The 288,358-nt window shown below is 39.8% G+C and overlaps 4 protein-coding genes across 13 annotated transcripts; 3 read left to right on the forward strand and 1 right to left on the reverse strand.

Moving 5' to 3' along the window:
• Positions 1-37,255: 37,255 nt before the first annotated feature.
• LOC120802160 (glucocorticoid receptor-like) lies at positions 37,256-106,256 on the forward strand. 4 transcript variants are annotated; one of them, XM_040149683.1, is made up of 11 exons: positions 37,256-37,554; positions 39,456-40,717; positions 81,012-81,181; positions 82,874-82,900; positions 91,434-91,550; positions 94,859-94,946; positions 95,073-95,125; positions 97,430-97,574; positions 100,583-100,713; positions 103,809-103,966; positions 104,094-106,256. In XM_040149683.1, exons 2-11 carry the CDS (start codon positions 39,465-39,467, stop codon positions 104,244-104,246), a joined length of 2,295 nt encoding a protein of 764 aa, XP_040005617.1. In that variant the 5' UTR covers positions 37,256-37,554; positions 39,456-39,464; the 3' UTR covers positions 104,247-106,256. The 4 variants fall into 4 exon arrangements, with proteins under 4 accessions (XP_040005617.1, XP_040005614.1, XP_040005615.1 ...); XM_040149680.1 differs by having other exon boundaries at positions 94,859-95,125; XM_040149681.1 differs by having other exon boundaries at positions 39,463-40,717; positions 94,859-95,125.
• A 3,268-nt stretch (positions 106,257-109,524) lies between these two features.
• Positions 109,525-202,608, reverse strand: LOC120802657 (rho GTPase-activating protein 26-like). The gene is made up of 24 exons (XM_040150711.1): positions 202,345-202,608; positions 159,774-159,869; positions 157,732-157,793; positions 157,249-157,320; positions 152,221-152,322; positions 151,990-152,100; positions 151,333-151,437; positions 150,687-150,816; positions 150,144-150,244; positions 149,052-149,146; positions 146,954-147,032; positions 145,561-145,597; positions 145,178-145,243; positions 141,715-141,789; positions 141,524-141,608; positions 140,476-140,534; positions 131,350-131,455; positions 128,853-129,012; positions 127,003-127,147; positions 126,456-126,636; positions 115,948-115,983; positions 115,690-115,800; positions 114,435-114,526; positions 109,525-111,671 (listed from the first exon to the last, which is right to left on the reverse strand). Exons 1-24 carry the CDS (start codon positions 202,496-202,498, stop codon positions 111,583-111,585), a joined length of 2,349 nt encoding a protein of 782 aa, XP_040006645.1. The 5' UTR covers positions 202,499-202,608; the 3' UTR covers positions 109,525-111,582.
• Positions 202,609-209,725: 7,117 nt separating this feature from the next.
• LOC120802102 (putative fibroblast growth factor 1) lies at positions 209,726-214,887 on the forward strand. Of its 6 annotated transcripts, none has more exons than XM_040149579.1 (4): positions 209,726-209,816; positions 211,479-211,689; positions 212,399-212,502; positions 213,032-214,887. In XM_040149579.1, the coding sequence occupies exons 2-4, from the start codon at positions 211,527-211,529 to the stop codon at positions 213,215-213,217; spliced, it is 453 nt and encodes a 150-aa protein (XP_040005513.1). In that variant the 5' UTR covers positions 209,726-209,816; positions 211,479-211,526; the 3' UTR covers positions 213,218-214,887. The 6 variants fall into 6 exon arrangements, with proteins under 6 accessions (XP_040005513.1, XP_040005512.1, XP_040005510.1 ...); XM_040149578.1 differs by lacking the exon at positions 209,726-209,816 and adding an exon at positions 210,402-210,460; XM_040149576.1 differs by lacking the exon at positions 209,726-209,816 and adding an exon at positions 210,415-210,468.
• A 55,023-nt stretch (positions 214,888-269,910) lies between these two features.
• spry4 (sprouty homolog 4 (Drosophila)) lies at positions 269,911-277,340 on the forward strand. Of its 2 annotated transcripts, none has more exons than XM_040151258.1 (2): positions 269,911-270,114; positions 272,772-277,340. In XM_040151258.1, exon 2 carries the CDS (start codon positions 272,823-272,825, stop codon positions 273,966-273,968), a length of 1,146 nt encoding a protein of 381 aa, XP_040007192.1. In that variant the 5' UTR covers positions 269,911-270,114; positions 272,772-272,822; the 3' UTR covers positions 273,969-277,340. The 2 variants fall into 2 exon arrangements, with proteins under 2 accessions (XP_040007192.1, XP_040007194.1); XM_040151260.1 differs by lacking the exon at positions 269,911-270,114 and adding an exon at positions 271,138-271,228.
• The last annotated feature ends 11,018 nt before the right edge of the window (positions 277,341-288,358 follow it).

The following is a 288,358-nucleotide window of genomic DNA, read 5'->3' on the forward strand; positions in this document are numbered from 1 at the left end:
AGCTACGTCTTCCTGTTTTTCATCACCTCCTGAAACATTTACACCCAAGTGCCTCCAGGTGACAGTGTTGAGTTACATATTTTCTGTCCTCTTGGCTTGCTGAATGTTGTGTTTTTGTTGAGTTCATTGGCTACAACCGGACATTTCCCCTGGAGCAATGACTACATCCCCAGTTTTTTTTTTTTTTCAAAACTTTCTTACAGTCATTATCAGGAAATTTATGGCTCGCTCTCGCCCAGATCATGTTGTGTGTGTTGCTTCAGCCTCGCCCACTCGGCTCAGTACTCAGGCTGTTTTATTGGTTGTTTACACATTTGTTTGCTTGGCTCTCTGTTTGGTTGCTAGTTTATAGACTAACTGTTTATCTTATGTAACATAGCTTAACATACCACTTGGTGGACGCATTTATTCAAGTGCCTCAGGCATCCTGAATACACATAATGTACTTTTAGCATGGGTGGACCCTGAGAAATACAAGAAATACGAGACCACTACTGTTACTAAACTGATCCTGCTACTACTGTTCCTTCCGTCACTACTCCTACTGATCTTAAGAATGCCACTTAATCCTAAAAATCATCATCAGCATCCTCATCATCATTCACAAGCTGTTTGAGAAATAGCTGACAAGGTGACTGGTCTGCTTGTGAGTAAGGGCTACCGTACCATTATGTTATCTAATGGAGGATAATCTCACCTCCATCTGGCCAGCCTGAGTCACAGTCTGCTCAGCCCAGCAAGCTGGCCCGCCGGCTGACTGATGAGTAGCAGCTAATGACGAAATTGTCTCCTGCCCTGCTAGAAAGAAACACATGCAGCAAGACGAAGTGTATGGGTGGAGGCGGAGAGGCATCGAGGGGAACAGACACTTAAGCTGCATTTTTAGTTATAAAACGGAATAAAATGTGATGTGCATAATAACTGCATCAGAAAATATAGTCTCTATTGAATCATGAATCTGGCATGAGCATTCATCACAACATACAATAGTGCGCAATGAATTTAGTGTTCAAATAAGTAGTTTCTTAGACCAATACTGTTTTGCATTTATAAATTGGGGCTGTATAATTATTTTATGACATTTTTAAATGTATGTGGAGACAAAAAAACTCCTTTTTAACAGGGAGAAATCTCAAACAGAACCTGACTCTGGGTGGGCATCCGTCTACCGGTTGGTTTGAGAGGAGAGAAATGGGGGAGAGAGGAGAAAGAGGCATTATCAGATTGTTTGTAATAATATAATAATAATAGTGATTTTTACAGGTGTAATAGTGTTATTAATAATAAAAGCAGTAAGGATAGCAGCACCAATTATTACTATTAATAATAAAAAAACAATAATAATAAAATGATTATTGTGGCAGATCCTGACCCTGCAGCTGTGGAGTCAGAGCTATCTGCTGAATAAGGACAAGGAGAGAGAGGAAGAGAACAAACTACAGACGAGAGAAGACACAAAGTTAATGACATGCAGTAGTGTGATATAAATGCATGGGGAGAGAGAGAGAAAGAGAGAGAGACAGCGAAGACCTGCTCAGTGCGTCATGGGAGTTCCACCAGCAGCCTCAGCCTATAGCAGCATAACAAAGGGATGGTTCAGGGCTCACCTGTGCCAGCCCGAACTATAAACTTTATCAAGGTGAAAGGTATTAAGCCTACTCTTAAATGTGGAGAGGTTGTCTGCTTCCTTGGCCCAAACTGGGAACTGGTTCCACAGGAGAAGAGACTGATAGCTGAAGGATCACCCTCCCATTCTACTTTTGGAAACTCTAGGAACCACAGGTAAGCCTGCATTTTGAGAGAGAGAACTGTTCAATTGGGATAATAGGGTACTATGAGGTCTTTAGGATATGATAGAGTTTTGTCATTAAGGGTTTTGTACATAAGGAGAAGGATTTTGAATTCTACTCTGGATTTTACAGGGAGCCAAAGCAGAGAAGCTAATATGGGAGAGATATGATCTGTTTTACTAGTTCCTGCCGCTGTTCGTGCTCCAGCATTTTGCATCACCTGGAGGCTTTTCACAGAGTTAATGGGACATCCTGACAATACGCAATTACAATAGTCCAGTCTAGAGGTAACAATGCAAGGATTAGCTTTTCTGCGTCCTTTTGAGACAGGGTGCTTCTAATTTTCACAATATAGCACAGGTGGAAGAAGGCAACACTAGAGACTTGTTTTATGTGTGAGGTAAAGGACATGTCCTGGTCAAAAATGACCCCAAGATTTCTTAAAGTAGAGCCTGAGGCCAAGGTTATGCCAACCAACTATATAAAAGCAACTATATGATTAGATAATGTTTTTCTGTGGTGTTTAGATCCAAGTACAGTAACTTCAGTTTTGTCTGAATTTAGAATTAAGAGTTACAGGTGATTCGGCCTATCACAGAACCCTGTGGAACTCCATGAATATTTTTTGTGTGCATGGAAGAGTCATTGTTAACATGAACAAACTGGAATCTAAATCTAAACCAGCCTATTGCAGTTCTTTTAATCCCAAAGACATGTTCTAGAAAAGAAACCTGGGGTTGTTCCTATTTTCTTCTATTAATGATGATTAATAGGCGGTTCTGTCATTGCAGGGGGTTTTCCTATATGTTATTAGATCTTACCAGGTTAGATGAAATTCCTCTAGCTTGTAGGAACGCCACCTCCTTTCCAGCTTCTGCTATGTCTCCTTTAAAGCCTGCATTTGTGAATTGTACCACAGAGCTAGGCGCCAATGATTCACTACCTTCTTTTTCAGAGGGGCAACAGTGTCGAGTGCCGTATCATTCTTCAGAAACATCTTCCTTCATTTGGTGTTTTGATGGTGGTGAGGAGCGCTGTCTAGGACGTCGCTCCAAAATCTCCCGTAGGTGTTTAATCGGGTTCTAATCTGGTGACTGCGAAGGCCATAGCGTATGATTCACATCGATTTCACAGTCATCAAACCATTCAGTGACCCCCTCGCACCCTATGGATGGGGGCATTGTCATCCTGAAAGAGACCTCTCCTATGAGAAAAGAAATGTTTCATCCTAGAACAACTTTGTATCGATTTGCAGTGACTCTTCCCTCTGAGGGGGCAAGTGGATCCAAACCATGCCAGCAAAATGGCCCCTATAGCATGACAGAGCCACCGGAGCCCCTTGCTGTAGGGGTCAAACATTCAGGCCTGTACCGTTCTCTTAGTGTACACCACACATGCACTTGCCCTCTTGTCAAGAATATGGTGAAGGATGACTCATCTCACCATATCACTTTTTTCCGCATCTCTGCAGACCATTGCCTGTAGTTTTTGCACCATTGAACTCTCAAATGTTCATTCATCTTTGTAATGAGAGGTTTATGCAGTGCAACCCTAATATAATATCCCTCTCTATGCCGACGGACCATTCTTGCTGACGCAGTCTGATCACGTCCTGCACTGACAGTCTCGGTCACTTGAGGAAGAGTATGTCTTATGTTTTCCTTTATGACGACATGCAAGACCATCACGGTCATCAAATGTGCGCTGTCGATCACAATTTCTGACCCTATTTACTGACATCTTTCCCATAGATCTAAATGCAGATGTCACTTTAGTCACTGTTCCTATTCAAACACTAGCCAGTTGAGCAGTCTTTGTGACTGACACTCCTGCCATCCGTGCCCCAACAATGAAACCTCTTTCATAGTCACTTAGATCTTTTCCTCTTGCCATTTTCATACAAAATTAGAATCAACTGGGGCAGCATTTTTATACATGCCACAGAGCATGATTGGATGTTAATTGCTTAATTGTTCTTCCTTTTATCACATGTTTGTATAAACACACGCACGCACACGCACACAGACACACACACACACACAAACACATATATGTATTTTTTTTATACATATATATATAATATATAGTGAGGCTGCACACTATTTGGTGAACTGGGATTCATCTGTGTAGGGCTATGCTTCGTACCTACTGTCACCCTTGGCCTGGCTCCCCGGCTGCTCGGCACCTGCCGAGGAACTTGGTTGGCATGCACCGGCCACTGGGGCCTGGCTAGCTGCCAAAGCTGGCCAAGAATGATATTTCATGGTACGGAGCCTCGTCTCCGTAGCGGCAAGTAAACTGTATTTAACACAGATACCTTTCTCATTAAATGAGGCAGAGAAATAACTAAACAGCTGACACACCAAGCAGGAGAGAGATGGAGAAGCAGAGGGAGGGAGTTGCTAACTGCTAACTAGCATACCTGAACAATAAGTTAACAAATATAAAGTTTGTGAAAATTTGCCTAAAAGGGTGCTTGAGTGAAATGAGCGTGTGTTTATATATACAGTGCTTAATCAGCTGATGTACAGAGAAATTTTGGCATAACAAGATAAACTAAAATCTTCTGGTAACACCGAAGTACAGCTTGTCGGTAACCTGAAGTGATACAATACGCTTCCACAATGTCAGGCGTCATCTATCCATTTATAATTTAGACAGACAATATTCTCTATTAGGTCTCTAGAGCTGCAATAGTGCAGTGACAGCTGAAATAAGTGTTTTAAATTGAATCAGATACATGCATATAACAATAGAGGTGAAGCTGAAGACATTTAAAGCTGTACTAAGAATTATTTGTTATATGACAATTTATCAATTTGACAATTTAGAAAATCATCACCAGTACTGATTTTTTACTCTCTTTCAGCTCATTATTATGGTTTTGTGGCTGACAAACTCAAATCTCATCACTCTTGTCTCTAGCCAGTGTTTTTAGTGTGTTCCTCTGCCTCCAAGTCGCTGAAAAAACAAATAATGCAGCTGTAATATCTCATAATGCGAAATAACTGGATTGGAAAAACGGAGATGCTAAGGGTATAAGTCCATCCACCGTGCTACGTTTATAAAATGAAGGTTTCAGAGATTAATATGTCACTTTTTCATGCAAGTAAATTTCCAATTTACTATTCTTAAGTACAAATTTTATGGTATATAACAAGAGTAAAAAGTCATCTTTTATTTTTTCTATGGGGTAAACCAGTGAAACAGGAAATTACAGTATACAGTTTGTGTTTTCCCACCAGTGACAACAGCACTTTGTTTAGAATAAACACATGAACAGTTGGTTGATTAATATGAGCTGAGATCTGAGTCTCTAGATTCATTACTCAAAACATAAAAAGGAATTTAATTTACCAGTTTTTCTGTAGTATTTCTGAGAATGAATGACTAAAGCCCATTACGTGTAGGATGGAGAATATTTGTGACTTTGGCAACTCCTAGTGGTAGTATAAAATACCATGTGCTGGCAAAATATCAATCCGTATCATATCAATGTAAAATTGTCATGCAAAAAATGCAACAGATATTTTCATTAGGATTGTCTCATTTTTACAAACTCCAAAAAAGGGTTTTAACATTAAAAAAAAATCTTAGCAGCGAATATATTCGCTTCAAATAAAAATATCTGGTCTACTTCACGGTCTGACATCATCTGCTCTATCCTTTGTGATGTGCCCTAATTATTCGGTAAAAGGTGAGCAGGTGCTTCTGTTTTTAAATGGCAGACAGCCACAGGTGTTGCTGGATTGGGTAACAGATGTGACCTGTTGTTTGAGTGGCGATGCGCTTCAAAAAAGCCTTGCAGCAATGAGGCTGATTAGGACGTTATCTTCAATGAGGGAGCAGACGAGCGACAGGTGGAAATGTAACGATTGGTATTCAGCAACGCAGTGCCGTCTTTTAATGCATCTGCAAAGCCAACAGCACATGAATATTCACTGAGCAACTGTTAGCACAGCACTGAGTGTGATTTGCTCCTGCACTTCATTAGGCTAATTGTCCCCTCTCATGGCACTGCCGACTCTTCTAACAGTTGATTCAGAACTCAGTGAACTAACGCAAACACTGCAAGGGACGATAAGCAGAGTCCAGCTGAGGGGAAAGGAGTGGTGTGTGTGTGTGTGTGTGTGTGTGTGTGTGTGCGTGTGTGTGTGCACGCATGCTCATTTGTATTCATGAATGGATGAGAATTTGATGTGTGTGCATATACACGTACAGTATATTTGTGTGTTTCTGGTAGGAATGCATACACGAAATGATCATTCTCAGCTCGACAGATCATTTAAAAGATGTTGATCTTATCGCAGTTTGATGAACCTAACATGTTAGAAGACACAAATGCACACACAGACACAAAAATGCACATGCGACATCTGTAGATTAACTAATCACACTTCAGAGGAAAGTCAGACCACAAATTGATTATTGCCTGCGGGCCCCTTTTCGAAGCAGTGTGGCATGTCATAGCAGGAAAAACAGAGGTGTAAATAATTTTATTAATGGCTTTGTGTTCCAAGACTGGAACAGAAAATAACAGCTGGAAATAATTAGGGAGAACCTTGTAGTACTTGTGAATTTGTGCAACTAAGCAAACAAATTAATTGAAAACATTAGTGCACAGGTTTGAAGCCATGGATCAATAGTCATGATCAATTTAGCTGGACAGAATTTCAGGTGCTCGTTCTCCACACTGTGTGAGTGAGAAATATAAAATGTGCAAGAATTCCCTCCTGAGATGCCATTCCAATATGTGAAAGAAAAAATACTTTGTCGTTCAACTCCCTGTGCTGCTGGGAACCATGTACTCCAGTCTAGGAGAGGAGATATTTCACTCCTTCAGTCGATTCCCTAACCAGCAGTTCCGCTGCCTACTCTTGATTCTTCACAAAACGTGTGGTTTCGGTATGTAGTGCGTGTCTCTATGCTTGTGTCTGCGAAAGTACTCTCCTCCCTAACAAAAAGGGCTTTTCAGTGTTGCCAAGGAAAGAATTATGAAGGTATCATGAGATATAAAAATCTATACAGAGGAATAAAGAAAGATAATTTAGATCACCTGATGGTGAATAATCCAAGCAGGATCTGGTGGATGACGAAGGTATATACAAAGCACAGTATTATTTAACATAGCTGTATCACCATGTAGTATTTTTAGCCATAATATTTTTTTCTTTGACATACAGAGCTCTAAGAAATACTGAATGAAAAAAATCCCCACATCATTAGAAACATTTTGTCAGTATTCTCAGTTTAACCTCATTAATCTGTTTGAATGCCTTATAAAAGGATGTTCTTTCGGCAGTAAAATTGTGTGCAGCTTCAGATTAGAGCAGTCACAAAGACTGGAAACACATCTGGTCTTGCTGGGGGCGTTCTTATTCAATATGCATGACATAAGCATAATAATTCTGAACATCATCTTACCACCACAAGCAGCAGCTAACATCATTCCACATTTGTCCTTTTATTAGTAGCAATGTGACTCACCATTTATTTTCCATTCTTGCGTTTTTTCCCCTGAATTGTTTTCAGAAGTTTATGGTACCTACACCAATGTGAGAGACGGACAGAAACAAATCATTGAGAAATAACACCAAACATGTCAAAGGTGTCATGTTAAACTGGTGACTCACACTGTGTGTACAATTAGTATGCAATTTTCAACTATAGAGATTAAATATATTCATTTTATTCCCTTTTAAGACTTATCGGAATTTGTATGGAAATTAGTGTTGTACATAAAAACACACCTGTCTCTGTATATTTTGTGGACAATAGACTTCCATTAAAAAAAAAAAAATCTAGAATTGCTCTTCCATGATTTAAGTTTATGAGCTACAAATATTGGCATTATTTATGTCTTTTTCTTTTTTAGTACCCAGCATCATTAAAATCTAAAATCACTTAATCATCTGGACTATTTATTTATTTATGAAAGTTATTCGCCGTATTTATAGAAATGGTGGTGTGTCGATGTAAATTATGTAACAATCCAATTTCATTACAGCTGAATGATCAAAATCTCAGATATATGCGCAGAGAGAAGAATGAACAAACTAAATAAAAGTGTCCATGCTGAACTGACTCACCACTGATACATAATCACTGGATCTACTGACAACTATGACATTTTAGAAGTAACCCTTACATGCTACATGCAATGCATCATATATTACCGTATGTGTTCATTACATTATTGTTGGAAAGGTTTTTTTGTTTTTTTTTTACATTGTACTCAGTGCAGCATTGGTGTATGGTGGTATGACCATGTTGTCAACAACTTATGCTGTATAATAGGGTATAATGCATTAGGTTTGTAGTGGCTTAGAAATGCAGTACAGCACAAAGCACACACGAAGTCCATAGCCTTCAGAAAGGGTATACTTCATTTAGTTAGTAAGAATGCACATTTCATGTACCTCTCCAGGGAAAAAAGGGCACAAAGCTTTTTTATTCTCTGGGTGAATGCCTTTTCCCCCCCACACACAATTTTTCTGTATTTCTTTTTTTCTGTCACTTTTTCCGGCCATCATATTGCAGCCTGTTTAATTCTACACTGCTCAGTGGGGTAAGAATAACATAATGATTATTTCAAGAGTTGTCAGTTCAGTAGTTAAAAGTAATGCGCGCAACGGCAGCAGTAGTTTGAACCACTCTCCCTTCCCTCCAGGAACCTGGAAGTAATTGGCCTCATGTTGGAGAGCTCCAGAGATATGTATGGACCTCATTGCAACTCAAAGGGAACAGCTCAGGCAGGAAAAAAAAAAAATATCTTGACAGGGCCTTGCATAACCTTGTGGCTTTAATTATTTATAAAATGGCCAGGGACAAACGTAATGCTGGGTTTGACACGCTGGACCAAGACACAGAGCAGGATATAGACAAGCCAGAGAGCGAATAGACGGAAAAAGTGAGACTGAGAGAGGGGAAATCAGGCCTAAAAATAAATAAAAGGCACCAAAAAATATTTTTGAGATGTCATGAATGGAAAAACTATACAGTATAAAGTCCAGTATTGCTAAAAGGTCCATCCTTCATTGGCTAGATGTCCCATCAAGGATGTATTATGTAGAACATTTTTCTGCAACGGGGAGAGGATACACAGTCTTATTTAGGTCAGGTGGTGCAGACTGATCTGCTGAAACCCTATTTTGTCTTTCATTCTGATAATACACAATTACAGAATTTTATAAAGCCTTATCTTAGTAGTCATTGCACTGGGGTCCAAAGTCAGTAAGTCTTGTTGTTATGTGTTATTCTTTTTGTATATCATCTAAAAAGGACCCCTTTATGTCTTTCAATAAAATGTGGCTCATATCCAGATTACTGTAAATATGATGTAACCAAAAAACCTGGTATATAAGTATTCTTACATTGAAATCACTAGTTGCCCATCCCCATTTGAATCTAACAAACCACTGTTTCATTTTTTTTAATTCCAGGAAACTTCATTGTGAAATGTAAATAGCTACAGTAACAACCTTTGGCCTGCCATTTGTCAGCCATTTGTTTCCAGTATGTCAAGGGGCATTAGGCATTCAGATATAGCACATAACTGACAATGAATGGAGAGTTTCCAGACTGTAGTGGAAACAACGTGACTAAACATTGAATGTGAATACGAATTTAAAATGTATAATATACAATATGTATATACTATACTGCACCCCCACACACACAGCTCTACTCCCAATTGTCTATGTTTGAATAAAGATGCATGAATACTCAGTCGTTACAACAATGATAGAATTAAAAAGGCTCAGTTATTAAGCAAATGGCACTGCTTTCGCTCTACAGTGAGTTATTCCTCTCCCTGCTTTCCAATCAACCTGTGCAAGACTGTACAAGGTCACGAATTAATGTGGAGAGATGGTGCTGAATAAATCCCTGATATTTAGTTAGTAATATAATGTACCAAAATACATACTAATTATACTCTTTGTGGTACAGGTTACATGCTTGTCAGGGTTTTGTGCTAATGGTTGTTTTTTTTTTGCTTTTTTTGCTAGGAACAGCCCAGTGTCAAGTGAGTTGAAATAAAAAAGGACTGACATACGGTCACAACTTAAAAAAATAATACTTGTACTTACAATGTGATTCAACATTTTTATACTGCTATCTTGAACGTAATACTGACTTATCTAGCTGTCTAAAAATGGCCTGAAACCAGTAAGCTTTTCAGGTAGCTAACTGTACAATCCACTACTGTAATTAAATATTATGACACACCTTGAAATTGGTTCCCTCTTAGAACTCAAAGATATGACTATATAAAGCATGCACACATTATTGTGGGGAGATCTTACTGATTGTGTACTTTTTTTCCAATTCCAACACAAGAAACAGCATTGCGTACAGCCTGGTTGGTAGGAACATCAGCTTCAGAAAACATTTCCTACCAACATTCTGATTGCTTACTAAAAGCCTTATACATGAAGAATCAAGCATGAGATGTAATATACAACAGTCTAGTGTTCAGGTTGTTCTTGACATTTAACATAATGGATAAATGCAATTATGTCAATCATTTGACTGTTTCACTTCCTCATCATCATCCCTGTCTCTCTCATTGCTCAGTCCACACAGTACTGTACAGGCAGTGCCTCTCTGTCTTCAGCCTCGCATGGATGATGCACAGCTTAATAGCAAATTAGATCATTGTGCTCTAATTGTTAGGGCACTAATCACTCTGAGAAGAGAACTGTCATGATTTTGAGTTTCAGTCTGCTCATTTATCCTTTCATTCATTCAGTCCTGTTGTTTGTGCATACATGTTCCAATTCTGCTGTCATTTCAAACCCTGCCACTCCCACTCCCCTGCCTTTCCCACCAGTAGAATCAGCTGACCTGCTCCTCCTCCCCACTCACCTGCTCACCTGTTCCCGATTCCCTCATTAGCTCCATAGTTATATATACTGCTCCATTTCCGCTTGCTCGCTGCCAGATTTTCTTTGTGTTGTGTGCCCCAGCTTTCTAGAATTTTGTTCTTTGCCTACCTGTTATGATGATGATGCTGCTTGTGTTTTGACCATGCCTATGTTTTTTTTTGTTTTTGTTTTTTTTTAAAGTAGAGTATTTACCTCTACATCTGCCACCTGAGTCATGCTCTTAGGTCCCTTTTCTGTGATCTGTTACAGCAAAATCTGGCCACCATGGACCCAGCCGACTCGTCTCCAGTGAGTAAGGAGCTGTTGGTTCAGGTGGACGCTCTTCATTGGCATAAACAGCAAATCGGTGATAAGATACAAGACCTCTCCCCTCCGACATGACCGGTTCCAGGAGTGAGCTCAACAGCTGGTCGCTCCACCTCAGCCTCAACCCCCTCTAGCTACTCTGGCTCCCCCCTCTCCAAGCCATGGTGCTTCTCCAGAGCTTCATGTGTCTCCCCTAGAACACTATTCTGGTGAACCTGGCGGCTGACAGCCTTTTTTGATTCAGTGCCCCTTGGACTTCGAAGTCCAGCCATCTACCTTCCCCACTGAATGTGCCAAGGTGGCTAACATTATTTCCCTGCTCTCTTGCCGAGCCAAACTGTGGGCACCGCCCATTGGGAAAGGCAGTCAACGGCGTGCACCACTGCTGAGGCGTTTGCCGTGGAATTAAGGAAAGTGTTCAATTACAAACCTTGGGGCTGGAAGAGGCATGGGGGCTGCTAAACCTGCAACAGGGGTACCAACAGATGGCTCCCTTCACCATAGCTTGTCTGACAATATCAAAGATGAGCTAGCCACTCAAACTACCGCGCAAGCTTGATGCTCTTGTGGAATTGACTATACATACTGAGGAGAGATTTCAGTCCAGTTTCCTGTGCACCTCTTCATTCTTTTTCTGTCACCACAGAGCCAGGCAAGCAGCCACTCATCCTGCCCTCAAGTGCCCCGACCAACTCTGGGTGAAAGCCAGTTTTCTGGATTCTGGGAATCCAGAAAGCAGAACTTCCCGCAGAACACCCCGGCGTCCACCATTCAGTCCAGAGCTCTTGACAGTCACCTCCTCACCTCAGTCACCAAGCTCTGGTTTACCTCAGCATGCTAGGTAACAATCATGAGACATTTCACTTGATTAATACCCCTCGACTTCCAGTAATTCTTGGTTACCCCAGGCTAGTTAAACACAATCCTCACATTGACTGGGAGTGATTTTTAGGCTGGAGTGAGCACTGTCATGCTGTCAGCCTGAGATATGCTCTGTCTCCCATCCCTAGTTCTCCCTCTCCTGAGTTCCCAGACCTAAGGTCCAAAGTGCCACTGTTTTCACCAAATTGGATCTTTAGAAATGCTTGATTTGGCCCATATTTGGGAGGGCAATGAATGGAAGACTGCATTTTACACCCCCAGCGGCCATTATGAATACTTAGTCATGCCCTTCGGGCTGACTACAACCCCCAGTCTTCCAAGCCCTAGTGAACAATGTACTCAGGGACATGATAAACAAATGTATCTACCTCGATGATATTCTAATCTTTCGCCAGATTCCAGAGGCAGTGTCGTCAGGTCAAGTGATGCTTCACCACTGCCCCCATTCTCATGCTCCCTGATCCCTCCAGGCAGTTTGTGATGGAGGTGGTAACCTCTAGGGGGGGTCCTTCTCTCATAAGGCTAGGCAGAGGATCAGAGAGTGCACCCCTGGGTCCTTTTCTCCAGAAAGCTGTCATCTGGAGAAAGGATTTACGACATAGGCAACTGGGAGCTGCTGGTGGTAAAGTTGGCATTGGAGGAGTGGAGACACTGGCTCGGAGGTTGAAACGCCCCTTTGGGGTTTAGACTGATTTATAAAAGTCTAGAATATATATGCACTGCCAAATGGTTGAATTCCCATCAGTTTTTGTGACTGTTTGTTTTTGTTTCGCTCTCTCCTGTGTTCCAAGAATGTTAAACCTGATACCCTCTCCAGTTTCAGAATGGGGAGAACCCTGTGGAGACAGAGGAAATCCTTCCCCTTTCCTGTGTGGAGCTCTGATCTGGGTCATTGAGGGTAAGGTCAAACAGTCTCATTCTTATTTCTTTTCACCCAGTAACTGTCCAGATGACCGCCTCTTTCTCCTATCCCCTCCACTCCCAGGTCCTCTAGTGGGGGCACTCTTCATCTGGCCTGCCAACCTGGCCCTCCTCCGTCAGGAGTTTTAGAGATCCTCCACAGTGGAAATGCAGGAGTTGTTGGCTGTTTGTCCCATCTGCTCCCGCACAAGTTTTCCCACCAAAGCCCCGTGGGTCTTCTCCAACCACTTGCCAGTATCTCATTGACCCTGGTCCCTTTATACCCCAGGACTTCACTGGTCTCCCCCCTCTGAAGGGAAGTCATTCTGTCTGTCGTTGACTGCTTTTCCAAATCAGCACACAATTCTCCAATGCCCAAACTCCCCACTGCCAAAGAGAATGCAGAACTATTTTTAAGCTTTTTTGTTTTCAAAAGCAAAGACTCTTTACCTTTTTACATCTGCCTCCTGAGTTGTGCTCTTGGGTGCCTTTTCTGTGAACTGTACAAAGAACAACACTCACATGACATAATCTGGATGATATACTAGTAACATATATCCAACACATGATTTACTAAAAGGCAAACTATCTAAGACCTTAGGGCTCTAAGTCTATTTGCCCTGCCATGCTGCACTGCTGCTATGTTAGTTCTACTGTAACGTTGCAGCAAAAGTTGCTGCTACTGAATACTTGTTGCATTTCATAAGCAAGTTAGCCGGCCAGCAGTCTGTCACTTCAAAAAGGATTTGTGGAGAAGGTACATGTACTTGTGTTCCACAACTCTGTTCATATCAGTTGTTGGCCTAAAATCTCCAATCGAATTTTCTTCTGCTACAGGCAATTTGGGACCAAGGGTTTATTCTTTCAGTTGCTAGGGAGCACTGCTTCACTTCAGTGATTCCATGAGTGTTGGTCTATGATGATTGGGGGTCTATGAACATAATCAACGGCTTGGCTCTGAGTAGTTGGTGTTTGAGTTGGTATGAATAGCAATAGCTATGGGAAGTAAGTGCTAAATAAATGAAGCATATCATAATGCTGTGAGTTGGCTTAATACTGATATAAACATAACTTTTGTCCTGCACAGTCCATTCATACACTGTGATGCCCTCATGGCAAATTAGGTTTGCTTTTGTCACACATGGGTGTGACCCCAAAAAAAGAGGTAGTCACATTCACACTCCATCAATGCTACATAATTCATAAGAAAAACCTGATTTTTAAAAAGCAAAGTGAATATCAGACATGATTTTGAATATATTATAAATGAGTCGATGTTGTCATACTGTATAGCATAGGTTCCCCAATTCACTGAGTGTGTATTGCCTAACACTGTGAGATGCATTGCTGGGGAATGGCCAGTGGGGGGTAGTTTATACATACCAGCTGGAGTTGAGCGTTGGATTTTTTTTTTTTTTTTTTAAACTAATTTCCAAATTGCTTGTGTTTTGCAGGGAGTGCCAAGGTCAGACCCAAGACACCAAATATCAACTCCATACATATTATTATATTCTGTATTCAGATAATGCTTTCAAGACCCTCTCTCCATTAATATTTGGAATAAGTGCTGCAATATCCTCTGTCCAATAACCACTCAGATTATAAGCACTCATCCTTCTATCTTGGGCCAAATTGTACACATCCTTCATAACAGCTGTGTCCAGCCTGGAGTAGGAATGGGTACATTTTCTCTCGCTGCATCTTAATAGCAGATTAAACACTATGGGTGTAATTGATGCTAATTGATGCATCTAATTACTCCTTCTAGATAAACAAGCCTCTCATTAGTGGAACAATTATCCAGGTAATGAAACCCTTGTTTTTGGATGACTTCTCAATGTCATAACTGGTAAAAGGGAAGGGACAGATCAAGATAAAATACCTTTTTTTTTTTTTTTTTTTTTTTTTTTTTAATATAAATAAAATAAAAATTTCAGCTTTAATACAAAGCTTAGCTGCATTTTAGCACCACAACAGGAGGAAAAAAACTGTTCTAGTGTAGTTTAACAGTTGTTTAATTTTATATGTATTTATTTTTCTGTTTTAGCAGAGACTGATTGCAGTATTCCTTATTGTTCTACTTCGGCAGACATTTCATTTGACTTCTGCTTGAGTCTTCTATCGTAGAAGTCCTCAGTGTCTTGAATTATCTTTTTGACTCTACACTCGCAGCTCATCGACTTATGTCTTAGGAAATGGTGACTCACCACTGAGAGGGGACAGCAGAGAAATGTGTTACATACAGGTATGTAAGCACTTAGAGACATTTACAGTCTGGACTGAATTGAACCCTCCAGTTTGTTTTCATGCCGACATCATGTCCAAAAAATGAGAATTTTCAAAATAATACCAATGCCCAGTACATAATTAAGATAGTGTAGTGGCCAGCAACTGAAACAATTTTTCACTGTGAAATTCACCTTCTTTATAATGCACAGGCAGAACTAAACTGGTGTTTTCCCCATAGTTTGAACCCATAAAAGCTATGATTACATATCCAATATTTGCGAGACTTATGATAGACTAAAATGTTTTTTCTATCTAGTGGCTTTGGCTTCTCAAGATATATACTAAATATTGTCTTTTAGATTATGCATTACTTTATAAGGAGTCAGTTTTTTTTTAAATAAATATTAAACTTAAGCTTCTTTTGAACATCCACTTACTTTACAGCTACTTTTAGTGTAACATATTTACAGTTGAATGTAGCTACAAAACAGAACTAAAGGGACTTCTATTCTGGGGGGGAAAAAAAACTTTGAAATTCGATGTTTGCTCTTCAGGAGGAAAAATGACAACTTAGTTTATTAAAGAACTGTTTGTCAGTGTAGAATGTAAACACTGCCTAACAGCTGCATGGGTCTAGTGGTTATCACTCACAGCAACTTTCTCAGAGTTGATCCATTGTACCTATGCAAATCACCAAGGAAGTATATTGGCAGAAACCTATATCTGCCACTACAGATTTAACCGACCTAATCGTGTTCGTACATGACGCTGAGGAGATAGTTTTCTGTTTTCTTTTGGAAATCAGTTTTTGTGGTTATTTTGGTTGTATCAAAATATTTGTGCCTGACGGTTCAGTGAGCCAGAGGCAAACGATTTGGATATGACACAGTATATTCATTATCAGTACATGCAATCTTGTGACCTTGTCAAAAGGTCAGTTCCTCCCCAAGCTGAAGAATGCAGCAGGGCATGTCTTTTAGTGCAATGACACATTCCTAAAAAAAGATGTTTTTCAGGAATATAAAAACATAAATGATACATTAATGAAGTATGAATAAACATAACACATTTTTTTGCCTTTGGGGATGTAAATGTGTGTACAGATTGAATCTGAAGCAAATTTTAGAGACAGCATGTTTGCATATGAAGTCAGGGCAGGGACACGGGTAAATTGTTTCAGCTTGAGCAAAAGTCCAGGCTTTATAACTCAAATTCATAATGTGGGGAGACAAGAGGGGAAAAAAAAAAGAGCCCACAAGAAAAATAAGAGAAATTGAGTATCCTGATGAAGCTAAGCTGTCAACGCACAGACACACACACACTTCTGAACATTGAGTACATTGCGAACTAGCTTGCAGCTAACATCTGTGCAGTTGATTGTAGCTGTCTGAATAAACAAAACGACCACAATCCAGTGGCCAAATCTGCACAACTAACAAAATCTGGACACACACAACAAACGGCAAGAGAAAGAAAAAAAAAAAGATGTGACAAAGACCAATTTGTAGAGTGCAAAACAAAGTCAGACTGAAAGAGCAGTACGTGGTTCTTCTGTTTAATCCACAGCGTCATATAAAAAAATATGTATGAATGTGTTGGAACTGGTTGGGTTGAGACATATTTTGATCCATGATGGAAACAATGTGCCACTATGTGACTGATCCCATCGCATCACCACTCATCAGTCGTGGTTTTTAGCCACGACTGATGAGTGGACTTTTGAATACGCCGCTGAGATGATGGCTGACTCATTGATACATTATTTGCAGGTTATTTTTACCTCTTTGAAGCAGTATTCTGCTTGTGAACCAACACCCACCTCCTTTCTTTCCATGGATCCTTCAGTTGCAATGAACTCTTTGAGCAGCCTCTCATTTTCCCCAGCATTAAATGTAAGCAGTGATGTACTGGAGAATACAATATGAGGGTAAAAGAATGAGTCAGAGTGGATGGTCATGAATAAGGAGGGCACCCACCAATACTATACAAAACAGTGACAGTAGTATGAATTTACGATTTACAATAACAAAATAAGACTAGTCTGAAGGGCTGCAACTAATGATTATGATTATATTCATTATAACTTAGCCTATGCATTATTTTTTGGATTAATTGCTTAGTGTATAAAATGTACTTTTTTAGGCCACTTTGAGAAAAATATCTGGTTTTTCAGCTGCTAAAAGCTGAACGAAAACAGTAAAGTTGTTGGCCTTTTTAAAACCAAAAAAAAGAGCTAAAAGATACTAATGCTCAGTAGAGCTGCAGGAAATTCTAGAGCCGCGTGATAATTCTCTGTGGGTTCATCACTACGAGTGACCACCCCCCTGCACATTACACATAATTATTTGATCCATTGTTGATTTTAAGAATATTGATCAGTGCATTTTTAAAGATTTTCAATTTACAATGATATGAAACAGAGAAAAGCAGAAAATCCTCACATTTTAGAAGCTGGAACTGGAAATCATCTAGCATTTCTAAATGATAAATGAGTAATTTGACTAACAAAATTGTTAATTCATCAACTAATCATTTCCGCACTGTAATTTTACTGCAACTACTTAACCTAAGTTAAACGATAACTGTGTATCATAGAAAGAACTGATGCCCAAAATCAGCAGATGCTGAGCAGTCCACTCAAGAGGTCCTCAAGGTATGAATATTAAAAAAAAAAACAGTCCACTCTCTTTCAGTGTTTGCTAACAGCGAGCTAGATCCTTTGCACACATGCCTCTCCCTGAATTTTTTTTTTTTTGTAGTGGTTTATGTGAAGCCGTAGGCTGGATTTGGCAACCAGGGCTTTAAGATTCGAAGGGTGGAGACAGTCTCCTCTGGCAGAATCCAGTCAGCTCAGATCTTTTGGCTGGAAACAGTCATGATATTTTGTCTAGCTGTGTTGTAAAACCTATGACACTTAAGGTTGGTGTTTTCTAAAACAGCATCTGCTGGCTTTTCAAATAACGTCTTGTTGCTAGTATGCAAGGATGACAACTTATTGCTGTAGTTTCGTGATTTGAATTTGTAAGAACTGCTAGAACATCACAAAGGGTAAAGCTTGGCCTGTCTGTGCATGAGTGTGTAGCACCTTGGATGTGTGTGCTTGTGTGTGTGTGTGTGTTCCTTTGTGTGAACACAACCCTACACTAAGCCGTATCCTCAGTGCTTAGTATATACCAACTACTTAGCACATGATAGGTCGACCCCGAAAGGTCACAACACAGCATGTATCCATGGTGACAGCTTTGCCGGTAGAAAAATAAGCTTGGATCAGAGCTGCAAACTAAACCAAATCGGCACACAAATCTGTGTGTAACCGAATAAACACACAAACGCATGCAAACACACACTGCCGCCAGGAGGGAGGAACGTGGGAAAGGACAGAGAAGGAGAGTGAGTTAAGGGGGAGAAGGAGATGTAGTAAGGATGAGGGAAAGGTGGTTTGAACTGAACACTCAGCTGAGACCTTCGACCCTTTCCACATTTGTAAAATCACCGAGCTGCTGAGAGCAGGGGGACCAGCAGGCGTGTTTGCTTCATATCTTCAAATATACATGTTTTTTTTAATTTTTTTTATTAAGACTTTGTTAATTGAAAAGATGTCAGCTGGTCCCCAAAACGCTCTTATTAAAAAAAAAAAAAAAAAAAAATGTTTTCAGCTTCTCTTTGTGATCTCAGCACCTGGGTGAGCTTAGTCATCGGTCTGGATAAATATTTTAAATGGTTGCTGAGACAGAGAGAGAGAAAGATGGAGACTAATTTTTCAAGATTGCCTTTGCAACACACATTATGTTGCCATGGTTACAATTAACCGTTTGGCTTTTAAGGTACAAATCCTTAATCCAAACATACGGAAAAGCTCGTAGGTATAGGGGAATAAAAAGACATGGATCTACTTGTGAAATGTTGATATTTCGATTCATTTTAAATCCTATTAAGATATGTCTTCACTTCTCATGAATTTTCTTTCTTTCTTTCTTTGTAGATAATTGAAGGCAGTTGAACCGTGGCTCACCAATTATCAACAACTCAACACAAGACCCTGCTCTCGTCACTGAATCTGGATCACAATCAATCCCTTAATGTTCCTTGGAGGAGACGACCTCTGTTTATTCAGTTCTGAGGGGGAAAAAAAAGGACTGGGTGTTGTATAATATACATAAGCTCACACAGAAAAAACTTTAACTTTGGCCAACAGTATCATCCTATCCGGGAAAAAACATTGTGGAGTATTGTAAAGGAAGGCAATAGGGTTTGGGCAGGCAGAGAGTCGTTTCTCAGGGAGAGCTGCAATGCACTTGATTTATCAGTTAGCAGATATGGTACAAATTTTTTTTTTATCAGTTTATTTTCAACTGCACACAGGCACTCCTCTCCATCAAACCACAAAGTATGTAAAATTTTACATCGGAACAGTATGCTTTCCAACATATTTACTCCTACCTCATCATTCTTTAAGATATGTGTCTTGGAAGGATCGTTTTGTTTTTTTGTTTTTTTTTTAGTTGCAGAGGCTGTTAAACCTCTATAATCCATTTACAATCGAACTGAGGATTTGTTACTTGATGTCGTTTCACTCTTTTTCTCTCTTGCATAAAACAGTCCCCCCCCGCCCACTCCAGGTGAGTGAGTGAGTCACTCTGTTAAATAGAACATCTGTGTGCCACACATCAACTGTGAAAACTGCCGGCTAAACCCTAAAAACAAGCAAAGTGTTTCCTCCTGTCTTTATATTCACACACATTCTGTGGATATTTTCACTTAATGGAAAAGCTGGCTTATTAAACAACATCTGAATTAAATGTACATACCCTCCTTCATGCTTTGTGTCAGAAAACAAATCATTCATTTCTAAATCTGCTCATTTTTACACAAAGCCAGATTGTTTACCATCACACCAGACTATCTAATTAGCCAGTATCATGATATGGCAAATGAACGGTGTGCCATGGTTATGCTTTAAATCAGTCAAAAAAAAAAAAATTAAGATTTAAAACCATGCTTTGTCCTGATTATAGTGTATTGTCACTAACATGTGACACCAATTACCTCAGCTGGTATTAACCATTCATTCTTTCCAAAATAACTTGGTAAAACCAGAGAAAATTGAAATGTAATTTGTTGAATTTACTGTATGACTAGCTCATCACCGTGTTCCTCTTAATAAATTTCAATACAACATTTTGTGAGTGATTAGCATATGCATTCGGCTCCAGAATTGTTTATGACCTAATGATATGATGATGATTTAGAAATTATACCGTCACTAATTTCTTTTGATTTCACTACCCTCCCCGATATTTCTTAAGTAGGTAGTCAGTAATTTAAGTCTTCCTTAAGACACAAAGCTTGCATTACAGCTTACGCATTTGTCCAACTATAGGTACCTGTAAGCATTTTAATACCTTTGTAGAATATTTTGCAGGCAGCAGAACTTTTCGTCCTGTTAGTTACAGTTTGCTTGGAATCTAAAAAAAAAATTACTTGGACGACATAATTTTAGTAAAATAATGACACGAAAGCCAGTAAAACACAAACTTTAGATTATCACACATTTTGAGATACGACAGTATAACTTTTAATCGTGAAGAGGGCACCTGGCAGGTCTGGTTTTGGCTTGGGAATTTCCAGAAAGTGGCCATGTGCATAGTAGTCATAACAACTGTTGACACATCGAAAACACAATTTGCTTTGGTGTGCTTTCTGGTGTGAGTGTTGCCACACTGCTAAAACCCAGCAGCTAGGTTCATTCACGTTATGTTATGGTGAAGTAGGTGTTGTAAAACCTGTTGAGACTGTCGCTGGTGTTAAAGGCGATGAACCTGACCGGAATCATCACTTTATCAGATCACTCCCTTTAGGTAGAATTGGTGAATTCATTTATATATCAACTTATTAAAAATGTTTTTCTAATGTGATCTTTTTCATTAGAGGCGTTATTGTTGTATCTCTCAATTACACCTTCATGATACCTATAGCTGCGGTTGCTGTGAGATTTGTGAGGCAGCGACACAGTCCCTTTACGTTTCCATTTTCTATAGATTACTCAAGGAATTTTTGGCCAGCTAATTTCACACTGGCCCAAATATAAATGAATAAGAATAGTGCTACCAGGGGACTAGTGTACACACAAAAACGTCCATCACTGAATTAAATAAAAGTCACTGCAGGTTTTCTTCTCAGAGAGTCTCGTCCAAATAGGGTATCAGGTCAAGAAAACAACTACCTGAGTATAAAGTTACAGAAGCTTTTATAATATGGCCGAAATTCGAGTTGGATGAGGGTGGCATCACGTTTCATTGCTTCATTCATTGCTGATCATGTGGATCTTTAAGCTACAAACTAAAAGGTCAGATAATGAGTCTGAATAACATTTACACCCCAGTATTCCCACAATACCCTGGCCATTTAAACCCAGCATACCCATCACCAACAGCTTCCCTGGTCAGAAATGAACATTGTTAAACCCAATTCGTGTTTTAAAATATATCACTTGCCTCCCCTTTTTTTCCCCTATGTGTGCACAAAAATCTTTATAGCTGTGTCAGATAAAGAAACTGCCAAACACATCATACTGTGCGGATTAGCAGCAGACTGTAAACGTGTATTTAAACATAGGCCTATATCTATTCACAGTGCCCCTTTAGATTTTCCATGGCTTTATTAGACAGTTCACAGTGAAAAGAAAAAAAAGAAAAAGAACATGTAAAGGAGATGTTACAACTGCTCTTGGATTATTAAAGTGACTACATTATTAAGGGCTATTAAGGGTTGGCTTTCATTTTATTTTCTGTCTCTTTTCTTTTCTTGTTTCACAGATTCCTGAGTAACAGATCCTTTATGAGTAATTAAATGGAATATGAAAATATGCACTGCGAGAGTCCAAATGTTGCGCTGAAGCACTGACTCTCAATCTGGCTTTACCGAAACAAGAGCCTTTGGGGTTACTACAGTAAAGTCCCTCACTCAGCACAACTGCTTTGAATGTATGACAGCTGTGGCAGTTGACTGTTTTTTTACTTCCGGATGTTTATAATAATACAGTGAGTGTACCAGATTCATTCTTATCTTTCATGTGTTTACGTGCTCATGCATTTATTTATCTGTCTCGTGTGTGCGCCTGTTGTTGATTAGATTAGATTTTTTTTTGAATTTGGAAATGATTGGGCTCGATGCAGGTGGGACCTGGAGCTAAGTGCAACTATAAAGGTAGGTAGGGAGGACAGGGTCTCGTCTGCCGGAATGTACTCTTCAGAACATGAGCATCAAACACGCAAACTTGCTTAATCAAATGCAACGCGAGCCACTTCCATTCGAACATCGGAACTCCAAATTGAGTGATCAAGGAGCAGAAGAAGGAGAACTGATCTTGCATTTAATATAACCCTCAAAAGGCTGGTGTCCTGTGCTATGTTACTTTATAACCCAAAAGAGAGAGGGATAATAAGCCAAAGGTTATAAAGTATATCTGACTAAAAGTTAGACTACCAGTGAACTCAGTGGTTTGCTCAAGGGAAATGTAAACAGCACTTTCACCTCAGGTTGCCTCATTGACCGGTTGCAGTGAACTCATCAAGTGGGTGTCCAGATTAAAAACGTGAAAAGCAGGTCTACAGCTCTTTTCGGCCCCTGGTTTGATGGCAACCTACAAATTTGATTAACCCACAATTGTACAATTTGCATCTTTGTTACTCTCTAAATTGTCAGCAAAATGTATTTTTGCCTCGCTCAACTCCCATAAATCCTCTTTGCATAAGCAGGAAGAACTGTGTGTCCTGAATACACTGTGGGTCAGTACAGTTTCTGCACTTGCTCACTAACACAGCTGTAGATTAGATTCAGTCATAGAGTAAGCACAAAATTGTTGGGTAATAACGTCTTATAGGAGGATGATTTCCCTTGCGAGTAGAGGAAGACACATTTTTTATCATTAGGGCTGAGTATTGTACAGCGAAAAGTAAAATGCTGGCAAATCAGGCTATGTGTGGTAAACCTGTCGGCTCTGCAGCCACTTTGTTGTCAACTAATGGGTGTTTTGTAAGGCAGATCTCTTCTAAAACCCTCTTTTGCAGCAAATAGATCATATTCCCTTGTGAACTATTGAATCCAAAGGTCACTGTGGTCAGTGGAATTGAAGGTTAGCTTCATGCCTTGCTCTCTATGCAAAGCATATACTGATACTGAAGATCAAAATCTTTTCCCCTGCTTTTCATGCAGGGAGTCAAGCTATTACATATTTCAACAAGATCTTTATTGCAGACATGATGGCAGTTTGTTCTTTGAAATGAGTGTCACTGTAGGGGAGACAGTGAGGGTGTGAGGGAGCTCAACAACAAAATAAATTAGTGAGAGGGATGGAATTAATTCAGACAAGTTCCCACTTTCTCTAAACATTACACATTTTTTTTGTGACAATGGAAAACTTTGGAGCTACTCAGTGAGAAGCTTTGCTAAAAAATCAATAACTCCACAGTGGGGTGGATAGTGCGTTAATGGTAGTTCAGCTGGATCCTAGAAAGATCCACAGAAGATGATAAGGAGCACATATGTGACGTGAAGTAGGGTTATGTAATAAGTAGTATATAATTTACAAAAGTTGCCTATAGTCGAGAGAAGTGCTTGATGTGCATCGAGCCTTTCTGGCTCATTTAAACCGAGACAGGTCCAAATATGTTATTGCAAAGATCTTTACACAAAGCTTCAGTACCGTGGTGTAGGCAACGCAATAACATCTATAAAAGTGCAATTAAAAAACAATTAAAACAGTTAAAATAATTTAACACACAATATTAAACACACGGCATTAAAATCTGAACTCATATAGTTAATGTGAAGTAAAGTGGCTGTACATAAAAAGAAATGTGCTTAAAGTGACACAGTGGCAATATAATACCAGATGTCTTCTCCTGCCTTGATTATTTTATCCCCCTATTGTCATATTTTAAGGGTTTAGCAGCTGAACACCTTCGCATAGATTTCGTGTGCTGCATTTTACACTAGCCCTCTCCGTCAAAATGAAAAACTTATTATGATCTGATTCCTCATACATTTCTAGAATTTCAAACACACATTCTTCAGATGCTAAACAGAAGCTGTTGAATGTTCCATGGTGCAACCTCAAGACAGCGCAATCATGTTTTTAGTGTTTTTGTTCCAACATTATGAAATAGCGTCCCCTCCGGTATCAGTTTGAAAGTCTAGCATTTTTAAAACACGTTGTTCTATATTTTGTATTCTATTTTTTTAAATTTGCTTTCATCATACTCTTTTGTTTTATTTTGTTTTTTTGTGTACTAAAGCAGGAATACCCACAAAAGTTATAGGGGACTTTTGTCACATAGCTATGTATATAAGCTATACAATAATGGTGCTGGATTTAGAAAGAACACATAACATAATCTTCTTCCTAGAAATGATATGTTAAATTCATAAGCAATAAAATGCACCCATGCTCAATTTAATACACTCAGGGTTTTGTCTGTTACAACCTTACTTGGTCTGGTATGACCAGTAGCATAGAGTGGCTAATACAAGCTAATGTTAGCAAACTTCAGATAGTTATTGTTGTATAACTCGCTACATTTTAGCAGTTACCATTATCCTGTAATTGTGGCTTTTGGCCACAGTGAGTGGTGTTCAGCAAAAGTTACATAGTCTTGCTTTAAACTGTAGGACACATAGAGCATCCATTGTAAAGTTGCATCTATACTTACACTTTATATACCTATGTAATTCCTGTTTCAAGAAAATAACTGTTAAAATGAAAATGTGTTGTGTTTTTTGCGCAAGCAGGTCAGTGGAAAATGAAAGATTTCATATATACTGTACTAACTCAGGTGTGTTTGAAACCAATAATTTTCTCAAATAAGCAAATAAAATGGTCCTGTCGTGGCATTTAAAACAACATTGACATCTAGCAATGTGAAACATTCCTTAGCTTCTGAAAGAAATTAACTTATTATGCTGAGGGAAAAAGTCCCTGAACTGCTAAAACCATCATTTTGCTTTAAGGATATAATTCAAATCTATGTTTGTGAATTTTCTTAAGAAGTATTCATTGATTCGCACATGTAAGCAATATATTAATTTCGTCAAGGTAGAGATAAATGTTAAAACTTACACTATTGGGCAGTCTCATGTATAACATTGCATATGTTATCAACCGATCATATGTTTTGCATATAAAATATTAATCTGACAAGTAACTCTAACCATAGTGGTGAAATAAATGGAGTGGAGTAAAATTACAAAGTAGCATAAGATGGAAATAAAGTACCAGTATTTCGAAACTGTGCTTAAGTACAGTGCTTGAGTCAATGCACTTACATTCCACAACTGTTTGGAGTGACTTGACTATGACTTTATTTGAAACAGATTTCCTGTGATTGTCTAAACTGTGGGACATTCATTGTATTTCCCTATATTTTACAAGGCCACGCCTATCTTGCTCCCCCCGTTTCTTGGCTTTTCAAAACATTAAATACTACTAGTTTAATCCAGATAAGATAGTTAGACACCTCCTGTAGACTTGGAAGTGTGTATATAAGCAATTACGCACTTACATAAGCATAAGTACACAATCAGTTCTATGACAAGGCAGAGAGATTGACATGTGCCAAATGCCGTCCACAAATTATAAATTATCATCCAGACCTCCTGTGTGACAGGGAAGTGGTTGCAGCTGTGTTCGACTATATAGGAACTGCAGCACAGTATGTACTCATATAAGAGTAAGAGCTGAATACACAGGCTTCTGCTTCTGAGCTGCTTGGGCAGCATACACACATGCTCACAGACCCACACGTCACACAAAGCAATAACTTGTTTGTAGTCTGTCTAGAAATCCTTCCTTGAAGTGTCATTTTCATCCTTCTTCCATTGGATGTTCCCTACTCATTGTCTAACTCAGCATTCCCTCTGTCTCAGAGAAGAAATACCAAAGGGTGCGAACTGCCTGCTCACCTTTAAAAAGAAATCCTTCCTTCCTTTCTGTACTTCCTTCTTAAAAGAAATTCTTCCTTCCTCTGTGTGCTTTCTCTTCTATCTGACATAACTCAGTTGTGTTGGGTAAGCCCTGCTTTGTGAATGTTACCAATCCTTTTGAAGGAGAGTGTGAATGTTCTAATGTAATACAGAGAAGGAGAAATATGCACAATGACTGATTTAGTGCTGTTTAGTTGTAATTTAATGCACTAATTTAGTATTATTTGAGTTGATTCAAGTCTAGGAGAAGACTCAATTTTGCTAATGTAATTTAGCAAGTCAATCAATCGCTTTACATGTGATTTAGTTGCTTTTTTTTTGGCTTTCTTTGTTTTTTCTTTTTATTCCTTTTTGACCTGAACCTTTACCTGAAAGTTCATCTTTGTTGCAAAATAATATTTGTCTTGTGTAGGGTCACGCACTGACATTTTATGGGCCAGTGGTTCAGTTAAAAAAACACAGAACCTATCCTTAGAGAGAACTCTAGGGAATGCGCAAAAACCCAATATGAAGTTTCATTTATGAAGCTACTTTAACCTTTGTCAACCACAGATAACAATTAGTCCTTTCCAGTGAAGATGTCCCGGAGCTTCATACACATTACAAACACTGAAGATCAATTGCTAGAAGACACTGACCACAACAACAAACCAGCCGTGGCGTTCTCTCAGTGATAATTAAGTGACTGATTACCAGTGAAGAGCTAAAGGGTCATTTTACCTTAGTTTTGGACAAACATGTAAATCAATCACAGCTGCTAAGAAAATCTACAAATATTGTACTGAATGGTAAAGGGCAAACTTAATTAACAACGAAGTGTTCATTAGTGCACAAAGAAAGAAAGAAAGAGGGTGTTCCGGAAGAAACCCAAATAAGTCGCTGAACAAAAAGAATGCAGACGCTGAAGATGACTTTATAGTCAATTAAACATGAGCCCAGCAGACTTTATTCACAATAATAACCATAAGAATAACAGCAACAACAACAGTGGCAACACCAACAATAATGCAAATATTTAATAATACTGTAGCAATTTACTGTATGTAAGAAAAAGGGAAAATAGTGTGAGCCTCAATACTCAGTCGGCACATCACTGCTCCCAGTTACAAATCAGGGATTGAACAAAAGGCCTGTGAACTCACCAGTAGCTTGTTCATCTGACGGAGTATGGCAAGTGGTCAGCAAGTGAGGTTAGAGATCTTGACAGAGGGGGAAGTAAAAACAAATCTTACTCTAGCCTCTGGCACAATAGATTCGTCTCCACCCCAATTTAGCTTTACTGGCATTAACACCAGTTAATCAAATGGATTGGAAACATGCTCTTTTGGACTATATTGAGAACAGGGCCCACTGTTGCTATAGGGGTTTAAGGCAGCAACCACAGACTGAAGCCTCCTCATTTCAAGTCCTACCCTCATTTTCTGTCAACTCTCCAATAAAGGCATAAAATGTACAAAACCTATATAGAATTGAAACTTGAGTATTGCCCTAAACATGTTCACTTAAAAGATTAGCCCTCACTAAACCCAAAAACAACATATTTTCCCTCTTACCCCAAGGGATCTAAAGCCATGCAGATACTTTTTGTTTTATTTGCAGAAATTCTGAGATATCCACTGCTGATTCATCCACCACCAATGGAGATGATTAGAATTTTGATTATGCTGCTGAAAGCATCAAGAGATTACTTCTGAAAAACACGACAACATTGTGCCCTTCCAGAGATAATCTTTAAATTCAAGCTTTTTTTATTGTCATGTATACATTACTGCAAGTGTTCTTTCTTCCCAGGTTGGCCAGGACTGGGTAGAGGGAGGCTGTTACTGCATCCTCAGTGGAGCAGTTGCAGTGGTAAAAAAACCTGGAGGGGGTCAAATGTGATGGGGAGGCTGGACTTAATGTGCTGCAGGATCAGGTTCTCAAAGCGCTTTATGATGATAGGTGTGAGTGCTATGGGGCAGTAGTCATTCAGACAGCACATGGGAGACCTCTTTGGCACGGGGATGATGGCGCTTGACTTGAAGCATGGAGCGATGACAGCTTGGACCAGAAAGATGTTGAAGATGTCTGCAAAGACATTTTCCAGCTGTCTCATACGGGCCTTGATGGCACAATCGAAATTCTGTCTCTTCCTGCAGCTTTGTGAAGTTTAATCCTGGAGACGGCCTTACTCACACTGTCTGCAGTCACATGCAGAACCTGGTCATCTGGGAGAGGTATGGTCTTCTTTAAAGTTTTTTCTTTATGTTAAACAGTTCACAAAGAAAAACGTTGCCATTTTGTGAGATCTGACAATTATCCAGAGTATATGGAACATTGTTTGCGAAACACTGTGCCTTTTAGTTTATCAAAGTACATTTTTTTATTGCTGTGAGCACCACGAAGAAAATTCCTTTCACCTCCATTGTATATGGGTGGTGGCTCTCAGAGAGAGATATCTTCAGATAAAACTAAAGAGTTGCACCATCCACATGCCCAGATACCACTGGGTTAAGTGAGAATCCATGTTTGTGATTTAAATGAACTGACCTTTCAACCATGCCTCCTACCTGTAATTTAATCAGATATGTATTAAAGTAAACAGTCACCAAAGAAGTGTGTGTCTGTGTACAACATATATCTAAACTAGGGTCCAGTGATTCCTAAGGCAAACACTGAATCCAGGGTTGCTTTTCGTTCAAGAACAATTGAAACTCAAACCTCAGTCTCTATCAGGTACCAGCACATGTAAGTGTATGTTTTTCAATGAATATTTACAAGTAGTTGTCTCTACAGTTCTGAAACTGGTGTAACCTACTATGCACACAGAGCAAGGCGCATCACACAACCACAGTAACATATTTTTCCATGAACTCCCATTTGCACATACATGCACGTAGAGCACCACATGTCCAGTGTTTTTATTATTTATTGGTAAAAAGGATCACCCTTTGTTACCCAGGATTAAAAACTCACAGTGTTCCCTGTGATGTTTTGAGAACAGTGCGGTTTTCTCAGGCCCTGGGGAGCTCCTGCCTCTCTCCAGCCACACTACCTCTTAATGAGACATCCACATGCAGAGGACACACTCTGCTCCTTCTAATCAAATGACTTGCATGGAGGGCCATACCTGCCTCCCTTCCCCTTTTTCCCTGTCCTTTTCCTTTTCCGGCCTTCTTCTTCTGGCTTTTGGTTTTTGTCTGCCCATCCTTGTTTCTTCTCTTGGAGATGGAGAAGCATGGGCGTCTGCACCTGTCTGCACAACCTGCACTGTCTACTTCCCTTCTTCTCTTCTCCTCTCCTTTTTTCTTCTTCTTCTTCACCCTGAGCTGACTCGGCTGGATACATGACTCGAATTGGTCCTTGTTCTGGTCCACTGAAGTGCCATTAGGAAAATGAATTTCTAACCAAAGACCTTGTCTAGTGGAAGTGACCAACAGAATTACATAATGGCGTTCTAGTCACTGAAAGGTCACTCGTCAGTTTGTGTAGTACTCAAGTGGCCCTTCAAATACATTAAAAGATTTGGTTGGTTTTTTTTTTTAATCTATCCTAACAGACCATAGCTGAACTACTGTAGCAAAGTCAGTTTTTAAAAAAAAATTGTTTTGCCTCTCATGGCCTGATGAGTTATTTGAAAAATATAAAACATTTGATCTGCTCCTCATATTTTAGGATGTGCTGCTTTTCTGTGATCTATGTCATTGTAAATGTTTTATTTTTGTTTCACATTGGTGGTCAGACAAAACATGTAATTTGAAAATGTTCACTATTCTTCGATATAATAATGATAATAATTATTATTATTGTTATTATAATAATAATTATTATTTTGAGTCTTAGAAGAGATTTTTTATGTACTTTGTCCCAACCAGACAGTATCATCTATTTTTCTACTTTGCTGGTGTTGTCTACGTTGTTGTTTTAATGTTGTATTGTGGATTATACATCTGTTTATTGTCATTATAAGAATTAATGTTTTCGACACATTGTAGTGAAAATAATCCCCTGTATCTAATATGAGGTGGATGGCTTTATGTTGTTTTCTATTTTAAAATGTTATTTATTATATGTTAATCTTATGTAACCTAATGTTTAGGGTTTTTTTTGTTTGTTTGTTTGTTTTTAACCTTACCCATAGACAATTATCCTCATTCTGCAATTTTCTTTAGTAATGTGCTGGTCTTGTCCCTTTCCAGCTGTTGTTTTTTATTGATGGTTGATTGCTTGTTCCCTTGGATTAGTTTTTGTTCAATTGGTTGTTGTTCACCCTGACTATGCATTGCGAATGTCGTGTGACAGATGTCTCTGTAGCTATTCCTTAAATTTACCAATAGTATTGACAATGAATTTATTTTTGCACAAAGAATGAATGAAAGAAAAAAGAAAGATGGTGTGGAGGGAGAAACCCAACTCAATCACTGAACAAAAACAATACAAACGCTGAAGATTACATTATTGTTCATTAAACAGGAGCAAAGCAGACTTTCTTAACAATAATAACTATAAGAATAACAGCAACAACAGCAGTAACAACACCAGCAATAATACAAACTTTAATAACACTAGCAATTTATGTAAGAAAATGGGGAAATAGCTTGGGTCTCAATACTCAAGGCAAAAAATGGACACAAAACAACATATTTTCCTTCTTACCCCAAGGGATACGTAGCCATGCAGATACTTCTGGTTTTCATTGCAGAAATTCTGAGATATCCGCTGTTGATTCTTCCACCACCAATGGAGGTGATAATGATGATATGGTGATACTATAATTAAATGTCTACTTAAAAAGTCTACTCTTGATCCAAATATTTTAGCCAAATATGGACCTATATCCAACCTCCCTTTTACTTCTAAAATCCTTGAAAAAGCTGTTGCAAACCAATTGCGATTATTTGCATATGAATGGTATGTTTGAAGATTTTCAGTCAGGATTTAGATTACATCATGGCACAGAAGCAGCACTGGTTAAAGTTACCAATGATCTTATTATGGCCTCAGACAATGGACTCGTCTCTATACTTGTCCTGCTAGATCTTAGGGCTGCATTTGACACCGTCGATCACAAGATTTGATTACAGAGACTGGAACGTGTTGTTGGGATAAAAGGAACTGCACTAGGCTGGTTTAAGTCATATTTATCAGATAGATTCCAATTTGTTCATGTTAACAATGACTTTTCCATGCACACAATACTTATTCAAGGAGTTCCACAGGGTTCTGTGCTTGGGCCATTACTTTGACCCCATATATGCTTCTTTTAGGCAATATTATCAGTAAGCACCACATAAATTTCTGTTGCTACGCAGATGACACCCAGCTGTATTTATCTATGAAGCCAGATGAAACTAATCAGGTAGTCAAGCTCCAGGCATTTCTTAAAGACATAAAGGCTTGAATGACCTGTAATTTTTAATTCTAAATTCAGACAAAACTGAAGTTATTTTACTTGGCTCTAAACACCACAGAAAAACATTATCTAATCAGATAGTTACTTTGGATCTAATAACCTTGGCCTCCAGTTCTACTGTAATTAACTTTGAGGTCATTTTTGACCAGGACATGTCCTTTACCTCACACATAAAACAAGTCTCTAGTGCTGCCTTCTTCCACCTGTGCTATATTGTGAAAATTAGAAGCACCCTGTCTCAAAAGGACGCAGAAAAGCTAATCCTTGCATTGTTACCTCTAGACTGGACGATTGTAATTGCGTATTGTCAGGATGTCCCAATAACTCTGTGAAAAGTCTCCAGGTGATGCAAAATGCTGGAGCACGAACAGCGGCAGGAACTAGTAAAACAGATCATATTTCTCCCATATTAGCTTCTCTGCATTGGCTCCCTGTAAAATCCAGAGTAGAATTCAAAATCCTTCTCCTTATGTACAAAACCCTTAATGACAAAACTCTATCATATCCTAAAGACCTCATAGTACCCTATTATCCCAATTGAACAGTTCTCTCTCTCAAAATGCAGGCTTACCTGTGGTTCCTAGAGTTTCCAAAAGTAGAATGGGAGGGTGATCCTTCAGCTATCAGTCTCTTCTCCTGTGGAACCAGTTCCCAGTTTGGGCCAAGGAAGCAGACAACCTCTCCACATTTAAGAGTAGGCTTAATACCTTTCACCTTGATAAAGTGTATAGTTCGGGCTGGCACAGGTGAGCCCTGAACCATCCCTTTGTTATGCTGCTATAGGCTGAGGCTGCTGGTGGAACTCCCATGACGCACTGAGCAGGTCTTCGCTGTCTCTCTCTCTCTTTCTCTCTCTCTCTCCCCATGCATTTATATCACACTACTGCATGTCATTAACTTTGTGTCTTCTCTCGTCTGTAGTTTGTGCTCTTCCTATCTGTCCTCTCTCTCCCTGTCCTCATTTTGTAGGTATATCTGACTCCAGAGCTGCAGAGTCGGGATCTGCCACTACTACTCAACAGTCAATATAATTATTATTGTTGTTATTATTTTTTTCTTAATTTTTATTATTATTGTTATTGTTATTATTTTTCTTTCTTAATTTTATTATCATCATTATTATTATTATTATTATTATTATTGTATTATTATTATTAATTGGTGCTGCTTTAATTGCTGCTGTTATTATTAATAACACTATTACACCTATAAGTATCACTATTATTATAGCACTACAACAAACAAACTGATAGTTCTTGAATACAACAGTATTTACAGCTGCTCCTGGTCTCTCTCTCTCTCTTCTCTCTCCCCCTCTCCCCACTCTTTCTCCTATTTCCGCTATTTCTCTCAAACCAACCGGTATAGGACACCCACCCTGAGTCGGGTTCTGTCAGAAGTTTCTTCCTGTTAAAAGGGAGTTTTCGTCTCCACTGTCGCCAAGTGCCTGCTCATGGTGTGAAGTGTTGGGTTTCCCTCTATGATATTGTAAGGTCTTGAACTTACTCTGTAACGCGCCTGAAATAATGTATGTTATAATTTTAAGCTATATAAATAAAACTGAATTGAATTTGATTGAATTTTGATTATGCTGCTCAAAGCATCACAATCCTACTTATGAAAAACACGACAACATTGTGCCATTCCAGAGATAATCTTCAAGTTCAAGCTTTTTTATTGTCATGTATAGATTACTGCAAGTGTTCTTTCTTCCCAGGTTGGCCAGGACTGGGTAGAGGGAGGCTGTTACTGCATCCTCAGTGGAGCAGTTGCAGTGGTAAAAAAACCTGGAGGGGGTCAAATGTGATGGGGAGGCTGGACTTAATGTGCTGCAGGATCAGGTTCTCAAAGCGCTTTATGATGATAGGTGTGAGTGCTTTGGGGCAGTAGTCATTCAGACAGCACATGGGAGACCTCTTTGTCACGGGGATGATGGCGCTTGACTTGAAGCATGGAGCGATGACAGCTTGGACCAGAAAGATGTTGAAGATGTCTGCAAAGACATTTTCCAGCTGTCTCATACGGGCCTTGATGGCACAATCGAAATTCTGTCTCTTCCTGCAGCTTTGTGAAGTTTAATCCTGGAGACGGCCTTACTCACACTGTCTGCAGTCACATGCAGAACCTGGTCATCTGGGAGAGGTATGGTCTTCTTTAAAGTTTTTTCTTTATGTTAAACAGTTCACAAAGAAAAAAGTTGCCATTTTGTGAGATCTGACAATTATCCAGAGTATATGGAACATTGTTTGTGAAACACTGTGCCTTTTAGTTTATCAAAGTACATTTTTTTATTGCTGTGAGCACCACGAAGAAAATTCCTTTCACCTCCATTGTATATGGGTGGTGGCTCTCAGAGAGAGATATCTTCAGATAAAACTAAAGAGTTGCACCATCCACATGCCCAGATACCACTGGGTTAAGTGAGAATCCATGTTTGTGATTTAAATGAACTGACCTTTCAACCATGCCTCCTACCTGTAATTTAATCAGATATGTATTAAAGTAAACAGTCACCAAAGAAGTGTGTGTCTGTGTACAACATATATCTAAACTAGGGTCCAGTGATTCCTAAGGCAAACACTGAATCCAGGGTTGCTTTTCGTTCAAGAACAATTGAAACTCAAACCTCAGTCTCTATCAGGTACCAGCACATGTAAGTGTATGTTTTTCAATGAATATTTACAAGTAGTTGTCTCTACAGTTCTGAAACTGGTGTAACCTACTATGCACACAGAGCAAGGCGCATCACACAACCACAGTAACATATTTTTCCATGAACTCCCATTTGCACATACATGCACGTAGAGCACCACATGTCCAGTGTTTTTATTATTTATTGGTAAAAAGGATCACCCTTTGTTACCCAGGATTAAAAACTCACAGTGTTCCCTGTGATGTTTTGAGAACAGTGCGGTTTTCTCAGGCCCTGGGGAGCTCCTGCCTCTCTCCAGCCACACTAGCTCTTAATGAGACATCCACATGCAGAGGACACACTCTGCTCCTTCTAATCAAATGACTTGCATGGAGGGCCATACCTGCCTCCCTTCCCCTTTTTCCCCGTCCTTTTCCGGCCTTCTTCTTCTGGCTTTTGGTTTTTGTCTGCCCATCCTTGTTTCTTCTCTTGGAGATGGAGCAGCATGGGCGTCTGCACCTGTCTGCACAACCTGCACTGTCTACTTCCCTTCTTCTCTTCTCTTCTCCTCTCCTTTTTTCTTCTTCTTCTTCACCCTGAGCTGACTCGGCTGGATACATGACTCGAATTGGTCCTTGTTCTGGTCCACTGAAGTGCCATCAGGAAAATGAATTTCTAGCTAAAGACCTTGTCTAGTGGAAGTGACCAACAGAATTACATAATGGCGTTCTAGTCACTGAAAGGTCACTCGTCAGTTTGTGTAGTACTCAAGTGGCCCTTCAAATACATTAAAAGATTTGGTTGTGTTTTTTTTTTAATCTATCCTAACAGACCATAGCTGAACTACTGTAGCAAAGTCAGTTTAAAAAGATAATTGTGTTGCCTCTCATGGCCTTTTATATTTGCCTTACTTTAATTTTAGCTTTGTACTTTATAGCCCCAGTTAGTTTGATTACAGTTAGTTTATCAACAGTTATCAAACTACTAACTGATGAGATATTTGAAAAATATAGAACACTTGCAGGTTCCAGTTCCTCATATTTTAGGATGTGCTGCCTTTCTGAGTTTTATGTCATTGTAACAGTTTTATTTTTGTGTTTCATACTGCTGGTCAGACAAAACAAGCAATTTGAAGACTGTTGGAAATTGTCAAATTTTTTTTATTTTTATTTTTCTACTCTTTCTATGTTGTCTTATGGATTATACATCTTTTTATTGTCATTATAAGAATGAACCTTTTCTTCATTCATTTTTTCTAACCATTGTAGAAAATAAACCCCTATAATTTATATGAGGTGGGCGGCTTATGTGTTTTTCTTTTTGAAAATGTTATTTATTATATTTTAGTCTTGTTTAGGTTGTTTTTGTTTTTTTTAAATTACAATTTGAAATGATCTTTGCAGTTATGTGCTGTTTACCAGAATGGGCCTCAGAAGTGTTTTTCCTCTAATCTTGTCCCTTTCCGGCTGTGGTTTTTTATTGATGGTTGATTGCTTGGTCCCTTGGATTAGTTGAATCTATTGGTTGTTGTTCATCGTGAGTACGCATTACGAGACTCGCTACTTTAACTCATCACTTTTTCTCCTATATACCTGTGGGAACAGAGGTGTACAAAGGTCACTTTTACTGTATGATAGGCTACATTATACCCGTAGTGAAGAGCGACAGTCTGTTTTATAATTTTAACATTTGCAAGATGAACGACTGTGCGCTCCACTCTATCTTATCCAATAGCACAAATCTTCTCAGACAGGGGCCCCTCAGGCAGAAATCATACTGTGTCTATCTAAAACTTATCTCTATATGCGGTTACCATGTAAAGGATTAGGAATCAGGCGTAGGTTTCAAGTTTCAAGAGTGCTACTGTCTATCAAGTTGCTCTTTGACCCCTGACTCTCTGCTCTCGCAAAAAGCACAATAAGACCCCAATTTCAAGTCTACTCGGTCGAGGATAAGCGCTGGCCTGAGGAATGATAAATGTTCTTGATCGGAAATTGGCGAAGGCATTCTGAGTCTTTTTTTTAATCAGCAATTCAATGGACACTTCCTGCCTTTCAAAGGTATTTTTTAGAGGCTGCAGGTGAATTTACTGCCATTTGCCCAACATGAACCCTGGATGAATGGCACTGAGCTTTAACTACAAGGTGTCAAAACAAACCGGTTTCATATCTCTTTGGTCACATTAAATACCTCGAGTGTCTTAGTGCTGTCAGCAGTCCGCCTTGGTATGGATTCAGTCGATCGAGACTTCAGATAACAAGAAAAAACTCGACTGTGAAACACTTAAGGGCTCCTTCACGGAAGAAGGGACTCTTCTGATAGTCTCGTGATTACATGCTCAAATAGGGGAAAAACGCCTTTCTTCCTCTTTGCTCAGAAACGTATTTGACCCTAAAAGGACCGCGCATGGGGCTTGAGCTCTGGGAACTCGAAGCTAAAGGGATTTCAATCAACCCTGCCTGGTTTGGTGGCCGAACTGGGCCGTGGAAGAGCGTAAGTCGCGACCCGTGACCGCGTCCCCAACCCCACCACGCACGGAGGGTTGGCGGCGGCCGACGGAGACACGTTTTGACAGATTCCCCAGAGGAGAGCGTTTCAGTGGGGAAAGGGGCGTTCACCAGCAAGTGTCAAACTAACAGCTGCGTCAAGCCGCCGCCGACGAGCGAGCGGTGACAGGAAGCTGAGCTATTCTGCCTTGAAGTAAAAAGGAAAATAAAGCTCGCTTGGAAAAACATACATGAATAAAAAAAAAGTCGAATTGTACCGTGCGTTTTGGCGCAACCGGCCATTAGAGTACGTTTGTCTGATTTAAAAGTGATCCGAGCAGGCTTTTTTCTTTCTCCATATGTAGGAAGATTAATCATACAACTTTTATACTGAGAGCTACAACAATAAAGCTTTTATTCTTAAAGGGCGAGGAAGAGGCACTCCTTCTGCTCCAGTCGGCTTGACGCCGTTTCCCTAACTGTCCGCCCTGCCCTGCCTGAGTTTGCAGTTGAGTGCACCGGGGCAGCGCGACTGAATTATATAACTTTAAGGTACCCACGGTTCCAATGGCGCAACAGCAGAATATTGCGCCTCGGATCTATCGATTCACCGCGGATTTGTCCTGAGACTGCGAACAAGCGTGCGATCGATCAGCCCCCCCCCCTCCCCACACACACACACACACACGCGCACACACATATATACACCCCCCCCCCCCTTCCCCCTCCCCCCTCCTCCTCCTCCTCCTCCACTGGCGACTTGCGTTAAAAGTTATCGACAGATCGGCGAAACGTCGCACACGGTGGAGCGCCAACTCCAGCTAGGTCGGCGACGTTGTTGACTTTAGTTATAAAATAGTTGACATTGCTGACGATGTTTTGCTGCCGTACGGGGAGAGAGGCGGCAACAAATCCGGCTGACATTTCACCACGCAGCATTACTGCAAGGAAGGGGTTTTATGCGAGAGCTTGACTGTGTGGACGTTGCGTTATTTCTCCGATTTTGTTTCCGACTCGGACTTAACGGGAGATGACCTGACCGGCGGAGTGCGTTCCTTTTTCACCAAAGGTACGACCCACTTTCGGATGCAACCACTTGTCTTCTAATTTGCCTACATCGCTGCAGAAATATTGAGAGAGAGAGAGAGAGAGAGAGAGACAGGGGGTAAAAAAAAAAACTGGTTGTTACGCCGAGCTAGGCCGACGACGAGCGTCCCCGGTGCTGCGTCGTGGACGCACTTACAGCCCCGCACCGTGTGACACGCTGACATTATCAGCACCAGAGCTCGGGAGGGGGGGGGGCGGGAGGCGCAGGAGGGGGGTGGGGGGGCGTTTCATTTTTGTGTAAGAAAGAGAAAATGTTGCGCAAACTTCAATGGAGCGGCTGCTTATCAGCCCCCCTCCGGTTGTAGGCGTGTGATCGGCGCAATTTCCCACCGCCGCCAACAGGTTGCACTAATGCTGTGGTGATGTGTTGTGCGCCGCTCGGTAGGAAAAGTAGGCTGTGGAAACCCCGAACTTTTCCAACTTCAGCGCACCGGGGACCTCTACCACGGCCTCTTTAAGTGAACCACATCGAACGCCTCGGATCGGCGAGGTCGCGTAGGCTACCATGTAATCCCAATGCAGTAGCCCGCTTCACTACAGAGCCATCTATAACGTACTGTGGGCGGGGGGGGGAAGTGGTGAAACCTTTGACCATAACAACTTTTCCTCCAGGGAGTGCAATAGAAATGATAAAACATCAGGACCTCGGCAAGTTCGCGGACTTAACTTCAATCCAGACAGAGCCGCAGTAGACGTGCAACGTAGCCTAAGTGCGGTAAAGAGCTCCGCATATAGCGCCGCGTATAGCTCCACATAGGCTACAATGTAGGCTGTAAAGGGGTAATACCTCACAGGAACACTGTCACGACGGCTGCCAAACGGCGATTTGCACTAATCAAAAAAAAAAAAAAAAAAAAAAGTCACAGGCAGGGTGTTGGGCCTTTTTGTGCGAATGTATTTGGAATAATTATTCACTGACACTGACTTAGAAACAGGAAAAAAAAAAAGAAAAAAAAAAACCGCAGCTCGCTTTCTTGCTTCATTTCTGTCCCCTCATATATGCCTATTATCATTGTTACTGATCAGCAGATAAATGAGTGAGCTGCGGAACCCTTACATGCAAAAAGCTTTCCTTTGCAGAGGTTGCATTTTATTTCATTTGACTTGAATTAATTTATTTTCATGCTATGTGATTTAAATTTCAAAAAAAATTTTAAATGGAGTTTTACCTGAATTGGTAATTTGCTCATTTGAGTCAGTGATGACAGTTACAAATGTCCAGGGGCCCATAGTGGGTTATAGGGTCTCTTTTGACTTATGTATGTCGTTTCCCACATGCTTACTGTTCAGTGGCGCTGCCTGTAACACAAGTTATACCTGGGCATGTCTTGCACCTCTTGACTCTTGAGATGAGGGTACAGTTCAAAGAAATAACATGAACATTGTAGTCATTTATGTTATATAATGGGTATGGTCCCCTTCGTTTATACCGCTTTCATTAGCCTGGTTTGTGCCATATGGGCCTCTGCCAATATTGTTCTGGTGTAATTGTGAGAGGAGGAGATAGCCTGTTTGAGTTGGCTGCCGTTATTTCTTGGAGAATGAAAATAAATAAGAGAACAGTGTGGGCAGAGGCATAGCAGAAGACGTGAGCCTTGCATCGCCAGTGCTTTTAAACTGCGCCATAAGACAATTTTAATGCAGGTGTTTCAAGATATCCATTCCTGTGAAAGATCTCTTTTTCAATAAGCATTTTAATTTTTTGTTCTGGAATAGCTGCGTGCGTCATCCTATCCATCAACTCTGTTTGTATAGGCTAACCTTGCCTCTTCTCTTTCTCACTGTGTGTGTGTGTGTGTGTGTGTGTGTGTGTGTGTGTGTGTGTGTTGTGCCCTCTTAAACTCACCCTCACTGTCCTGTCAGGATAAAGAAATGGATCAGGGTGGACTGAAGCGCAACGGTAATCGAGACGACAGCCTGACATTTGGGGAGACAGCAGTCGGAGTAGGCAGAAATACAGGTGACACAGCTGGTTCACTGCTCCATTCTGCAATGCACCTGCCCGGCCCCGGGTCTTTGCCCCAGCCCACAGAGGCCCCAAATGGACGGGCTGGAACCAAAGATAAGGGGGAATACGGAGGGCTCTTTGAGCGTGAGGGGTCAGACATGAAGGAGGGTAAAATGATCAGAATGCAGAAAGGACAACAACAACAACAGCAGCACCAGGATATTGGTATGTTCAGCATTGAGGGCAATTTGCCGTTGCTGAACCAGAGTATTTCTGATCACGACCGGACGTCCACCTCTGTCATCAGTACCTCAGACACATCCGTCCTGGTCAACCTCCCCCTGCCTGACCTTTTCCCCCAGCACATCAAGCAGGAGGGGAATTTTTCTCTCGAAAAGGACCTGGGTAGTCACGGCGGACATACAGGTGCTGGTCCTTGTGATTTGGATGGCAACGGCAGTCGCCTAATTGAGGATACAGAGATTTGGCAAGAGGTGGACCTTCCTAGTTTGTTGCCAGAAATCAGTTATGTTGAGTTGGATTCAGAAGTGGCAAACTTGGATAACATCCTACATGACAGCAGCGGTGGTGGCTGTCCTGACAGCGGCTTGCGAAAGGAAACAAAGTCTCTGGTGGGTAACGGAGGAAACTGTACCAATGTGAATGGCACGGACCAGCAGCACCCCATGCACCATCATCGTCACCAGCAGCAGCAGCAGCAGCACCACCTACTACAGCACCAGCAACATCAGCTTCACCATCAACATCAGCAGCCTCCATCTCTGCTCTCCAGCGTGATGATCAAGGAAGAGAAAGATCCCGACGACTCGTTCATTCACAGCCGTACTCCTGGTGTGGTCAAACTGGAGAAGCAGGACAGCACTGGTTTCTGCCAGTCGCACTGTCTCCAGAGCAGCATGAGCTCCCTCCACGGAGGAGGCCCGATGTCCTCGACCATGGGCATCGGCGCAGGACCTGGCTACCACTACAAAGCCAACCCATCCTCCACAGTGGGCGTACAAGACCAGAAGCATTTTGGCATGTACTCAAACCTGCTTCCAGTGGGGGAGAGCTGGGCCAGGGGGAACAGGTATGGAGAGTCATCTGGGATACAGAGGGCTGACAATGGGCTCCCCTCTGCTGCAGCCCTGGCACCTTTTTCTGTCAGCTTCTCCAGGTAGGTCCCTTAAAATGACTTTATCCTGTTTTGTTTACTTGTGTCGTCTTTGGCAGATTTGGTGCTTCGGTGCTTCCATTAGTGGTATGCTTGACTTTGTATTTGTGTGCAAAGAGGGTATCGAAAGTGTTGATATGAAAAGGTTTCAGTGCAAGGAAAAGAGAGTTGATGATTCATTCTGTATTGCAGTCTTAGCTGTGATTAGTTTCTTAGTACAAGCTGTATCAATGACTTGGTTTTTTTTTTTTTTTTTTTTTTTTTGGTAATCTTTGGCAACTTTTCAGAAATCAGAAAAAAATCTGTCAGTCAGATATTCCGAATAAAAGCCGTTAGCAGAATGACTCTGCAATTGATATAGCACATTTTAGCAGGAAAAGACATCTCTTAAAAGTTAAAGTATGAGCTCGCTATTTTTTAATATTAGAAAAACTACTTAACCTTTTTGAAGAGGTGACAAATGATACCCACTGTAATATGTGGAAACGGATTAAAATCTGATTTTAAAATATGGCAATCAAAAAATAGATGGCACAGTCTGGAGAAAGTCCAGATTATTTTCTTCTTAAGAAAAAAAAAAAGCCTGTTTTCTTCTTTTTGCACTGCTCCTGAAATCAAATTAAGTTCAGAGAGATGTACCAGAGCACTTGGCTTCCCCACAGGGCACCTTGACTGTGTGTTTGGGAAATGAAAGAAGCATTTAAGCCCGAGACTTCCAGTGTAATTGTAGCACAGCAGCACAACAGAAACAGAAACTTCACTTTATTACTCAAGTTAGCCAAAAGAGGGTGCTCAGATGGTGGGGTTTTTTTTTTTTTTTTTGAGGAAGGGCTAGCTGGCATCCCTGATCCCTGGGGTGGAGGGCATCTGGCGCTTATCACCTCCAATAGGCACGCACAGCAGGACACACATTGCTCCAATTCATTCACATTTTATCACATTGGCATGACAAATGAAAGTTCCTTTTTTTTTTTTTTTAATTAGAGGAATATTGTCAGAGGAAGTGAATACAAGGCAAGGTGATAAATTAGTTGAAGAGTTGCCAGGTTACAAGGAAAATGTTGCAGCTTTGGTGATTCCGTAACCAACAGCATTTTTTAAATTCTGATTGCTCAGAATCAGATACCGAAAATCTGCGTTTTTCTGGGAAAATTGTGAAATTGTTCTCATACACGGTAACTCTTTGTAATTTGTCCATGTTCCCCATTCTAGTATTTTTCCAAAATTGTGCTGTAACATGGTGCTTGTCATAAAGATATCACAGAGTTGCACAAATGTGCCATCCCACAGGAAACGCTTCATTGAGAAAGTATGATATGTGCATTTCTGAGGATGTACTATGGTGATGTTTGATGAGAAGGAAATGAGTCCTGTGAGAAAGTCATGTACGTGCAGTGCAGTGAGAATGAGAAGTGTCTGATGGGCACGCCTCAGCTCATCTTGGAAGTACTATCTGATAACTGCTTTGGCTGTGAGTGGAACGTTAGAAGAGAGATATTAATTTGCTGCTTTACGAGCTTCTTTGTGAACGCGGCTGGGATGGGCAGATGATGTTGTTTGATAAATGTGGGGGAATATTGTGAGTCGGTCCTGTCCTTCTGAAAGAGCCATTTAGGTGTTTGGCTCAGGCTGCTTTGTATACAAGTCAAAAATGAACATGGGTGTTAGCTACTGTTATCTCCCTGCTGTCACACTGATATGCTCCTGCGCTGTTGTGCTGCTAACCAATTTAAACTGTGGAAAAGTCTCTCTTACATGGTTCATATGTGTAAACCCCTAATCTATAGTCTTTTCTATACATATAATAGACAGTAGACTTTAATTCTACCACAAACAATGATGACAGTGCTTTGTAAAACTCAAACATAGCAGCCTAAAATGCTGCTGTTTCAATCACTTCATGAAATGTTCTTTTTTTTCTCCTCTTAATGGGGCAGAACGTGTTTTATCACTTGCTAATTTTATTAACTAAGAAGCAGTGTTGTTTTTAAAAGCTCAGTTTGGTAATGCCAAGAATCTGTGCCGCAGTGCTGTTATACCCGAGCTACTTCCTGGTATGTTGATGGTCGTTGCATCAGCATGGTGTGTGTTTTCATGTGTTCCTCTGATGCATGGCACTGATGCTCTGCAAGGCCTAAACGTTGCAATTCAGAAATCCTTACAATAGGAACAATGTCACATAATAACAAATGACAAAAACAAAATGACTTAACAATGTTTACTGGCTTGAAGATGATGCCAATATAAGACTTTATATTAAGACTTAATTTACATTAGAGGTAGAAGATTGATCTCAAAATAAAATCTTTTGATTATTATGGTACTAAGGGTGCAACCAACGATCATTTTCATTGACAGTCAATAATTTGGTCTATAAAAGGTCAGAAAATTGGGATGGATGCCCTTAATTCCAAATTGCCATCTTCAAATTACTTGTTTTGTTTGGGCACCATTCAAAGACACTCATGTACAACGAAGGAAAGCAGGAATCCTCACAATTGGAACAAGAAAATGTTTTGCAGTTTTTGCCTGAAAAGTGATTTCAATAATAATTGATTATCAAAATAAGGGACATGCACAGGAACTGAACACAATATTATGCAATTCAATACAACATAACAAACTATAACATCAGAAAAAAAATAGCAATGTTATGACTGATGCACCTCTCTGACACATTGTCATAAAAAGTGAACAGTACAGCATAAGCTTTGAAAGGTAGTGCTGTTGCATTAGACTGCATTATATTAAGTATACGTATGTTGCTAAGTATATCTCAAAATAGGAGCGAAAAATGACTGACTTCCTGGTTAGCACGTGAGTCAGCGTAGCAAACAACTCCATGTACTTCACTGTATATCATCGTGCCCACCTAGCTGTGCTATGGGAATTTTCAGCACAGTTGGAAAACAATATATATTGCATTGTGTCTTTTTTTTACACGCAGCGGGTAACACTGGACTATACAGGGCATTGCTTTCTGTGTGTTACGCATGTTAATCTTGCCATCTTTTTCGGTGATAGGTGTAAAATCTCGTGACAAAATGTTCTGATTCATGCTGTCTGTAAAAAGAAAAGCTGATGTAAACTTTTGCTGTGCTGTGTAAGTCAGCGTGCGCCAGAGCAGAGCTGTGGATAGCAAGTCAGACTCTGTTTGTGTGTGTGTGTGTGTGTGTGTGTGTGTGTGTGTGTGTGTGTGTGTGTGTGTGTGTGTGTGTGTGTGTGTATGTGTGTATGTTTGTACACACAGAGAAGCTGGGAGGCCACGTGTACAGATCTGCCTTGGTGTGCTGTTGCCTCTCTCCCCTTAGACTGTTACTCACTCACTTTTTTTTCTTCTCACCTACTCACCCCTGATAGGCCCCACGGAGCTCTCTGTGTTTCACTGAGGCATGCGAAAGCTGCACACACCAAGATGTCACACAAACATACTCTTATGTTAGAAGTGTGCTGCAGATTGTAAAAGTAAAGGCAGACACTCGCTCACACACGCACACATCCTTTTTGTTTTTTTACAGGAAAACCATGCTTTTGTTTGATGTTCTGATGTGTTAAAATCTGTGTTTTTTTGCCAAATGAATATTTTTACTAATGCGTCATATAATAGTTGAACACTGTGTTCTGCCAGACTTGACTTTGCTGATGCATCATGGTGGTAGCTCAATAGACTTGTTCCTCTCCAAAAAACTTTTTCAGCATGTGTGTCTTTCGGGTGCAATGGACTTTTCATTCAGAGCTTAGCCTAATGATGATGTGAGCATCTTAGACCACTTTAACGTTAACGTTAATCAGCGAATTAAAGACGCCACAACAGGTTCCACTACGATGCTCTGAATGCAATATTCTAAAGTCAATGTGCATATCTTGCCCTAAATTGTATTTGCTAAACTACAGCAACATATTTTCAGGATCTTTATTTGGCATTTTATTGCAAAGGGAAGTATTTAACATTTGAGGGGAAAAAAAGAACAAAGTGGACGAACATGACTTTAATTTTTAGCTTTAACTTAAAGCTTGTTCTAGACTCATCACAGTACATGACACATCTGGCCCACTTTTTGGCTAGAAGCCACAGAATAAGGCCTCAGGACAAAGTTGACAGTCTATTCACAGTTTAGGAGACTGATTCAAGGAGTAATAGTAGAGACGTTGTGCAGAGGAAACGTAAACATGAGTTGTAGTGATGGATTTCAGCAATGGTGGGGTTTGTTCCATAATGATTCAATTATGATGATGCATAGGATGATAGTTATTATTACAATTGCCCCTTAACTACACCCAAAGCTAGGAATGAGTGTAGCGCTCTGGTAGTCTGCCCAGCTTGATGTATTACTGTTGCATTTTTTTACATGCTGTTGCTTGTGGAAACTGTCTGTTATAGATATCATCTTTGTTGTTCCTGAAAGTTGCGATTCTCTTGTAGGATTTTGTTTCTAGTTGTGAGTACAAATTTACTGAAGTGAAAATCCCGTAAAGCAAAATGGGGTAACTGAATTGAATGGAATAATTATAATGATCTGTCACTTACAAGCCACAAGACAGCATACTAGGGCTGGGTGATACTGCAATATTAACTTTGACTGACTTTCAGTTGAATTGCATTGGGTTAATCATTATTATACAATTATTTTACAAACCTCTGCTGTCCCAATGAATGATCATAATTATTGAATTTTATGTGTCGTGTAATGAACAACAGTGAACACACTTAATTACACTAAACATCAATTTGATTATTTATGTGATGTGATTTGGCTTGTGAACACTATATTGTGATATATATCAGTGTGAAAAAGAATTGTAATTAATATAGCAATATTGATTTCAACAGATTTTGTAACTCATTCAGTTCTTTTGCTTGAATTTCATGTTTAAATTTTCACGGCATTAGATAAATAATGCCCTGCATACACAGTACCTTTTATAAATCGCATACAGGGAATTTCATGTCCTACTGTAAGTGTCCTCTAGTCATTTCACAGCAGCTACCCAAGGCAAAAAGGTCGTTGAAACAAACTTAAAGCCAAACTAGGTCAGATTCATGTCTGTTGACTCAGTTTCCTGGATTTGTAATCTCTAAGATTATGCCAACCTCAATCCACATTGTTTGTTTGAGTTCCTGTTGCTTAATAGGCTTACTGACAACCTTTGCTGCATGCCAGGCTACATTTCACTGCTCTTTTCCTTTCACTGCATCTTACTGTTTAATTACCTCTTTCTAGTGTATTTCCCCCATCCTTCACCCTTTGCAAACACTGATGCAGTTTTTGTTCTCAGGACTAGCCAAACAGGCCTGATACGTTCATGGGACACAAACAACCAGGCTGTTTGTTGTTGAGTGTGTGGAAATGTTCTGTAATACCTCGTATTACAATTTTTGGAGATGTACCATAGTGCTATAACTGGATATCCCTAAAGGTTCGTGCAAACGCAGATTTGTGTCTCCAACTTGGCGAACTCATTGTTAGACTGAAATATCAAGCTGATTCCATTTTGGTGCTCTTCCTTAAAGAGGCTTTATATATGTGGCCTGAAGTCACAGCTGACATATCAGCTCCAATCATCAGCCAAGAGGCATTTCTCAACAACATAAATCTTCTTTCCTCTGCCTGTCGTCGTTGCTCCCCCCAGTTTGGAGCCTACTGTACTGAGTCTTTGAAGTAGGCTTTGGTTAGGGTCAACGTAGTGCAGAGAACCAAAGGAGGTCTAGGCCTCTTAACAGCCAAGCGGTTTTTTTTGTGGTTGATGGCTTGTTTACGCTGGTGTTATGTGTTATGAACATATTTGAGGCCTATGTAACACGCCTCATGATGGATTTAACCTGTTTTTGCAGGACAAAAGAAATACATGGGAAAACAAAGTAAAAGAGAACCATCATTATGATACAGTAGCCCCACAGAAAGTACTATTTTTGCAAATTTTTTTAAGAAAGTTGTTGAATCAACACTATTGAATCTCCCGCTGTGGTCTGTCTTGTTATTACGCAATTGTCCTGTTACTTAATATTAATTTCCTGTGACTGTGTAGCTGATAAGCTGTGCTTTCTATTAAAAAGGGAATATCTTTTATTGATGAAATGTTTCGCTAAATCAACCGCTTGTAAATAACACTTATAAAGACAGCTACGCAACAGACTGATTCCAGGTTGAATATACATTATTTTGTTAATTCTGTGCAAAGTACTACAACACTAAGTCTACAGTTAATTACTATTTTTATTATTGATTAATCAGTAAAAAAAATTTTGCGATTTATTGATTTAATCATTTATCTACAAAATGTCAGAAAATAGTCACAAATATCCCTTCCAGATTTCCAGAGCTCAAGGTGACAGTTTTTAAGTCTTTCTTGGTCTAACAGTCCAAAATGCAACGATATTCAATTAACAATAAATAAAACATTTTTTAAAAAGTGGAAAATCCTAACATTTGAAAAGTTGTAACAAGCAGATGTTTAACACTTTTGCTTGAGGAAATTACTTAAGTGATTAAACTGATTATTTAAATTGTTGTAGATTACTTTTTTGATTATTTTCTGTCAACTGACTAATTGATTAATCGATTTTAATTGTTTCAGCACTACACCAATCAGCAACTAAAACCAGTTACCGGTTTTAATGTGATTGTAATGTGGTATTGTGCAACATTGTTCCTTATTCAGACCAAGGTGACAAAATTGTCTCTAAAACCTCCAGCATACCAGTATAATTATTACTAATGGCATATCACTTCGGGTTTTTTGAAAATTCATATAATTCCATATTTCTTTATGGAATTATTACAAATATATACACTCACAAATGCCTCATTGCTCATCATTGCTCATAGACAGTGATGACTGCCTATTCTTGGCGAAGCTAACTGGCTGGAATTTCAGAGTATGAGATCCTTTTTGGGTAACTCCAGCACGATTCTCTCTTAACTCATCCTTGTGTAATGAATTATGTGATTGCCTTCGGTTCTGTGCCTGGACGTTCCCGTCAGTTCCCCACGTTCGATGGCTTACTTACCAGTGTAACCTAGCTCAGCTTGCAGCAATAGGACCAGAATCCGACTGCATGAAGGTGACAGTGGGGTCTACTTGCGGTGGCAACAGTCTATTTCTTTCCTGCTAATACTTCCTCAGTCACATTCACATCAAAAAAGTTCTGCAAGCAAACTGTACTTGGATGTGACAGGAGCGAGCATAAATATAACCCCTACTGATCTGACTCACCGTGTTCATAAACTGAGGACTGAGCTTATTATGTTTGGCAACAACTCGGTCAGGAAACAGGAAGTGTAGAGTCTGGTGGCTATAGTGGCTTCAGCCGCTGCCCCTTTTGAACCTTTGTGCCACATTGGGTTACAACAAATATATATTACTATTATTAGTATTGTTATTGTTGTTTTAATTATCACATATTGTAGATACTTTAGTTGTGTTCACTGTGTTGGCTTTCATGAACAGTTGTTATGTCTGTGACAGTAAATGGCTATTTCTCGGTGACATGGTGCTTGGCAAAAACAAACCAAAAAAACTCTCTTACGTTTAGAAAATAATTATAGAAAGTGAAAAGCAGCAACTCGCCAGAAGCAACAGCAACTTTTTTGAAAGGCACAAGTGCGTTGGAAATTTGCATAACCTAGAAACAGTATGACACATCACATGGTTTTCCCATGTAAACTGGGTAGTGGAGTTACAGTGATAATGCTGGTGATGGAGAGTGCTGTCTAACATGTTGCTCCAAAGTCTCCCAATGGCTCAGTGAGCCACTGATCTCTGTATAGAAGCATCCACATTTGTTACGTTTCTCCACCCATTTGTTAATGTCTTAACGTATCTCCTTTCCTTTCTGAGATTTAGAGGCTGAAGCAGGAAGATCCCCTATTTTCCCCTAATGGTCAAATTTATGCCATTTTTTTGTCTCTATAAGTTTGCAGTTGTAATATGTAATCAAAACACAGTCTTTTTTAAAACACTTTTTTTTTTTTAAAATCACAGCTCTTCTGTGTTTTTGAGTAACATTGGATGGAAACCAATCCCTTGTTGGTTTACCATTAAAATCTAGCATAAGTTTAATGTTTTGTATCAAAGTAATCATATCGGTTATCATCCCACATTCCTGCCATTGTTTGGCTTACAATCTTTCTGTTGTTCCTCTGTTTGTGAGATGAGTGTGTTACATTATCTCTTTTTTTTTTAACATATTCAGAAACAAGCATAAAAACATTCACAAGTTTTGTCTTTATGGCTTTGGTGCAGAGAACAATAGAGGACTCTGGCAGGAACATAAACATTATAACAGGACTTTGTGAGGGCTGTTTATGCTGCAAGTCCTCTAAATTCTCTGATGTGTCACGACTTGTTTTTCTGATTGATGAATCAAGTTGGTGGAATTTCCTCTCTTTGCTCTTTTCTATTGATAGCCTGTCACTGTAAAAACCCTGACACCAGTTGGGCACTGCGCCGTTGTGTATTTTCTGTACTCTTTACTGTGAGGTATTTTGTTGCTCTGTTTGTGTCATGCAGCCTGTCTGCCTGAATGTCGGTCGTCATCATTTCTTCTCTCTGTCTGTCTCTCATCGATAACGCAGATGTTTAATCCCTCCTTCCCATGTCAGCAAGGAGGGGAAAGCCCTTAATCTGTAGAAGGAATACACATGTCCCTTGCCCTCTGGATGTTCCTGATTGGACTAAAGGAAAAGTAGCCTGGGTGTGCTTGGGTTTGATTGCCAGGTTTCAAGAATCAATGTTAGTTTGTCTGTTTATCTTCCCCACAAACAGAAGTAGTACTAATTTTGAATGGAGTTAGATTTTTTTTTAGTTCTGTTTAGATTGAACTATTGAAGTCTGCGAATGTAATCATACAAAACACGTTAGTGATACTTTATTCCATATCCTTTTATCAGCCTATTATGACCTTTAAGTATATTTTATTGTTACATGATCTCTAGCAGCTATAGTAATTATGACAGGCAAAAGGAGGAATTCGGGTGATTTAGTATAAAAAGCAACAAAGTCCGTGTTTGGAGGAAGTGGGGGTGGATGGATGGGTCGACAAAACACAGGACTTTGACACGGGAGACTGCTGTTTGTTCCCCATTTTAAACCGACAGTCAACATTCTTTCTTTTAACCATGATCGTTCCACAACCTTAACTGCGTGTTTATTATTGTAACACTGACGACAAAGGTCCTCTAACCTTAAGGAAGCACTTCTTTCCTCCTCGATCCACGATCCTTTCCTAAACCTAGCAAAGTGTATTTTGTGCCTAAACCTAACCAAATTGTGACCGTTGAGTAAGCGTAACTCTGTGTTTATCATTGTAACCATGACCACAAAGGTCTGGCACGCCGTTGTTGGGGCCACGCCGCGTGTTTACAATCGTAACCATGACGATGAAGTTGCGGTATGCCTGCCGCCATAGGAGCACTATTTCACTAGATGTTCTTTTGGGGTGAACGACCTACTGTATATGGTTGTTTAGGTTGGAGGAATTGTTTCGTTTTATGATTAGATAAAGTCTAAATTTAAAACAGATGTGTAAATATATGGCTTAAAAAAGGCGTGTTAGCTCTTTTATTCTGGAATATGTTCTTTCTTTTAGTCCTCTACTGGGTTAATTTTTCAAGAAATAAGAGGCGTTTTCCCTCCACCTGACACTCTCAGTGTCAGTAGGGTGGCAGAGTAACCCGGGAGACTGTCAGTAGGAGGCCACCGGTTCAGACAGTGAGCATCCGACCTGTTGAAGTGTGAGCAACTTGATGAACCCCTCCAGTCCCAGAGATGCAATCCTCTGATTTACTAAGGGTCATTTCATTGTAGCTAATGTAAAATATAACCTGCCAGCTTTTGGACCCTAGAGATCATATATCGGAAGTTAGAGTTGTTTGTGTACGGAAGTGCAGATCAGCCAGCTATGTGAAATACAATATATACGTCCTCAATGCCATATTTGTTTTCAAAGACAGGGTTATTAAAGATAGAGTTATAAAATTCCATTGTCTCTACAGAGTGAAAGAGGTGAACGTAATCTTTGGTGCTTCAAAGGGGGAAGAGCTGGAGACACTTGACACCATGTTAAGTGTGAGAATTATAGACACATTTTGAATTTACAGTATTTATGGCAAAACAAATGATGGAGCCCCGAAGAACACGTCATATGGCAGAGCCCCAACAAGTTGTTACCTAATAACTGATTACTTATAATTAATTATTGATTACTAGGAGCTATTTATATATTAATTGTTTATCTAAGGTGCTGCCTCTAGGAGTTTTGTCAGCTGGTGTGAAATGACAAATGTTCGGATTGTAAAAATAATGTGAACGTAGATGGATTCTCACACTGTCGAGTCAAGCTAAATAAAAATTTGCATCGGATCTATTGATCAACTTTTATTTATTTATTTATTTATTTTTACCTTACCATGTGTAGCTACGCATGTATGTACACACAGAAAAAACTCTCAGTCTGCGTTTGCAGCCCTCATTGCTGCATATGTACAACTGCCTGTGTCATAGGTTGTCACCAGACAACGCAGAGGACCTTGTGCCTTAGGCAGATCAATGATTTACCTGACAAAGGTTACTGTACATGTGGAGGCAAACATTCAGCCCCCGAAGCTGCTGTTCAGACTTACACCTTGTATAATCTTGAGATCCTTTACACCTGGTTCGAGGAAAAACTTCATTTTTCCTCGGTCAAAACACCATTAATGAGATTCAATACGGGTCTAGCCTTTCTACTCCTAGGTGACCCACTTCTTGTTGGTATTTTTGCTGAGGTACTGCTATGCACTTAAATCAATCTCTATCCAGAAAATTGAAATACACTGCTATTACAAGCTGATAGCAGGATCTGTTTAGCTTTTCAGTTTAGTGACCAGATAGTAAACTGCCAAAATTATCAACAGTGCTCTCAGTAGTTACAGTATATGTAATATAATGACTTTGCTAGACCTTTTATTTCCGTTGAAAACTTTTTAAAAGAAAATTCAAGAAGTGTTATGGGGCTGCCCTGTCTTAGTTAAATGTCAGGGGAGGCCTACATTAATATTTTGGCCAGTAGTTTAGTTTAACAAGTCTGGAAAATCTGAGTCGTGCTTCTGGTATTAGGACAACTTGAATTCTTCATCATAAGTAGTGTATATATTAAACTAAATGGCCTTACCCGGGCCATTACTGTAAACCCAGTGAGCAGTTTGTTGTGACGGACATCTAGGCTACATTTTGGTTTTTCCAAAGTCAACACTGGGAAGAGCTTGCGATGTTGTGGTTTGCTGTGAAAGCACTTTTTCAATTTTCCCAGCTTTTAATGTGTTGTGCTCTTTCAGTGAATGTAGATTAGTGTCCACTTGATCCTGCGGCTAAATGGCAACAAAAGTAATGACACATAAAACAGAAAAACTATGCCAAGCAATCTAAAGAACTAGACTGACTTCATTCCAGTTTAAGCAAATTTGATTTCTGCTCTTGACACACAATGAAATCCAGAACTAAAATAACAGACGTTCCTATGTAAAAGAGTGAATCTTAAGAGAACATAGACTGTGGATACAGCGGCAGCGTTAGCGTGAAGTTTGTGATGGGAAAAATATTCCATTTGTCTTTATGGCCGGAGATTATGCTGGTCCAGCATCCATTGATATCAACACTGGCCAAGGGACCATGGGCGTAGACTGTGTTTAAGATGTAGACTGACTAAGTAAGCAACTGGGTGACAGGCTGGTTGGTGACTGTGTTTATCAGTCACGTGTCTGTGCAGGACAGATGGGGGTTAGCTGCAGGGATGATACTGTGGTATTTTTGTGTCTTGACCCTCATTCTTTTTGTATCTGTTTATTTATCTCTCATTTTCTCTCTTACCTTATTCTTATTTTGGGCAGTTTCATAAACTGGTTTAATAACTGCCTAAAGATTTTCTTTTCTTTAAAGAACTTTTCAGTTGCTGCATTTACTGAAGTGAAAGTAAATTGCCCCTGGTCCTTCTTGCTACTTATTCATTTGTATGGGAATACTAACCCACCTCTCAGCCACCATTCTGCCATTCTTTAAAATAGAAGCCCCTCTGTGTCTGGAGCTTGTCTATTTTCAGCATAGCTAGTGCTAAGGCCAAACTACTATTTTTAAAGGCACTGTAGCTTGTGATGATAATGCATTGCTGTGAATCTCAGTGTGCCAATTTTTGTTTTGCCAAAGCAATGTTGGAAATAGACACATGTCGTGGAAGAAGCAGTGTGCCAGCCGTATTATATTTATTGTTTATTTACTGACATAAGTTGGCAAAGATTCAAATGTGGGGATAACGCCTATGGGTTTTAAAGCTTGTGCCTCTTTCACGATTTGTTAGGGTCAGGGTTACCCCTGCTATTGCTCAGAGTGCAGTTGAGGTCAGATCTGTTTTTTTTTCATAATAATATAGGATTTTTCACCATTTCTTAATGAACAACAAAAAAGGACACCTTCCAGACCGTGAGATACACCATTACAGACACTGTGAAGCTTTGAAATGATTCTGTCACAGCTTCTGCTTTGGACCTCAGCTTCAGTGGAATCACTTAACACTCAAAATGGAATGTCAGTGTCGCCTTATTAAAATGGCTGCCACAGATCTGTGGCAGCCATTCTGCATTCTGCCATAGCAAGGTTGCATTTTAAAAGTGATCAATTAGTCATTAATAGTATTGCTCAAACCAGTTAGACAAGTTATGGATTATTTGGTCCACAATAAATTAATTAATTACAACTGTAAATTGAATAACTTAAGTCGGGATTTAGGGATAGCTATGTCTGTTGGTTGGTCGGTTGGTTGGTCTACCACTTTGGTCAGAATGAAATATGTAATAACCTGTAGTTTGGTTTATGACTAAGCACTTGCAAGAACTAAAAGACAGACCAGTGAGCCTTACCTGTGCTCTGTAATTACTGCTGATGAGCAAGTGTTAAACTCGCTAGACCAGAACAGTCAACACTACATTATAAATGCTAAATATCAGCAGGTTAACATTGTACATTTGTGCCTTATGTACAGCCTCACTGAACCGCTATTGTGGCTGTAGACTTTTATCTTGTTCAGTGGTTGTCAGAACAAATGCACCATTTTGATAGGGCTCTATTAATGTGTAGTGGGTTTTTGTCATTATTTTTGACATTTTATAAGCCGAACATTTAATCTATGAATTGAAAAGTAATTATTGTGTAATTAATTGATGATGATTGTCACATACATAGCAATTCCACTACGCTTACTCTCGAAATAACATGTATTTAGTTCTGTGCCTGTTGAAAACACAGAATGATTAAAAGCTCAGCAAGTGTTGAGCTATATCACCAACACCCACCCACATACCTTACCCTCTTCCTTTTCCTCCAGACTCTCTCTTCCTTCTTTGATGTCTCTGGCTTAGACTGTCTTTCTAAATGTCTCTTATGTCTCTTCAGGTATCTCTCTGCTACATTGCCTTCATTGCCTTTGTCCTTTTTCCATCCTTCTGCTCAGCCCTGACATTACACTCTAAATCCTCCATTGCTCAAGGTCCACAGTAGAAAATATTACCTACGTCCTTGCCCTTATTGGGCTACTTGTCTTCAGTAAAGTAGCGGTGAGTTTGACACTCTGCAGGAGGCATTGAGAACTGCAGGGAGTATTTAATCCACAGCACATACTTTATTTCTATCAAACATGCTGAACAGGTTCCCTGATGCTGGCAATAAATCAGCGACTTGACATTTACTGCAACAGTAAGGTATGGACAATTTACCATCCCAGCCCTCTTTGTTTTCTTACCTTAATTTTATGTAATAAGAATAGAGTAAGTCCGTGAGAGAGAAAGTTGTATTGTGGAGGACCTTTATGTGGGACACAACTAAAAATGGGATTTTTGAGTCAGATACCGACGGTGAGTTGGGCTGGAAAAATAGCCTTATAGTCATTAATTGTCTATAACTTTTCATTTATTTGGGATATAATATGAAAATCTACCATTTTATGCTATTCCTTGGTACAATTGTGCAGTGACAAACACATTTGAATGACAACGTAGAAGCTGCTCTGTGAGTGGTTTAAATGACAGTAGATACTGTAAATCATGAGCTGCTTTGAAGTGGTGCTAGACCACTGTAGCAGAAAAACCACGGATCATCTCAGCCCACACTCCTCCATCTAAATCTGTCACCAGCTGTAAACTCAGACTCCACCTTGAATAGTGGCCTCGATTTCACAGGCACAGAAATCTAAATGATTCCATTACAACACATCAGCAGTGAATCAGCTCACGCTTTCTTTTTCTCTTTTCTGTCATTTGCTGTCCATCTTTTGAGAGGAGTATCCTGGATCGGACTGCAACCCTGCACTTCCTTGCGTTGTGAAACCCTGGCACATTTTAGGTATCCAGCAGCTAGACTTGCACTGGTTTCCTGAATAGCCCATAGCTGGACCTCATTCTCTACAAGCTACAATGGAAAAAATGTAGTATGATGTCTTTCCCCTTAATCATTTAGAGTGAAAGCTACATGTTTGTTTGATGTAATGTTATTTGACTAGAAATGTCTCACTTTTTCATCCCTGAGCAGCAACTTAGCAGCAGCTTGATGTGCGTAAACCAGGCTATTTTGACAGCTGGCAATTGAATCCGCTCTCTGGTCAAATTGCCTTGCAGAAATAGCTTCCACAGTGTTAACAACGGTACGGTCTTGCTTGAACTTGAATTCTCAGAAGGCATTTTGCAGTTGTACCCTGCATGCCAATATGTTCTGCAAAAGTGCACTGCACTACTGTGGTTCTAATTCTGAACAAGCAGCATGTCTGCTTACAGTGGAGCCTTAGCTAACTGTTTCAGCAGCTTCGTAAACTTATAGGCTTAGGTCTGAGCTCATCTCATCTTACCGTCATCATTTTCCTTGTCGACAGATGTCACAGAAAGCAACAACCGGAACAAATATGTCAGGAAATGGGAACACATTCAGATAAAAAAGGTGAAATCTGTATCTATTCATCTTTCATGCCCGCAACACATTTACAGAAAGCTCCTGTCACTATGGGCTCCTTGATTCAGGATATTTGGGGGGGGGGAATGTCATCCTGCCTTACTCACTGATTGGTGGGATCTGTTTGCTAAGAATTTGGTCATGGGCAATTTACAGCTCCTCCATATCTGATTTTTCATGTCCTTTTGCTCAGGCTTGGAAGCCAGCCAGCAGTATTATGTAACAACTTTCAAAGCTGTATTCAAGCAGGCTGTAGAAGTTCATTTTTGGAGGTCTGGTGAAGGCCTGTCATGCATTCCTTTAAAGCACCAGGCAAAGCCATGATTTAGCTGCTTGGCAGTCATGGGGGTGGCCCTTTTGTGCACAAAAGGGTACATGTAACACAACTGAACATGCAGTTGGACTATTCCTTTATGCATCCATCACGTGCTATTAATAATCTTGTCCAAATGTACAGTGACTACAAGGCTTTGGCCGTAAGTAACTGCTGTGTGTCAGGGATTGGCAGTTAAGAGTTTGCCTCCTAATGAGTACTTAGCTTGTTTAATCAACAGTTTATTTGCATAGGGTCTCTAGTCCTAGGCTGCTGGCTAAATAGCGGACTCCTTACCTCTGTCTGAATATAAACTCACATTTTATCGGACAACAGGGGAGTGTAGCCAAGTCGAGGTTATTGACTAAAGTTGGTGAATGTGATAGAAAATGAATTAACCAATCCTGACAAGTGCACTTTGACAAATGAAATGAAAATATAGATAAATAAGACTTAATTGTAGTGTATTTTATACTTGGACAAAACCTTTCCCTAATGCCCCTTCACACCTTGTCCAATCACACACACTTCTACTCCTGTTTTCCACACTCTGATAAGTTGATGTTTTTTTTTTTTGTTTTTCTAATTAAAGCAGAGTCCTGAGCAGAGCCTACAGCTGTTTTAACTGACTGAGATCGAGTTGTTAGGTGCAAGACAGGCTGTAGTCAGTCTGTCCCTGTGTCACTAAGAAAATTAATTTATTTTGCCAGAACAGGAAACTATCTGCTTTGATGATTTTTGCTGTCTTATTTTTTTATTATACGCTACACTGTCTCAGAAACATTCACGATTTTAAAAAACCTAAAATCATGGTCCCAATTTGAATTATATGACTAAATATTCATGCAGAGTCCACATTTGTTTTTTTTAGTTATAACTATTTAAAATGTAATTATTTTGGTTAATTTTTGTCTAATTCAATATATGGATCTCTTATCACTTCTAACACTTGCATTATTTTAACTATCCTTTGAAACTTAAGAGAACCACTAACTAAGCCATGTGTTTCTCATTCAAAGCATGCAGTTTTCATTTCCACTCTAATGTGGTTTGAAAAACAATGTTGAAGTGCGGTCAGCTGCCTGAAGCCCTACTATGGTAAATTAAACAATGTTAGGGCACTTAATTTGCCATTGATCACATGCATACCGAAGCAATGCTTTAAGATTATATAATACCATAGCATGAACTATTGCATTAGAATCACAGTTGAGCGGTGGATGTTCTTATCGGTATACATCACTTTGTCACAGTTAATGACAAAGTGATGAAAAAAATCTGTAACACACAAGAAAGTACATTTTCTTTCGGTGTAGATCGTGTGAATTCAGCTTTTTCTGAGAGGTGGATCATGGGACTTGTGTGAGGAACACAGCTCTTAAGACTGATGGTAAACATTTTTACATGGATACTGATTAAGTATATGGCACTAAACGAAAACTATAGATTATCGGTAGAAAAGCATGGGGATGAATTCTTTTAGCAGGGTTGTAGTGGCTTTATTTAGACAAACGGTCTGCGAAGTGTGGCAGAAGGAAGTAGCATCGTGAAATAAGTTACTTCAGGCGCACTGTGATGAGGGTTGCTGGAGGAACTGCTACCTCTGCAATCAACTCTGTCTGCTCAGCCTCAAGAGTAAAAACAAGGATATATAAGATGATGATAATAATAATAATGATGTAACAGGGATGCCTGGTGCCAACGTGGGCTTAGAGCTGCATGACATTAAATCCAGCAGGCACCACTGAATAAATCTTCTTTCCACTCCAGTGAAGACCAATCTACCTTGTTAACAAGGAGGTAATGTTTTCATCCCTGTTTGTTTGTTTGTCAGCAGGATTATGCAAAAAGCACTGAACCAATTTGCACTGAACTTGGTGGAGGGATGGGTAATGGTCCAGGGAAGAACCCATGAGGGCAGATCCAGATCATTTACTGTGAATTTGAATTTTTTTTCTCTTAAGTCTGGTGTATGTTGTTTAGCATGGCCTTTGCAAAGGCATTCGCTCTCCTGAGCGCCATTCTAGTTTCCTCTGTAGCTGTCTGGGAGAGGAGGAAAAGGAGGAGGAGCTCGACTAGCCCTACTGTAAATTGGCCATAATCCAGCTGGCCCAGAGTCTCTCCCTATATCTGTCTGCCGCTTTCTCCCTGATGCTCTCACTCTCCCCCCTTTCTCACCCTTTTTTCATATTATCCTTTCTGTTTTTTCTCATTCTCCAGCATACTTTAACTTATTCTTGCTCTTTTACCCCCTTCTTGTAATTTTAGTTTGTTTGCTGTTTTCCGAAACTACTGTACCTTTTTTTTTTTTTTATCTGACTTTGTCTTCTCTGTTCTCTCAGTAGCTGAGTGTTGGTCAAATCCTGTCCGTGCAAGGCTCAGCTTTGTTTGTGTGCTGTGCTTTCATGTTGTTTGAGAGCCAGCTCTAACTTTGTTGTTGTGCTAAAGCTGCGAACCAGGGCTGCTCTTGCTGAAATTCCTGACAGGCCTCCTATTTGCCACATGTAGGTCACCTATTTCTTCTCAGACATTCCAAACACAGAAGAAATATGGTGCACATTGTTAGGTGATCGAATTCCAGTTAAAAAAAAAAAAAATAAAAAAAAAATTAAAACAAGAGAAAAGAGAAAGCACCAGAATCCCTGGAGGTGCAGTATAAAAACTAATTAAAAAATTATGATAAAATAAATATTAATAAAATAGAATAAAATAATTGAGTGAGTACTTTGGAACACTGCTACTGCAGACATATAAAAATGATTGTCTTCTCTTGGGCTGCAACAAAAAATTACTTTCATTTTTTTTTTTTCTTTTTAATCCAATTGATTTTTTTTTTGAGTTAGTCGATGAATCCATTGGTCTATAAAATGTCAGGTGATAGTGCAAAATATTTCATCACAAATTCCCTAAACCAAGGGTGACATCTTGGAATTGCTGGTTTGGCCAAATGAACAGTCCACAACCCAATTATATTCAATTTTCAATGGTATGAAACAAAAAGGCAGCAGATCCTCACACTTAGGAAGTTGGCACCCGCATTGATTGCCATTTTTACTTGATAAAAGATCAACACGAATGATTGTTGACTATTAAAACTGTTCAGTTTACAAATTTACAGTACATCTTGTTAACTCTCTACGTCCTCGGCTGTGTGGACGTGATAAAAATGATGAACTTTGTGCGTCACCTTTCGCACATGAGACGCAGCTTAAAGTGCTTCACTGCACCTAGGAAGCATGAGTAATAATCAGGCTTCCTCAGGTGTGTTTCGCTTTTACAGGTTTGTACTTTGCTGCTTTGTGTCTGATCAATGCCTTGCCTGCTCAGCTGCTGTTACATGCTCACCTCTGCCTTGACAGCCTGAGGCCTCGTTCTAATGTCTGCCGTTCCCTTTCTCCACATTTCCCTCCTTACTGATATATTATCCTTTTATGCATTCACCACAGCTGACACTCTCTCTCTTTCTCCCCCGTCTGCTCTCTGCTGTACTCTCTCCTCTCTATTCTCTGTATCTCTGCTCTCTTACCGATTTTTTTCACCCCCCCCCCCTGCACTGAAACAGCACATGATGTTTGTCAGGATTCATTAGCCTCCGGTTGGCTCTATTCTGATTGATTTTAGCCAGTGACATCTTATTACTGAGTGAAATGTGTTTGTTTCATTTTCTGAAAAACAAAAACAAGTTGTCAGTGGAAGCCATTTACTTTGAAGGCTTGCAGTGACATTTTGTTAGATAACAATGAGGATGTTTTTTGAAGTCCTAGGTGCATCATTAAATGTACATTTACATATAGGAGACATATTCTACATAATCCAAGCTCAACCTCTTGTTATTTATAGGCAGCAGTCATCTATCACATCTTTGAGCAAGACACTAAGTCTTTGTCTGCTTACTTATGCCCTTCCCAAGCCCCTCCCTGAAACATCACACAGTTAGATAAATTCCGCAAAAAATACGGTGCAAAACCTGATCTGAGTGACTTGGTCACAAGCTGGTGGGCAGGAGTCAACATTAACTGGAAAGACTGCCTTGCTTACAGACTTGTGGATGTCTGCAGGCTGATGCTGGTGTAAAAATAACACTGTGAGTGAGACGGCTTCACTGCGCTTAGTCATGCTGTTCTGTCAGTGTAGTCGCTTTAGTGCTGAACTCCAGGGTCAGGTTTTTCACTGTTATTCTGAAATGTGGTGCAATATGAGCTGAAGTGAGCATTGAACCATTCAAAACAGAAGATTGATCATTGTAGTTTACTGACTGAGGTTGTTTTTATTCACTCTGAGGAAGAATTTGGTGCTGCCAGTGTAGGCCAGTAACTGAAATCAGTCAACTGTTTACATTATGAATGTGGACCTCTTAAGGCCCGCTGATTGGCCTTAGTATAGTATAAACTACTATGGAGTTGAGACTTTGGATGACCTGCTGGTGCCAGAAATATTTTTCCTCACTGTGAATTCCCATTGCAAAATTTCTTTTACAGCTCAATGTTTATCATCGAAGATATGCAGGAGTTTCTTGGATAATGTAACAATACCATAGTTTAGGCTTGGGTGTTATCTGTTTTTTCATACTTCCTTGCTTTCCCAACATTTCATCAGGGTATAATGGTACAAAATGTTAGTTGTAGAAAATAAAACAGTAAGTAATTAATTTGAAAGTTGAAGTCGTTGTAGTAGCCTACAGTGCAGTACCTACAGCGTTTAATACCAATTACCTGGACGATTCTTGCTTGGATTAAATGCTTTTGACCTATATTATGTTTTAGCAATGTGAATAAAGTTAAGTGCCGTTAACAGTGCAAAATGACCAGACCGCCAATCATTTCTACCTCCAAATAAGTCTTCTGTTGGCCAAGTTCCCTGTTGTAGTAAATTCATTTCATTTTCAACTTTTATTGGAGAATTTGGCATTCGGTGGTGAATGTATATGAAATAAAATTAGGCTAACGGAATAGACACACTCTTATTGGCAAGAATATATCATTTTGAGAATGAATGAGCACTAATGTGTATATCGTTCAATTCAATTCAAATGCAGCCCACATAGGCTTAACAGTTAATGAATTGACATTGTTCCATTCATTCACAGTGCCTCTGCTGTCTTACTTTAGCGACAAGCTAACAGGTGGCTTGAAATTTGTTGTCATAGGGATTTTACTCTACGACAGCCAGCCTTTTATTCATCTTTTACTTCTCAGATGGTTTGGTGTGATGCCTATCTGTTCAGCACGGCTTGCTCATTTTTTGCGTTTTTTTTTTTATGTTGACAAAGACAACAAGAACCGATGGCAACAGGACAATCAATAGATAAGAGTAACAGTGCGTTTTTCGACTGCCTACTGCCTGGTAACAAGGAGCAACTTGTTGCACTTACTTTGAAGATATTTTCTAACACATTTGCTAATCTTTTGCACTAATGATTCAACAATAGAGCTTCATGTCCATCCAAGCGTTGGAAGTGCTCGGGAATTATTGTTTTATGTGATAATTATTTGATCTGTTATGCTTTAGCGTGTGAATTAGCCAAAATGAAGCTGATATTTTAGGAGCTTTAAACAAGGCAGGATCCAGAACATACTACAAGAAGGTACATCTGGTCTGTTTTACGTCAGTAAAACTGAAGTACAGTATGTTGTTTCTGTATCTTTTAACTGTTTGACTAAATTGTAATTTGGAATTTGGAAAACTAACAGCATTTGATGTTCTCAGTTATTGCTGGAACCGTGCTTAGAGGCTCTGTGCCTGTGTTAAAGAAATCAGCCTGGCTTTGATTTCCTTTTTGAGTAAGAACGTTATTTGACAGATGAGTCTGCCAAATAATGTAAAAAGAGAGGTCTCTTTATTATCTGTAGTCGGCCAGATATGAGAAGAAGCAGTTGGCAGCTGCATTTGTGGAAACATTTGAATACATTGAGAAATAACAGACACTTATTTGACATTGACAATAACGACATTGGATAACCTCCACATGTGGAGTGAAACAGTCAAATGGCAATATGTAGTATAACATACAATTTCTTTATATTTTATATTCCATTGTCAATAACAGAATTCTTTGCAACATATTTCTGTGAAATGGTAAACATATGTTAATGTTGATATATAGTAATGTAATTTGTTGTAATTCACTTAAACCTGCATCACAGCATGAACTCTATTACACATTTAAATGAATGATTAACTGTGAAAGTGTTGATTCAACCTCAACGGGAAAACTGATGGCAGTGTAGAGTTGGCTGATTATTGAAAGACATGGCATCATACTTAGTCACATACCATTGCTTCTTTTACTGTAGCTTAAATTCACTGTGCCAAAATAACGTCTTTTAAGGACTGTGCAGCTGCAGCTTTGATGGACTAAGGATTAATGGCATGGAGAAGAAATTTTTAATGAGGTGAAAACCTGGGAATCATTTTTATTCCTCTCCTGACTCATTGTTGTTTATGCTGTTGCTAGTAAATGGGTCTCCGCAGGTTGATAACTGACTGATCTGACTCAGACTGATGAAGCTCTGTTATAGTAGATATTAAAATGTCAAAAATAATACACAAAGTTTTAACAAGAAATTTGTTTTCTTTCAGCAGCCTGATCTTGATACCTCCATATCATCAAAGATAACTCTTTGTCAGTAAGTCCTAGCACCCTTGAGGTCTTGCTGTCAGGAGATAAGCCTGATTTGCAGGCTTTCATTAGTAAATGAAAGGAAATATTTAAATATATTCCTAAATCTTAGGTTATGGTTAGGGTTTGGTTGATTTGTCTGGTGCGTTTCCACTTTCTGTCAGATTATTTGGACATACTTTATGAAGGTGGTAGACAAACCTTGTCCCAGATGTTTTTCAGTTTTCAGTTCACTTTAAGGATCTTGTTTGGTCCTTTTTAAGGCTCCAGCATATGGGTCACATTAGTCGTATGTCCTTTAAACTGCTGTGTGCTTTCTTTGTGATCTATTTTAATGGTATTATCATCCCAGAAAACACTGCAAAAGCAATCTGACACAACACCCAACTGCACTCACTGAGGTCATCTGGCATCGGAAAATAAAGCGCGGTTTAAAAAAAGAAAATGGATCTTAACTTTCATCCCACCTGTCATTCATTAAAGTGTACAGTCAAATGGAAAAAATAAATTTAAAAAACGATAACCTTGTCAGTGATCCAAACAATTCTCAGATACAGTAGAATGTGGTAGTGGAGTTGGGAATGGAAGGTGTGTCGTTAAAAGATCTTTGCTTGGCTGTTGAGAGAGCATAGAACTGCTCAGACGAACAGTGATCTCAGATAGCTGGGGCACCTGTGGAGATTAGCATGGAAAGCTATAAGGAGTATGTGTGTGTGTGTGTGTGTGTGTGTGTGTGTGTGTGTGTGTGTGTGTGTGTGTGTGTATGTCTGTATGTGCATGCATGTGCATGTGTTTTCGTTTGTGTATGAGTGCTGAGTTAGTAGAAACATGCTCTTTCGAACACACCTCTGAGGCACTCCTTTATGGAGTATATGCTTTGTTGTGGTTGGTCCATTAATGTTGACCCATGGTGGAGAATGCTACTTTTGCCACTAATGGTTTTGTTTACCTCCATTAAATCAATGCTGCAGATGCTGGGTTTTTTTTTTTTTTTTTTCAATTGCTGGGCCGGCAGGCAGAAATTTGTTATTTGTGAGATTCAGCGTTGATCACATGTAGCTAATATCTCCTTTTTACATTATTTTTGAAGTTGCCTGTCCATACTCCGAACAAAATTGAAAGCATATGGCTTCATTTATGTTAGCTCTTTCCTCTCGAATAATAACTCAAAAAAGCTGTTGTCATTAGCTTTTTGAGAAAGCACCAACCTTTGGACATCTAATATCAAACCATGTGTTGTGTTAATTCTGTTCCAGCAAACATGGACTATTTTGAGCGCTGTTGACAGAGGCAGAGGTAATTTCCCCCCTACATGCTGTGAACTTGTTGTCGGTGCTATCTGTGGTTGTTTGGATTACAATGATAGGAACAGGGCCAAATGAATCACCTCTCCAGAGCTCTTATCCAGCTCTTTATCCCTCGCTTTTCTTCTTATATCAATCAATAAGTTCAACTGAGTAAAACCTCAGCCATCTCCCCCTCCCTCAGCCTCACTGCTGCTCTTTGGCCCATGCCTCCTCATAAGCAACTGAAATGTTGGGGATGGGGGGGCAGTGAACTTACTGTCAAGGCCTCTGGCCACATTTTTTTGTCTTCAATGATCCACACTCAAAGCCAGAATCCACCAAAATCCCTCCTATCACGGGCTATTACAGTGGCCTCTTTTAAAATCTCCATTTTGATTTCCTATTCTTCTCCTCCATGTCCTCCTCTTGCTCATCTCTGTTTCCCTTATCATCACTTGCTGTCTTTGAGTAAGGTCATGACAGTGGCTGCTGTTTATGAAATCTTAGTTGTGAAATCTGGGAAAAAATATGTGCAATCTAGTTCTTTTCTCCTTAATTTATTTGTCAGATCTTATCTTAGTGTTTTCTTTACGCTGTCCCTGTACCCCTTCCTCTCATCTCCTCTCTTCTTTTCACCTCATATCAGCCCTCACTTTTTCTCCTTTCCAATCCGTGGAAATGCTCAGATCACACTACACCTCTTTTCCGTCGTATCATTTCACCTCGGGGGAGGAATGGATAAGAGGCTTTATGAAGGGATATTTATCGTACTTCTCGGGGTTAATGATTGGCCTCTTTCATCGTATGTGTGTCTGTGTACATGCATGGGTGTCTCTCCCGTGTGTGTGTGTGTGTGTGTGTGTGTGTGTGTGTGTGTGTGTGTGTGTGTGTGTGTGTGTGTGTGTGTGTGTGTGAGAGAGAGAGAGAGGGCAACCTTATGTGCATTAAAAACAGGTTAGCCAAATAAAAGTAGTGTTGTGCCCTTATGGACTCAGGGTAAAAGTTTGCTTTGCCTCTTTGATATCATCCACAGAAACATGGCGGAAGAGTAAAGTCGTACCATCAGGGGCTGCAGGCAGCTGGGATCAAACTCAGAACACATAGAAATGGAATTATTTTGCAAATATAGTATGAGATAGTTATTTTCAATTAGGGTATTATATTTGTGCGTGTAAACGTGTACTTTTGTTTCTTAAATGATTTAATTCTCTGAAACTTTTTCTTTGATTTGTTTTTCCTTTTTAGTTCTGCAGTCAGTATATGTTATACATTACAGCAGTACAAGACTATTGGTTTTCACTGAGTTTAATTCAGGCCTAGAAAATCTTACTTGGTCCTTACTTAATCTTCTTCACAAGCACAGCTGTTCAAAACAAACATTACTTCGGTTTTCAAATAACTAATAAATATTTAACTGAGCTTGGTTGTAATGCAACAGATTGCACTGTTTACTGTATGCCTTGGGCTGGGGTGGAATCAGATCAAATACACATGCATGCATTCATTTGCATGCCTTTTTGTCCAGGACCTATTATATATTTCTAGGTGATGAGCAACCACAGCTGTGTGATTTTTGGGCTGTTTTTAATTATTATTAATTTTTTTTTAGGCCTGACTTTATCCTTTTTCGGCCACATTTCTCCGTTTCAGTCGTGCAGTTACTTCTGACATGCAGCTTTGCCGACAGGCTGCATGAGCTGTGCAGTACCGTTTTGTTTTGTCTCTGCTTTGGTTTGACCGAGCCACTCCGTCCTATATTACTTTCAGCTATAAATAAGTCTGACAAATGATGGTAAGAAAAAAATCAGAGTTGCCTGCAGAACGTAGACTTGTGTCAGTTTCAGGGTTTTGATTATGCTGAATGTTTTTTGTTTTTATGATATTGAAATGTTGTATCATCAAAACTAACAACTTTATTTTCTTTACTCCTGACAAAAGTCTTTATTTAAAAGACTTTATATTATTAATATTACATAACAAAGGTCTCCCGAGAATTTCTGGGTATGATCCTGGGTTTGCTATCAGCTATCATTTTCATCCATATTAAAGTTGTTTCTTAGCATTAAATTTGTTTCTTGGTGTCAATGCTGGGAATGGAATATTACTGATGTCTTATCAACCATGCCGTATAATTGCATGTAAATAAAGTGATACATAATGCTTGTGGACCTTGAAGTGATGTCTGGTCAAACATGTTAACCTAACAAATTACACCAGACAGGTTAGGGACTACAAAATTAACCACCACCTCTGTCGCTCCCCCTCAGTGGAACCACTCTCTCGGCAGGCAGCTCGATAGATTAGTAGCGTTCCTGCAGAACTTCAGTACAGATTTGAAAAGCTGTTTTTCTTTGGAAAACCAAAATGCTGCCAAAGTTAAGATTTTATAGTTGACATACTCCCGTCAATATCATGTCTGCCATGTTTGCTGGCAAAATGAACGAGTGATTTACAGAAAAAACAACATCGAGAGTTAATATCTAAGATAAGATATCATGCTCATGTTTACTCAGGTTCTTAAATTCAGTATGTCATGATGCCTTTTAGTGAAGCCTTGGCATAGTTGTGTAATGCACCATCACTGGATAAAGATAGCCCTAATGTGTTATTTATTTTACTTTTGTGCAATTGGATGCACGAAACTTGCATGTGGACTTAAAACTTAAATGCTCATAAGAAAATACACACTTTTATGATAAAGCAACATGTTACAAAAGCAGGGCTTCTATGTAAAGTTGGTAATCTGCTATGAGCTATATTTGGTAACAACGCAGCTGCTTGCATTAACTACCAAGCGGAGTATGTATTGTATACTGAATGTGAATATGCTTATACAGTGCATTCAGAAAGTATTCAGACTCCTTCACTTTTTTCACATTTTGTTATGTTGCAGGCTAATGCTAAAATCATTTTAATTCTTATTTTTTCCAATCTGCACTCAGTACCCCATAATGACAAAGCAAAAACAGAATTTTAGAATTTTTTGCAAATGTATTAAAAAGGAAAACCTGAAATATCACACTCACACAAGTATTCAGTGCCTTTGCTCGGTACTTAGTTGAAGCACCCCTGGCAGCGATTAAAGCCTCAAGTCTTCTTGGGTATGATGCAACAAGCTTTGCACACCTGGATTTGGAGGCTTTCTGCCATTCTTCTTCTCAAACTCTGTCAGGTTGGATGGGGACCGTTGGTACCATTTTACAGACTCTGCAGAGTTGTTCGATTGGGGTCAAGTCAGGGCTCTGGCTGGGCCGATCAAGGACATTCACAAAGCCAAAAAGCGTCGTCTTGGCTGTGTGCTTAGGGTCATTGTTCTGTTGGAGGGTGAACCTTAAGCCCAGTCTGAGGTCCTGAGCACGCTGGATCAGGTTTTCATCAAGGATATCTCTGTACTTTGCTCTGGTCAGCTTCCACTCAACCATGGCCAGTCTCCCTGTCCCTGCTGCCGAAAAACACCCCCACAACATGATGATGCCACCGCCATTTTTCCTTTTTAATAAATTTGCAAAAATGTCTAAACTTCTGTTTTCGCTTTGTCATTATGGGGTATTGAGTGAAGATTGATGAGGGAAAAAATAATTTAAATGATTTTAGCGTAAGACTGCAAACTAACAAAAAGTGAAAAAAGTGAAGGGGTCTGAATACTTTCAGAATGTACTGTAAATATAGTAAGCCAGCACTTGAGAGTTGGCTGCAAAAATAGAAATGCTTTTCCTTGTTAACATTTGATAACCAATTAGGAAGGAAGTTCTGTGGGAAGGAAGTAATTTTTCCAATCTGAAGATGCACATGAATGCATCATTTAAGTAGACTTCTCAATCAGTCCGCACTTTTAATTGCATTAATAAATACATAAAATCTTTTGCATACTCTGGCTGACACTGGTACTGCGTTGGGCTGTGGATAAAACTGCTCCACTTTTCACACACTATATGATGATATAGCTGGCTACCAGCTGCCATTGATAAGGGATAAATCTTAGTGTTGGAGAGAAATCGGTCCTAATTAGCTGTCAGGAGAGTTCTTCTTTATGTATCACAGCAGTACTAGGGGGTGGGAATTGTTAAGATTTTGGAGATTCTCATTTCAGTTCTCTCTATTTTACATATTGAGTGTAGTCAGTGTTTAGTCCTGGTTCTCATTCCAAATTATTTGAGTAATAAAGGAAACCAAAACACGTTAAAGGCAAAAAAAAACAAAACCTTTATTTCCAGCAGAGTTAGTCTGCCATAAACAGTTATCATTATTGACAAGGCATTTTGTAGTTCTTTTTGGTTAAAAGGTAAAATGGTGAAAAATGTAAATATTCTCTGTCATTCCTTGCACAACTTGATGTGCTAGCATAAACTGCCTCTGGGTTGTTTGACTGCATATGACCTGTGCATTCTTTATCCCCGCTGCAGTGAGTGCTTTGTTGTCCTAGACAGACGTCTCTGAGAGGAAACTAGTTTGGCAAAGTGATTACATTTAACAGTAGCATCATGTAAAGCTCAGAGACACTGTTCCCACATATTACATGTGCACTTATGCACGTGTTGCTGGCAATGTAAAGTAACTATAATTGAAAAGCTTCTTGCAAATTTGGAACCTGTTCCATTATTTCTCGATACCCAAGCCTATACTGTACCCTGAGCATCCACACTTAAGTGCCTGTCTCCTGCGCTGTCATTGCTTCTTCACTGTGTGTCAGCAGCATTCGTTTTGCCACTTCAACTTCATTAATCTTTTTGCAGAAAGAGATGGTGGGCGTATGCAAATTTTACCCTTCGTTAGTCAGCCTGAGCCGTCACCTCTCTCCTCTGCTACTGTTGCTGCTGCTGTGGACATTTTCTCTTCATTCTTGTCTGCCTGCCTGCATGTGTGATCTGTTTTCCACCATCACTCAGCCCGTTGGCGGCTGAGACCACAGTACTGAGTACAGCAGGGTCAGGCTCGGCCAACTTCACATCTCTAACGGCACACTTTCGAGTCTGCACATTGCCTCACTGTAAAGTTGCTTAGTCAGTGTTTCAATGAAAATGATAGTAAAGATGATCACCGAAAGGCTTGTAGGCTACAGGCCTGCCCACACACTGACCCCAACTGAAATCCCAGGGATGTAACGGCATTAAAGTACATGATCTTAGCAGAGATACAATATAGGAAAAAAAATGAAGCTCAGAACTGCCGAGCTTTGGTTGAGGACAGAGTCAGTTCTATTTACAGGTTGCTAGCAGGCAGTAATATAATGCCAGTTCAATGATAGGAGTCAACGGCATCCGGTCACTCAATGGTAGCAGCCAGTAATGTTAGCCAGTATTAATCTCTTTCTCCGCTTCCTGGGACACAAACACTTATTCTCATGAGCTGTGTTGGGTCCAGACCTCGAGGGTGATAGAAGGTGCATTTATCGAATTTCAGCTTCCCCTGTGTTTTGTGTGTAGTGGGGTGAAATTCAACACTTGGTTAACCCGAGCACTCATTCTCTGCTGTGTTGTATGTTTAAGCCTTTTAGGTGTTTATGTCTAGTAAATTCAGGCCAAACAGGGGAATGAATGGTGGAATATATTTTTTTTCCCTTTCACCACGCCACAGTACACCACACCAAGCCACTTCTCTCCACTCCCTCTTTATTTAACCCAGATGGCAGATATACAAGTATTTTTAAATTGCAGTATTTTTCACTGATATACAGTATTTACTTGTTTCACAAGATGGAATGCAATTGAAATCTCCAATGATTTTCTTTTTTGTAATATAACTAAGTAATGCACTTTAGCACAATATAAAATCTTACAAAAAATGTGTTTGGGAGGCTTTGAACATTATCCCAAACTGTTAGACTAACTTTAATAGGTAGAAATCTTCTCTCCAACAGTAGGATGTTTATATAATTATGATTTACACGTTTATGGTCTAGATAAATATTTACGTTGCTGCGGTAAGCTTTCTGTTATGTAACTGATTCTGGCTTACAAGTACATGCTACATGTCACTGCTTCTTCTTCACAGCAAGGAAAAGGAAAGGGACAATGCAAAGCTGACAGTCACATTGCCACATTTGCCCTTTTGAATATCACTATGACGACATTATTATATTGCTGGCATTATGACATTAATAGTGATATTAGTGATATTTATGGTAATAGATAAAGACCTGGTGAGAGAAGAAAGTGTTCTTTTCTGTTAACTTGCTGTTGGGAGTGAGAGAGAAGAAAGAGAGAGAGAGAGAGAGTGGTTGAAAGGGGGAGGAGACTTTCTTGTGGGTAATTTGTGGGGGGCCAAAGCATTAAGGTGCTAAATGAAAGCTAATTACATAAGGGCACCAGGGGAAATGGGTGCTGTGTGTCCTCAGGCCCTGGCCATCTATCTGATTTAACACACACAATGTGTCAGCACCAAATCGAATCTGCAGGGAGCAATTGAAGGTTCCCTCCTGCACCAAGCGCGCGCACGCACACACGCACGCACGCGCACACACACACACACACACACACACACACACACACACACACACACACACACACACACAGAGGCTATATTACAGCAGTGTTAGAATCATCCTACCAGATTGTGGATAGGGGTCCCCACCCACTTTGGCTTAGGCAGGCTGAGTCCCTCTACATCTTAATAATCCGATACTGTTCAAATATGAGCTGCAAATAATGCTGAGCATTTTCTGTAGTAGTTAGTTTGTTGCAGACAGTTGGGTTTTATAGCCAAGTAAAATTCTGAAAATGTTAGCTTTAATGAGTAGAATGTACATTTTTAATTTTATTTAATTTAGTTTAATTTATTTGTTTTATGCATTGTTTTAATTAGATAATCATTTAACTAATAAAAAAAATAATTTCTTAATCGATAATGGAAATGATGGTTGGATGCAGTTATTGTTACAACTTAAAGAAAAAATCATATTTTGTACATCCAACAATCGAAAATTCAGAGATAGTTATTTTAATATCATCAAAGTCTGAAAAAAAAAACAAACAGTATTCACATTTGAGAAGGGGAACCAGATATTCTTTTAAAAGAAAATGACTTGGGGAAAAAAAAAAGACTGGCAAATTTTCGCTCGATCATCTACAGTATACGATTAAACAGCTAATCATTTCACCTTTAGTTGCAGTCTAGGTTTCGTAGCAAATCAGTCATTTCTTTTTTCAAATTCCGTTCAGTGTTACCCTAAACCCCAGAAGATGTACTTTCTCACAGCAGTCTTATTTCGGTTTAGCTTGTATTGCATCGGGAAAAAAAACACCTTGCAATATCCATAATCACAATTTTATTGTATTATGGTGAAAGAAATAGGGCACTTAATTGAGGACAAATGTGAACACGACACACAGCTTGAAATAGCTACAGGGCCTGTATACATTTCAGCTTCAGAAAACCCAGAAAGTCCTCGCTTTCTAAACTGGTATCAGTCGGACAGTTTGCTAAACCTCATGATAAACACGCTCCTATGGTGTTGTAGAGCTCATATTGAGTTAAACAGGGATAAACTTGAGAGACTGTGCCATTGCCCTTCATTCTGTTCCCTGTGGTCTACACCATGTGGCCCAATTTCCTGTAAAGCTCCACATTCCAATAGCATAGCTACACTCCAGGGATTTAACATGTGACCTCGCATAGCCTAAACTGTAACCTTCTCAGAGAGAAACAGTAGAAGTTTTGTCTCCTATTTTCGCTGGTTTCAGTTACTCTCTTCTATATCAGGGAATTATCTTGTACATCAAAGTTGGAGAAAAAGGTCTTACTGTCTGTGCTGTTGACACACTTTAATGGTGATTGTCGCTCTACTGCGGTCTGTTCTTTTCGGGCCTGAGCGGCTCCATTGACACACACTCTTGAGCCCTCTCTGTAACTGGAGTTGGATTAGCCAGGGAGATGCTGTATGTCTGAAATCAATATCACAGTAACGACCTTTATTTTATAAGCATGAGCAGACTCAGTTGTTAAATAATCACGTTGATGTTCATCATATTAAACAGCAAGATAATATAAGGCGGGATGTTGAATAACCCTCAAATATTCCTTATCAGGTTTCATAACCTTGTTCTATCAGTTTTTTAAATACAATACACTTGTTATCATCTGTTTTGACAACACAAACGTGTATCACAATATCCTCAATTTACTTAATATCCCCTGATCGTCACAACATGATTCCACTGAAAGAAAATAAACACTGATATTGAATTATTATATGCCCCTGTGGCACGGCCACAGTTTTGATGCTTCATTTTCTCTTGTTCTTGTCTGCTTCCCGAAAGCGGCTCAAATTCCTCATCTCTTCCCAGCTGCACACCTTCTTGATTTGTGATGTGTCTTGTTGTGTTTCTCACAATTGCTTTGCATTGTGTTGTGTCTTTCGTAGCATAGTTTAAGTACGCTGTGTGAGCTCTGCCAAAAACAGGCGATGCATCTATATATTAGTTGTATTTAGTCGAGGGAAAAACTGTGTTCAGGCCTGATGAAAAGAAGCTGGCAGAGCAGACAGCAGTTACTGATTTATTTCAGAATCTGAATTAAAAGTCCCCTGGTTTACTGCCAGTCACAGTGGAAATAACTGTTAATGAGATATCATCGTGGTTGTTTTGCTAATGATTCTTTATGAGCATCTGTGTTGTAGTATTTTTTTACGCAAGAGAAAGAGACACTATAGAAAATGTGGGGTTTTGGGGGGGGGGGAGTGGAATGGCACAAATGTCAACTGTCACTCCGTGAGTGAGAGGAAGTCAAAGTGCTTGGCTGAATTATAAATATGTTTTTCCCTATTTGAGCTTTCACTTCTCCTGCACCCTGACTCACCTCACTTGCTTTGGCGTTTGCTTATCGCACAGAGACTCAAAAAGACCTGACAGACAGTTCGCTGCTCAAGATGAAATGGGTCCTTTTACATGTCAGAACATGTCAGTTTGGATTATAAGACTTAATTTGCATCCGTTTTCTAAATGATTGTGGGCAGTCTGGGATGGAACTGAAGTGGACGTAGGAAAACAAAATGGAATGGAGGAGTTTTACTGCCTCAACCAACAAGTTCTCTAGACTAAATGTAAAAATAGGTAGTTTGTCAATGCCTTGCAAATTGACTGATATTAGTATATTCGGATCTGGTGCTCCTGTTGGCATGATGACATAAATTTGTCCGTTTATCAGTTGTTTTCTGATCTGATATGGCTGTGGTTAAGGTTTGAAATAAGCACAAAAGCAACTTCAGCTTGAAGAAAGATCATGGTCATGGTTACAAGAAAGGAGAGATGGATGCGAAAAGCGTTCTCCACTGCCCAAGTCACATGATTTGTTGACTCATCCATCCGCCCTGACCTCCTCCTCAACAGGTTTTTGCGGATCTACAATAACACGTCTTTCCGCCTTTGCGTTTGACGGGCAACAGTCATAAATCGCATAGCCACAAGGACTTAGTCAGGTAAACAGAGAATTTGGACAAACAACCAGTGCTGTCTTTTTTCGAGTGAGTCTTTCCTCAGTGTCTACATCACAGGAGAAAGCTGCTGAAGCCGTTCAAGTTATGCCGGGGGAAAAAAGACAGAATAGGCTGATGCTATTAAAAATGATGATTGAAGTGACAGCAGCGTGTAGGAGATGTAGACACTCGGATGTGAGGAGGGTTGGGTGAGTGAGTGGAGCAAAAGAAAAGAGAGAAGAAAAGAGGGAGCAATCACACAATCACATGATGATTTCTTAAACAAGGGTAGCTTTATCACGTTGCTCCTCTCTAGCAACCAAAGGATCCACTCAGTAATTCAAAGACCAAATCAACACGCACACAAAAACATGCACATGTCCTATGACACACACACCGAAAACACACACATACGCTGTGTATGCTTGTCTCCGGGTAGGTGAGTTGGATAATCCCATGACTCGCCTGACCTCCTCCATACTCCCTGCCAGTAGTGACACTCGATTGGCTGAGAGACTGAGCGGGGGGGGGTAGTCTGCCCCAGCAGAGCAGCAGTAATACGAATATTATATAACCTTGGCAGATGAGGCGGGGTGAGGGGAAGAGGAAGGAGGAAGAGGGGGAATAAGGGATGAGAGAGAGAGTTGGTGAGAGAGACAGATGTGATGGAAAAAGGAAGTGAGAGTAGGGAAAGGCAGGAAGAGAAAAGTACAGTAAAACAGTGGCATTGCACAATAAAGATTCGAAAGGCAGAGAGAAAACAGTTTTTTTTTAAAATTAATATTATTATTTTTTTTTACATAATGGAATTACGATGCAGGCATTTAGGGCTGCAGGGTATTACCAAATGATATGTAGTATAAAGAGTATTTAGTATAGAATAAAGATACAGTTATTACTAAAGAATTTGTAGTATCTGAATACAGACTTAAATCACAGCTACATTAAACACTGTTTATAGGACATCAGTAACAACACAGCATATAAACTGAATGTGTTTTTTCTAATCTGAATGTCCATTGGGTTCCAGTTGCAAACGGGACCTGTCGGATGTTTGAATTCTGCTTTTTCACACAATACAGGGATTAAAAATAATATATAATAAAGAAACACTGTGCTTCACCGCGATGGCTAATTCCTGCTTATTGTCCTAGAACCACACAAGGCTCATGTATAGAAAAAAGACCACCAAATGTGCTGCAAAGACTTTGTTTGCTTAAACCTAACTGCCATTACAGTAGAGCTGAAACATTTAGTCAATCGATCGCCAGAAAATGTATAAGGTATTTATAAGCAACTCTTTTGATAATTGATCATTTTCTGTTTTATAGCACTATAAACTCAATATCTTTGGGTCTTAGACCATTGGTCGCCCAAAACAAGATGTTTTAAGACATCATCGGCATGTTTTGTTAATTTTTTAACGTTTTATAGACAAAACAACCAATCGATTAATCCAGAAACTAATCAACAGATTAATTGATAATGAATGTAAGTGTGAGGTTCAGTTCTATGTTATAGCCTTTTTGCTTCACGAACCGGCACTCACTAAAGATATGATGCCATCAAGATATGAGGCTCGTAGGACAATGTGTCACAATAGCACAATTTTGCAATGCTCACGCTATTGCAAAACATTCATTAATATTACAGCATGGCATCTGTGTAAGAGAAGAGCAAATATTACCGCTGAAATTAAAAGTGGTAACTTTTGTTGCCTGTTTTGTATACTGACTGAATCAGATAAGCACACAGTCCAATAAATATCATCCCAGTTACAAACTGAGCACTTGTCACCCTGAAATGGGTTGACAGAGCAAATTTTTTTGCCTTTTGAATGCAAATTAAACCCCACTCCTCTATGGATCTCCAAAAGTATGGCTGGATTGAAAAAAAAAAAAAAAAGATTTTACAATTAATCTCGATTTTTATTTGATTGGTGCAGTATCGATTCTTTAAATCCCGAGATCAGTCTTTTCATTTGCTACTTTTCAAAGTAAACGTATATCTGCATTAAGTGTTATGTGTAGGCAGTGGTTACTTTGTAAAATGGCTCAGTTAGGGCTGCATTATGTGTAAAATGCCTACTTTTGTGGAAATGGAGTTATTACGACGTGCACAAAAACATCATTTTAAGTTGAAAAGTATTGTAAATGATAGCAACTAAATGAGCCACCTTGAGTCAAGACTGTTCAGTAAACTGTAAACTATCATGATTGAGGACGGTTAGTTGACTCTGGCCCTCATGTGGCAAAGAGAGGGAGAGAGGGAGAGATCACATCCGACAGAGGGATAGAATGAAAAACAAAAACAAAAGCCTGTGTTTGTTGTTGAGATATTATCTTTGGCTGCGAGATCTGAGGCTTTGGAAGTCGACTGAACAGTGCGTGGCTTTTCTACTTTATTCAGTCTGTCCCTAATGGGGAGCTAACACTAGCTAGCCAGCTGTCTGCAGATATCAGGCCGATGTCTTGTCAACACAGACAGTGCAGATGAATTAGCGAGCAGACTGTCCATGCTGGTTGGAAGCATCTGCTACTGACAGTTCATGTGTAGCTGTATGGGATTGCATTTATTCTCCTAAGATATGCCTAATGACGATGCCCTTGTCATTGGTGCAGGTTTTTTTTTTTTATTGTTCAGGCTCAACTGTTGTGCACATGCAGTCCTAAAAGTCCTATAAGTGTGCCTTGTTGTAGTCAGTTTAGATTCCACTCCACAGTTTTTAACTGGGAAATGTGTTTACAATTTAGCCTATTAAATGCACTTTACATAGTTTTATATTCAAGGTAAAAGCATTGTTGCTCACTTGATGAATGTACAAGAAGAAATTTAGGTCCCCAGCATCACTTCTGAGAAGTGCTTTACGCAACATTGGTATTTTCCTGAGGTAACTGACTCATCGAGAATCAAAGTGAATCGAGCTGAATTGATTTTGAATCAGGTTGGTAGATCAGTGCCAGTAAAAAGCCCTGTCCACTAATGGGCAGCCTTTCAGAGAACACACTCACTACCACTAGAGTAGGCAGAGCATTCATTATGGATTCAAATGCGCCAAGGATGCCATAATAAAAAAGATGGAAATAGATATTTTGCAGAAACCTACATGCATGCACTTCAGCGAAGATACAGTACATGTGCTTGGAATATACAGTGAAATCTCAATTTCAATTTCTACCCAATCAGGCTTTCTCAGTGCTTTCTGGAAATGAAAATTATAACCAGAAACAATAAATTTTGCATCCAAACAACAGCTGTGTTAGTCATCAAAAGTGTTGCAGCCCTAAATTAAGAAAGGCAAAGTATTTTTAACATTATCCAATTGTTTAGACATAGTTCCTGTAGAAATGTATATGTTTATTTGATCAAAGGGAACAGCCACAGACTTTTCACTGAATGGTGATACGTAATTTATCGCTAAAAATGAGTATGAAACAACACTAATGCTTACATTGCATACTGTTTTCTCAAATGTCTACCATAACGTGTTTGGCCAACTTAGCCAGTTTCTGTATCTGTCAAGGCTCAGCACTGGGAGTTTTCTCATACTCTGCATCTCTCAACTGAAAAAAAAAAAAAAACTTCTCTCTCCCACTGCCCATCTCATACTTTCTGCTCCCACACATTAGCTTGAAAAAGCTTTGATCTTAATGGAAAAATTATGCTTGCATCGGTTCCCACTGCAGTCACTGGTATACAGTTCCCCAGTGACATAGCAGGTCAGCTCAGTTCAGACAGTCCTCCTTCTATGACTCTTTGTCGTAGAGTGTCATTAGTGCTGATCTGTCTTTTCCAACGCCTCCTCATGTAATTTTGAGACATTATGAAAGGTCATAACGCATATATTTATAATTTATATAGTATATGTTCTGGTTTGATTTTATTCTGACATTATTTAAAGTAACAGCTGGCATTTTCATGTATTTTTTTCAAAATCAATGTGGAGATTATTGTATTACTTATCAACAACAGAATAAAATACACAATGGAACCACTGTTTCATTCAAAACTGAGCAACAAAAAAGTTTTCTTTTTGTACACTGTACACTCTGCAGAAATATACGGTTTGTGTAGAGATAGAGAGGATTGTGCATTCTTAACAAAGAACTGCTGGCACATACTGTCAGTTGCAGCAGGATTTCATTTAATTATTGCTTTTATTTTTGAGTCTTGTTGCCAAGGCCCTCCAATATTTCTGACCAGCCTCTTAATTATCACACATATTGTTAGCATGTGTTCACACACACAAAAAAACATATTTGTGGGCAGAAGTAAAGTAGTGAGGGAAGTGACTCGGAGCATGGCTCTCCGAGCATTAACACTGTCGAGCCTGCTCAGATTTTTTATCACAAAGGCCCTTTTAAGATGAGGGGCTTGACTGGCACGACTAATTCTGTGCAGGAATAAACACACATACAGCGTAAATGTGTTAACACACGCTAAGGGCGACGTGGGTGAAGTTACAGCAGTAAAGGGCAGTGAACTAAAGCCTGCTTTATTTGTGTTTATTCATATCTTTTGCTTTAGGTCGCCCCCGGAGAGTATTGGTGAATGTGTGTGTGTGGGTGTGTTTGCCAGACTACTATGTTGCCCCTTTATGCATATGTGTACCAGACTTTCTCTGTTTGTGTTAATCACTGTCCGCCGTGTGCATTTGTGTCCCGGTCATCAGCACACACAGGTAATTTTCACCATGTGTGTGTGTGAGTGACTGAGTAAGTGCACGTTTATTGCGCAGTAGTCCAGTATGGAGGCACTCCTAATGAGGCTTGAATCTCCGCTGCATGGCTCAGAGCCACACTAGGAGGAGCATGTGAGTTAGAGCAGGACTGGGCCCTCCAGTCATTGCACATTACCAGCATTTTAAGTCATGCTCCAACAGAATTAGAATAGAATTGTGTAACATTGTGCAACATTTTTTAAGCAAATACCGTGTAAATGCCTACATTTGCTCCTCTTGGTTGTGATCCTCCACTTCACTGTCTTTTTTTTCCATTGTGTGAGGAGTCCTGAGAGAGCCATCACAGATCAAGCACTGCCCGATAATTAGTGTTCACAGCATCTTCACTCAAATCTAGCCATAGCTGCTTTAAGTTGACAAGTAGTGAGAGAGCCAGGTAGAGGAGCAAATAACCGAACTCCATACTCCTCAAAACGGAGGTTAGAAGAGGACAGTTTCTATAAATACCTGGTACGTAGGCTGGTATGTATTGGAGAGCATCTGCCAAAGTTTGCTGGGAGCCAGTGTTGTACATAATGTCTAATCACGATGTGTAGATTTCATGGTTAGGTTGGGCTGGATTAGTTCATACCATTGTCATGCAATGATCACTGTGGGAAATCCTGCAATTATTACTGGAAACCTTATAAATAACTCTCTATTGCATATTGTAGTCTATAGCGATGCATCATATAGACTACAATGCATTATGTACAGGATTAGTTGCACAGCCAGGTGAAAATGACTGTTGAGTACATATTTCGGTTTGTATATCAGATTTTGGTGTCAAATTTAAGTCATATATTTGTTGACGTGGATTACTGCACCTCTAGCAGGGGGTTAACAACAGTTAGAGGGTATGGGTTGGTCAAGTTACAGAATGTGCTGGACTTAGTAATTTAGGTGCTAGTCATTCAACCTTCTAGGTCTGAGGTTGAGTTATCTATTTTATGTTTGAAAAAGCCTTTTGCCCTGGTGTATTATTGGCCACATTTCTATTTGGGTTCACAAACCTAGTCCTCTTATTTGTCACCGCAGTGCCATGCTGTACATTTGTTTTCTGAAAAAAACATAAATTAACAATAATTGATAAAACATGATTTGATTTTTGACTGCAAATTGGAAAATATGTCTAGTTTCAGTTAGACCTTATGTGTTGCACATTTGGTACAGATAATGTCATCACTGTCAGCGTCACACTCTCTCTTCCAGGATCTGGGAACAGGCTCTCTGCTTTCCCTTCCCACTGTGTTTATGCCATCTGCAAAACAGTGTGATTGTGTATTTTTTTCAGACGACTGCCAAACCTGTCTGCATGTGTTGGGAATGATCTTGGCTAGTTCTCGGTTAGGCTTATGGCTAAACTTATTAGCTGGATGTCTTCTAAGATCCACCACATCTACTCCCCGTGGTGGCAGTCCAGTTTACATGAGCAAGTGTTGTCTTTCCAATGACCATGACGCACCGGCCACTGTGAAGTTGGGTTGTGCTTGTTTGAGGAGACGGGTGGGGGTGGTTTCTGGTCTGTGTGATGGACACTAACGCGTTTCATTTATATACTCTCTTCATACTCTGCGCCTGTCTTGCAAACATGGCTCTGTAGCTTGGAAGTCATGGAAAAAAAATAGGTAGAAAGAACCCTTGGAGCATTAGTTGAATACAGCATCAGTACCAGGGCTAAGATTTCCATAGTCCTGAATACAAAATCATTCTCAAGATGAGCAAGCCAACTCTGTTACATAATACCCATATACATTCCAACTAGTGTGCTGCTAAAACAAACAAGTGAGAAAAAATGTAAGCCCTTCTAATGCTTTCAAATTCCTGTCATGGAATACACGGCAGTGTTAGTCTAACACTAATCTGAAGTCTGTTTGGCCACAGCAGGCCCCTATAAGATAACATACTCTCAGTCAACATGTTGGCACTGTGCCCGCTATACACCTGACAAATTGGTGTTGGTGCACAGTTAAGCTTCACACTTGAGTTCAGGTGTGTCAGTTAATTTAGGCCTAATTACAGACAGTCGGGGATAATAACAGCCCTGCGTGTGCGTGCGAGTTTCTCATGAGGTTTAAACAAGGCTTTAATTTGCATTGCAAGAAATTGGAAGCTTGGAGGGAGAGATTTAGAGCTCAGTTACGGCACAGAGGTGCTGTCACCGGTGGTGGTGATTCACTGGGCTCAGCTTAGTGGGAGCTGAAGTCATGACGTCACATCCGGGCTAGCCTCTGTTCCGCCAGCCTAAGTAATTAAATATAATCTCTCATTCAGCATTTCCTTCATGGGTCTGAAAAAATGAAGCGTGTTCCTGGGGGTTACTGTCCATATTCTAAGTCAAACTGGTATCCACTACAGCAGTTGCTATAAGAAGGTGAAACCTTTTGTAATTTTAACAATTACTTTACCCAATATATGGGAAAGGGTTTGCATAAATGGCCTCTAAAACATAAATATTGAATATACAATGACAGTATTTCGTTTTTCAAAAAAACTACTTTTTAATCTAAACATATGAAGCAGCCACACACGCATGCTGTTCAGAAAGGCTCTGTTCCAGGGCTGGATTTTTAGTTATTAGCCTACTTACAATTGTCAGTGAGATTTTGAATGTTTTCTTACTTCTTGGAACAGAACCCGGAAGTCCCTGTTTTCACATCGACTCTCTCTTTGCTTATACATCAAGCTTTGACGAAAAAAATCAACGAAAAAAACCAATCAGAGAAGCAGCAGCACAACCAGAATGTTTGTCAGTTTTCAGTTTACATATTTTCTTTAAACGACTGCTTGTGTCCAAATGGTTTACATGTCTCCTAACATCATACAACATGCCACCTGTGGCTTACTGTACCCATGAATGAACCCTCTGCACCTTGCCTTGACTTTGTCACAAACATCTTCATATTTACAGTGAGATCACCCGTCTTCACATATTTTCTCTCTCCTCTCTCTCTCTCTCTCTCTCTCTCTGTACGCATTCCAGCTCATCTCCCAGAACAGGAGAGACCAGCAGTTCTGCATTGCCAGGCCAATCCAAACCCAGTGGGCAGACCCATAAGATCTGTTTGGTGTGTTCGGATGAGGCCTCAGGATGCCACTACGGCGTTGTAACCTGTGGCAGCTGCAAAGTCTTCTTCAAGAGGGCGGTGGAAGGTTGGTTTCACTTATCTGCATCCACTCCCTCAATCACTCACTCATTCACTCGGACATGACACGCTTTGATGACAGATATTTACATCTTTGTGAGGATAAAGTTTAAAAAGCATGCAAACAAAAAATGTGTTTTCTTTTAAACCTTTTTCCTTTTGAACCTATGAATTGTGGCCACGTTTACATTAGGTTATAATCTGATTTGCATTTTCACGGACAAATATTCTATATTAAGCGTCTGCAACCTTGTACATGGGCACCAAATAGCAATGGTTAACATCCATTACATTTTTGTCCCAAAGATTCTCATTCATATGAATTACATAAGGTCAGGTCTTGAAGCGGTTGCACGAGAATAAAACATCTCTGCTTTTTCTCTTTTCGTAGGCAGCAGGAAATTAAATTATGTCTCATAATCCAAGGTCGGAGTGGAATAGAAGGGTTTTTGTTGAGCTTCAGTAGACACACATCATGTAGTTGTATTGTCGTGGGTTTGGATCTTAGTCCTGACCTTGCATGTCACCATCTCCTCTTCTCTTGCCTGTCCTGTTTGTCCTGTATCAAAGCAGAGATGACTTACAAGTAATTTTGATTGATAAGGAAAATTTCAGGGGAAAAAGCTTACTCCAAAAATATCACTACCATGATACCCTTCCATTTAACATTGTACTGCTTTCTAGAGCACAAGAATTACATTACGCTTGTAACACAGCCGTTCCCCTGCTTTACTCCACAAACCTTTCATACTTTGTAATACAGTGTTCAGTTCTTGTCTCAGGCAAGAAGTTTGTGTGTCAAGATGTTTGTCTTGAAACTAACTGCCTTGACAAAGTCTTGCGATGGGAGGGGCAGGAATGCGTCAGACAGAAAGTAATTTGTATTAAAGGCTTTCTGACTGCATTCCATCGCCTTCTGCTTCTCTCTCTTATGGATTATTGCATATACAGGGGTGTCCAAAAGTCTGAGACTACTTTCATATTCTCAAGTGAATGGGGAAGTAGTCTCAGACTTTTGGACCCCACTGTACATTCATCAACAATGCACCGGTAATGCCTAGGTGAAGTATTGACCCAGCAGTGGTACTAAATGCACAGAAATCACCCCCACTGACTCTTTTTTTCATGTCCCAGTTCGGAGACTTACAGCCTTGTCCTTTTTCTTTCATTCAGTTCCTACATTCACCATTTCTGTCTGTTTCCTCAGTATCTGTAACTAACATCGCTCGTGAAATAATACAGTTAGTGACCAAACTTACTGCAGGGAAATCATTACTCTGAATGGAAGGTGATGGTTTGAACATGGATTGTTTAACTTCTGCAACAGTTCAGGACTAAAACGTGGCTTGTGGTTAATGATGTAAACTTTGAGGATTTTAAGTTTCCTCTCTACAATAAAACATTTATTTGAGGCTACTATTTCTTTAGAAAATATATGTAAAAACAATGACATAGAAACTGTAAAATTTAAGTATAAACACTTGAAATGAGCTGCTACAGTTAATTTCTAGAGTTGTATGACTGCTAATTGTTATCTAGCATATCAGCTTTTTAATCTGTGGTTCTGGCTTAATTTCCAAGCACTCAAACAAAGTGTACATTTTATTTTGAAAAGAGCTGCCTACAGTAGCACTGAGATCTGTTATTTTTGTTTTTCTCCCACCGTCTCCATTCTCCGGTCGTTGTCTCTATGGTGAAGGATGGAGAGCACGACAAAACACAGATGGTAAATAAATGCACTTTCAATAACAGTAATAATCACAATAATCATAATTGTAATAATGATGATGATGATGATGATGATGATGATGGTAAAACTATCACCTCTGATTTCCCCATGTCCCTGTATTCCTTCAGCACTAAAATATGCCCATTCTGCCTAGACACATGTATATCCTGCCAACTATCTGTTAATGCATGCCAATGTTCTGATCAGCGTAAATTGCCTGTGAGTGATTTTTTTTTTTGCTCTTCAATTTCTGCTTGGAATGCCCCGCCTCATCATCCTGGCAGTTGGTAGAGCCAATAATTGCAATCACACCCTCTCACTAAGCAGGCGTATTCTTTTGCACTTTACTCACATTAATCTCCTGAGATCTGATGTCAGAAATCGCCCCACCAGTTTTTTTTTTTTTTTCTTGTGTTGTTCATGTGTTTTATTTGCTTGGTGTGTTTCACTGTTTCTGGTGATACTTGTAGAGTAGGCCATGTCCTGGTTTCTGTTGAAGCAGTCACAGACATGCTAAGCCAAGAATTTTCATAAAGTCCACCATATCACGCATCGTAAGGGTACTGTGTTTTCCTTAATATCATGTTTATTAGCAATACTTTGAAAATGAGCCTGCTGGACTGATCAACTGACATCCATTTATTTTAACTTCAAATACCAATTGTAGCCTCAAGTAACATAACGCCACGTCTTGTTTCTCCCAAATGTAAACATTTTACAAGCTAAAAGCAGCAGCCCTGTTTTCAGCTTCATGACTATGCATTTTTCAGATAATCTTTCTTGGTTTTCAAATGGTTTATTTAGCTCAAAACGTCTGAGAATTTGATCAAGCATCACTTAAAGCTACTGTATGTAACTTTTTTTTTGTAGTATTTTTTTAGTTGACTCGTGCTCCAAAACATATCTTAATATGGAAAAGTGCTGTCAAAGGCTTCTGTAACCCAGACTCAAGCAGGCTCCTGATTCCTCCGTTAGATGACAGAGTGAACACGAGGTTGGAGACGAGTGCTGGGCGGAGCATAACAGAGCACGGAGTGGGAGGGGAGGGAGGAGTGGAGTAGTTTGCTCTTAAGTCTCATGCTTCTTGCTGGATTGATTTCCACAACTTGCATGTTGTAGCTTTAATACACAGTACACATCCAGAGCATAATGTTCGGTCCATAGGTTTCAAGATGGGCTTCAGTTGTTGCTGAACTTCAGAAAATGTAATAACTAGAAAGAAACACAAAACGTGTGGCTATTGGCTTTTAATGTGGAATAATAAACCCTTGGGACTGTATATCTGATACACATTACTGAACATTTCAGTTCAGGAGCATCACATTTCATTTCTCAATGGACGCCCCTTCAACAGCCTTAAATAACAAAGCTCTCTTAAGTGAGCTCACTTGAGTCTAACATCATAAATATCAGGTTTTGTGGTCAAGTGAATACAGCAACGTCAGTGTATTCACTTTCTCCGATTCTGCACACTGACAAGAACAGTAACCTTTAAGAGGACTGTTTGTTTTGGGTATTTCTAAGACCTATTTGAAATAAAAAAGAAAACATATATTAATTAGCCCTACATCATCTGTAAATCTGCACTTGGAGACTAATTAACAGTTTTTACAGTTAAACGTCCCTTTCCACAGCTCGATTTGCAACAATCTACCCCCCCAAAGAAGTGCAGTGCAGTATTTTTCTTTCATGTCAACATTATTCTGGGGCTTTGTGTTTCACAGACAGTGGCACAAAGTACTTCCTCCAGGATTTTAGACTTTAGTAAGGTGTTGAAGCAGAGGTTTTATGGCACTAACTTTTAGACTAAAATAAATTCCAAAATTGCAGAGCAGATATGTTTTTTGTGATTGTGTGAAAAAATGATAGAGCCTCTTTTTTTTTTCTTTTTTTTCATTTTTGAAATATTTGAATGAGTTGTCCCTGCAAGTTTTTATATAAATGAGATCCCTAAGGAACACATCAACAGACAGGAATTTTTTTTAGTTTATAATTACTTTTACGTGTAGATTGATTAAAAATGCCAGTGATTTTCACATTTTATCAGATTTCAATTCATTTTTTTAAGTTAATTATTAAGCAAAAATATGAAGAATTTTGCTGGTTATAGCTTCACATATACAGGTAATTGCTTACTTTTTAGATGGCAGCCAATCACATTAAGTAAGTAATATTTATTGCTGAATTGAAAGGCCCTGGGGAGTTTTCAAACTCTCGACCTCCTTGCTTTGAGTTGATAGTGCTAACCCCTGTACTGTCGTAGCCCAACATAATAGTGTTAGCTACAAACCCAGCCAGAGGCTTCACCAACCAGTGCTGATGGGTGCTGCCAGCTCCTTGTTAACGGATCAGGGCAGGAAACGGGAGAGAGGATATCAGTGGGAATCAGCTGGCACTTTTGACGCCACAGATGGCTGTTTACGCCGTTGTTTGCAATGACTTCCTGTGATATCAGTTATGGCTGCAACTGGCAGCTCCCAGGCTGCCATCTTGTCATCACACTGCCAGCCCTGCAGATTAATCTCCAGTCTATGTGGAGTGTGATTATTCTTGAATTTCAAAGGAGATTCTCTGTGATTTTGACAAATGTCTAGAGAAACACTGCCTTTGCCAATAACATAAATATTAGCATAATTATTATATATTTGAATTGGAAATTAAGTAACTAACAACACTGCTTTGTTAAATTATTCCATACTATGAATGTCAGTGTTAACCTAATTTAGTGTTACACCATTTTGGTGAAGCACAGTACATATAGAGACACCTGTTTGCTCACCTTGATTGCAGAATTTATTTAGCTTCAGCTACCGTCAACACAGGGAGCTGCTCTTCTGAAGCAACATTAAGCTGAGCTAATCATTTGCTTGATGTCCCAGATTCATTATTTGCAGGTACTCATTGTACATGTTATTAGACTGCTGTATTAGGTCCAGCATTCACTCGCTTGTGAGCATACGGGCGGAGGGCAGAATAATGCAAAAGCACTGCATGATAAAAGGAAATTAAATATCAACTGACTCTGTTACTGAGGTTACAGAGGTCTGAAAGCCGACATTACGCAACGCATGGACAGCCTGTCAAATATGAGCAGTGGTTGCAAGTCAATGCTCAGACAAAAATACAGACTTAAAAAGGTATTATCTTAACACTTCTGTGCAGGTACTTAAATTGCATGGGACTGAATCAAGGCCTGCACCTCTCATGAGAAACGCAAACCTGGGGTTTATGGCAGGCCTTTCATTCTGAAACTGTTTGGAGCCATGACCTCTGCGCAGAGATACACACAGTCATTTGGTGAAGGGACCACAAAACCATGTCTGATAAACAGTGAAGCGCATGTTGGTCTTCTGTCCGGTCTTTCACCCTTTTCCTACACCTTCAAAGTTGTTAAAGTACTTCCTCAGCATGCTCACCAATAGTAATTAGTCTCAGGGCAAAAATGTATATTCTTTTTAGCCACTGTTTACCCGTTTTTTTATCAGATTGTGATGATACACACACACACACACACACACAGTGTCCTAGCTGTCATCAACAAACACTCAACTCAACTGGCTTCTCAGTCAGTCACTCACACAGCCACTCACTGTCATTCTTCTTGGGATGGCATTGTTTGTGGCTACCTATGCTCTACACTGCAGTGATTCACTCAGTTGTTTACGAAACTACTGTTTGCTGTCTATGTTTAAACTTAGGTGAGAATCTTAGATGTCATTTTAAATATCATTTTAATATTTTAGCACAATATGCCGCTATTATCTCTGTGCACTTCTAGGATGTAGTAATACAGGAAAAAAAAAATACAAAATACACACCCTGCAGTATTATTACGACATGCTATTATATGGCGCCAGCAGTATTATTGAATGCCCTTTAGTTCAAAAAGCTGCATTAAACACATGATATTTCAAAGATGAGCAACAATGTTTATGGTCCCAAAGGGCATTTTTTTCAGGGCAGAGCCGACTTTGTATAAGGTCTTTTTTTAGCTAGTGATGTTTCTTGCAGTCGTGCAGAAACGTCTCGGTGTGTCTGTAGCAATGAATTTGGGGTTGCTGGAGAGTGGCATAGGCAGAACAAGTGAAGTATTTATTGTGTCATCCAGTGTGATGATCTCTGCCTCAATTTAGAATATATTGCCGAGTCCCAAGAATACATGAAAAGACAGCACATTACAGGGCCTCCATGCAGTTGTTTATTGTATCCTCTGCTTTTGCCACTCCTCACAGAGCGATAGCTGTGTAGATCTGCTCTATAATGAGTAACGCCATTATACCAGGAGTGACTAATGAGCAGGCCTCCCACCTTTATCTCTACATATCTACAGTAATTGGTGATGGGGGAGAATGTTATAATTTAGTCGTCCATTCATCCAGAAGGGGCATATGCTCTTTTAATAAGACATGCCTTTGAACTTCACATTTTTTCAGTGGAAGAAAGCAACACCTGGGGGAGTGCTGCAATATGGTTGTGGTTTTCTGTCGCAGAGCTTGCTTGCTGAAAAAGTAGAAAATAGTTCAACCATAGGTGAGATGCAGCACAGACCACCTGTCAGTTGGGTAACCAGTGAGTGACTAGAAGTCTGGGAAAACATCTCTTCTCCTCCACTTTTGCAAATTGTACAGCAGCTTGAGTGTGCCCTGCATTTCTCTGGGAGACCTGGTACTAAGTAAGCTTTTTACGAATCCAGTAGGTGATAATACTATGTTAACACAGGCCATGACAACAGTATAAAGCTAACCGTTAGACCCATGGATGGTTTGACATAAGAGCGGTTTTGATTTCCGTGCAAGTAAAATCGTGTTTCAATTACATGGAAATCTCCTAGAATGTGATATCTTTGACTACACCCCCCGAATTCAGCTGACTTCCTGTTAAAAGTGACTGATTACTGAAGGTTATGAAAAGGGCGAATACTTTTAACTGGCAGATAACATTTAGTGACAAGGCTTTCTAAATCACTGCCTTTGGTTTTTTCTTTGCTGGGTTAGTGACTCATCTTGCACATCAGTTCTGATTGCAGTTAATCATGACAGTTGGATTTCGTAGAACTTCCGTTATCGTGAAACCTAGAATATGACCATGGATGCTTTGCATGATGTTATGGGACATCCCCCTAATTATTTTGTCCATTGAATGAAAGAGTGTGTTGAGGCTAGAAAGATGAGATTCATGTGACACTCCTCAGGCTCTGTCACACTGTATGTGCCAAAAGCAAGACACTGCTGCACTGTGGCCCTGGCTACTACAGCTGAACTGACATTGCAACATGATGTAAAAGGGACCATAAAGTATGCTGCTGCAGCCCCAATGTGAGGTAGGGGTGCCTTGCACGGCGCACACTATGATATTGCAGTGTTTCTCCTTTTTCAGCAGGGGTGTTGTGCGCGTGTCGGTGGAGGAATAGCTTAAAACGACCTTAGAATCGTTACAGACAGGGTCTTTCATGTTCACCTTGTTGTGTTTCTTAATTTACCGGGAGCTTTTGACACTTGAAGGGCTCTGGAGGCCCAGGGAGTTGAGTAATAAATATCAAAGAATGAAATGCCTCAGTACAAAAAAAATTACTTACACTATTTTTTATTGAAGAAAAATAGATAGATAATAGAAATAGATCACATAAACTTAATGAGCCAGTCTTTCAGACACATCTGAAGATTCATATATAATTTAACTAACAAGATAAATGTACAGGACAAAGTTGCACCAGTTTAGTCTCATTTTGTACCTCTGTAGCAGGCACTGCATATGATCAGGATATTAATAAAACCATTTTTATTTGTTTGTGTAGGCAAAATAAAATTCTTCACCAAATTTTTGATAATTAAACTTAACCATAGGCCTCAGCACCCCATTAACGTCCAAATGATTCCAAAGTAGTGACTGTTTGTGCAAGCAAAACAAACATTTTGCTTAACGGATTCAGAAGAGCATTACAAATCAGATACATAAATTCTGATAACTTGAGAAATAATGAAGCACAGACGTTTGTTTTGCTTGCAAAAATGTCCACAAATGATGTACAAAAAATGAGACCACTTTGGAGTCATTTGGGCGTTAATGCTGACATTATCAGCCTATACTCAAAATTCTAATATTTAATTTCTCAAAAATACAGTTTTTATTTTGTGTGCGTGAACTTGCACAAACAAATTGAAACAGTTTTAATTATATCCTGATCGCATGAGGTGCCAGCCTCACGCAGGTGCAATGTTTGCAAGGTTCGGTAGCAGTCTCTACAGACGTAAGTAACTCAGTAGGCTGCTCAAATGTGTAGCCTAACAGGATTAACCAGTGAACCATTTACCCTCTCTTGTTACAATCATTTCGCCGTGGACACTCGGAAATGTTCACTTTGTTTAACTCAATTCTGGTACTTAGGTTATATTTCCACTGCCTTCGCCGAAGAAGTTAGCTAAGTAAAAGACTTCCCGTTAGGAGGGGTAGATAGGTCTACCTCGCTGCCGTTGGCCGCTTATCCAGAGTGAATTCTCCCGCTGCTGCACACGGATTCGCGAACGGGCCTATGTTCGACAGCTGAGCGGTGACATCACTGTGGTTGCGTGTGTTTGTATGTGGGTTTCATACTTGGACCCAGTCAGGTGCACGCAGTGTAGAAAGCAAAAGTTTCCCTGTTTTATGTTTCACTGTAAATATTAATGAACCACGTGAAATTTTGGCAGCGGTCATAATGTGTGTGTTGGGGAAACACTGTATTGTGTATGATCATGTGGGGATATTCTTTTGAAAGAGTGTAAAGTCCCTTCTGAGGCATGTTCCCCTTTATGACAAGGGCTATGCATGTTATGTTTGTCCAGCTGACTCACCGGGACTCAAATTTAAATCTGTTTTAAGATACGAATGGAACAATAAGCAAATAACAGCAGAATTTACTTTCATGCTTCCTAAAATAACATCATTCGCTGCAAAGGCAAATGCTGTCAGCTGCTGAGATCGCTTCTTATCCGGGTTTGCACAACAGCCTGGAGCAAAGGATCCATCTGAGCAGTACAGGAAAGCAGGTGCATGGTATAGAGGCTGATCTCCTCACAGTATCGAACCTTTATCACAGCTGCCCATAATTTTAGATGGATGTGGTTTTTAGTTTGTTGTATCCTTGTTGTGATCATCTAGACAGATAATGTCACATCAACCTGAGCCTCTGCTCCCGCCTCTGATGGTAAATACATTCACAAGGGGAAAAGCGTGTCATGTGTTAAGGTACGCACGAGGGGTGTGGTCACAAGAGCACTCTGCTGCACCTGCAGCTACATCCAGCAGTGATATCACATTGTACTGACACAGCCTGGAATACAGTACAGTGAGACAAAGTGATCCCAGCGAAAACAAGATCGTGCTATATGTTCATCTGTTTCCATAGTTGTGTCTTAAATGAGTTTTATTTATTTTTGAATTAGCTGTATGATAGAAATTGTGATTAGCTGTGAAATTATTCTATTATAATCTTGTGGTGTGAAAGCTGCAGCTGTGTGATGCATGCAGATCTAGAGGTTAAATGTTATTGTCAACAAATCCCATGAAAATACCAAAACCAACAAAAATTAAAACGGTATTGTCTGTGTAGACAAAGCTTGATATAGATTATTCCTCTGTGCCATGGAGTTCCATTGTTGTCCAGAATCTATTCAAAACACATGAAAGAACCACTCTGATGCACTGACTAACATCTTCTTCTTTCACTATGAACACAGCCATTGTAGCTTATTTTTAGTTGAGCCCACATACTCTGTCCCGCAGTGTAAATACTCACCAGAGCACCAAGTCTGTGGCTTAAAATTTCCCTATTTTTTGAGTATCATTTGTTGAAAATTACAATTCTCAGTATTTTTAAGAAATTTCTTAGCTTTTTTAAACACTGAAATAATTTATTAGTTACCATTTTAAAGATTTACATCTTCAGTAGGGAATAATGAGCTTGGGGCGGTGAGGCACAAACAGGGTAGGGAAGTTGGAAAGTATTGAGAGACAGACTAATGCATTGTTGGGCTTGTTCTAAAAATGTTTGATGGCGTCAACACATACAGTAAATTATTCCATCTGGTGAAACATCTATTGCTGCCTCTTTTTCAAATTAAATTAATCTAATCACAGTTTCTTCTCTGATTCATATACCCACATCCTAATTGTGTAGGGCATTGATACTCAGCTAGCCAAAGAGTTATTATAAGAAAAAGAAAGCGTTCATTTTCTCTAGTCAAATGTGGACCATTTAGATTGTAGTACATGGACCGCAATAGGAATGTGGACCATGTGGACCACATCTAATTGTTGGGCTAAAAGAGCTGTGTTCACAGCCATGGATTGTGCCATGTGGTCCAAGTGCAGACTTGAAGAAGTGAAGCTGTCAACACCAGGGGGATGCCACAGGCTTACTGTTACTTACTGTAGAATCAACAGGTGGTTAGTGTGGTCATAATACATACTCAGACTAATCCTTCTCAAACCTTCTTAGCTAGTTAATATGTGTCCCTTTCCCCCCTTCTTCTTCTTCCTCTCCTCTTTACAGGCCAACACAACTACCTCTGTGCAGGGAGGAATGACTGCATCATAGATAAGATCCGCAGGAAGAACTGTCCGGCCTGCCGCTTCAGGAAATGTCTTCAAGCCGGAATGAACTTGGAAGGTAAACAGGCTGACCCATCTTTAAATAAGGCCAGGCTACAATCAAAGCACACCAACTGACCTCCCAAAAGTGGAGTTTCATATGACGGGCTGTGTTAGCTGGTCAGCCCAAATTACATTTGACTGGATAAATTTATGTATACACTCCCGAGAGTGTCAGGATTAACGTTTTGCAGGAAGACAAAAGAGAGGTTTGCTATAAGAATAATTATTTTTCGACATGGCTCCCATATACTAATGGATAACAGAACCGTTAAGGTAGGGACACGGGAGAAGAACTTAGAAAATGTTTTTTTAAATTTTACTTTCACTGTGTCTTTAATTTGTAGTGAATCTACTTGTGCTATCTTGACCACAAATGCAAACTGAAGAAATTTCCCCTTGCCAATCGCACCGCCACCCACTCTTTCCAAGATGATCTCCAGGTTGTCTGGTTTCTGTGTAACCCGGCCCCACCCACCCACACTTGTTTAAATTATAGTCTGATAAAATAATCATAAGAATAGCAATAACTTGGATAATAAAACAACGTTGCAATGTTTAAATACATGTCTGTGTGTTTAATATGAGTAAGTTATACTAAATTGTGTTGTAGGAGTTATTGTAGAAACACAACTATGGAAATATCAGTCTATTCCAGGGGTTCATCAAGGCAATAGCTTTGGTTTTGAAAGACAGAAGACGGAAGACACTATTACAGGACCATAACACATCTTGGTACTGTATAATATATCTATATCTATTTTTATCACTTTCGCAACAGTCACGTTATGCACCCCATCAGTTCACAGACATCATAGCAAGTTGAGTTTTTTTTTTTTTTTTTTAAATCATCCAAAATCAAAGATACTGTATTTTGAAGTCATGATTTTTGCTGAAAGTTGTATTTTTGTGCACCAAAGGTTTTTGTTGGTGTGATCAAACTGGAAAAAGACAATAGATTTTATTTTGTATTCATTATTTTAACAGTGAGATTGAGCGGTATGGGAACATGACATTATACAAAATTTGACATCTCAGTATGAAATGAACATACCAGTGTGTATGAACAGAGATAAAGGAAAAAAACATGCACATAACTAACTATATAACCATTGCTTCAAATATAATATACAGCATCAAAGTGTGGATAATGACAATAGTATACATTCACACTATGTACATCGCTGAGTGCCTCTCATATCTCCTCCTTTTACTCACTTTATTGTAATTTTCTCTCATCTGGAAAGGTCTCTGCCAGTCTGTTCTGTTCTTTCCTCTTATGTAATATTTCTGTGCCCACAGGAATATTGTTAGGGTATTACATCCCTGAGATCTGTGATTTCAACTTTTGGTTAAAATACAGTGCTTTGTTTGTCAAATGACAGTGACTACGACGGGGGGAAAACAGATCATGTGCAGGCTTTGAAAATCTTTTTTGAATTTGGGGTTTTGATGGTTTTGAGGTCTGTGGATTCGAGAAAGACAAAATAAGACCTTAAAATATGCTGAAAGCGAAAAAATAGCCTCTAGTCTAGTATAGTGCCAAGACTCAGCAATATGCCACAGATCTTTGGAAAATGTGTTTTCTCGAGGGAAGCCTTGAATGTGAGCACAGATATTCCAACAACAGAGCAGAAATTTTGAAAATGATTTCCTTACAAGGACCTCGAAAATCAGACAGTTCTTGAAATTTAAGTCCTCTTGAATGTTTTGCAGCTACAGTGTGGATTGGCTGGTGTTAGTCATTCATCTGGGAACATATGTGTGCCGTTGTCTATGAATCTGATGTTTCTTTACAAGTGAGCTGGTATGCGGGCCAGGCAGAAAGAGAGAGCCCTGTCTGCTCATACACAACGATCAATGCATAAACCGCTCTCAAGTCCAAGACCACAGTCTCGGATCACCTGGTGAGCTTTAACCTGATGCTGCTTCAGGGGATAAATGTTAAGGACACAATACAACAATTAAGGTGTGTCAAGGTTAAGGAAGATTGAAATGGAAAGCAACAGGTGAAGTATAAGCTTAAGTTCTTGGAACTTCGTTCTTGTGTTATTTCAGCTGATGTTCCCCGAGGGCATGACATGTTTTTTCAGTAGTTTGTACAAATCATTGTTGAGAGAGATTACATGTAAACAGGGCTGTTTTTGTCAGACAGAGGTGAAGGTAGTTTCACGGGGGATGGAGAGACAGAAAGACAGAGAGAGGGATTTGATGGGCGTCAGTGCATCAGCAGACAAATTCCCACCAGAAAGGCTCTTAGTTGCCATAGAAACACCAGGAGAGGAAAGGAAAAAAAAGGTAGAGAGTAGGAAAAAACATGTTTTTTCATGCTAACCTCTCAACTCCTGACATGTTTTGCAATTTATGGGGCGAGAACGTCAAAATGATGCCCAGATGAGCTACATATTGTGAGTAAAAACACAACAATTTGCCATTGCTGTTCTTGCACTCAAGAAAAAACTACAAAGCGTGCAAACGTGAAAAAATGGTTCCCCCTGAGAAATGGAGTGGTCTTGAGGACTTTGCGGCTTATTACAGGGCACAAACCAGCATGATGCATTCTTCTGACCTTTTACTGGTCTGTCAGAACTCATGGGTTTCAAATTCAAGTTCAAATTAATAACAGTCAGTTCATTTTATTGTTGTTATTGTTGCTGCTCATCTTGTTAATTTTCAATTAATTAATTAATCCAACTACTTTCTAATTAACAGAATTGTTTCAATCACCGGCGTACTCCTTTAGATTCACTCTGTATGAAATTTAAACCAAGTAAATTCAATTGAGTCATGGTTGAAAATGGAAATGGGCATGGAAATTATATCTATGGTCCTATGTTATTGACATGGTATTGGTATTAGCATGAAACCCCAAAGAACCAAAGAGCCAATCATAAAGAAACCTTTCATGAAGTGGAAAATGTAGCTTCCTAGGTTGAAGATCAATTTGCCTCTTTCTCCTTTTTCTCTAGGCAGTCTGTAAATTTATACTACACAATACAGGCCTCTGTGGAGAAAACACGACTGTCCATCAGATTCATTCTGTTGATGACCATAATCTCAGTGTTTTAAAGTATAATCCATTAATCTGTAACAAATAGTTCACTGCTTTGATCTTTAATTTATTCTGTTGCCTATTCTCTATTGTTCGGATGCGTGTGTTGTAAAATCAGAAATCATATATATGAGATGATGAGAACAGGAACATCTTCCTAATGTCTCAAAAGTTAAAAACAAAAACAAAAAACAATTGTCACTACTTACTGGTTTCCCTCTGTTTCATGTGTCCTTCCCTCCCTTTCCATTTCGCTGTCCCACACCATCCCCCAGCAAGGAAAAACAAGAAGCTGCAGAAAACGCCCCGGACCCCTGGATCATCACAGCCCATCAGCAACATGCCTGTTTCAGTCATCCCCAGGTACATGCCCCAACTCGTGCCCACCATGCTGTCTGTGCTCAAGGCCATCGAGCCAGAGATCATCTACTCGGGCTATGACAGCACACTGCCTGACACCTCCTCACGGCTCATGACCACTCTCAACAGGTTGGGGGGACAGCAGGTCATCTCTGCAGTCAAGTGGGCCAAGTCGCTGCCAGGTAACAAAAAGCTCCTAACCATGTGTTGCCTTTGGTTTGGTTCAGATGCACACCACTGCTCAAGCAAAGTCTGTCACTGGCATTATTAGAACACAATGGCAAAGCTTTCACTATTGGCCTCCAGTTAACCAAGCATCTGCTTTTCAGCACTGTTATAATTCCTACGTAAAAGTAAAGAACACAAATAGCCATGAGTTAACCTGCGAAATAATCCAAATTATTAATTATTATTATTAGGTGAAGAAAGAGAACTTACCATAATTCTAAATGTCACAGCGTTCCATCTAATGGTTTGAACAGTTGATAAGACATTACTCTAATCAGATTAGTAACTTGGATATGGCTCTTCAGATTTAGGCTGTGGCTTCTATCTGATCGAGTGGAATCAAACAGTTAATGAGAAGCAAAGAAGGAGCCATTGTGTAGCTGAGGTTCATCATTATGCTGATTGAATCCTGGTTAGGCTGGTAGGCAGTTAATTACCTCCGCCAAGGAGGTTATGTAATCACCCGTGTCTGTATGTTGGTTTGTTTGTTTGTTTATTTGTCAGCAGGATTATGCAAAAACTACTGAACCGATTTGCCCCAAACGTGGTGGAGGTATGGGGCACGGGTCAGGGAAGAACCCATTAAATTTTGGGGCACATCCTGATCATCTACTATGAATTTGAATTTTTATTCCTCTGGGATCTGGTGTAATTTTCTAGTTATCTTAATTGATACAGTGGTGGCCATTGTTTAAGTTCTCAATGTTTTCCCACAAAGACTGTACAAAAAGATAGAAACAAACATGTATTTTTTCCAAGGGAGTCCTCTTGGCAATAGAGCCAAAGAACAACAGATGTTCAGTAACCATGTCATAAAATGTGTGAGCTCTTCAATGGCTGAGTCCATAATTACAGACAGAAGAGTACAGTAATCATGGCTTATGAAAGAACAATTCATTTTAGGCACCCAACCTCTCCAAAGTACTTTGATTTTGATCATGTCACGACCGAGGTTAATGTCTTTCTGAATGTGCATAAAGACAATGTTCATGATGATGTTCCTACAACCTGCTAAAGTCATTAACTCTTTTAATCAAATGTTCCTATGGCAAGTGGAAATTTCCCTTTTCATCTCAAAGAAATTAAAATCACTACATTCACTGTCAGCATCATCTTGGCTTACTTGAGTGTGAAATTATTGTTTCAATTTCAGAATGATTTCATCCAACAGTTGGCACATTACTGAGAGACTTTCAGAAGAGTAGCACGTCAACATCATCACTGGTATTAGATTAAACATGAGCTCCTATCAGGTCATGACTCCAAAATAAATGCTTTGGGATTCAATTCATAAAGGGATATATTTATATTTTACTGTTTTCCCAAGTAAAATAAATCCATGTTTTACACATCGAAAAAAAAAGGTAATTGCTGGGTTTAAAGGCTACCTGATTTCCGTTCCACTAAAATAAAAATGGAAACACAAAGAGTTTGGAAATTCAACCATCCATGCTAGTTTCTAATCACGAGAAAGAAGGCACATGACTTGATAATCACTCCAAGTATTTCCTTGGAGATTTTCTCTTCTCACTCTAATCTATGTATTGGTCACACCAAAGCTTTAAGATCAGATTTCTCAGGGAAACCAAAATGTTAGCTTTTTTCTATGTGTGTGACAGTATGATGATGGACAAATCTGGCTACCGTCTTGTTGTGTGTGCATTGTCCACAGCTGGCAGCCTGCCAAGACGATAGTGAGGAAAAGCTCTTTGGGGGCAGGCGCTTACATAACAGCCATGGTTTAAAACAAATGTAATGTGAAAGGACTTTTCATGTGCAGTTCCACTTTTACAGTTTTGACAGTGTGGAAACAACTGAACTGCAATTTAAATCCAGTTTGAACATCGACTTAACTAGATCGTCCTTTTTTGTTTTGTATAAAATGGCTTTGTAATTGTGTTTTAGTGATGTATTGAGCAGTTACTTTTTCTTCCCTTCAATGTTTTTGTATTATCCTGAAATCAAGATATGAAGATATTATGCTGTGCGTCTTAAAAATACAGAAAGAATATTTTATTTAATGTTCATTTGTGCAAGGACAAGTATATATAGCATGAACTAATGACACTTACCACAGCATTTAGCTTAAGATGGAAAAATATAATGGTATTATTACTAATCTGTTGACCAACAACTAAGTGCTCAAATCTAATTTTCCCTTTTTAGTGTGATTATGTGTTTGCGCCTCTCTTTCTGTCTTCCTGGCTTTTTCCTGTGTCTATGTTTTCTTTTTAATCTGTTTTATCTGACCTTCCCAGGCTTCCGCAACATGCACCTGGATGATCAGATGACATTGCTGCAGTGCTCCTGGCTCTTTCTAATGTCCTTCAGTCTTGGTTGGAGGTCGTATGAGCAGTGTAACGGTAGCATGCTCTGCTTTGCCCCCGATCTCGTCATCAACAAGTACGTACCATGGACAGCTGTTGTATCTTAATGCAGTCCTTTCTGCAGCACAACATTTGTCAGTCAGTTTTGTAATGCATTTGCTCATTTCAGGGTATCAGTCTCATTTCATCACGTCTTATGCGCTCACCCGTGTATCTATTCTTGACTCGGATTGGCTAGAGGAGAAGAAAGGTCACAAGGCTGTATATTGGAAATTTGGCAGTTTGTGTGTCAAGATATTAAAAGAGTTGAAAAGAAGCAGCTGCTGATCCCATGGTTATCAAAGGAAGCATATGGCTGTTTGCATCCGTCCCAGGTCAATGCTGGACTTACCTGAAACAAAGACTGTGGTACAGGGGAATTTAACCCTATAAAAGGGTACCACCAAAGTGAAAAATGACCTCAAAAAGGTTGTTCAAACAATCCTAGGACTAAACCACCTACCTATGTTTGACATTTTTTGAAATGCGTATTTTTGGCTTTCTTGCAGAGGGTTAGATGTGAAGAACGATACCACTCTCCTGTCTGAGCTTTGTGTACGGAGCTGGAGCCAGGAGGCAATTAGGCTAGCTAAAAACTGGAAACGGGACAAGAGCTAGCCTGCCTATGTCCTAAGGTTTAAAAAAAATCTGCCTGCCAGCACCTCCAGACCTCAAAGGACACATTTGTATCTCGTATGTTTGATCCATACACAAACAAAAATGCAAAAATGACATCCTAAAATGTTGAACTACGACAAATGACAAAAACTAATTAAATGTTAATTTCATTCAGCTAAACTAGTCTCTGCTCACATCAGTTTACTGTGATACAGCCTTGAAGATCATAAATCCGAATATCATAAAAAACCTTACCAAAATCCCATATGATGAAATTCTTATTTTAGTTTAGAGAGAGTTTAGTTTTTGATATTAAATCAGTATATCAGCCCGCTCAAAGTGTAGCAGTTGCACACGGGTGCTCAATGCCAGATGCGAAGGGAACTGCTGGTTTCTGTTGCAGGGGTGAACTGAAATTTTTTTTAAATAATTATAAGAGTATTGGTGTTGATTTATTGAAATTAATATTGAAAGGGAAGAACCTCACGTTTTGTAGGCACAATCGGGAAAGCTGTCTGCATTCCTCATGCAGACAGAAGAGGGTACATCAACTACATACTGAACCCTACAGTAAATAACCTTCTGTGCTAAATTGAAGTCACAGAGAGACGGCTCAGGTACGACTACAGTATGTTAATTACAAGACCTCATTACTGAAACAGTCACTGGCTGCAGAAATTGATTGTGCTTAGATGTATCTGTGCTTACCACAGTCTTTGTTGTCCCTAGAGGAAACAGAATAGAGGCTAATCTCCCCCTTAGTTTGTCTGTTCCCGTAGAGCCGTTTTTAGCTTTGGAAGCTCAGATTTTAAATACTTGGGGGAGGTAAAACAACATGGTGCCATCTCATCCATTATCTTCAGTCTTAATCCTTCAAACCTCCACACACTTTAGTGGGCTTTTGCTAATTATTTCCCACATAAGGACTTTCTTTCTTTTCTTTTCTTTTCATAATTGGTAATAGAGAGAAGTCCTGCTCCCACTAGTAGCTAGCCTCTGTTCTGCCAGCTTCTGTTGTAGCCCTTTCTGAAAAGCTAAAACATGTCAGAGTAACGGTGTTGAAGTTTGGTGCTTGTATTTCAGATAAATGAGCATCTGAGCATTCAACAGCTACAACTACTGCATAACTACAATGTAGACTTGTGTATCATTTCAAAATTTTTGACGTCGATGATATCGATTGGGGCGGCTGTGGCCCAGGAGCTGGAACGAGTTGTCCACTAACCAGAAAGTCGGTGGATCGATCCCTGGCTCTTACAGTCCCCATATCGAAGTGTCCTGGGGCAAGATACTGAACCCCCAAATTGCCCCTTATGGCTGTGCCATCAGTATGTGTGAGTGCGTGTGTGTGAATGCGATGTATGAATGCGTACGCGCTATATAATTGCAGTCCATTTACCATTTACCAATATGATACCTGAGTTTCAGTACCATTTCCAAGAAAAATGATACATTTTTCTATACCTCACTTTGAGTAATGTTAAATACGCTTCCACAAAAAGCCCTTTTTTCTGGTTAACAAAATAAGCCAAACTTCTCAAATGCCTTAGGGTTTAATTTTGCTAAATGCAAAATAGCTGTACAAGAACTACTATATTAGCTACTGTAGAAGTAGCAAAATCAGGATTTAAATCAAGAAATATTTAATCAAAGAAAAAGTAGACAATATTTGGACTCTTACCAAGCGTTCAAAAGATAATTTTCAATATATTTTGCCACTGAAACATAAGAGATCTCCTCAGTTTGCTAAGCACTTGGTGGGGGTTCTGGTCATGGCTCTTGTTCTTATATAAACACTGAGTCTGATGTGACCATTTGGAAGTTGACTGAAGTGCAGTGCTCTTTGGCCCAAAGTGTAAATGTTGTTTACTTCATCCTGACAAGGGTGCAACAAACACACTGAACCCTTGCTGCTGACACCCCGCAAACAGCTCATCCTCTTTATTGGAAATTCGTAGAAAAGAGAGACCTGAGCTGTGAAGAGTCATTCACAAACGACACTCCAACTCAGAGAGGGCTAAAAATAGATATGAAAGGTGAAGAAGTCATTGCCAGTAGCACTGTAGTTGGTCAGAATGAATAGACAGCTCTAACCCCAGGGCTACGAATCTGGAGAATGTGCATTATTGATTTTAGAGGTAGAAAGTAATGTGGGCTGTGTGTTAGTGGAAGTGAGGTGTGAAAATCCATCAGGACCGATTTCACAGTCCTGTTTTCTCCTGCAGGGCTGAACTGCTTCCCTGCTGCGGCTTTTTATTGAGAATTGAATAACAGGATGAGTGAAAGAGCTTTAAATCTAATCTGTATGTCTCCTTCCCTCTGTTTTCCTCTGTGTCTTCCCCATCTGTCTCTACCTGTTCTACATTTCTCCCATCTCTTTCCCCTTGTCTCTACTTTCTCCGGTCCCTTTCCTTGCCCTCCTTTCAGAGAGCGTATGAAGCTGCCCTTCATGACCGACCAGTGCGAGCAAATGCTGAAGATCTGTAATGAGTTTGTCAGACTGCAAGTGTCCTATGACGAGTATCTGTGCATGAAGGTCCTGTTACTGCTCAGTACAGGTAATGGAACACACTTTGCTTTGAAAAATCACAGCAGTGTTTTTTGTCAAATTTCAGGGACTGCAATTATTATGGGATTAAAACAAATCTCAAAATCACCTTTCAACTGTATTGACTATGTAATACTGGTGAAACCTTTTGCAGTGTGAGGTAGTCTGTTTTCTATCTCACATAAGTTTGGAAACCCTTTTACTATGTGGCATGACAGTAACTAGACTTTTCATTGTACCACTTTAACGCAAATGAAGGTTCAAACATTCATTAAAAACATTTCGGTACTTGAGTTACATAACAAAGCAAACAGCTAGAGCTGCATTGATTAGTCGATTGACAGAAGATTAATCAGCAGCCATACTGATAATCAATTAATCATTTCAGTAATTTTTCATGCAAAGATGCTACATATTTTCTTAGTTCCAACCTCTCAAATGTCACAATTTGCTCTTTTTCAGTAAAATACATGACAGTAAGTTGAATATTAAGGTTTTGGTCTGTCAGTTGGACAAAACAAGCAGATTGAAGACATTATCATGGCCTCTGAGAAATTGTGAATGTCATTTTTTTGGCTTATTTTTTAACCATTTCATTGGCAAAATTAGCAATTAATCAAGAAAATAATCAGCAGAAGAACAACACAGAGTCAGCTATCTCATGGTCATCTACAGGCATTTTTTTGACAACACTTAACGACACTTCATCACAAACTAAGCCCTAAAAATGCACCGAGCACCACAGATTGATTATCTGTAAAACTGAAAGAGTTCATTTACAGAGATCTTTTGTAAGAACTTTATCACTCCATTGAGTTCTCCACGGTTTTCTGTGAAAGTATGGTGTGTTCATCTTCCGTAGTCAGTGCCTCTGATGAAAAGAGTTTAAAGTATCCAACTTGATCTTTGTAGACAGTTCCTTTTTTTCTCTCCATTAACAGAAACAGTTGTTGCTTTGTCTTGTAACCACAGATTTGCTTCCAAAGTTTGTTTAAAAATTAAAAACTGAAGAGTGAAGTCAACTAAGAGTTAAGCGAGTACAACTGTTTATTTCTTGTCTAAGAGGATAAAATACAGCTTGCTGTTAGGCTTGCTATGTAATCAAAATGGTCACAAATTGACTAAACAAAAGCAAATTATGGAAAACCTTGTTACAACAAAACCGTTTCCCCCGATTTTGACCATTTCAGTTTTGCTGAGTGAAAATGGGAACCAGCAGAGATTTATTTTCTGAATGTTGATTTGTAGGCAGTGATTTGCTTGAGTTGCTTTAAAATGAACAAATTAGAGAAGGCCATTAGAAGAGGCACTCTAACATTACAAAGGCATGAAAGTGTAAAACGTTCAGTAGCCCTCACTTTCCTTTCTTTCTGAAAAGTTAAAATAATAGACAGTAATGAAAGCAGTGGCCTACCAGTCTAGCTTTGCAATTAGCGCAATTAAAATCAGCAGAAAAACATTATACATTATATATTTAAGTCTGACTTTTTCCCTATTATGTAAAGTTCCCTTTGCTGGGGAGGAGAGCATTCTTCCTTCCAGAATGGAAGGGGAAAGGATGCACTTAAGGGGCGATTTGCTCGTTACGCAGAGGAAATGGGATTTCCATAGTGAGTGCTGGTTGCATTTTCGTACCTGAGAGTTATTTCCATCTGTTTCCCTCTGGGATGGAAATACCATCAGGTCAGGACAACTTTGTTTTGATGTTTGAGCAGTTTGAAAATCATTTCTCGTGCACATGACTGAAAATGAAAGTCACCTATGGGACAATTTGATTTATTATAACGCACCTCTTGAGCTAAAAAGGCACACCTCATTTTCAGCAGTTAACATCTGCAACACAAAATTAAATGACTGTTTAACAATAAAAACACACACACAAACAAACACAACTGGGTCATAGTAGCTCTTTTCTATTAACAGTCAAAGCCCTGTTAAATAAAAGTAACATTCATTTAATACTATAAAATCCTAAGTCAAGAAGAGAGAGACAATCTGTTTTTACTGTTTTAAAAATCGTCTCTCTGCCAAATCTGCAAATGCATAATGTAGAGGCCAGATAGCACTTGCGCTTATCTGATTATGTAAATCAGACAGTATTTCATTCTGATCCTGCCCTCTTTGGCTTTGCATAATCTCTACGCCAGTGACTGTGGCTTTGCCTGGGCTCAATGCCAAGCACCAGACTGACAAGGAATCCATGATGTGTTGACATGGTCATTATGTCAACTGCATATTGATGTTTTTCAGCCGTCTGTGGTTTTTGGCGTCTTACTAGTGATCAGCAATGTGAAAATCCTCAGTGTGTGGTCTTGCAAATACACTGTACATGCAGAGTTGTTGATTTTATTTTATTTTTATTTTTATTTTTTTTTTAGCTGTGTGTCCAAACATTTACTGTTCCCCTAAGCCTCTCCTCAAGGTCTTGATGTTACCTGTAGTTTTGCATATTTTCCATTGCCTACAGCACTCTGGTTAGGAGGTGCATGCATGCATCTGTGTGTGTTTACCAAGCATCTCCTAGGGGTCCTTGCTGGGGTGCCTCACAGTAACTTTTAATGAAGTTTTAATGCTCCGTGCTGCTTGTTGCAGCGGAGAACAGGAAAAGGAGCAGACGAACACAAATAGAAACATTACTAATGGATTTTCAGTTTCAGACAGATGTTTAAATGTGCATAACCAACTGTTCACATCACCAGCTGTCGAGATGGCAGAGAAGATATATATATATATATATATAGATGCAAATTACATGGGTAGGCTTTAAGCTTATTCAGTACACTTACACAATATATTTTTAATTCTATCGAAGATAACATAGAAAAATAAATACTATAGACTGCTTTGACCCCCCCTCCAGTAAAGACATGGTGGATTTATAGGTTTAATCAAAATGTATATCCTCTCCTTAGACAGGTTATCTGTGGGATTAAACTCTTATCAAAGTTGTGTGGATTCATTTGGAGTTCTTGACATGAAAATCTCATTGTGACGTTGCTGGGGATCCCCTGATGTTGTGAGGGGCTCCAACTACAAATAAAAGAATGTCAGATGAATATGACATATGATATCTGTGTTTGTGTTTATGTTTGTGTGGGTGTGTAGTACCGAAAGATGGCCTGAAGAGCCAGGTGGTGTTTGACGAGATCAGGATGACATACATCAAGGAGCTGGGAAAAGCCATCGTCAAGAGAGAGGAGAACGCTAGTCAAAACTGGCAGCGCTTCTACCAGCTAACTAAGCTACTGGACTCCATGCAGGAGGTTAGAGAAGCACACTGATACAGTATATACTGTAATGATTTATGTTTTTCTCCTTCTTTGTTTTATATAGAATTCACTACATATTATAAACCATCTGTTTCTCTGCCCCCTTGGATGTCTCCTCCAGATGGTCGAGGGTCTTCTCCAGATCTGTTTCTACACCTTTGTGAATAAAACTCTCAGTGTGGAATTCCCCGAGATGCTGGCGGAGATCATCACCAACCAGATACCAAAATTCAAAGATGGGAGCGTCAAGCCTCTGCTGTTTCATCAGAAGTGACTGCCTTAAACTGTGAAGCAATGACTTAAATCCTCCTCCAGGAGCACAATACCTGTGGCCTCACGCCTCCTTATCCGGTCCCAGTTTTGGCCAAACAACAGTAGGAGACCCTACCACTGACCTGTAGCCCCTCCTCTTGGCCAAACAAGAGGAATTTGGTCTCCAGGGTAAATGTTTTGGCTCTGAATGTCTGCATTGCTGCAATGCATTTTGGTGATCTTTTTTTTTTTTCCCCCAGCCCCTTACTCCTCCTACGTCTTTCCTGCCTCCAGTGTTTTACTGCTGTTTTCACTGACAAGCCAACACATAGAACCACCTTTTCCTCCTTCGACATGACACCGAACATACTGTCCAGCCGTTGAAGCTTGCCACAAGTTTAAGCCTACTGTTCCTCTGCTCACCTGTCCAGCATTCCTCTGTTTGCCCCCCCCCCGGCTCCACTGCGCAGAGAATGTAGTTGTACTTGTTGTGGTTTCCAGAGAACTGTTGGCGATGAACGGGACAAACAGAAACAGGAAAATTAGAAACATACTCTGGCATGCGAGAATCTTTTTGTTTCCCTCTGGACCCAAGGACAGTGAGGATGAACTGTTTTCAGCTGTGAATCGGTTATCTTTTCTGAAATGAAACAAATCAGATTTATATACCTGACCAATGAAAGAAAAGAAAAAAAACAGCTAGAGGAATATTCTACATTTATTTTATGCAGTCACGCATTTCTGACCACACATGCAAAAGTCTCTCTTACACATATAAACATACAAAGAATACGCAGACATGCATTCACACAGCAAAATGTTTACACAGGATGTATCCGAGAAGGGAAAACCAGTGCCTTTTAGCTTTTGAAGCTCCTCATAGCCATCCTCTCTAAACCGTTGTTTCTTTGCATAAGAATGTAACCCTGACATCCTTCCCCATATTTTGTCTGTCTTAGTTTTTCCATGCTGGCAATTTCGGTTTTCTTTCCAAACCGCTTTTTCAGTGTTTTTAATGTGGGCAGCTCTCTCTGTTCTGGTCCCCAGACATGCACATAAGGAAGACAGCCTATGATACAGATTGGAAATGTGTAGCGCAGTATGACATGTTAAGATCTTGAGTTTTAGGTCTTGAAAACTTTGAGAATAACAAAAAAAACAAACAAACAAACAGGAAAAGTATCACAAAATGTTGTTAAAGTCCCAAACATTGTCAGTGTCTTTTCCCCATGTGACGCATATTTGATAATGTACTGCATCTCCCAATTGGTATCAGATACTTTGTCTCTAACAAATTTGTGAGAAGCTGCAACCAGCTTTGTGCTAAAAGGCCACCACTGGAATTTAAAAAAGGCATATCTGATGTTTTGTAATATTTAGGGGCACACTGACTAACAGACTAATCAACGAGTTGTTAATTGAAAACGATATTTGTTTACGAACATTTATTTTATTCAGATGCAGTCGCACAAATGGGATTTTTAGAACTGAACTGCATTTGAAAAACACATCCAAGGTGTCCAAAGTCCAAGGTGTCTGTGTGTTGATAAATAGCCATAAGTCAAAACCGTCCTTTCATTGCCAGCTGCATTCTTACTGAGGTTCTAGTTTAGTAAATGGTTACTTACAACTTAATTTGAAAATTTGCTTTCATGGACCTCCAGTTAGGATTACTTACCTGACTGCCTGTTACCATCTCAGAAATCACAGCAAGTTCAAATGAGAATGGAAATAATTCCTGGTGTTTGTTTGTTTGGCTGGATTTTCTAGACAATAAGTGCTAACCAATTCTCAAACCTCTAAATACTTAGTATATTTCTCCCCCATGTAGTACTCCTGATAGGTAAATAAAATGCGTACTAATATTTGTGACAAAAGTATTGTGTTTCTCAAAAAATTCCATTTTAGATCAAATATACCCTTTAATCAGCTTCATCTCAGAATGTTTGCACAAACAGGAACTGTGGTTATTATTAAGCTGTTGAGCTCAACATGGCTGAAGAGGTTTTTTTATTTATATATATATATATATATATATATATATATTTGATTGAACCTCTGTCTTCAGCACAAGATTTCACCTCTAAAGTTGAAATATTGTTGGAAGACGATGCAGTTTGGTCCAAATAATTTGTGAACTAAAGCTCAGGCTATGAGTGACTACATCACCAGGATGTGTTCCACTAGTGCCAAATGTAATAGCTATTTTTTATATATATTATTATTTTGTTTTTTTTTTTCCTGGAGATGTGAAAGAGCGAGTATTCAGTTGCGATTTGACATTATGTGGTTCTGGTAACTTTGCTTAAAGGTGCTCATTAGTGAGAAAGATCTTAGTTCAGTGTCATACCTACACCAGCTTAAAAGTACTAATTGTTATCATCCAAGTTAAGTGTATGATAGTTTGTTTGTTTTTTGGTTTTTTTTTGTTTGTTTGTTTGTTTTGGAGATGCACAAAATATTGTATTTTTGAATTGCAAGATATACGCAGTACTTTCTACTGCTGTCGAACAGGTGGTGATCAGCATTTGGTACATTTGTAATGTGAAAATATGATTGTACCAGCTTCTGCGATAGCCAAAGCAAAATACATTAACAGTGCAGTTGTACATTGGCTCCTGCTAGAAGCGTAAACACAATGCTCTCCCCCTCATAACAGACACAGTTCTATTTTCCTCACTGTATCTTGTAACCGCCAGGCCTGTCTGCATAAAATGGCGACCATATAGATTTTCAGCCGTTTACTCTGAAATGGTACTCATCCCTCCGCAGCGCATAACTCTGAATGGCAGTTAACAGACCAGGTAGCGGGTTGCCATAGAGACCGGTCATTTTTGTGTTACCTACAGCTAACAGCACAGCAGGCTTTGGACCCATACGAGCCACTACTCGGTGAGAGCCATCACGTTTGTAATCAGCCATTCTGCTCAAGGATGGTCACTCGCAGCAGGGTTGTTTCATGGACAGTGTAGGCTTTCATCCTCACCTACTAACACGGTCCCGTGACCTTGGGCTTTAATGAACATGGGCTTGGTGCCGCTCACATCATTGTTGATTATTCTGGGGGAAGACTTGACTAAACTGTCTATTTGTCTGGGTAACTTTGCATACAGTATTATTACAGTCGTTTCCAGGTGGTGGTGCTTCAGAAAACCAGCTTTAACGCATAGATGTAACCATATCCCTGCTCCTTTCTAAATGGCCATAGGTGTATATAGCAGCGCCGACATATCCAGTGCAACGTAAACAGTGTCTATTATAGAATATTTTTACATAGACATAACCTCTATACTCCTATATATTTTCTCTTTTGCCTTTCAGCTTCATGTTCGACTAAAGGCCTTGCGAAAGGGAGACAGAGAGCCATAGAAATAAGACTTCAAATCAGGAAATAGATAAACCCTTAACAAATATCAATGCTTTTGGAGATTGATCTGTTGTAAAAAAGAAATGACAATATTTTCTGTGATTTTGAATACATCAGCTTTGATCCTCTTTGATATAATGATTTTACTCAATCCTTTTTGTACATTGAATGAGTCAAGAAAGTAAATATTTTTCTGTTTGTTGGTTTGTGTTTGATAAAGATAGATGTGTTGAATACATTAGGAAGTGTTAAACATGTTTGTCTTGTGACGTAAATGTAAATTTTACGAGTCAACGGGAAAGTACACGAATGCTCACTGTGTTTTAAAGTTATATGGAAAGGAGGGAGAGGGCAGGAGGAGGGAGGGAGGGAGTGAAGGATGGAAGGTGAGGCAGACTGGGCGAGGTTTTGTGTGACCAAAGCAGAGGAGAAAAAAAAAAAGATTTAACAAACAAAAAGAAGTATTCAAGTTGTTACACTTTAAGTAGCACTTCTTATTCGACTTGTAGTACTTTTTATTTGATTTGAAAGGTATCTTTTGTAAAGGTCAAGGCTTTGGATCCCATGCGTATTGGTGTGAGGAGTTGGTCACTTTAAAATGAATTTTAAAAAACAAAGGTAAATCTGCCGGAGCCTGATGGAATTGCACTACCCTCCTACTGGTTGATAGAGTCTATTTTGTATAAAATACATGCAAATATTATCTTTAAAGATTAAGGGCAGATCATGTTTCACTGGTATATATGGCTATGGCTTTCACTGAAGTCTGTTATGTTCGTATTTCAGTTATGTAAATGTAATCTATGTACAAAAAAAATAAAATATATAAAAAATATAAAATGTTTGTTTAAAAAAAAAAAACTATAGTTTGTATTACTTCTGTATTACACCTCTTCTGTAGTCAGTGTCGATATTTTCACCTATTTGATTAAATGTTGAATTAAGTTATGTGTTGTTCATTGGATTTGGCATCCCGTTGATAACATCTTGGTTGATGTTTTTGTCATCACTGGTGGAAATTTGGATGAAATGATTTCTCTTTAGTTCAAACATCTGACACAATAAAGTTTTCTGTTTTACAACACTCAGCTCCAGTTCATATTTTTTTGTCATTACCCGAAAATGACAGTAATTACATGTTAAACTAAGCTGTAAAACTGATCATTTCACATTTTGGGAAATATGTTATATACTTTCTTGCTGTGCATTAGATGAGAAGATTGATACCCCTCATTTCTGTGTTAAGTTTGGAGCAGGAGCTTGGAGGAAATCAGTTTATCTTAGCATAAAGAATTAAAGCAGGGGGGAGCAACTAGCATGGCTTTGTCCAAAGCTCAAAATTACACTTACCAAGACCTCTAAAGCTCACTACAACATGTTATATATATATCATTTGTTTAGATTGTCAACAAAGGAAGAATATTTCCAATTTGTGCTCTTGTGGGAAGTTAAAGCAGCTTCATGCTTCTTGTAGTTTAAAGATCGCTCAGTTTAGGTCAACAAATGTACCAGAAGTTCTACTTCCAGGGGAGCAACAACTGTAACGAATACATAGGTGATCCGGACAAAGTGCTGGTTGAAGTCAAAAACGGTGCTGGTGAAATTCATTTGCGCGTCCCCGCAAAATAGCTTGTCAGATTATTTGCAGGTTTGTGCGACGTATCCAATATGATAGCCTGACTATTACCAAGACGGTTTAAAATTGGTCAATGCTGTGTGGCCATGAGCTAATCAAATTATGCAGCCATTCCATTGAAATGACTTGATTTTGGTCCAAAATTGAACTATTGTAGATGCTGCTACGACTTCTTAAACACTGCAGTTACATTATAAAACGCAAAGGAAGCACGGCAACATATGTGAATACCGCCACAGTATAAATATTAAGGCCAAGCACTAAATCAGAAAGATCACAGCTGAAGCTGATCAACATTTATCTTTAATTCTGCACATGCTTATCAATTCACCAAAACATCTGAAGGAATATTTAAGGCTGTAGATAGATTTAAATGATACAAAAATCTGGGCAACAAAGAAGGAATTAAGTTAGTATGCTAAAAATACAAAATATAAAATTTCATACTTAAAAAAAATTATACCTTATCAAATGTTGTGTATTTATTTACAATGTCAATAAAACAACTAAAAAAGAATACAGTTCAGGAATGCGCCTTTAAGCAAGCCTCATAAATAAGAAGTTTAGATATGAACAAAGTAGTCTTGTTTCACATTTTTTTTTACTCTCCCATTCGATTTTCCTGTTAAAATGCTATAATATACTTTAAATTTTCTGTCCTAAAGTAAAAAAACTTTTTTTTTTTCCAGAAGAGTCGATACAGATGTTCTCCAAGTGGTTTAAGGAAAAAGCGTTGACTTATGAAATGAGGACATTCATTGCAGCCCAAAAGCAGTCTGGGTTTCGCATTTTTATCTGAACAATTGTTAAAAAATTATTGACTTTTCTTTTCTTCAAATGTCTGAGCTTCTCTGACAAAAAAAAAAACATCTGCATTTCATTTACTTATGAATGAATGTCTTGTCTGTAAACTCCAGCTCCAAAAGTAAATGTCTGTTCACTTCAGACAGTTACATTTTTAGTACTGTCTTTGTGAACAGAAAAAAAAAGCTGTCGAAGATTAAAGCATCTACAGTAAAGTTACTGATTAAATCCGTATGATGGCTAAAACAAGAAGAAAAACACCCAAGCTCAAAATAAATATACAGTATATGTTCAATCATATGTATTTCTGAAGTGAGGTTGAAAAAGAACATTGGTGGTTTGGATCCCCACTGCTCCGTGATGTGGAAATTACAACATCTTGTTTGGTGAGAATTCCCAAAATGGATTGAAATAATGCAAACATGACTCGACACTATATATGATACGGAATCCAGTTATTTCCAACAATGAAAAAATGTCTGAGCTGGGGAAGCAGAGTGAGGCCCTACGGCTGGGCTTGTTTTAACCAGCAGGCATCAGTTGTTACTCCTATGCTGCATTGTAAACCGCTGATCAGCTTGTGGAGCTGGCTATACATTTTTCACATTTTGCGTGAGGGCTCTGTAAGGAGAGGAATTGTAAAAAAGGAGAAAGCCAATGCTGACCTTTTGGCAAACTGTTTTCCAGGTGACCTCATCCTGTGCTCTGATCTGCCTTGGGGCTCTGGCTGCCAAACTGGAGCTCTGAAACATTGGCCAGGTTGAGTCTTGTCCTGGGGAATTACCGGACTGCCACAGAAAGCGCTCACAAACACATTTGGAGCCGTTCAGCCAAACCCAATCATTTAAATATGCTTTTAAAAGCTCCAGTCCCCCAATGGGATAAGCAGTCATGCGAACGTCGCACAGAGGAGGTGAACTAGCAAGTCCAACGTTAGAGGCCACTTGCTTTTCATTATGTTCGCTGTCATCATCTCCATCACCTCCACAGAGCTTTCTACTTATAGCTGGTAAAAAGAGGAGACGATGAAGCAGTGGGCAGTGCAGTTTCTAAATAATATAGCAAGGGCTAAAAAAAAAATCACAAGCTCAGAAATATCAACTCATTAATACAATTAACCCCCCCCACACACACACACACACACACTGTTTTTTCCTCCTTCCTCATGCACACACACATTCCAGGTTCATTACCACCTCATCTTCACCAGGACTTTGGAAGCCATCCACACTAATCCAATAACAGCCGGAACCACACAGGGATTCAGAACTTTTTTTTTCTTTTTTCCAGTGCAATTCATGGGTCTCTCCACAGTCCGCTCCGCTTCGTTTCTGCGTCATATCCGTTTGATATGGTTCTGCTTGGTCCAGTTTCAGTTCTAGTCAAGACAAGAGTGCCCTAATCAACAATGGTTCAGTCCAGTATAGTATAAGTTCTAACAGTCTATTCAGTCTTGCTCAGTCTTGTGCAGTCAAATCTAGTCTCCTCCAGTCTAGTTTGGTCATTTCGAGTCCAGTATCGTCCAGTTCAGGTTGTTTTCTCAGCCCTGGACTATAAAAACTCCACATAGTTTTCTGGTATCAGTCCTGTTCGACCGTCCAGAGTCCCTTCCAGCCAACCCGGCTCCCTGGAGGAATGAACTGTAAAGAGAGAGAAAGAAACATTGAATTTGTTGCAAATGTGCATGTAGTGAGAGAGAGAAAGGGTGGACGCATGAGGGTTAAGAGACAGATGCAAATAACTGAGATCAGTAAAAGCGGCTAATAAGGCAGCATGAAATATGTGCCATGATGAAAGACGTCAGACTCCATACAGGGGTGTTTTCTTCTATTTTCATCAGCTGTAGATGAAGGTGAGAATTCGCTAAATACTCAAATGTCATTTTGTGAAAGGTATGAGACAAAACCTCTAACTGATTATCGACATCAGCTATACTGCTCAGCTTTGGCTTCTGTCAGAAAGGTGCATATGTACCACTGTGTATCGTAACATTTAAATGTGTCAGGCCCTGGACAATCTAATCTAAATGAGCCTCTCAGGTTTAATGCAGTTTGTTTTCAATTTGAACAATGTTGTGTTATCTTTGACATTCCTGAAACCAGTAGTGATGGCCTTTCACTGTTGATGTGGAAAACGATTTAGGAGATAATTGCCAACATTAGCATTTATTTGAAGACATGGTAACTGCCACCTGATGAATGTAAGTTGTAAAACGTTAACAATATTGTGGGAATTTGTGTGCACTGATGACTAATTTCAAAAGCATACATTATTAATTTGGGGGCAAGAATCAAGTAATTCAAAAACACAAATGAGAAATATCTAATTCATTGCTTGTGATATTTCCATTCTTTTTATGTGGTGTTTCCTGCTCATAATCTTGGAATATACTGTACAGTATCAGCCTGTTTATGGCGCAGTGACATTCCTCCGTTTTCTGTTGGCTGAGTGAGAGAGAGGTAGAAAGAACGGATGTAAACATAAGGTAGGAGCTGATGTTGAGTTTATAAAATGAAATCCAACAAAGAAAGGCTGATTTGGATTTGAGGGTATGTCAAGTGTCCCAAGGGCTCTCGTATAAGTCGACTACACTGCAGAGCTTGACATGTACAGTATGAACTACAGTAACAGTGTGATTCTGAGGAAGCAGTGTAACTTAATTGCGTGTCGCTGTGGCGTGCAGTATGTGGTCATGTTCTGGTTAAAGATCACTACGCAAGAAGTCCTCTGGCGAGATATGGCTGAAAGCAGCAGGAAATTAAAATGAACGTCTCAACAGGAGTAAGTGTGTTCACCACATTTCTTCCTCGCAGGGATACTAACTTACAAACCAGGCTACCTCAGATTACATCGCAGAAAGAAACCAAATGTGAACTGAACATGAGACAGTGCACAATGTTTTCATCTGTATTTGGTCTTCAATGATATGCCTGACTAACAAATGTTAAAAAAAAAAAAAGTCTTTGATTTTGGTTTGTGCAGCAACATATGAATCAAAACTGTGGTAATATTGTGTATAACGACTAAAACAAACACATTTACACATTGTAATGTTGCTTGTGACTGCAAAAAGCATTGTGAGGCTATATGAGGGAGTATGAGCTCCGTTGGGACAGCTGGGATGCTCCATCCTTGGCTAGCCATTAGCAGACAGGGGTGTTGGGATACCTCTGCAGGGATCACATGTCCCCAAGCTCACATTTTGACCTAAAGGGGTCCGATGACACTGCCTGGCACTGCAACTCTCAACAGTCTTTACGCTGCTAACTCTATTTAGGGTCTGGGAGTCTGAGAGACCATGTGTCAAGAGGCATGACCAAAACAGTGAATCCCTACCGATCTTGAGTGTGTGAGTGTGTGTGTCTGTTTATAAAAGTTATTCACTTCAATTGTTATTCTGCTTGATGAGAAGTGTTAGCAGCACAAGTACTGCTTAAGTAGCTTTACCGTCCTTACATTTGTGCCAATCTGGCCTTCATGGGAGGAGGTGAGCAAAAGAAAACTGCGGAGAGATAAACGTGATTTACAGTTTTGGGAGCTCGAGGTTGGAGAGCCTGAAATTAGAAGACCCCAGAGCGGACTGTCTGATGAGATGCCTACAGTGAGGGGAGGTGAAAAGGAAAATTAAAGTCAAAGAAAGAAAGGAAGCTGCTGAAAAATATAAATAATGTTTTCACTACTTTCCTGTACCAACCCCTATGTGTGCTTGTTTAGGGTTCTTTCGCCTACTGTATATACTGTATATACCTGTTTTTGCCCAAAAAAAAGCAAATGATTCCTCCACCTGAAAGATATTAAGTTCTTGGCTGTGTGCTGAAACAAAGCATTGCACTTGACTGCATCTGTTACAGTCCAGTCTCCTTGCCAGCCTTTAATATTCTTGGGAGAAGTATGCAATGAAAGCAGTTGTACATCCAAGCTTATTTGGAAGCCAGGTGCTGGATAAAAATACACTTAACAAATGGAAAAAAATATATCACACCCTGTGGATTCAGGCTCCCAGTAATTAATTGCATGATATCAATTAAAAAGCTTCTTCATACAACTCCAGTGCACCGTCCTCTTTTCTCCAGCATGACCACCACACATTACCAAAGGAAAGACTTTGGAAATTAATGACAGGAGCCATTAAATATCGGTATTGAAATGGTAGCCAAGGAAAAATGGTGTTAGAAGCCTTTCAGTTACAATTCTTTGGGCCAGAAATCTTTGACTGTTTAGATGACTTTGAACATATTTTAATCCCCAACGATGAGATCTGGCACCAAGGCTAAATAAATTAATTCCAGCAAATTCCTGAGGCTGACTTTTTGTTTAAACAATAATTGTTTGTTTTTATACAAACACCAACCCACAGTCTTTCATTTTTTCCTTCCTGCTGGCAAATCCAGAGCCTGACTCACCGTTCTCGAAGATGGTTCCAGCGATGAAGGACAGCTCAGACTCATGCTCTGCCTTGCAGGCATACAGCGCTCTTGCCTTCCTTCCCGCAACACTGGAGACATTAAGAAAGTTAGGAAAATGTTTAACAATGCTTCATTTAGACATCTCAAAATAGACCTAAAATAACACCTTAAGTAACACAAGCCACAGACAGGCAATTACTTTATACAAACTGTTTTATAAGTGCCAAGTGGCTATATTCACACATGATAATAGATGTTTACTAGCGCAAATCAGACTTAAACGATGTGATCCTCTTGGACTGTAATGGATTTCATGTTCTAGTTCTGTTTTTTTTTTTTGTTTTTTTTTTATTGGACACATGCTATATAATTTACATTTATACTACAGTTTTCTCCTCTTACAAATAATTTTTTATATTCCTGTAACTTATACTGCATCAGGCTACACAACCTGCTAACTGCCATGTCGAGGTTAGTGGTTGGAGGAAAGGCTGGGATTTTCAGAGTGCAAAGCAGTGGCAAGGTAGACCAGCTGTTAACAGCTTCTGCAGTAGCCCCAGGACACTTGAAGCTTGAAAAGTGAAGCAACATCCAAATAAGGTGCATTTTTATTCCAATTTAAGTAGAGACGCTTATATAAGAATGACTGCTGCCTAATCTTTGCAAAATAGTTAGTTCATTAAGATGCTCTATTGATCCCCGAGGATCAACAAGTTTAAATTCCATCCCTTCACCGGGAAGGTAAGTGGTCATAATCCACACCTCGAAGCTCTTAGGGAAGAAGTGTCTTGCTGAAGGTCACTGCAGCTGAGAAGACGCTCGCAGCAGTTAACCTTTAGGTTAAAAAGCTTTTTCTTGAATTACTTTGCTGTCCCTCATGAATTCAAAGTAAACTGCCGACAGTCGCAACATCTGGCAAGATCAATTTTGAAGAGCTACTTAAGTAAATAATAGCATATTAACATATTGCTAACAGCATTCAAATTATTTACTGAATACTACTTGATTAGTGCTTGAATCTAATTTCTCAGCACTCCAACACCTCTAGACATGGAGCTTACTGTATAGAAGATCTACAAATATACTGGTTTCATTTATTTTCTTTCCTCTCTTTCACTTCACTGTGTCATCTGCACAAAGGCAAACACCTTTACAACTTAAGAGTTTTCTTGTACAACTACAATCCTCTACTGCTTCACTGTGACTATTAAGATGTTGTGTTTAAACCGTTACACAAACAATGTGGACCAACCTGACAGGAGAGGAGTCACTGGAGGCGGAGGATGTCGGCTGCGGACTTGACGGAGCTGAGAACATCGGCCAGGAGGGAGAGCGTGGTGAGGTGGGGCTTGGAGACGTTGCACTGATGGACACATACAGAAACAATGACACACTGTGGCAGTAGTATACAGGAAAAAAATAAATAAAATTGCATTCGCATACTCGCATACAGTTCTGCACATTATCACCTGTGACAAATGTGACTTTCTTAAATTTAGATTTTCCTTACCTCACTGGTATGCTGCCACGACTCTTTGGGTTGAGCCTGCAAACAGGAATAAAAACCAAAATTAAGTAATCCATCCTAAACAATGAGCCATAAGGTTAAGTATTATAACATTTCTGGACTTGTGAAAACAAAGGACAGCTATTTTAACTAACCTGATATTAATTTAGACATTATGCCTCAAGAGAGATTTCGTTAGTGAATACCTTTCCCACCTCACAGTCCTCTCACTGAGGTCTACTAGCATTACCTTTCCAGTACGCAAGGAACAAACGACAAGTCCACAGACTATACCTTTCAGCTTGCTGGGCAGAAAAAAAAAAAAGAAACTGGACTCCTTAATAGCTCCCAACAGGTGATGTGAGTTGCTTAATGTGCTCCATCTCTGACTAAAATAACAACCTTAATTGAAGGTTAATAGCCATGATGAAGCAAACAGTATGGTGAGCTTTCAAAGTCAAAACAAATGGAGGATTTAGCTGACACCATCATGGATACACTTTGCCCCAATATGGTTCTGGTACCTGATCAATATGTGAACGACTTGCTGCATCTGTAGCCGGGTTAAAGACATGTAACACCAAATCAATGGGACTAACATGTTGAAAGACAAAAAGAATATTTAGATCTGGCTCATCCATCTACTGCAATTACACATAGTTGTAGTGAGACTCTTTCCAGTTTTTAGGAAGAGCGGTTATCTACAGAAATCTAATCTAATTTCCAAATGGTCAGTGGACATGGTGCTGTAACATATGATTCATTCGTCTATCCCAAGCAAGCTGTGGGCCTTCATCAATCGATGGATGGAATTTTTGTCACTCCATCCATCTAACGTGGTTCAGCAAGATCAGCAAGATGCTGATGAACTGACACTGTCAGCCAACAAACACGCACACACATACGCACACACACACACACACACACACACACACACACACACACACACACACACACACACACACACACACACACAGAAACACACATTATGTAAAGGCAAGCCAAAGTTTTGTAACAAGCTTTAAGATAATTTTCCTTGAAAACAATTTTTTAATGATTAACATTTAGCGAGATTATTATGCAGACATCACAGAAAATTTTGACATAAACAAGGCCAGCTGAGTTATGAGGAAACAGAACGCCCACCACTTTGCATTTATGCTGCAGCGCTGACAAAACTCAGCCAAGCTGTTGTGCATCATGACTAACTACTGTTTCAAGCTCAAAGAGATTTTCTGCTGCCTCTGCTTCTCCATTGTGTCATTGTTCTCCCCCATATGAACTAACGTAACATAATGAGAAAGCCTTTAAAGGCTGGCTTATACAAAGGATGTGTCGCTTAGTGCTCAATACAAAGTACATCTATTCGTGCAGTCACTTGCCTGATATTAAAAACCTCTAATGGGAGACAATTACGCATGATTTCTTGTCCGCAGACCTTCATGTTCATATACTGAACAGCAAAGACAATTTGACTCCACTGTCTAAAGGCTTCAAACCTGCGTCTTGAGCCTTTTTCTTCTGATCACCAAGGTGATTTAAGGTGTGAAATCAACAGACATCCTACTTTTGAATAGATTTAACTCTTCAGTGTATTCAGTTTGAAATACACTCAATGCCCTCAGACTGCCCCTATAATCACTGACATGTTGTTGCAAGAAGTGTGTTACATGGTGCTATTAAAGCTCAGCTAGCTAGCTAGTACTTATGTTCAGTTGTAGTCACAACAGCAGCCATGTAACCACACCCCACTGCTAGCTATGAACTGCCTAAATATTTCACTACACAGCTTCAATGAACCGTTTGAACATGGTCATACAGAATGTAATATCATAATAATGTGGAATTTTTCTCTCTAAATTTCATTAAACATGTTGAAATTGAGGGATAAGAGTGGAACCTGCAATAACTGATTTTCTTGGCCACTTTGTTGCAACGGAAAAAGTTGTAAACACGACATTGACATATTCCTATCCTATAAAGTTCATACGACAAACGTGCATGCAAACAATTGCTTATTTACAAACAGATGTCGAACAACATTAGCATTCAGTCGGGTTTCTGTGTATCCAATGAAGGCAAGTCCAATTTTTTTTTTTTGGCCCATTATTTTCGTTTTACGGCCCAAAGCTTTACTGTTTACTTTCAGTCTCACAGCTCTCATTCTGGTCTTTTTTCAAGCTGCAACAGATGTGAAACTCAAATAAACCCACCTGATGCTGCCTTTCCAACACAAACAGCAGCCCAATTTGTCAACTAGCTGCTGAACATAGTGGCGCATTTAGCCAGATATATTTCTCAGGAGTTGGTGGTGAACAAAACAGAGCTAAAAGATGCTAGAAAAGCTCCAGTGAGTTGAGGGGAACTGCATGTTCAGGTGATAAATCTTGGTGGTTTATTTATTAAAAACGAGTTATTTCATACCAGAAAGTCATTTAATCCTTTGTTACTATAAAAATATTGATTTGGTTGATTGATTTATGACTTGATTAACTAAATAGATGATATGCATACACGATTAGCAAAGGCAGAATATAACTACAGTTTTTTTGCCAGTGTCTGTTAGTTGTCGGTGATGTGGTGACTTGAAATATGATTGCCACGGTAACACTGCTATCCTAAGGCGAGACTTGGCAAAACCATGGTATGCCTTTTTCTAGGAACAAAAGCATTATTCACTTACATAACCACAGTTAATACTGTAACTCGTTCAATAACACATAGAAGTGATAAATAAAAGAGTCCATCTGCAGTTTCCAACTGTGTACTCCAGCAGATAATACTGGCTTTAATTCTGTATTGGAATCACATGTTGCCAAGGGACAAATATAGACAGAAGGATGGATTTGAGATAGATTTAAGGTGGAAAGTTAATTCTTGTCCTTGGAAACAGCAGTCTCTCCACATCGTCCACTCAATGGCTGTTTTGGAGCTTTTGATCGTGTCACGCAATCAATTCTGGGTCACTCCAGAATGATGGACGGTTTGAGTTGACAGCATTTTGTGAATATTGGAAAGATTATCAACTTTATAAAAAATGACAATATAATGAATAATTTGCAGATGGAACTTTTGCAGATGGAACTCTGACACAGATGTAAAATAGACAAGAAAAAGACAGAAATAGACAGAAAAAGAAATCCTTTGCAAAAAACGTAGCGTAAATAACTAACAGGTCCGTAAGTACTATTAAGTATAAAAAAGACATTAAGTATAAATAAGACAGAGTAAGCATGTTCAATCAGACACATTTGAGACATTTTATTAACCTGGCTTTGATCATTGTATAGGTCTTGTCTTCTTTTCTGTATTTTAGACATCCATCTTAAAGAAAATACAGCAAAGAGTTGTGGTAATGTGCCTTATTTATTTATTAAACTGTCAGTCTGAGTGACTGTCTCAACAATCCACCTTCTCTCTCCATTTGTCACTCACTGCCTGTCAATGTGCTTTCTCTCATCTTCTTCTTCTGTTTCCATTTCTTTTCGTCCTATTTATCTCTTTCTGACCCATTCATCTATTTCTCCATCCCTCCAGGAGAGTTGGTGGAAAAGACGATTTCCAGCTGACAATCGGGATATTTTTGACAAGATAAATCAATGTTTCCTTTCGCCGGCTTTGAAGAAAGTGAATTTTCCTCTTTCTCATATAAGACTTCCTATTTGCCACCATACTGCACAAAAATAAATACTACAGGTTACAAAGTGGTAACTGGTCTCAGGTGAATTTAGTCTCGCGATCACATTCGCAGTACATCTGACAGCTGATCTGATTAAATTGATCTCTTGTCTATCCCCTCTCCTCCTGACAGGCCATTTATTCACTTTGTCATTACACACCCACACAGTCACCACAACACAAACACTAATGCAAAGGCACACATATCCATCTTGTTATAAGTGAAGGCTGTCTACAACAACAGCTGGTATCTAAAAGTAACAGACAATGCAGGTAGGCAACGCTCACCATTTTTTACAACTTTAATACTAAAAACCATCTCAAATCAAAATGAAACTAATTATTATAACCAATATGGCATCTGCCTGTATAAACTGTATTTGAAACACCGCGCAGTTTTTATCTTCACATTCGCCAGTGTGGCAATTCTCCCGTTCACATCTGTTATTGCAATTACAGAATACAACCTTGGGGAGATCCCCGAAGTAGGAATGTCTCGTCTACTGCCCAAAGGCTGTTCGCACAATAAATCTGCATGACCTGCACATACCAAGTCTGGGCACCAGAAAAAACACGAGGGTGCAAAAAGTTCTGAAATATTTCAGTAATGAGCATCATAAATTTTAGTTGCTACCGATGGCAAACAGGTCTCATTGTGCCTGCCCATTACCTTTATTTTCACAATGACAGCTACTGACAGATACTGCTCACTAAAGTACTACAAAGGACAGGGAAATGATTAGACAAGTTGGGTTGGTTAATAAACTGTGCTGCTTCCTCCCTCAGCATGCACTTCTCTATACAAATGAATATGTGATGCCTTGAGGCCATTATGAGGCGCTGACATTCCTTATCTTTTTACAGTACACCTGAATACTTTAAAGTAAATTCACAAAAAGTAATGTACCTCAAGGGCAGAGAGGACCAGCCCTTTATTTGGCCTCTTATTTATACTTTACCCTGCTCCCTAGTTAGCGCAAACTTCAAACTTCCTCAGTGTTTACTAATGTGAACGCAACTCGAATGTTCCGGCAGATTTTTCACATTAAAGGTCTTTCTATGGACTTCCCATTTGAAACATGGAGCCTCGCTCATTGCTGTGCAGCAATAGCTGGTGGTCAATGTTACAAGAACTCATATTTGAAAATATATTTACAGCAGAGGGCAAGCTGCTGAAGAAGGCAGAGAATAGAAAATGTCACAGAGGAAGTCTACACAGAATTTCTCTGAACTTAATGTCTCTCAAAAAAAAAAAAAAATCAAAAAAAAATCCAGTGTTGTCAAGATTTCCCATTTAAAAACTTAAATTGAATCCCTCAGTTGTGTAATATCCAAAGATCTAAGAGAGTAAGAGAAAGAGAGATGTACCCTGTCTGCATTGTGCTGAAGGCAAATAAAGAAAGAAAAAATAAAATGGGAATGGGAGAAAAAAGTTCAAGCAACAGCTCATCAGTAAAGCAGCAGACACATGTAATCTGGTGACTGGCACCGCGTGTGTGTGAGAGTGTGTATGTGTTGTTATGCTGTGGGGAGGAAATATTTCTCTTACAGCTTTCCTACAAAACGTTATAGCAACGATGGAGATTTTTTTTTTTTTTTTTATTACTCTTTGGTGGTAATTTAACAGCTCTGTTTCTATATCTTTATCTCTAATCTGTTGGCATTCGAGATTTGCTCTTCGCTTCTCTTTTGCTTTTCTTCTCTTCTTTCAAATGCCAGACAGATGGCAGGAATAAATAAAAAAAAACCTCTGATTTATCCCAATTGACAAAAGGAAGACAGAAAGGGACGTTTTGCCATTTACACTTAATGTACTCACCTTAGTATGTCAGGTCCAAGGTCAAGGCCACCCATGTCACCAGTCGCATTAATCACATATGCTAGTGTTTAGTGTATTACTTACTCAGAGGTCACACGGTAAACTTCTACTTCTATTAATGTTTTTTAATCCTTAAAATGTGCGATAACACCTCCAGGTATTTCCCACCTGAAAACAAACTGCGAAAAAGCACACAACAAAAGGTGCTAAGGCCGAAAATAACATCTGCCTCAGGGTAATGTGGAGCTTTCAAAGACCCTGTTGTTAACCTCTGAGCTTTGTTGCTCTCTCTTGTCCGTGATGAGGGTGCAGGCTGGCTGCTCTCGGAAAACTATGATGTTTGGCTCATATCTGGCTCTGGAAGACTGAGGAAACCTGGTCCGGGCTAGGCAACATTTGAAGCCGTAAATGGGCTTTAATAAATCTTTTTTACTAAGGGGTACATCAGCAAGTTAGTACTCAATTCCATTAACCTGGGGGACAGCAGAGGCCAAGATATCCCAAATATTCCAAGTATGAGCGAAGCTCCAAAAACGCTGATTAATACACTACCCCTAATGCTACTAAATGCCATCTTTGTTAAACCCTCCCTGCCTGGTAACACCCACACATTTCAACAGCACCAGTTTGTGATCCAAGTCTTTCTTTTAGTAATGTAGTTGCTTTTCATGTGTAAAAGAAAATTGAAGTGCCCCTTTAACTGGTCAAACTTGAATAGTTTGAATATGATTAGACAAATAGAATAGAATAGAATAGAATTCATTTTACTATAATGAAACAGTAACATTGTAAAAAGGATTTTTTTTCATTTTATTCATGGTTGAACCTGAAGTTGACAAAGGATTCTTTGTTCTTTTGGTCAACACTAACACAATTACTATCACTATCAAGAATAAGTATTAGTTCACTTAGTTATCAACACTCAAAATCTATCACTTTAAAAATTAGGTGTCACTGTTTAAGCTGATGTGAGTTTCAGCTGTAACGAGAACTAATGTTTAGTCCCTAATGATCTAAGTGTTAAAAAGAGCTGCCATTTTTGGCTTTTGACCTTAGGTAAACTAATGCTTGAACTTAAACCCCCATCAGAACTAATGTTGAGGCTCTATATCCTTATTGGAATAAGTTTAGAAAACTCGTACAGTGCACTTGGGCCAAGTGTTTAAACTACGGGTGATATGTGGTCATTTTTCTCTCATTTTCGCTGCTGAACACGAGAATTGTGGTTTTTGTCAAACTAAATTTGATCTGTTATGGTAGAGTACAGTGTTTGCCTGTCTTCAAGCACTTGTAAACATGTGGTTAAATCTGTTTCCAGTAATCTGTGACCAGCAGGTCTAGATCACCTCCTGACTTGTGAGTGAATTTGGATCAGATAAGGATTCCACAAGCCCCAAACATCTTTTCTTTTTTCCCCTTAACCCATCTTCTTCCTTTTTGTTAGATTTGAAAGGGTAAATTAGAGGGCATTACATAACGTAAAGCAAATCAAAGAACCACACACTGTATCATCTAATTCAATAAAATGCAACATGATCCTGTCCCCTGTCCTAGACTGATCCTTTAGTTACAGGTTTCAAGGACAACATGGCACTGTGCACAAAAGGAAATATCTGCTGGAATGATTTTCATCTGATTTTCTACTTTGGTGTCCTGACAGAGGCAAAATCTATTATCCCACGCTGTCCGAGGATTGCCATCCTTTTCAAAAACATTTTATTCAGCATACTGGCGACAAAGAGATTTGGTATTTACTTAAGGTAAAGAGGCAGTTCTCAGTTTTCGGTTTTTCTTAACATTTTTGATAACATGCAATCAATGATTTCTTCTCTCTCTCTTTTTGTAAGAAAGACCTATCGTTCAGTATTTTGATGCACATCTGAAACCTTTTATCACAGAATATTCATTGTGTCATCACCTATCAATTAGCGAAAAATGACTAGCAAAACACATACTCATTTATATAAAAAATTTGCTTAATTAAATCATCCGACATTGGAAATTGTCAGATGCACATTTGTTTGCCGTCGAGTTAGATTGATTCCATCACCCTTTGGTTTCACCTCCATGAGTCTTACAGTCTTTGAGTGTTCTGTACAAAGATAAGTCTAGCGTATGTTTGTACAAAGAGATCAATTTGATTACCATGCATTTGGCATCTTTTCATTTGACTCTGAGTAAGACGACAGACACACATTCCCCACAATAAAAGTCTGTTGCTTTAAAACGACTACCTGCCGCAATTTATGAAAAAGCTCACCATATCGATCTTGGCCATGGCAGCTCCTTTTGAGATTCACACTTTACTGACTATGCCGGCCACATAGATTAGGAACTACACTTTTTTTCTTTTTTCCCCCCGATGTTTTCATTCTGGCCCATTGTTGAGTACCTGAATATCACAGACCAATTTCATATTTGAATGTAAAATAAAATCCGCCGCTGTGTGTCTGTTGACACTAAGCTGGTAGAGTCTTGACTACACACTGCTCTTTTCTCATGCATGAAAATAAAACGCAGCCATAATCCAAGTGCAAAGAGGGCAAGGCTTTCCATCTTACAAATTGCGAGAGGCTAATGACTAACTTGGCTGAGGCTGAGTTAATGATCACACATGCATACATGTAATGCTTACATGAAGGGCCATGTGTATAAAACACTTGACTGCACTCTATTCCATACAAGCATAACCTCAACAGGAAAAAGGCAGAAGATAAGGATAGAACCTTGTGAATATATTATTTCATGCACCATTAGGTGCACTCTCATGACCAATTGGTCTTTCATTTCACTCATTAAATGCTTCTTTAATGACTCATCATGGAAATACTCTCTGAATAGCTTTTCTGTCTCCTTTTTGCTCTCTGTGCTCTTGAATATCTCTTTCAGGCCCTTGATCTCTCTGCTGTTATTTACTTTTTTGGTAATCACCATCACCAACAAGCAGTTATGAATGACATATCTCCTCTATGTTTTGGGTCAAGGAATGCCAAAACAGTTATATGCATACCTTAACTAATTAACAACCAAAAAAATAGAGTCTATTTATGTATCTGACATCTATAGCAGAGTCTATTTATTAACTTACTTACATTCATAGCTGGAATTTAAAGTGAGTCCTTGCAATTTGTAAAGCACAGTTCACACGTACCTCATTTTGAAAGGACTATAACTTTTAAACTTTGGTGACATTTTCGTTACATTGACAGGATGAAGCTGCTTGTCGAGAGCTTGGTATTAACATTTCGTTTCTTTTCAAATTAATGACACAGGCGCAGCTGTAATTAAGCAGAAAAAGGAAAATGCATCCTTTTTTGTTTCAGATCGTACCATCGCTGTACTTGTTCAGGGGACTTTACTGAAGCAGTAAAAACATAACATAGTAGACTGTTCATCTATGCAGTTATTACTGTATTTTACATGTACTGCGGATGTAGTCTTCCATTTAGAGAGTCTATCTTACCGTATACAGCAAAAAAAGACAAAAGGTATGCATTTCATTCATTCTTGTAGGTTATTACCTAAGGACTAAGCCATAATGTCACATGTGATTCACATGTTAATAGGAATAGTTAGGTCATATGTAAGTAACAGTCAGACCTGATGTCCTTGTCAGGGACAGAGAAGAGAGGGGGAATCCCATATGTGAACAGGCATACAGGGCAATGTATCAAAGGAAAAATGGAAAATAACTGAGACAGAATGCACATCTAGAGGTGAGTAAATAAACAGAAGCTGGTTGTAACAACTATCTGTGAATGAGAGATTAAAGAATGAATATGAAGGAGGTTGAGAAAGTAAAGGAGAAGGAGTGGAGGGGGCAGAAGGAAGCCAGAAAGAAAAGTAATCAGTGGCGCAAGCAAACATCTTGGTGACAGGTTGCACTTGCACGTCGGTCACTCTTGTGTCAGTAAATGAGATGATTGGTGGTATGTACTATATCTTCTCTTGGTTAAACAAGGTGTATGTCAAGACAGACAAGACAATCTCATGTTGATGGACAGACAAATGAAGACACCGTGTATGTGTGTGTGTGTGTGTGTGTGTGTGTGTGTTGGGCGTGCATGCGTGCGCATATGTACATTATGTGTGTGTGCTAAGCCTCACGTTGATGTGAATTCCATATGCAGGCGTGTGTGTTTACACCTGTTAATAACCTGAGGATAAGCATCAGTGCAGTGTTTATATGAAGATGTACGGTACTTCTCACAGGGGGAGGACCTGGCTCAGACCTGTAAAAAATATTTTGGTTTCATTTGATCCCTCATAGTTATGCAGAATGTGGATCAGACACTGAGACAGCCTGAAAACTGGGCACGCTGTGTAAGCTAAATCTAAGACCTTCAAATTATGTAACTGCTACCTGATACATTTATGTGTGTATGCATGTGATTGGGATTTTGTGTACTTGCTTTTATTCTCATTCCAGGAGAGTAAAGACATTTTTCTCTTCTTGGTGCAGTTGGGAGTTCAGTTCCTTGCTGCAAATGTTTCCCAGATGCTTTTGGGTTTTAAACCGACAACCTGCCAGTCACAAGACTGCTTCTGCTCAAGCCCTTAGCTGCCACATATGCACGTGTGTGCTGACGTGTGTATGTGCTCATGCATTCCTGTGCCTGTGAATTTCTGTGTGCATGAAAAAAAGTGTGTGTGTACATTCTTGAATCCATGTATTTGTGAGTGCATTTGAAGTTAATGTGCTCACATGCATATACAGCCTGTCTTTTTGTATATCCAAATGTGTCCAAACTCCGTCTATCCTTCACCCCTCACTCAAATCTGTTAAACTGTAAAGCTTTTATTTGTTTTTGGTTTTCTTGATATCTTAATATTGTTTCTTTCTAATATGTGTTCTGTTTTGATGGTGTTTGTACCCTGAGATGCATTCTATGAGTCCATTATTCAGTCAATGACTAATGATTCCTTTTGAATAAAAACTGAAAATAGTAAGGCCTATCCTTGAGGAACTGCACAGGTTAACTTCAGGTCTATGTTATTGCTCTGTCCCACTCACAGTGAGCTGGGTCGGATCTGCCGGGTGTCCTGCTCTCCATCGTTGCTGGTCAGGCTGTGTCTCGGGGTTCGACCTTGGCTGCTGCTGCTGCTACTGCTGCTGCTGTTGCAGTTGGCAGAAGAAGAAACCGGCTGCTGTAGCTCACTGACTGTGGCGTTGACCACACTGTTCCTTTTTTCACCTACAAAAATAAAGATTTACAAACTCTTTGGTGTTATCAGGCTGAAATGTTTTACCGCAAATAACCACTTTTATTCAGACATGCCTTTTCCTGTTCTAAAACCGTTCATCTGTTGAGCGCCGGACTCTCTCTGACCATCAGCTAACCAACTCAAAGCAGATCTATCTGTATCAAACTGACCACTGACAGCCTGCTGTTTATGCTTTCCAACAAAAAGCGCTTGTTGTAGACACTTCTTTTTCCCTCTAAGCCTACCGTATGGCAACACATAGCAGGTTTAAGCCAACTCTACTGGAAAAAAAAATAAGGGACAGAAAACAAACATCATTATTATTTGTATTAGGCAAATTAGGTGGTTCAGCTCACCTTTCTGGGAATGTGTTGGTGTGTGGAAGAGTGTGAGAGGCCTCTCGCTGCAGGACGGGGCTTTGCTCTCGGTGCTTTTTCTCCTGGAAGGGTTGAGCTGCAGATTGCTGAAACCTCCAGCAGAACTCGGCACATCCCTGAATATCTGTGCAAACAAGACAGTTAGGTTTTCTGTATAACCAAAGCAACAATATGTACATTTTTGAAACAGGGAAATGTTACAGAAAACATTTAAACAACATCTGTACAGAATGTTCTTGCTAATGTCAAGCAATTTGTGGTCTCGTATGCAACTGCAGGGCAATGTAGGTTCTCCTATCTTATCACGTGTAGGGCAAAGACAGTGATCACAGTGTTGTGCGTTAATGTTAAAACATGCACACCCATTCAACAATATCCAAGATTCTGATTTGATACAAAAACAGTATTAAAAAAAAGGCAACTTGACATGCTAAACCACCAGTTGTCCTACAGTATGAGTCACTTTCTGCCTAGTTGATCATTCTTGCCTTTGTGCTTTCTGAAAAGAATGAAGGTATAATATGTGAGCTTATACAGTATATCTGATGTTAATTCCTGGATTCATGCAACTAAATGGCAAGCTTTGCAGCTCAGGCTCTGCCAAACATAGCAACAAAGCTGCTCCCCGATAATTTCATCTGCAAATACATAACGACAGGGAGCACTGTGGGCTTCCGTTCTACGATTTGTGGCACCGATTGTGACACTCCTAAACTTTATTTTTACTTCTTCAAGCATGATTAGGCAAGATGCTTACAATCTCAAGCTGTGATAAAAATATACATGTACTGTGTTTCAAGTTTCATTTCCCCTTACTAATTACGCATCTCTACATTCTTCAAAATTTGATTTTTTTTCCCACGACTAATGCTGCTCTTCTGGTATTAGTCTGTTATTTCAGCCCAAGTCAAACGTCACCGTCCCCACACCCATCCATCTGTCATTGCCTTTTATCAGTTTTTCAGCCTGCTCCACACTCATAGCTCCACTAAAACGCACAAATGTTTTAGTGCAGTGCGTGAGCCTGATTGGTTATACTGTCAAGGAAAGAGAATAAAAAGCACTTCGCACAGCAAATAAAATTGATAAAATGTCAGAAAAATTGACTCTAATCATGCTTTTATTTGTGGAGAGAGTGTAGATATGTGTAGTGCAGTCTGTAGCTGCAGCTGTAGAGTAGAAGACAGTGACACAAAGATTGTGATAAGATTTCTTTAAGCACCAATCAATTGCAGTACTTATATTCCATTTGTTTTCTTTTTGCACATTACACTAGACACAGCTGTTACCTGGGAAGTCTGGAGGATGGAGGGGGATAACAAGTCTCCTGTCGCTCTCTCTCTCTGTGTGTGTGTGAGTGTGTGTGTTGAAAAAGACGAACTTTTTCAACACACACTTCTCCTGTCTGTTTTACTTGTCTGTGTGTCTGATCTTTTGTTTCATTCACCGGCTGAACATCATGTGTGTGTGCACAATGCCGGAGTCTCCTACAGCACGCTGACTTCTCTGTTGCCATGGTGACATCTGTAAGCAGCTTGCCCTTCCAATAAGCTGCTTGGATCTAAAGGGGAACGTGGCTTTAAAGTGTATATGTAGTACAGTATATACAGTTATTCTTAGTGTGTGTGTGTGTGTGTGTGTGTGTGTGTGTGTGTGTGTAGCAGGTGTTCAGTTATAAAGGGTTAGGTGCATTAATTGTTGGTTTAATGCGCAATTACACAAACGTTAATCCCCTTGACAAAGCCAAGGGATTCATTTAAGCCTGTACCACGTCACCAGACTCTGTTTGTCTAATTAATTTGTATACATGTACACTCACACCCTCTTACCCTTTCATGGTGCTCAATGAGGATCTCCACAACGATATTCTGGAACTTGATGTCCATGATGGCTGCCACTGTCTCCTCCTGAGGGCGGAGCAGAGTCGGCCCGAAGACCACGCCCAGATTAGCGATGGTCATCAGGTTCTGCTGGTGGTGACTGGCCACACTGTTGAGGGGGTTAGACAGAGAGGGAGAGAGAGAGTGGGTATCGCGACATTTAATCCAAAACCTGCGACCCTGCAACTTCCCCGTTTTAAATTAGTCTCACTGCTCTCGTCGACCCCTTCTCAGCAGCAGAAGGGAGATGTTTTTCAGTTAGTTAATTAATAATTCACTGTTGTGTTTACAGCTTGTTCCATGCCGCCAAGCAAAAAAAAAAAAACAGAAGAAAAATGGCAGACTTATTGAATTGGCAATTGAAAAAAGGTTTCTATAGCAAATAGTGGTTAGACAGAAAAAAAATAAAAATCTGTTATACAATTACTGTATTTGTGGCACTTTTTCTTTTTCAAATTAACAGGGATCACCAGAATTCTCCCAGTAGGACTCCCTCATATGGTTTATCTGTCAAAACCTTTAGTCACAGTTTTCAAGTAAAACAGAGTGAGCACTTAGCAACATACCATTCAACACCTTGATATCCCTGCCGGAGGGGTTTATGACACAGTATGCTGTGGTAAACACTACATGAATAATACAGCAAGAACCTTGAAGGACAGAATGAAAGAGCCCTGGCAAGAAACAACATCAGCAAAGCAGGTCACAGCATTGACTGGGAAGAGGTCCAAGTCATCGATCATGAATCCGTCCACGGTCAGAGAGAGATCAAGGAGATGTCAGAGACCATCTCTGTTTATTTGTATATGCTTTTGGCAATATGTTCTAATCATAAAATTGACATGCCAGTAAAGCTTGAGTGATTTCAAAGTCAGAGAGCCAGAAAAGAAAGAAAATCATATCAAAGTAGAATACATTAGGAAATTTAACTTAGCAAGGGAGGGATAAGTAACCTTGACATGCCCTGTCTTTCCATCTCACCCATTATAACCCACACTGTTTAAACCATTTTTATTATTTACTGTTGTTTAGTCTTATTTTTAACACGGTACCTCCTGTAATTTTCTTCCTTTTCCCCAACTCCAGTATTCATCTGCTCACTTTATATATTTATATATTTTAAGTGAATGCTTTTACTTGAATACCTTAGCACTAATGCTGATAAACCTTCAAATCTGATCTGAAGGAGATAGAAAGCCAAAGTGCGTTTACTGTGATTCAGCCATTCAACCTATAAGCCAGTGATGATGATGATGACCGTCGGCAGGTATAATCCACTAAGCCCAGGTAAAGGTTCTCAAAATACCTGCATTTGCATTCGCCTACAACTTGTATAAACATGGCTGTAGTCCCATTTGTCAAACATTATATCATGCTGCTGCTGTTGAAGAAAAGCCCGATAAAGCCAGAGGGCTTAGTTGTGGATAGAGTGAAAACACAACGCCAGTTGGCTGCATTAGAAGAATTATTACGCATATGCCAACAGTGTCATGCCCTGCATATATTTATGTGCTGCTGTAGCTTGCGGGTACGTCATTTACAGACAGACAACCTGTTTGGTCACAAGTCGTTGTCTGTACAACATATTGATGCCAAAATGTCGAGGCAAAGGGAGGATTCGAAGCACTGGGAGAGGGAAAATTTAGAGTCAATGGAAAAAATAGAAAAGAGATCTTTGCAGGATTCTTACAACAGATTTGTTGAACCCAATCGCCTGTAGTGCTCATCAGCATCTGCCCTGCTGAAATGTCCTTGAGCAAAACAGTGAGTTCCAATCAGCTCAAAGGGGGAGTAGCATCCTATTATCTACTATTAAGCAGTGATTTGGTGATTTGCGGGTCAATGGACATCTAGAAGCCCTTGTTAAAACTTAGATAAATTTGTTTGAAAAGCTGAAAGCTCTTTCAACATTTACGTTACACACAATCTAGTTTCAAAAGCATGAATCACTTGATTTCAGTGTGAACTTCAGATTTAAATAAAGCCATTTAAATCCTGTTAAAACAAAATTCAGAGGTTAGCTAGATGTATGAAGAAACTGGAATTTTTAAACCAAATCTAGCATAGTTTTCACTTAGACACCAAGCCATCTTTTGACCTGCAAATCAGCATACTACACACAGAAAGACCCGCACCTGACCATTAACCTCTCCTTCTCTTCAAGGGATAAGTCGAGATATAGATTTGGCCGCGTGGCTGTTGGATGGGTTTCTATTTTCAGTACACACTGCCTTAACGCATGTGATCAAGAGATTACACGGAGCGCAAATCCTTTTTGCAAACGGACAACAACAGAAATCAACCTAAGGAGTACTACTGCAGTGTTAATGGAGAGGAGAGGAGATTCAATGTTGCTATTAAATAAGCACACAGTTTCTGATTCGGCCAAATAATAACGACTGCAGTTATGCATCTGTGTCCAAGTGTGTGTGGTATCTCCACCTACTTGGACAGGTGTTTCATCAACAGCTCCAGCATCTGTCTGTTCTTCTCAGGTAGTCGGTGTACCAGAGCATGGATCTCTGTCACCCTGGCCTCTGGGTTGTCCAGTTCTGGTCAGAGACAGATAGAAAGACACGGGAGAGAGACTGTTGATGACAAGTAAGGAGCAGAAACTAAACACTGAACAGGTAAACTTAAGTTTCTACAAGTGGAAAGCAAGCAGGCAGAGCGCTTTTATTCTTGCTGTCACAAAGATGTTACATATTGTAGCAAGTTTTCACTTGAATTGATGCTGCTAACAAGTATTGTCTGCACAGCTGAAGCCTGATACAGCTTATTCCTGTGGACACTGTATTTTGTTTTGAGTCAGTCCCACATACACCATCCCGCTGCCTAAAAATACGTAGTATTGAGTGCTAAATGTGTATTAATCCGCGACTGAAAATGGTCAACAACTAATATTTACTCCTGTTTGAGTAGCACTTGTTAAAAACTAGAGTGCGCAGCTGTTTTAGGTTTTTTTGGTTTTTTTTAATGAAACTATTTACTTGTGACCTGTTTTAGTATTCAGTAGGAACCAGTGGTCTTGGGGCTGATTGACACAGACAGGGTAGGGAAGCTGGAAAGTTCAGAGGCAGAATTAGGCATTCTTTATTTTGGTCTTTTCATTGAATTTGTTGACATTAGGGAAAACATCAGCCTTACGCTTGAATGTGATTACCACCATAAAGTAATTTTTAAAAAATCCTAATATAGATTGAAATAGCATTTATTTCAAGAGAGAGAGACAGAGAGATTCAGCGAGCAGGGTGATGGAGTCAGAGACTAGTAAAAGGGTTTGCTTTAGTGTTTAATTCTGCTGCAGAGCCGAGAAGCTCTGTGCCCTGGTGATGAACAGGTAGACAGGCAGGGCACACACAGAGGCAGAGAGACCTGGGGTTGATGAATGACTATAATAAGTCACGGCTGCAGAGCCAGTCGATAGAGAGATGACAGCAGACTCACACTAGATCAACCCTTGAGCCCTGGCTGCCAGCGGCAGGTAATACACTCATAACTAGCACAGCATCTTAAAAGAGGCACATGCATGCGCTCACACAGACACACACACACACACACACACACACACACACACACACACACACACATACACACATTTTCTTACCAACTAACAGGGCTGAAAAGCTCCAACATACACACGCCAAAAGACTCATGGGTATATAGTGAATACAGACCAAACATTAATTGCATTTACACACAGAGAGAGACCGACTCTTGCAAACATACTCATTTAACATTTAGCAGATACACTCATGCATTACAAACACTAAAAACGAAATCCCATCATTCACACACACACACGTACGCATACAAAGTAAATTATCTTTAGCATGCACATGCATGTACAAATTCACTACACCCACACATACCTCCAAAAAAGATGCACACAGATGGAGACAGCTACACTCATCCTTCCCTATCCTTCCCCATAATGAATTCTCTGGTGTCTACCACTTTAAACACACATTATGTTGAAGCACACACTCTTCTCTTCATTTCAAAGTGCAACTCATCACTTGGGTAAACACATACATATGGTCTATCCACATACAGCAGTGTATGCATAAATATCAGGCTTTCAGAAAACCAAATTTAACACTATTGAAAATGTATTAATTCTATCCAAGAGCGAATTTAAAGCAGAGTTTAACTCGTTTTTATCTTTGACTTATTTTTCCAACCCTAATAAACTCTGGAATTGACTCCCACAAATAGAATATTATTCCCTAATTACTTAGTGGGGTAAATTTTAAGTTACATCATTCCAATTTTGTTGAATATTTCTTAAAGATTTTTCTCATTTTGCCTTGATTTGTGAGTTGACATTCTCTACTTACTGTTTACTATTGAGTAAATTATTGGGTGTCCATGAGTGAACAAGCTAGTGGGTGATTTTGGACATAGCCGTAAGTGGCTAGTTGAACATAGAAAAACTAAATTCTAAATCACAAATCAACAATCACAAAGCAGCTGTAATAAAAAAAAGTACCCACAGAGAACTCTCCGACGTTGTAGATGGGGTGTAGGGGAAAGATTTCTGACAATATTTGCTTGGGCACAGATCTGAAAAAATGGCTGTTTCTGAAATCACTTTCACTGGTTCACTACTCCCTATGTCATGGACCATAAATAGTTTACTCAGTAGTGGGCAGTAAACTGAAATTTCGGACAGAAGCTAATCCTCATTAACTTGCATCATCACTCACAGCTGCTCAGTTGCTCAACTGAAATTTTCTCATCTATAAAATGTTGAGCAGCATGGAATTTTTAAGGGGGACAATGGGTGGTGGATAAATTTACACACTCAGACTTCGGACACTCAAATAAAATGGCGGACAGTAAATATAGTGCACTATTTAGTAAACTGGGCGAGACTACTGCGCCAGTAGTGGTTGCTAATAGCAACAGAATGATGACGACAAGGTTCTGGCAAGCCAGTGCACATGACTGTTTTCTTTGCCAAGAAGTGGTTAGAGCACGCAGCTCCTTCTAAAACCACAAACAATTATCTTCATATATTTTGTTTGTGGACAGATTACACAAGCAAGATACAATGTAATGAACTGGAGATCTTCCAAGGTGCAAGTGGGCATATTTTTTAACTTTGGACAGAGCCAGGCTAGCTGTTGCTTTACTGTTTGGCTTTCCTTACATCTATTCTTCAACTACAAATCACAAAATATCAAGAAACTGCAAAAGGTCCATCTAATTCCATACCTGCATCTGAAGAAAAATTAATTTAAAAGGATTCCCAATTAAATGAATAAGAACATTAGTTCTATTTTGTAGACTAAGGTACTACAGACACACAGACTCATGCAAATACTGTGAACACACACCAGCCACCGTGATTCAAAAACCAAAAAAAGAAAAAAAAAAAAAATTAAACCCACACATGCACAAACCGCAGTCTGACTGGCAATGTAACACTGTGGTCGGTAGCTATGGTGCTGGGTCACAATTGATTGCAACAAGCAGAAGTAATCTATCATTTCAGCCCCCACCTCATCGATCACTTAACAGAGGATGACCTTTTAAAATCACTCTCTCTCTCTCACCCTGAATTTCAGGCGTTTGGACAAAAATAAATAAACTATGTTCCCAGTCTTTATTTTTTCATCTTTTAACATTGGGGTGCATGCATCCGAATACAGTCACACCTGCACACAAAGACGTAATTAGGTATACACGCAATATCCCATTGGAATTCATGCATATCCTCTCTCCTTTTCATACATGCATGTTTGGTGTCCCCACACTCCGATCGGAAACACTTTACAACATGCTGACGGTACTAGGTTGATGGAATTTTAGGGCAGCCACTAAATTACTTAAGAATTAAGAAATTAAAAAGAAACAATCCTATTCCATCCATTTCGATCGTCATGTGGCCTATTAAAGATATAAAGAATTAACCAGTGTCCCTATTTTTTCAAAAGGATTATGTGGGCTGACATTTTGCTAACACTACCTAACCCAGGTTGAAGCTCATTAATGACTTTGGCCAACTCTTCTGTTACAAACATAAATGGGCTAGGAGTCTTGCCATATAAAAGCATAGATTTGTGTAAAACACCACCTTTATTACAGCTCCTGGATCTGAAAAAGAACATAAAAAGAAGTCTGGGTCTAACTTCATCAAATTTTAATTTGTGCATCTCTTAAGCAAGAAGGGAAACACGTACACACCCATCTACTAGCACATCTACTGACCGTCGGCTGATCCTTAAACTCCAGCTCCACCACCTGTTCTACATTCTTATCAGTCATTATTCATACTTGACATCTCCTGGCCTGTGCAGTAAAACCTACAGTTTTAACAAAGCAAACTTTGCTTTTTATTTTCAACCAAATAGTGATAGTATGATAGCTCTTTAAGAGTAGGGTATGTGTTTCAAATTTGCCATATTTTGCTGTAACATTTGAGCAAGACACCACATTATCTGAATTTATTTGGCGCATGATTTATAAAAGAAACAAAGGTCAAAAATCTATTTCATTTGAGTGTATTTGAAAAATTACATCTTTCTGAGTAGTCAGAGATCCTCAGAAACTATTTTACTGCACATGTATGCAGTATCTTTAAAGCAGCACTAATCAATATTTTTATATTAACATGGAGTGAGTAGATTTAATTTGAAAGGGATATCTGGAAGTGACGAAAATAACAGAGAATTATTACCCAAATTTTCAGTACCCCTCTGCTCTAAAGGGCGTTTTGGTATCTTTCAGCTCTTTGTTTTGGTTTTTAGGTGTTATGGTGAGTGTTTATTGTCGGCATGCTTTGCATGCAAAGGTGCACATCATTCATTTCAGTAACAGGCATCAACAGTTTATATGTTATAGTGTCAAGAATTTGAAGGAGTAAAAAAACATGTTTGTTTTTGTCTTAGTTTCTGTTTCTTCCCAGAACAAAACCCTTGATGACTTGTAAATCTCAACTTTTCAATTTACTGTTTTATGTATACTCACTCATGTCAAGCTGAAATACATGCTGGGAGCTGCTTAGCCATTGCTTGCAGAAATGATCGGCATGATTATGGGGGAAATGAGAAAGCATAATGTTTGACCACTGTTTTAAATGCAGGCTGAAATTACACCACCTGGCTAGCAGCAATCTAACACTGCCTGCATTCATTCATGAACACAAAGCAGTCTAAATTATTGACTGCAGTGTCTCCACTGTTTAGAGTAATGCCATCAGGTTTGCTGTTAAGTGTAAACATGTTACCGCTGGCCAAGCTTTAAAGTCAGCTCAAACTCTTAATGTGCTGTATCTTGCAGTATCATCAGTAATGTCGGTGCAGTAGTGGACTACTGTGGTGAAAGCAGAGCTAAGCTTGAAGGCGAAGCTCTCAATTTACCGGTTTGTCAGTATACCAACCTTTATCTAGGGTCATGAGCTTTGTACAGAGACTTAAAAAATGAAATTGTGTATACAAGCAACTTAAAAGTGTTTCCTTTAAAAGGTGTAACCTTATAAAAATGGTGAGGACATCTGAAAGCTCTCAGAGGTGACCCACTGTTTCTTTGGGTTAAAAAGAGGTCGGCTCAGGTAGTTCAGGCCCCTGAATAGGATGCTACCTTGAAGCCTGTCTGTGGACATATTCCATTTACATCCAACTCTTGGGAGACCCTGGGTGATACCTAGAAAACACTGGAGGGATTTTATATTCCACTGGGCCTGCGAATGCCATTGGATCACCTAGAAGGAGTAGTTAAGTGAGAAGGGCATCTTTACTACTTTGCTTAAGGCCAGGGTATGCTTGAAACTAACTAGTGTCATCCACGTCTAAAGGCAAACGTGCTTATACCTGTTCCAAATGTTCAGACTCAGGCAGGGTGAAAACCTGCCATCATAGAGAAAGGCAAGACACAATGAGTCATACAAATGGGGATAACGCTTCAAACTATCAGTCAGTCTCGAAACATATCATGGCATTCCTTTCAGTAATGTACAAAAAAATAATGGAAATAGTTGTTTGAAAAATGAAAAAAAGAGAGCCTGAGACGGAAGTTAAAACCCTTCATACTTTCTCAGTTGCGCACTATTGGCTAATCATTCCATGAAGTGGATTGCTTGGTGGATTTGAAAAGTTAGTGTCAATGAAACAAGATACGGTCAAAACCTAGTATATAGCTGGAGAGCCATTTATCTGTTTGCTTCTCTCCTACTTGCTGTGGTCACATATATATTTTTTAATACAGCCAAATTCCCAATAAAGCTGTTCACATTTACATGTTTTTCTGTTTCTGTTGGAAAAATGATGAAAAATTGACTGAAACGCAGCCCATTAAGGCTACATGTTAACTAGCAGTCACGTACTAGCCATTTCCAGGCTGCTGATCTGCACTAGTAAAATCCTGATTTTATAACTGTGTTGTCGTCTGACAAAATCACCATGCACATAACTTAGAGACAATGGCTATGTTGTGATTCCTGCTATATTTACCTGTGAAATGATCTCTCAGAGAGAAAGTTACAACAGGCAACAATGCCTGTAAACGACCCCCTGATGACGGAATAGAAACTGTTTGCTCCAATTCATTCTGAAAGAGCAATGGCCAATGGGCAAACCCCAACACTCAGCTGGCCGACCAATGGTGTAATGTCAGAACTCAGTCATGTGGCATTCAGCTGACCGATGGTGTAACTTTAACATTCAGTCAGTCACTCAGTGAGGCTGGCCCCGCTGTTGCAGTCCAGCCAAAAAGTAGGGCCAACACACTAACCCCAAGCCCCAAATTAGGTTAAAAAAGATGACGTTTCAATTCCAGCCGATTCTTCATCAGGTCAAAAGGCTTAAAATTGGATAAACATCTCAAAGCAAATAACAATTCAAGAAGGTAAATCTCAAAGAGTAAAATTACCAAGGCAATACATCAAAATACCAACATTCCATCAAAAATATAAACAACATATCAATTAATGTCAATCTAATAATAATAATAATATTAAATTAATTAGATAAAGTAGAAATAAAAAATTATCGATATTTGTTAAATAGGGAGAGTGACTGGTCTTGAGTAATGTTTTTTTTTCCGAAGGAACCTTTGTCATATTGGCTGCTTGAAAAGAGGGATAGGCTCTTTTAAAGTCCGTGAAATAGGTGCCATTTACCATATATTAATTTTAGATTTAACTCACAGTGATCACCTGTCATTGCAATATCATTTCTCATCTTTTCATCTCTTTCTTTTATGTACTAGGTTACAAAAACTACAAAAATGGTTAAAGTGCATAATGTTCGGTCCAGCTTTTTAGATCCTTCATCACCACCTTGCAGAGTGAAATCTTAAGCCCAATGAAAATTGAGGTGAAGGAATTTATACAAGGAAAAATGTCAGATTAGCGATAGAGGAAGAAAAAGAGAACCCAAGGTGAAACATGAGGAAAATATTGTTGAATTAATAAGAAAGAGATACTTCAAGCAAAACTAATAACTGGAGGCAAAGTAATTATTGTATGTTTGTTTTCTTGTTGGTACATGCCTAAGGCAGGTATCTGAAATCCAGGTGGCACCACCCTCCCTCTCTCCTCCTCCAACTCCTCCTTCTCGTCTTTCTCTCTTACACACCCCCTTTTTCCACTCCATTTATTCCTTTTCTACTACCTCCGCTTCTGGTCTCTGTTTAAACCAGACATTTAAAACCAGAGTAGCAAAGGATGGGAGAGAGTAAGCCGAGATGAAACTAGAGGAGGAGGAAGAGGAAGATAAAAATTGTCAACGGAGTGATGGGAGGGGTTGGAAAGGATACGTGAAAGAGAGGAGGAGAAAGGGAGGAGCTGGAAGAGGGAGTTCAACCAAGGACGCTGTCCTGAAAACACCTCACAGCTTCTGTAAAATTCTGCCTTGGGAAAAAAGTGTACTCTCACAAGCAGGCATGCATTCTTGCAGATATACATACACAAATTCATGACATGCAAATGGAGCCACCCCCTTAAACAGAGACTGATGAATGGCAGGGGAAGAAGAGAGAGTAGAAGTTTAACAAAAGGAAAGAGCCAAGGCGAAATGAGAGATATAAATTTGTAAACTTGAAAAAAAAAAAAAATAGCTGGAGGGCATTTGTTATATTTTATGATTATTAAAAAACCATGAATGCATGCATTATAGAATGGGTTGATCCAAGCTGGGATCAAACCAGCTACCTCATCATTCTCAGCTGCCACGTTCTATTCCTCGCTCCTAATACACAGATTAACACACTTTCTCATTTTCTGTCCAGTTGGCCTCACTATGGAACCATTTCTTGGTAGTGTTGCCAGAGACACACGGTCATTTCCCGGAGTTCCTTCCCCTGTCAGCTCAGCTTTCTAGAGGCTTAGCTACCAACAAACAAAGAAAACAGGTCACTGACACATCCTGTCAGACTAGACTGGACTGGATTAAACTAAACTGCACCTGATTTTGTTAGAATACACCAAATTTTCAAACAATAAGTGAAAAGACGATACAGTAGCAACACGGAAATGGACCAGATCATACAAAGCCAGGCTAAAAAGGCCTAACTTAAGTAAACTAGATCAAACCAGGCCAGACAAAACCTAGATGTACAAACTATTAGACAATGCTGTGAACAGTCTTCATGCAAAGTCTCTATTCCATGTAAAAAAAAAAAGAAAAACAGCTAGTGCTTGCAAAAGTTTATTTTGTTGCCTAGGAGCTACATGAGAAGGATCTAACCCACTGAAATGATTTCAGCCACTGTTGGAGAGTTTAGGCAATCTGGCTTTAAGACAGCTGACTGTTTTTTCTGAAGATGAAATTATATATCCGGAATCAACACACCCCACCCATCAGGTGCTGATACAAAATAAGGGAACACTTCTCCAGCTGCTGTTTGACCCAATAAACCTCAAAAAGTGACGGCCTAGCTTTTACTAGATCAGCTCCTCAGGCGTTTCCTCTTCTCATGTGGATTTGGAATCTCATATACGGTAAATATCGTATGAAAAAAAACGACACACAGCAGGTCAGTAACATACTGTGTGCCTCACCCAACATTAAAAGGGGGGGGGGGGCTCAACTGCCAGACCAAATTGACAGACACGGGCTTCCTAGTGGCACGGAGAGTATGCTGGTATCCCGGCAGGTCAACCGTCAACTTGCAACTGGCAACTGGTTTAACAGCAAGTCAACGCCTCATTCACATGATGATTTGTATGATGCTCTCATTCTCCAAATTAAACTGGAGGCTTAAGAAATGCCTTCAAACAGATTAATTTAGAGAGGAGACAGAATCCCTGGTCTACATATTCCAAAAAGTTTTTAAAAATCTATATTTAATCCATTCATAAACTGCATATGTCAGCATGACATGACCCTTGAGGATCTCATCTTAAATCAATAGCAAACCAAAGGGTACTTAAGGATTCTGCTGTTGCTGATCTTCTATTTAGTCCAGTCTTTATTTAATCCAATGGGGCCGTAGAATAACTGTTTGCAAAGGTTTTATATGGGTAACCTCAAAAAAGACCTCTAACAGCAGGAGAGTTTGTCTTGTGTTCTGCCAACTAAACTCACATTATAGAGGCAAATAGGGTACACAGAAGGCAAATACTCACTGGCAGCTTTGATGAAGCTCCTCTGGTACTGGTATGTCATGAGAGGTGCGGGCAGCATTCTGCAAACACAGGAGATGAAGATGTCACGTGGAGAATGTCGGCGTAGAAAATGGAGCAAGAGGTTAGGGTTGGCTGCTTTTTAGAAATCCATAAATCTGAATGGTTCTGAATGAGCACCGTTCCCCCTCGTCTTTTTTCCCCCACCATGTCAGCTTGCACACCTGGACATCAGTTTATCACTGCTGCATGAGGAGTGTAATAGCTCCTACTGGTTCTCAGTGACACCCGACCTGGGGTCCTGACGCTGTGTATGAGTGCACACACTAGGTCTGTCTGTGGATCTGTCCATTTATGTGCCAAAGAAGTGCATGGGTGTGTGCTCTATCTGCATGAATGTGTCTACATGTATTTTTGAGTACAGTGTAGATCCATTCAGTTTTCAGTAAACTGAGCACAGCTTGAACACCAGTACTCCCCTCTTTCCCTTCATGCGTTTCTCATTCCACTTAACTGCCTATTCCCGAGCCTTCCATAATACAGATCCTTCCCTCATTACCAAGTGTTGAGATGCTGTTGAGGAAGTACTTTAAATGTCAGTTGCTATACAGTGGCCACCAGATGAGACTGTGGTTGTACTCTGAGCGTGTCGTTGATCATAATGGCAACAGTGCTGAAACAGAACACTGGTTCTAAGAACAACTCCGCTATGGGTAAATACAAGTTTTAAAGAAATAAATTGAAACAGGTTAACAAGTAAATACAAGACAAATGAACGATTTAATGTGCTGGATCCAGGTCACGGATCTGCTTTATACTGCACAAGAGCCAGAGTGAAAGCAGCAATGTGCATTCATTCAAGCACTACGACTGAAAAGAGCAGAAAAGGCTGTAATTTCAAGATGAGACGAATAATTCAGAGTCACGAAAAGACCAATCCGTCCATTTACCATGGGATATATCTACAGAACCATATACTGTACAGCTGTTTCACAGGACTTTCTATTGTTATACCTCATATGTGCATTTCTATAAGCCTTTTTACACAAACCTGAGATAGTGCTTGATAGCACTCGTGATGGTCTTGATCTCCCACTCTGGGTTTTCCAGCTCCACGTCAGCACATGTCTTAGGATCTGATGGACAAAAATATGAAGATAATAAAAAGACCAATTACAAAATACAGAAGAGAAAATTGTTTTATTTTCAGTTTTGACTAAATATGTGCATTTCTGGGTTTACCCATAGCCAGGCTCAGTAGTTTTTGTACTTTGGAGTTGACACCAACGATTCTGTACAAGCCCTGCTCATCGATACCTAGAGGGGAGGGAAGAGAAGGGGAGAGGAAAGGAGAGTAGAGGAGAGGTTACCTGCTGTTCTTATTCGATGGAAATTTTGAACCAGCAAAATATAATATTTATCCCCGTGGTTCCTTAACTGAGTATTTTACACTTGTTGCAATTGAAAATAGTGAAAATGAAGGTAACGCATATCAGCAAGGGAATTTTGACCAGTTAACCGTTAATTCATCCCCTTAAATAAAACCTGAAATACACATTTTATGCAGGCGAAGAGCAGGGCAGCCAGCCAGGTTTACTGTAATGAAAAAATAGTACAACTCAGGTAATTTTGGCATTTAAGTACATTTCATTTTCTCCTAACATTTATTTTATCAATGCCTTTTTTTTGGACCGTTTTTATTTTAATATACGTCCCTCATGTTAAGAGGCTGAGAAACCAAAGGCCATCATTATATACAATCTAAATGTAAATGTGTCTGCCAAGCAATAAAAAGCCAAAGAGTGTGTAGTAATGGATGCTCTTGGTGCAGCAGATAATGGTAAAAGGTAATGATATTGCACACGTGGACCTTTACTGTGACATTTTATAAGAAAGTCGTCCAGACACATCAGAGGCGACCATACTCAGGAGGTGGAGTGTTTAAATCCTGCCCATGACCTCTGACGCCTGTCATTTCAAACCACCCTTTCCCAACAGCGTGTGTGATACATGATGCTAAGCTTAGTGTATAGAACTAGATTTTTCTACCATGCACACCTCATTACCTTACACGTATTTATTCATTTACCCTTTAGAAGTGTCTTTAGATTCATAAAGGGTCTCTTTTAGAAGAAATAGTAATTATAAACTGTACATACTGTATTCTGCCACCAGCAGTTAGTTTCAGTTGGGTGTTTTGTTGCTATAGCACCCACTTCTACAGTCCTTTAGTTGTTCAAGTGACATTTTTACAGCCACCATTTTGTCAAATCTGTGACAAAAGCAAATATTGACAGATGGCTTTTGTTCACTCCCAAAAAGCTCCTGGAGCATTATCCGTAGGCACTCTTTATTAAAGCAGTTCTGGGATTTAGGAGAATTTAGTTTTTTTTTATGATCGGCTTACTGCTCACCAAGCTAGCCACTGTATTAGGTATCTGGAGCTAATGTTAATTACTGGGAGAACTGCTGTGGATTTTACTCTTTTTTACATTCAGTCTTGCGGACTCTATGTGTGCATTTGCTAGACTAGTTACCGTGGCGTACTTTCTCTGAGAATTTAATGTTCATCTTCCACTGGTGAGACTGTGTTTCCTCCCGAGCCTCAATGTAACAAATTTGCCAGATAACTAATCGATAATGTGATGAATCCAGTTCCCTTGTTACTGTACTAATTCATCTTTACAACACCTTTAGTCTAACGATTGTTTATGGAGTCTCATCGTTCCGTGATTCCTAAACACTATCACTGAATTTGTTGTCCAGTTCTGTTCTCACAGTTTCACCAGTTCCTCTGCTAAAAACCTCAAAGGTATTCTTGAAACCTTTATTGGAAGTGTGTTTAACTTCCTGCTTAGCTGTGTACCTACAAACATAATCCTCTATACATACTGTATTTTTATATATAAAATATTTTGTAGCGTTACATAAACATTTTTCCTGTACATAATGTGATGTTTTGATATCATCTTATGCCAGCCTAACATGCCTTATATCTCCATATATTCATCTAATGAGCTCACATAAGTCGTGAAAATATGAATTAATATGACAATATATCCATGTCAATGTACTGTAGTTTTTCAATTATGAAGTGTTTAAATTAGTTATATTTTATTATAATAATAATAATAATAATAATAATAATAATAATAATAATAGCAACTTTATTTATACAGCGCTTTTCAAAACAACATTTAAAAGATTAAATCTTATTTTTAAAGATTAAAAAAAAACAACAAAATGTAACTTCAGCAAAAAAAAAAATTTTTAAAAGCCCAGTATGCTACCAATTTAAAAAAGGGGTTTTTTTAAGAAAGATAGGTTTTAAAATCTTTAAAAGATGTCATTGGTTCTACAAGTCTCAGACCTTTAGCCAGGGAGTTCAGGAGCTATGGGGCCCTGACTGCAAAAGGCCAGTCTCCTTTAGTCCTGAGTTGGAACTTCAGAACAGCCAGAGGGGTCCTGCACAAGGATCTGAGGCAGCGCTTTGGCTTGTAAGGAAGCAATAACTCAGCAATTTAAGTACACCAAGAACTGATTTGAAGGTAATCAGTACAATTTTGAAATCAATTGTAAAACTGACTGGTAACCAGTGGAGAGACGCAAAAACAAGACTGAGATGATCTTGTCTTCTACGATTTGTTAAAACCCGAGCAGTTGCGTTTTGTACAAGCTGAAAGCATGAGATTGTTTTTTGGCTCAACCCTGAATATAATGATTTACAATAATCTAACCAAGACAGTATGAAAGCATACTGCATATGACCTCAAGGTCAGGTCGGGAGAGATAAGACATGATTTTTGAGATGCTCCTCAGCTGATAAAAACATGACTGAATGACTTTTGTAACTTGTTTTTCAAACGTGGTTCTGCCGGTTTATGGCTGCAGGTTATACATTTGTAGACAGGCAGCCAAGATGTTTTTGTAAAGTCTGTGTGGACTCTATGGAGGACCAAAAATAACAATTTCTGATTTTTTTTTTTTTTTTCCATTTATAACGAGAAAGTTTGAATTATGAAAATTGGACTCTTCGTGGGTCTTTACTGGGACATGCATTTGCGTGTCATCTGCATAAGTATAGTATTAAATATTATGTGTTTGAATGAATGAATGACTGAATTGCATGTGCTTACTACTACATGGTGCTCCAAAGTCAGACCTTTTTTAAGGTAGGATTCTTGTGGAAAAACTTTGTTCCTGAATTCCTCTGCTCACAGATTTTGTCCATACTACATACTGATTTTACTAATTGTACTATTAGCCGCATTTTAGGACTACAATGAGTATTTTCCATTATCAATTATTCTGGAATTTATTGTTTTGATTAATGGCTTGGTAAATAAAATCTTAGAAAATAGTGAAAAATGGCCGTTACACTTGCCTTAAGACTAAAGATGACTTTATGTTTACATGTTTATAGTCTACTTCATATAATTTTAAGGTAATTGTGAGAACACTCTAATCAAAGTAAGATATACAGTAGATGAAAATCTTATTAAGCAAAGTATTAAAAATCCAGTGATGTTGGCTGAAATCATTTTGTCCACGACTAGCCGACTGCAGCCGATGGTTCAGATAGTCTTTTCTGTCTACCACTGTGGTTTGACATAAAAAGTACAGATCTGAATTACATCTAACTGAAAAGTACAGTATATAATACGAAAGAAGCAGGAAATCCACAGATGCTGAGTTAACATTGTACCTCGAGTCTCCACTGCATAGATAAATTTTTTCATCACGTTGAACCCAATGACATCCAGCTGGGCCACTGATGGAGACGGAGTCAAACAGAATGAGCGTGAGCCATCAGAGTGAAATGAGTCAGGAGGAAATTATTTTTCATTTTCATTTTCTTTGATTTGCAAAATAAGAAAATGGTGACACTCAAAAATTAAAATAGTGTGCCCATAATATATATTTTACAGATTATTCTTCGGGCCACAAATAAATAAACATAGGGAACATTTGGGATATTTATATATAAATCTAACCATAATCCTGCCAATACAGAAGGTCAAATGATAATGATAACTAATTCTGTACACTTTACAAAACAGTTAATGAGTCCCACTCAGAGCTACTTACTGCCTTCAGCCTGGTTGTCTTTGTTCAGATTGTACACCTGCAAATAAAAGAAATAAAAAAACAACTCATCGAGCTTATCTACAAATAAGCCTAATGAGGACAGGAGGTATTTATACATTACATTTGTAGTCAACATTACACTAAAAACCACACCCGTTATATGCTGTTGTGCTGTCGTGCTTTCACAACAGCACAACAGCAAATGCTGCTTATTCCACTTGCGAGAAAACCTGAACACATTCATCGGGATATTGAGAAACTTATAAAAGTGCCACATTTACTGTTGGCATTTGCAGTAGACATAATTCAGTTTCCATGGCAATGATGAGAATTTTTTGTTGATAATTCACAGGTTTTTCAAAATCCAAACAACAATAAACAGAACATAACACAGGAAACAAAGTAGATATGAATCTGTCTGTGGATGATTGTGTGTGTTTTCACGCTCAAAATCACCCCAATTTTCTGAGAGGTGGCATTATGTAGCTGTGGTAAGTGAGGAGTTTTTATTTACTATCAATGTAAAGGTAGAGAGGCAGCCACAGAACAGATAAGTCTTAACAGCAAAAGGGAGGGAAGACCTTAAGAGTGAAACATGAGCGTCAACATTTCTTGCTTTATTGCAGATCGTCTGAGCAGCTACTTCTCGTTCAAACTTGTGGTGGCTTTATGGATGCAAATTACCTTTGCATGTTTGAATGTAGACATGAGGACGAGGTAGGTGTTGGGGCATGAACGCCACTAAATGAGTGTGGAAAGCAGCCCTAACACACGCTTCCAGCCTCGAATGAAAGGGCTCTATATTAAGAAGGCATGAACCGTGTGTTGGGGAGACTGGCTGTCAGTCAACTGTCCTATTAGGAACATAAAGACCAAAATTATCTACGGGATAATGGCTCTAACGCCAGTGGTTCCCAAACCTTTTTGGCTTGTGAGCCTTCCCATGGACACTATGTCTACTTGTGACCCCTCACCACTGGTTGTATACTTTATGTCAAAAAGTTGTGGGCAGCTCCGCCTAACACTGATTTTCCCTACTACGATTGTTTCATTGTTAGAGGCCTAAAGTAGCTGAACTACCCAGTATTTCCTGAGATAAAAATTTGAGAAAAACTGTTGAGTTTTTCCTCCTTTCCATTCCCATCCACTATCTTGTGTCTCCTCAGATTTATCTTGGTCCTCCTTAGAGGAGCCCCTGATTGGAAACCATTGCTTTATGTTAGTAGGTGACAAACTGTATTTACTGAAAGCATGTAGTGAGAGAAACCTGCTGAAGTCAGACCAATGCTATGAAATCATTTTGAACAGCAGACACGTTGGCCCTCTCTCTCTCTTTGTCTTTCCCTCTCTTTGTTTCGGTCACATAAGAACACTAGTAACCGTGGTAACCTACCGGTTCCCTCCCATCCATGGCCTCCATCCACAACCTGCGGTCTTCTTCTGACAGAGCCTGCATGGTGATCACTCCCGGCCTTCTCACACACACACACACACACACACACACACACACACACACACACAAAAGCCACATTGGCTTATCAAATATCAAGGTCAGTGGCAAACATTGTCCGTTAAATGCCATCAACAAATCTCGCACGTACTGGCCAAACACACATAAAGATAAACATGCAAATACATGCCCGCAGCAATGCCTTTAAAACAAACTACAGTTGTAATCGTAACATCACACTTTAAACAAAGAGATCCTCAGAAATTCTCCTGAGTAGCTCTTCTGAGTTTTTCAACTATCTAGTTGGATGATTTAATTGAAAAATGTGTCCAGCGCTAAGAGTAAAAATACACTTGATAGAAAATGTTTCATTTAAAAAGCTTGTTGCCCTTCTTTAAGAGAACAGAGTTGAAAGGAAGATCTCAGCATGCGAATGTCATACTTATTCAAGGAGCAAAGCATATTCATTTATGGGTTCCTGAGGTATGACTATTGCTAGTATCACTTTCCAGTAAAAAAAAAAAAAAAACACAGATGATCAACAGTGTTTTCTCCATAAAAGGATGAAAAAAGGACAAAGAACTTAGCTTATAAATTCATAAAGAATCTAATAAGGATTTGTTCAACTAAGCAACTAAGATATATCATCCTGATATATGCAGTCTTCTTCAAGTGCACACGTGCATAAAGCCTCATTAGTCATGTCCATCCCAGTCTTCTTTATGTTTTCAATCATTAGTCAACCTTTAGTCTGTCACCACTCACCACACTCACCTTGAGCTGTCACCACTGCAGCACTGCAACCCCCTCCACACACACACCAGTCTACACACCGTCTCTCAATCATGACATACCACCAGCAGACAATCACACTCATCCAAACTCCCTCAGATGCATGTGTACAGCCACATTCTGTACACGAGTAGATACACACACACAAATACATGCAAAGCAACACAAGAGGTACGTCATCAAATGAATTTTATGCCAGTCTGTGCAGCAACACCCATCATTTCTGAATTTGAATATGAATTTATGTGTAAACACACCTTTATAGGAACTGTCTTTCCTTGCTTTAGTAATTCCTTTTACCATTTTAGAGACAAACAAACACACACCAACAAATGCACACACACACACACTATTAATATAAGTAAATGCACAAATGTGGGAACAGGAACCAAAGGATTAGATGATGACAAGGGGAGTTGATTCAATGGGGGGACAGTTGACTTTGAGGAAGAGTAGGCAGAGAGGGAAGAGGGAGAAAGAGGAGAAAAGGAGGAGGAGGATGAGGCAGGGGGTGGGGGGGTGTTTAGCAAAGTACCAGGAGGAAGCTAAGCCTGAGAGGACAAACAGCCACAATTTCCTGTCTTCGGATCCAACTCAACTGAGCAGCACCCTCGTGTGTATCTTACCTGCAATTACACCATGTAAAGCACCTCATGCCAGTCACTGAAATCATGGCTCTTCAGAGCTACGTTGCTGTAATTCGTTAAATGAAGACAGTGTTCACACTGGTGTCAAACTCCATGATGCTTCCATAATGTTCCATAACAAAGTCTGGGCATGCTTGTGTCTTTTTCATAACGGTTTGCCATTACAGTTGCTTGGTTGCTAGGACAAAATCTCCTGAAAACCACTATCTAAAGTACTTTATTTGTGACAAAAGCTGTGAAATAAATTAATTCATGCAGGAGAGCCGATTTTTAAGGTTATCCCATTTTCCAATATTCCCCAGAAAATTAATCAAACACCCTGAATTTTCCTGAAGGATAATTCCAAAATATTTGGCAGCAGATGGGAAAACGGTTATTTAAATTCCTTAAAACTACAGGAAAACATGGCTGTTGCATTAAACTGCTTAGGGCTAATAAAGACACAGTTTTACCCTGAACAGAAATTCAATGGTTCGTCTTGACAAGAGATAAAGCAAGAAAACGTGAAAAGGAAACAGTTGGAGGTGGGACAAAGGAAGATTGGGTGGCAAGTCCATGATATGAACAGGAGACACATGCAGTCAAAACACACACTCACTGACCTGTCCACAGCCTCCACATCAAAACAGAACCTCTTTTCTATCGAGTCTGTCTTCCTCCTGGTGCAGGACTTGAGGATGAAGCTCTCTTCTTCTCCCTAACAAAGACATCACGGCATATTAGTAGTAGTTTGACATGTGGAATCCTGAACCTACCAACTGCAGACTGTTAACAACATCATGGCTGACAGTTGAAATGACGATCAAGTTTTTCTTCTGACACATTTGAGAACTCAGAAGTTTTTAGAGTTAACTTTGTTTTTCATAATAAGGCCTCACTCTCCTTCCTCGCGTGTTGGAGAACGACTGAAACAAACAGTATTTCCAACTGGCTTCACTTCCAATTGAAGGCACGTTGAGAGAATTTTGGACAAACACTTGCAGTGTAAACTGGTTTTTATTTTGCTTTCTGTGATGTTCAGCGTTTCCAACTTTTACTTTGACCCTAGTTACTGTGACGACTATAAATGCTCAGAAAACAGGACGGAAATTGCATCAGCTTTGCATCATTCCAGTATGCAGGTGGAAAAATCGATGGCATCACGCTGCTTATCCAAAATATAATTTGGCAACACTTCACTCTCATCTATCTGCTGTTGTCAAAGAATTTTTTTCTCTCTCTCTCCTAAAACTAGTATCTGCCTGTATGACTGTGCTCTGTTGTAAAAATGCATCAAAGTGCTCTCTTTTGATGATTAAGTAATAGCTGAACACCTTTCTACTGTCAAAAAAAACTTTTTTTCTACAGATTCCCTGGAAATATCTCATGACAGCAAGACAGCAGAGCTTGTTAATGAGCGTTGGAGAGCAGCCCAGTGGGACGAACTGGGCGACAACCAACTGCAAATCGGACAACATGACGATAGGCCAAAGTGACACTCAGGCCAATATAGGTGTGAGCGTTTGTGTCTGTGGGTCTGAGTATGCAATACATTTGTGTGCACTTGACTGTATGGTTCTACCTCTATAAAAATCCATGCAAGTTTCATGTTTTGTTTCCTACTAAGATACAGATATAGAAAACTAGACAGATGGATAGCCTGGATGTTTAGTCAAACTGTGACCTTGTCTGTATGAATGGCCAGAGGTACTCACCGTTTTCCCTCCTGATTTAGGGTCAAACAGTACCATGGTCACCCTCTTGGGCTCACGATGGTACGTGCAGTAGTACTTCACCCAGGTAGATACAAATGAGCCTGGGGGGAAAAAGAGAGAAAAAGAAATGAAGGAAGATGAATAAAGAGAAGGTTCAAAAAAAAAAAAAAAAAAAAACAGGAGAAGAAGAGGAAAACAGAGAAAAACAAAAACAGAGGCAGTGGGAGGAGACTTAGGAGTCTTGGTCAGGTCTGCCTTAGTGCTAGATATGTTACCATGGTACCAGGTCAGAGCTGCAGTCAGGTCAGACTTGACTTCGTCAGCTGTGGGTTCACTATGTTTTGTTTGTTCTGCTTCTCTGTCAGGGTGTGTGTGTATAAACATGCCACCAACATGCATGTACTGTACCTACATATACGCACAGACCCACCCACATACTCTTTTATGTTTCCATGGCACTGCAACACTGTCAGTTGTTGCTGAATTGTGTGCTCATAGTAAGATGTAACGTACACACACACACAGAAGTGGGCTGATACATACGCTTCTCCTGTACAAACAGGTATCCCTCCATGGTGTGCTGACTGACACTCTTGTGATCATGTGGATTCTCCTTCATCTTCCTCATCAGACTCTCCACCTCCGACCGCGTGCTCTCAAAACGGTTCCTCGTCTGTCCAAACACAAGCACAGGGCGGCAAACGCCTTAGGCCTGTCATCGAGTATTCTGATCCTGAGAAAGCTCAACTTGTGTCAACAGCAGAACTCACACTCATCTGTTTTTCAGCAGGATAAGAGATAGATAAAAAGCTCTATGAGAGCAGAGTGAACAAGAAATGCTCGTCGCTATAAATCCTGAATATTTGGGCTTTTCAAATTTCTAATTTTCCTAGAAATAGAGGTGTGACTTCACAAGCTCCTCTTTTGTGATGAGGTTTTGTGTGCCCTTTTGGTCTCACATACTATTTCCAGACGACTCCTGGAGTAACTGTCCTTTGAATTCCTCTCAGCCTGCGGCAGCTTCACATTTACAGAATTATTTTCTCTTTGACATCATCCGGAACTGCACAGTTTTGTCAAAACTGTCTCCTCTGTACTAATGAAGCTGACCCGGTTGACCCTCTGGGCTGTGCTGAAGGTTACGGTGTGACTTTGTGGGTTTTTTTTGTTTTTTTTTGTGTGAACTTACATTCTGTATGCTGATGGTGAGGTCAGTCTTGAAGTGATTAAAGTCCTTTGCCAGCTCATAGCCGTGGTGATAGTAGGTGAACAGGCCTTGGAGGAACGCCAGCAGCTGAGGGAAACAAAATGAGAGAGAGAGAGAGAGAGAGAGAAGGACAAGGAGCTCGATGAGGAAGATGGGGAATGAAAGCAAAAGTGTGAGAATTGACCAATGACCAATTGAGAAATATACTGTTGCCATGCAACTAAGAGAAAATTAAATATTTTAAAAGACATAACTTAAAACAGAGGCAGTGAATTAGACCAACTCCGTACTTTCCCACAGAGCTAAAAGCCAGGTTTGTGTGGTGTGTGTGTGTGCGTGTGCGTGTGTGTGTGTGTGTGTGTGTGTGTGCAACAAATTGTCTTTATTTCAGCAGCAGCTACCACTGTGGTCCCAACAAGCAAGGCACCAAAACCTCCAAACGGCTGTTTGCCAGTAACAGAAGACTGATCTTAGAAATCAGCTGCGGGGTGTGGATATGTCCAAGTGAGTGAATGTAACACAGACCACTACTGAAAAAAGCATGTGTGCTCAGCAACTCTGGGGAAAACAGTTAAAAAAAAAAAAAAATAGGCATATTACATGAAAGAAAAAAAACCAAAAAAAACAGTGTCATCTTACAGGCTCCACAAAGTCGAACATCTTCCTCTCTTGAACCTCCTGCACCTTGAAGACGTACTCCAGAGAAACCTCGTAGAAATGCTGCCGTACGTTATCTACCTGGTTGTCGGCCTACAACAGGGAAAGAAATTAAGAAAACTGACAGACTGATTTTCGTGGAAAAATATGAGAAATATGACCAGTCAGGCGGGAAAGAAGAGGACGGACGTAAATTCAGACACAATATCTTACTTCATGCAGATGTGACTCTTTCTTCCTTGCTGAAAGGCTAAGATGCTTCTCCAGCACTGCACAATACTTCTCTGTCTCTTTGTCATATTTTTTCTTTGCTTCCTGTAACAAAAAAAAAACAAAACTTTTATTGGGTAACAGACCGGCTTCATCTCAGCTAATTCAACTCCTGTGGGACTTCTTGGGGAGCATTCCTGTAATTTTAATAAACCAAACAACTAATCTAATTAATTAATTTAAAAAAAAAAAAAAATTACCATGGACTAATTTGATCAGTGACAACTATCTTCAATCCACCATAGTCCTCAAACAGCTGGAAAAAACATGACTGAAATGCATGTTTTGAGAACAGAGAGCAAGGTATCCTTCATTTAATGTGAATTTCTTTTAGCTTTCGAATAATATTTCCATTTGCCAGGGGGTCCAGCTTGAAATTGTTCCTCTGGGGAGCACAGCTGCTTATGAAACAATAGACTGTTTCATCAGAGCTGAGATCACTAACATAGAAGACAGGCAGATGGATGGATGATAAACCAGGGACAGATAAAGCAGGGTGTGTATTTCTTAGCATCGCTAGATTTAAAAATACAGAGAAGAACTGAAAATTGTACGAGAAGATCAAGAGACACTAAAAGGAAAGAACAACGGAGGCAGCTGTTTCTTTTCTGAACATGTTCTATTGGTTGTACAGTAACTATCGGTCACGTTAGGATCATTAAACTTTAATCTAATTCAAACCGAAGGATGGAAGAGATACGGATATCAGTACAAAGAGACAGAGAGGGAAACAAGAGGAGAGAATTGAACACGTAAACAGAGGAGGGGCAGATCAGGGTGGGTCTCCCACTGTCAGAGAGGCCCTGGGGTATTATTAACTGTACATCTGCCCCCGCCTGTTAATGTTATTGCATTTCTTTATCCCAAAGTCATAACATAACTGGACTGGAGCTTCAGGAAGAGCTCAAAACCATGGGATTTATTATTAGAATCAGAATATTTGGTACTGCCCTAAAAAGCAGTAAAAAGACAGGAAATTGTGATGTCCATTGACAACTTTCTGACATTTTACTGTTACACTTTATTCATTTAATCTGTCAATGGAAAAAAATAATAATAATGAAAATAATAGTTGGAATGCCAGTTAAACCAGAATTCACATTGATATAAATTGCTGGTCCATCCCATATTCTGTTCTTTGGGAAGTAAATAGAATAAAATAATTGATCGCTGAATTCCTATGACAAGTAAAAACGTCTGCTATGAAGAAGGCCTATTGTGTGCAATGTCGTAAATCAATGAACAGCACTGTGACAATACTGGATTTAAATGATGTTTGGCAACAATGTGATGAACCGTTGTCATCGGTCATGTATTTAATTGAATTTCACCAATCTTCCTGTCTGCTTATTTGTGTCCATGTTAATTAGTTTTTCCCCACTCTCACTGGGAAGATATGTGCCAAGGAAAAAAACCTCCCAGGGGAAATAAACGAAATTATGCCTCATCATTCTTTAGTCGGACAATCCAATGATGTCAACCCCTGTTGCAGTCACATGACACAGGTGCTTCATTGCCAAGCCAGTTTCAGCTACGGAGGGAGTCCTCTGGGCAAGAGGAGGAGTAGACAGCAGCTGCAGAATGCATCAGAGATGATGAACATTCCTCGAAACAACAAGGCCTCTGTTTAACGTCTGCCTCTTTGACTTCATCATATTCACTGTGGAAATCATGTCTGACATGGCTACTTCTACAACACTCTCTTTATCGCCCTCATCATGGGTTTAATGACATAATTTTGAATAAAAACATGTGAAGAAAAATCAACTTAAAGAAGCGTGTGTGTGTGTGTGTACTTGTATGGCTATACATTGTGAGGATTAGCTTGCGTTTTAGACTGTGGAGAGAGGACTTCTTGGGAGAGCGAGGACATTTTGGCCGGTCCTCACAACTTTAAAGGGCTGTTTGAGGGTTAAGACTTGGTTTTGGGGTTCAGCTTTAGGGTAAGGGTTGAGGTTACGCGTTTATTTGTGAGGGTTGAGGTTAGGCTAAGGGGCTGGGAAAGGCATTATGTCTTTCTTATGTCGGTATCCTCACAAAGATAAAAGTACAAATGGGTTTGTGTGTAAAGCATGAATGTCATGTTTTCTGTCAATCACTGATTTTTTTTGGTTTTTTTTTACTAAATTTTTAATAAAAAGTAAAAGAGGTATTCAAATTGGTTTATTTTAGGTCATTTCCATCCTCAGCCAGCAGGTGGCAATGTCTTCACAGTATGCTTATTGATGATTTTCCTTTTTATTATTTTGCCAGCAGAGTAAAGCAAATGAAATGTTTTGAAACGGCACCATGTCCTGTCACCAGACTGAGTCGTGACTCAGTCAAGTTTGACTACTCAGTCCCTTGCTCTGTCATGTCAACAGCTTGGAAGTGACGCTGAAACATGATGCCAGCCAACACCTCATCACCCGATCTGCTTCTGCATATAGCAGATGGCATGAAACATAAGGAATATACTGTTCTGTTACCTACTTTTAGCATAAAAGTGTTTACATGGTTAACATTTAACTTAATAACCACTTCCTCAAAAGAAGCAGCATCTGCGGTGCCTTTCTGGGGCTTAAACTGACGCAGGGCTGACTCCTGAACTCACCCAGTCATCGAACTCTAATTTTTCAGCTTTCTATAAATTCTATAAATTCTATAAATCATTACTTGCAAGTGCATCTGTGTTTATTCACGTGACACAATGCATCATGCCCGGGCCTTATCTACAACACTTCGTAGCTCCACTTCACCAACATCGCTGCAGTGTTAGATCCTTTCGGGGAGTCTATTCTGAGCGCGTTTGTTCAGAAATGCTTTAATCGTTTTTGCAGGATTAATGTTTTGATATAAACATAGGCCTCACATTACCGGCAGTATTTCCTTTAGTCTTAAAGGCAGCGTTGTGCTGACGGTGCTCACAGTGAATGTTTAATTTAAAGATGCAATGCTTCATCGAGACCCTCTTCCCGCAGCAATCTGATTGGCGTGATTTCCTTGATGAATAGGATTAGAGCCTGGACCAGAGTTTTCATTAAATAAACAGTGTAATAGTTAACCCTGCATGTTTTAAACATATTCCTCTAATTCTTTATCCACTCACTGTATTTCTCCTAAGACTCCTCTCGCGTTCGAGGTCTGCCGCCTCTGGAGCTTTAGGCCAAGGTGAAACTGTGCCGAGTGAAGTTGCCGTCAGTTCTTTTAGGGCTAAACTGGGATTAGTACATCGCTCATAGTGACCTAACCGCACAGATTATGCGTTCACTTCTTAATCTGGCCACCATGTCACAATCAAACAATGACCTGTTATAAGGGGACGGATTAGCAGGGTATGCACTGATAATATGTTTAATACTGCCTGTATCATTGGAACCCCCATGACTACTCATCTTGGTCCTAAGGCTAATGACTGTACAGGGTAAATTTACCATAACCTGCTGTAAAGAGATTACTAAAACTGAAATATGGCATATTCACTAAACGGGGCAAGGGGTTACCCAAAAAAAGTACAGTATAGTTCTTACCTTTTAATTTAAGAGTGTTGTACGACTTATTTTTAAAGTCCTGTCAGATGTTGTCGTTTACTTTGAATTTTCACGGTGATTAAAGAGAGGGAATGTTGAAGCAGATCCAAGATACAACAATTAAAATGTAAACACCTTTCTTTTTTTACCCACCTGCTTGCTTTTCTTATGTTCAGTGTATCCATACCCTCCTGTACACTCAGTCAAGGTACAACAGATTTATACTCACTGAAACCCTGTAACAACACCGGCTATGCCGTGAGGGAGCCCTGTTGGCCTCTGAGACCCCCCAGTGGGAAGAAGTGATTTATGGCAGGATTATGTATTCCTCTAATCTCCTATTCAGGTCATGCAGTGACGGCACAGACACTCGGTATGGGAGAAGAGACCCTGACACGTGCAGTAAATATTCTGTAAATGTTTTTATGCTTCAGCCTTTTATTACAAGCTTTTCTTAAAGGGACCTTTGCAAATTCTCTAGGTGCAACTGACTAAGATGGTGACCTTTACAACAAAGACTGAGCATTTTAGTTTGTCATTAACACTTACGGGTCTGTGGAACACACAATGGCATATCATGGCATTGTTTTCAGTTTCCAAGATATTCTATACTTGATGGTATTTGGCTTTTTCTATTATCTTATTCTTAAATCTTCAGCTCCTGGCAAAGCTGTAAATGCAGAAGTATTACAAATGTATTTAGGATATACTTAATATTACAGTACTGTATACTGAAGACACTCCAGGAAATACTGTAATTATCCTGCATTAAGGAGGATCTCACTGGAACTTTAATGTGTGCCATGAATTTTAAAAAGGCCATATGACTAGTGGACGTGCCATTTTTCTGGAGCTGCTGTGATCAAGTAATTTCAACGAAAATGAAAAAAGAATACAGTGACTGCAAATTATATGGCTGATTTTATCTTTTATAGGTACTGAACACATAAAATGAAGACACACTGCTACAATGTCAACCAGGTGGTAGGGATGTGGAGGTACCAGTGTTGCTGCGACTGAAAACCATTTCACCCGCGGTGCTGCACTAAAGTGTCAAAGGTCGAACATCAATTACCGAACCCAGTGACCTGAGGTCTTTCCTGGAGTCTAACAATCGTCATTATAAAACAAAGTTCCAAAATCTGATGGGATGAATCACATTTGAAGCTTTTGCAAAACCGCTGCTAAATACCAATATCTGTCACTGCTTAAAAGTCAAATGCACAACTAAATATTTTTTTAACAAAAATTGAAGAAAGGCTGTATATGAATGTCCACCATATGTTTTGGGTGGGTGCTGCGTCTGACAGTTCTCCCCTAACAGCTGCAGAAGCACTAAAAGGATTTTATTGATTTACTGATTTATGCTTCAGTGCCATGTATCGATACTGGTGCACCGTACACATGTGGGGAAAGTCATTGCTGTCGCCAGTCCTGTGGCTGTGCAGAGTAGCTCGCTTACCTTGGCTGCACTGATCTGTTCTTTCCTGAACCGCTCAAGGGGCATAATCAGAACGTCGTTGGCGTTTTCGATCTGGGGGCACACACATCAATGTCACAGACCAGCAAGTATACATTACTGCATTACTGACATCTTTTAAATGACAATGGTTACTCGTATCATTTTCTGTTAAATTATAATGATTTCTACTATTATTATTTGTACAATGGCAAACTGAAAATATCACAGACCTCTGAATTTAGAAGCTCAATACAGCTCCCTGGGTTACAGGGGCATGCATGAAAAGAAGACTGAATTATTTACCATATTCTAAAAATAAATTACTTGTCCTCTAACTAATTTCGACTAATCAATTTAGAGGGCGCAGTCCTATCAATGTCAAAATATTTGCTGAGTAATGACAAGCTATATGTGTAAAACACAGCCCCTACTCCCTCGAATCAACCACCTCTAATATCCCTTACAATTTGTTAGGTCACTCACCATCCGTGTCCTCTCATCCTCCAGGTTCTGTAGGACCGCTGCAAACTCCTGAAGAGACTTGGCTAAGGACAGACGAGGGGACGGGGAAAAACACAAAGAGACATGACAGACAAGAGAGTTTGAAAAAGTTTGTATTTCAAATAGTCACGGTGAGACGCACACAAGTACAGACAAACAGAAACAGGGAGTGTTTGAAGAAAGTTGGCATGAGGTGGCATTGATGAAAGTTCTTTGTGTCTGTTATTCGACCCCTTACAAATTTTTCTGAAGTCGTGAAACAGCAGAGTAATTAACTGGGAATGAAATCACAATTTCGAGGGTTCGTTTCTATGGTGCATTCAAAGTGAGCACGACTCAGTGCTTGTTTCCCCGTTCACTGGCAAGCGAGGCACAGCTACATTGCTTTGGGCCTGAGTTTCCACTTCAACTGCCTCTGTCCCTATCCAACACTTCTCTCTCTCACACGCAGACACACACAGACACAGACACACACACACACACACACACACACACACACACACACACACACACACACACACACAGAGCTTCTCAAAGTTAGACTTCAAGCTACAGGATTTGGTACTTGGAAGTTGGAATCCACTATAAAAGAGAGGGACCTCAGGACTTTGCAAGAAATGTATTAAAGACAACAAAATCTTTTAATAAAGCTTATTGAATGCAGTCAAACCTTTTAGCTCGATCACACATTATACATCAATCACACTGAATAATAAAGTATGATACTGAGAGAATCACAATGAGATATTGAACCACTAAATGAAACAGAGGCTATTTAAGGCTATTTTGACATCATTTTAAAAATGTTTTAATTTTTTAACTTTTTTAATTGATATGCACAGATCAGTTTGAAGTGAGATAATAAAATAAACATTGCATAACAGAAAGGAAATCAGTTTTGACATGACTAGGACTATTAATATCCTAAAAACAAAAGTGCTGTGGTGCAACCCAGTTGAGCAGCAAGCTGTTCAGGAAAGATAACTAAGGACAGTTAAACAACAGCCGTGGGTGGGTCAGGCCAGTGAAGAGCTTCAGCTTGCACAGACAGAGCCCGGCAACATGAGAGGGCGTGGTGGCCGCTGCATGTTTCGCAGCAGGCTGTTTGGACCAAAAAAAAAAAAAAGACTACAAAGCCTGGATGAGTTCATGGAATTAAGAATATTACTCACTTGTACATCATTATTAAAACAATATTCTCATGTACACCAATGTGTGTTAGGTTTGGGTCAGCAGCATGTTTTTAACACTGATTGGAGAGGGGAGAGTTGTTAACATCAGACAAGAGCAACATTAAGAAATAAAACAAGGATATGTGCAACAGGCTTTAGCAAGAGCTCTGAAACATGTTACTTCAAGTAGAACACTTTATTATGTTTTCATTGCAGAGGATGAGGAAGCATTGACATTGTGATAATGACTGTATATCTTATGTTACTGAAGCTTTTGTTATGGAGAATCAGTAGAAATCTACACTGTTAACTGGACTTTAGATCTTACATTATCTGTGCAACAGATGCTCCTGACGCCCCTGGAAAAGAATACTTGTTGATTCTTAGCACATGTTATTATGACAACAAAAAAATGAAAGTGAAGAGGATTAGGCTTTTGTGCACCTTGACTGGCTTCACCTTCTGTATTCTGCCCAAAGTCAATGAAGAATGTGGTACGATTATGCACAATTATGATTCAATTAATGTGCAAATTGATCACAGTATTAGGATTTGGTGTTTGTGTTTGTATTTATAGCCAGTGTATGGCCTGGCAGTGAAAATTAGTTTTCATATGATTTTTACAATTTGCCAATAAATTCTGGCTGATGGGATTCATCAAAGACCAAGCTCCGATGCTAAAAAAGATACAGAACATAATTTGAGACTTTTTTTATCTGAAAATCAAGCTCGTCTTTACATCAGAGCTGATATGACTGTCCAATTTCAGGGACTATAAACGGCAAAGCACTGTCTACAAACTTCCCTCTGCCGGTACAGTAAATGTACCGGATTTCCTATCAGCAAGCTCACCTATGCATATCTCATCATCCGTCTCAGCATCTCCGATACACTGGAATTTGAACTCGTTGAGAGAGTCAGCAAACTTCCTCTTGGCTGTTGACAGACCTGAGAGTAAAGATAGAACAGAAAAAAAACAAGCTGTTAGGATTAGCTGTTTTATTTTACCAGCAGAAACAGTATACTTTGTTTGACAAAAGCCACATTTCATGTTTAGTGCCTTATTCTGTGGGCGTTCATAATGATTCAACCACTAACTGACTCTTAGAAAGCATCACATTCTTACTATTACTACATACTCTTACTACATTCTTACTACCATGTAAGAGAATACCTTTCTTAGTAACACTTTTTATGCAATAACTGCAAGTGAGAGTGAGTGGAAAAAGCCTAAAATCAGACGGGCAGATACTGTGAGTGGATCCCCAGTGGTGTTAGTGATGGGAGTTGACAGCCCCTACACTTGTGTGGAGGTCTGTGCGTCAGTGTGCGCGTTGTGCTTAAAAGTGCAGAAAGTTCCATTATACTTAAGTCACATTAGCCAGGAGAGGCAGTGAAAAGCCTCGGACAGATGGATGCCTTTCAAATAATACATGAGGCGCTAAGAGCTCCTAGGAGACAGACACTCACGGCGAGTTTGGCTCCCTGTCCATTTAAACTCAAGGCAAGGTCACCTCCACTACAAACTCTCCTGTTGCTGGGAGGGCTGAGGTCAGCAACATATACAGAATTGGCGCGAAATAGGGGGAGGATGGAGAGGAGGACACAAAGCGAGAGAAACTTCTCATAACTTTCTTAGAAACGACAGAGATTGAGGAACAAATCAGGCTCTTGCATGCTATCCCAACATTGAGACACAATGCGTTATATGAATTTTAAAATAATGAACATATATAAGGTTGCTTTGGCTCATTACTCCATTACTGGCATGGTCAAATAAGAAAGAGAAAGACCTACAACAAAAGTAACCGTATGATGTGGTCAATCCCGGCAGGGAAATCCCACTTCTACAGAGAGAGGAGGAAAGAAACTACATAAAATGTTCCCGAGCAAAGATGTATTTTGGTGGCATTTTGAAAAATATTGATGGAACTTAAAATGAAATCCAGACAAGGATGCAGAGAAAGAGACAGAAAAGAGAGGAGAGATCAAGAGTCTCATGGAAAGACAGATGAGAGTCAGGGAAAGGACAGCGAGTGTAGAGAGAGAAGACAGAGAGAGCGTAATTGGCCATGTTCATGTAAATAGGTCCTCCATACAAGTATGTATGGGTCGTGTGCGTGTGTGTGCGTGTGTGACTGTGTGAGCACACGTGCACGTTTGGAAAGATGTGCTTTAGCTGCTGCCAGAAACACGCGTATACTGGCACACAGACACACGCCCCTCTCCCTCTCTCGGGACTGACTCACAAAAACATTGCAGGATGTCAGTTAGCAGTGAGTCACAGTGGCTCCGTGGTGTCAAAATAACTAAAGTATGACCAAAATGAGACCACACTCCAACCTTGAAGGATAAACTGTGGTTTTACAGTGCCATTGTCCAGTAAAGAAAAAAAACTTTCATTGAGCTCCATTAGTCCTACGTTGTGACACATTATAATAAAATGAAAACTATAGCAGTAAGCTGGAAAAAAAAAAAAAAGAAAACTAGCGGGATACAAGCAATGTGGACTGTGCTGGAAATGGACAATGGATCTTCCTTATGTTCCTTCTAGATTGAAAATGTTTGGACTGAAAAAGAACATGCATGTGTCATATCATTTACCAACTAATAATAATTTATCAGCAACAACTTCCTGTTTATTGACTAATCATTAAAGCCTTTAAAGAGATATTAAGTAATAAATCATTCTTTCAGTTTTTGCCTGCGAATAAGAAACTGCTACTCTGGCACAGTTTATAGTTGTGGGCATAAATATTGAAGAATTATTGAAATGAGCCAAACAGTAAACGGGCACAACAGTTTCCACTCACTTGTGGTGTCGTTCTTCACTGTTGAGCCAAAGGATTCGTGTTTAGGTTCGAGACAGCATGGAGTTACTGTTTCACAAGCAGAGCATGGCCTACTCTCTGAGACTGCAGTCCGTGCATCCATGGCTTTGAAAGCCCGAAATCTCAGCACCTGGCTAGGACATCTATGAGATACTATAGTGACTCAACAACCACAACAAGTGAAAGCTCTGCAGACACATCGTTGCATTTTGAGACAGCAAAATCTTACGTGTTAATTTAAACTGATGGTTTGTTTATAGGGAAAAAAGATGAATGAACAGAATCATTATTTTGTATGTTTTTTAAAGCACAATGGCAGCATGTAAGTGATTAAACACACCCCTTTCAGGCTTGAAAAGTTGTTGTAGAGAGTTTGTAGTGAATGATGTACTTTTAAAACATAGTTAAAGTATACTGATTTTTAGTATCATCTTTATCATCAAAATCAGCAACATTACATATTGTCAAATGAGGCCACACTGTCAACAGTTCTTAGGTATAAACCATATTAAAACGCATAACTATCAGGATCTACTTTTCAGATGTGATGCCACCGAAGTGCCTGTTTTCTTTTACACATTGTTCACTGACCTTTTATTTTTGTAGCTTTTCATTTGTTCTGTCTAGTAGGACCAGTGCATTATTTGCAGCATGGATAGCCTCAGTGGGAATCAAATTCAGCTCGGGCAACACTGATGTCGAGCTTTGTGCCCACTGAGTTACACAAAACTATATCTTTGCCCACACTCTCCTCCTCACTATTATTTTTGGCCTCCATCTCCCGTCCTTCTCTCTTCTGACTACTCCTTTGTGCTACTGACAGTTTCTCTCGGCACCTTGTGTGTGAAACGTGCCGGTCGTAGATTTCTCGACTCTGGATCCAGCCACACTCCACATGCTCTCCTTCATAAACATCAAAACCAACCACAGACCGAGGAGTAGGAAAACAGAAGAGCGTTAAAAAAATGAAGCCTCGGATACACTTACAACCTTTTATATTGTCAGTTTATGATTACATGTATTCTAAAAGTTACTGTTTAATAATCCTACTTCATTTTATAAATTTTACAGAATGCCTGTTGATGAGCCACAGAGAGTCATAGGAACTTGTGGTGGGGAAAGAGCAAACAGTGACAGCAATCAACGGCTGATGTGGAGACTAGTTTATAGCCAATGAAATAAAGATTTTTATAATTACAGCCGAAATACCTAGCACCGAGGCGCAAAACAGTGCGTCGGGAGAGTAGACCTTCCTCTGATACTGAGGGACTCAACCCCAAAGATGTTGGATGCTGCTGTTTTAGATAGACCTCTAACGGCCAAAATTCAAGCCTAAAACTACAGAGATTGATGCCCCGGTTTGGTTCGACAGACCATGGTTTTTGTTTCACTGCTGAAGCGAAACTGCTTCTATGCACTGAAAACTTTATTCCTTCCTGTTTTTATACTGTTACTTTGAAAATTCAGTGCAACGAACTGTTCTCATTAAGACCAGCACACAGGAACACCCCTAAAAAAAAAGGCACACCTGGGTATTGTCAGTTCATAGTTGAAGAGCTGAGTCACTGTTGACCAAGTTTCAGCTTAATCAATGAAATATCTTTAGTTTAGCATGAAGTTCAAATTTATGAGCTTGTTTAAAATAAACTGTAATAAACTTGAGTACATCTCAAGTAGAGCATTAAAAGATTAAAAAAAACATTTTTAATAGATTTCACCTGGCGTGAGTGTCCTCTAACCCTTCGATAATGAATGCTGCCGGAGGCACATTAGGTTACACCATTATAATTTATAAGGGCTTTAAAAAGTACAGCAATAACAACCGTTTATTCATCAGTAAAATAAGCATCTGAAGGTTAACACCGGTTCTGAAAAGAAAACGCTTAAAACCATAGGCATAACAATAGACTTCTATGTAGATGAAGGATCCCAGTATGATTGTGGAAAGTGAGTCACCCTCTGCACGGTACATAACACGAGACATGAGAGTGTCAGTTTCACAATATGGCTCCAAAAAAACCCTCAAATAGTCTAGTGTGATGATCAAAAATTTAAATGCTCATTACAGTTAGCTAATTCAGAAGCTTCATAGGAGATACCCACTTTTTCCTTAACGATGGACCATTTGGTCTTCACTTTAATTTTTCTGATAGGTCACAACAATGTATCCTATAGACAATTTATACATTTAGCTGTAGACAGTTCAGAAAATCTGATTATGTAAATTATTTGAATAGCAGTTCTTTATTTTTGGACTTTTTGTATCATCATTTTAAAATCAACCTTTTATTCTGGATGGGGTTTATATTCATATGTGGTGTTATGTTGCGTAATAAGGCAGCACTACAATGGCCAGTATTATATAAAAGGCTGCTTTGTCCATCCAGATGTGTGTGGTTCCTTGTAACGATTTGGTACAGTACTTGTAATCTGCTGTAATGTGTGATGAAGCTATTATTATGACATTAATGTTGGTATTAATGTTTTCCAGTTACTTGACAATGTTTCAGAATGAAATAATAAGTAGTTTACAAATTTGACAAAGTCCATGTTGTATTTTCATACCACAATTTTACTGCTTCTCTCCATTTGCATTGGCCAGCGAATGACTGTAAAGTGTGACTTTATTCTGCTATGGAAACAATGGCTTCAGGTTGTATCACTCAAAAACAGTGGTGAAAAACATACTCATAAATATGCATTTCTATTCAGTTTACCCACCCTTGGAGGATGTCTCAGTGTACATTTTGGCAAACGCTGTGTTGGAGTAACATTAAAAAAAAAAGAAAAAATTCTGGCTTCTATATGTAAATACATCATACGTATCAGATAAATCATGCATGTCATATCACTCCCGACGCCATGTTCTCGTTAGATGCTGGCAACAGCAACGCACTCAGACACACACAAGCACACACGTACCTTAATACTGTATGTCTGTGTAGACACACATACACACAAGCCACAGACTCAAACTTTGTTTTCAAATCAAAACCACATTGCTGGCTGATATGATTCTGCAAGATCTTTCCAACACAAATGAATTACTACAAAACATAGAAAGAATTACATCTCACAACAAGTACATTGTTCAGAGAAGCTTTTGTGTAAGAGAGTGTACCACTACCATTTATGGTAGCTGTTTCAATGCAGTGATTCACAAGTTCAAGCCCTAGGTTAAAAGATACTGAACCAACATATGTGATGAATAGAAGTAACAATTTTAATAAAAAATTAAATTACACCTAGTGGTATTTAGCCAGGCAGATAGTTAGGATTTATGTGCTGAGGGTTTCCAGATGTTTAGACTTTTTCCTGCCAAGTTACTCAGGATCATGCACAGACTTTGATGTGTAAAGTTGTGAGTAATTTTCTACCATCAGTAAAAAAAATAGTTCCGAAGGAAAACTGTTGACAGCAAGGTCAGTGAATTATTCAGAGTAACCAAGACACTGAACACAACAAAGTAAAGCTTAATTCACCGTCATAGCATTGGGGTAGCAACGAGTGTAACATAACACAAACACTCTGCAAGGAAAACCTAAACTATCTGCATGGCTAGGAAGACACTGCCAACATCAATGTGCTATCTGACTTTGGCAGACTTCGATATTGAACCCTGGCCCATTTAGGCATACATTCATTAATGTGCACAGTCCACGTGAATAAACCAACAAACAGAATTGAATTACATGTTGCGATGCCCCTGATATTGCATATTTTTAATATTGAATATCAGATTTGCAGTTGGAAAAAAAAAAAAAAAAAAGGCAGCATTGCTGCTGGCTCAGGGATGATTGTAGATGATACTCTACTGTCACTGCTGTTTGGTATTTGTGTGTGTGTCCGGGCAAGAAGGACAGCAGAGGACAGTGACAGCTAAAAATAAGTGACCCCGTTGACACTCACTTCTCTGTCCTCTTCCACTCTTCTATAGCACTTGCTCCACTGAATTCCCCCCATTCTTCACTCTTTCAATTCCTCCTGAGCTCATGACACCGACCCAATTGAGACACACAAAAATAAACGCACAAACAAGCAGCACCAAGTAGGCATAACACATGAACTCGGGACTTTGACTACAGCTCTTATACACACATTCAAGACAGAAGTAGTTGTTGTAGGCACATTCAATTAGCATACCTGGTCGATTAAAACCTGCAGATGAATGTATTCGTGCCATAGCTTACCTTGGTGGTTAATTCCCATTTACTACAAAGTGGGTCTTTTTTGTAGTTTTGCCTATAATTTGTGTGGATAGAAATAAGAATAAACTGAGATCTGGGAACTTGACAACATTGCTAAAAAGAAGTGTTGGGGAAGAAACACGATGGTTTGATTGTAAAACGAGTTGTAAACAAGCCCCAATGTTAGTCAAATTTAGTTGGATGAGAAAATGAAGGTTTGAAGTAAAATTATTACTCAAGATATCCATTGTAAACATTCAGTGGGGGATAATTACAGACATTTCAGATCTCGATTTTTCCCTCCAAATGACGCAGTTTTTAATTGAACTTCATTGTAGCAATGTCGCTGTGTTCCCGAATCTCTTTTAAAAGCAATTACTTTGAAAACTATTGCCAGACTATCTGATAATAAAAATTATCATTAGTTGCAGCCCTACATCAATTACAAACAAAGGGGATGATGAGCAGTGTCCAGAGGTGGTTTGAAGAAAATTAAAGGAAAATGATGACCTGTCCACTACAATCCACTGAACCCAATGAACACTGATGTCTGCATGGTCAGCTGTAACATGGGGATAATACAGGTGCTTTGTTACTGCCAATACATGTCGACATGTGTGGGGGAACGGCTGTCAGCATGAGGCAAAACAGATGTTTCTTCTTTCTGGCTTGTCATATAGATATTTCATGAAGATGGTTTGCTTGTCATGTGTGATTACACTGTTGTGGGAATCCTGTCAGTGCTAAATACAGTATGCCAGTCACATGCTCTGTATACAATTCAGCAATGACATTTGAGGGACAGTGGTTTGGATACTACTGGAATAAGGCATCCTGCTCACAAAAGCAGCACACACACACACACACACACACTGCACTGTAAGTTACATAAAATGAATTGCAATTAACCACAACCATGCAGCGACACTGTACAACGGCCGCTATGTGTATTAACTCACAAACACACACATACACAGTCCAAAGAATGGGTCTGTGTGATATCAACAGGATATCCAGCAGTAGCTTGAACTCTGCAGTAGCTTTGTTCAACAAGCATGTGAATAGAAACCCTATTCATCAAGTGGGACAAACACACACACACACACACACACACACACACACTATTCATCCGTGGAGACAAAGACAGATTTCAGTCTCCTCATCTAATTCTTTACATGACCAAGCAGCCAACAACAAGAAGAATTTGTGGACTCAATCATATAGTGAAAGACTGTAAAATCATACTACAGTACAAACTACACTGGTACAATTTATTTTGTAAAAAAAAGATTTCTAATACTTCTTTAAGAATTTTTTAAAAATTAATGGCACAGTGTACATATTGTTTTGTGGTTGCCATTGTTGCGGGACCAACCAGAAAAATGTGGCATTTTAATTCAATTTATTTTCACATGTGACCTCAGACCGATGTTTCTATTTCTGAAATTTCTACCGAATTTCAGTTACATAAACAAATACAGATCTGTGTTTTCATACTGCGATACATACATTTGGGTCTACTATAAAGTATAATACAGTATAATATTCATGTACTGTAGTTACAATGATAAATCGGCATACAGTATTTTTGATCAGAATCCCTAAAATCTAATCATTAAAGAATAATGACCAAGATGTACTGGGTGGGAAATTGTTTTTATTGTTTCTGAATTACCTAAATTATTGGCTACATTATGGGCTACTCCATGTTAAAAATCATACTGCTGCCAAACACCTTCACTTCTCTTAGTACAATCCTGTAAGACTGACCCCGATATCTAACACCTACCCAACTGTCCCTTGGCCAAATGTGCTTGCTTTCTTGTGTGGCAAGCTCTGTACGCGTGTATATGTGTGAGCGTGAATGTGTGTACAGGAAAAGTCATCATTACTGTGGCATCCTGATCCTTTATACGAAAAGAAATGTCTCATTGAAACCGTATGAGTTTGAAAGTAAGGTGTTTCTGTCCAAAAAGAAAAAAAAAAACGAAAAAAAAAAACATTCATGGCCGGGCTTTCCTGTTTGACAGAGAACACAAGGTCACCTTGACATTTAGAATGGAGGAAACACTTCCTTCATTGCAATAATAAGTCACCAAAGCAGGGAAAGTGTGTGTGAGAGAGAGAGAAAAAGCAAAGCAACGTAGGTTGGGGGGAAAGCAGGAGTCAAAGGTCACCCTTCGTCTTTCCATTCTGCTTAGTCAGCTTTATGGGAAGCAGGCTGAGTCTGTGCACACAGATGGACAACATGTACTGTCTGATCACTCTTCCTCTGACCACAGTAGAGCATATATGGGTGATTAAGGTCAAATCTGGCCATGAATGTAGATCCCGTTACAGACCCACATATCATCCGCCTATAATATGATCCACCAACACAGCTGGAGAACAGTAGAAAAAAAGCTCACCACTGTCCAGTTATATTAAGTCTATACCTTCCAATACCGTCTCATACAGTGTCTGTGGGCTGTGTAAAGTGGGTTAATGTCGGGAGGTTAAAGGTGGATTACTAATCACGGTGGAATCACCTTCGGCGCCTTCAGCCACTGGAATATATTGTGGCACGAATGGTGTTAATTTTATGGCTGACTTGAAAAAAAGAGTGTGTATTCCAACTGCGTAAGAACAAGAAAGTCCGTTTTAATGTTTTGTTATGGCACAAGAGAAAATCGTATCCAAGATCATTTCAGCACTGTATAAGTTTGCATTTGGAGGCAACAGCAATAACGTCACTCTGGAAATCGAAAGGAAGGGAGAAATGGGGAGAAAGAGAGGGAAAAAAGCTCAGGGTTATATTTTATCTCATCACCTTACAGGGCCTAAGCTGGCTGCCTGTACAGTAAATATGTCATCAGGTGAAGTTTCTGCCAAGATGCCTGGACAACCTCCAGGCCATGGCTAACTCTTCACACATACTTGCACGCATGTAGGACACACGTGGATACACATCAGGGTTGGGCTTTGTCAATCGCCAATGGCTGACTGTCATCACAATGCTGGGCTCAAACAAAAAAACAAAAAAAACAAAAAAAAAACAAAAAAAACAGAAAAGCTATTATTGCAAGCTCAGGTTTTTACAGCAGAAAACGTCAAACATCAGTGCCGTTCTTGAACATTACCCAAAAAATTTGTTTGGCCAATTAGCGCCCAGTATTCAGGTCAGATGACGTAACACGGCTGTAACTAATGTGCTGTCTGAAAGGGAATTTTGGAGTAACTTTGGCTCAAAGTCACCTATAAAGATGGACAATTTTGACAAAACTGAAGAGTCAGTTATGTTAAATTTCAGGACGTAAAAAGAACAGGAAACTTTTCACATAACGTAGCAAAAAAAAACAAAAAACGCCTTATAGCAGTCAAGAAAAGGTTTTCCTCCATAGCTTGTAAACATAACTCAGAAAAAGCTTGTCAGGGGTCTACACTGTCTACACTGTGGAGTTAACCAACTCCTTAACTAAGTGCTTTATGCCATAGAAGATAAAGTAAAACAGGATGCCACTTTGTTATCTTACATCGATATCATGCCATAATATACATGCCATAGGTGGCAATGTTGGTCAGTCGGCCGACAACTGTAGTCCAGACCCCCCCCCCCCCCCATGATGTCGTCATCCATTGTGATGTTTCACTGTAGATATCATCATATGCCAATTTGACTGATACTGTATATCACATTACATTAGGATGGGTCGCCATAGTAATTAGGCTTCAGTAATTAGGAAAAAAAATAAAAAATTCCACAACCATCCATTTAATAGTTTAAGATATTTCAGTCTCGACTATAGTTGCAGTACAGTTGTAGCACATTACTGCCATCCACAGAACCACAACACTAGCATGGCTAAAAATGCTAAAGAATTACTGTATGCAAGTCAAATAGGAAAAACTAAATGGCAGCACTGACTGAAATATGATTTTTTTTTTTATTTTAAAAATCTGATTATTCATTTATATTAGTTATTAAGTACAAACCTGGTGACCACCCCCACGCTGTCAGCACAATATCTGTTATAGAAGTGACATTTTGGTTCATAGACCATCATTAGGAATTTAAGGCATTTGTGATCTATGGCCAAAACTTTGAAATGTTGTGCTGACAATGTGCAGGAGTCTACCACTTTATCCCTTAATTCCATTCAAGACTGAGCTACACAAGTGTTACAGGTATACATGAGATTATATAAATTAATTTATGAAATAACAAATGACAAAATTGTTTCCAGTTTCAATTTCACAAACAAAAGGTAAAGTAATGAACATTTATAATTTAGTTGGACCCCTAATATATCAAATTATGTGTGACTTTTTTTATCTGCAAATCTTTCTTTTAACTGTATAAGTTACATCTTCTTTGCACAGTACTGAAATCTATCAGAGGTTCAATGTGATTTAGGATACAGAACAGCATTTTATTGGCCACATGGCTCTGCTTCCTATTACCAGCATGGTGACCATGCATGTGTGCTCCAGGGCAATTCAAAATGTACTTACCACATCAACCATAGCTGTTTGAACAGACAGAAAGTTAAAAAACACACACACTCAAACACAGTTTCTACATACCTCTCAATCACACACTAATTGCCGCCACTTGTATAAATATTCCTGCTGGTGGTTTAACTACAGGCTGACACACAGACCTGAGGTCCAGTACCTCAGCCCCCCCCCCCAAACCCCATGAAGAAGGAAATGAGGTAATATTAAAGCTACAATGCAGTACTTAAATTTGACCGTGGTTCAAAAACATTTTTCCACATTTTAAAACAGTGGTTGAAACTTACTGTATAGCTGCTAGTTTTCAAGCATAATAAGTAATATCTATGATATTTGTTATTGTAAACAGGATTAAACCAAAATACCTGATTTCTTCAGAACTTTAATCTTGTAAGACTCAAAGACTCAAAACATTCAATGTCATAAAACTGAAAACATCTGTAATGTGGAGACAAATACGTCTTTTTATCTGTCCAGGACAGGGGTCTTTACATAAATAGATTACGAACATTTGTTTTCATATTTACTAGGATAATGATGTGAAAACCTTTGTGTGTTTGCCAGAAGCAGCTCTGTGGACCATAAACACCACTAAACTGTGATGCAACTCCCTCTCACATGTGGGAGTCATGATGGAAAACACACACACACTCAAACACAGTTTCTACATACCTCTCAATCACACACTAATTGCCGCCACTTGTATAAATATTCCTGCTGGTGGTTTAACTCCAGGCTGACACACAGACCTGAGGTCCAGTACCTCAGCCCCCCCAAACCCCATGAAGAAGGAAATGAGGTAATATTAAAGCTACAATGCAGTACTTAAATTTGACCGTGGTTCAAAAATATTTTTCCACATTTTAAAACAGTGAATGAAACGTACTGTATAGCTGCTAGTTTTCAAGCATAATAAGTAATATCTATGACATTTGTTATTGTAAACAGGATTAAACCAAAATACCTGATTTCTTCAGAACTTTAATTTGTGTAAGACTCAAAGACTCAAAACATTCAATGTCATAAAACTGAAAACATCTGTAATGTGGAGACAAATACGTCTTTTTATCTGTCCAGGACAGGGGTCTTTACATAAATAGATTACGAACATTTGTTTTCATATTTACTAGGATAATGATGTGAAAACCTTTGTGTGTTTGCCAGAAGCAGCTCTGTGGACCATAAACACCACTAAACTGTGATGCAACTCCCTCTCACATGTGGGAGTCATGATGGAAAACACACACACACACACATACACACACACACACACACACACACAAACACACACTCTCTCACAGAGGAACTAACGGGCACTCACTGACTCGCATTTGGAACCACTTATAAAAGCAAACATGGGCCAACACATGACACAGCACTGGGGTTGACAAAGCAGACCCAACAAATAAACACACGCGCGCGTGCGCACGCCCGCACACACTCCCAATGTCTATCTCAGCAGATGGCTTTCATCACATCTCAATGTGTCAGTGCAGCGACTGAGGGGGCAAGTGTTTGTGTGTGTGTGTGTGTGTGTGTGTGTGTGTACTGTAAAAGTTCACTGTAATTAGCCGAGAACAGTCAGAACCTACTAATTTACCCGTACAGTATGGCCAATTTTTCATCAAGCTAAACAATCTAAAAACAACACACACACGCAGTGCACATACTCCACTTGCATCTTCATTCCTGTTAAATGTTTGTCAAACTGCCCATCCCAGGGAGGAAACCCAGGGAGGGAATTTAAAGAAGGAACAAGAGAAAGAAAGAGAAAATGACAGATAAACAAGCTCCTCAAATCCTCCCGAATCTCACAGAGATTTTAAAGTCAATGAAGCACTGTACTATAGTTTATGGTGGCTTTCCATTGCCCTGTAATAGTACTTTGCTCATCAGAAACTGGCTGAATGGTGGTCAGAGGCCAACAAAGTGATTAACAATGGCTAAATAAAGCCTGGGAACACAAAGAATTCAACAATGACACACACAGTCCCAACTAGAATGAACTGACATTCAGATGGTGGAGTGGGGGCCGGAAGAGACTGTGGAAACGGGGAGAAGCAAGGGGAAGAAAGTCATATAGTTTTAGAGAGAGGAAGGAGTGAACTGAGCTGAGAAACAGCTGTAAGAGAAGAACATGTTAGCTGTCGCTGCGCTAGATTTAAGAAGTGGGAGAGGAAGAGGAATAGAAAGATATATAAGGGGTAAGGGCATATTAAAGAAAGAGAAGCCTGGAGAGAAGAGGGAAATTATCCTTATCAAAAATGTTTGTTTGTATCAACTGATAGATTGGAAATCTCTGTTAGGGCTCGAACTTAAGTCAATTTTTATTATCAATTCATCTATTGATTATTTTCCTATTAACTGGTTAATCATTTAATCCAAAATAAAAGTCAGCATGTGGTGAAAACTGCCTACCACAATTCCACAGAGCTCAAGGCAAAGTCATCACATTTGTTGTTTTGGCCCACAAACAGTCCAAAACCCAAAGTATAAAATTTTTATATCGTTTCCAATTATATAAAACATAGAGAAGCAGCAAATTCTCACATTTCAGAAAATTGGAACCGGTAAATGTTTGAAATTTTTGCTTAATAAAGTACTGAAAAGATTTATGGTTCATCAAAATTCAATCAAGCATCTAAGTGTTTTATCAACTAATTGTATCAGCGCTACTCCCAAATACAGATGACATACCCTCCCCCAAGCCAAGCATAGGTCATGCTCTAAAAAACATACGCAATATCTGACCATTCACTTTATATCTTCACCAGGACAATGAAACATTAACTTCCCAAACACTTCACAGCGTATATTAATCACTGTATAATTGACTCTAATAGTTGGAAATTATCCGTGCAGCTTCGGGAGTGAAAGGGGGAAAGACTGTACATCATTAAGGCTTTCAGGATCTCCCTCCTCTTGTCCCGGGCCACATAGCTATCGTATCCTAGCAACAGGCACAAAGAAGCAAGGTCACCTCAAGGAGCAGGAAGTTCACTTTCTGTGTCTCGGTTTTGTTTCTGTTCTCCTATAGGATATTTCTACCTCTTTCATCTTTCATCTTCATCCCTCTCTTTGTCTTTCAGTGTTTCCTCTCACTCATTTGTTATTTTTCTGTTCTCGTGTCTAGTTCCTATCAGCTCTGTCACACTCGTCCCCCCCTCTCCTTGCCTCACTTACTTTACCTCTCTCTACCCTCTCTCTCTCTCCCTCCCTCTCCCTCTCCCTCCCTCTCCCTCTCTCTACTGCTCTCGTTTTGGCACTGCCACGCCTGTTGCTGACACAGCGAACAGAGACAACCGGGGAGGTTTTCCTCTCTTTTTCAAAAAGAGTGTCTGTGGGGTGAAATCATCCTGCGGACCGCCGGCTGCTGCTGGAAAAATCCACAGCAGGAATGAGGGACAATCTGACTTGGAATCCGAGCGGAGGACACCGGGCCAGAAAATGCACTGCTCTGGCTAAAACACCCTTCATAATTTAAAAGAGAGCAATACGTTTTCAGTCATTTTCAGAACATTTTTGTGAAGTGAGGAAAACACAGATGCCACAAGTATCCATGTGTCCCCAGTATCATTCGCTTTACAGCTCGATCCATGATGTTTTAGATAGGCATTTGAAAAAGACTAACAATGTACAAAATAAGAAATAAATTCAAATTATTTACTGTATATATTATCAATTTATTCTAAAGGTGAGCAACCACATTATCACCCACTGTGTTGTGATTTAAGGCTGCACACAGTCACCACTTACAGTATGTCACTTGTGTTGTGTTTATTCCATAAACATGAAAATTACTCTCAGACTGTTGGGACATACAATTATCATTTTTGCTCGATAAATAACTTTAACATTCACTCGTTCAAACTCCTCAGATAAGAGGATTTGCTGCATTTCCTTGTATTCTATTATTGTAAATAGCATATCTTTGGATTTTGGACTGAAATACAAGCAGAACTTGGGAACTTGTGATGGTCATTTTTCACAATTTTCTGCCAATCCATAAGAATAATGATATAATGCAATCACTTGACTGAAAACATAATCAACAGATTAAATGATAATAAAAATAATCATTAACTGCAGCTCTAGAAAGTAGTTCCTCGTGGTTCAAAGCTTTACGCCCTATTCTGCAAACCTTTTGAATGAATTACAAAACACCGTCACATTTTGGTGAGCACCATGTAGTTTAAAAGCATCTAGTATTTTCTTACTTTTGACATAACAGTCACCAGCAATCCCTCAGTGCATTGAAAGATTAATCGTCTGTGTGAAAAAAGGGCTTTATTGATTGACATTTTATAGACCAAACTACTATAAATTATTCCAGAAAATGAACGGTAGAAAAATGTCTGTTGAAAATGATATTTGTTGCAGCCCTAAGGCCGACCAATACTCCCTAAAACAACTCATCTAGTAGCATTCCCCTGATATGACAACCACGACTTAACACGGAGCCCAGGTGTCCTTTTCAAAACAGGAAACATAAGAGAATGTATGACCTTGCCTTTACAGAGAGCTGACAGCGAGAACACTGGACGATGGGAAGATCCATCCGCAGTAGCGGACACAAACACACGCAAAGTGACAGAAAGAAACATACTGACAGAGGAGGGAAAAACAGGCCTGTCATAAACAAGGTGGGAGACACGGAGAAGGAAACAAGAGCCAGAAGATGACAGTAGTTTTCCCACTGTGGCTTGTTGTAGTTGCTCTGAGCTGCCTGGGAAACTCTGTTGTCCCACTTGAGGTCATCGCTGGTAAAACACAAACTAAATGCCATTCCAACACAAACAGTGGAAAAAGAACATTCAGTCTTTATCATTATGTCAAGAGGTTGTGAATAAATCATATTAAAGCAACAATGCTGAGGCAACTTTGTTCACACATTTTCCATTAGCTTTGCCCATAAAATTTCTCTTTGCCCAAACACTTTCAAAATGCGGTGTTCTAAAATAATGACCCAAAACAATTCAACTGCTTGAGTCTGACATGTAGTTTAGTAGTTTGCATGACTGCTTGTCATGCAGAGAGTGTTACTACACAAAGAGAGAAGACGTCTATCCTTCGAAAGCCATTTTCCCTCGAACTATGCAACATCTTAGCAGCAGTCAGCCGTATAAAGGCCTGTGGTCACGTGACAGATCAGACCAGTATGGCAAAAGTGGTGTCAGGAGAAACAGACAGGGTGGAAACCACACTAACCAGATTAGTGCCAGTCTCCAAATAGCCTTCGTCCACTTCCTCCCCTACACCGGACACAAACCTGACCTCTGTTCCAGACAACAACACAAACATACAGCAAAACACTGCCCTCAACTCTCTGAGAGCCAAACTGTGACCTTGTGAACTCAGTTATACCAAAGGCCTTTTTTTTACTGCTGGTTACTTGAAAGCTGCATAACTTAAATTTTGCACAATGGTATTGAGTGGTACACTAACTTTTATGCTACTGGATTCTAAACGCATTTCGAATATGTAGTGAATTCACATCAGATTCATTACACAATAAATTGGTCTTAAAAATGCCAGCATACAAACCGAAATTGTTTGATTTTTGAGTGCGGTATTAAGAAGCTAATTGAATGAAAAATTATATTCCTCGAAAATATATTTTGCTTGTTATTTGCACATTTTTCTAACTTTGGCTCTAGTGTTCCAAATTCACACTCTGAATTATATCTCTATCACTTTCAATGCTTCATCATTTCATCTTAGCTAAGCAAAATGTTAAAGCAGGTGAACAGTAGGTGGGGAGTCCAGCTTTGTGTTAGAGATAGCCTGTTTTTCCTCATGGACATCTTCAAATATCTGTATATCAACCATTTACCACCCCTCTGGATAATTTCAGTTCATTCTGTACTTCAAATGGCTGGGGGACGAGAACGTATTCCTCTACGCTTAACCTCACAACGACAGTCTCTCAGTCTGACCTTTGAGAGAAGAAAGGTACAGAAAGTCTTCAAACTTGAATAAAAGCGCTAGAATCAAAGGACCCCCTCAGGAGACACTGTTGTCATATCTTTGATACAGAATTGAAAAGTCCTACATAAGGGGAGTTTATGACATCTTTTATAGTTATTATGTCTGCCGTGCCAGTCTTAAACACATTACATGGCTAATGGAGCATCCTTTAGATGCCAGTTCTACAGCATGGCAACTTGCCCTCTATATATGCCAACCTCAATTCAAACCGAATGCTTAGATAAAATGCCTGTGAATTAGCTGCCAACGTGCTGTCCGAGTGCCAGTGCTGACTGTACTGAAGATGTTTGTACAAATGCCAATCTTCCCCATCTAAGACGACACAGGACAGCAGCTCTAAGCACGGACTGAGACACGACCAGGAAATACATCAGCTGTCTCTAACAGGATTGGCTGAAATCCTCCCTGACCTCATTTCCTCAACCCTCCTCAATCACAGACGGAAAAAGGGATAATAGGAGAAAAGAGTGAAAGTCATTAATGGAGCAAAAATAGGAAACAGATTATCCACCGTGGATGAAAATACTTATTATTGCTATATTTGTGTAACGTTGCTCTCGTGGCAGGTAAATCACTTCAAGTCCTGTCCTACTTTCCAAAATATAATGGCTTGTAAAATTGTGAAAATTGGTAGTAAACTGAGGTGGCCAGTGGTCATAAAACTTGAGTTTGCTATCTGCTTTATCAGCAGATGTAGTAACAAAAGTTCCATTCTTAGGCAACTTGGGCATTTCCCGGACAACTGGGCAAAATCCATTTACTGAGGAAGACCATGAGATGCATTTGAAAGCTCCAGAGAAAGCTAAAAAGTAGACCTGACATTAAAATAATTTTTAGAGTTGAAACAATTAGTCAATAAATCGATTACTTGATCGACTGAAAATTAATCTATTCATTGTTTCAATCATTTTTCAAACAAACTTGCTAAATCTTCATTGGTGCTGGCTGCTCGATTGTAAGCATTTCCTGCTGAAAATTTACTGAATGTTTGACAGCTACAGAATGTTGGTCAGACACAAAATGACATCTGAAGAAAACACCTTGGGCATTTTTCCACCATTTTCTGACATTTTACAGACAAAATATTTGATTTATTTATTGAGAAAATAATCTACAGATTAATCTATAATGGAAATAATCATTAGTTGCAAGCCCGAATATTCTGTAAAAATATACTGATACAAATCTTAGACACAGTATGAACAATGTGTGTGTAACAGATTGACATGACAAACTGCACTACAAGTTTGCCCAGGTTTAGTGTGGCCACCCTTCCAACTTTCTATGGCGTTTGAAATAGGAAGTGCTAAACAAGAACAGGAAGAGGAAGTAGGTTCTCTAGCCACTGTTTTACCGCCAGAATAACTGAACCCAAACACTCACATAGGAAAATTGTTATATCAAAGGAAATGTACTGTAGTGTCAAAAGACTGATTTAGAATTTATCATATGGAATAATTGAACAGTGTGAATTGATTTCAGACACTAACCACTTTTTACTCCTAATAACAAATCTGACCGTTTTCAATTTCAATTTCACCAAAAAAAAGTGGCTGGCTGACTGATTGCTTGTATTCAGTTCCATTAGATAAATATCTGACATTTACAAATTGTTTTAACAACTTTATTTCATGTCAAATGATTATCGTTTTTCCAGTCAAAACCACAAACATTTGAGAAGCAGTAAGCAGCAAATGTTTAGCATTAGGAACAACTAAGCGATTATCAAAATTGCTGACTGTTAATTTTCTGACGATCAACTAGTCAGCCAAGTGACTACTTACTCTAACTCTAACATACATATGTTCGCCATTAAGGGTTGTATATGAAATGAACATAACTTTTACAGTTTATTCATTAGCAGTAATACGTAGTTGGTGTAGAACATTAACTAATCAATAAAAGAATAAAAACTGAGAACCTCTACTATTAGCTTTCTTTCTATGTTGTATTCATAAGCAAAGAATACAAACCTACTATTCCAGCAAAAAAAATCAAAAAACAAAGCCTGGATCTGCTGTAACACACTAAGGGAACATGTGCTTGAAATGTAACCTTAATTGTTTGCTTAGACAAAAAAAAACAGTGTGATCCCATTTTATTTTTCTGAGTCAGTGAACACAAACAGTCTGAATGTCTACCACATGGCAACCTTTAACTTTGCCAGGGACCAGTTATCCACTGAGCAGATACAGAGAAGTCATCTCGTTGTGTATCCAATGCCATCTGACATTCACCAGCCAGCCTAGCAACCCTGCCCCCTCCTCGCTCCCTACTGCCTTTTATGTGCTGTGGCAGCAGAGAATTTACTGGAGGTATTGGAGGTATTCATGGAAATCCAACTTCAAACAGAATCCGGGAGAAGGAATAAGAAATTGCACTTTGATCTTTCTCTGGACATGGAGTCTAGCCTACTAGCCCGCCTCTTAACATCTCTTTATAAACCTCTCTCTCACTCTGGCTAATTTTCCCTACCTCTTTCTCTTTCTCCCTAGAGGCAGCGAAATATGCATTTAAATTAATAACATTCTGGATCCACGAATGAGCCTCGAAGTCATTCCCATCAACACCCAGCCCCCAACTGACCCGTGCCATCACCCGCACTGAAACCTCAACCTTTAGCAAAGCCAAACCCCAAGCAGAGCAAGCACTTCCAAGCTGTAATCTCCCTCCCTTCTCCTCTCTGCTTCTTCCCTCATTAATCCTTTGTTCGCCCATTCGCTCCTTTCCTGTCAAGATGTTACCAGGTTATCAGGGCAATCCTATTAATTCACCAAGCCTAAGTGTAAAATTTGACCCCTTGAGCACTAATTTCCTAACATGTATCTATACTTTAAAAAGATGAAAACCCAATTTGTCATTTGTCTTTCGCAAATTTGGAAATGTGCTGAATTTTGCGTGACCATAGCTACAAGGCAAACTAATGGGGCAAGTGTGCGTCTCAGTACACATGTGCTCACGCCGCTGTGCCTACGCATGAATGTGTGAGCAAGCTGTCTTGGACACCTGCTGAAGCCTTGGGCAAGCTGCTGTGAGGTTAAGAAAGGCCAACAGCCAAGTCACGACATAATGGTCGGATAATGTTGCATTAACATTATGATGTTTGAGGTTATATTACTTCTGTAGTAAAAAGAGACAGCAACGGCAGGGTTCTTATAAGTACAAAAATGTGTAATTTGTTGTGTCGGTAGACATGTATTACAGAGGGAATGTGGAAGACCTTTTCAAAAATGAAGAGAAGTTGTAAATGCATAATGACTGACTTGAATTTTTTCCTACCTGTATAACAAAAATGTGTGTTTTTACTGCCAAAGACAGAAAATGTGTCACATTCACTACCAGGCATCAGAAGTGCTTAGTCTCAGCAACTGTACACCTATAGCAAATCTGACCCACTGCAGGATTTACAGTTAGAGCTGTGATCTGGGCTGGTCAGAAGGAGGACATAAGATTTGGGGGATAAGGGGAAAGACTGACTCCAGTCTAATGCTAATGCTGACTCCATGGCAGCATTAATTTTGAGGATTTTCAAATTTTAACTTTACTTAAAGAACAAAATGGTCATTATATGGGTGGATCAATCTCTGTAAGCCTTCAGCAGATGGTACATTGTCAAAACACAGAAGGATGAACTCAAATACATATTCTACAGATGAAAACCAGGTTGTATTCCTTCGTTCTTCACAATTTCACACTTTGGAACACATGCAACAATACCCTCCTATTTTTTCACACCCGTCAACATGTTTTTACACTTTATGTGTTTCTTTAACTGGGCCTGTCTCTATGTTTGTATATCTCACCATCTCTCTGCCAACACCTCTGAACTATACAGAGAGAGTCAGGCCACTGAACTGAGCAGGAAAGTTGGCCAGCGGGTGCAAAATCCCACTTAAATGCTTTGCTCAAGGGCATCACAACGATGCAGAGTCTCTTTTTTCTATATCATGATTGCACGTGACCACGGTGACAGACAATCCTTCAACCTTCAATCAAAATCTTCAAATTCAGCTCTTGTTCACTTCACCACAGTTCAACATGACCAGGTCAGAACCTAGTCTATGGCTTGACCGTGTAAGGTCAGTGACTGAAATTGAGCACATAGCTGAAAACTGTTGTGGAACCGTTGTAAACAACTGCTTTCAATGGAAAGTAGCTAAAGCCTGCTGGAAAAGTAACCAAATGTTGCTAAATGACGCAACATGCTAATTAGCATATTAATGACGCATCTCCTCGTATTTGCATTCTGTCTAGTGTCAGCTGGTTTCAGCCCTTTATCTGTTAGCTTCTCACCTACTGTCTGTGCTCACATTTACAGTATTTTAATAAAGCCGAATTCCCAATAAAACTGTTCTCAGTTACATGTTTTTCCTGTGTCTGTTGTCAGACAATGGAACCTAAAGACTACAATCACTTCCAAGACATTTCCGAGTTGCAGCTCTGCTAAAATCCTTATTTTTGAAAACGCGACATGGTCTGACGAAATCATCATACACATAAGTTAGAGACAACGTCTGTGCTGTGATTTTGGCTAAATTTACTTGTAAAATGATCGCTCAGAGAGAAAGTTAGAAGCTAATTCAAGTTTGTGCAGCTGCCATGCGGTCGATTGAATGAGACACGGAGAGGTGTGCCTGTGGAAGGTTAGCCCAACCTCGTGCTTGCAAGGCAATACTGTCGACTCTCTTCTACAGAAAGTAGCTAAGGTTTGTCAAAAAAGTCACTAGAATTGTTGCTAGGTGCTTTTGTGAAGAAAAAGGGGTCTGAAAAGTCCTTCGACAAAGGCTCTAAGTTGGCAACACTGCCTGTATACACCCCCCTGATCTGTTTGCGCCAATTCATTTTGAAGGAGCAACGGCTAAACTCCAACACTCAGCCAGCCGACCAATGGTTCAACTTCATCACTCAGTCAGTCAGTCACAGACATTCACATTCATACTGATGGCCCCGCTGTTGCAGTCAAGCCAAAGAGTTCTCTAAAAGCACATTTCATGAAGCAGTGAAGAGTACATTTTACAGCTGTTGTCTAATTCTAAGTCTAATTTGATGATGTTAATATGAATAATTAAAAAAACAGTAATAAGTCAGTAATTTGCTATAATTCTGATTAATTCTTGTTCTCGTATACTGGATAACAGCAAAACAGTGAATTTGGAATTTTTTTTAACTTTCAAACACCAAACATGGTCCATAAATTTAGGTCATTAATCCTCAGGCATGTTTAGTAGTCAGAAAGGTCTGCGGAACAAAAACCTTTGATCAACAGAAACAGCAGCACCCACAGACCAAATTTAAGAGATCACAATCAATTTATATTCAGTAGAACACAGATAAAACAAAGACAAGCTGAAAAAAATCAGAAAGAAACACAGGACAAAACATTGTACAAAATGAGTTTGATGGATTGATTAGTGAAAACACTAACTACAGTAGAGAGGATTACTGCACTTTGCACGGATGGTAAAGCAATATTGATTAGCGTGTCTCATAAATACATCTGATTTACCACAGAATGTTCAGAAGCTAGCCCTTAGCTCTTCCCCCTCTCGCCTACATTTTCTCTCCCAATAGGAGACTAAAAGCCGCCTAAAGGCACCATCATACGCTTTATTAGCATCCAACCACGCACACACACAGTCTCACTTTCTGTTCTTTGGCTATTACAGTGTGCAGAGACAGCACAGATAAGAGAGTGAGTACATATTCTGTCCTCTGAGTCTGTTCCAGTCTTTTGTTAGTGTAGCCATTACTCCCTCTCTCTGCCCCCCTTCCACCCCGTCTCTCTCTCTCTCTCTTTCCGTCAGGATGGATCACAGCAGCCTGAGGGATGTGCTGCCGAGTGGCTGCTGCTCGGTGGTTTGTCAGTTTAAGTCCATCCTCTGAGATCAGACCGACACAGAGAGAGACCAAGATGAGAGAGACACAAAAAAAAGATGGGGCTGGAGATTCAAAAGAGTGCACGACAATAAATTAAATGGCACCTTCCTAATGCACTCACACAGAAATTGGTGGGAACAAACTGGAAGTCTAACTTTGAGGACATGAGGTACAGCTTTTAGCCTTGAGGGCAGCAAAGTAGTGTACTACAAATTCCACCCCCCTTTCTGTCATTTTGGTAGGCTCATGCCCTGCAAATATCTTTCTTAGTATTATGAGCTGACAGCAAAGTGAGTTGGTATCCTAACTTCACAACTGAACATTTCACACCAAAATAAACAAAATCAGGAGACTACAAAAACATTCCCCAGGTTTTTCATTCTGTCAAATACTCAGATACTACAGAACATTATATATGTGTCCTGTAGCAGCCTTGAATATATAGGGTTCATTGTTTAAGGGTTGTGAATATCTGAGTAAATGTTGCCGCAGACCACAAACCACTGTGAGAAACTACAACTTCATATAATGGAGCTGATACAGTATATATCAGGCTAACAGGGGGGCTTAGGCATTTACGTAGGCTCACGGATTAACAATACTAATAATCTACATGCTGTTTACATATTTGTTAATGTGCAAAATATGAATACTGCAACTTAAATAGACTAAAGCACAAATTCTGAAGTTGTGGTTATAAGTAAAGCAATCTGTTTTAAATGGAAGCTGAAAGGGGGATACATCTAATTTAAAGACTTCAATGTCAATCTTTGGAATGATACTGGACAGCTTAAAAATACGACAGAGGACTGGTTTACAGAAAAACTGAAAGGGGGAATTCCACTCAATTTAACATTATAACATGTTATTAGTTTGGTTTAGAACAGTCTAATCAATAGCCCCTTAAATTAACTCAAATAAATACAGTTAGCTGGCAATCAGATAAAGAGTCCAACATGTGATGGTCTGTTGACAGTGAATGGGAAACTAACCTTGTGGGACCTACAGTGTAAAGTGAGACAAATGAGCTTTACGTTACTGTGTTTTTTTTGTGTTTCCGTTCTGGGCCAGAAAATTTGCTTTTATCATATTTGATCCTTTACAGCATTCCTGCGGTCAGCTTTTGAAAGATGTTCGATGAAAATCAGTGTGACATCTTCAGTTTGAAAGAGGAATTTTTATCTTCTCGCCGGCTGCACGAAGCAGGAGTGATGGTAAAGGTTTAATGTAATTATTACACTACCTTCTCAAATGACATTTCCAAATGAAAATCAGCGTATGTCATAAAATAAAAGACTGCAGAATCTGAAAATAATTTAATGAGAACGTTTAAATTTTGCAGTTTTTAGTGAATGCTAGTATTAAAAAAAAAAAAAAAAAACTTTAAATGCTTCTTTAAAAGAAATGTGTCCTGTTGTATCCATGACAGCTTCCATTCGTTTTAATTTTTACTGTCACCCTAATCTATTTATTTACATTTTGTCAGAGCCTTGTTTGGCATGTGCCCTTATTTTCCTCTTTAACACAACAAAACAAATCACTTTTGGAAAGATTGTGTCAGGTTATGTAAAGATCGAAATTTAGAATCTCTGTGCGAATTCCCGACAGAATGAGAATTTAGTGTGTTTCAGGACGAGGCGAGTCCTCTGTCGTCACAATGAGAAAAAGACAAGTTAATCTAGCTTTCTTCGTTGGCAGACGATATGGTAAGACCACAGTATCTTTGACAGTGTCAAAACTGAGGGAAAATTCCATCTTAAAACCTTTAAACAATCTCTAATTTCTAACATTTTGAAAATTAAGATGTTTTTAAGAAATTAAACCATTAATCATGAAATATAGCTGCCAAATACTGCATATACTGCATATTCTCATATCCTGCATGCTCACACTACCGTCACTAAAATTCACTTAATGATCTGGAGGGTGTTAAAAGGTCAAGCTGGGAATAGTACCATCATAAAACTATCATGATTTGGTTTAAGCACTAACACTTCCACCGCTGGAAGTTTAAAATACTACAAAAAAAAGTCCTCAAGTCCCTGTGCTTCTGCTACCCTACGTCCCATCAGCATATACTTTGATGTGTCTCTAAAAAGAAAACACGGAATACCTCCAAAACGTTGATAATAAATCAAAGCAAGATAAATTTGTATATTTTGTCAGTATTCGAAGTCTGTTAGTCATCAGGCAGAAAAAAAAAGCACAATTACTGCACCATTTATGCTTAATGGGAGTAAGGGAGATACTGCTTCTTCAGCTCAATGAGCTATTCTCGCTCAGGCAAACACAAACCGGGGGCAGACTGAGCCAGCTCAGCAGACAGACTGTCCTCAGCTATCTATCTGGACTAATGAGTCTTCTTTGACCTCAATTTTAACTTAAACAAGTAAGGAACAGTCCTGCATGCTGCTCAAGGAGTAGAGAATGCTGAGCGAAACAGACATGACTATACGTAATAATTCAGAAGTAGACAGCAAGTTGATTGTCCATTATCCATAAAAAGAAAGTATGTGTTTCAAATGCGGCTGTTTTTTTTCCCCGTTGAAGGAATTACAATTTCAGTTCCAGCCCCTATTTGGTTCAAAAATTAATAGGGAGACCTAAGTAATTATATTCTAATAAGGTTAATAATAATAATAATAATAATAATAATAATAATAATAATAATGTACATCCTATGTAGAGCCTGGTGATATTAAACAAAAGTAGTAATAATAATAAATAAAAAGAGAAATAAAATAGAGAAATAAAATCATACAGATCAGTTAAAAGCCAGTTGACTGAATGACTGAAAATCCAACATAAAGCAAATAACTCCCTGAATAATACCTGCATAACACTGCTTTAAAACTGATGCACAACTGCAACTTCACAGCAAGTCACGTGAAAATTCAAGTGCACTATTCACATATCCCTTTTCATACCAAGGATTTGTTGAGTCGAAGCAACTTTTATTTTATTTACTTTTATTTACTTTTATTTTTATGTAGCCCAAAATCAAAAATAAAAATCCCATTGGCTCTGTACATTTTCTGTATTTGTATCTTTAGAGCCTTGGTTCAGATGAGGACCCCCCCCCCCAAAAAAAAAAAAAAAAAACACGAGTGCTGATTAAATAAAATTTAATTATTTACAACAAAATAAGATGGTTTCTTGAACATTTTGATGCATTTATATTGTAACAGGTCATTAGTGACAGATTACTGATAGGTCAAATGATATATATATACACATACTCTTTACAAAATGCACACTCATTGTGATGTGGCTGCCATACTGACTTCCTGATTCAGGTCAGCAGAGTTAACAGTGCAGAGAGTCTAATTGAATTGTCAGGAGTAAATGGATGCTCTGTGATCGCAGCATCAACTTGCAAGTCAGAGATGACCTTGAGCCCTGCAGAAACTGAACCACTTCACATGACCCAGCTGAAGTCCTAGCCTTGAGTGGAGCTTGTATTAAGCATAATCACACCTCACCAACTCACCACCTCGACTAACTCTTTGTGAGATTTATGGACGACATGTTCACAGGCCAGCAGGAGATCAAGGATTCTGCAGAGACGGAAAAATATTCAGTGTGTAAGCCTTTGGAAGTGTTCATACAAAGTTCAGTGTGATCTGAAGATGAGGCGCACTGCACATCATTTGACAGTATAAAAGAATCACTGTGTGTTTTCTTTATTTAACAAATTACATCCTGAAATGGGTTGGTGTAATCAACTTGACAGTCAAAACGTCTGCACATGAGTGAAACACTGTTGGTCCTCCAGAGGAGAGCCCCACCCTCTGCCACCAGTATCAACCACAAGCTACCCCATAGACTGTCTGTGTTTGTTATAATTTCCCGCAGAGATAGACATACAGTAAATCCCTGCCCCCCAAAAATCAATCCTATCCCAACTACGCCACCCCTAAACCCCCCAGTGTTCTAGCATTAATCCCGGCTTGCCCTCCTGACCCATCCACGTCCCATCCACGTTATCAGCGCAATCTGACCCTGCAGAGTATGATCGGGACCCAAAAGGCAGAGTAGGAAGATCTGATTTATTACTACAAATAAAAATATAGTTCTCAAGTTCTGTGGAAGACAAAAAAAAAAAACTAAATGAATACACAGAGATTCCTCCATCCTACAGTAATCTCCAGCCCACAGGCCAAAGCCAGAGCCAGAGCCAGACACCAGGCCAAGCCAATACCACTTTACCCCCGACAATGACACCAGACGCATGAAAACAGATAGTATAAAGAAAACACACACCTACCAGATTACCCCCACTAAGCATGAGTTTTGGCTGGCTTTACATCAGGAGACCAACCCCCCCCCAAACTGCCCCTGCATATGTGTATGCATGTACAGTGTGCACATTAAATGTGTGAGGGTGTGATAAAGAGCAAGACATAGAGAGAAGAGAGAGCGGTAACCTGGGGATTAAATATTCTTAGCAGGGGGTTATTTTTGGAGCAGGCGGGACAAAACGGATGGGAGCTAAAGGCAGACACGCACACCGTTAAATACACAGACACACACGCACACGCACACACACAAACACACTCCCTCGCTCTCCATGCCAGTGGATTGTGGTTTGTTTGAGTTGGCTCTGGGCAGCAATGGAGACGAGTCTTCCCCTCAGCCCACCCCTGCACGTGCTCCGTCTCTTACACTCACACGCACTGATACAGAGTGAATTTTAAGTACGTGTTTTCTGTCTTACGCCGAAAAGCATACTGCACACTGCATTAGTATGGGTTGAAGTTGTGCAATGAGTATTAAATTATTGTATTACATATATAATAGGTTGTGACTGGAGGGCTGCCAGTTCAAATCTTTCAACCAGCTGGGAAAATCTAGGTGGTGGAAGTTGAACAGTAGCGCGCTTCCTTCCCCCAACAAACACTCTGAATTGCTCTAGCGCTATAGATGGAAAGAGCAGGAGTATGTCCTGTCCCATAAAAGTTCTGGTGTTTTAAAAAAACGATCAAGTAAAAACAGAATATTGTTGTTAAAGTCATCTAAAGCTGCATGAATAGGGTTTTTCTGGCCACTAGGGGGGCAGAAAAACTCTAAAAACAAGCTGTCTGACATGCAGACCTCTTATTCACCTTTTAATTTTCCTATATCAAACATGTACATGGATAACTGCCTATTTACACATCCAGCGAACATGGAGCAACATTAGCATTCATTTGCAGTTGTGGTTGTGTGTACCTGATGAGCGACAATTAAACTCTAGTTTGGTGTCCACCGACTCCTGTTAAAAAAATGTCTGTCTCTGTAGTTGCTAGATGTAATGCTGCAGAACTGAGTGAAAGTTCATGTGGGTTCATCCCTGCAAGTGATGGCAACAAAATGCTGTTTTATTTGGTCCATAGTACCCAAAACACATTGTCCCTCCAGCTAAATAACAAATGGGCTAAAAAAAAAATACAGACACCAAGGCACAGTACTCAATGGCTTTTTTTTTTTTTTTTTAAACTTGAGTAAGCACATCTGTACATTACTACAATGAGTTAAGTTGGGTCCATTTCACTGCCTTGAAACCTGAAACCTGACACATGAAACTTCTTCTCCTTCCTCCAACGACTTCGCATGCAATTGCACCACCTCCAGCTTTTTTCCCTGTCATTCTGAACATAAAGTAGGATAAGACTGCTGCCTCTAAACAGAACAGCCTTACCGCCTATTTTATCATGTAATGGGTGATGAGTCTTGAAAATACTCTATCTGCTTGCTCTCCTTCGTGGTTTCAGCTCCATCTCTATGATTCCTTACTCTCTTCTAGATAGGACAAAAATAGTTACACAGAGAGCACGCCTCAGCTCCGGTCACTGCATTGTATTCAATAATTCAGTGCATCCGTTCCTTTTTGAGAACATTCTGCATTCACCTCCAGCACAATTTCCCATACAGTATATCACTATGACATGTATAGAAAATGTCTGGCTGGGTGTGATCACACATCAGCTTGTGCTATTAACTAGTTTGGAAAGACACACTGTAATATTTGTGTCTTAGAATCAGAAAGCAATCTATCGACTGCTCAGATTGATGTCCGGTATGATTGCTTCACCAAAGTGGGGGTTTGCTCATGTGTCCTTGTTATAGATATACACAACCACTGGCAAAAGGTATAATAAGGCCTGGCCAGGAAAGCAGTCATGCTTGCTGTGGTACAAAATGAAACAATGGGAGTTATGGAGAGAGTTAGAGCCTCCTACACTTCATTGAATGCGCACTCCTTCATTCATGAGCCATACCATTTCCAATAAAAAGTCAGGTTTCTCTGCAAGCACTTATCCTATTTTAATAACATGAAACAGAGTTATTTCATACAAGGAAGCAGGATGAAGGAGACTGGAGGAAAGAAGTAGGGTAACAGGCATTTCCATGTCAGATTGAAAAAGGAAATGAAGAGGGACAGGGGGATGAGAAAAGGAAGGTGAAGGAGGATGAGATTAATATGTTTATAATAAAATATGCACAACGACAGCTAAAGGGAAAGAGGAAGGGGGAGGCAAAAGAAAGAGGAAGAGGAGGAGAAGGGGAAAGCACAATCATTCTTTTGGAAGGTCAGCTGTCTTCTTCAATACCAGCCTGACAATGAAAGCCTTAAGGACTTACTCAACATTCACTCATGACTACTTTAAAATGTCCTGATAGCAAGTTAAGCTGTGATAAAGAACCTTTTCAAGGTCAAGAGTGGGAAGTTGACATAACATTTTACAACTTAATAATTACCTAATTTGACACTGAAGGACATAAAAGATATTGAGGATATAAAGATGAAGTGATAAGGTTTAAGTCCTGGCTTAAGACTATTCCCTCAAATTAACTGTTCCCAGAAAATATGCTTAAACTGAACGAGCCTCCTTCCATGGTTCTAAAACCCCATAAAAGGTGAAAGTTTTTACTGTATTTTCCCACACATCATTTCTCATCTAGAAAGAAACTCCTGATTGTCCTTGATAGTCATGGAAAGGAAGACCATGGGTTCACTTTTCCATGAAATGACCACAAAGAGTTACCATCTTGCTATGGAGTCCTGTTAATTGTTTTCTAAAAGACACAACAATGAATCAGTTCTTTGTTTGGCCGGTAATCTTTTTCATGCTACCCACAGAAAAGAAAGCTTTTGACTTGCAGTTCACGAGAAAGATTTTAAAACAAAAAACACCAAGAGGAATCCAACAAAGAAGGACTGTCTGGTAGCGTGTCCCGTTCGCTCGGCAGGCTGTAAGCACTGACCGCAATCTCACAACTCATCAAGATCAAATTTAGCACATGACCTTTGTCCAAACATTCTCTCTTTTTAATTTGTGTGTGTTTTGTGTAAATTTAAGCTTGTTTACTTTAATTAATTGAAAAAATATATATATCCTAGAGGTTATCTAGTGTTAGAGATTTACATCTTATCTTTTTGGTGTAGCCCTCAAGCTTCTTTTGTATACTTCCGTATCAGTTAGTGACTTCCTACATTTCCCAGAACACCTCTACGACTTCAAAGGAACATGCCTGAACTGGTCCCATTCAGCAAGAAATTTTAGTTATTTTTGTCCAGAAAACAATATTATCTATGGGTATGTTGTATTCAGATCTATTGGGACTATTGTTTGTGGAAAATATTGTAAAATCGAACATATTTGTAGTTAGAAAAATGGCTGAACACTGGCGTAACACGAGTATGAAAGGGAGGTCCTGCTCTTTGATCGCCTGCTCTGGATTGTAGATGTGTGAGGCAGGAGTTGCTCTGTGACCAGTGTCACCAGAGAGCCTGGCCTGGGGAGGCACCTGTGCCAGAGGCTCCAGACCCAGTTATGCCCAAAGCTGGAGCTCTGGGAGCCGGGCAGGCAGTTAGAACAGCACTCTCGTGAAAAATGCCGATTGCAAATGTACATAGCAGTGTGTTGCTATCGAGGGACGTGCCGCCATCTGCAACCCCTGCCGAGCCGTATGAGGGTCTGAAGAGAAAGAATGCTGTCTGGTCCACCAAAATTGAAAAATACTAAGTAGCGGGTTAGCAAATTATAGCGTGAACTCCTGCTAACAATGAGTCTGGATGAGGATTTGAAAATGAGCTCGGTTTCACTGACTCAAGGATGGGTGCTGGAAGAGGTGGGCCGCCCACCTCTGAATAGAGGGAAACATTCTTTTTACCATAAGAAGTTCATGACATAAATAAGTCCCAAATGACTGACTCTTTGTCAGCACTGGCCTTTCAAGGTTCAGGATGATTTAAAACAGTTGATGTGTGTGTTGAGCCATTTTCAACCAATGAAATGCCGTTTTTTTTTTAACTTTGGTAAGGAAATGTCCATTTCAACACCAGCCCTTATGTGTTTCATCACATTACAGTCCGATTATTTAGTTTACAGCTGAAAATATATGTTTAAGTGTGCAGTACCTCTCTAAGTGCAGTACTTTAGTAGATGTATTTAGTTACATTCCAACACTGACCTCAGCCCAATGTTGCCAAGGGACACCAAAACTTGTTTTCTGCTTTGTGCTTCCAAAACACTGAAACGCTGGAGCTTTAACTGAAGTCCAAGTTGCTTTTCGAACTCAACAAAGAGGGACTGTTCTCCATCCAGCACAGTGTCGTCCCTCCTGGACATCTCAACCTGCTGCTCCACCTTACAACCTCCAGACTGACAGTTCCCTGAAAGGAGGGTAGACGCCAACACCATGCCAGCTTTGAACTTGTAACACTGGCTCCTCTCCTTTTGCTCTGACCCACTTCAAGAGCTTTGATGTGAAAGGAAAATAGCCTATTTATCAACAACATGTGTCAGCATGTGTGCGGATATGTGTGTGAGTGTGGGAGAGTATGTGTGTGCGGGAGTTATTTGTGTACTTCTGCCTGATTTCAGCCACACCTGTCAGGCTAAATCACATACTTCTGTAAGTGTTTTGGTAACATTTCAAGATATCAGAGTAAAAAATTTCCTGCTGAATACACCACCTGTTGCAAGTCTGGGCAGCGAGTTCTACAGTGGCCTAAGGTTCCTTTTCAAAGGGTAGCAACTCAGAGCCACGCCTTTTTCTCCACCGCAGGCTGAGAGTTTCTAGTTCATTATCACACACGTTTGAATTCTGGACTGACAACTCAACACTGCAGGCTAATGAGTGAATGATAACCTGGAGCTGAAGAGTCACTTTTAAGAAGTTCAGAGGGTTAGATAAATCTCCGCGTCTTCTTCTAACATTTATCTTTCCTGTGGGATGGCAAAAATCTGCATTTCATTCACATGGTATCCTATAACTAACTTTAGTGTGCAGCTTTCTGTTTGGATAACCTGGGCATTGTTGCAGTGAAGCATATTTTCCTCTTCAACCATCATAAAACGCTGCAAACAAAGTCATTCAGGTCTTGTGACACTTCATTGACAGTAACAACATCCAGCTGCCGGGCGTGACAGTGAAAATATGGCTCATTCCTACTAAACCAATGAGAAAAAAGTGCCTTTGATAGGTCAGATCTAAAGAGACAACACACACCCAAAGACAAGGATATTCTCACACACACACACACACACACACACACACACACATACACACACACACACACACACTATGTATGTAACCTTTGACCCTTCCTGGGGGCCTACTGTTAAATTTTAAAAAAACATCTCAAAACAGAGTGAGAGCTGGGATAGAAGGTAGGATGTAAGTGGAATACAAAAGCATTTACTGAAGTTCTGCTTCATTCAAATTCTCAGTAAAATGAGTTCATACTTGTAGCTGGAGACGTGTCGATGGAAATTTTTTCTAATTTTTTTTAAAAGGGGCACATTAGGTGCTGATCAACCGTGAAATCGTGCTTCTACATTAAACTACAATCCAGCTGAAACCCCACAATCTTGTCAGGTACAGTAATTTACCCCCCTCCGTCTGATGTTAAAGTACTTCCAATTAAACAATTTGCTTCCATAACCACCGGGCAGTAAAAGCAGGTTTTTAAACAGCTGCGCAGCTGTCTGTTTTATGACCCCAAGGCAGCAATCAGGTAGCCGTGTGCAAAAAAATTAAAGAGCGTTCCTCAGAGTTCACTTGCTCTCCTCTTCTCCTGCTCTATTCCTGATGTTTTATGATCGTAAGAGGCAACTGAAGCGCGATTCAAGAACATTCTTGAATCAAGTTGGTTTTCACTGGAAAACAGGTGACATTATCTAATCCTAATGGCGTACTGTCTCATTTCTTTTAAGAATGTTAGGACGGATCTGTGTTTTATGAATAAGTCACTGGGACTTCAGTGCAGCTGCAAAGGCAGAAAGTACACGCGGTCAGGTGAAACAACGTGTTGTCAGGATAAATTTCAGGTGACCTCATGTTACACCAATATTTTATTAGCCCACAATTACTAATCTTTGGTTTTTATTTCTTGGTCCCTCTTTATGTAGATTAAAATGCACAATGGAGGGAAAAAATCATAGTTACATATTTATAAATATTTACGACTAATTAAAATGTTGAAACACTTTGTTTAGCAAAGCCAGTATTCAATTTTTCTAGTCCCCCTCCACTCAAAATTGGATTATCATTACACTTGGATGCTTGACCTTCACTATGCAAAGGGATTGATCGGCAGTGTCTGACACCTGAACGCTGTTCTCACATTCACCTGCTAAAGAGGGAAAGTTTTTCTGCGCTCCCTTTAAATCTGCGTTTAAGACGTGTACATATGAGCATGAATTTGTGACATCGAAAGAAGTCTTGCAGCCAATCGTGGTCCAGCATGCAACTTACACAATTTTGATGTGGAAACTTGAAAACCACAAGTAAATCTACGCTGAAAATAGACTTCAGTTAAACTGTAGCGGATGTAATTTTGAGAATTTTAAACACAGGTAATCAAACATTTGTCAGAAAACCATGTCATTATTATTTAAAACCAGAGTATTTTCATATGGAGGGGATCTTTCCAGAATGACAACCTTGAGTGTGAGGCCTCAGTTGCTACACCTAGACAACTTAAGATAATGATGCTGCAACATTACATACTGTAACTATCACACATGGCGGAGTAATGCTGCTTGATTGGGGCCAGAGAAACAAAGAGCTACAAGTGTTTCAGACACACAGCAGCTTGAAGCTTTGTCATACCTTTGATGCATTTTGGTCAAAGCAGTTCTGTTCTATAGAAACTTCACTTTACAAGAAACTCCAGGTTTTCTATTTCAATAATGATCCGCATTAGATACATTAAAATTGTCTCGGCATTCTCCTTAAAAAGAACTCAACCTTTGTGGTCTAGCAGATACACAGCACGAGTAATCTGCACGCACAGTATGCTTGTATTCATATGCAAGGGGCCACCCAGATGCCATTTACAGTAAGCTAAATGCAGAACCACAAGTGTCAGCGGAGTATTTCCATCGCTGAAGTCGATGTAGTGGTTGTGACGAAGGAGATTCATATTTAAACACACCGGTGTTTATGTGTGCATCCTACTTCCTTCTTTACAGTTTCATGTACTGTTAAATTCTGACATTGAGTTAGAATTAATTCACTGCTATAGTGTATCTTTAACAACCTCGGTTCCTCTTTCAGTTTGTCCGATGACACATTTTTCTATTTAAAAATCTCTAAAAATTGTATTTTCATAAATTTTTTTAATGTAAGGTATATTTACATTCCTCTCTTGCCTCTGTCTAAGAAAAAGACACACTGTAGCAGTACTTTGCTAGAAAAAGGAAATATGTCCTCTTATGAGATCCGGATATGTATGCATCTTTTGGGCCTATAGTGGAGGTGGCATACCAGCAAAATAAGTCCCACATTGTCATGAGAGAAAACACACTAGTAAGTAATACCACAGTGCATTGAGAGGCTGAGTCACTATAGTATTGCAGGGCATTGTAACTAAAGAAGTCCTTGAGGTAAAATATTTACCAGCCTCAGTCCAGCTAAAGTTCAGGTCCAATACTCCACAAGGAAAATGTAACTAATGACATGAAGCGGCAGTCTGATTGTAATACTACTTCTGTGGCAACTGTTATGAGCTGTGCCAGTTTTCAGTCTGTATGTATGTATGTATGTATGTATGTATGTATGTATGTATGTATGTATGTATGTATGTATGTATGTATGTATACACATACACACGCAAACACACACACGCAAACACACACACACATATACATATATATACACATATATATACACATACACACATATATATATACACACACACATACATACACATATACACTTATATATACACATATACATACATACATACATACATACATACATATATACACATATACATACATATACATATACATATACACTGAACATAATCATTAGCTGCAGCTCTAATCTGAAGCACTATTCTCATGCATAAGGAGCAAAAGCATGTAGCAGCCCTTAAAATGTCAAGATGTGTTGAAGCTTTTCTGTTTTAGTTGTAAAGTCTTATTCTTACAAAAACAAGAAAGAACACAAACTGTTGCAAAATTCTGAATGTGGGTGTTGGTGCTCCTTCCGTGTGTTTTTTTAAAGACAAATATATGTAAGTTTGATCCAGTATGGTGTTAAAAGTCAGTGACTGCATGTGTGTGTGTGTGTTTGTGTGTGTGACAGACAGTCTGCCCTGAAAAAAAAAAAAAAACGATGCAACAATAGCACCAGAGCTGGGCTGAGTCGTGCCCTAATTTCCTTCTCCTCCACACTACGTCACAGCTAGAGGAAGACCCCCAACCCCCATTGTGCTGTACTGCAGTGGCAACACACACACACACACACACACACACACACACACACACACACACACACACACACACACACACACACACACACACACACACACACACATATCTTCTCATGAGCAGGATATATTGGTTTAATAGGAAACAGACAAGTTGTATGATGCATGTGTGCATCCGAAATATTCATCACTGTGGACAATATGCTGCATGTATTAAAACACCCGCGCACACACCCTTCGTTCCTCTTTGTTCCTAAGTGATGTATGCAGAGGAATGCCTTCAGACAGTGACACCCCCCATTGCCTCTCTTTCCCCCCTACGCTCGCTTCTGTCCTCCTCCATCGACTTCCTCCTCTACCCTTTCCCCTCCTCTTCTTCTCTCCACAACCTAGGCTGCTCTGCTCCAAGCTCCTCTATAGGCGTGTAGAAAATAAGGCCATGTCAGCTTTTAAACACAACTGTCAAAGACAACACCCCCACCTACTCTCTCTCTCTCTAACGCACACACACGGGCACTTTTTCTCTTTTTTTGCCCTTCAGCGCATACTCCCCTTTTGCTCTAGACCTTTTAAAAGAGGGTTCACTCCCTCCATCAGCCATAATTGAGAATTAGTTATGGTGTGGTGTGCATTTGTGTGTGTGTGTGTGACCCTCATCTATCAGCACGGCTGACAGTTGAGCCACTGAATGACCACCATTATCTCTCTTATTACTCACCAACAGCACAGAGGGTGGCTCCAGAAAAAACAAAGAGAGAAGGTAAAGAGGGAAGAAGATTGGGAGAGAGATGCATTGGAACGGTGCGTGGTCCATCGCATGGAATTCCCACTTCTTCTCTGGGACAATTACACACAAGCCCTAAGTTTGCCAGCAGTTTGTTTGTGGGGTTGCTAGGGGCAGTTAAAAGTTCAATCTGAAGTCAGAGTAAATGCCTGAAAACAAAGCCATTATTAAGACAGCGCTAATGGGTGGAGGACTGTTTTTAACCACTAACAGGCCGCACACAATGAAGCAGACATGCCTGAACAATCCATGTGTTTTTGAGGGTCAAGCCTTTGATATATATACTGTATTTTTTAGGCCTGCCAGAACTTTCAGGTTTACCATATCCTTTTCATACAGCAGTAGTTCTTGCAGAGTAATTTTAGTTTTGGGCTGTGTTTATAAAAGTTTAGGCATTAACTATTTATCCAAAGGGCCAACATCTACAGCCAATATTTTACTGGTTAAATCTGGTTTGTTCATTATATAGAGCTAAAATAGCCATCGACAATTTTACTGTTCTGCCATTTTTGTCCAAACTAAACCAGACACAGATTTCCTCTTCAGACCCTAGCTATCAATAAACCAAGACTATTTTAAACAATTTCAGGGCATCCCGTAGCCTAATGGTTAAGGCATACCACATAACCGAAGAGTCCATGATTCGAGTCCCGTTACCTTTGATGCATGTCATACCCTTTCTCTCTGCCCTTGTTTTCTGTCTCACTCTAGACCATCAACTGCGAAATAAGTCAAAATGCCAAAAGAAAAGTAAACAACTTTAAGTTCTCTTAACCTTTTCCAGCTTATATAAATCTCTATATACAGTAGCTCTTTAAACTTTGACAACATTTTACTTTTTAACTAACTTTGAAGACATCTTCTCTAGTTTAACCCAGATCTAGACCTAATATATGAGTAGTAATCTAATGTAAGTTTAACATCTTTTCAGCAAGATATCCTAGTTTTAGTTTAAAGTCAATGATTGATTTTGACAAATGATATGATAACACACACACTGTTTTCTTGGGTCGTCCACCATTTGCTTCTTCGTCTGTATTTTCCCTTTTCTTTTCCCTGTCTTTGTCTTGCTCTGTGTATTTGTATCTGTCCTCTTGTAATGTTAATGCTCCATCTGGTAGCCTCATCTCATCAGCTCATTCAAGGTCAGGATACACACACTGTCATTTTGCAGACAGTGAATCAAATATACAGTGCAAAAAGAGGTCACTAGGCCACATAAATACTTGTCAAGGAATATGTGATATCAATATTCACAAGATAAATGCACAAATGTGCATAAAGTTACACATAGTGACACAGCACTAACAGGAGACTCTTAACTAACCAGCTGCACCCTGAGCTGCATTCCAAGCAGTAAAAATACAGTTCACTGGTAAAGGAAAATGATCTGTATGACAGAATATGTCATGCTTTCATTGTAACACATGCGTGCACGACAAAGTGAGTATTACATGTCTTAACGGTACAGTACGTTGACTCTCGGACTAAAACATTCCTAACTCCAGGAAGCAGCACTGTCAGTGCAGAGGACAATGACTTCATTGTGAAAAACTAGTCCAAGACAGCTGAGCCCTGCGACTTCAAACTAGTAACAGGTATCGTGTGTGTGTATATATCTATCTAAATATATATCTATATCTATCTATATACATCTATCTATATATATCTATATATAGTTATATATTTACAGGTTCTAGGATTGTTTTATTTCTGTAGATATGGATTGTTCAATTGATTTTAATGAGTAAAAGATCTATGGTCTGATCATAACTAGTCTTGTTGATTTATGAATGAACTATTAAGGGTTTCTGAAGGCAACTTGTGGTATCTTTTGGACTGTGCTCAAAACAGATATTCACTTTCTTTAAATGCGACCATTTTCATTTCCAAAAAATTCCACAAATTACAAATATTCAGTGTTTTACCCAGAATGTATTCTTTAGCAGGCTCAAGAAACATCTAAAAGATTATTTAGACCATCAAAAATAGGCTAGGATAATACTACTACAAATAAAAACACTTAATATATACAATAGTATCTCTTGAAATAAAACCTATCCATACTATTCATACCTGTACTGAATCCAATCAAAGTGTTACACTGAGTTCTGTTAATAGATTTTCATTTTTTGAAACCTATGGGGGTATTTGAGTAACATCAAAAAAGACCTTACACTTTGCACTTTATGACATTTCTGCAACGTTACATATTGAGAATGATTATATATCTTAACGAGTCACACTCAGACATTTAGATGAATATACTGTGCTGAGCCACGTGACATGAACTTTAAAAAAAAAAAAAAAAAAACTCTGCACTTTCAGCTGAAAACATGGCAGCGTCATGTGTCAGTGTCGTATAAAACTGTCCAAACACGGTGTCTCGTTTCCCTCGTAGCAGCAGAGAGTGCATAGCTTGTAATTAGGGTTTGTTTGGCTGATTGAGCTGTGTCATGTTAGAGGTGGAGCAGAGAACCAAACATTTCTACGGGCTCTGTAATAACAAGCTAAATCTGCCCTTAAATGACATCTGGCTAACACACACACACACACACTTCCATGTGTAAGTGTGTGCATGTCTCACAACGACATATTCCAGAGACTTTGTGGTTTTCCAAGTCTATACTGAAACTGTGTGTGTGTGTGTGTGTGTGTGTGTGTGTGTGTGTGTGTGTGTGTGTGTGTGTGTGTGTGTGTGTATGTGCGTGTGTGTGTATGTATAGGTATTGGAATGTGTCTATATGTTTATTCACTACATAAGCCACTTTGACACCCACAAACAGGATGGGACAGCTGTAAGTTGGCAACAGCAGTAAAGGCATCTTTTCATTTGAAACATTACACTACTAAGCAATGACGTGTCAAACACACACAATTAAGAAAAGAAGAAAAGATAATGATCATCTCCTGGAAGCTTAGAGCAAAAACACAAATTCATTTTTTTCACCAAACATGTCACCAAAATAGAAAAAGCAGGAATGTTACCATGTTGCGTTGCAATGAAGCTTTTCAACTGAAGCCAAACTAACATAGTGGAAGGCTTTTATTCTCCACTGATGTCAGCTTACAAAAGATACATCAGAATCAATGTAAATTTTTCATTCATGCCAAAAAAAAAAGCTGTATCTGCATCTTTATTTATATATCATTCATAATAATTATTTTTTTGTAAAAAAAAAAAAATGACATCATCTAATTACCATTCGTTTGCAGTACCATAAGTGTAGTTTGTGCAATCCACTGCCACTCTTTCTGCACTTGGCGACTATTATTATAGGAACCAACATCTGCAACAATAGCGCAGGCTTCACACTGCACCAGGAATAAATCCATAACAGAAATGTACTGTACAATCTAGGGCTTGGCAATATGGATATACTGTATTTATCAGCTTATGTAACTGCATATTTCCATGCAACATGATACAGTATAAATAATCAATAAATATACTTACAGGAATTCATCTATGCCTGAAAATTATATTAAAATTTTAGGTTAAATACCTTACAAATCAACACGTTTTATCGCATTGATGTAAACATCCTGTAAATCTAGTATTGCCGCCAAGCAGTCCTGCAACATTGCAATGGCCTATTACCACCAGAGACATTAAAAAGGCACAGATACATTGGTATAAATGGAACATAAAAATCTGACCACGGGTACATTCAGACTGTCGCACCAGTCTACATCAACATATCACCTAACCCTTGTATAGGTCTTTTCAGTGTACTGAAAGTCCAGAGAAGGCAAAGATGTAACAGGCTTCAGCAAGTCCACAGTACCATTGTGTAAGTTCTGAGTAGCACGGCACATGGTGACTGTAAATGTTCCACTTTCTCCTGGTACCACGGTACCATGCATGTAGTCATTACAACAAACACACGTGTGAGAGCTGTCAGAAAACTTTGGGGAACCTCCTGCGGCAGCAATCAGTAACTGACAAAGCTATAGGCGCTTCCATGGGCAGTCTCCCATCCTCTCAGTGACTCAAAAAAAAGCAGGCAAGGTCGAGATGTGCTGAAAGATGCAGCAGACACCTTAAAATGCTGTTAGAATTTCAAAACCTCTTGCAACCGGTTCATCTCATGTGCCAGCGAGACCCAACAATACTGTGTAGTACAGGCATAAAAAGATCAACTAGGAAGACTTGCTGATTTGCTCTTTGTTAGGCTGCACCCTGCTACAATGGCACAGAACAAGCAAATCTCTCTCTCTCTCTCTCTATCCCTCTATCCCTCCCCTACCGACCTCAGTGAAATGCTCATGCTGTTTGATTTCTAGATCTCACTGATAGACAAAAGCAGACTTGTCTTTTTAGCTAGACGTCAGCTGACAGAGCTTTGTGGTGACAGAGGACAGAGCTAGTTTGTTTTTAAAGGTACAGATGATAACACAAGGTTGGAAAGTTCAGGTTAACTGGAAGGCTGGTCTGCCCCGGACTTTCTAGGATTTGTCCTATCGGGATATGAGCAGAGTGTGAATAATGCACTAGCTACCAAAACACGGCACTATCTACAGTATCATGGAGCATGTATTTACAGTTGCACCATGCAAACTACACATACATTTAAAACACAGAGTTGAAACAGCTGCCAGTTTTGTTACTGCAAAAGTGAAAAGACTTTCCAATGTCACAAATTCGACAGCTCTTCATCTGTCAATGTTTATGTCAAAACAACCTCCATAGAGAGATTTTATGCTGAACATGATGTAAACATTTGACCCAGCATATACAGCATATTACAATCAAATTCACGACTGAACATTCCTCCATCAGTACTGATAGTAACAAAAACATATGTGCACTAAGAGTAGCTGGTATCAACTATCAAGCTGATAATAATATTGAATACCAGGTCTAACACTAATCAACATCGTTTGTTTTGACAAACAATCTCACCACAAGGTCCACTCAGTGGCTGTGTTTGATCATGTCATATAATCCTCCTCAGCAGACGAAGGTCCAATTTTTTTTTTTTTTTCTTTGCAAATAAATCTCAACTTTAAATATTTTCTTTTTTTTTTTTGCCGAGAAAGATTGTGTGATACAATCTCCAAGAAACAAACAGCTACTTTGTCAACCACTGCGTCCTAGATCAAGAATGAACTTCGCAATAGAAATCGCAATATAGTTTCTGATGCTTGGAGAAATGGCCACTCAATGAAGTCATCATATTCTCAGAGGTTTGTAGGATATATATTACAAAGAATGACATGCCTACGTTTTATATCTAATTCATTAGATAACTATCTGTTTTGTCTTTTTTGATGGGGGGGTTAAGTTTAGTTCAAATGAATTTTGTTGATGTGAGGTTCATCTCACACACACACACACACACGCCGAACGCACACACATTCTGAGTTAGCCTTAATTCTTTTTATATTATTTATATAGCTCACCATGAGGTTTTAGTCATGATTCACATGGTGTATTATAAAAAGAACAGCCCTGATTGAATTGAATATTGGACATTTGCTTTTTATACAATGCATTTTTTCCAGGAGAATAGCCTGTAAATGATGAACCCGAGGTAAGCAAGCAGCAGACCCTGGCATGAAATGTATATTTGGTTGTGCAAAAGTTATAGGTTTGTTTGCTTCTTCCTGGAAATCGCTCTTGGAAGTGAATGTAATTACATTGAGAGCAACTAGAAACCAATTAACCAATCAAATTCAAACATACTTGGCCAATAAAGCTGAATCTGAATCCGAAATTCAACTTGAAAAACACAGGTGAAAAGTTTCTCATATAATGTATAACATCTTGCAATATGATCAAGCCCTGTGGTCTTATGGACCCAGGCAGAGACGTCAAATACTAACTACTAACAACACCAATGCCTCACCAAACTTAAACCATAACCATCACAATTCTTATTGTACCTAAATGTGACCAATGTGATTTCCATGCCTAAACATATGCGTTTCAGCCCATAACCCTAGTGGGCCCACGATCTCGCTACGGTCCCCTCTGGTACACATCTGTCCAGGTTTTCATTCATAACAGCAAACACCACGAAGAAATAAGCCTGCAATGTAAAATAAACTGCTCTTTACTTTCTGTCTCACCTCCTTAACAATCAGGACGACAAAGCAGGTCACTTTCAAGTCATTTATAACGACTGCTTTTACAGCGTGGACCTTCTGGCAGTCGACCCTTTATCGGCATTAAACAACTTGAGTTTATCAAAAGGCAGCAACACACACACACACACACACACACACACACACACACACACACACACACACACACACACACACACAGTCCCCCTCTCCCTCTATAGGCCTGGCAACCAACGTCCTGACAGCTTCAGAGGACACTAGGCACTGCTCACTCAGATTCACCCGCCTTGCCCCTCGACTTCTGTTATGAGTCTCATCAGAAACACCTACACACGCGCCCCGGAGGCATCTCAACTTCCCCTCGAGACTCCTGATGCTCACTCTGTCAAAACCAAACGCACCAAAACCAGATTTTGGTTTTGTCAGTACGGCCGGCATAGAGTAATGCCAGTCAATAAACACACACCGTTCCACCTGCACTTACATTTCAAAGCCTGGATGAGCGCTTTGCCGTCTTTAATCAGCTCCTTGATGAACTTGTTGGTCTTGTCCAGCTCCAGTTCGTGGGACTTGAGTCTCTCTCTGAACTGCGGACTGTCCAGGTAGCAGTCACTGAACTCCAGGGCGGGTAGTCCCATCTTCTTGGTCTCCACCACCGCCGCCGCCACCACCACCACCGGCACCGGCCTCGGCGCAACCTGGACCACCCGGCAAAAGGCTCCGAACTGGAGAAGCGGGGGGGGGCGAGAGGAGGAGGAGGAGGAGGGAGAAAACCTGGGCTACTGCTGCTGCTGCTGCTGCTGCTGCTTGAAATGATGGAAAATCCAATTACAACATGTAAACAACAGAGTGGAGATGTGTGCAAGAGAAATGCCTCTCTACACAACCTTGCGTTTCAATTTTTTTTTTTTTTTTTCAGGAGGCGAAGACTCGAGGTGACACACGCAAGAGTCCTCCGGTTTCTTTCAGACAGACAGCAACAGTAGCAGCCCGACACGGCAACCAATTAAATAAAATTTAAAAAGAAAAGAAAAAAAAGAAAAGAAAAAAGTCAGAGCATGTCTTGGTGGAGCTCAGAGAAAAAGTGTCCACATGCTCAGGTAAACCGGTGCTGCATTCCTCCCGACCGAGTCATTCTGGACCGGACAGTCAACTTGGTGCGAGGAGGGAGGGAGGGGAGCCTCGGAAAAACAAAACTAGAGGTTCGTAAATGCGATGTCTTCCCTGGGCGGTTTTAAATGCTCTGCTCTCTGCACGGCCCCGCTCATCTCAGCGCCGCAGACCGTAATCACCCTACCCCCGACACGGATAAGCCCCCGATGGACGTCTCTCTCGGCCAATGAAGTGACCGGACCGGCGAGCTGGCCGTTTCGGGTGGGTGTGCGTGGAGCGACTCCGGAGCGAAGAGGAGCAAGGAAGGAGAAGAGGGCTCACTCGCATTCCGAGAAACGCTGTCGCCGCAAAGAGGTCGGGGCGCGACTACTGGGTCCCATCGGGAGCTGCGTCCTTCGAGGCTTGAGACTTCCAAGACTGAGGATGTACTAACGGGTCAGCAAGGCCTGTCTAGTCCCAGAGGCTCCTCCAAAGGAGAAATGTAGCCTGACCATTCGCCCACATTTTTTTTAAAGAATCGTTTTTAAGGCACTTTTTTTATAGGCAGAATGATGATGGCGCTAGACGAAAACTCAAGGGATCAACAAAGTCCTTAGAACTGACCATCTGGGGAACTTGAGTATCCGCAGCAAACCAACAACAAGTCATCCAATAGATTTGAAGATATCTCGCTCCAAACCTAAAATGTCAATCTCATAGTGGCAGTAGAGGAAAAAGTCAGGGGATCAGGAAAGTCAGCAGGATTCGAGCTCGTACATTTGATACCATATTTCCCTCTGGACCAAGGTGGCAGACCCACTGACCAACAGACACTGACATCCCTAACCATCCCTAGCCGGTGTGGCTAATTAAATGAGTGGAGGAAGACATGTAACAAAGGTCCCAGATCAGATTTTAAACCAGTCTCGTGGCTCAAATGGGGGCCAGTACGTGGGAGGCTGTGTTGCCATCGGACGCGTCAGACAATCCATCCTTCGCAGGTCTCGGAGTCCCAGAATCTATCGTGAATAAGTCTGGGGCTCTCAGGGAATATCAGTCAGTTTGTAAATTCAGGAAACATGACCCAACAATAGGACCAAGTGTTTGCATTCAGGTGGTCGCCTGATAGCCGCTGCTCCATGCATGTGACCTAGATCAATGAAAAGCCACTACAGGGTATGAATAAGTTTGCCAGGCCTAAAGGCTGTTAGTCTGCATATGTTGCCAGTCACAGGGCTTCATTTGCTGTAGTTACCTGTTGCGCCTTACAGTAAACCCGATTATCACGGAACAATTACCAGCTAAACACCATTACTTCATTTACCACTTTGTCACTTCGCTTGGATGCTCAAGGGCAACTTGCTATCGATGAACCTGGACTTTCGAACTTATAATTTGCCTCGGGCTGCCTGAATGCACCACCACTTGGGATTTTCCAGGCTGGACTGTTTTTCTGTAGATTCTTCCTGGCATTTAAGTCATTTCGTGGGCTGAGGATGTAGCCCCTCAAACAGGAAACAGCAAACGTATGGAGGAAGGTACACTGGGAGTTGGGCCAGACTCGGCACCTTATACACAACGCTTGGCCATGTTAGCAGAGTGTGTTACAATGTGTGGTATCTGACTGTCTTTACCAAACAGATATTATATACATATAGATGTATATATATATATATATATATATATTCAGGCCACAAATTTGTGTGCAGCTATTGGTATGGTCTTCGTGGAGCTGATGTGGATCAAGAAAGAAAGTTGCACTGCAAGCATCTGTCATTCAAGGAAACATAAACTTACTCAGTTCAAGTACTAAAAGTCATCTTCACCGATCTTCTGAATTACCGCCTAACGAGAGGGGTGGAAGTAACTGTGGGCCTCATAGCTGTAACGTACGTGCATAACACCGTCAGGGTGCGCGGAGTACTACATCTTCCCGAGCGTAGACGATCTTTGCACGCGGCGGTCCCGTAGCCTGGTCGGTGGGAGGGGACGATGATGTCATTTCAACTAGCGCGGGGGAATTTCTGCAGCGCGGTGTCGGCCCCGGATTAAAAAACCCTCCCCCGCCCTCTGGCGCCCCCTGTTGACACGACGCCGCACCGCGGCAGCTCTCTGTTTCTCATTTTGTCGGTATTCAGTGACCATTCTTGGAGCCTGAGACTGCGGTGGTTCGTGCGCCACGAAACAACAGGAAAACCTCAGAAGCTCGGGCTTAGATAAAAAAAAAAAAAAATAACCGATGGCTGAATTACATTTAGCTTCTTTTGGTTTCAGTGTCACAGCTCGATGGGACACACGAATAGAGCAAAACCGTGGTAAATGTTATTGGTAACACCTGTGCTTTCCCTGCGTGCTGTTCACCGATACACATCTACTATTACACAATTTGACTTATGATCAGAAAGGGAAGCCCAAAATAACTTCTTTTCCATCTCATGTGAAACTCTCCAAAAATGACGAGAGGGTCATTTATCACAAAAGGGATAGATTCAATGGGCCTATGTTGTACTGAATGTATGTTCTGTTGACCTTTAGTGATCCTGGGGTCACTGCTACTGCTGCCTTAGCATCAAAATGATGACACATCCATTTTCTTTTTAATTTTTTTTTTTTGAACATTGCATGCATGCCATTGACACGAGCACAGTTTGTGTTCGTGGTTATCGTGTGACAACAGCTCGAATTTAGACCTGCTACTTCCTCTGCCGATGCATCTGGACGCTTGCTCGTTTCTCCATCTGCCACAGTGTGGTGTAAGAAGGAAGTCGAAGCATGTTGCTGTTGGTGTGCACAGCCTAAGACGCGGGGAGGCTAGTTGAGGAACCAGAGGTAGTTCGTTTATGGTCAGGCGTGCGTGGGAGGCACAGACTGTTGCACGATTAGGTACGCGATTAGATTTTAACATAGGCTCCTGTTTTAAATGAATATACCCGGTATTAAAAAATGATAGTTGGTCTTACAAAGTCGCTGACAACACTAAAATATAACAATATGACACACACAAAGAATAGCACCATAAATCAAATCATTAAGCCCAAAGTTTCATCAAGTTACCATTTATCTCAAACAGAACACATGACATGCAGGAAGTACAGAAAGCACACTTTTTTTTTATTTCTCCATAAGCCATCTTTTCTCAAAATGCAAATCTGTTTTACATTAAAATACAAACTCATGTTTAGCCATCGCCCACAGCCAGTCCCTGAATGAGCTCATGTACCGAGGTTGATTTATGTTGAAAAAACTGTCGCCTCCAAGTCGAGTGACGCTGGTGTTTAATTACAGTGAGCACACTGATCAGCGAATAATTTCAAAGTAAAAGAGCTGTTATTTAAATGGCCCTGGCGTGCCTCTGAAGAGGGGTTAAAGGGGGGGGGGGGTCCATTCACATTAGTATCACTGTATGTATATAAAGATGGTGGCTCTAATCTGTATCAGCTCTAGGATGTTTTATGGCCACCAAGATGCTGTTAATTGCACTTTCTTGCTCCTCTCTAATTTCATCCATTGTATTAACCTCCCCCAGAGAAAGCTTCCTGCTGAGAAAACAGTAACGTAATCAGCAGCTGTACAGCTAAAAATATCTGCATGCATAAATCCATTTCCTGTTCACATCACACATTTAGATTACATCAAAGCTACAGTATTTATGCATCCATCATTACATCCGATGGAAAAACATACATTTTATGTCTTGTGTCATATTCTCAGCCAGATGTGTTTCCACCATGGGGAGTCAGATGCTGTCTTACTGCGCCACGCATCTAGGCTGAGTCAGGCGGCAGTGATAAAAACAGGACACTGATACTGTCTGGTTGACCCTAATTTCTGAGCACAATATCCTTTCATGGCAATTAATACAATCGTTGTAGGAGTAATTTGTCTTGAGAGTTCGCAGAGTTCATTACTGTACATTTAGAGCCACGGGACTATGGAGTCAGATTTCTTTTTTTTTTTGTCCAAACATACTTGGAAAATAAGGCTGGACATTTTGATGGCAACAGACTGCATTATCACACAGGCTTCACATTCAGATGTTGAATGTTGCAACACTATATTACTAAGTTGGAGCAGTGGGTCCTACTATGTGTTGATTTTGGGTTGGTTTGTCCCATAATGATTTGATTTGAGGACGATGGATCCTAAACGTACCCAGACTGAGTGCATACTAACAACTTAAAGTTTTTCTCCCTGGATGCCATCCGTTAAGATTTAGGCGTAGTTTTTATGACAAAGGGATGCTGGCCTTGGGCACTGAGGTGTGCATGAGCGGTACCAGTCCAGGGCTACGGTTCTCAAACATCAGGCTTGAGACCACCTGTGGTCCGCCCGTTGTATTTACAATGGGTGGACCATAGGTGGTGCTCATGAATAGTCTACAGAGTATTTACAACCTTACCATCTTGGAGTATTAGAATATACAGGGTAATTATATATAACTATATGAAATACAGAAAAAGCTGAAAGACAGAAAAAAGATTCAAATAACAAAATCAATCACAACACAGTATATCACCCCTCTCCTCAGTTTAGCTTGGTTTAGTCCCATTAAGGTAACTGGGTGAGCTGGAGAGGCCTCATGGGCGAGGGGGGGGGGGGGTTGGCAGTTATTATTAACTGCCAGATAATATTTATTTTTAATAGGCCATGATCATTAAAGCTGCTACAGTCACTATTTCAATAATAACAATGGATCAAATGACTATGTACATGGAAGGTATCACTCTTAGTAATGAAATCCCAGAGAACTGTCACCAGCATTCTCCTCAGCTCTATGGAGCTTTTCAGTGTCTTTCAGCTCATTGTTTGGACTGTACAGTCGGCAGTTTCTCTTTTTTTTTTTTTTTTTTTGTTCACTGCCATCAGTGTAAATTCCAGCAGCAGTTTCCAGTCAGGAGTGTTTTAAGTGTAGAAACTCTGATAAACCCACTGTACACTACCCGTTGAACACTGGTGACTTGTTTTTGAGCATATTGGAGCAATTAGAAGTTAAAGAGACGGCTGTTTCCCCCCAGGATGTGTGAGTTAAAATGAGAGTGAATATTTGAAATGAATTCATCAGATCGACCCAAACACTATCCAAAATGGATCCTAATGTTACCCCACACATGCTGGATGTGTAAATAGGCAACTGTTTGCTAAGACTTTCACCGCGTCATTTTTAAGAGGTAATACTATGTCGGCATTGTTAAACATTATCAGAACTGAAAATCAAATTATTTCCAAATGTGTTTCTTTACCTGATTAACAGCCCCTTAACAAACAAACAACAATTTTTTTTTTTCAAATATATTGAAATGGGAACTTTATCAAACTACAGTACCCCTTGAATTTTACACATTCACTTTTTAATGAGAGTTTGTGGTGAGATTTTATACAGTAATACAAACGCAGTCACACACGTTTTTTTTTTTTTTTTTCTTGAGATAGTTGACCTATTCTACCATCTCCTGGTGAATTGAGGTAAAGCAGCTATTTCCAAACCTAAGTAGCACAGTGCTGAACAGGTGAGAGAGAAAAAGTAGGCCAGACTCTTTCATTTTTGGCAGTGTTGCACTCTTTTTCGCTGCACATTCTCTACATTAGAGTTTTATGTCTCATGAGGCGTAAAACTGAAACTGAAACTGACAGGCAGAGGTCCTGTAGAGGAACAATCATACAGAGGAGCGCTTGAAGTATCTATTAGAATAAGACAGAGACAAGGCAACCACTGTGAATACTTCACCCAGCCTACACACTATGGCTGTTTATTATTATGCAAGTGTGAGAAAGTGTGCAAAAAATAGATACTGAGATTGCTGCATTCTTTGAAGCCATTTCCACCACGGTGAGAAATTTCAGCGCCCCACAGTACATATCTAAATAAATATTTTTCAGCCTAATGCATTGCCTTAGAAAGTCATCACGGTGTAGATGACAGGGATTTGATGTGTCTTGCAAAATTATCAATTATAAACCGCTTTTATACCTTTCCCATTCCTAAACATACCTAAAGTCTAAAGCCCGGCCCAGCATCTATCTTCGCAGACAGCAACCATCCAGAAAGAGCGGATGGTGTTTGCTCCCTCCTGTTGGGGTTTAGCTTTTAAAAATAAAAAATTGAATCTGCCTTTTGGTTCAGAAGGATTTCAACGGAACTAAAACGCCATCTTCCCCTGACCTCACGATTCTTACGACTGTACCTGCTTTTATGCACTGAGGACATTTACTCTACGTGAGATTATTTATTTGTCAAATGTATATTTATTTCTGACGAGTTACTATTTTAAGTTTGCAGGGATGTGAAGCAATATCCTGTAATCCTGTAATGTGACCTACCGTACCTTTGAGCATCTAAGCAGAGACCCGGCTTGGTTTGCAGCGGCGATGGCTTTACGTAAGATTAATTCTGGAAACAGAAGTAATTGTCTTTGTGTCTCTAATAAATATTTATACAGTGTTGCTCACCAGTGTCTCCAGGAGGATAACAGTATAAGAATGTATCAGTGCTCAGTCAGACAGTCAGCCAGCCCCGCTCATTTCCAGGCTCTGGCTGGATCCATTGGTGTTGACACTTGCGTCACTTTCTCCCAGTCTCTCTCTCTCCCTCTCTCTCTATTCCGCTGCGGCAATTTTAGTCCTGACGTTGGCCTGTCAAAATGAGTCCTCTGACATTGTTAGAAGGGTAGTGAGGTGAGGGGAGGTGGGTGGGTTGCAAATATAGACATGCATACTTAAGTGCCTGAAGTCCAGCCAAAAGGACAAAAGAGGAAGAACGTGTGGCACAAACGGCACCACGAGCTGGTTTCACCCAAATCTCAGTTAAAAAGAGGGAAAGAGGACATGCTGGCTCATCAGGGGCGCTGTCCTATGACCTTCTCACAGGTAGGTGACTGACTCGCTGGGTTAAAGGGGCCATGCTGTTTGTGTGGGAATCTAATTGGCCAGTGATCACCTCGGCTGATGCACTTAACAGATGAGGAACTTTGATGACAGGAAAGCAAGTTGATACTGACCTTACTTTTTTGTGGAGGAATTAATTTAAGAAATCTGTCTTTTGTGTATGTGTGCGTGCATGTGTGTGTGTGTGTGTGTGTGTGTGTGTGTGTGTGTGTGTGTGTGTGTGTGTGTGTTTGTGTGTGTGTGTGTGTGTGCGTGTGTGCATGTTAAGGATCAAAGGTGGCCAAGCATCTGTTCAGTGTCCATTAACTCTTTTTTTAAAAATGTCCTCCTGACATTTAATGACGCAGCCATTTATCAACAATGTTTTATTCCCTGCAGAAATGTACCGAACTTTAGGCCAAACACCATCGCCCTGAGCTAACCCCCACCCCTCCCTCATCCAAACATAGGGTAAATCTCTTCTCCCACGCATCTGCACTCTGACTCAGTCGCTGCTTAGACTTTTGACGTCATTCTCACCAGCACCTCTGTCCAAAGGTCCCTCTGGACCGGTCTGGCACAAACTAACCTCTCACATCCCATAGGACAATATTCTTCTCCAGGTCCTGCTCTCAGGAAAACAGGCTGTGAGTGGGTAGGCCTCACATTCCTCTTGTGGCTTTGCACAGCTCTGTCTTTTGCTTTCCTTCTCTCTCTTTCCCCTCTTCCTCCCTCTATTTCTTATACCTCTCCAAGACATTCCAGATGTGGGCCAGCTTGGCTACAGCAGCAATATTCTACCTCCGGCTACAACTGATAAAAAAAAAAGAGTTGTACAGTACCACTGCTGGCTGGGTCCTTCACTGCTTCCTTGCTCCTTTTCAATTTAATGACAGCTACTGCTGCTCTGGGATTTCTACCCTGCAGGTAAAAGAGATTACTTCGACATTGTGGATTTAAAATGGGCTTGTTTTTTTGGAAAAGATTTTGGGGAAGCACACAGTCCAAAGGTAAGAAAGACAGGACTGGCTGGATATTAGGTGGCTGCTGGAGATTTCTTTCATTGTTAGTAAAATGTAGTCTGGTAAAACCAACTGAATGCAGGGTTTTTAATACAAAAAAGCTTTTTTCTTCAAACAGTATGATGAAAATGTCTCTTGTGTTTCACTTGTTGATAACAATGTCATGCGTTAAACTGTTGCATATACTTATTAGGCTATTGCAGGTCTTGTTCTGGCACTTGCAACATTTCCAGCAGGCAGTAAAAGCATTACAGGAAATGTTGTTTATTTAGTCAGCTGCGCCTGCATTGATTTGAGGTGAAAGTTACAACACAGCGATCTGGAAATTATTTTCACAGCGAGAGAATCCAAATGATGTCCAGTCAGAAAACGAGTTTGGTCATGTCGCGGCTCTGACTAGCCTCTGTCCGGATCCCTGGCTGGTTTCATCACTTCATTGAAAAAAGAAAACCAAAAAAACAAAAGAATACCTTAAAAGGCTGACAGGAAAATAGAGACAGAAAGAGGGAGAAAGTAATTGAGGGAGGCTGAGGAGGGAAGGATCATAAAGGTGGTGTTGCCCTCCCCTTCCTGTTTTCTCTCGTGTTTCAGACACAGTCCAGGTGACATGAACAGTGAACACAGTGGATCTCTGTCATTGCAGGCAAAGGGACATCATTCTTCTTCGTCAAAGCCTCAAACCCTCTGAAGGATGTCTGAGGGAGACGTCACAGTGCTGCCATTGGGACCTGCCTCTCTGGATCGCTCCAGGCACCAGGCACTGACCAGGCTCTACAGCCAGAACGGAGGATATCACCTGAGAATTTTACCAGATGGAACCGTGAGTGGTGGGAGGAAGGAAAACGACCCCTACGGTGAGAAAGAAATCTTTTTTTTTTTTTTTTCTGGCTTTTTGATGTGTGATTGGTTGTTGTATTTCAGAATCAGGAGCAAGATAGAAGCTACAAGATATGGAGGAGTCTTTTGGTTGTAACATAGAAAATATTAACAAGAAGCTGAGAAAATGCTGTACACATAATTTCTCCTTTACACATACTGTAACTCATAACTACTGTTTATTATTTTGACTTTTAAATATTTAACTGAAAATTTTCACTTTATTGATGGTTAAAGGCCTTCAAGGTTGTTAAAATAATGACAAACTAAAGAGACAATGTAAACATAAGATGTTTTGGTTGGAAGTTATAGTGGGCAACTGAAAGCTGGATTTGTAGAAATGAAAGAATATTACGGCTCATGAAAGAGGGAATTACTTGAAAGAACAGTTTAAATCCTCTTGAGCAAGGTTTAGATGGTTTTAACAAGCTTTAAACTCAGCAGTTCTGATAAAGCTGCTCAGTGATTCGGGTTTGTAATCATGAGTACTTACTCTGCGTACACGTTTAGACAGCAGGGCCTATGTTCCCCGAAAAATCTTAGGCAAATATTTATTTCAGACAGATGATGGTTACATTGTGCCAGTAAGTAAGTTAGCAAGTTTATCTTCCACTTTATGTAGGAAAAAAAAAAAAAGGCAACAGAAATGTGTTAAATGCTGAACAGTGTCATGTTTTTGTGTTGCAGACATCCTCAGGCTGAAGGCTGTGAGTGTGGGAGTGGTGGTCATCAAGGGTGAGAGGGCAGGAAGGTACCTGGCTATGAACAGAAATGGATGCCTCTATGGATCTGTGAGTTTTCACATCTCGTAGTTTGACAATATTACTGCTGCCATTAAGTAAAACCTCAGTTTGGAGGGAACACTTACAGTATCAAACCATGGCGCTGATGTTGCCAGACACGATGAAATGAGACCCTGTTTCTCTTTGTAACTATTACCTTATAGTTTTAGGACCCTTTTGATTCAAAGCTATTTTCATCAATCGCACAATACTTATGGTATTAATTTGTCAGTATAAGTCACTCGCCTGCAGTTTTGTAATAGCCCAGGTTATTTTCCGAATCTCAAAATACTGGGAGAGCACAGTAACAGAGGATGACCAAAGGCGTTTTTGTGTAATATAAATAACTGTGAGTAATAATTATGTGTCATTAGGATGCATAAAGCAACATATGAGCAGCTACAAATTAGTCATGTAGATCTTTGTTTGTAGTATTCATCACTATTATTTACTCCATGCTGAATTTACAGGAAGAGTAAGAAGACCTGCAATAAATCAAACTTTCCTCTGCCCCCCCCTGTCAATTTTTTTGTCTCAGCTAGCACTGAATGATGAGTGTTACTTCCTGGAGAAGTATGAAGAAAACCACTACAACACATATTGCTCTCAGAAGTACAACTGGTATGTTGCGCTGAAGAGGAACGGCCAACCCAAAGCAGGACCAGACACCCACCAGGGTCAGAAGGCCATCTTTTTCCTGCCAAGGCCTGCAGACAACATGTAGAGTAAGATGGCACCGGGAAAGATGGGCATGCTCAGTGAAGTCTTCAAATGCACCTTAACAGTGAAATGTTACGCTCGGCAAAGTATCCTATTCAAAGGTCACTTAAAAAGAATACAATAGGCCGGGAAAGCCTGAGGCAAACACATACTAATACTGTTTTTACAATTAGTTCAAGCTCTGTTTAATATCAATAACCTAAATGTTCGTTTATTCCTCTTGTTTATGCGGGGAAGATGTGATCAGGCTATTCCAGCTCATGTAACCAGCTTATATATGTTTATCACAGGGATATGAGCTAATATCCCAAACACTTTCTGCCTATAAGCACATAAACACCCTCTGACAGAAAAAAGGGTGCGATATCAGTGCATGTCAGTCCTGAAAAATGAGTGTTCACTTTGAACCCTGTTATGAAATACCACTGCTGGAAGACAGCAACGGACCGCTTTTACAAAGAAATAGTTTCACAATTGATCACGTCTGGCACAAAGGAAACCAATAAAAGCAGAAAAAATAAAAATGCCGACCATCTGGCTTTCAATTTAAACTCAGGCAAACAAGGTCTTTTAAAGTCTGTAATACATGGATTAATAATTGTAATATAATTATTCCAGTTGCTTAACAGTGCTTCAGTAGGGCTGATGTTTGCTGACTTCTGAATGATTGACAATCGCACTTGTAACTACTTTTAATTTGCTGAAGCCCGTTTAATGCCCGTATCTGTAACCACATCTGTTCTATGTGGAATATCAGTATTTTCAAAAGCTCACTTGATGAAAGCGGACTAATCTGCACAAAAAAATATTACTAGTCAAGTTTCTTCACACAATATTAGAAACATCTGCTGGGGATAAAACAGACTAAAATTTAAACCATCAGGGTGTCCCCACAGGGGCTATAGTTTTCAAGTTTACTATAAGTTTCAATTTAAGGTCAAGGGACAAAGTTGAAACAATATCATCTTTCTGCTAAAATGCTGCTATTGAAAACAGCAGAACCTTGTTAATAATAGGGTTAGCCCCGACAACAGGGGAGTATTTGTATGATTGTATTATTTTATGGCATTATTACATTGTTATTCTGTGCCAAAGTCAGCCGGCAGTCCTCAAGGCAAATGTGAAAACCTTGTTTCAGTAATCAGTGGAGTTATCATTGAGTTGGGTATGTTAAGGAAAATGAGGAACCAACGCAGATTTAACATCTAGGTGGCGCTAAATGCTCAAGTTTGGATTATTTGATTCAGGTTATAAGAAGTCAGAGGTGGACCAAATATTGACCCTTCTGTCATGGTCCACAGGAGTTACACAAACTGTATTTCACTAGGCATCACAATCCAGCAGAGGTTTCTGTAAACTCATTTCTTTTTCTTTTTGTTGAAACACCTGACTGTAACATTGTACTAGGTTAAATTACTATTGTGAATATTTATTTATAACATTTTATGGCTTTTGCTAAAATTTAATCTCACTGAACATCGTAATGGACATTTAAAACAAAATTTATACATATATAATGACGGCGAAAAAAGGTAATGTGATCACCTTTTTTACAAAGTAATACATATTGTATTAAGCGTATTCAAATGTATGAAATAAAATCTGCATTATTATCCATGAAGAAATAAATTGTATGTTTGATTTGTTGTACCTATGATTATTATTCCTTCAAAATAATGTGCATTTAAATAAAAGTTTATGACTGTACATACATATTGTGAAAGGAACATATATTGTCTAGTGTCCAATACATCTGTTGCTAATCAGCTTGCTGTTTGTGTGTGTGTGTGTGTGTGTGTGTGTGTGTGTGTGTGTGTGTGTGTGTGTGTGTGTGTGTGTGTGTGTGTGTGTGTTTCTGGCATTGCATGTGGACATCTGTGTTTTTCTAATAATAAATTAACATTCCTACAGGTGTTTCAAACACAGACACATTCCTCCTTCTGACACAAGATTTAAAAATAATAATGTTTGGCCACAAGATGGAAGCATTTCTTTTGGTTCAGTAATGTTTTCTCTCAGGCTGGTACTGAGGGCATCAACAGCTCCAGTGGTTTAGTCTTGGTTTATTATCATTACATGTTTAGGTCTCCCCTAAAACCCTAGTTTAAATAAATCATAAGTAAAATAGGTAATCTAAGAAACCACACAGCTGCCATCAATAGCACGTGTTTAGCCAGCTGTAGGTACTGTATGTGGGCTATGAGACATGACACATATGTCTATCCTGTGCTATGAAATGGGAAAGTAAATGTAATGTAAATGAAAAACATGTTTAAAAAAATGAACATATAAATAAATTAAAAGAATCACAAAGACGTACATGTATTTTAGGGAGAGGAAAATCACAATCCCAAATTTTCTTTTAGTATTTTTAAAATATGAGTTAACTTAGCCTCAATTCTATCAATACTTTGCTGAGTATATGTAAACACATTTTTTTCAACAAACTTTTTTTTTTAATTGAAGAAAACCCAAATCCTTGAATGAACGGATAGAGTGTTTAATTTTGTCTTAACTCAGACAGTCATACAGTACAAAATCTTTGCATGAATAAAATACAGTATAACATTATAATTGTGACCAATTCAGTGTCAATTTCCTGTACTTGACAGATTTCAATACTGAGACGCAATTTGTCCACCACTTGAGTATCATGGTTTTATGCCGCCTCAAGGCCTTACTCTTTTCTGTGAAGATGTCAGTCAAGTTAAATAATCTAATATCCTCCAAGAAAAACCGATTTGTTGTAGCACGGCCGGATTAACCTCCTAGCGGGCCCTGGGGGAAAAATTTGCCGTTGGGCCCCTTTGGAGAGCCAGCGTCGTGTCCTGTCCCGGCTAGCCTCTGTTCCGCTCGTTTCAGTAAATCAGGGTAATATCACATTTAGCGTTTCTTCCACTGATCTTTATGAAACAATCGACTAAGACAAATTACCATCCACTACAGCAGTTGCCATAAGAAACTGAAACCGTCATGATTTTAACAAAGTTAGGCATGAATCCCTTGCAAGCAAAGAGAAAACTGCAACTCGCGTGAAGAAAACTACAGCCCCGGCAGTGCGGGTACTTACGTCATTGTGGTCGAGTAATTTTTTCCCAGCTTCCCAGTTTTAATCTCTGAAGTCTAACAACTTTTGCAGTGTTAAGTCCTCTCTGTTCTGTTGTTATTACAGATGTCTGAAGGAAGTGCTCATGGACAGCCCAGCTCGCTCATGGCATTGTCTCCTCTGTCAGGCCATGGCGTCTAGCCCGCAAACATCTAGGGTTTATGGGAAAAGGTGTTTGTTAAAAGTCGCTGGAAAACATAGGGTAAACAATGATATTAGATAATATTAGGTAATGTTATGACCACCGGTTTCAATTATTCCAACTTCGTCTCTGAGAAATCATGTTTTTCGGCCGTTTCGGTATGACGGACCGATCTGTGGAGTAGAAGCCAGTCAGAGGTGCAAATCAGAACAGTAGGGAATTCAAAATGCCTTATTGCTGCATTTGTTAACAAAACGGGGCAACAAATTGAAAATGAACGGACTGAAGCTGCCGATTGTGTTTTGGCTTCTCTCAGCAGCGTAATCTTTAGCTCCTGCCCGCCGTTAGCGGCTAACATGACAAAATTTTCTGTATGTAATGAATGGGACTTTTGACCTGTTTGTGGGAAAACTGGGACTCACTCCCCACTTCACCTAAATCACACAGCTCGCACAATTGTTTTTCCTGCTGAATATTTTTGATTCAACCAACCTCAATGGCTAGAGGAAGAATATCAGCTCTCAAATGTGCAACTGAAGATCTGTGGGTTCGAGATGAATGAGGCGTAATTGTGATTCAGTGCAAAAACTGTGCACATATGTGCACATATATATTATATATATATTTATATAGTAGTATTGCATTAATATTATACATATTGTGCAGTAATACACACATGCATATTAAATCAAATATAATAAAATATTGATGTATTGTATTTTTGTCTCTTCAATAACCCGTTATTTATTGTCATTTTATTATAATGTATTTCACTGCATTTCACTCTTTCGTATACTACGAAATATTGTAATATATACTATTATATTTCTAACTATCCCACATTACCCGGGAACATAAGGAAACTGCAGTGCTGGTTAAAATCTGTTTTTGGCAAAGATATTATTCTAATGCAAATAAAATTTCAATTTATTGTGTAGTTTTTCTACTTATTCTTTACTTTCCTTTACTTGTTGTATCTATATATATCTTTATAAATTTGATTTTTAGCTCTTTATCAGATTTGTTGCATCAACTGTGCTTACGTTCCAGCTCTATACTGTAAGAAAGAACCAGCTACTTTTCTCCGCTCTTTCCTTTTCCATCTTTAGTTTACTACCTGATGAATGCTTCAGAGAATCTGGTGTTTGCCCTAATTATGACCGACAAGGTTATAAAGCTGTATATAAATACCCATAATTCCACTCTAAATGTCCTATAAAGATGAGGTTTTTGTCTTTAAAGGGTTTAATAAGATAATTAAAACAAACAATGACCTTAAAAAATGTAAAAACTTTGTAAAATGCACATTGATGCTTCAGGGATTTACAGAAATATTACCTAAACTGTATTATATTTGATACATACATTTACAACAAAATATTACCACAAAATAAAGCACACAACGTTTAGTATTTATATACTGCTGGATTACACTGATCATCCACCAGAGGGCAGTTAACATCCCTACAGATTGTATACAATTGGTTTTTCAGCTTATGACTGATCTTGTTGATGATGTAGAGGTCTCGGACACTCATGTATCATATATGACACAAATGGCATTATACAGCTATTATACAGTTATTTCAATCCTCCCCGGAGCAAGTAAACCCCATTCGTGGGGGATTAGCATTACAGGGGGAGGTGGAGAATGAAATATTCACTGTGCTCCCTGGTAATTTAACTCATCCTTCTTGACGGCATTTTAACCATCTGGAAATTACAGTATGTGGTTTGGAATAGACATGGACATTTTGCAAGACAAAAGCCTTCCCACGCAGGCACCCGGGAGCTGAAGGGGAGGCAAAGATACCATGTGAGGTGAATTTGAATCAAAAATCGCACTCCTTCTCTGAGTCATAACCCAGTCAAATCTCAACACAGAGATACGTTATCATTCAGTGTGACTTACACTTCTAGAGAATATCATTATCTCTGTTGTCCCTTGTAAATAAGCATCTATAAATCCGCTTAGAAATCATAGAAAAAAGATGCGTCAGAACTTGCCTGAGAATCATCTCATTTTTAAGTTTTTTTCAGTATCAAAGTTTTCGAGGTACAAATTTAAAGTAATCAAATTACAAAAAAGCAGCTGACAAACAGGATTGTTTAGGCCCTTGGTGAGCTGGGGCCCCTGGGCAGATGCCCAGCTTTGCCTGGTTGGTCATTCAGCCTTATGCACTAGTTTCAATGACAACTTTCCTCCGGTTGAAATTATTGCGACCATTAAGTTGACAGATGATACGGGCACAATGCAGTGAAAGAACTCCATTCCCCCTGATCGAGTGCTTTCACCACATTTTTGGAAGCAATGGCATTTTTTCATCTAATCCACACTTAATGTCTAACGGCTGAAACAGAACATTGCCTGAAACGGTGTTTCAGAGGCTGCTTTGCCAGGAAAAAGATCCTGGAAGAAACACTGTGACGTGGTTTAAGATGTTTTGGAGGAGTGGAGCTGATCCATGGCTTCAACAAGTTCCATATTATTGTGGTATTTAAACAGAGTTGGCAGGGAACATTGCAGTGGGACTATTACTTTTCTGATTACCAAGACTATGACAAATTACTATTTCAGATTGAGTCAATAGTTTACATTTTACAATTTTGATGTCAGTTTGTATAAAGATTTCAGATAAGAGCTGGAATTCTACTTTCCATCCCCTGGTTTGTTTTTCTGATAATACATCCTTGTCTTCTCAGCTGAAGAACAAAATGTTACTTGCAGTTGTAAGTGAAGTATCAGCACTATCTTGACTTCTTGACCTGCAGTGTTGTCAGCTAGATTATTACAGTGTAAGGATGTCTATTTCATGTTACTTTATACTTCTACTCCACGTCATTTCTGAGGGAAGTATTGTATTTTTTACTCCATTGCATTTATTTGAGAGCTATAGTAAGATATACAGTATAGCTTACTTTGTAAGATATCACATACAATACAAACATACAATCAGTTTATAAAACATGATGCATGGTTACAGATTAAACTACCAACAGTATATGAAACACTTACTTCCACTTTAACGAGCTATGATATAAAAATTTTGAAATTCTGCATAATGAGCTTTGCTTTTGATAGTTTTGAATGTTTTTCTGATGATTGTTTTTGTTGTACTGAGGTATAGATTTGAGTGCAGGACGTGGGATGAAGTATTTTTACAGTGCAGTATTGATGCCTATACTGAAGTAAAAGGTCTGAGTACTTCTCCCACCATTGGCCTACTGTGAAATCAGCTTTTAATACCATTCTGTAATGCTATATTTTCTATTTTTCTCTCTCCTGCAAACCAACAATTTTAACCCATTGGAAAAAATTAAAAATTAATGAAAGTAACGTTTGGGAGGCAACTAATGAGCAATTAAATACAATGAAAACATTTACTTGTTACCACCAAAAAAGTAATCTGTCTTCTTTCCTAAAAGCATTTGGTCCGGAACAAAAAAATGAAGAAAAAAAAAAACGGTAGTTCTTCAGCACACTGACTGGACACATGGCTGTTGGTGGAAAAACATTGACTATTTGACTATTACACAACCTGTGACCTCTCATTTACAGGACACTCTCTCTCCTTCTTTCCACCAGGCCACCCTATGAACCGACACAACGCATGCACACACACACACACACACACACACACACACACACACACACACACACACACACACACACACACACACACACACACATACACACAAACCTGGTTGGCCATTGGCCTGCAGGGCTGCGCAGGGCAGGAAGGGAATCATTCACTGTAAACTGAACAAGGACTGGCTTCCTCTGGGAGTCCCCTAGCCTGACAGCAGCCAAGATCCATGCAACACAAACCACTCTAGCAGACACACACACACACACACACACACACACACACACACACACACAGATCAACGTGTACACACCCTGGAACTGGGACACATTCTCTCATCTGTTACTCGTCTCTCTTTCCTCAATTCCGTCTTTCTTTACTCTCCCTTCCTGCCTGTCTCTCAATTTCCAGCCTCCTTTGACCTCCGTCTCTCTCTTATTGCTTTCTCTTCATCATTTTCTCCCTGCCTTCCATCCCATCGCTTTTTGTTCCTCTCTGCTAGCATCCGGCAGTATTTTTTACTAACTTATCTAAATATTTCCCTAGATATATTTTAACCTATTTTCTTTCTGTTTCTCTATGTCTTATCTTCCTTGCAATCCTTTCACCAGAGAAGCTCACAAAGGATCCTGAGGTCTTCAAAGGATCCTGAACCCTTGTTTTGAAGCTTGAACAACTTCAGAAAGGTTTTGGAAATGCACAATTAAACAGAAAAAGTTTAAGGTTTCATTTTTTAAGTCGTAATTTTCATTATTTAACCCAACAAACAAGGCATTAAGTTATACAGTGCAATGCCAGCGCAACATAAAATGTTCCCTAATAAGAGATACAGTGGATTAAATCTTACCAAATAAAGACCCATTTCTTGGGATAAAAAAAGTCACTGAAATCCTGTGGTTGCTTTAGTCTACCCCTATGCACTCCTCCGTCGCTCTCATCCTGTTCTGGTGGCCTCATCATGAAAACAGAGATGCTTTGTCAACATTACCGTATGCATGCTATTCCCTTCACCTTTCTCCTCTACACAAGCAACCACTCACGCTCACACACACACACTCTCACAGGAACGGAAACATGGGATGCATATCCGTCAGCTGATCCAGCTGGAAATGCTGACACTGGTCTCCCCATCTGCTACGGCTCCCTGAGACAACGAGGAGGAAGGCAGAGGGGGAGAGAAATTAGGGGGACAGAGAAAGCAAGAGAGAGCATTTTGACAACCCAGAGATTTGCCCAGATGCTTGTGGTTGGCCCTGCAGCAACTGTTTTCCTAATAGATGATTTGTGCTGGATAGACACATTCTGAGGGGGCTCCAAACATGCAGCTTTCCCCTTTGAGTGAGATTGAATGGCATTTGTCAACCGTCAGACCCTTAAGTATTAAGCCACAGCATACAAAAAAGGGAAACTGACCACAGACCCAGTTGTTGCCAGTCTGATAAAAGAAGAAGAGGAAGTATAACTGTGAAAAAAAAAAAAAAAGGCTAGATGTTTGACTTTCTTCATATGGCACTCATTTACGTCATGTCTCTGTCATTTCACGGTGGCATATGACCAGCTTGCAAGTATGTTAGCTGAGAGCTCCTGCACTGTTTTGGCAAAACAAAGCAAAAAATGTGGGTATGCTATGGTAGTGGGTATGCTAGTGATGTGGTCAGGGCAATTTTTTTTAGTACTTGTCTTGAATGATTTGATCAAAGCATTTTTTATTTTTTTTTCAAGTATGTGAGTATGTGCAGACCAGGGACTGTAAAACATGGGGAATGAATATAAAGAAGCTAACACGATACAATAATTATCCATCCGCACCAGCAACTTTCATAGTATAACACAGGTATTGCTAATGTCTTTTGGTTCTGTAGCTGCTTTTTGTAGCTTTTTAAAAAAAAAAAAAGTGTTTAGGTAGGCTCCTTAAAGGAATGGTTTGACATTTAAAAAAAACGAGATGCGATGTGTTAATTGGTGCGTTTTAGAGATGCTCGTAGGCAGATTTTTGGCTGGACCACAAAAGTGTCAGTCACTGTTTCATACTTGTTCGTTGTCTGAGACAGAAACAGAAAAACATGTAAAAGAGAAGAGCTTTATTGGGAATTCGAACACGTATTAAAATACTGTATAGGTTTTTTTTCTCCACACACAGCTTATGTTAATTCTCTGACAAGATCACCTCTGTTGCTTTTATTAGGTATTTAGGGTCCCTGATAAAGATCACAAGCTGAAACATGTTGATTTGATAATGACGTTATTCACAATGCTACAACCTTGCCCGACATTCCTTGCGAACATGAATGGAATTCAACTGGCACTAACCTTGATGAAGAATTGTGCCACGCTGCTTCTTTTAAGCTTATGAATTCCTCACTGTGGACACTACATGGAGGGCACTAGGCACGGAACGAAAAAAATTATTTCTGCGGGAGCAGCTCAGTATTACTTAAAAAAAAACAAACTGTGAGAGATAAGAGATGGGGGTGATTGTTTCCCCTGTCACACCTGCAATCAGTACGACATGTACACACACACTCTGTCACACACAATTCGCCCCAGTGTCACGTTTCGAGTGTGTCTCTCTAAATCACTGCTTGTTCCTCCGCAAATATGGGAGAACTGTCATCCATTGTTTTAGTGGAGTATGCACACACACACACACACACACACACACACACACACACACACACACACACACACACACACACACACACACACACACACACACACACACACCTTGTTGAGACCGGAAACTGGCTTGTCTTCTCAGCTGTGATGTCTCACATACACAAATACACTCTCACACACAGACCAACTGCAGCGATGACGCCTGTGATGGTCAAAAATATCCTGAATGGAATAGTTAGCGATGAAGTCATGCCTCTTTCATCCTTTTAAACATCCTGGAAAATTTGCACTAGTGCCATTAATGCCTCAGAATGTCACCGGGGATTATTTAAATCACACTGATTCACGAATGTAGAGACACATCATATGATTAAAATCAGGATATCAGTTTCTACAACCATTTGTGGATACTGTAGCAGCTGATTTCTTTGCAAGTCCCATATTACTCAGCATCCCATGGGAAACTGAGCTCTGATTCTTTCCACTGAAAAATACCTTTTATGAGTGCGTCTTTCGAAGTATCTGTGACGTTTTTGACTTCCCGATGACGTTCAGAACTGAAGAAAGGGCCCACTGTTCAATTGTTGCCAAAATAGAAACCGGAACTTCAGGCACAACATCATGAGGTCCATGATCATCATGGTAATGATGACTATTATTGCTACAAATACTGAAAAAAAAGAAATCATCTCAGCAGCATGGAACCAGGATTTCAGCTAAGAATGGGAAAATGAAACTGAGTGTGTAGATGGAATTCAGATTGCAGAACCTCTCTGAATATATTTCACAGAAATATACCAGAAATATGGACACATTTTGTATTTGTTGGCTTTAATCCTTGTTAAATTTGATATTTGTGTATTTAATATCTTTATATCTCCTCATGACTCAGCATCTGAATGGAGTTGCAACGGTAATTTTAACTACTTTACTTTTTTATTCAGTCTTAGACTCTTACTTATGTGAATAAATTAATCTTAAAACAAGGAGTCTGAAACAGAAAACATCTGAATGTGTGTTTTTTTTAATTTACGAACAGGAGCAGAAGGCCAAAAAAAAAAAAAAAAAAAAAAAAGGCATCACTGCATATGTGTCAAAGACATGATGCAAAAGGCATTATAGTATCCTGTTTTCATTTCCCTGGAAGTCATCATGGAATCATTCTTATTCTGGCAGTGGATGCGTAAGCAAAGCCATTACACCCACTCTTCTCTGCGTTGCTGCCCAGTCTCCTTTCTGGGAAATAAATGCCCAAATTTAACTTCTTATCTCTTCCTCTTCCCTCTCCCCCTTCCTGTCATTCAGAACAAGAAAATAAAAAGAAGAAAGAAACTTGCCCCACTGAGGGAAAAATAGATCTCCGAACAAACGGTTCAGGCCTATTTATGGCAAATGCCTCACATTCCACACACCTCAGATATCTCATACTGTTTGGTTGTGGCTGTGACCAAGTCATTGCAGGATACTGTGGCTTCCTCTCTCTTTCTTTCAATCTTACTCACTCTCCCATTTTATTCTGTCCCGGCTTCCTTAGAAGAGGAGTAGCTATAATTGTCCTCCCATTCTCCAGAAGGAATGTCTAAAGCATAACGGCCTTTTGAAGTGGCCCATTGTCTGTTGACCCCAGTAGGTGAGGAAGTGATGGAGGGGGAAGAGTGGGAGGGGTGGAGAAGTGGGGGACTAATGGATAGGTAGCAAATAGGACAGACGAGGACAAGCGAAGGTTGCGTTAAAAAAGAAAATACTGCTACTTTGCACATTAAGGCTATAGGGTTATGTATGTCCTTGCGAATGAAGATCAAATTTAAGGTGCTGTTTGTGAGTCAAAAGTTGTCTTACACCAGTCTGTACACCAGCACTTTCAGAATGTCAGTTTGGCAAGGGAAAGACCGTGGGGTTGAGTATTGTAAAACTAAACACTGATTAAACAAATAATCGTAACCAAGTGCTCTGAGTTGCCTAAACATAACCATAAAACCTTTATTTGCCTAAAATGCCACAGGACATTTTAGGCAAAACAATTGAAATATGTTGCCACTGAAGTTTTTGCAGATATATTAAAAAAAAAAACGTTTCCTCAGTATGCTGATAAAAAACATGTTAGCTGTTGCAAATTAGTTGTATGAAACTTCCTCATCTGCTATAACACAGGGATTAAAATGAAGTTTCATTTTCCGTCAATCCAATTGCAAAAAACAGAGTATTTTTTGTCAGTCATTGGTTAAAAGATTTCTGTTCATCTCACTGTGTCTTATGCATGGCATTTGACTGTAACCGATCAAAAATCTAGATATACTATAGTTCCTGATTCAACTACTTACAGGCAGTCCCAATTAAAACAACTGAATAAGAGACAAAGACACATGGAAAAAAGAAGGAAATTTGAAAAAAAAAAAAAAAACAAGTTCAGAATCTATCAAAAATACAGACGATTGGTACAAGCTTAAAAAAAAACCTCGTCCTTTTAAGTGCACCGTCTAAGGCGAATGCAGCGCTGCCTTCCTTTGAGGTGAAAGCTCCACGTGATCACGTTCCAAGTGCTGCTCCCGGGCCCAGATGGACTGCAGCGCCAGCATGGTTTTATGTTTGATTTATAAGGGAACTGCTTTAAGCACACTCTTTGGTTGTTTTACAGCTTCATGCTGCCGTCCAACATATCTGCCCCAGGCTCAGGGCACAGGCTGGTCTTACAGGGAAGACAGGAGTTTGGAATCTCACTTTTACAGTCCTTTAGTTATTGTCAGACTCCCTTTGTTCTGGCCCGTTCTCTTCACTCCCCTCCCAGAGATTCTGCCCATATAATTTTACTAAAAATGAATGCCAAGAACCTCTCACCTAAAATAGCGCATCAGTTACTGTAACATAACGGTGGGAGGGTTAGTCAGCTGTCCAACAACAAGAAGTGAACACGATGGAGCTATATTTTATTTGAAGCACTAAAAAACACACCGCTGCCTAAAAGTGTCTGTACATTGCATTCTTTGTTTCCTAACTGCATATCAATGTTGCTGATCCAGTGCTAAATGTTACTCATATTACTTTTAAAATACCAAAAAAAGTGAACTAAGTAAACCATCTCAGTATGTAGCTCAGTAAGACAACTTGATGTTAATTCAGTAACACGGTGAATTAACATGTTTAACCACTTTTCAAAGCATACACCATATTTTTCGATAGATTTCCACCACACGCAGAAGCCAGTCAAAAAAAGTCTAAAATACTAGAATGGCATTCTGTAGAGTGCAGACTTCCGCCAAGGCCAATGTCAAACAACATACACCAGACTTCAGAGAAAACAAAAGTCAGATTCATATTAAATAACCTGGATCTACCCCCAAATTTATCAGGTTCTCCCCTGGCCCATGCCCCATCTCTCCACCAAGTTCGGGTCAGTACTTTTTGCTTAATCCTGCTGACAAACAAACAAACAAAGCTACAAACAGAAAGTGTTGAAAACTTAACATCCTTGGCGGAGGTAATAAAGTACTCTTTTATAATAATAGTTTCCATTCATATCAGTTTGGTATGAAAATCAGTTTACAGACACTTGAAAATGGCACACAATGTGCAATTCATCATGGTCAACATCCCTGCACTTTTTGGGAACAAACATGCTTATGGGAAACTCAGAGTCAACCACCAATCAGCAATTTCTTTAATACAAAAAAACTAACAAATTCACAAAATCATTTTCACAACATGCTTCTCTTTCAGGTTTGTTTCGCTGAGAACGGGGCTCATTAATGCTTCTCAATAGGTGGCTATTAAATATTGGATGCTAGTGTCTAGTTGGGTGCATCAAGCTAAGCTACATAACTTTGATTTTTTTTTAAAACATGTTGACCGTGCAAGCTTCAAGTCTTGTTAATTCCTTGAAAATGTCTTGCAAAGTAGTAAATATTTCTAAAAAAAATATGGCATGCTTTAGAAAAGGGTGGTCCATAACACAAGGTACATGCAATGTGGAGTCAGTGTGAACTAGATTTAATGTTAAATAATGCAAATACATTTGAACCCTTCCTGTTTGAAGTTTCACTTTTTTTTTCTAGTTATTTACCATCCCTGAGGTTTACTGGCCAATTACCAGGATTGACAGTAAAGCCAAAGTTTGGTGAACGGGCAAAACTACAAAAAACAAGACTGTTTTTTTTTCTTTCTTCTTCGTCTTCTTCTTTGTGTTTATTCATGAATTTGAAGCTGTTTAAGTACTTAGGTGCAAATATTGTTTTCAGTTTTAAATTACGTGTGGGTCTATACGTATGTTCGTAATATGCGTGAATGGACATATGCTGTGCATCTATGCGTATATGCACTGTCTGTTTATTTGATTATTATTGTTAGTATTTTCTTACTTCAGTTGATTTTTTGTCTTATTTTTATCGTGAGAGGACCGAAATAAACAGAAAAATCGAATCAAAAGTTATACCAAAGTATAACTTTTATGAGGCTCTGCAAACTTCAGTAAAGCTCACGGCAGATTTCAGGGTAATGTTGGCATTAGGAAGTGTTTCACATTTACTCAATTCTGAGATCAATAGGTTACCTCCGTTTATTCTGATGGACTGAACTCACCTTTCATAAGTGACATAAGAGGACTCAGCACACAAGTAAAAACACAAGGTCACAGATAAGAGACAGACGCAATGTTCAATCTAGTTCACACAGGTGTATATTATGTTACTTTTTGTTTGGGCTTGTTTCTGTCCAACATCATAGAAAAAGAAAAACGGGAGTTTTTGAAACAGTTTTTTTTAGTTGTCTCTAAATATGTAGGCATTATTTTTTTAATTTAAAACTTCCAATCCAAAGCCTTAGAAAATTCCTTTTTTGAGTCGATTAATAAATAGTCAGCAGATTGGTGTTGAGGAGCTAACAACACAAGCCTGTGGTACTAAAGGCTACTAAAACCTAGTTTAAATCTGCAATATCTGACATTTTGGCAACTTCGGGCAGCAAAAACAGGTTGTAAATACAAAACTGACACACTCTATCATTAACTTTTAAGCTAATCAGGCAAATTTATGAGCAAACCTATGTTAATTTACACATGCAACAGAAACGGAGCAACATTGTCATTCATTTGGAGTAGTGTCTCTGGCCAACTGATGAATGGAGGTCCAGTATACGCTCACATCTTTACTCTGTTTTGCTTTCCACCACCCCCTGAGGGAAATATCTGGCTCCTTAGCTGCTAAATGTTCCACTATGTTTTACCAGCTAGCCGCTACCTTTGTGCCAATTTGGTGTGCCGTGTGTTGCTGGGCAGGGAGCTTGGAGTCAATTTTAGAAGCTTTTTTGTTAAAAACAGTTGCCTGCATCCAAAAACGACGCTGATGAGAGCCATGAGAGCGAACCAAAACAGGAAAGTAGCAGACCTGAATACCAAAACAATGAGCTGAAAGACACTAAAATGCTCCTCTAGAGCTGAGGGGAACAGCAGAGTTGGGCAATATTCTCTGTGGGTCCGTCACCATGAACAACAACTTTCACATTACATGTAGTGTTTGATCCACTGGTAATATAAAAATATTGATTATAGTAGTTTAAAGGTTAGGAAAAGATTGTGGTTTTTGATCCTGCATTTTGCTTCATGTAAATGCTGATCACGATCCTCCCGTTAACTAAATCAAGTGCTATGAAACATAACTTGACATTACCATTTAAAATTTAATCATGCTTTAGGAGCACATGTTGTGCATGGGGAAACAAATGAACATTCTGTGTTGGCAGTGAACAGTTTGCAGAGACTTTGAATATATAGGTTTCCTTGTTATCTTGAATGAAACATGTTCATCAGGAAGTGTGAGGCACTGTATATTAAAATTGTTTTTACTGTAGGAGTCTTGGTTTGTAGGTATAATAAAAATGAATATATTAGTACTTTTGTGTGTTTTGTGTGTGTGTGTGTGTGTGTGTGTGTGTGTGTGTGTGTGTGTGTGTGTGTGTGTGTGTGTGTGTGTGTGTGTGTGTGTGTGTGTGTGTGTGTGTGTGTGTGTGTGTGTGTTACAGGCATAGGAAAGAAGGCTTTTAGCAATCATTTGAAAACATAGTCCAAGCAGCTTTTGTAATCATTCCTCCACTGACTCTCTCCTCCTCTTCTCTCCATTTGTCTCTCTCTTATTCGGAAACACAAAGTACTTGCTCCTCTCTCACATACATTTACACGCGCACACACACACACACACACACACACACACACACACACACACACACACACACACACACAGACTCAGTGCCATGGCCCAAGGCACACAGTGTACAGTTACTCACATCCCCAGGAAACGGAGGTATGACATCACCTTATTATCTCCTGTGGGCCCAAGGGAAGACCGGAGGGGGAGAGACTGCGAGATGGGGGGGGAGGGGGGAAGAAACAACAGAATGAAGTCCAAAAAAAAAGACAGAGCAAGAGAGATAAAAAGAAAGAAGGAGAGAAAGAGGTAGAAGGGAAGCAGCATGATGTGAGATGTTTCCGGATGTGTCAAAAGTGATTCTGCGTCACAGCAAAATGTGATGAATGGACTGTTTTTCTCTTACACAAATGCTGCATAAAAGCTGTTATTGTCAATCACACACAAAAACACAAACACACAAGTACACAAGATTTACTTTATATGGTACGTGTTAAAAACAGAGACCTCTGAAAACAATCACTGTGGCCGGTGTAATAATCCTAGTTATGCATGCTCTGAAAAGAGGTCAGGTTGAGGAAATAAACAGTGTGTTGGGTTTTATTACTCACACATGACCAAGAATCACTCATTATCAGTACTGACAGTGCACTGGGATCCAGTCCTTGCCTCTTGGATAAGAAATGTTACTCATATGGGGATGTTGTTTATCCAAAATATTGTTTTTCTCCTAACCTCCCTTTGTAGACAAACCACAAAGACAGCTCTCGAGAAGAATCTGCCAATATCTTGAGAGAAAGCATTTGTGATGTTAATTGGCAAGATACAGTACATATACTCTGTGTGTTCATTTATTTTTCCCCTTTTTGTCTCCATACTTTAGAAGAGCCAGGTCTCCTGCACTGCAATCCTTGTCGAGGATTCAGATGAGTTTAGACAGCTATCTGTTTCATCCAGTGAACATGGTGTCCTTTCACCTGCCATCACAGATCGAGAGAGTGTGTCATGGGTATTGTGAGCTTTTTCTCACCATTTTGGGAGCCGCATCCCATACATCCTAAGGGGAGTAATGACAGTGAAAGTTTTTTGCACAACATGGAGTCTCACCCTCCATGTCCACCAGACACAGCCGCATCGTTTTCTGGCCCCGTTGTGGCTAGTGGAGACGATACATTGCCGTTCTGGTCGGTCTCCACTGAACACTCGACCGTTTGGAAGTGTTCAGTACACGAAGTCATCTGAATCAGCAAAGTGATTCGAGATTTCCACCTCTGCATCTGTTGCGTCTCGCTCATGGAATACATGCAGCTCTTTTCTGTTCTTTGCTATCACCACACGCCAGGTCTACTTTTGCTAAAGCAGCTTGCATCTCTGAAGCATGAAATTCATTTAGTTATAGAAATGTATATATTGAGTTAATAAATTGATGCTTTTAGTATTTTCATTTCATAAATTTAATTTGTTATTGATTTATTCTTTTATATACATTAATCAAACCTAGTTTTTCTTTGTATTTTTTTTTTCAGTTTTCTTTACTGCTAATAAATAGTACATTAGTCAGGTAATACAGATACAAAACAAAGACAAGACAGTGTGCTGTGTACAGTAATCAAAGTACAACAACAAAACATCTGTTACCACTTTAATCATACATGTGCTGAAAATGTGTTTTCAATTTGCTTGTAAATCACAACAAAGAAAAGACGTAACGGAGCCGTAGCACAACTGGTATTAATGACAGATAAATAGGGGCAAACTTCTGGAAACGAACCAGAAATCCTGCACAAAGTTGGTCACTCACATGTATCGTAACATTTCTTTAGTTATTATGTTGTTCTTAATCAACACACTTGAAGTGCAAACAAATAGAAAAGTAATGGAGTTTAGATATCACTTGGCTCCTCTTCCTGGCTACAACTGCTCATACTTACTGCAGCTATTTCAAGATTTTTTTTTTTTTCCCCCCCACAAAGTGATAAATGATCTGTTTACGATTGCTAGCACATCCTGTTGCCTTGAACCTGAAAATTACTTCTTTCAGACAGGTCAAATTTTCTCAAAAGTGAGAAATTGCATTTTTTTTTTCTTTTGAAAAGAACTTTCTTTAAGGATTTTCTTATTGCTCTAAACATCAATGGAAATCTTAAAAAAAAAAAAAAGGTTTCTTTGAGATACAGATGAGGAAGAATAAAAAAAGGAAAAATGGGGGGAAATTAATAGCCATTTACTTTTATTTAGTCTGTCAACGTGGTTTAGAGATAAAGAATCTACTTGCGAACAGATTTGAATGAACTGATATGAATGTAAAAGGCTCAACAACCGTTGTGTAAATCTATTACCTAACTCTCAGCTTACAATAAATTAACAGTATAAAAAATTCTTTGATTAACATCATTTGGGTGGGACATAAAAACACAAGTTCAGTGGAAAATTCATCAGCTGCTGTCAATTGTGTGCGATTAAGAGTTTGACTCAAACACAATGAGAGGAAATAACTGTTTGAACACTGAGTCAGTCCAGTTCTCTTATCAGACTGCGTGGGAAAGCGCTAAAGAGCCTGGTCCACGCCATAATACCACTGAAGTCCCATAGTCCCAGACGATAAATGTTGTCTGTCAATTGTACAATAAACTCTGCTTGTTAAATGGAATTTAGTTCTTAGGTCAAGATTGTTCTTTCCCACCACCACTGTGATATATCTTTATCTTAGTCTTCACTTCTTTATCTGCCTGCTTCACATGTGGGTGGGAAAAAAGAAGTTCAACGGAGAGGAAAGTACCGCCTAACACATACTGTAGTTTTTAGATAACACCCAGATTTGTGATTTTTATGACGGCAGTTTATGTAACTGAGCAATAAATGAGTGACATAAATTGCAATAACCTCTTCAGCAACGATAAAATCTCTGATGTTTCTGTTCAGAGAGAAGTGGGAAGGCTTGAGCCTCCCCATGGAAACTAAGCAGGTAGATTATTCGGTACGTAAATTTATTTTCATACAGTAGGAGGAAGACCTAGAGCTTGTCAGTTACACATGACAACTCAGTTGACTTGTTCCTATTAGGAAACTTGCAACTGTTATAATAATAGCTTAACAAGAACTAAAAATAATCACTAGTTTCATGTTTGTGATTATCGGCATCGAGTAAATAGAGTTTTATCTTTTGTAAGAATTATCTTCCCCCACCACTATTGGATTGTGCTCAGTCTCTAGAGTGAAGGTCGATTGTCCACTCAAATCACAACCCCTGCAAATTGGCTTTTTCCTGCTGCCAAAATCGAATGTATCCTGATAAAAATCAGTCATGCTGGTAAATGTTTTGGCTTAAACCTCTATGAGTAAGCAGAGGCTTGATGGGCTTATGAAGAAAAACAATGGGTGCAGGTGTTCTGACATGTGTCGTTGGTAAATTTTTTTCTTTTAGATGTGAGGCTTTTGTTTGGCATTGACCACAGACTGACTTATCTTCAGCAATGGCACAAGTTAGAACATCAAATAAAGAACTCCCTCCTCTTTGAAAATGCACCCCAGGGTGACTTACGGTCAGTGGCGTAGCACAAAAATCTGTCATAAATCCTACATATGCGGTCTCAGTGGGCCCCCTTACCATTTTAATACATCTGTTGTCCCACTTGTACGAATAATGCTCCTGCATCTGTAGTGGTAATTATGGTAATCAATAATGAAGTGTTTTAAAGACATTGAAGAACCTCTGCACAATCTGAAATCTCATATATAGCCTTATAGCATATTTCAGTCTCTTTTCTCAACATACTGTAACTGCTGTGTGAGGCTTTCACTCTGAGGTTTTCCAAAATTATTTCCATCACTGTTTTCAGGACATCATTACACCCTGAGCATAAGACAAAGTTGGAAAGCCATCTTACTCTGGCCCCCAACACTAAAAGAAAATCAAATGAGAGCTCATTGGAATCATGTTTGATTTTTATAATAGCATAGAATAGAAGTGGCATAATAAAAATTTAGAAACCTAGTAAATAGATATACAAAACAGATAGCCATAGTATTAAAACTGAAAACTGAGTATTAGACCCTGCTATCACTCTCAAACTGATTAACTGGTCTTAACACAGGGAGTAGTGTTAAATAATGGCTCAGTCTGAGTTATTAAACTTTTCTGATGTTGCTGAAGGTTTATTTCCATCAGTAAAACCGATCAAAACACTAGTAAATTAATCATGTTTCAAAAAAGAAACACTTACAACAATACAAGAAATACATCATCAAACTATTTATTCAGCCAGCAGTAATAGCTGACTTATCATGCTAATAATGGAGAATTTAAAAATTACAGATTAAAACAACGTTTTATTTCCAGGCTGTGTGAGGACCCTCTCCAGGTCGGGGCCCTGATAACTAACCCTACGTTCCAACGTTCCAACGTTCCCCTCACTATGACGGCCCTGCACATGGCACACAGAGGCACGTGATCCTGCAGCAGCCAGCAAGGACATTCGTGTGGCCTTTCGGAGTGACAAGATGTGGTTGCACTGGATAAGAGTAGCAGAAAAAAAACAAAAAAACACAAAAACGAAAACTGTAAATAGGCAAAATTGCAACAAGGGTGAATATAAAATAAGTGCTATATGTATCGTCAAATACGCAAACATTTTAATTTCATTTGTAAACCAGGTTTATGTAAATTTAAAAAAGAAGAGAAACCACTATCACATTTGAACACTATGAGGCCATCCCTGAGACATAATCCTATTGTCTAGTTCTCATATTGACTGAGACATGTCATCCAAGCAGCAGTCAGGCATCATAATGTGGTGCTGGTCTATAAATAGCTCCAGGTCTATTTATAGGTGATGGATGGATGGCTGTAACTCCCCTCAATGTCACCGAAGCCCCATGACATAACAAGAACCAATGTGCCACTGCCTTTGTGCTATGTAAGCAATCAAGGATAACATCTTCCAAAATAGCAGGGCTGGCTGTTTCTGAAAGGGCAAATAGTAACACACGGTACTTTGAGGATTTCCCCATGAATCACTCAAATCTACACGTTTCTCTGACCCGAGTATGTAAAATGTTTCTGCGGTGAGCTCAGCCATCACTGAGGAATCTCATCTTCATCTTCATGGGCGCTCACTCACTGCTGACAATATTCGACATCACCGTTCAACTTAAGTGTGCAGAGCGGTACAACAACTCAATAGAATATGGTTCTTTCTTTATGTGGGAGTTTGTGTTTGTGTCCACACTCATGCATGTATTTGTGTGTGTGTGTGTGTGTGTGTGTGTGTGTGTGTGTGTGTGTGTGTGTGTGTGTGTGTGTGTGTGTGTGTATGTTTTACTAAATATAGCTTTGTTTCCCTGGTAACACCCGAGGATCATACTAATACCTTTAGCGCATCGACTCCCATGAACATTTTTGTCAATGATAATGTAAAATTTCTGGACCCATTCATCAAATGCTCATCTGCGTTTGCAAAGATTCATAAAAATGTCAGTCCTCCTTTCTCGTGGTCTCTCTTTCTCTTTCACACACTTCAACAGGCATACACATATGCACACACACTCATAAACACACACTGACACACATACTCCCCCCTCCACCTCCCAACATGCATTTGTGATCACATAAAGTCAGATACGCTCCGGAGGGGGTGTGTGGAAAAGAGATCCATTATTTTAGCTTCTGCCTGCCGCTTTTGTGTGCAGCTCCGCAGCTGAAAGGAGGCGATCAGCCAACCATAACAATCCATAATGGCTTTTCTGCCTCATCCACAAGTCTAGAAGCGTGCCTCCGGTCAGGGCTTTCCCCATACGCCTCCCCCCAACCCACCCACCCACCTCTTCCCCCCATCCCCAAACAGCTCCAGCCTCTACCACCCCTGATTTCTGTGAGTGTGTTCACGTGCGGGTGGATAGGTAGGGACTGTGCGTGTGTGTGTGTGTGTGTGTGTGTGTGGGGAATTCAGGGCCATGGCTGTGACTGTGACAGCGGAAGACCCCATTGAAAAGCAGTGGAGTCAGCCACTGCGACCAGGGGCCCCTGAGCCTGTCTGATCACGCAACGACGGGGGCACCGGGCTCAGGATTGGTGCAGAGCTGGCTGGCTGGATGTCCTGAGGATCGGCATGGAGTTTGGAGCAGAAAGTCTTCTTGTAGCTTTATCAACAACGAATGCAGAGTCATAGGGCAATTCTTGGATCATCACGTTAAGCTGACTGTAAAACACACGCACTAATTTCTCCACCAACAGTAGCCTGAACACGCTAAAAGGTAATGCAGGCAGAAGGCATGTTGTGTTTTGAGTAACAGGCGATTAACTGCCTGTTTTCTTGGAAAGAAAAACTTTCAGCCACTGCATGGCTAAGCAATACGAAAATGGCTAAAACTCTCCTTTCTCCTTTTTCAGCAAAATTTTTCACTAAAGCTTTCATCTCTGCAGGTTAAACACACATTTTTTTCCCTCCTTCTCTCCTTCATCACTTAGAGTGTTCAAATGTAGACAAACTCATAGTTTAGTTTTTCTCAGTGAAATATTTTTCTGTTTCTATGGACAGATATCTGACACGAGTAGAGTGAATGAGTAAAAAAATAGTGATTTGTTTGCGATATTTTTAATTTATTTATCCACTCTGGAGAGAATTCTTGAGGAGCTCTGCGTTTGGATGTGAAAAGTTTGAAAGAAAAACATCAATTTTCAGACCTATGCAGCTTAAGCTCAAATGATAAATTTGAGCCTAAAATTTATAAAAGCACATCGGGACACGTCTGCATACTCAGACACCCAGGTTGCAGGGTAAAAGACTGGATATACTCCAAAATGGAGAGCGCACATGAATGCAGGTGTGCTTATACTACATTCGGTGTGTGCTATGGTACACTGTGCAAGGTCAAATCCGTTTTGGAGGGTATACGGCCCTGTAGTGTAGACTTGACTGTAGGTCAGACAAGTTGATTACAAGCCAGCACACACACACATATTTACTTTGTTACTTTTGGGGAAAATACATGGACTTGCATTCATTTCCTGGAGACTTACCCTAAACCATAACCATAACCACTACTTGCCTAACCCTAACCCTAACCTTAACCTTAACCACTGACCCAAAAACCATCTTTTTCCCAATTGGGGAAACGGCTTATGTCCACAATTAACAGTTCTTTAGTCTGAAATTTGTCCCGAAAGGAAGTCTATGAGACACACACACACACACACACACACACACACACACACACACACACACACACACACACACACACACACACACACACACACACACACACACACACACACACACAAACATATACACAAACACACAAAAAAATTACATTACAAAATTCCATCCTGAGTAATTTTCCTCCACAGATTTAGGATACACAGTGATGTACAATTAACGGAGAGTGGATTTCAATTTTATATCAAAAAGCTCAGCTCAAGTGTGATTACTGGAAACAAACTTTTTGTATACGAGTTTAGAACATAAATTAGGGAAGGTGCACTTCCTTCCACAAACTTCTGCCTGAGTGCTGGCAAAAACCACAAACCAGTTCCATAAAAGAACTGACAAAATTCCTGCACTCTTTACAGTTGGGCCACATTGCAGCCACCCATGAACATGCACATGAGCTGATATAGATAGATAAACACTGAGATTATGGAAATCAGTGAGTGAGTTCTGTCGTAGCCATCCTGATTGGTGATAAATATTAACTATATTAACTATAAATACTCAAAGTTCTGTAATATAAACAGAGAAACAGTAGACTGCTCGTCCTTATTTAACCAAAAACCGACCAAAAGCTTGATCAAAATGAATCTAAAAGACAGTCACAAAAGAAAAAAATGGAAAATAATGCCAAAAGGTAAGAGGTGAACATGCTCTCATAGTTTTGCTGTATCATGATGGAGATTTGACGGGCAGCTGAATACAACAAACTGTTAATCAGTTTTAATGAAGAGACAGGAAATCATTCTAGCGCCTCTCTCATCATCCTTAACTGCCATCACCTAATACCTCCATGAATTAACAGCCTTCTTTTACAGCAGCATCAGTGTTTAGGCACCAGAGGCTCTACAGTAAGTGCCTCCTCTTTCCTCTGCTCTCCGCTGACCACTCCCAGGGGAACAGCATCCATTTTAGGGAGGAAAAGAGCAATGGAAGAAAGGCAAAATGATGGAGGAGGAGAATAGGAGAGGAAGGACTGAGAAAATTAAGGTTATATGTCAGGGTGGGAGGGGGTGGGTGAACTGGAGAGCAGCAGAGGGGCTGAGAAAGGGAAAATAAGAGGAGAGGAGATGAGAGGAAGGGAGGAAAGGAGAGCAGACAGAGAAAAAGAGAGGGAAATCAAGTAGCCATCCGGTGATCATTTTACAGGCTGAGGGGAAGTGTTCCTGGAGAGGGGAAGGAGCCAGACAAATGACTGAATGAGAGCTAAGTGGGTGGCAACACTGGCCTATTACAAAGGTACTGGCTTTCATCAGTCCTATAGGTAGACAACAGAAATCACAGAGTTACAAACAGATATACAGTACAAAGGTAAGAGAGGTAATGATTTGTAGTTAGATGTCGACTCAAACAGCAGAAAATATTTAGAGCTTCAGTTTTTTCAAGAAATGATGCATTTAGCAGCTATGGACAGCTCAGCTGAACTAACTGAACTTGAGCAATAGGGAGGACATGCTGAATTATACATGCATATTACTCTTTTGAGATGCAGGAAACTAGAGAAAAATATCATTATTGCTGTCCTCAAATCACCACAGACAAAAAACTATGTAGGAACAAATCAAATGCAACAAGTCTTCCAAATCAAATGACAAAATATGTCATTGGTTTGTGCCCTCCAATGCGACACTTATGCATAAGCGTGTTCTAATCTGATGCCACTGTCAACAGGACAACACTGCTGTTTCAAAAATACAACAGTTTCACTGCTTTGGTTCAGGTTTGGTTAGGTTTAGGCACAAAAGCAGCCCGGTTTGGATTAAAATAACTATTTGGTTAAGGTCAGGGGACCTTTGCCATCATGGTTACCATAATAACCGTAAAGTTAGGGAATGACCGCGGTTAAGAGAACCACCCATGACTGTTGGTTGGAAACAGAAAACAAACCACTGTCTCCCACGTTAAAGCCCTATTTTTTGTTGACCCATCCATTGACTCCAACATCCTCAATATGCAGATTTTTTGGCTCTATAATAACACTATCACACTACTTCCTCCTTTGCTGCTAATGGACAAGAGTCATAATTACTTCAGCCCCAGGAGGGCTTTTTCACTTGAACATAAAAAAATGTTGTTTTTTGGCTCACGCTCTCGTTTTTCTTGGGACGACAGTCTGACCAAATGAATTGCATTCAAACTTCTACCAGGGTTATTTCTGCAAAGTACACCAGTCTGCACCCTGTTGAATGTGCAGTACAAAAGGCACTTTCTTTGCAGTTTAGGAAATTAAATTAATTTCCAAAATGTACCAAAGGTAAAATCCTGTTGGCTTTCTATCTGGGTTTTAATAATGCGCAATTGCATTGTGTGTGTCGCAAAGATCATCCATGTTGATTGATGCTGTTTCTGCTTTTAATTTGGAGTTTTGAGCTTTAAGGGAGTTGTCTGAAGGAACAAAAACCTTCTGGTGTCCTCCACTGCCATCCTCTTTCCCATAAGTCTCTGTTTCTCCATTATTACAGATACTTTCCCCCATCAGTCTCTGTAGTAACCAAGAGGCTCTGCATTCCACATTATAAATTAATAGCCCCATGTGTTGACATGAAACATCGAGCGTGTGGTGGACTTCGAGCACAAGAGAAATCTGAGGGTTTGTTGGAGAATTGAATGTTGTAAAACAAAACGGCCCATGCAGAGGTTACTGTAAGCAAAAAGGCAGATGGTGAGGCAGAGGAGGTGAGTTTACATATGCAGGGCAAGAAGAATATGAGACAGATGGTCATTTGTTGACTAATCTTTCACCAAGCAACTTTTGCACATTTACACTCTGGCAACACATGGCTGGCTAAAGACCCAGCTAACTCTTCTTCCTCTTTTTGTGTGAACGTGGTTCCCCACATCCCTTCTAATGTTGTTTTTTTTTTTTTTTAATCCGTGTAACCACATATAACCATTGTTCTTTATGCCATCAACAGGTTTCGTGCCCCAAAAGGCAGTATAATTGTCAGATTCTTCTGAGTGTGGTTGATATCTTATAGAACTCTCCCCAAAGTTCAAAATCAGATGAAACCAAATTAGGTGTGATGATGATGATGAGAAAACTAAGCACCAGGTGTCCCCGTCTCTCCTCTGTCTGCCCCCACTTAAAAACAGACACACTCACCTCTCGCTTTTTCTCTTTCCTTTCCTCTTTCCCTCTCCCCCCACCTGGTCTGCTTGGCAGCCTCACAGTCATGGGAAGTGAGTGAGAGATGTTGGAGAGCATTTGGTTTCAATGGTAACAGATACCGACTTCTGGTGAGAATCTAATAAGGGAAGTGCACTCTTCCTCTAGCTCAGGAAGGCAGAATTAACCAGGAAAGTATCAGGCTAAATTGCATTGCCTTCTACCTGTCAGTGTTTGTGGAAACTCTTGGGTTGCAACTGAGTTTATGAGGGTTGTTAGTGCACAAAATGTCCATGAAACTCTTCAACTTTTGAATGCAAACAAGAAAAAGTTTACAAGCTGGACAAGTGTATCCATTTCTGTCTCCTCCTGTCAATGTGCCAGTGCTTGTTTGTATCTCTGGCTTTGGTTGTGCATGCATGTGTGCGTGCTGTGTGTGTGTGTGTGTGTGTGTGTGTGTGTGTGTGTGTGTGTGTGTGTGTGTGTGTGTGTGTGTGTGTTCTTGAGTCCTGTAAGGCCCCTGGTATCCAGCAGAGGAATGCAGCAGTCTCTTGAAAAGTAGTTATCAGCTAATGAGAATTCCACTCGGAGCAGGAAGGAAGGGCTTAGAATGTGTGTCCCTCAGCGAATTGGGGCGAATGTTAATCACGATGCTCTTAAGTGCACGCGCTCACACACACACACACACACACACACACACACACACACACACACACACACACACACACACACACACACACACACACACACACACACACGCTTGCTTGCATGCACACACAGGAGTCTAGACCGAGCAGAAAGCTGCAGAGCCTGACACACGAGTGGACGCGAGGGGGTGGGGGGAAATGGGGGGGGGTGAAGATGGGGAGAGAGAGAGGATGTTTTTAAAAACTAGGCTTGGTGTTGTCTTCGTGGCTTGGAACTAATTGGTTTCAGATGTAAATCAGCGCGTACAAACTTGAGAAGGCCTTAATTTTCTTTTCCTTGCACTCCATCTCCCTTTCATAAAACATCCTCCTCCTCGTTGTCTTTATTTCACCTTCTCTTTCTTCCTTATTTGTCTTCCTTCTGCTGACCTGATCAGTCAATTTATCAGACTTCATCTTGTTTTAGTGCAATGACTGTAAGTGTCATGGAGGTCATAGCTCAAGAGAGAACGAGTCCAGATGTAACATGAAAAGTGGAGGTCTCTCTGGTTTTCTGCAGCTGCTCTGCATTTTCATCAATGTGCACAAGTTCTCCAGACAACACACTGACCACTTCACTTACTAGCAGTTTGTATTTCCTCCCTGTCTCTTCTTCAATCTCTCCTTCAATCCATCTCTCTCTTTCGCTCTCCTTCCGTCTCGCTTTCTCCCCGTTTTGCCGTGAAGGACACCAGGCCTCTGGAGATCCTGTCCCTCAGGAAGAAAGCAAGCGTCCCCCTCCCTCCTTCTGTTTTTTCATAACCTATTATTTATGTCTGACAGACCTCCTCCAGACAAATGGGTGCCATATGGAGAAAGAAAGACAGAAAGGCAGAGGAGAATGAAGGAAAGAAAAAAATCTCTCTGCATCCTTTTTCTCCCTGGCCTTGTGAGTTTTTCTTGAGGGCTTTTGAAATTTTGATCAGGTTCTGACAACACTACATTGGCTTTTTTAACATTTCCTGTTGGATGGCTTCATGGCTTGTGCCACATTGATGGCAGTAGGTACATCTGAGCTGCCTGCTGTCTCATTTAGTTGATGGAGATATCAGTCCTGGCTCATTGTAAAGAGATGTACAGCCTCTGTGGGTTGTAAAACCACGACCACACTCACATCATGTCTGTGGTCCACAGAGACGCATTTCTCTGCCATATACAGGTGAAGCCCTTTGTACGCCTAAACATTTTGTGCAAACATACTTGGTGTGCAAACATAAAGGGATAGTTCGGATTTTTTGAGATGAAGTGCTATTATCATCAGTAGTGGCATCAATGCACTGATAATAATTCAGGTTAAACAACTCTTCAGGAATAACAGCCGTGTTGGGTGATTTCGCACCTCACGATTTAGTCCAATGCCAACATTTACGTCTAATATAGGAAGTTGCATACCCTTTATGTAGCAAGGTAGAGAGTAACGTGTGGAGGTCGGCGTGCTGGATGGGTGTAAAGTGCATCTGGACAGAGTTCGTGTCTTATCACAGACCTGCAGTGAACAATTTCCTTTTTACTAACCATAACTATGATCTTTTTCTACCTTTAACCATGTGTTTTAGTTGGCTAACTCTAACCATACCTAAGCCATAGTTTATTTGCCAACACAACACAACATTTCCCTAATTTTACCATAGTTGATATGTAAAAATATTGCAGAAAGCAAGAGTTTTTCTACAAGATCCAACTTTTAAAATGGTGGCATTGGATGTTAAAAGTCCTGCAAATCTCTATCTAGCAGGTGGTTTACCAGACAAAACTGAACAGTAGCCAACAGGGATGAGCTCACAACAAATCCACAAAACCTCTTAGAAGTATGGTAACGAGGTGCTGATCCTTTTGTCTGGCAGATCGCTCATTATTTAGTCCAAAGGTGCTGACAGCAGTGAAGTGTCAAACAAAAATGAGCCACAAATTAATCATAAAATCATCTCAGACTACTTCTACACTGTTTCCACGAGAAAACAATTTACATCCAAACTAGTGTTTCCAGTGAACAACTGAAAATAGCTAAATCTCTTCCTCTTCTGCCTTTTGTCAGTTGGCAAACAACACATCACAACATCTGGTGAAGAGTGGGACAGACAAAGTCTGGCTGACCAAATCAATATTTAATGGTCACGACGTGGTCCAATAAAAAAGATAAATAGATGTGTGATATCACCATTTAAAATGCAATATAACTTTGCTGTTACATAGCACCTCACTTTTGCAAAAGCTCTGGTTTCCTGGGACACAATGAAACACCAAGCCAATGTTTTAAGACTTATACACTCTGGAGACTGTTTCGGAAAAGCTGATTTTTTTGGGAGAGAAAAATGCTTTTTTAGCCTGGGAGGGGGACAGAAAAAAGTGTGGACTCTCGGATACAATGAATGACCATGCATTTGAAATACTACAAAGACATTTGTGGATTTACCCCGGTTGACTGCAATTACCTTGAGACTTTAGTATACTTTAAATAAACGAGATATCTCTCAGCATTTAAACAGGAATTCACATTAAATCTCTTGCATCCTTAATGAGACCTAGCAGAGACTGTTTTTAATTTTTCAAGTACCAAGTAATCCAGTTTTGTTGCCTAATTACATATTCTCAGCTTTACATTCATCTTCTTTGCAACAGGAAACTATAGGATTCGTTGAGAAACAGCCTTAATTTTGAGAAGTGCGTGCAAGACATAACACATTGAACAACAGCAGAGGCGTAATCTTAGCTGAATCACATTCACACTTTATTTGATATATATCGATCTTATGTTGGCTACAAATAAACTCGGACAGACTGGTTGGCTTGGTCCTTCCTCTAAAAGAGTGAGCATTAACACCAATTCAGTGGAAATGGGACTAAACTGAATTTTGAGAACATTACAGGTTTATAAACATACAGTTGCAAAGCAAGCAGTACTGTATAGCATGAAATGTTCATTTCATTTCATCCAACTAAAGACTTTTACCATCATCTCCATTTGCGAATGTTGGAATTTTGGCAAATATTGGATGCAGCTGCAATATGACACATGTTTTTCTTGTAACAGCTACACAAACCTGAAAGCTTCAATTGAACATTATACAAATAAAACAGTGGATAATCATTCTAAAAAAAATAAGCCAAAATGCTACCCCTGGCTATGGAGGCATATCAAAAAAGAGAGGAAACATATATTTTCAAAAACATCATTGCATAGCATTATTTGCTTTTTCCCAAAAAGAATAAAAAGGGCAAGGCTGTAAGTAACTCTTCATCCCAGGTGTCCCATTCAGATGTGGGCCCTTGTTGCATGTCAGTCCCTCTCTATATAAATAGTGGCTGATAAAAAAATTACAGGATATATGTAGATCAGAAGAGGCAAATTCAGTCATTAATAAAACCCAAATGCAGCACTGAAATCCCATGATGTATCAACGTTATTGGTGCTCAATTAATCAAGTTATCGGAATTAGAAGCTTGAATTGAAAAGGATGAAATGTATGTTCAAAACGGCACGTAAAGGTTGACTGTGAAAAGCATGAGTGGACTGAGAAATATGTGTTCACTTTACCTGGGGAAAGTATGAGAGCAATTTGCTTCATTTGCAATTAAACAGTTGACAGTTGAAGAGTGGCAAAATGCCACTGTGACATCAAACATGCCCATTTTCAAAATTTTCTTCTCCAGAGGTCAGACTGGGTAAAAGCCACAAAACAAGTAAAAATTGTAAAATAAGTGGAATCAGCATTTTCAACTATGAATATAGTTGTCTCTGCCAGCCTGTCGCACCTTTTGGGCCCAGGTTTAAAGAGTTGGTTACACAACAACAACGTAATTTCTTCGATAAATACTTAAATGGGTTTTGTTTATATGGTTTTGGAGTTTTTTTCCTCTTAACTGAAATATTACTCGCTTAATCCATCTTTCCTTGGCCTGTGACATTATGGAAATGTGGAAAGTGGGCCTTAAAGACCTGTATTTGAGTACCCCTGCTGCAGAATACAAGGTCATAGAGGTTGTCACTGGAAACACAGATTTACATTGTAATTTGTTGCAAATTCAGAAAGTCACTGAAAATTTGTGCAACATTTTACTAGATTCATAACTATCGTAGATACCTTAAATGATATCTCATCCCTTCCTTTTACTGTTGTTCCTTTATTCCGCATCTCATTTTTTAAACATTTGTCCTTCTGTTATCCCTTTGCTTTTTTCAATGTTTGTCCTTCTTTGGTTATTCGTCCTGTCTCTTCTTCACTGCTCTCTTGAGTCACTCTTCCTCTCAGAATAAAAGTGTCTCTCATGTCTAGCCCCTGAGGGAGCAGCTGGCCAGCTAATCCCCGACGGGGCCTTCTCCTCCTCCTCCTTCTCCTCCTCTTCCACCCGACCCCCCTCCCTGGATCTCCCTTCCTTCCTTCCTTCCTCCCTCCATCTCTCGTGTAATAGCTCCCTTGTTCCCGCTGGACAAAACAGCACCTTTGTGGCCTCTCTGCCTCTCTCTCTCCATTTCTCTAACCCCCACCCCCCACCCCACCCTTTTTTTTTCTCTCTCTCTCTTGGAGTGAAGCAACATTTAAAGCAGGAATAGGGAAATTGTAAACAGCAGGTTTTTGGGCCTGGAGGCCGAGGCACAGTCCGGCAGGGCTCAGAGTCCAGCAGAGCAGAGAAGCAGGCCTTTGTTATTGGGGGATTAGTGAGGGAGGTGAGGGTAGGGTTGCCACCTCCTACACTATACCCCCCACACCTCCACCTCTAATCACCACCACCAGAACAACACACCCAGTTACACACACACGAGATGAAAAAAAAAGTCCACTGCCTGCATAGATGTGAGCTTTAAGATGCTTTCCATGTCTTAAAACAGAAATATGATCTAAGTGAGGACCACTTTGGTTGAGTTATGTGCAAATCAGTATTAGTTGCTGCATAAGTTGTACATCATGGCACTTAGTCACTGTTACTGTTACAGTCATCTGGGAAAAGTGACCATCTGCGTTTAACATTGTGGTTCAATAAGGAAGGCAACATTTTTTTGAACCATTACCTGCCATCTGTCTCCTATCTTTCCCTGCCATTGTTTCATTGTTGTGATTAGTTTCACTTTCTACATTTTCTACAGTTTTTTCGAGTTTCCTCTGGATGAATTCTGTAATTATGACTCTAGTGTTATTCTACATATCTTTTACCATGACAGGAGTGTGAATATGTTAAACAACGGTTTGCTGAAACAAACTTAATTCAGGGTACAACATTTTTGACAGGAAGAGAACAAGGGCAAACATGGCAACTATGGTTGAAGGTGCCCGTGATAGTAGACAGCCAGAGGGTTGGACTCAAAAACAAATGAACAAATGCATGAATGTAATATATTCACGCCACCTGGCTTAATGAGAAAGAGGGGAAACCCTGAATGTTTTGTGTGCAGTGAAGCTAAATGTTTGGTATGTGCTGAAGAAATCAGGAGTACACCTTGAGGTGAAAGTGCTCCAGACGCCAGAAGGCTACAAAACATAAGAAGAACTATTAAAATACAGAAAGATCTCAGATCTTTATCGAAGAAAAAAACGTATAAGACAACTGTTCATTATGAGAAAATAAGTAAAACTATAGGATAATTGATACGTTTGACATCTGTGGCCCAAGTCCCATCTCTGCTCCCCAAAGTCCTTATTTCTCTTATGGAAAAAAAAAAACAGTTCTTAAATTACTAAGTAAGAAAAGTTTTTTTTTTTTTTTAATGGCATATGTGATTTTTAATTGTGTGAAGTTGTTGTATAGCTGCTTGTACCGATAGGGGATCATGATGTGATGGAAGTACTGCTGCTTTTGCTTGCTTTTTAAAAAATGTTTTCTTACCTCTATATTTAATGTAAGTTAGTGTCGTGTAAGTCCATGTTAGCTTGGCACCTTTGGGTGAATAAAAGTATTCTTTCATGCTACATATTATCTGAGAGAAAATTACTTCATGAAGATATCACACTAGGAAGTTAGGTCTGCTCCTATTTAGGGTAGTAGCGTGTTGTCTCCATACTAGGTGAACACCAAAACCAATGGTCTGCTGCCTAATCTGGAGCCATTTAATCGCCGACAACGTGTAAACCAACTACTCTGCAGCACATTTAGGGTTTGATATGGTAGGTTAAGACATTACTGCAAAATTCCCGTGATTTATCGAAAAACTTGGCTTACCAAACACACAACACAGAATTCAAGCTACAGGGGAACAAAAGAAAAAAAAAATATAGAGACAAAGAAACACAGACACATAGAAGAATATGAAGATTTGCTTTTGCATGATTACTACTAGCATGAAAATAATTCAAACACTGAAGATAATCTGCTTCCTAGATATCTACACAAGAATGACCTTTTTTGAGGATATATTCATCATTTCTTATATGTGAATATCTAGGCAAGGACTGTATTAGGTATTTTTTGTGGATTGAAAGCATTTTAGAAAGAAAATGCAGTTTGACTGTTTTATTTACACCCATTAATTAGGAACACAGAAGGTGTCTGCCTGTGTCTGCCTTCCTGCCACACCATTCGGCTGAGGCTTTAAATCTTTTTGCTATAGTGTATAGGTTTACAAAAGGGCAGTCCATCAACACTGACCATTGTTCCTGTTTTAACTATCCATCAGTACCTCACTGTAAATCACAAAATGACATTTCCTGTCTTCTGAAGAAATCCCCAGCATGTGGCTGGAAGGTGTGTGCCCTAAAAACACACGTGCAAACGGGTGAGATCGATCAAACACCACGGCTGGGGCTTGATGTTTGTCGGCCGTGGAGAGAATGACAACCTCATGTTGAAGATTTAGCTCTGAGCTTGAAATGCAAAGTGAGGCAGGTTAGCATCGCTCTTTGATGAGAGATATCAAATTGCTTCTGAGGGTTTTCCTCTCTTTTGCCTTTTATGTCTCTCTCACTCTTTGTCTCTCCCGCTTCCATCCTCTGTCTCACTCTTGGTTTTGCACTGAACTTTCCATCCACAGTCTGCCTCTCCCTGTGTGTGTGCTTTGAACTCTTAAAACTGTTCTTTTGAAGGGCAGAGTCATAAAACGTTCTTTTATGCAGGCCCGGTCTCTTTGATGGGGTTGTCACTTTGTACAATGCTCCACTCTGAGCCTCAGAAACTTCAGACAGGCATGACCACACCCACGCAGACAGACAGACAGACAGACAAACCTTATGAATGACATGGAGACTGTCAGATTTGGTGCTTTTACATTGTTTCTGTAGTAACTAAAGACATTCACGAAGAGAGTAAAAGAACTCTACAGGTAATTTTAACTTAAAAACTGTGTACACATAATGTAGTGCAAATCCTTTTCCCCTGGATCCTCGTCCACTGATTTTTCTCCATTATATATTGTATAACCAACTTGCAGACAATAGACAACTGGTGATCTAACACAAGGAACAAGCCTCGTTTCCGTTGGTTGGTCACTCCACCTTGGTCCAGACTTAAATATGTCAATAACTATTAGAAGGATTGCCATAAATTTGGTGAACACAGTCATGATTGCCAGACAATGTATCTTAGTGACTTTGGTGATTTCCTGGCTTTTCCTCTAGAGCCACCTTTAGGTTGACACAAATTGGTTTTGAGTTAGATGTCATCTTGCAGCTGAATCTCGAAATTTCAGAGTTTCACAACTGAGGAAGAGTTTTCACAACAGTACCTGCTTGCAACTGCATTACAACATGATAATTATCTACAACAAACAAACAAAACTAAGAGTCTACAGTCATGCTAGCAGCTCTATAGGTGGGTTTCAATCTAAATGTAGTACAAATTTAACCAGGAAGTTGCTTTGTCAAGATAAACAGCTGAAGCACTAACTCTCCAGTTGGGTGCCACAACTCCACAACTTTCCACTTGCCACTGGGAAAGTCAGACTTCTAGTTCAAATCCTTGAACATGTCAGTTACAGAGTGCAGAGGTACTGCACAATCCTTGCTCAAAATCAAACAGCTTGTTTGGGAGTTGGGGCAGCCACAAGGCCCCAAACCACCACACATGTTTACCATTGGAGCCTGTGTTGTGGTGTCACACCCTGTGAATAATGCATATTCTGTCTTTCGTCACCTGTTCTTTTTTTTTCACCCATGGCTCCTGTTCATTCTTACCATCTGTTTTCTCTTGATTTACTTGATCTTTGAAATTGGAGGTTTTCTGTTAAAAGAAAATAATGGTTTGACACCTTGGCTTTCTTCTAATATGTTCAAGTCTGACTGGCTCTCCTCTCCTCAGACCTCAGAAGGATCAGAACTCAGTGCCTTGTCTGAGGTATCTATTTATCTATCTATCTATCTATCTATCTAAGAAGGACAATGTCCTGGAAGAAGGAAAACAAAACCCATCTCCCTCAACAGAATAGTGGTAACCTGCCCAAACTTGCATAGACCCATTTTAAATTTCTAGCAATAGTTCCTCTATCATGGCAGACAGTTCAACTGAACACCAATTGTGTCGTCAATGAGCTACTGTAGAGGCTCCTACTGACTGGCCAAGATGCTTGTGTAGAGGAGTGTGGGATCTGCTGAGGAAACCATAACCCTAATTCTAATTTTGTGAGTTCTCACCTTTTGGGTGCTCAACAGATTCTTATAGCAGTGTGTTGTGTAGTAATTCCTCGTATCATAATCTGTATTGTAAATTTGTTCTTGTCTGTCGAGTTAGTTACCGGACATCCTATTTATGTATTAAACACTAGGGTGTAACAATCTCATCTCCCAGGCTTCTACAGTAGATGTATCCTGTCCTCCATTCTCCCGTTAGTTCCCAGTTGTCAGACGATGGCCATTACAGTCTGGGTTGGGTTTCCCATAAGCATCCCAACACTGAGACTATCTTTGTTCCATTGTAAGCCGTGACCACCGAGAGACTTTTGGGAAGCTGGAACCTGGCTGTTCCCAGGATCCCTTTCACCTGAGCCGGAGAACAACAGGGGGAGAAAGGGGTAACACAGAGAGAGGCTGTTGGAGAGCAGAGATAAAGTGAATACGAACACGCATGCAGACACACACATTCACACAAGAATATGGACACACATACACCCATACAGATATACAGTACATGCAGAGGACATTCTCTCTCTGACACACAGTTTCCATTTTACCAAAGCAGTAGTGGACAATGTCACTGTACAATTTGGTGCAACTGTAGGTCATTACAGACCAGTTTCCTACAATGGTTGGAGAAAGTCTTTGCTGGTTAACTTGGTGTAGTTCACACGCCTCTACCTGAAAAGTTTCATTTAAGAAAGACACTCCACCTTAGAGATTTGATGTGTAGGTTAGGTTAGCTTGTACTTTTGGATTGCAGTCTTATTCCTTTACTCCAACACGGGTCAGTTTCACAAGTATTCTTTTAACACTCAGTGGCATGCCATGCTCTGAATGCAAAAGTCCCTTTTGGATATGTCTATGCAACAGGAAACATCTATTCCTTAATTTTTGACCTAGAGCTTCCTCGGTGGTTTAACACATTCATAAACCTTTGAATACCGCTGGTGGTGATGCATTCCTGGAACGGCAAAGCTCAGAGGTTTACTGCTCATTATATGTCAAGGTGTGTGTCACAGTAAAATTTTGCTGAGGAACCAGTCTTAATTCTGTGCCAGGAAATCAGTCTTTAAAGAAACAGAATGTTTGTGTGACAGGACCCCACTAACTTCTAAAATATCCATCACCTTCACACTCAGAGTTCAGTGGAAGTGCTGTCGGGGTTGACTATGTGAAACAGATTTCTAGGACAAGATCTCTGTACAAACATCATAAGGCCTCTGTTAAACCAGTTTGATCATCAACCTGTTTTCTTGCTGAGCATGTCTTCCGCTCTTTGGTCTGTGGAGTGTGGGTCAGTGTGACTTTTGCGTATGTGTTAGTGTGAGTCTCCTCAATAATAAGGTCTAAGAGGATGTAAATCAACCCGTCAAAAGTGAGCGCTGTAAAAACATCCTGAGTGCATATTGAGACACTCATACACACACGTACACACACACATGCACAAACACTAGAACTGTCCATGTGAGATGAGTAATAATTCAGCTAGTGGGGTGAAGCGAGGTGAGGTTCAAGATTTAAAATTAAAATTAACATAAGTGTTTTTCTTTATCTCTTGGAACAAAATATTAATTTTTTAATATATACATCTATGCACCACAGTCATTTTTGGATAAAAGGATGAGTCAAATAGCCCTTCTCATGTTTTGTCAGTGTGAAAAAAATAGTAAATCGACAAAACACATGATCTTGATCATTTACAGATAACCTTTAAGTTACAACCTCAAAAACCTATTTAAGAATTGTATCTTTGATGTCCTGACACCATGTTTCGTAAGCAAATCTGGCCGCAGACATAGTGTATCAGTGTTTTGTTTCCATTTTCCTCACCTCGGAAACTTTAGTTTTCGTTTTCCGCTGTCAGAGGCAGACAGCTGAAAGTGTTGCTACACCCGAGAGCTAAATATAACACAGAGACATCTGTGGTAAGAAGGTTTTGGAATCATGCAGATAAGCGTTTTGCTCAGACGTGGGCTGTGAAAATGCAAACTTCTCAGTTATTGTAAGATGGCTTCCAGGCAGGATGGTATGGTAAAGTATATTCAGGAGATGTGGCTTTATTTGAAGAAGCCATGTGATTCACTGGACTGAAGGCTCAGGAGTTTTGAACCTTAATATTATGTTTCTCCCCTGATCATTATAGACCTGTAATTTGTGTTATGATGGGTTAAAAAAGTTCCTTAGCCATATAACATAACAAACGCATAGGACAGAGCATAATGTGAGTACAAACCAATTTTAGATGGTCAAATAAATTCTAGGTTATACCTTTGAAAAGCAGCAGAACACCCAGCTGCTCTTTGTATTAAACTTACTTTGTTTTCTTAAAGTATTTTAAACAAAGTCAAGTCATATATTGTCCTGTAGCTGTCATTGTGCAATAAGAAAGTGCTTTGATGGCTGTCAGACACCAATCAAGTCATGGGTCAATGGGTCACATAGCAACAGGCTGCGAAGGCCACGGAGGAAGAGAGGGAGACACAGAGGAGAAAAAGCTGGAGGGAAAAGACAAATGCTTATCGCTTGAGTGCCCTTGTGTCGGCAGCGCCATCTCTGACTGTCACCACCTTGAGTGACACACATCAGGGTTGGGGGGTCAGCAGGGGTGAAGGATTTGTGATGTATGTGGGTTTCTGAGTGAGGACCTGTAAACTTCCTTGGATGGAAACAGTAAAAGTGGTGACTGCTTCTCCATCTCTCTTGATTTTAGACTTGTCGGAAAGTCTGTTCTAAATTCTGATTTAGATATCAGTAAGGTGAAGCAAAATCCCTATAGAAAAGTTTTTATTGATAGTCGTGTCAACCAGTGCTTGCTTGTTTGTTGACTGAATGCTGCACACAGGTTTGCTAGCAGTCGTCAGTGTTGTGTTTGACCAGTCAATGCTGTTAGCCCTGCTAAATGCATCTTGATACTTCTTGGGCCATTGGGAAGTACTATCCCAGCAACAGGGAACTTTTGGTGGGGTGCAGAAACTAAGGCCAAGGAACCAAAACTGGAACTGCAGTACATTCCTGCAGTTGAAATGCAGGTGAAGTTCCTGACTTCATGCAAAGGTTTCTTGAAAAGACGATGTGGTAGAAAAGGGCCATTGGCCTGCTATAGCTGGGCTATGTGCACAATATTGCAGATGAAGCACCTTTTTCTCTCAGTTTTAGTTTTACATCCACATCACATTGTCATTTTTTAAAGACAAAACCCAAGCTTTACAATAATGCTCTTAGCAGTGGATCAATTTACAAACACTCCTAACAAACATACTGGAAAAACTTCTTATTTTTAGCCGCGTATGTATGACAGCCTTCACAGATATGTTAATATACAAACTTTTAGCAGAAATACTAAGAAGCAAACCTTCTAATCTGGCAAACTTGCTCCATGATCACTTTTGTATGTTCATATAGCTGATCATGACGGAGGAGTTGTCATTTTGCTGTATGCGGATCTTGTCCGTTGATTTTTAATAGTGATTTGATCCAAAAATACTTTTGAGAAGCATTTTTACGCTTGGCTATAAGCTTCATTAGAGGAAGAACAGTAGAGGAAGGTGAACGGGGGATGGTGAGTGAATGTGGAAGGCTGTGTGAGTGACAGACTAGAGGATAGGTAGGGGGCAAGCCCGTGGCTGGGTCGTGTGACCGTTGTGAAGGGTAAGGCTACTGTTAGTCGGGTGGGAGCTACAGAGGAGATTGGAGGTGAAGTGAGGGTGTGACTGACACATGGATAGAGACGACTAGCAGGGGGTGTTAGGAGGTGGCAGGCAGACAATAATGACGGCAGGATGCGGCTGTGCTGCACTGACGAGTGTGTGTGTATGTGTGTGAGTGTGTGTGTACCACTGGAGGCTATGCGTGGTCTCCATGTTGTTTCAGGTGTCCATACACCCCCAGCCAAACAGCAGGCCCTGGAGGACTGGCAGCTCATTAGCCTGATCAAAGACTCCACTTCCCCCTCTAGTTTAACACACACACACACACACACACACACACACACACACACACACACACACACTGCTGCGTTTACCTGGCTAATCCGAGGTTAATCTGCTTGATATGCAGGATGTGGGGCTCAATTAAGGAAATGAAGGTGTGGTGATGAAGGGAGGGGTTGGGAAGGAGGAAAAAGGTAAGGTGAGACCCAGAATGTCACATTTCCAGCTCAATTATGCAGATTCTTCTTCTTCTTTTACAGAACAAAGGGTTAAAGAAACATGCAGACTTTTTGGTTAAAAAAAAAAAAGAGCGACACAAATAAGCTCTTTGGGTAGATTTATTGTTGCTTGCTGGTGAGAGTATTGGTGTCATGCTAGATTGTTGTATTGTAAAAAGAAAAAAAAAACGTTTATGAACTATACATTTTATGAAGTAAACACTGGGCCTTTAAAGGTTATCAGTGAAAACATTATAAAACTTTACTTTAACCCCACAAAATATCATTTATAAACAACAAACATATAATAAATTGTTTATAACACATTATAATGTTGTTATAAGCAGATATACTGACTTTACAAGCTTTTACAGTATTTGTCAACAGTTATAACTTCTACTATGAATATTTATATACCAGAGGAGTGTGTTTATATACTGCTTGTAAATGCTAAATAGCAGTGATAAAAAAGTCATCTCTCTGCACTGCTATTACAGAGATTCTTCCTCCATCTAAAGTCCCATTAGGAACCTGGTTAAGCATATACAGTATGCAACCAAGAAATCACATTTCTTCAGCAGAAACTTTGCTCTGTTAACCAGGTTTTTCTTCATCATTCACCAGGTTTCTCACTTACCTGTTTATGAACTCAAGACACTGCAGACTGCTGGGAGAAACTTTTCTTAAGTCCAAGTAAATGCAATAAGTGACGCAGCCCCTCTGATACAATACATTTTTTCTTTGTAGACTGCAGCTGACTGCCAGAATGTAATCACTGCCACTGACTCAGCTTCTGGAGCTGAAATGATTCATTTTTAGTGAGAATCGTATCATGCAAAAATAGACCTCATAGTGAAAGGCCGCTGTTTATTTTCTTTTCATATTGAATCGGATCCTGATTCATATCCTGTATTGCCTGGGCCTGCATTCAGGAACTGACCACCTCATCATCCATCACAACAAAAGAGCCACTGAGTCAAAGCGTCCCTCTTGAGCCACATCCTCTCAGCTCAGGAGGAGATGTTGTTAGATTAACCAGAGGCATGTGAAGCACAATCACTATACTCACATCTGGACACAAATGCACACAAGCAAACAATAACTCCTAGGGGCCAAATAGGATTTACATACAGTTCTACAGATTGTAAACTGATATTTCTATATTATTATCCTAGAGTTTACACACATCAGAGTTAATTTAACAGTTTTAGATCATTCTCAACGCCAACTGTGCACCATGTCAGCTCCATAAAATATCACCAGACTTTATTTGTTTCGAATTTATTTTATTTCACTATCTTTATGACTCAAGAAGACACGTTTTTATTTAGAAAGATAATATAGAATATTACAATTCATTTTGCCCTTTAAAAAACTAACAAGCTACAGAGTGCTTCACATAAGGCAAAAAAAAAAAAAAGTAAAAAACAATAACAATAACATATAGGCAAATAAATGACAATAAACTAGACAAGATTAAAATTAAGATAAATTAAAAATAAATCAAGTAAAATCAGTTTTTAAAAAAAAAAGGGGGATAGCATCTCAGGCAAAAGTAGGTGTAATGAAGAGATTTGAAAAGATAACATAATACCCAGCGAGCCTTATTTCCACAGCGAGGCTCTGTCACTGATAAAGTCCGGTCTTTTCCTCAGGAGTGTATATCTGGAATTTATGAAAAACCTCTGAACAAAAAGTACAGTTTGATGTTTTGGGCAAGACACATATTTGCTTTCTGGCTGAGAGTTAGATGAGAAGATCAATACCACTTTGTGAAGCATGGAGCCAGACCCAGGAGATGATTAGCTCAGCTTAGCATCAACACTAGCTGGGGGAAATAGCTAACCTTGCTCGGCAGCTCCTCTGAAGCTCGCTAATTAATACATCTTTTGTTTAATCTGTACACAGAAATGTTATAATGAGAAGTTGTTGTTTTACGGGGAATAGCTATTAAACAACATGAGACACTCCAACCTGTGTAAAGAAAACCATACTGACGGAGCTGTTTCTGGGCTGGCAGCTCATTCGGACTCAGGGGCAGCGTCACTTGAAGATGAAATAAAATGTGTAAAGAAAATAAAACTTCATTGCAGGTTTACAGACTCTAAACGGTAAGAGAAAGCAGTCTCTGTTATGTCAGCATCCACTGGTTGACATCTGATCTTTAATAAAAGCCCAGCACTGGTCTAATATGTCAGTCTAACCCTGTTCCCAAAGTTCCTTTTGTAAGTCTGCTTCTTTATATATGAACAGTTCAAAACTGACTAAATTGGAAAATCAAATCGTGGGTAGGTTCCCACGATGAAACTGATTTTCCTTTGTTCGCCACCCACTTTATCCTCCTCATGTTCCGCTCCAGATTGATGGCTCACAGGAAGTTACTGTAGCCGTCTCACGTCCATCCCTTGCTGTCCCCTCTCCCACTGTCCTTCCACTGGCCACGTTTCCTTCCTCTGCTCCTCTTGTCCTCCTCCCCTCTCCTCCCCCGCGATCATTTTATACTCTTCTCATCTCCTCCTCGTCTTCCTCTCACCTCCTTCCTCCTTTCCTTTGATCTCCTCACCCCTCTCATCTATCCTCTTTTCTTCTCTCTCTTCCGTCTTCCTGGCTTGTCCTCTCATTTACCTCCTTTTTTCCACTCATCTGATCCTCTTGTCTTTCCTCCTCTCCTCTACTCCTTTCCTCTCCTCTTGTCCTCCTGTCCCTCCACTAAGGGCTTAATTTAGGCTTGTCATCAGAGTATCTGGGGACTGAAGTTGGATACTGCTGATGCTGCAGCCATCATGAACTCTGGGGTGCCGATAACTTGCCTGCAATACTGTTGGTCTCTACTTGTGCCTGTTTCGCATGACAAGGTGAGAAATAATCACCTGTTTTTTTAGGCTGTTGAGAGCAGAAACAAATGTATAAAAACAGAGAAAAATAGGCTGAAATACGTTCGGTTCGCAGACAGTCTAAAAGTAGGACACATATTGTAGATTTGGTGTGGATTTCACCTATGTGTGATCTGGCTCTGAGACAGGCTGGCGTCTGAATTCGACTTCAAAAACAGTATTGGTGCTAAGTGTATCTCTTTCCCTAATATATTTTCTTTCTGTTTTTATGGTAGAAAAAAAGCTGCCAAGCAATAAAACACGAGCACACCAAACACATAACACACAGAAAAATATGGACAAAACAAGCAAACAAAGACAAAGCACAAAGTTGACAACGTGTCAATGGTGTAGAGCTAAGTCATTAACAAAGTAACTCTGTGAGCCCCAACAATGGCAACAGCTGACGTGGTACGTGAAACTGTATTCTACATTACGTTTAGGGAAGAGAAAAGATTAACAGGACGACTAGTACAGCTAAGCTATGTTCCGACATGTTCTACCAAGATGCAAGTCATATAGCTATCAATACTCACACAGGCATTAGGATTACAGACCCAAAATGTATTACTGATAATCTGTGGTTTCTGATAGTAAGACACTACCGGTACAATGGCTACATCCAGCTGTAGCCATTGTACCTACTGTAATGTATCCTCTGTATCTAGCTAGTTTCTGCCTATTCATTCGTTAAATATGCCCTAAAAGTAAAAATGACAACCTGTAATGGGATGATTTATAATCCAAAAAGAGATACTGAATGTGGGGGAGGCTGTAGGAAAGTGAGAAATCTATATTTAGTCGATTAATGTATCATTGTGCGCCTAATGTTTATTCTTCTGGAGCGTATGTGTCACCAGTTTTTACATGTTTAGTAATACAAATGTGGAGCAGTAAGCTTCTAAATGTACTGTATCAGTTTGATCTTGAAGGCGTTTAAACTTGTAAAGCATGCAGCCCAATGCAAAAAACAAGAATAGCTTTTTTGTGTTGGTTCATCAATACTAGAGTCCCAGAACTATGGAAAGATAGGCCCACAGAAAAGATTTAAAAAAGGGTTTGAAACCTTTATATTGATGAGTGATAATCATTATGTAACTCAAAAGAAAAGGAAGTCTTGTTCTCTGTGATGGGTTACATATCTCACAGCAAGTTTCAAGAATTTGTTAGTGGATTTTCAAACTAAAACGAAATGAATGCAGGAAAGTGGCGGTCTGGAAAGTCAGAAATTTATTATTGATTATTAAGATGGTTTCTCTTAACACGCCATCTTTTTTTAACCTGAAAATAAGACACATATGATTTGGAGCTATCTGGCCTTCAACCTTATACTTTATGTCTTGTGCTATTTGTGATAGCATATGAGGATGTGACACAACACTTAGACACCTACAACTGAGCAGATGTACTGACACAGAATCATTTTATCATAACAGTAAGAGCCGAAACAATTACATGGGAACAAAGTGGCTTTAAATAACTCTTTGGATAAAACATTAAGATCACGTTTCTGATACTAAAAACTCAAAACTCAACTCACAGTGAGATATTTTTACTTGATGAATCATAGATTTTGTATAACGTCTGTATATACTTCATGCATGAAGCCAAAAATAAGAAGGTAAAAAATCTGCGGATAAGAATTTCCCCTGTTCACTTGAAAAATTCCTTTTAAAAAAATAGTTTAGTTTTAACTTCATGGCTCTAGTCTAGGCTGGAAGAACCCCGCCGGGCGAGGGGAGGAAAGGAGAGCTCCAGTGGAGGTCGACCTTCAACCTTTCTTCAGAGGAGTGACAGGACCCCGACTGCACTCCGACCTCCAGAGACCAACCAATTGCTGAAGCGTGACCTGCCATCAGGGGCGTGGCCACACAGAGCCTCGCTTCTCATCACCACCTCTCGCATTCTGGGCATTCCAAATGTCGCTGTGAGCACATATCATCCAGGCACCCAAGGGATGAACACGGACACACACACACACACAAACACACACACACACACGCACACACACACGCACACGCACACATACATGCATGTACTACACACGGATTCAGTGGTACTTTTTTTCCAAGTCTTGTACTTAGGTGCAAATTTGAGGTACTTAACTCAAGTATTTCCATTTCATGCCACTTTATACTTCAACTCAAGTACTCCTCCATATGTCTTTGACAGATATAGTTACTAGTTACTCTACAAATTAAGATATTACACACAAAATATATCATGGACTTTTAAAATAAGATGCACTGTTATAAATTAAAATACATCAAACCCAATTGTATATAAAAAAGTTCAAATAAGCGCAACCTTGACAGTAATAAAATGTTAATTACAAATGACAACAATAGCAGTAATGATCTAATAATACAGTATGTGTATATAATGAAACACTCTCATGCGACCTTAATCTGCAATGAGTACATTCACTTTTGATACTTTTAGTACATTTTGCTAAGAAAACTGGTATCACTTTACTCTAAATCTCTAAGTATTTAGTATTTATAAGCAGCATACAAACATTTAATAAATGGTCTAATGGTCTATAATGTAGGTGTATGCAGCTATAAGGACATTTTAAGAGTTTATTACTGTACAGTATTTGTCAGCAATAATAACCTTTCCCATGAAGACATATGTTATATAATAACAACTGTGTTTTACTATATTATTATTCATTACTTGTTTATATACCAACATCCACTTATGGGTGTCCACAGGAGGAGTTATAGTTGTTGACAAACACATTAATGAACACCTATATACGCTTACAACTACATTATAGTGTGTTATAAATGCACTGCTTATATATGCTAAATATGGGTTATTGCTACTTTTACTTAACTAAATGATCTGAATACTTCCTCCACCAGTGCACAGATTCACGCTATACTTGGACCGATTCTCATACCTGTATTTTCCCCTCATGTCTCGGGGTTTTAAAATCTGAACGACACCCTCTCTCCTTAGACCTTTGATTCAGGTGAGAAAAAACCTTCAAAACTTTATCACGATCAAACAAGAGAGACTTCGAGGGGAGCAACAAAGCAAAGCACGAGGAACACAGAGTAAGAGAACTTGTGTACTCAGCAAAGAGCTGCAAAGTGATTGAACAAGTGGGGGAATTACAATATGTGTGTGTGCATCTGTAAAATATAACATTTAAACAGTTTTGAAAACGCACTTTCAAGTGTCGATGAAGACTGTGGATTAAAGGCAGCATCCAGATGTCGCCCTCATCAGGACTGCCTAACCAGCTCTGCACCAAATTAAAAATGCCAAAAATTTAGTGTTTCTCTTTTGGCAATTGTGCAATTGACATGGACGTTTGAAGATTTAACTTCAACATTTCTCTCATTTACATATGCCAGAGTATCAGAATTAGTTTCATACATTTAACATCTAGCCCACACATACTGATTTCATTTATACATTATTTTGTCTTTGCCGTACCCTATTACTACCCACTGGGACATGGATCATTAGCATTTCGTTTAAATTTGAAATTCAAAACTCTACTGCTATCTGTCTGTCTGCTTAGCTTGGCACATTCAGGAGTTTTAATAGGAGTGATGTGTACGTTTTGTGGCTGCCGGGTAAAAAGCATTGCCTCATATTGGTTGTTCTTTGCTATTAATGCATTTGTGCGTATAACTACTTGCATATCCTTGGCACAAGGGTACCAAGGATAGACTGTGTGTGTTTGTGTGTGTGTGTGTGTGTGTGTGTGTGTGTGTGTGTGTGTGTGTGTGTGTGTGTGTGTGTGTGTGTGCGTGCGGTGTGTGAGTTGTGTGTGTGTGTGGTTTGTGAGTTGTGAGTTGTGTGCGTGTGTGTGTGTGTGTGTGTGTGTGTGTGTGTGTGTGTGTGTGTGTGAGTTTTAGCACAGTAATGTGTTTTTTATTTGCCCTCCATGGTTCGGCTAAGAGTGGTGCAGTCCCATCCCGTCCTCTGGTGCCGGCTAACTTCAGACTCAACACACACACACACACATATATATACATACGTATACCAGTCATATACACACATTACCCTCACACATACACACACTCACACACAGTCTCGACACTGACCCAGACAGAACCAGACTAGGCTACACACTAATTACATGCCTGAAATTAGACATAATATCAGCCAGCCGGTTGACTATGGAAACAGTGATGGAAGGCCAAGTTAGGGATGTGTGTTCGTGTGTGTGTGTGTGTGTGTGTGTGTGTGTGTGTGTGTGTGTGTGTGTGTGTGTGTGTGTGTGTGTGTGATTTCTGAATATGCTGTATGTTCATGAATGTTTATGGATGTCTTTCTGCGCACGTATATTTATGTTCTTGTGTATCAGGAGTCAAACGAGAAAAAAGCTGATTCAGACAAATAGAGAAGATCAAAAAGCTCATAATATAATATTTTCCTCAGTAGCCGTAAGAGATAAGTTGATCCTTTGTGCTACATTATAAACCTGAAGCACTATACATCATCTGTAGCATCTTTTCTTCCACTTTATCTACAAGAATGTCCAACTGTGTTTTCATGACGTCCAGTTCATATGATAAAAAAAATTTTTCTCCAATAGTTGGCATAGCACAGTGTCCTGTAGTAGTTTCTACAGTACCCACAGAGACAGGAGTGTCAGTCTGGACTTTTGCCGTAGGAAAACTTAGAAAGGGTTTGGACAGCGTCTCCCAATGAACAAAGCACTCAAGTTCAAATGCATTGGCATTTTCATTTCAGAGACGTGGTGCACCTATGAACGTGTTGCTGAACTGTTGTTGAAAAGTGAACAAATTGGTAAAAATACATCAGATCTGCTAATGCTGCTCTCTCATGCCCGCTGTTAGTATATCCTCTGGAGTCTATTTGTCGGTAAATGCACTTATTATGTTTTATTCATAGTAATATAACTTTATTTATATACCATGTAGAGACCTATTGGGGAAAATAACTGTTCTAAGTGCAGATATGGGCCTTTCATCTTAGTACCTCAATCTTAAAATATTTTGTCTGTTGTCTCCAGTTGTGTTCTTATCCTCACATAGATGCCAAAGGACTAGAATGAATAAATTAGGAGGATGCATGAGCAGATATATGCATCCATAAGTACACTACTGGTTTCAGCTACTGCTCTGACTCCCTGAGTTCATTAGGGCACAGTTGTCATGATATAAAACTGTGAATGAAATAGCCAAGAGTCTAGGCCTTCTAAATCCTATGATTCCCTAGGACCAGACATATTAAAAATGTATGATAATGTTTTAACGAGATGGTTTTATTGATCCCTACAGGGAAATTCTTTGTTCACTTCTCCACAAACTCAGGAAGTTCAGAGGTCAGGGTCAGTGACAGAGCAGCACCCCTGCAGCTAACATGGATTCAGGGTCTCACTCGAAATCATTTCAGCAGGGCAGATGCTTGTCAACATGGACACCGAGCCTGGGTCATCCAGAGAAACTATAGTCTTCCAGAGCTCGAGGTTAGGGTTTCCAAAACCAGAGATCCTCAACCCTTCCTGAGAGTCACAGCAAAATGAGGTTGATGTAGTTTATTGTCACATTAATTTCATTTCCAAGCATTTTTCATAATTAAAAGCATAAATCAACTAATCATTGCTTATTTACCAAATTAAGTATAGTTTTCTTTCCGCTTATCAAGAATAATCTTTTCAGTGGGCATTCTCTGAGACAAAATCTTCTTAATAGGGGTTTGTCAGCTATTTTCAGCTATTTTAAGGTCACTATTTTGAGGGCACAATGTAACTCTCTTGCCCATAGCGTGGAAAAACATTTCTGCTAAATGGCATATGCTACTTGGTGTTGTCTTAAGTTTGACCAAACCAAACCAGGTGAGGCCAGATTTCCTGGGATGGTTGCCCAGGAAAAAAAAAAACAAAAAACAAAAAAAAACCCCAAAAAACAACAACGTCCTGTGGGCTCAATGCTGACCTGGACATGCATGTCCAACTGTGTTTTCATGACGTCCAGTTCATATGATAAAAAAAATTTTTCTCCAATAGTTGGCATAGCACAGTGTCCTGTAGTAGTTTCTACAGTACCCACAGAGACAGGAGTGTCAGTCTGGAACTTTTGCCGTAGGAAAACTTAGAAAGGGTTTGGACAGCGTCTCCCAATGAACAAAGCACTCAAGTTCAAATGCATTGGCATTTTCATTTCATTTCAGAGACGTGCACCTATGAACGTGTTGCTGAACTGTTGTTGAAAAGTGAACAAATTGGTAAAAATACATCAGATCTGCTAATGCTGCTCTCTCATGCCCGCTGTTAGTATATCCTCTGGAGTCTATTTGTCGGTAAATGCACTTATTATGTTTTATTCATAGTAATATAACTTTATTTATATACCATGTAGAGACCTATTGGGGAAAATAACTGTTCTAAGTGCAGATATGGGCCTTTCATCTTAGTACCTCAATCTTAAAATATTTTGTCTGTTGTCTCCAGTTGTGTTCTTATCCTCACATAGATGCCAAAGGACTAGAATGAATAAATTAGGAGGATGCATGAGCAGATATATGCATCCATAAGTACACTACTGGTTTCAGCTACTGCTCTGACTCCCTGAGTTCATTAGGGCACAGTTGTCATGATATAAAACTGTGAATGAAATAGCCAAGAGTCTAGGCCTTCTAAATCCTATGATTCCCTAGGACCAGACATATTAAAAATGTATGATAATGTTTTAACGAGATGGTTTTATTGATCCCTACAGGGAAATTCTTTGTTCACTTCTCCACAAACTCAAGAAGTTCAGAGGTCAGGGTCAGTGACAGAGCAGCACCCCTGCAGCTAACATGGATTCAGGGTCTCACTCGAAATCATTTCAGCAGGGCAGATGCTTGTCAACATGGACACCGAGCCTGGGTCATCCAGAGAAACTATAGTCTTCCAGAGCTCGAGGTTAGGGTTTCCAAAACCAGAGATCCTCAACCCTTCCTGAGAGTCACAGCAAAATGAGGTTGATGTAGTTTATTGTCACATTAATTTCATTTCCAAGCATTTTTCATAATTAAAAGCATAAATCAACTAATCATTGCTTATTTACCAAATTAAGTATAGTTTTCTTTCCGCTTATCAAGAATAATCTTTTCAGTGGGCATTCTCTGAGACAAAATCTTCTTAATAGGGGTTTGTCAGCTATTTTCAGCTATTTTAAGGTCACTATTTTGAGGGCACAATGTAACTCTCTTGCCCATAGCGTGGAAAAACATTTCTGCTAAATGGCATATGCTACTTGGTGTTGTCTTAAGTTTGACCAAACCAAACCAGGTGAGGCCAGATTTCCTGGGATGGTTGCCCAGGAAAAAAAAACAAAAACAAAAAAACCCCAAAAAACAACAACGTCCTGTGGGCTCAATGCTGACCTGGACATGCCGCTGCTAAGGGACCAGGGCCTTTCTCACAATGGGTGTGACTATCTGGAGCCACAAAACCCATTTCCTCCTGCATAACCATGGCAAATTATTGGTCACGATATTTTCCTTTCAAAATGTCAAATTTTCATGCAAAGCTTTTAGACGGATGTGGAATAAAGGCATTTTAGAGGTAACTAGATGGACTTGATTTGAGGTAAAAGTAGAAATATTTTAATTCCAGTGACGACACAGATTTGTTTGAATGTATTCCTTGTGTGTACACTGATTAAACATGATGAATTATGAAGTAAAAATAGAAAAATACATTTCAGCCAAAAAGTTTAAAAGGAACCTTTAAAAACATGCAACCTACTTAAAAAAATTAACAAAGTCTAGGATTTATCAATGCATTTAAAGGGGATTTAATGTATTTTATGATAGATTAGTTATAGATAATTAAGTAAAGCTGTTCAGTACCAAGAATCTTACAAGAAATTGGATTTTCCTAAGTTCACAAATAAATATTTGATTAAAAGTAATATTATAGTTACGATCCTGTTACAAAACAATCTGTTGTGAAAACTCCTACAGCAACAGAGCCAGTGTAGCTCATTTGGCCTGTGTTGTTATTCCTTTACAGGAATTTTCAAGCTCTCTAATGACTAAGTGAATTAGGTCTAATGTATCCTATTATGGTACAATGAGGGCAGGCCAAAGTCATCAAACTCTTTATTTTGATGGATGTGGACACACAAACTCAAACAACAACATGTACATGCACCCCCACCCCCTTCCTACCTCTCTGACCACACACCTTTCCTGACTCCAAGGCATACAAACACACGTCCTGAGCGGGCGGGCAGCAAGGAAGGAAGTCAATATTTGAGGAGTTGAAGCTACCTGGCCTTGTGGTCAAGATCCCACTCTCACTGCAGGCAAACTATAGAGTTTTCTGCAATGCAGCCCTCAGCTTGCTCAGTTTGAGTGTTCCTGTAGGTTCTAACATGTCATCACATTTGCTAATTCCCTTATTGTTTGCCCTAACCAACTACTTAAGGAGCGGCCAACCTACTAAAAGCATTGGTGATATATTCTGCAGTTGTACAAAAACTTTTCTCATCTGACTTACCCCCACAGCCCTATCAGATGAGTTCAAGTACCACGCCTTCACCATCGCTACCCTTCATGTTCAACGTATGTTCTTATGAATTTATTATGATATGGATGTTATTTAACAATATACATTATATGTAGATATTGATAATTTGTTTTTTCATACAATTAAATTGTCAATACTTCAGTAAGTTACCACTTGGAGTGGAGGTATCAGAAATGTATCCATTACTTTCAGCTAACAATTTCATTTTTTTGCCTTTTAGCTAACTATTTCAACTGTTTAGCTATCCATTACTTTTAGCGTAACTTCAGCTGTTTAATCGTTACTTTTAGGTAACTATTTAATCAGAGTTTCTTTTATTTTAGCTAACTATTTTAATTTTTTATCTATTACTTTTAGCCAACTACTTCCACTGTTAAGCTATTTCAGCAGTTTATTTATTTATTTATTACTTATAGCGAAATATTCAAACAGTTTATCCCTTAGTTTTAAGTATTTCTTTCAACCTTTTATCCATTACTTCTAGCCAACTATTTCAACTGCTCGCTTCCTAAGCAGTTTTCACCGACCTTTCACTCTCAATTGCTACATGTGGTGATTACGGACTCAAGCTGATGGGTAGCTGACGTGTTATTGTTAATTTACCAAAGATCACACCGATTTAATCCTATTTGGCTGTGTATTTTCCTCCTTAACACAATTGTGTTTGTAAATATTTTTAAGCTAATTTTGGCTTAGCTTATTAGTTGAGCTTGTTCCCCCTGGCAGCTCCTGAGCTACCCCATGAGGTAAAGTACCCCTGATTAGGAATCACTGCTTTATTGTAGCTATGTGGGGTATCGCCTAGTCCCAGAAATGGTTAGTCATAGACAACGGGACATCGTGCTGAGACAATTCAGAGAAGCTACATTAAGAAAACAATCAGAATAACTGAACAGCAACGGTAAACATGTTTTGATGTAAACAGTTAAAAATCACACACTGATGTAATGTAACATTGAGCGCTAGTGTGTGAGGAGGGAATTTTCCTTTATTCCGTCTTTGCATCAACATCCTTTCGTAATTTGACTAACAAACATTCTGCTCCAAAACCAGGCAGAATTTCATCATGACCAAACACGGATGTTGGAATATGTAGGACCAGTCGTCCTTCTGAATGTATCTAAGGGTCCAATGCTCACAGCCAGAAGGTAGAACAGGATTGTTCAATGTTCCTTAACAACACAAATGTTTACAGGAAGCAAGCAAAAGAGACTTGCCAAGTCGGGGACAGAACTCTAAGGAGCAATGGGGTTTTCTGTTGGGTTGCAACCGTCTGTATTGAATTTTAAATGAAGCTATCTTTACCAGTAGTGTTAAGTGTAGGGTAAAGGCTACTTTTAGGGGGGAAATATTTAGGAACTTAAGCTGACTATGAACTTTTAAATAACATTTTCCCCCAGCATATCCTTTTTAATCAGTTTTGTTTTTTTATGAATGACTCTGCCCAATAGCTGTTGCAGAAACGTGATTCAAAATTGTGCATTGAGCAAATGTATACTCAACACTGGATTGCCAACTTGGCAAAGCAGGCAACTGCACAGGGGCCCAAGACCTCCACCTGCCCCAAAAGCCCCAGGTTTACTCCATATCATTTCTGTCCACACAATTTGGTTGGTTTTACATTTATTAAAAATTTGCTCCGCTAAAAGGCAAGGCAAATTTATTTTCATAAAGAGCTGAAGTCGCGACATCACATTTGGGCTAGCCTCTGTTCCAGTAGCTTCAGTAACTCAATTCAGACTCAAATCAACTTGGAATTTCTTCCATCTCTCTTTCAGAAAAAATGAAGGGGACAGGGAAAAAAACTACAGCTTGCAAGAAGAAACTACAACCACTGGAGCGCAGGTGCTCATGTCACTTGTCTTCATCTATATCCATAAAACTCACCAACACTCTCTTCTAAAGTAATTTTTTCAACTTTCAAGTGAAGTCTAATAACTTCAGAGCTAGACTCCCTGACTCCCTGCTCTCTATAGCACCTTTCAACAACAAGACAATACAAAGCACTTTACATTAGACATAAAGGCATGAAGACAAGATATATAAGAAACAGAAGGCATTATAAAAAGACATAAATAAATAGGGTTTAAAATTATTCACACTACAAAATAGAAGATTAAATAATTTGTGTGTTGAAGTACAATATCAACTATCTGGTCGTCTGTTGAGGTGATTTGTTGTAACATGTTCTATAAATGGCTTTAATTTTTGAATAGAAAACACAGAAAACCTTTGGCAAGGTAGTATTATTCCATCCTAGGAAAACTGTAAGGTTGCAACAAACAATTATTTTCATCGTCAATACATCTGACAATTATTTTCCTCAATAATCAATTGAGTGTTTAGTGTATAAAATGGCACCAAAAAAATGTCCATTATTATACCCTGAACCCCAAGTCATCATACTGAGATTGCTTTTTTTACCTGACCATAAGAACATGTTAAGTTACTATCATTGAAACGTGGTAAATACACTTCTTTTTACAGTGTTATAATATTCACATTTGAGAAGCTTGTGCCAGTGAATTTTTGATTTTTTTTTATATTTTATTTTTGCTTATAAATGACTAATTATGACCAAATTATATTCTTTCACTTGACTAATTGATAAATTAACTAATCATTTCAACTCTATCGAATACTGGTTGGTGTCTCAGCATCTGGGGAAATAAAGACCCTGCCATGTACAGTGGGGGTCAATAGGGGCCCGAAAAAAAAATTCCTGCCCCGGGCCCTCTTAGGAGGTTAGTCTGGCCATGTACTGTAAGTTGTAAATGTGTATTAAATGCAATGAACCAGCATTAAACCTCTTCTTTTAAGTCCCATTTACCATCATTTTTTGTCATCATTGCTTTTTCTCTTCAAGATTTCATTTCATGCGTGTGAGGAAAGCTGTAAGGCACAGAGACATGGTGGCCCTTTGTGAGATGTGCTTTGAAGGCATTCAAAATCTTCAACCTGTCCCACTGCAGCTACAGGCCCACACAACTGCCGGTTGGTGAGAGATGCGTATTGTAAAGTGTCGTGAGTGGGGGGGGTAAATGATGGCTTACCTGCAACAGGAAGCTTTTGATGTAAGCTGAGAGCACTCCGTAGAGCTATTGCTGTGATTTGCATTTAAGCACTGCCATCTAACACTCTGCTCACACACACAGACACACAAATACAAACACACTGAACAGTTGCCACCTTTTCTCAAGTTATTGTGTCTTGGGAACAGTCAGGAAATACAAGACTGACAAACACCAATAGATTAGTTAAATACATCAAGTGATAGACCTAAGTGATAAACAAATCGGCTATTGACATTGTAATTTCATTTAGACTGAAACGTTTGTGGATAAATCAGAGCTGGGGATAACAGTTCAACTGGATATTTTAGTAAAAATTTTAGTAAAAATGAAATAGAAGAAAGAAAAAAAATACAACTAAAGAAGGGTTTGTTAGTTTTGTTCAAGGGAATGAAAAAACAACTTTTGTCAAGCTGCTCTGGAACCAGATGGGGCTGTCCATTATAATCCCAAACTCACAGCAGTAGCCAGCAGATGTGGCAGGAAGGAAGACTGGGAGGGAAGACTCTGGAGAGAAATCTAGGCCTTCCCTTCCATGCATGTATGCCTCGATGATCACACCGACGAGAAATCTACAATTCAACAAGCACTTCATGTAGGCCATGCCTGCAAGCCACGCAGCTGTGGCCCGAAATCTGCAAGTATCTCCAGTATGTGTCTATGTGCATCTCTGCATGTGTGTTTGTGAATGGGAGAGAGAGAGAGAGGAGAGGGAGAGGGAGAGAGAGAGAGAGAGAGAGAGAGGGAGAGGGAGAGGGAGAGAGAGAGAGACAGACATGTTGGGAAAGGAAAAGAGAGGCTGACGTGTAAGATTGTGGGTCTATTAAGAAAGCTTTCATTCTCCTACATACTGGCCTGTTATACAGCTTTAAACTAGCTTCTTTCAGTTCCTTTTTTGCTGAAACGTTCCCTACAGACAGAAAGTCAAACCATAAAGTCATAATATAAAGGCTTATTAACAGGTCAGCACCACACCATCTTGTTTTTTCAAAGCTGTTTTGTAATACTCTATAGTAGATATTTGAATGAAGGTATTTAAAAATAGTATAGTTATATAATCATCCAAATGTATTCTTTTATTTTTTTTTCTTTAAATGAACGGTGTCCATTTCATTGATATAACCCAAAATCTTACATTTTCATCCAAGGACTAGCCTTAGTTTTATTCACTTAGTTTTTTCCTTATTTATTTGTTGCTATAATTGTGCTATTTATTATTTTAATGTAAAATTGTATCATTAATAAAAACATAAAAATAGGCTATTGAAATTGTGCTAAAAGAAAAAAAACAAAAGGCCACTTGCATGATCAAGGTCATAAATTTACTCTTGACTGCCACAGTCACACTTTAAATCCCTATATGAATGTTACAGATACATGATAAGAATATTGTTGCAATACAGTAGGGGATAGAAAACACAATCAAGTGTGATAAAGGCCCCTTAAACCCACAATTACGCAATAAAAATGCAAACGCTGACAGTGATTTTCACATTTTTGCCATTGATCGGGGAGTGGTGTTTCAAATTCAGTTCACTAAACCTGATTTCCTCTCAATATATGTTTTACTGACGTGACTGGTTCAGTCTATCAACAGTATCCTACCCATGATCCATCCAAATATAGATAAAGTCTTTCTTTCCCTTTGTCTCTCTGTCTCCAGCCTTCTCCAAAACAGTAATCCCAATTTGGAGGTGTAGTGGTCGCCATGGTGACGTGTGCAAACGGATAATGGGGCAACTGGTAACCTTTGACTGGTTAAAAAGCCCCAAGCTGAGGGAGGGGAGGGAGATAGGGTGGTGGCGAGGGGGGGGGCGCGCAGGGAAACAGACGCACACACACACACACACACACACACACACACTGGGATGTCAGCGAGAAAGGAAATTCACACTCATTTCCTCCGTGTGGTTTCAGTACAAATCAACAACATCCTGTCCTTTTGTGAATCCTGCCTGCCCTCATGCTGGTTTGCGTTTCAGAGTAGGCGTTATAACCCCCCCCTCTCTCTCCTCTGTTTTTCTTTTTTTTTCTTTTTTTCTTACACTACCATTGAAGCTGTAGTCATACCTCACATTGTTGCAGAGGAAGGAAGGGCACGTCCTTGTTCTCAATAAACGGCTTTAGCTAGAACAGGAAGGATATTATTTATCCTAATCGAGCTGAGGCATGTGATCCGAAAGATTCTCGGCGGGAATAACGAAATAAAACCCCTCAGACTTCCCCCTGTTTTTGTCTTAAACCCACTTGTATTATATTCTTCCAGATTTATGCCTGTGTTGAAATGTTTTCTTTTCTAGAATATTACAGGCCATGGCTGCATCTTCGTGTTTTTCACCGGACATTCTGGCGCAAATTCATCGGAATCAGAGGGACATAAGAGTTCGGATTTGCCAGCAATTGAATAAATAAATGAATTCATTGCAGATCTGGCCCACTCGCATCTTGCTCGCTCTGCCGTCTATTACACAATACCGTGGTCACGTCTCCTTTAACGTGTAGCAGGAAGCGCGAGCCGCATAGATAAATAAATTAACAGGCTAAAATAAAGCGAGTGGCACCACAGCCGATGAGCCGACTCTTTATGTAAATCAGGCCTGACATTGCCCTTGTGACCAATAAAAGCCCCCACCTCTTCATTCCCTCGCCCCCGTCTCTCTCTCTCTCTCTCTCTCTCTCACACACACACACACAGGCCTCATTCGCCATTTCTTCCCATTCATAAAAATCTCGGCAAGGCGCCTGCGCAATGCCATTCTGAGTCCTCCCCATTCATAAAAATGTAACCTCCGCATTTCAGCCCTCCCGAGTCGCTCTGCCCTCCCATTCACAAAAAAAAAAGAGGGGAAAAAAAAAAGAAGCCCAGGCATCTGCGCAGTGCCGTCCCTTTCCTTCCCTCTACCCTCCCATTCATAAAAACTCACTTCCCTCCCCCTCGGTGGTTGCAACATCATATCCAAAGCTCTGCGTCCACAACCGCAGTCGCCTTTTACGCACCAGCGAGTGGAGATTAGTGCCGGAGACTCGCTCTCCTCTCGCCTACCTCGCTCACATTATTTCCTGATATTTGGACTTATCTTTTCCCAAGATTTTCGGAGCTACTCGCTTGCTCGGACTGGACTATAACCTGCACGCGAACGCCGTGCGCAGCGAAGAGATGCGAATTTTATCCTGAGACAACAGTAAGTGATCACCTCTGGTGTTTCGTCTTCGTTATGTGGCTGTAACCTGTGAGCGTGTGGCTGCACGGACCGCCTGTTCAATCTCTTTACTTGCCTACGCTTCACTGTCCCTCTCAATCCACTGGATCGCGGGCATGAAAACGCTCTTGCAAATTCTATTTTGCAACAAGCCTTTTTTTTTTTTCCCGGATCCGTGTTTGCACACTGAGTCAATATTTAACCACCGATTTCGTACCAAAAGCAAGGTTGAGGGCGCAGAGAGGGGGGACGGTGTCGTGTTTTAAAGCGTAACTTGTTCAGAATGCCGCTTTAAATAAAGAAAAAATGGATTTCAACATCTATCGCGTCGCTGATTGTGGCCTCTTTTAAGGCCACTGACAGCGGGACAGACCCATATTCCCGTCTCCGTCTAAATCTCCCGTCCACTCCGGAGCCTCTATATGTTATATCTCGGGCGGCTCGGTTGGGTGTCTCGCTCTCGCTCTGCAGCGGCCGCCTTGTTGGCATGCAGTGTAGGTTGTGTCAGGTGTTTTTGCTGCTAACCCCGAGCACTTGCATCCTATCCGGCGTACTTCCTATAAAAATATCCCAAAAAAAACAAAACAAAACCAAAACAAAACGTGTTCTTTCATCGGCTTCCTTCGGTTGCCCTGAACGGTAACATCCAGGTTTACGCATCAAAATGCGCACTTGACTGCCGCCGATGAATACTACCCCCACGGTCGTCTGTCTGGCGGTGGCACACAGTGTACCATTTTCATCATCAAGGTTATACTTGATGATGAATACTTCTCACTTAGCAGATATCGAGAGTGAAGTGTCCTGGTCACAATGCCCATATAAACACTCTATTTGTGTATGCAGAGCGGCCGCCTCCGGTTTTTATGACTCAGTCCATTCACACATTGAAGGGAGGGACGCACGCGCGCGCTCGCACACGCGCACAGTTTCGACCTGGAGCTCATAAGTGGTCTAGATTCGACGATCGCATGCGCTTGTGTCGGTCGTCGGCAGTGTCGCAACAGGTTTCTCAAGAGGGCTTTCGCGGATCTGAGGAGAAGGCTGACCACTCGAGCTGACGACCGCGCAAAGCAGAGCAAAGCGCTGACGACCAGTGAGTGATTTTTACATAGCATTGGGCCACCAACGAACCGGTCAATCAGCCAGTCTCTAGGTCCTTGGAAAATTCATGTTGCCTTGATAGAATCGTCAAAAAGCCTTTGCTTTCCAATAAGCTGGGTTGTGCGGGCTGTTTTTGGCAATAAGGTTACTAAACACCACGTATATGGGTCAGAGGAAATGTCGCATGTGCTGCGCCGTTCGTCCTCAATCTCCTGTGTGTTTTCTGCAAAGTGGGCTATGTCTTTGCCCGCTGCCGGGCGCTCATTGATGAAACGGATGAAACCGATTTCATTCAGGCTCATCACGACTGGGGCGCACTGATTCATGCTCGCAACACAGAGCGCAGCCCACAGCTTTCATTCACAAAAAAAACCAAAAAAACCCGCAGTTCACAACATCAGTGTCATTCACAAATTCCAGGATGGGTCTGTTAGTCTGATTCAACTTCGTGCTTATATACTCAATACTGAGAGAGAAAATCTGCAAAGCTAAAATTAGAGGTAGCCTAAAACTGTATTACTTGGTATATCTTAATAACTCTCATTGTACTGTGTGATTCTATACAAAGGCCTCATTTCCTTTGCCTCTTTCGTTCATTTTGTTCCTGCTCAAGTCCCTTTTCAGGCAACCTTCTCCTCTCTTTGCCCTGCCTTGTTTTGAATCTTTGAGTCTTTTGCATGCAAGCCCTGCTCTCCGGTGCTCCCTGCTCTTTGGAAGGGAGGCGATGAGAGCCCTACTTCTATTGTTCTAATGTCAAAGTACGAATGGAGGAGGTTTGAAACCCTGTTGGTATTCAGACTAAAAATAAAGATCGTTTGGGAACTCTACATTCAGATTATTGCGGAGATCCGGCCTGGAAAAAGATTTCTCTTGAGGGAGTGTTACACTTAGGTTTTAAAGATTGAATCATTGTCTTGGCAGAAGTAAACTACTTTATGTATATATAGTATATATAGTATGTCACCTTTATATCCTGTCTGATGTTTTGATTTGAAACTGAGTGATCCCTTTAGATCTTGGATAGGCTCTGTGTGATTTATTATTAGTCATATAGAAATGTCTTAATCCTGTGGGGGGAGTTTTAGTACTTTAGTCATGAGATAAAGCAGTGGTTAGTCGTCAAAAGCGGCAGTGCAAAAGCAACTGGAGATGGAAATTATACCACAGAGGGTGAAAAGTACACTTTAAAAAATGACCTACCGATATATGTCAACATATGGTGACATTTTACTTCTCACATTCTGTTAAACAAACTGAAGGTCTCAACTTTGACATACCCTGGTTTGGTCAAAGACAAATTAAGGAAGGCAATGTGTTCCTTTACTCACACTCTGTTCTTTATAGCTACCATGGCTGTCATTGTTTGGGCAGCAAGGATCACAGTGTTATTTTTCCACTGTCACCCACTTTCATAATATGCTTTGCTTTATTTGTTCTGTTTTTCTCTAGAAAAAAGAGGATCGAAAGGGTAAAAGAGCTAGAACAACAGCAGATGCTGAAAGCCATAACTGTTTCTTTTGTGTCTGTCTTTGCAGTATTGCTAAATGCTGCTTTAGAGTGAAGACGTGAGAGGCACCAGCCTACACATGGAGTCCAGGGTTCCCCACCACATCCCCGGAGTGTCCTCCTCCCTCATATCCCAGCCCCTGCTGGACAGTCGAGTGCCCTATGGCCGCCTGCAGCACCCCCTCACCATCTATCCCATTGACCAGATAAAGTCCTCGCATGTGGAGAACGACTACATTGACAGCCCAGCTGTTGTCTCCCAGCAGCCCCCGAGTCAGAAGTCATTAAACCGAAGAATCACCTGGCTTGGTCAGAATCAGGAGGCCTTCCTGGGGGCAAACCACAACCATCACCACAATCACCAACACCAGCACCACCAGCAGGGCAGGTGTGAACCCCACCCTCACCAGGACACCACCACCCACCCTTGGATTTCCTTCAGCGGGAGGCCCAGCTCTATCAGCAGCAGCAGCAGCACCTCATCTGATCAGAGGCTGCTGGACCATGCTGCACCCACCCCGACGGTGGACCACCACCCAAACCTGCACCCTCACCAGGGCCCCTTCAACACAGTCACTACCCGAACTCCAGGCTGCTTCACTTCCTCTGAATCTAAGGTCCTCACCTCCTCTTCCTCTGCTTCCTCCTGCTCCTCCTCCAAATCGCTGGACCTCAAGTCTGCAAAGATAACTGTGGCAGGCGTGTGCTCCACTGGTGGCCAGCAGGGGTTGGCGCTGATTCCATCCTCCCCAGCCGAGAAAAAGCACCTCCTTCTCTGCGAGCACTGCGGGAAGTGTCGCTGCACGGAGTGTACGCTCCCCAGAACCCTACCCTCTTGCTGGGTCTGCAACCAGGAGTGCCTGTGCTCTGCTCAGAGCCTGGTGGATACAGCCACCTGTATGTGCCTGGTCAAAGGGATCTTCTACCACTGTACTGAGGATGAGGATGACGAGGGCTCCTGCGCCGACAAGCCCTGCTCATGCTCCCAGGCCAACTGCTGCGCCCGCTGGTCCTTCATGGCTGCCCTTTCCCTCGTCCTGCCTTGCCTGGTCTGTTATCTGCCTGCGATGGGCCTAGCCAAACTGGGACAGAAGTGTTACGACAATGTTAGCAGGCCTGGCTGCCGCTGCAAGAACTTGCAGGGTGGCATGAGCGTCCCTGTGTGTACAAACGGAGGCGTGGAGGCCAAAGTTGGGACACTCGAGAAGCAGCAGCAGGGGTCATGATACAGGACCAAACTGGCTGGCAGTGGCCTTGGTAAAATAAAAATGGACGGGACCACCTAGTAACTGCTCACTCTGTATTAATAGGACAATCCAACACCAACCCCTTAAACTACCCCGTTAATTTGCTGGAAGATGACTTATGTAAAACAAAGGTACTTAAATGGCTTTTTGACCTATGTTTGATAGGGTGGTGATCAAAACGGGCCTGATCTGCAAGAGTTGGCTAGTAGGAATAGTTAACAGGCCTTTTGTCATGTTTTTTTTAGTTGTTGTTGTTGTTTTGTTTGTTTAATTTTTTTTTTGTTTGGTTTTGTTTGGTTTTTTTTGTAAGAGGGACACAAGAAGAAGAGACTAGATTGTGGGACTGGTGTTTGTGTTGTTGAGTGAAGATGGCTGAAGGCACAAAGTCATTGTACCTCCCTGCTGCTCTGTATTTCTCAGCTAATTTTTTAAACGGTAACTAACCAGAAGCTGGTTGCTCATCCTTGGATAACATAGAAGTTATATGATGGAGATAAATATATGTACAACCCCTCCCACCCCCAAAAGCACAGCCCCGTGTCCCCCTTGTCTAAACAAACATGAAAACAAGTGATTACCTATACTGTGGCTTTACGATAGGCCACTGCAAGAGTGAAACCACCACTTACTCACTCACTCACTCTCTCTGCTATTATGATGATCACCAATCTCTTAGTGTCACCATTTTCCCTCTCATACGTTAAAGATGCTGGCATGGTAGTGCTAACATTTTATCTCTAAGTTTTTATCTCCATGGAGGAGCTGTAAAAACAAACCCTTTGAGACTTTAAAATAATAGTAATTTCCCATTATTCTCACTCTGCATTGTGTGCAAGCAGTTGTACTGCAGGAGAGAGAGAGAGAGAGAATCACTTCCCAGTGTGTTTTCTATTCTGGGGGGTAAAGCCCAGATATTCTAGAGATTTTGAATGCCGTTCACCAATCACCTCAGAGGTAATGCATGTCATGACCTGCATGCTCTAGTGTAATGGTTACCCACCGTGCTAGAAGTCGATGTGTCGTAGAGAAATGTGTAAAAAAGTACACCCAACCTTCTCAGGGACTGTCACAGTAATCCTCTCTAGAACTTGGCCTACAGCGTGTTGATTTCAGAACTGCCTAAGAGCCTGGTCTGTTTCCTCTTTGCACAAGAAGGCAAGGAAACGTTTCAGGCCAAAAAGGCAGTAGTGAATAATTTAAAACAAGTAAGCTAAGTGAGAGACAAACTGGCCAGAAAATAATATTTCCGGAGGAGAGGGGATGCAAGTGATAGAGAGTGAAGAGGGGGAGAGAAGGCATAGCAAAGTTGTTGTTGTGTTTGTATCTAGTCAGCCTTTGTTGAAATCAAACCTGCCACTTGCACAACCTTTTTAGGAAGACACAAACCCCCTTAAAGGATGTACTAAAGCACAGTATTAACCACCTCAGCTATCTCACATTACATTGGCATGCAATACATTTAGCCCACACACCCCAGCCCCCCTCTACACACACAGTGTCTTCATTAAATTCTAATCATTATGCTGCATAGCTGCTTTAGTCAGATAGTCTATCTTTTATTCTGAAAGTCTATTTTTGTGGCTCGCATGACATTCTTAGGACTTTGCCAAAGGAAGCTAGCATACAGTAGCATGTTTTCGCTGTCCGAGTGACCACAGTTGTTATGCACTCTTGCCAAATGGAGTTGACGGCAGTTGGTTCTTAAAGGCATGCTGCCCTTTAATACGGATGGCCTTTTCTGTTTGGCATAAAGGCATACTGTCTTTGTTGCTCTGTAACACACACCTCTCTTTCATGATGGACCCTTAACTTCCATTGGGGTGCCTACATTTGCTCATACCTGTATTTGTCTTGTTGCACAAAGCCAATGTCACACAGGAAAAAAAAAAAAGGAGAGAAAAAAAACACACTGTCCTAAGTCTTGAATGTATGAGGCAATATTTTCAAAACCTAGCAATTCAGTCTGAGAGAAAGGTGCCAAAACTGAGAATGATTGTGTGAATGGGCAAAGGCCTAGTAGGTGTAAGTGGGCAGCGAAAATCACAAATGTTTTGACAATATATTTAGTAATAGAGCTATGCAGGTGAAATGTTATTTGCTGTAAATAGTTTCACAACATTTGTGTTCTTTAGAAGAGACTTTTAAATGTCCTTGAAAGATTGCATGGTACATTATAACTACAATTCAGTACAAAATATATAGAGAATATATTAGATATATATTTTGAGGGTAAGATAAAGATGTTTTTGAGGTTGTGAGAAAAAGAAAAGAGGGACAGTGGCGAGAGGAAGGTTTGGGAAGGGGTAACAAAAATGACAGGTCTTTCTATCACTAGCACTTGATTTAGAAAAGTGTGCCTGGCAATAAAAAAGAAAAAAAAAAAAAACTCCTGCTATTTATGCTATCCATGGCTCATTAGCAGTCGAGAGGCTAAGCTAATTCCCTGGTTCCTCTCCGAGTCCTAAAGACTGTGGACTCATTGAATCCACACAGGGAACACAATCTACCCCTATCCGGATCAACCCATTTCCTGCTGTTACTGCTCAGTGTCTCAGCTCTCTCCCCTCTTTTTCTCTTTCTTGCCCCCCCCCCCCCCCCTTCCTCTTGTCCCTCTTCTTCCCTCCTTCCTCCCTGAGAAATTGTCCAACAAACACCCCTGGCCTTGATTGACAAACACAGCTGCTGTGCATAAACTTGTCATACCACAGAGACAGGAGAGAAAGACAAGTCTGTCTCTCTCTTTCTCTCCCTCTCTCGCTGTTTCCGTCTGTCTTTGTTTTTCTCTCGAGTTGTGTTCAGTGCCATCTTTTTAACCAGTGGACCTCTTTTTTCAACAGTTGTTGCCTTTCTTTTCTTTAATTCCTCAGCTCTGTCACTGCAAGACTGATGTTTTTCACTTCACATAAGCTTTATACTTCTACATGTGCTCGCTAGCCTTTTTAAGGCGTGGAATAATCACCAACAACATCAATCAATGATTAAAACCTTTTCGTTCTTTCTGTTTTGTTTTTTTTCCTTTGCTACAATGCTGTGATTTTTACACACTCATATCCCTTTGTGTCGCTCATTTGCGGGCACAGATCTTTTTTTTCAACCTAAACAAGAGGAAAAGTCTCTGGGTGATGCTACTCCATTCCTTTATGCCTTTGCAATGTCAATGTTGGGGATGAAGAAATGAGATCTGTGCTTTTGTTTTGTTTAGATATAACAAAAAGAAAAAAATCGCTCATATAAAAGGTTCCCTTTATAGATATATTTATTTTGAAGTTCTATTTTATATAGTATTTATTTAGATGCCAACTTTTTGTTTGTGAAGAAAGCTTATGTCGAAATGGAATGTACATTGACAATGGAAATATATATTGTTAAATATACCAGGCTGTTGTGTCATTACTTTTGTGAGTAGTTTTTAGCCAAGTAACACTAACACACACACACACACACACACACACACACACACACACACACACACACACACACACACACACACACACACACACACACACACACACACACACACACACAGTGTACTTTCAGAATGACCATGCACATAAAGAGACATTAAGTGGGATTTTGGGGAAAGAAAATAGAAATATTGTATAAAGATATATAGCTTAATGTATGGCCAAACACGTACTAAGCAACATTTTCTATTATTTAAACTTGATATGACAAAAAAGGTCCAACATGCTGAGTAAAACCTTAAATCCTGTAGTAATGGTCCACATGCACAATACATTTTTGGACAGAAAATACCTTTTAAGCTACAATTTACTTCTCTATAGCCATTTAAAAACTTTCTATGAATATACCTCAGTCACTAGATGCAGATTAATTTAACTGTTAAATATTCTATAAAACAGCATTTCCCGGCGTTAGTTGTTTTCCATCAACACTTCAACTTCCTGAGGTTCCCCCTTCCTGTATGTGAATGGATCACGCTCTATAAAACACTGGTCGGGTGGTGAGGGTAAAATAAAGCAGTTTGACCTTCAACCGAAAGAAAAAATTACATAAGTAAAAGGAAATAATTCATAGACTTCCTCTGGACAATGTAACATGAGACACGAACCAGTAAGATGGTCACTTCATATCAGAGCCTATACTTCATGGCTGCTGTGTGTGTGTGTGTTTGTCTCGCAGGTTAAACTGACTTCCTTTTAGTTTATAGGGGTGGTGTGTTATAACCTGGATGTGTAACATTCCTTTCTCTCCAAAGCACCTCCTTATGAAGCTGGAGCACACACAAAATCTTCCTGTCACACACTCACGCACACACCCCCAAACCTCAGCCCACCTGTGCTGCCGTTGCCCCGAGGTGTCATGCCCACCCCCCTCCTTGTACCTGGGAGGGGAGAGGGGAACAACTGAACAAGAAAAGGTTAGAGAAGAGGAAGAAAGAAAAGAAGGGAAAGACAAAAGAGAAGAAGAGAAGAGAGGAAAAGAGAAGAGAAGAACAGAGAAGAGAAGAGCTGACCTGGCTTTTCCAGCATCACATAAAGAACGTGTTTCCGCTGCAGAAGCCCTGTAGGCGCTGCTGTGTCTGCTCCAACAGGTGAGATCAGAGACCAACCTGCCTGTTTACCTGCCGGTCTGTCAGCAGCCACCTGGGACAACCCGCGCGCGCACGCACAAGCGCACACACACACACACACACACACACACACACACACACACACACACACACACACACACACACACACACACACACACACACACACACACACACACAAACACCTGCATTTGACTTCCTCCACACCTACATTGTCATCTCCACCCCACTGGGCCGCATATATATCATCAACACAGGAAGCCTCGGCACAGGCAGGTGAAGAAGAAACCATTTATTATCATCTACTCTCATGGCAGGCTGGATTCACAGAGGAACTAGTCCTGGGTCCTAACCTGTGTATGCAAATAATTATTTGTGCTGTAGTTTGGCCCGATGTGCTGCCAAAAAGGGCTGAGTTTACTACAGGAGACAATGCAACAAAAACCAGCCAGAAAATGGTTGAAACTCATATTTGAAAGTTTTTACATGTTTACTCTGTTTTTTTATAATGCTAAGTCATGTTTGGGGAAGCTCGTATGTCAGACTGTTGCCGCTGCACGTTTGTTCTCTGCTTCATTTGCAGCATTATTGTGCAATGTCAAGAATAAGGTTGTCACACCCAGCACACATACACATCAGTTGTTGTTATGGCAAAGTATTTCTGTTCTGCCGGCAATTTCATGCAAACATTCCCAAATCCAAGCATTAATTACATGAATGCCCATTAGATTTAAGCACACGCGTGTACGTGTGTGTGTGTGTGTGTCTGTAGGGGTTTGGACTATCACACACACACTGAGTTCCTCTGAAAACAGCAGTTGTGTTGCAATAACACAGGTCAAAAGGATCATCAGGTGCAGCCTCCAAGCGACATAGTCTGACTTGACCCATCTCATGTTTGTTTTCTTATCTGCTGCGTTTCACAACTGGCAGAACTCGTACTGCTAAGTCACCGGAACGCCATTCATCAATGTGACCTGAGATACCCCTTAAAGGGGCAAGCCGCCACTTTTCAGCATGACTCTGCATTTAGGTAACATGCGTTAAGCTAATGCTCAGGGGCCGTGGGGAAAACCACATGCCAGTTTCCTGCAATGAATAATGTTTCGCCTCAACTGGTCTCCGAATCCGTTTCTAAAGGCTAACTGTATTTTTGACTTTCCAGTACCTATTTGAATCACGTTAGCTCAAGAAAATCCCCTGCAGTTTGCTGTTTAGATGACATACTGCAAAAGTCATTTGCACATCTGGTGAAGCACTGAACCAAAACTCCTCGCACTGCCGCTACCCCAAATACACACACACACACACACACTCACACTCAAACATGCACTTTCCTTTCTTTTTTTTTTCCTTCCGCCCTCATTATTTATTTATTTAATTTATAAATGCAGATAGATTTTTGTAAACATTGAAAGTGTGACACTTTGGCCGTCTGTCTTCGCTAGAACTAGAAAACAGCATGAGATATCTTCCTTGTCTGGCCAATTTTTGCTTAAGTCAGGATCAAACTACAAAATGTCAGATCAGAAATAACCCAAACCAATAGACGGGGGGCACTGGGAGCTTGGATTAGCATCAGACATGGCAATTTGTCATTTTATCCTCTGTAGTCTGTCATAGTGGAAAACAACTCCTTCTGTAGCTACATTACAGCTCACAAATCCCCAGAGGAAAGATAAACATGTCATATTTTTTGTCTTTCTTTTGCCAAGTTTGACAGTCTTTACAAGATTCTCCGTGATGCTTTGCACAACATGATTCACCTCGGTCTGAAAGCTACGGTTGGTCTCTCATCCAAGTTACAGCAGCACCATGATCCACTAATCTGACACAGTGACCATCTGGAAATGCTAACACTATTAGGTGTTTTTTAAGTCAGTTTTACTACACCACATTTAAGGCTTGGTTATTTATAATGTCTCAGCCACAGAATAGAGATATAGCAATGCAAAAGATTCTCTTCATAAACCTGTATCCAGGTCTCCATTCAAAGTCGGTGCAAATCTTAACCCCATTTTCCGGAAATTGGCAAAATAAAATGCAAATGAATGTGCATTTTATGTGAATATTAGGAGTAAGCCACATCAAGATAAACTGCTGGAGGCACTAATTCTCCAGTTGGGTGCCATTCGAACCACTGCAGAAGAAGAGGGCAAGAGAAATGATGTGATCAAAAGAGCGCCAATAAAACGTAGTGGCAACGTGGCCTTTATGTTTGTTTCATTATTCATTTGAGGAAAGTTAAACTCTCCTCATCGCTTTACACAGATCTGATGTTTTCATCTGCTGCAGTGTTTAATCTCTCCAGTGGAGCAAAAGTCCCATTTTTCTTTTATCAATGCACCAGCTTTTTCACTTCAGCCAAGTTCAGAAACTCTAATCTGATATTTTGACTTTTTTTTTTTCCAAATTTTACAGCTTTTCCTCTCCAGCAAAGTGAAAATGTTTACGAAAACAGATGGATGGAAAAGCCTTTAGACACTTGGTTACCTGCCTGCAGGTGACTCTGGAACAGGAGGATGATGGCGAGTGAGAAAAACTTCATGTGTTTTATATATCTGTGCATACAGGTGGGTTTGGGAAGTGTTCATAATGCTTGTCTTTGGGAATGTACGCTCATATATGAGGCAGAAATGGCAAGCGCACGCTGTTTGGAAATGGCACCCCTGACATTTAGACCTGCAGACTGAAAAATCCAGACACCCAGCCTCACACCACACACGCACACACACACGTGCACAGATGTAGAAACGCACACAGTATCTCCCCCTATGCCCCCTCCCTTCCCCTCCTCTCTTTCCTCTGTGGAATTCAAAAGTAAAATGAACCTAAGTGTGACAGGACGGCTTCAGCTGCAGGAAAAACACACATTTCAACACTCAGGAAGTGGCAGGGAAAGCGGGGAGGAGAGGTGCAGGAGCTGCTGGGACAGTTGGAGGAGGAGGAGAACAGGGAGCAAAGGAGGAGCGGTGTTTCAGGATTCTGAGAAGCTTGTCTGATTTAAAGTCCAAGCATGATAAAATGTTCAATGAGAGCCTCGGTGCGTTTGAGCCTCAATTTTAGATATTAAATTAAAAACATCTAAAAGTTTTTCATTAATAATTTAATCCTTGGTGGCTACTGATAAACATCCAAATAGTTTTAATTTCCAAAATGTTGAAAACCAAAGTGATGGTAATGGCACATTTTTCATGGAACAATATATTACCCAGTTCACGGCTTAAGTGTTCCTTTGAGCCCAAGGAGGCGAAAGAAGAGAAGAAGAGAAAAGAGAGATTAGCCACGATTTTTAGTACCGCAGTTGCCTGCCTACCAGCAAGTCAGCCAGGCAGTCAGCCTGTCCACCATGAAGCCAGTCACCCAGCCAGCAAACAAGCCAACCGGTCCATTTCATTCAGTGGGGCCACTGGCATGGGACCAAGTAATGCCACTAAACAAAGAGCTACTGTCTTGCATCACTTCCCCTCGGAGAGGCCATCCAGGCCGCAGCCTCTTATCACCAGGCACTGCCAGTCTGCAGCACACCAAGGCCTCCACCACACCGGCCTCTTTACCGCTTTCTATTACAGCCCTCTCCCATTATACCACCATTATACTAACCCTGTATCCAGGGGAGGGTTGTATGTCAACGAAAAAGGGGCAGCACATAAAAAGAAAAACAAATTAAATCCATCAAACAGCATTTTTCATTGAATTTGATCTGAAATTCAATTAAAAAATGTTTCGACATGTTTTTATTAGAAATGTACATTTTTGTCCAATTATAGGAAAACCACATGATGTTACATAATGTTCATACAGTAAGTATTAACAGTTTAGACAAATGACTTGTGCAAAGGAATGCACAAGTCAGTTCTCCATTTCTTGTCAGTGGACTTCTGCTTCAAGACCACAGTCCTGGTTCTCGGATTAACAACCGAGGGAGAAGCATTGTTAAACACCTGAAACATAAAAATGTGGTATTCCGCTGATTATCCTGTTTTATTCTACTGTGATCCTATTATTTTCTTATTGCAGAAGTTAAGCAGTGAAAGTCGCAAATCTTAATGGGCAGCTTTGCTCCTTGGTCTTGATAAGTATTCTGGCGGTGTAGTTTGATACTTCCCTCCATTCCACAACGTCTGTGTTTGCGAGTGTGTGTGTGTGTGTCATGGATGCGTGTCTGTTTTCAACAGGCCCTGTGGCTGCCTAAGGGGGGTGGACATGTGTAAAGGAACAGTTGCATTCCTTTCAGATCCTCCTCTCAAAGGGAAAAAACACACACACACACACTCATTCAAATCTATACAAACTAAGCTTAACAGAACACACAAACCTACACCCTCTCTCCCCTCTTTCTCCCTCTTTTCCCTCTCCTTCTCTCTCTTCTCTGAACAACAGTGGAGCAGGACGGTCCCCCGAGGCATCGGAGGGGCCAAAACTGAACCGACCAAACTTGGCTTCCGACCCTGGAGCAGTGACACGCCCACTTGGCGGCGGCCTGCAGTGCATTCCTGGTGAGAGCATTGTCAAAGCCAAGCACTTCCTCTGGAGCAGGGCCAGCCCCACCACAATAACATTTCATACATTTATCTCTTGGCTTGAGTCTCTTGCACTCAGTACACAAACAGTGAAGACACACACACACACACACACGTGTACACGCACAAGAAAGAAATTGCGCGTACGTGCATGAACACACGTACAGAAACAGTATTGCAAAACACTGTTTTCATTCCCATCTTTCCTCTCATATCTCTCCCTCTCCTCTTCTCTGTCCAAGTATTCCTATCTATGTTCTTTCTCTAATCTTGTTTTCTCTTTTCTGAAGTGAAGCTGACTTTTTCCCTCTCACAGTTTCACCAGATAGTGAAAAACATCACCTCCAACCTGACCTCCACTTGTTACGGGATACAGCTGAAATCCTGTCCTCCTCAGCCTGATGGGTCTCTTCACATGGGCTTTCAGGACTATTTTCACTTTGAGAAATTCACTAAATCCTAGGGGAAAAAAATGCACACCGTTTATTTTATAAAACTTCTTATAAATAAAACTAAGGGGAGTGTAGACACTTGGCTTGGACAGATTTAGGTCTGGTGAAACTTTTGACAAGATTTTGTTTCAGGTCAGCAACAACATTGAAGACTCGGTCATTTAAAGCTGCACTGATTGGTCAATCTTTAAGCTACCCAACTGTCTCGATTTTCAGTTGGCTGTTTGTTCATTTGTTTATTTGTTTTTTGTTTTTATATTCTCATAGTGGAAATTGAGGTTGAGGCTGTTGTCTTTCAGGGTACAATAGGACGGTAATTAATTAGGATACTATATTAGAACAACAATGGTGACCAAAACAGAAAATAAATATCGTACATTACCAATTTGACTGGAGAGGAAAAGAAACAGGCTTTCAGGACTTTGTGAGTTATGAAGTAATTTTGATTTGGTGTACGTTAATAGTTGATATTATTCTTATAAATAATATGTGTTTTCATTATCAGTTCAGCTGCGGGTTATTTTCTTGATAAATCAATTAATCCCTTTGTCTGTACAATGTCAGAATATAGTGAAAGGTACCTGCAATAATTTCCCAAACTGATGTATTCAAATGGTTTGTTTAATTTGAATCCAATTCAAAAATATTCAGTTTACAAGCAGATATGACAAAGAAAAGCAGCAAATCTTAACATTCTAGGAGCTTTAACCAAAGTAAATGCTGCTTAAAAAAAAAACTAAAACAACTGCGCATTAATTTTCTGTCAATAGACTAATTGATTGATCGACTTATCGTTGCAGTTCTAAAATCAACCCAAATGTATTTTAATTGGATTGATTCACATTTAACCAAAATTTGAATTGAACTGAATTTGAAAGATGATAAACAGCGAAAATCACTTCATAACCACAGCAACACAAACTATAACAGCTGGTCTCATGTCTCGCTTTGTTCAAAAAAACATGAATGTTTCATGTCTACAAAGGGTAATCCAGTATCATGAGTTCAACTTAGAGAGCTAGAATGGGTGGTAGCGTAAAATATAGAGACAATCTTAAGTTACGTGCTTCTTCACATAAGCATACAGGGTAACTGACTTTCTCCAAAAGATTAGTGTCTGCTAGATTTCCCGCTAGGTTCAAAGTCAACATCAGATGCCTCTTCTCATAGTTCTCAGTTGAAGGTTAAATCTCCTTCATTCACAAGTCTGCTTGTCTATCCATGCTCCAGTTTCTATTCTGTCAGAACAAACACAAAAGCAGCCAAACACGCACAAAGAAAGAGAGAGAGAGAGAGAGAGAGAGAGAGAGAGAGGGGGAGAGAGACAGAGAGAGAGAGAGAGAGAGAGACTTATGTAAGGTATGACTTCACAGGAAGTCAGCACCATTGTGTGTGTATGTGTTTGTTTGTTTGTTTGTTTGATGCCTGCCCTGTGTATATCCTTTATGTATACTGTATGAGCGTGTGTGTGTGTGTATACCCATTCGTGTATGCAGGTGATAACTGTATGTGCTGTTTTTAGTGTGTATGTGCATGTTTGTGGGCAGAATTTATGAGGGTTTTCCCTCAAGTTTGTGGTTTAAAATGCTGTCGTACAAATTCGCCAGTTCTGCAACAAGACATGCGGAAATCTGATGGACGGTTAGCAGTTGGTGTGCATGAAATTCAGCCATGGCCAACTGTCACTGAGGCGAAAACCAGAAGAAAGGAATCCAGGTTACACATCAGGCCGGACACGGGCGGCTTATGCGAACCGTATCCTGTGGATACGCACGCATGTTTGCCTATGCTCTGCTTCATCATACTATAAACAAACAGTGAATGTATACATACATGAACCAAAAACCCGCTCACACACACCCTGGGAGTTTTGTAGAGTTGTGATGTGTCGTGATAAGCTTGCAACAGCTTTGTATTACATTGGTCATGCCAGATACTGAAACAATGATGTTACACACATCTGTTACTCCACTGAATCTGCCAACTCACTCTCTCCGAGAGGAGAGGTGAGGTGAGGAGAGGAGAGGAGAAAGTCGGGAAACTTTCCTCTTGTAAATTTCACATGGTCACATCCTCTTCTACAGTCGATCGCGAACATAGCTCTACCCCGAAATGCCCTCCTTCCTTCCTGTTAACATACATCTGTTTAGTCAATATCATGAGCAACAAGGAAAATCACCATGGCAACCCGTCAGAAACAACCAGCAACTCAGCGTCTCTCACACTAGCACACCTGTAGGCAAAAAGAAAAGGGGTCAAGTCATGTTTTCTCAGATATGTGAGATTTGTGTGCATCGCTGTGTGTGTGTGTGTGTGTTTGCACGCTTATGTGTGTGTGTGTGTGTGTGTGTTTGCATGTGCATGTTTAGGACCTCAGGGCGGGGTATTTTGGCATGTCTCACTATGGTTCAATGTTTCCTTTTAGCTCTTTTGGCACTCTCGTGTTCCTGTTGGCTGACCTTTTCTCTTCCCGTGAAGTTCCTGTCATGCATTCTCTGTTCTTGAAGGTCACAGATCCCTTAGCCGAAGCCAGTTGTACTGTATAATAGTTTAGAAAGAGGTATATGGTCCCACATAATAGAGATGAATATTTGAAATATTTGATTACACGACAATAAGGCTTGAGTTTAGTTTAACTTACTGGCACACCTAGAACCCCCAAAATATATTTTGTAGTTGGTCTATACCCTGGTATATAACCAAGAGAGTGTGAGCCTTTGACCAACAACACAATGATAAAATGTTCACAGCAACACAGTTAGTGACAAATCAGCTACAGACCCAGTTTTCAAACAATGAGTGACAGAGTAAAACTCTTTTACTGTAACAAACACCATATGTAACAATAAAGAACAGTAACGCACCAGTTTATATTTAACATGTGTAGTAGACCTGTGAAAGGTCAGCTTTGCATGGCGCGCGGAGGATACCGGACGGTCAAAAATTTGGCACGCCCTCACAAACAACGCGCACAGCTGTTGCATTCGCTTTTGCTGGTTGACACGTAAACCGACATGAAACAGGAGTTCAGTGAACATTCAGTGTGCTTTGGAATCAGTCTAACACTGAATATTGAAGGGAGAAAATCAGTTTTCTTTTGGCTTTTGGAGACGTTTGATGACTCATCATGACAAATACTGGGGGGGGGGGTGACCACCCCGTCCCAAGTGGCTAAAACGCACATGAGTGCAAGTCTAAAAAATCTTTCCAAATAAATTAAAATTTTACATAAATCATTTCGAATGCTTGTATCTGAGTCTGACCGAAAGTATGAACAGAAAGTAGCCACCTGGATTAGCTATCAACTGCCTAGAGAGCTCCTTCCAGGGCGCCTTGCAGGCTCGGTAATAGCTGGTCTGAATGGAGAAAGAAAACCTCTTTCCCATACGGTTCATTTATAAGGCGGGGCACGACAAATGATTGTCTTTTTTCGTAAAGCTTTTGATAAGTTCTATGACTGTATAAATCGGAGTCTGTTGGCTGATGTTGGGGAGAAGGGATACATATCCGTACAGCTACATGGCTCAAGAGGGAGCTTCACAAACCCTGAAAAAGTGGCTGTTGTTAAGTTAAGCCACACAAATTTCGTTTGGGACTGGAGAGCTGCGCTGATACGAGATCAAACAAAGTGGCAAAAATGTAAAAGTACAAGACAATAAACTTTAAATTTTCTAAATAAAAATTGTTTCTTGCTCATTGTTAGCTAGCTATTGTAGCTTCCAGAAGAGGTGGGTATGAGCATGAGCAACAGCTTACCTGGTCAATTGCAATGGGCCTGGGGAGATCAGATTTATGGACAGCGTAGTGGACAGGGTTTTGAGCACTGCTGTATTAAAGGCCCTGCATATGGAGCAACGGGTGAACCATGCTGCCAGTTTGTCCCAATGGCCAACCACAGTACTGCAACAAAAAAATCCTCATAGGCCACCTCCATAAAAGAAACGTGTATGACTGTTGACAACCTGGGCAAACTAGGTCAACTTCTTCAAGTCTTTCAGATATTTCACCCACTAAATTTCCTAAGGAGGTTATTAAAAGCTTCTACCCTTCTATTTCATCATTTGTAAACATCTCTCTTTCTATTGCTAGGTTCCCTGCAACCTTAAACATTCAATACTTAACTAATTTCTCAAGAAACCAAACCTTAACCCTCTCAATTTTAATCATTCTCCAATTTATCCTTTTTTGTCAGAAGGTTTAGAAATACTAGTTTTGTCATGCCTGATTTCATTTATGAATAATTCTAATATGTTTGAACATTTCAGTCAGGCTTTCGCACTCACCATAGCACTCAAACAGCCCCTATTAAAGTTATTAACGATATCTTATTAACAGCTGATGCAGACGACAGTTCAGTGCTAATTTTACTTTAGCAAAGGTTTTTATAAATTAGACCATTACGTTTTGTTGGACCGTTTTGTATTTGTTTTATTTTTTTTGTTTTTTTTATTCGTTTTTATTTATATTTGTTCTATTTATCCAATTTTATTTCTGATTTTAATTTGCTGGGTCCTTTTTTAGGTTGTCTGGTGGGATTTTGTCTTATATTTGCTTTCCTCTGTAAAGAATTTTGTATTTTTGTTTCGAAAGATACTATATAAATAAAGTTTTTTATTATTATTGTTGTTGTTGTTGTTGCTAGCATTTTGAATTTTTAAACCATGAAGGTCTAATATTTATAAATTTTCCCCAGAAAAGCTATTGTTCATCCTCATCATTATCTGGGATGAGCACACAGGGCCGGAGAAACAATAATACAAATGTGCAATAGGCTCTGGGTGAGAAACTTTTGTCTGAATGAATGGGCACCATCTTGGAGTTTGAACATTGCCGGTTATGAAA

Source organism: Xiphias gladius, chromosome 17 (genome assembly GCF_016859285.1).
Source record: "Xiphias gladius isolate SHS-SW01 ecotype Sanya breed wild chromosome 17, ASM1685928v1, whole genome shotgun sequence".
Classification (NCBI taxonomy): domain Eukaryota; kingdom Metazoa; phylum Chordata; class Actinopteri; order Istiophoriformes; family Xiphiidae; genus Xiphias; species Xiphias gladius.

What these genes read in the sequence shown, in the direction of transcription:
- LOC120802102 (XM_040149579.1), top strand. Translation starts at nt 211,527, where the DNA reads ATGTCTGAGGGAGACGTCACAGTGCTGCCATTGGGACCTGCCTCTCTG. An exon ending in GAAGGAAAACGACCCCTACG is followed by an intron (nt 211,690 to 212,398) that starts GTGAGAAAGAAA and finishes TTTGTGTTGCAG; the next exon opens with ACATCCTCAGGCTGAAGGCT. An exon ending in ATGGATGCCTCTATGGATCT is followed by an intron (nt 212,503 to 213,031) that starts GTGAGTTTTCAC and finishes TTTTTGTCTCAG; the next exon opens with CTAGCACTGAATGATGAGTG.
- LOC120802657 (XM_040150711.1), bottom strand. Translation starts at nt 202,498, where the DNA reads ATGGGACTACCCGCCCTGGAGTTCAGTGACTGCTACCTGGACAGTCCG. An exon ending in GCTATCAAGCACTATCTCAG is followed by an intron (nt 140,535 to 141,523) that starts GTTTGTGTAAAA and finishes CTGTGTTTGCAG; the next exon opens with AATGCTGCCCGCACCTCTCA. An exon ending in TTGATGAAACACCTGTCCAA is followed by an intron (nt 129,013 to 131,349) that starts GTAGGTGGAGAT and finishes CCCCCTCAACAG; the next exon opens with TGTGGCCAGTCACCACCAGC.
- LOC120802160 (XM_040149680.1), top strand. Translation starts at nt 39,465, where the DNA reads ATGGATCAGGGTGGACTGAAGCGCAACGGTAATCGAGACGACAGCCTG. An exon ending in AGCCGGAATGAACTTGGAAG is followed by an intron (nt 91,551 to 94,858) that starts GTAAACAGGCTG and finishes ACCATCCCCCAG; the next exon opens with CAAGGAAAAACAAGAAGCTG. An exon ending in CCCGATCTCGTCATCAACAA is followed by an intron (nt 97,575 to 100,582) that starts GTACGTACCATG and finishes CCCTCCTTTCAG; the next exon opens with AGAGCGTATGAAGCTGCCCT.
- spry4 (XM_040151258.1), top strand. Translation starts at nt 272,823, where the DNA reads ATGGAGTCCAGGGTTCCCCACCACATCCCCGGAGTGTCCTCCTCCCTC.